The sequence below is a fragment of the Paroedura picta genome, chromosome 10, assembly GCF_049243985.1.
Source record: "Paroedura picta isolate Pp20150507F chromosome 10, Ppicta_v3.0, whole genome shotgun sequence".
In the NCBI taxonomy this organism is placed as follows: domain Eukaryota; kingdom Metazoa; phylum Chordata; class Lepidosauria; order Squamata; family Gekkonidae; genus Paroedura; species Paroedura picta.
The window spans coordinates 82082783-82368993 of NC_135378.1; the positions used below are offsets into that span (position 1 = coordinate 82082783).

At 47.9% G+C, this 286211-nt stretch overlaps 3 protein-coding genes across 7 annotated transcripts; 1 reads left to right on the forward strand and 2 right to left on the reverse strand.

The window, feature by feature from the left end:
* Nucleotides 1–7339: 7339 nt before the first annotated feature.
* On the forward strand, nucleotides 7340–184104 carry SLC4A4 (solute carrier family 4 member 4). Of its 3 annotated transcripts, XM_077301159.1 has the most exons (28): nucleotides 7340–7522; nucleotides 39878–39951; nucleotides 49576–49749; nucleotides 102191–102326; nucleotides 110512–110672; nucleotides 111038–111217; nucleotides 116401–116496; nucleotides 122243–122319; nucleotides 132353–132510; nucleotides 137378–137465; nucleotides 138711–138865; nucleotides 139692–139805; nucleotides 139929–140103; nucleotides 144239–144372; nucleotides 144959–145230; nucleotides 148153–148223; nucleotides 150553–150741; nucleotides 151901–152014; nucleotides 152710–152871; nucleotides 154083–154261; nucleotides 157228–157300; nucleotides 164122–164190; nucleotides 165995–166168; nucleotides 168237–168398; nucleotides 173579–173675; nucleotides 177614–177693; nucleotides 178527–180934; nucleotides 181052–184104. In XM_077301159.1, exons 1-26 carry the CDS (start codon nucleotides 7491–7493, stop codon nucleotides 177655–177657), a joined length of 3360 nt encoding a protein of 1119 aa, XP_077157274.1. In that variant the 5' UTR covers nucleotides 7340–7490; the 3' UTR covers nucleotides 177658–177693; nucleotides 178527–180934; nucleotides 181052–184104. The 3 variants fall into 3 exon arrangements, with proteins under 3 accessions (XP_077157274.1, XP_077157275.1, XP_077157276.1); XM_077301160.1 differs by lacking the exon at nucleotides 116401–116496 and having other exon boundaries at nucleotides 7341–7522; XM_077301161.1 differs by lacking the exon at nucleotides 116401–116496 and having other exon boundaries at nucleotides 7341–7522; nucleotides 111038–111190.
* Nucleotides 184105–204810: 20706 nt separating this feature from the next.
* LOC143819476 (vitamin D-binding protein-like) lies at nucleotides 204811–233036 on the reverse strand. 2 transcript variants are annotated; one of them, XM_077301162.1, is made up of 13 exons: nucleotides 232878–233036; nucleotides 226299–226368; nucleotides 225348–225480; nucleotides 224205–224416; nucleotides 223583–223715; nucleotides 222410–222504; nucleotides 221105–221234; nucleotides 219404–219618; nucleotides 217495–217627; nucleotides 216610–216707; nucleotides 214652–214784; nucleotides 213076–213163; nucleotides 212360–212932 (listed from the first exon to the last, which is right to left on the reverse strand). In XM_077301162.1, the coding sequence occupies exons 1-12, from the start codon at nucleotides 232939–232941 to the stop codon at nucleotides 213110–213112; spliced, it is 1470 nt and encodes a 489-aa protein (XP_077157277.1). In that variant the 5' UTR covers nucleotides 232942–233036; the 3' UTR covers nucleotides 212360–212932; nucleotides 213076–213109. The 2 variants fall into 2 exon arrangements, with proteins under 2 accessions (XP_077157278.1, XP_077157277.1); XM_077301163.1 differs by lacking the exons at nucleotides 212360–212932; nucleotides 213076–213163 and adding an exon at nucleotides 204811–205493.
* A 4819-nt stretch (nucleotides 233037–237855) lies between these two features.
* LOC143819477 (vitamin D-binding protein-like) lies at nucleotides 237856–262810 on the reverse strand. 2 transcript variants are annotated; one of them, XM_077301164.1, is made up of 13 exons: nucleotides 262556–262810; nucleotides 256134–256203; nucleotides 254722–254854; nucleotides 252737–252948; nucleotides 251691–251823; nucleotides 250888–250982; nucleotides 249748–249943; nucleotides 247587–247792; nucleotides 246035–246167; nucleotides 244342–244439; nucleotides 242285–242417; nucleotides 238165–238251; nucleotides 237856–238010 (listed from the first exon to the last, which is right to left on the reverse strand). In XM_077301164.1, the coding sequence occupies exons 1-12, from the start codon at nucleotides 262617–262619 to the stop codon at nucleotides 238198–238200; spliced, it is 1527 nt and encodes a 508-aa protein (XP_077157279.1). In that variant the 5' UTR covers nucleotides 262620–262810; the 3' UTR covers nucleotides 237856–238010; nucleotides 238165–238197. The 2 variants fall into 2 exon arrangements, with proteins under 2 accessions (XP_077157279.1, XP_077157280.1); XM_077301165.1 differs by lacking the exon at nucleotides 262556–262810 and adding an exon at nucleotides 257971–258073.
* Nucleotides 262811–286211: the final 23401 nt, after the last annotated feature.

Below are 286211 nucleotides of genomic sequence, written 5' to 3' on the forward strand. Positions count from 1 at the left end.
CACCTCACAGGGTGTCTGTTGTGGGGAGAGGAAAGGGAAGGCGACTGTAAGCCACTTTGAGACTCCTTCGGGTAGAGAAAAGCGGCATATAAGAACCAACTCTTTTTCTTCCATAATATCAGGGCTCTCTTAGCCTCACCCACCTCAGGGGGGGCCTATTGTGGGGAGAGGAACGGGAAGGTGATTAGAAGCCGCTTTGAGACTCCTTCGGGTAGAGAAAAGTGGCATATAAGAACCAACTCTTCTTCTTCAGTACCATCAGGGCTCTCTTAGCCTCCCTCCCTTGTGGGGAGTGGAAAGGGAAACACTCTGAGACTCCTTTGGGAAGAAGAACCAACTCTTCTTCTTCTTCTTGGCATACTTGACAAAATCAACTCTGGTTCAGGAAAACTGATACCTGAGAAGTCCTTGAGATACCAGAAGAGTCTCCCCCCCCCACTTTTTTAAATGTAAGAGACAAACACAGCTACCTCTGCTGGAATTTGTACATTGTCCTGCCGGAGATATCTTCTCCGTCTCCTTATCGTGTGATGAGAGCAAAGGTGTCTCCTCCGTGTTCTTTCCAGTTACTTCATTGTGAGAGATATCTATTTTCCATTTTTTAAAATTGGCCGGGCTCTTGTGGCTGGGTTGTGGAACTTTCTGAAGAAGGCCCCGAGAACCTTGGACAGGGAGATGTGCAAGGCTGGGTGGGGATCCCCCGTTAAACACTGATTCAGCCCACCCAGATGCCAAGGTGGACTTCTGTGGAATATTCTACGCATGTGGAGCGTATGGAGAAAGGTTAAAGAGGTTAGGATGCTTTTACTTGGAGAAATTATGTTTGGGGAGTGGCATGAAGAAGAAGAGTTGGTTCTTATATGCCACTTTTCTTTACCTGAAGGAGTCTCAAAGCGGCTTACATTCGCCTTCCCTTTCCTCTCCCCACAACAGACACCCTGTGAGGTGGGTGAGGCTGAGAAAGCCCTGATATTACTGAAGAAGAAGAGTTAGCTCTTATAGGCCGCTTTTCTTTACCTGAAGGAGTATCAAAGTGGCTTACAGTTGCCTTCCCTTCCTCTCCCCACAACCCTTGATTACTGATGTAAGGCCATTTAACGAATTTAGATCCCAGTGTTCAGAAAGAATCCTTTGGCACTGTGCATTAAATGCAGTTGCCCCTTTAGGTATAAATGAGTAATCGGACAGTGGTTGGTTGGGTTGACTGGTGAGTGTTCACAGCATTCAGCCTCGTTATTCAGCAATTATAATCTTTAGCCACCCATGCCTATCTCTCGGATCGCTCCTCAAAGGACAGGAATAATCTTTATAAGTAACTTGCAAATTCTCAAAAACCTTCACGAGTGGATATGCTTTCGGTGTGAATTGCTCAGCAAGGGGTCTTTGCATTGGAGTATTTTATGGCCTCCCTCTTGAATCAGCCGTAGATTTGGGAAGGGAACGCTGAGCATTGCATTGCATCCATTTCTGCAGCAAATCATACGATAAATTTTGCATCTCTCTTCGAGGATCCAACGTCAGGTGGTGCTGGGATCTCATCCATCATTTAATGGATAGATTTGCATTATTGTCATTTTTTCTTGATACAGATCCTGCATTATGCATGCATTCTGTACTATGCAAACGATAGCCTTCAACATAAATGTTTCATATTTTATTGGCTTTTGTGATCGTAGTGTAACGTTTGGAGGAACGCTCGGAGAAAAGCTTCATTTTGCAAGCGTGCCATCTGGAATATTTTGGCCTTCATCAACGAAAGCTGATGTCGTTGGAAGGGGTAGGCCATGGAGGTTTCGTGGGGAAAAAAATATTCCCTTGCAGGTGGCTGTAGATAGCATCTCCCCAATAATGCTCCTGCTTTCCCTTGACTCCATGGCTGAAAACATGTGAGATCTGTTAAAACCAAAGTTTTAGAACAGAGATCGCTAAGGGGGGCACATGATAGAAGTTTTGTGCAATCAAGCATGGGGTAGAGAGCGCATGGACCAAGAGAACTTTTTCTCCCTCTCCCAAAATATCAGAATTGGAGGGCATCCAATGAAGCTGATGGGCAGTAGGACAAAAGGAAATACAACTTTACACAGGATGGATAAAAGGAAATACAAGTTTACATAGAGAGTAATTCAAACGTTGAATTCACTGCCAGAGGGTTTAGCGATGGCCATAGGAATAAACAGTTTTATTTATTTATTTATTTATTTATCATACTTATATACCGCCCTCCCCGGAGGCTCAAAGGGGATTATATCAATTATATCGATTTCAAAGGGGATTATATCGATTTCAAAGGGGATTATATCAATTCTCGGAGGATAAGTCCTATCAGTGGCTGAGGGGAACCTCCTTATTCAGAGACACAAATCCTCTGACTCCCACAGCCAGGAGGTAACATCAGGAGAAGGCCTTGGGCTCTGTGCCCAGCTATGGGTCCTCCAGAGGCATGGGTTGGCCGCTGTCTGAGGTGTGAGATGGGATGCTGGACTAGATGGACCCCTGGTCTGATCCAGCAGGGCTCTTCTTGGGTTCTTAAATTATTGGCAGTAGCGACACCTCTGTTGCAATACCCAACAGGATTGCCACGGGTGCACACAGGGAGTCTCCCAAAAAACTAGAGAATCCGGTTTTAACCTTCCCAGCTGAAAACAGTTGAAGATGTCCACAGGCAGGTGGATGCATGGAAAATAAGACAGTGATGGGATCCCGGAGGCCATGGCCTTGATTTATGGGCTGCCCTGAGAAACAAAGACCGTGTCTCCGCAAAAGCTGTTCTTTTTGGCTTCGGAATGGAGTGCTGTTACACAACTGCACAAGCACAACACATCCCCATCTCCCACTCTGCAAGACTGAATGTTCAACAGAAATCTTTTTGTCAATTTCATGCAGGGAAATAGAGCCCTGGTCAATTTCATCCAGGGATGCTAGAAACGTCAATTTCATCCTGCAGCCTCCCAGGGCTTTCTCCAAGTACAGGCATGCAAAAAAGCTGAATTCTTTGAAAACAAAAAATAACATGCAATATGGTGGTGGTGGGGGGAAGCAATTGACAAAGTGTCACGCTTAAAACAAAGGCGCAAGCATGCACCATTTTTCCCAAGCTGTCTTTGAATTTGCATTGCTCCAAGAAGGCTGAGCGGGGTGCGGGTAGGACAAGCCATAGAGAATATCGATGCCGTTGCATTATTGCGCATGGTCAGATGTCTTTTAAAAAACGGGAGGAACGGCGGGAGCTGGGAACAAGGACTCTCCTGACAGAAGTGTAAAATGCAGGCGGCAAATGGACTCCTGGACGGAGCTGGAGAAAACCAGAAATGTAGAATGCCAGGGGCAAAATGGGTGCGGCATCTAGAAGTCAAGGCATCAAGAACGTGCCGGCAAAGAACAACTGCGGAAACGGCCTGGGAGTTCATTTCAGCTCTTTATGATGACACATGATGACACAGAGAACAAAAACTTAACTGGAAACCCCTGCAAAATTCCCCATTTATATACTGCGCAACACAATGGATCTTCCCACAAGTTCACGCTATTGGTCGGTTTCAGTTCAAACTCACTGGATTCAGCTGCACAGTTGCCGATCTTATGCAGGGTTACAATCCTGCCTTTGACCTCAGGCTCGCTCCTTGGCAGGTCTACAGATGCGATGCACTCAAATACTTAGGGCATTTCCGCACATCTAAAAAAACAGTGTTATGCCAGCATAACGGTGTAGGGCTAAAAATAATTGTGCCTCTGGCCATCCCTCACCTTCTGCCTGGCTTGCTTTCATCTGCCGCTTTTTCATGCTCCTTACACTCCGCTTGCCTGCTTGAAATGGCAGAAGAGCGCGCCACACTTTACACGCGACTCTCTTCTGCCTGTCAATCAAGCCAGGCAACCAATCCCCTTTCTCAACCTTTTAAAGAACTCACAATGCCCACTAATTAAAAAAAATTAAATCCTTCTCCATTGAAACGTCTATGCCAGGGGTACTCAAACTGCGGCCCTCCAGATGTCCATGGACTACAATTCCCAAGAGCCCCCTGCCAGCATTCGCTGGCAGGGGGCTCTTGGGAATTGTAGTCCATGGACATCTGGAGGGCCACAGTTTGACTATCCCTGGTCTATGCATATCATCGATGCATAGTGCTTTCTGAATGCCACCTATTATGGACTCACAAGTCTTGATATTGGGGGAAAAAACCCTTGTTCCTGATTTTGAGCGGGGGGGGGGTGGATTTTAGAGAGGCATGCTTTGTGTGACAAAGGGAGAGCTTGGGGAATCCACTTTATCCACCTTGCTGCTGGGACGCTGGATGTTGGCGACGTCATGAGAAACTCCAAGAATGTAGCGCCTTCACCAGGTAAGCATTTCACTATATTTATGGCATGCGGAAAGGCCCTAGAGAGCTCCATCCTGTCCCCTCTCATCCTCCTCTTCTCCAGGCTGAACGTTCTCTTAGAGGCCCATTTTGTACTGGGATCTCCCTTGCTGCATAGCAGGGTGTGGCTCCTTCCTCAAACCTTGCTAATCACAAATGCAAATCTTCCTGTTCAGTGTTGTCGGCAAGGCACAGAGATTGCTACTTTGGTTTCTCTGGCTATCTCCTTGCCTCTTGTCCCTTCCTTATCTAATCCAGCAAGGCTGGGAGGTTCGCGGCCATGACTATAGCTATGGAGACTAAAGGGAACCTCCGAATTGAGAGGTGGTCAACCACTGAAGCCCAGAGCCAGGAGGCAACATCAGGGAAAGTCCTTGACTTCCCTGCCCTGTTGTTGGCCCTCCAGAGGAACTGGTTGGCCCCTGTGTGAGAGAGGTTGCTGGACTAGATGGACCCCTGGTCTGACCCAGCAGGACTCTGTTCTGACCGAGCAGTGATATCAGGGCTCTCTCAGCCTCACCCACCCCACAGGGTGCCTGTTTTGGGGAGAGGAATGGGAAGGCGACTGTAAGCCGCTTTGAGCCTCCTTCGGGTAGAGAAAAGTGGCATATAAGAACCAACTCTTCTTCTGTTCTGACCGAGCAGGAATATCAGGGCTCTCTCAGCCTCACCCACCTCACAGGGTGTCTGTTTTGGGGAGAGGAAAGGGAAGGCGACTGGAAGCCGCTTTGAGCCTCCTTCAGGTAGAGAAAAGTGGCATATAAGAACCAACTCTTCTTCTTCAGTAATATCTGGGCTCTCTCAGCCTCACCCACCCCACAGGGTGTCTGTTGTGGGGAAAGGAAAGGGAAGGTGACTGTAAGCCACTTTGAGACTCCTTCGGGTAGGGAAAAGCGGCATATAAGAACCAACTCTTCTTCTTCTTCTCTTCTGATGTTCTAAGAGAGCCAGTTTGGTGTAGTGGTTAGGAGTGTGGACTTCTAATCTGGAATGCCGGGTTCGATTCTGCGCTCCCCCACATGCAACCAGCTGGGTGACCTTGGGTTTGCCACAGCACTGATAAAACTGTTCTGACCGAGCAGTGATATCAGGGCTCTCTCAGCCTCGCCCACCCCACAGGGTGTCTGTTGTGGGGAGAAGAAAGGGAAGGCGACTGTAAGCCACTTTGAGCCTCCTTCGGGTAGGGAAAAGCGGCATATAAGAACCAACTCTTCTTCTTCTTCTACCTCTCTTCAGTATCTGACCATGCTCATAGAAGCCAAAGGGATCCTATGGGAGATGGTGAGAAATTCACTCCAGGAATGTCAGGTGGGCACAGGTGGTTGGGTGAGGCAGGTGAAGTCTGGGTCACCAGATGGGCAAAACGTGAGTCTTCCCTTTGGGAAGGGACCAGCCGTGCTTGTTCTTACCTGGAGATCTTCCCCTTTCTGAAAGCTCTGTTTAACTTGATGCTGTCATGTCATAAATTAATAAGCCTCTAAAAAATGTTTTAGGGCAGGTGAATTAGTGCTCCAGGTAGGGCGGTGCACGCTTTGGCTTTGCCCTGGTTGTGACCTTGTGCTCCACAGAGAGAGAGAGAGATATGGCCTTGAATGGTCTTTGCTATGGCCCTGGAGTTTCTCTTTAATGAAACATCAGGTGGGACTAGGCATGGGAGGCTGTAATGTTAACAACAGCCGCGTGTCTTTTGGAGGAGGCCTGCAGAGAGGGAATAAAGAAAATATCCTCCAGTCAATGTTTCCACTACTTTTCCCTTCCCCCCCCCCCTTGCTGAGCAAAACAGAGCTGATGTTATCTTCAAAGGAGGAACAGGCCAAGCTTAGAGGGAATACAGGGCCCGGTTATCCATAGTTTGTGTGTGCGTGTGTGTGACCCAGCGTGCCTAGAATCCCATAACCATAGAGTTGGAAGGAACCTAGAGGCCATCTAGTCCAGCCCCCTTGCTCAGTGCAGGATCGGCCTCCAGCCTCCTGGGGAAGTGTCTGTCCAGCGGCCAGGGAGGGGGAGGAGGAGCTCCCGTACCAAGTTGTGGCTTCGACCACTGGTGTGTATCAAGCTGGACATTGACTGTCCTGACTGCTGGCGAGTCTGACCTGAGGACTGGCACCTCTGCATGGGAAACACGTGGAGTTTTTGTGGGTGGAGCCCATGGAGGGTGGGGCTCCGGGAAGGGAGGGGCCTCAGCGGGTCCAGAGAGGCCGCCCTCCAAAGCACCGAAGGGAGTTGATCCCCGTGGTCTGGAGATTTATGGGAAAGCTCCCGGCCCCACCTGGAAGTTGGCCCCCATATTCCCCGGAAGCCGGCCGCGTTGCGGGAGCCGCAATCCCGCGTGGTGCTGCCCGCGATCCTAGAGGCAGCACGAGCAACGGGATGTGGGCGCCCTCGGGGCCGAGCCTTCCACTTTCTCCTCCCGTCCTTGGGGGCGGCGGCCGTCTGTCGCGACGCGGGCGGGGGACGAAGCGCGGCTTGGGGGTGGTCCTGCGGTTGCCACCTCCTGGTTTTTTTTGGCGGGAGCAGACTGGAGAGGGGACGGCCGTCAGCGGCGTCCAAAGCCGCGGAGCGGAGCCCCCCACCCCACCCCCAAAGCACCCGCCGTCTTCAGGGGGCCCGGGGAGCAGCTGTAACCCCGGGAGGTCCCCCCACCCACCCAGTCTGTCGCCCCCCCGGCGGGAAAGCGGCAACCAGCCCCCTGGCCGGTGCCCCCCCACGGACCACCTGCTCCGTGGCGCGCTCCCTCCCGAGTCCCACGCGTGGCCAGGCAGCCAGGCAGCCCCGACGAGCCGGCGATCTAGCGAGGCGGGCGTCTGAGCTGGGTTGGGCGGGGCTGGGCTGGGCGTCGTGGCTCCTCCCCCCGGCCTCTCCCCGCCCCCTCCGCCGGCCGGCCGGGCCCCCGTGACGCCTCTGGGCTGCCGGCGCGCGAGGGGGCCGGAGGGGAGGGGAGGGGAGGGCCGCGCAGGGGCCGCCTTTAAATCGCGCACGGGGCTCGGCCGACGGCTCCCAGGCAGCGCCGCACCAGCCCGGCGACAGGGCGAGCGGACGGCTCAGCGGCTGCCTGGCTGGCTGCGGCGTCTCTGGCCACCCCGACGGAGCGCAGCGAGAGGGAAGCCTCGCCAAGGGCTCGCCGCCGCCACTATGGACGACCGTCGCAAGGCAGACCCGCGGAGGTGAGGCTCTCGTGGGTCTGGAAAGGGTCTCCCGGGTGCCTTTGGGGACGACCCAGCACTGCAGGGTTGGCGGCCGGCTCAGCCCCGCCGCGTTTGGGACGGGGCTGCTTTCTCAAGAGCGCCAAGGGGCGAGAGGGGGGCGGTGCCTCTGGGCATGTGCAGAGGGCGCCGGCGACGGGAACTGGTGTGCCTCTGCGTTGGGGACTGACGTGTCGGGGAATCGTGAGTCACGGTTCTGCTCGTGCCAGGGAGGTGCCTCGGCTCCGTCTTGGGAGCTCTCCAAAGCTGATCTACTCGGAAGGAAGCCTGTAGTCGTGGCTGGTTGGCTTGCGCTTTGCACATGGTCCAAGGCACTCTTGGCTTGGGGCGTGCTCCTGAGAGTGATCCCGAGCACTGAGAATAGGGACCGAGGTTAAGCCATGAGGACTCCCAACAGAATGGGGCAAAAGTCCGAATAAGGCACCGAAAATTCGAGGTGTCAGCTGGATGGACTAATAATTGTGGGGCTGGAAGAGGAAGAAGAGGGGCACAGATAGGCGGGGGTCCCCAGTTGTTTAGGGGCCTGGCGGTGCATTGTAGGGGCTGCACGTGAATCTGGTCAGAACGGGGAAAAGAGGTTTTCTGATTATGTTTTTCCCTTCGAGGGGCTCAGTAGTTCCCAGTCTTTAGCGCTCCACGTTGATGCACGAGAGCCAGGCACATGTGGTTCCCACGCCTGGCAAAGTGAGCTTTTGCGCACCAAAGCTGGTGCCACAATCTGTTTGTTAGCAGTGAGGCACTGGGACATTTTGGCTGCCAGATGGAGCAGGTGGACAGTGTGCCCTTCAGCGTACTTGTCAGATTCCGCCATTTATACACCACTTTTCTCAGGGATTCCGCAAAGCCACTGGACGGTACCTCAGATACCGAGCCCCATGAGCAAGAGGCAAGTCCTTGCCCGCAAGGAGCCTGCAGTTTGAATTCCCCTTCCAGGAGTGGCGGGATAAAAATCCAACAAACAAATAAATAAATCCATAAGGTTGGGATTGGGTTTTTTTTTTTAATTAAGGCCGCAAAGGGAGTCTTTGGGGATTGGAAGTCCTCGCCCGCAAGGAGCCTACAGTCCAAATTCACAAAGTCAGGATTGGGTTTTTTTGGAAATTTTTTGGGAAGTTTTTGGGAATCAGTGTGTTAAGTGGAGGGGGCATTCCGTTTGTCTGAAGGCTGAAACAGAAAAGAGGTAGGGATTGGAGTAGGGTGGAAATTATTTTTCAGCTGATATATGGCCGGGCTGGGCGAATAATTTAGCAGCCCTCTCCCTTGTACTCTGGGCAGTATGACAGACCTCCCTCCCCAAAGTCTGCTTTTAATTTTTTAGAAGTCTGCCACTGACTTTGCTGTAATGCACAGTTTTGGCCTGATCAGAGTAGTTTTGGGAAAATCTGTTAGAATTTGGATGGGGAGCGACACAAGAAGGACGGGTTCAGGTGGGTCACCGCGTTGGGCTGAAGCAGCAGAACAGAATTGAGAGTCCAGGAGCACCTTTAAGACCTATGAGGTTTCATTCTGGGCATCAGCTTTCACGTGCACGGATCTGAAGAAGTGTGCATCCGATGGGGGTTGGGTTATAGATAAAGTGTTTGGGTTCGGGGGGGGGGGGTTCCTTGGATTCTGGGTCTAGCTGGGGGGGTCTGGGGTGGGTATCATGTGGCTTGTTGCCCCAAGTCTCCATTCCAGCTCAGGCACGGACCTGGATCAGAAATCCTGTGCAATTTCTCCGTTCTCGTCCACTGCTGTTCGGTTTCACTGTTCTGGCACCAGAAAGCTTCCCTGAGGGGTTGGTGGAGGAAGAGATCGCCAGGGTTGAGAGTTTAATAGGAAATCGCGCTGCCCCGCTAAGCAGACTGGAATCGTCACTCGTGGGCACATGCCCAGACTTTCAGCTGAAGTGCTGGGTCTGTACCGTCTTCGGCCCGGAGCCGAAGCGGATGCTTTTCAATCACAGCCCTGGAGCCAGGGATGGCCTGGGAGATCTTGCCACGGATCACGCGCCTTGCACAAACAAGATATATAGTAGTGCGGGGGACCAAACGGCACCTCCAAATCCCTGCCTCTCTCTAAGCTGATCTCTGTTGGCTACAACTGTTCGGCGGCACGCCCGAGGTTGATCTCCCTCTGAAAGGGACAAAAGAACGGCTGGTCCGAAGATTGTCCAGGGTTGAGTTTTCAGCTAGCAACCGGTCCTTTTGGTGGGGTAGAAAACACCCTGGGATCATTTTGGCTCGGCTCTGGGGAAAACCCATGCGAATGACGTGTTTGTGGAGGTGAGACCTGTGCGTGGGAAAGTGCCCACAAGTACATATTTATAGGGCTCGAAGGTTTGTGCAGGAACAAGGAGAAAGCAAACATGAGAGCGTTTTGCTTGGGCTTTCACCCTTTTATGTGCAGTATTTGCTCCCATGTAATACTAGTTTTTTTCCCCCTGGGGATGCCCCTCCCACCACAAAGAGATATTCATCTTAACTTGCATACAAAGTATTGTTTTATATAGTGCAAATATGTTTTTTATGGTCTGTAACTTCTTTTTTTTGGCTCACTTTTTGGACAAATACGGCACTTAATATCTGCTGCTTGCATTGCAATACATTTTGTGCTCAGGTGCAGATGTCCAAGCGCGTCCGTGTTCCGTCCGATACGAATGGGTCACGCATGTATAAATGGGATCCTTTTCTCCTTCAGGTGTACATGGGTGGCAACCAGGAATGTGCACGGGTGCATAGTCGACCCTTAGTTCAGGGGTAGTCAACCCGTGGTCCTCCAGATGTCCGTGGACTACAATTCCCATGAGCCCCTGCCAGCGAACGCTGGCAGGGGCTCATGGGAATTGTAGTTCATGGACATCTGGAGGACCACAGGTTGACTACGCCTGCTAGTTGATGTACAACTCCTTGTACACCTACCTGACACGTAGGTTGTGGTGGGTACGGTAGCAGCAGGAACTTTTCCTTACACCTAACGGTAAGTGAGTGTGAAAATAAATACTGTGTAATTTTCTAGAGTTGCGATTATTTTTGGGTTCTCACGAGAAGAGGAGCACTGGGTGGCTGGTTGTGTGGCCAGGGTCCAAGATACAGAGCTGGTACTTTTCTCGGTTGCTTGGTGTAGTGGTTAGGAGCTCCGATGTCTAATGTGGCGAGCCGGGTTTGATACCCCGCTCCCCCACATGCAGCCAGCTGGGTGACCTTGGGCTCGCCATGGCACTGATAAAACTGTTCTGACCGAGCAGTGATATCAGGGCTCTCTCAGCCTCACCTCCCTCACAGGGTGTCTGTTGTGGGGAGAGGAAAGGGAAGGAGATTGTAAGCAGCTTTGAGACTCCTTCGGGTAGAGAAAAGCGGCATATAAGAACCAACTCTTCTTCTTCTTATCCTCCTCTTCTGACACCACCTCTGGATGGAAAGCTATCACTGAAACTGTGGTCTACAGACAACAGTTTTGTCCTTCAGACCGAAATTGACAGACGTGGATGGGATTTGGAGGGCAAACCTGAGCTGTTACGTCTCGGTTTGGATGTAAAGGGAAACGACAGGCCACCAAAACAAAGGGGAAAAGATGCCGGATGTAATACCACCCCATGGTTTGCCATTACACAAAAGGCGGCTCTGTGTCGGCTCCCCTCGTCCACCCGCCGAATGGATTTCTGCGGTGCTCCCGGTTCCCTTTATATTATTTATAATGTGCCCGATGTCATGTTCCCTTTGCAAAGCCCGGCGGCCAGTTGACACGATGCAGTCCTGGGGAAGCTTGAAACCAGAAGAGGCCACATCCCCAGACAACCCTGGTACCCACAAGTGGATTTGATTTCCCTGTAAACTGATCCTTCCCAAAGAGGAAATAGACCACACCCATACTTTCGTGGAATTAATTTCGGTCCTGCCCTTCTTTGCTTTCTTTGAATGAGCTTCCTGCTAACTCCAGCACTGGTTCTCTCTCTCTCTCTCAGCTTTATATCTGAACATCCTTTTGTTTCTGACACTTCCCCCCCCTTGTTACCTCATTATAATGTTTAATAAGCCTAGCCTTTGTCCCTAAGCTCCCTTCTGCCCACTGTTTTGGTTCCTATTCATTCAAACCTTCCCCGGTGGGTGTGATCCGAGGTAATTTATGGGCATGAAGAGATTTGGACTTGTTCACACACAATTTTTCTTTTTTTGGGGGTGCGGGGAGATTGTTTGGGATTGTATTGGACGTCTGGCCATATCTGGATTTAGGGACCCTCTTTCGTATTTGTCGTTTAAAAATTGCCCTACATATGCAACCAGAGACATCTGATGTCGCGTCCTACTAGTTCAGAGGTGCCTAAACTGTGGCTCTCCAGATGTCCATGGACTACAATCCCCATGATCCCCTGCTGGCAGGGGATCATGGGGATTGTAGTCCATGGACATCTGGAGAGCCACATTTTGGCCACCAGCTGCACTAGCTGGTAGCTGTCCTCCATCTAAAATGCCAAGCCCAGTTCATTTATTCTATACATTTATTGTCCCGCCCTTCCCCTGGGGAGTTCAGGCCAGCGGATGTCGTATTTTCTGTTTAGCATCTGGCTCTCCTCCCTGCTGGGACTGTGGTTCTCCCTTCCAAATCAACAAATGCATCTCCCCTAGGACCTAGGGATGTCGAAGGGGTGCATGTCCCCACGATGAATACGATCCCATTTGCAAACCAGTTTGTCGAGGAGGATGGTTCGTACCGGGGCACCAAAAACAAATGCCATCTCCTGTTGAATTTATGTGAAATATTCCGAGGAAATACCCATCGGCTTCTCTTTCAGGGCAGGGGGCCGGCTGCTTGCCCCACTTTGTCTCGCCATCATATTGTTGCGATTCTGTGTGCACAGTGCGGCTGCATAGACGCAAAGGCTTATGTGTGTTTTTGTTCAGGGGGCGACACCGCTTCGTTTTGTACGCCCGGGACACGTCTAGAGAATGAATCGGCCCTCGGCCACGGCGGGTCGTGTCGCTGGCAGAGGCTGCCGGCATTCCATTCGGCTGATAACTGGACATTCCCCCCCCCTCTGGTCGGCACATAGCAGCTTTCAAGATTTAAATCTGCTGTAGGATCAGTGGAATATCCTCACATGCTGCGTTTGCATAATCCACAGCTGGGCCAGCAGACTTTAGCAGACTACTATGGGGTATCGGCTTTTGGAGCTGCCCAGTGCAGCCATTGGCTGGTTTGCCGTGATGTCATAGAATGTTGACAGTGTTCCGGGGGTTGGTGACAGAATATTGATAAAAAAGTCTACCTTGTGAGGGAAGGGGTCAAAATGGAGAGGGAAGAAGAGCAGCATGATGTGGGGAGGAAAGAGTGGCTCCACTTTTGGGAGACAGGGGATTTATGAGACTGAGGAAATCTACAAAGGAGTAGCTGAGAGAGGAGAATTGGTGGGAAGGCTAGATGGGGGAGGCAAATTCCCAAGGGAAGGAAGGGTACAGGAAAGGTGGAACTGAGAGAAAGAGGAGAAGCAGGAAACTGGGACTGAGGGGGGATATTATTATCATTATATTATTGATTAAATTTCTGTGCCACCCTCCCAATATGGCTCAGGGCGGTGTACATGATAACCAAATTAACCTTGTTCCAGAAAGGATTTTGAGAGTCAACCCCCTCTTCAGGGCTGTGAAGGAGTTTCAGACCCGTGTTGGGGTGCAGCAGAAGAGCTGGATTCGAGTCCAGTAGCACCTTAGAGACCAACAAGGGTGTTTGAGGGGAACGGAGGGCTAAGTCAAAGCTTTGTGTCTGGAAAGCTTATGCCCTGAAAATCTCACTGATCTTTAAGGTGCTACCAGAGAGGAACAAGAGAACTGCTTTTTTTATACCCCGCTACCCAAAGGAGTCCCAAAGTGACTGACAAACACCATTCCCTTCCTCTCCCCACAGCAGACACCCCGTGAGGTAGGTGGGGATGAGAGAGCTCTGACAGATCTGCTCTGCAGGAACAACTTTTAACAGAACTGTGTCTAGCTTAAGTTCACAGAGCGGGGAATCAACCCCGGAATCGAATCTAGAGGAAGAAACGGGTAGCTGAAGAAAAATCGCTGGAGGAGACAGAGACCATGGGGAACGGAAAGGGCACGGCACAGTGACCGCTAGGAGGGAAGCCAAGAGCATACTTTTAGCAATGCAGCATCCTTTTCTTCCCTTTGGTGCAAGGCAGACTCTCAGCTGAGATCCCGTCCCTGCAGCTTCAGACTGAAACGTGTCATTCCCAAATCCTCCTGGCCTCCAGTGAGGGCGCTAGAACCCAATCAGAGAAAGTTTTATCGGAACGGGGTTTCCTCGGCTTGCTAAACCTGCGTGGCTCACTTCCCAGGGCTTTCTGGCAGCTGTATTTGAATAGACAAATTAATAATAATCTTAAGTAACAATGCGCCGAGTCTTTTCTCCCCACGGTCACTCGATTCGTGCTTGTAAAGCGTTTCGTTGAACACCAGCCGGGTTTTTTCTTTTTTAAATTGAATTTACTAGCCTGGACAATTCCCCCTCTTTATCGAAAGTGAGGGGAAGGACGGCCAGCTGCCAGACAAAACCTTTTGTGCGGGGAAATAGGGTTTTTATCGAGGACCTCTTCCATTTAAACTGGGAATGAACGAGAACGCATCGATGTGCCCTTCTTGGCGTTGGCCGCAGCCTCGGTTTCTCCCGAGTGCAAATTGCGACAGCTCTTCTGGCTGTTTGGCATTGTTTAAAAGGACAGATGAATATTGATGAGGAATTAATGGTTTGCTTAGTTAGGACTATGACTCCTGTGTATGGCCATCTGCGGCCTTGAGGATAACCCAGATGTTTAAGGGCAGGCTGCACAAAGCGGATTTCTTAGTCCAGAATCTGGGCTCCTCGTCCTTCTTGGAGATAAAAGTTCAAGAGACCCTAAAGCAGGAGTAGTCAAACTGCAGCCCTCCAGATGTCCATGGACTACAATTCCCATGAGCCCCTGCCAGCATTCGCTGGCAGGGGCTCATGGGAATTGTAGCCCAGGGACATCTGGAGGGCCGCAGTTTGACTCTCCCTGCAGAGATATACAATGCTGTGACCCGTATCACCTTGTCATTGAGATGATGGTTGATCACCCAGGTGACAAAGAGGCTGTGGACTCTGAAACAACATAAAAAACAGCCCTGCTGAAAATTTGTTTCTAAATGCATTGGAGCAGTGGTTTTCAATCTGAGGGGCTGGACTAGATGGCCTGTATGGCCCCTTTCAACTCTATGATTCTATGATTATATCTCCCTGGGAAGAGATGTTCTTGTGCTGGCAAACAAAATCGGTGCGTCAGGGGCATGGGTGTGTGAAAAGAATGTGCTGGCTCCACGTGGGGGGCGCAAGTGACCGCTGTTCCTCTTCTGTGGGGTGGCAGCCCCACATATCCTGCTGGGTATCTCTTGCACCCATTTCAGAGCCTAACCCAGTGTGGCCAGAGATTTAGAGCAGAACCGCCCTGAGCCATATGGAAGGGTAGTATAAAAATCTAATAAATAAATAAATCTAATAAATAAACAAACATACAAATAAAATAATGGGTAGAGCAGGGGTAGTCAAACTGCGGCCCTCCAGATGACCATGCACTACAATTCCCTACATTTGCTGGCCGGGCCTCATGGGAATTGTAGTCCATGGACATCTGGAGGGCCGCAGTTTGACTACCCCTGGGTTAGAGAGTCAGTCTGGGATCTGGGAGCCCTAGATTTGAATCCCTTCCATTCTGCTGAGGAAGATTGCTGGATAACCTCGGGGCTATCAGACACGGTTGGAATATAATTGCTGACCCTTAAGGGGGCGGAGCCAGAAGGAGAGCAGGTGGTGGCTTCAGGTTGCCCTGAATTTCACCCCAGTCTGGTTCCCCAAATGCTATCCGCCCCGACGTGCCCCGTGAGTCGGCTTTCGGCCTGCCTGCACGGAGGCTGGCCCAGATTTGAACAAAATTAGCTGAGTTTTTACATTCTGTCGAAGCCAATGGGGCTCCCATTAGTCACGACTGCCTTTGACCTGAGTGGAGTCCTTGGATGTGGGTCACAGACGTCGTGACGCTGCGTGTCGCCCTGTCTGCCGCTTCGGGCTTGAATGGCTTCCAATTAAGGACAGCGAAGGCAAGAGAGGTGGCAAACACTTCTTGCGTGCTGCGTGTGAATTCCTGAACGGCCTCCCCTGAAAACGAGGGCAGCCGAACAAAAAGAAGGGTATCGGCTCTCAGTGGGGCATGGCGGGAGGTGGATCTGGTGGAGTGGATGCTTTCTTTCAAGCCACAGGTGCCTGGCGGGTGTGAGCTTGGTGTGAACCTGGCAGGAAGTCTGTTGAGTAACTGACCAGCAGGCCTGAATTGGAAAGCTGAATCACCCCAGATCTCAGGAGCTGGGCAGGGTCTGCTGTGGTCAATATTTGGGTGGGCGACCACCACAGAATTCAGAGGCAAACAATGCAAATCCCCCCGGAATGCCTCTTGCTTCGGAAACCCTACGGGCTCTCCGGAAGTCAGCTGCAACTTGATAACAAATAAATGTTTTAGAAGATCAGTGTACTTTGATTCGTAGAAATGGAAGGGCTCCGGCAGGTCATCTAGTCCAACCCCCTGCTGAACGCACAATCAGCCTAAAACATCCAGGAGAATTCTCTGTCCAGCCGCTGCTTGAAGACCACCAGAGAGGGGGAGCTCCCCACCTCCTTAGGCAGCCCATTCCACGGTTGAACTACTCTGTGAACATTTTTTCCTGTTAGCTATCTGGTTCAGTTCTACGTGTAGTTTAAACCCATTAAATCAGAGGTCCTGTCCTCTGCTGCCAACAAGAACCATTCCCTAATCTCTTTCAAGTGACAGCCTTACAAATATTTTGCTCAATCCTGTCCCCCCTCCACCTCCTCTTCTCCAGGCTGAACATTCCCAAGCCCCTCAACCTTTCCTCAGAGGGCTTGGTCCCCAGGCCCTGGACCGTCCTCGTCGCTCTCCTCTGCACTTTTTGAAGAGAGGCCTCCAGAATTGCACACAGGACTCCAGGTGGGGCCTGACCTGAAGATTCAGGCTACCTGCTTTGTAGAGTGGCAGACCTGGGAGCTGGCTTGCCAGCCTCCTGGTGGTCTCTGGAGATCTCATGGAATTGTAGCTGATCTCCAGAAATTAGATCAGTACCCCTAGAAAAGGCTGCTTTGGAGGGTGGACTCCTATTCCAGCCCAAATTCTGCCTTCCCCAATCTCCACCCTCAGAGTCTCCAGGAATTTCCGAACCTTGAGTTGACAACCCTACTTGGGAAGGGGTTGGATAAGTCGAGTCTCCATCTACAGCCTGGTTGATTTGAGGGTGGAGTTCGGAGAGGGATTTCACTAGAATCTATGATATACCATAGAGCTCTCTAGATATACCATAGAGTTCTCCAGATGTCCATGGCCTACAGTTTCCATGAGCTCCTGCCAGCATGGGCTCATGGGAATTGTAGGCCATGTCCACCTGGAAAGTCACCGTTTGGCCACCCCTTTCTTAGAACCTGGCCTCCCAAGTTGCCATTTTGTCCAGAGGAACTGATTTCTTCAGTCTGGAGATCTGTGTGCTCCTTCCGGGAGAACTCCAGGTCCTACCTTGAGGCTGGCAACCCTACCCCTTTCTTGTCCTTGTTCAGGCTGCAAGCAGGGGTATTGCCCAGGTTGCTGATCTGGGTTTGACATCTCAGGAATTTTACAAGCTTACTGCAGGTTGGAATACCTGGGGGGACAATCCCAGTGATGCTTGAATGATGCGAAGGAAGGCACGGATGGTCGGCTACAGAGCAGGTTACCCAGTTCACGTCATCACGTTGTGGATGTTCTTAGATGACTGTTTGTCTTAAGGAACAGCTGAAGAAACCTGGCATGAGCGAAACAGGAAGAACTAGTATGCAGCCTGTCTTTCGACTCACAACCAGTGCCAAGATCTCAACAATTAATTCAGGGGCGTACCATCTTCCTTCATGTGTAGGATTAGCTCTGGATTGTGAAATCCCTGGAGATTCGAAGCGGGGTACAGTCTGGGGAGGTTGGGGTTTAGGGAGAGGAAGGTATGAAATCATGGATTTGCCCTCCAGAGCAGCCCTTTCTTCCAGGGGAACCGATCTATGTGGCCTGGAGGTCAGTTTGTAAATCTCGGAGCTCTCCCGGCATAACCTGGAGGTTAAGAATAAGCAGAGGTTACAGAGGTAAGAAATACAAACAAAAAAAACAGGAAAACTTTAGTAATGCAGTGGTAGTTACCTAAACGTGAATAGGACTTATATAGATATCCAAGGATGGCCTAAATAACCATTACCTAATACAGAACTGAGAAGGAAGGACTCCCTGGAGAAGAGCCTAATGCTGGGAGCGATCGAGGGCAAAAGAAGAAGGGGACAACAGAGAATGAGGTGGCTGGATGGAGTCACTGAAGTAGTCAGTGCAAACTTAAATGGACTCTGGGGAATGGTAGAGGACAGGAAGGCCTGGAGGATCATGGTCCATGGGGTCGCGATGGGTCAGACACGACTTCGCACCTAACAAAAACAACAACAATACAGAACCATGAAATATAAAAAAATATCCTTTTAATATCCATGGGCTGTGAATTTCCTGGTTTCTTCGGGGGGTTGGACTAGATGGCCTTGGAGGTCCCTTCCGACTCGATGATTCTCTGCAGTGTTATTGTTTACAAAAAGTCTGTTCTCAATCGGATACATTTTGAACAAGTGTCTCCAGTTTTCATACAGAGTTGCCAAGTGGCACGAAAATCAGCAAATCACCATAGAGTCAAAAAGGTAGTAACCAGACAAAATGTGTTCATAAGTGAAGATAGTTGATACAGTAGTACAGTGGCTGGAAAAAGATAAAACGGGCCTCTGGTAAGTCCCCGTTTCGGTTTGGCCTTTCTCAAGAATCTTCAAAATAAGTATCTTCCCAAAAGAATCTTGCTAACAAAAATGAAACAGACTAAAAAGGATGTTTTGATAACAAATTGTGTCTTCAAAGCACAGCTTGCTACTCCATTCTAAGACTCACAAATTCAGAGTTATAGAATCAGAGAACCCTATAGTGGGGGCCATCCCGGCCATCTAGTCCAACCCTCCCTGCTCAAGGCGGGATTAGCTTAAAGCATCCAGGAGAAGGATCTGTCCAGCATTAATGTAGGATCAAAGTTCTGTGTGGACATATGTCCCTCCAAGGGCTAATAATCTCACCCTTATGTAAGAAACCAAAAAAGTATTCGGAAATGAATCTAAGCAAAGGTGAACTAAAGGCATTTTAGAGAAATACTCACAGGTTTTCAAGTTATCCAACCCTTACAAGCCGAGACAAGGTCTGAGCATATGGTCAGCTCTAGAGAGAGGACAGGAAAAGGATGACCCAGTGCCCCTTCTAATATGCACAGAGTAATGCCAATCAGCCCTTAGGGGTCAGGAGTTGGCTCAGGGATGCTGTTGGCTCAGGAGTGGCTCAAGGATGCTGGAGGTTTCAAGTTGGCTCAGGGATGCTGGAGGTTTCTGGCCTTCCTGTGGGCGTAGAGCAGGAGTCCCGTCCAGGTGTGTGTTTCTGTTCATGAATCTGTTTTGAATTTGTTTCAAAAGCCTTGAGGACTAGTAAATTTTCCTCCTTGCAGCAGTTTTTGGCCCCCTCCCCCTGGCCGATTTCTCCCCTCATGCTTGTACAGGGTTGCCAAGTGACATACAGCGGTGTTGTGTAAACAGGTAATTATGATAGTTGAGGAAATACGCAGAATAGTTTATGGCTCGCTCCCTTCTGCGGGAATTTCTGCCAAATTAGCGTGCTTAGAGGACGCAGCGTTGCTGCTTGTTTGTTCAGGATTGTTTCTCCGCGCGCTGAGGATTGTCGCTGCCCCTGGAACTTTTAGCTGTTTAGAAAACTGAGGTCTTGGTTCTCAGTGATGTGGAACTGCACCTGCCGGCAATGCTGACTTTGGGTTTGCAGAAGTATGGGGTTAAAGATGGAGAAAGGCTTAGGAAACCCTTCCGTATTTGCATCTGGCTCTTTCTCTGATCGCAAATTTAGGCACCATTAACCACGTAGCCAGACTCCTTCAGGATGTTTGCAGAGGCCATCATGGGCCATTTGGGCATCACCCAGCGATGCAGCCAAACAGATCTGGATGTGCAATGACATCATGAAGCCCTTTCAGAGCGAGGGCAAAACATTTTGCTCAGACGTTTTTGACCCAGTTAACAGGCTTTCCAAAATAACTTCCGGAATGGGAGTAACGCTTTGCATAGTGGGCAGATTTTTCATGGTATTTGGTCACCCTCGTTTGGCTCAGTCTTAAATTCTTCTCCCGCCCCTCCCCACCCTCCTCAGGCCCGTTACTGGCCATTTGGGGAAGGGGTGGGTCAACCTGCGCAAATTAGATTTCAAAAAAATCAAATTCCCTTTTTCCAGGGTGGAAGGGCTCTTCCCATCCGCCATTTTGAAAACTCCCATGCTACAGTACTGTTGAGGGGCCTTCACAGTACCATGGACTGCCTTGGTATTGTGGTTGGGAAACCCTGCTTTATTTATTTATATCCCGTCTTTCTCCCCAGTGGAGACCCAAAAGCAGCTTATATCATTTTCTCCATTTTATCCTCACAACAACCCTGTGGGGTAGGTTAGGCTGAGAGTGTGTGGCCGGCCCAAGGCCTCTTGGATAGGATTCCCAACACTGCCGTAGCACATGTGGGAGATAGGACTGGAGATTTCATGTGGAAGGTGGAGTTTGAGGAGGATACAATGTTACTTGTAGGTAATGGTCTAGGCACCTCCCTCCTAGTTTCTATGTTCTTTACCATAGAGAACAGGAGAAATTCCTAGAGTGCCACCACTTGGAGGCCATGTTTTCTCTTCAGTTCTCAGGGATGGGAAATTGGAGCTGGAGGCTGGTAATTCCTTGACCTGAATGGGTAAATGGGAAACCTCAGTCATGCTCTCTGACCGGATTGTTGGCAGGGTAAAAAATGGAGGAGGATGTTGCTGAGAATTCTTTGGAGGAAGGGCGTGATAACAGATGCATAAACTAAAATAATTAGATTGGCTTTCATTGCAGCACATGTATAATCAGGGGTGTATGTAGAAAAACATTTATCTCTTAAATCTGAGCTTTGCAGCTCCACCTTCTTTTACCTTGTACCCTTGGCCACTGTCCTTTTTAATAAATAGGGCAAATTATTTAATTTATTTAATTATAATTATAACTTTATGCTTCTGTGACATGAGTAGTTTAGGCTAGCCTGATCTTGTCAGATCTTGGAAGCTGAGCTGGGCTGGTCCTGGGTAGTATTTGGGTAGGAGACCAACAGACATCTCCACGGTCGTTACACGGAGGCAGGTGATGGTCATCTGCCTTTGAGCTTCTCTTACCTTGAAAACCATGTGGGGTCACCATAAGCTGGCTGCACCTTGACCGCCAAAACAACCGCCTCCCTTCCAGATATTAAGAATGTCTTGATTTATTGAGTATCTCTGCTGAAAAAAAATTAAGGATTTGTGCATACCCTGAGAACGTCTGGAATAGATTACTGCAATGTGCTCCATCTGGGTCTGCCCTTGAAGACTGTCTAGAAGCTGCATTTGGTGAAGAATACTGTGGCTGCAGAGTTTATTGAAGTGGCCATTCCAAAACTGTTCCATCTATCCTGGCTCCTAATTTGTTCCTGGGCTTAATTCAGAGTACTCGTATTGACCTTTAATACTTGGGATCTATGTATCTTAAGGACCTCCTTCTCCCATGTGAATCTACCTGTCCACTCTGGTCATTTTTGGAGTCCTTCTTTCAGCTGCCTTTGCCATCTGAGGCTAGAAAGGTGGTGGCCCAAGAACGGGCCTTCTTAGTTATGGTACCAGAACTTTGGAGCTGCTTCTCCAGGCAAGAACCTTGTTACCTTTTGCCAGCAGGTGAAGACTGTTTTTTTTTAACTTAATTTAATTTAAAAAAAATATAATGGGAAATTACATAGAAAAAAAGCAAAAGAACAGAGTTACAGAGAGTTCATCTATCCTTCCCAACAGTCTTGACATTCTTCAGTTGGTCTTTGATTAACCAAAATTGAGTCCAATAGCATCTTTAAGACCAACAAAGATTTATTCAGACAAAATGGAACAAGGATCATAAGCATACAGATATAAGGCAAAAGTAAATTAGTGGCAAATTAGTAAACTGTGTCGTAATATCCAAACTAAGCCATATTGTGCCGTATGATAATTCTTTGCTAAACCAGCTATCCACTGGAATTTATCTTTGATTAGCCAAGTTCGTTAATTTTGCCATTACAGCTAACTCTCGAAATTTCCCTACTGATGACTCTATAAGCTTCTGGCGTTTTGCAGGGCCTGCAAAATGGAGCTCTTCTGCCAGGTCTATGGTTGAGGCTGAGTTAGTGAGGAAGATTGGTTTGCTACCGCCCCCCCCCCCCCCGTGTTAGGCTATTTATGTATGTATGTATGTATGTATGTATGTATGCATGCATGTATTTATTTATTTATTTATTTATTTGCTGCACTCCCCGGAGGTTCAGGATGGTTTACATAAGAACAAAGAATGATACATGAAACAATCTATAACATGTGAATAACCTTACAATAATATTAACTAATAGTTGTCACCATATAACAATATAACAGTATAAATAATATAAACAATGTAACAGTGCAACAATGCACTTTACTATCTTGGCCCTTCTTTCTACCCCTTATTGGAGGCTGGTTGGGGAGGGGGGGTTGTGAGATCGAGGATTTACCAACATGTTTCAGTTTTGTTCTATGATTTTGTCATCCTGTTTTAACGGGGTTTTATTGTTTTTTTTGTTTGTAACCCGCCACAAACCAGTCTTGGGAGTGGTGGGAAATAAATTAAATAGTAATCCATAAGGGGGGTTGTTCTAATTTCCAACATAATACGATTTGGAGTCTAGCAGCTGTGGTTGCGTGAAAGAAAAATTCTCTTCCTTTTTTCGGTAAATCTGCAGGGGAACCACTTAACATATTTTTTGGATTGGGTGGAAATATACATTAATAAACAGATTGTAATTTCTCATGAACTTTTATCTTTACAGTTTTTAAACGACTTTTACAATTCCACCACATTGTGGAAAAATGACCCTCTGGTATCGTGGCATCTCCAAAATTTGCCACCCGATTGACCGGACATTCTACTAATAACTTTAGGTGTTAAATACCATCTATAAAACATTTTGTTCCCGTTTTCGTGCAATGTTTGACATTTTGTCAACTTTCCATTCTTACAACATAAGACTGTTTTGTGTAGCGTTTCCTCCACTGACTGCTAATCGCCCTCTTCCTTCATGTGTGTTTCACTGAATTGTTTACATATTTTATATGCTTACATTTGGAATGCGGTTTTCACTGTGAAGTGTTTTGATGTTTGCCATCTTGGGGAGCTTGTGTAGGCGGACAGGCGGCAGGGAATGAAATAAAGGACTAAATGAGGGGCCATTTCACAGCTTGATGGTCCTCTCTGCTGTGCCATTTCCCCTCTGACTTTTAAAAAATGTGCAGGCATTCAAAAGGCCTCTCATGATAGCTAATCCTGAGTCAGGCATCCTGAACAGGTAAATAAATCTAGGGGGGCTGCTAGTGGGTTGGGTATCTGATGGAAACATTTCCATCTGGGCTTGGTTTACTGCGTAGTGCAGGGGTAGCCAACCTGTGGTCCTCCAGATGTTCATGGACTACAATTCCCATGAGCCCCTGCCAGCAAAGCTGGCAGGGGCTCATGGGAATTGTAGTCCATGAACATCTGGAGGACCACAGGTTGACTACCACTGCCGTAGTGGGCCGATCAAGGAAGATTCTGCCTCAGTTCTAGCTCTGTTTGTTAGCAGCAGCATGCAAAGGAGAGAACTTGCTCTTTCTGTCCTGTCGTCCTTAAAGAAATCGCTTTTTTTGGTGTGTGTGCGCATGTGTGAACAGGGTTCTTCTCAATGAAGTTACTGTTTTCTGTGCAATCCTCAGGCAGAACGGTATATTGTAGCCCCAGGAAGTGTTGGTTCTCTTCATGGCAGAAATGAAGCTGAAAAACACCAAAGGGAATTTGTTTAGTGGGTTTGAACCCCTCTGGAGCTTCCTGGCTGCAAGCGTTCTAATCTTAGCCTTTAACGGAAACTTACCGATCAAGGCTAACTGCTTTTCTTGTATCTGTAGCGGAAACTTTCCGATCAAGGCTAACTGCTTTTCTTGTATCTGTAGCGATCGGGCTAATATTGGCATAGCGAGGCTGAATCGACGGTGAGTCGGCCTTGGTGTAAAGTACTTTTTGGGTCCATGTAATCGTGTGGGGTGCTGTTCAGAGGCCTGTTCAGAACGGACAGCAGTGATATTGATTTTTTTGGTTATTTAGAAGAAGTGTTGTTTTTTATACCCCGCTTTTCTCTACCTGGAATCTCCGTGCGGATTGCAATCACCTTCCTTTCCTCTCCCCACAACAGACACCCTGTGAGGGAAGTGGAGGTGAGAGAGCATCTCCAGTGAAAGGACCAGGCAGAAGGTGATGTGAAAGACCTTGGCCTGAGACCCAGGAGAGACATGGAGGGGGACTGGGGCTCAGTGGAAGAGCCTCTGCTTGTCATGCAGAAGGTCCCAGGTTCAGTCCCCATCATCTCCAGTTGAAAGGACCAAGAAGAAGGTGATGTGAAAGACCTTGGCGTGCAGAAGGTCCCAGGTTCAGTCTCCGTCATCTCCAGTTGAAAGGACCAGGCAGAAGGTGATGTGAAAGATCTTGGCATGCAGAAGGTCCCAGGTTCAGTCCCCATCATCTCCAGTTGAAAGGACCAAGAAGAAGGTGATCTGAAAGACCTTCGCATGCAGAAGGTCCCAGGTTCAGTCCCCGTCATCTCCAGTTGAAAGGACCAGGCAGAAGGTGATGTGAAAGACCTTGGCATGCAGAAGGTCCCAGGTTCAGTCCCTGTCATCTCCAGTTGAAAGGACCAGGCAGAAGGTCATGTGAAAGACCTTGGCCGGAGACCCTGGAGAGCCATTGCATATCTGAGTAGATAACTGATGGAGCAAGACTCCGATTCAGTATAAGTACACGTGTGTACATGTTGCTAATTAATAACAGAAAGCTGTATTTGATGCTGAGAAAGGTCTGGGTGATACCAAAAATGAAAGAGCGAAAATGTGCGATTGACAATGCATGTGTGAGTCATTCTGAGCAAATTTCCATATAGGTTGTGTTCCGTTTTGGAAGCTCTTTTGTCTCCCTGCAAATAAAAGTCAGTGGGACTTCCCCGGATTTTAATTTCAACCAGGGCTTGGCCAAGAAACTAGTGCTGGATGCCAAACGTGGAACAAGGAACATACAGAGAAGGTCTCTTGCACAGAGGATTTATTTATTTATTTTTACACAACGTGTGTCTTGCCTTTCTGCCTCCAGAAGAGCTAACAAGGTAGCCGACAGCGGAACGCATACGCAATACATTCCCATTTTAAAATCATTAATTTAAATTCACCCCATGGACAATGATCCTCCAGGCCTTCCTGTCCTCTACCATTCCCCGGAGTCCATTTAAGTTTGCACCGACTGCTTCAGTGACTCCATCCAGCCACCTCATTCTCTGTCGTCCCCTTCTTCTTTTGCCCTCAATCGCTCCCAGCATTAGGCTCTTCTCCAGGGAGTCCTTCCTTCTCATGAGGTGGCCAAAGTATTTGAGTTTCATCTTCAGGATCTGGCCTTCTAAGGGGCAGTCCGGGCTGATCTCCTCTAGGACTGAAAATCATTAATATTGACTCGATCGAAAACAGACTTAAATTGCATACAAAATCTATCCCTTCCTCCAGCAATTACAAAGGTGGTTAGGAAGGCGGAATCGCTGTCAGACAAAACATAAAAGTCTTCATCTGTTGGTGGAAGACGGTTGCAAAAAGGAAAAGATGACTCTCTCTGGGGAGAGTGATTGGTGCTACCACTGAGAAGACCCTGGCCTGGATTGCCACCTACCTAATCTCAGAAGTTTATTTTTTCGGGAGGGGGGGGCAAAGAGTAACTAATTGCTCTGATCTGTGATCATGGGGTGTGCTGTCAGAAAAGAGGACACGGGGATGGCGAAAAGACCAAAGTCTGTGCTCTTCTTCCATAAATCAGCCTCTGAACTCTGCTCTGGGACAATTGTGGGGCCCGTAGGTTATGTCTACAGCGTAAAAAGCTATAAAGATAAACCTGCAATAACAGCGCCTCTTGGAATATAAGGCAAATGAGGGCGGGAATGAGAACAAAATGGGCAGGAAACAGCATAGTGCATGTCACAGAGATATTTCTTTAGAAAGTTATTTAGATTTAGGCCCCTCTGTAATCCGTTTTTGTAGCAGGTTGATAATAGGTTTTGTGTGTGTCAGTTCATGTAACTCTGAACAACTGGCTGCTAAAGGAGTTCGTTTAACCGTTCGTACAAAGCTGCTTGCGTCCTGTGGGCAAACTGAGGCTGAGCCGTTTTCGAGGGAAATGTTTTTCTTCCGTTTTCACCTCTCCCTTGCGCTTCCGAGACCCCGTGACATGCTGTTTAAAATGACCATAGTACTCCCTACGTCTCTGCTCCCCCCTGCTCTTTTTCACCATGCGATCTTCCTCGCCCTTCCTCCCTAATGTTCTAAGTTGAGCACTGTTGTGCCAAACCTATAAGGCACTTAAGAGTTAAAGCGACGGCTTTGAGATCCCTGGACTCCACCGAGAGACTGTATTGCTTTAGTGCTATAGCGCTCAACTTCAGAGCGAGGAAGATCGAGGGTGAGTTAGATCGCATGGTGAAAAGGGGAGGGAGAGGGAAGGGGGTGTAGTTCGAAATGGACCTATGCTTCAGAGGTGGTCCGTTAGAAGAAGAAGGTTGGTTCTTATATGCCGCTTTTCCCTACCCGAAGGAGGCTCAAAGTGGCTTACAGTCGCCTTCCCTTTCCTCTCCCCACAACGGACATCTTGTGAGGGAGGGGAGGCTGAGAAAGCCTTGATATTACTGAAGAAGAAGGAGAGTTGGTTCTTATATGCCGCTTTTCTCTACCTGAAGGAGGCTCAAAGCGGCTTACAGTCACCTTCCCTTTTTTTAGCAGAAGGAAATTCACTGTATGACGCTCCTGCGCCTGCATTACTTGACTCGGAACAACAGATAACATCAATTTTAGAACAGTAACATGAAAGAGGTGGCAGAGTACAGCTTCCAATCTCTACTTGGGCACCTGGAGATCTCTCACAGTTGCCGTTGATTTCCAGATGAACTCGAGAGCCAGCGTGACGCAGTGGTTCACAGGTGGTGGGCGCCAGGCACAGTTCTCTCAAAGCTCTCTCAGGCTCAGCTGTCTCACAAGGTGCCTGTTGTGGAGAGAGGAAGGGAGGGCGATCCAGGTTAGATGGGAGTCTAGCAGGAGCTTAATGAGCCAGCATGGTATAGTGGTTAAGAGAGGCAGCTTCTAATCTGGTGAGCCAGGTTTGATTCCTCCCTCCTCCACATGTAGCCAGCTGGGTGACCTTGGGCCAGTCTCAGTCCTGTTAAAGCTATTCTCACAGAGCAGTTCTATCAGGGCTCTCTCGGCCGCACCTACCTCACAGGGTGTCTGTTATGGGAAGAGGAAGGGAAGGCGACTGTAAGCCGCTTTGAGACTCCTTTGGGCAGAGAAAAGCAGGGTATAAATACCAACTCTTCTTCATCAAGATTTTGGGGGGATACGTTTTTGAAAGCCAAACTCCCCTTCATCTCATCTAAAAGAATGCGATCATAAGCCGCTTTGAGACTCCTTTAGGTACTAAAAAGCAAGGTGCAAACAAACTGGCACCCATTCCAGCTCTTCTAAAATAACCACCTTGTTAACGAAAGAGAACAGTCAGACTCCTTAAAAATGTTTCTAAACTAAGCCCTTTTGCCTTCTTCTTGAGCATCAGGAAACGGTTGGGTTCCCTCTCTTAGGCCAGGATGATTTTGCAGGGTCAGGGACAATAAGGGGTAAGAGTTTAGTGTGCCTCGGTCTCCTCTGGTGGGAATTTGGCTTGAAAGCCCCACAGCGTAGGGGTGTCCTGAGGGCAACTTTATTTATATTGCAGAGCTCCCATGACCTGTTTGATTTGTAGTGGAGGGCTGTTAACACGTCCAGCTCCAAGATTTGTGTCCCTGGTGCGTTACAGCTTGGGGCCTCCTCTAGCTGTCTCAGTCTTGTTCACATTCGCTCCCTCAGCTTGTGTTGATATTTCAAGTTGTGCCCATTAATTCTGGTCATCCCAGCAGACTTTTCCTGCATCGATGGTTAATTTCCTATGGCTGATGTATTTAAAGTACTTTTATCATTAGTTCTGATCGTTCTAGCCATAGTCCCTGGTGACTGGCCACAGCAGAGCTCCTTCCCTTGGAAATGTACTGAACTGGGCAGCGTGGGCCGAGCAGCAAATAGAAGAAGAATCATAGAGTTGGGAGGAATCTCGAGGGTCATCTAGTCCAACCCCTGCAAAATGCAGGACATTCTCAACTACCTGCCCATCAGGTGAAGAGTGGTTTTGTAATACCCTGCTTTTCACTGCCCAAAGGACTCTCAAAGCGACTTACAATTGCCTTCCCTTTCTCTTCTCACAACAGACACTCTGCAAGGTAGGAGGGACTGAGAGAGCTCTAAGAGAACTGCTCTGTGAGGATAACTCTAAGAGAACTGTGACTTGCCAAAGGTCATCTGGCGGGCTGCATGTGGAGAAGTGGGGAATAAATAGTATTTATTATTAAGGGGAATTATGGGGTTTTATCATTTTATTCCTTTATCCTTGTAAACCGCCATGGGCCCAGATGGGAACAGCGGCATATAAATCCAAGAAATAGAAAAATGAATAAATAAACCCGGTTCTCCATGCCATGCTGGTTCTTTGGATTAAGTGAGATCCTTGTGAGCTTTGTCACACATGGCTACGTTGGCAGGGCGATGATCCATGTTGTACTGCCTCATTGTCCTCTGGGGAGAGGCCGTCGCTCAGTGGCAGAGTGACTGCTTGGCGTGGAGAAGGTCCCGGGTAAAATCCCCAGCATCTCCAGTTAATAGGACCAGGTAAGGGATGATATGGGACCAAGCCCTGTGAGGAAAGGCTGAGGGACTTGGGAATGTTCAGCCTGGAGAAGAGGAGGCTGAGAGGGGACATGATGGCTCTCTCGAAGTATCTGAGAGGCTGTCACTTGGAAGAGGAGAAGAAGTGGTTCCTGTCGGCAGCAGAGGAGAAGACCTACAGAAATGGCTTTAAATTACGTGTAGAATGGTACCAGCTAGATTTTAGGATCACCCCCCATAATCAGAGTAGTTCAGCAGTGGGATGGGCTGCCTGAGGAGGTGGGGAGCTCCCCCTCACTGGCGGTCTTCAAGCAGCAGTATGACAGATCCTTCTCCTGGATGGTTTTGGCTGATCCTGCACTGAGCAGGGGGTGGGACTAGATGGCCTTGTTAGCCCCTTCCCACTCTGGGATTCTAGGAGTCTACTTCAGCCGTGGAATGGGCTGCCTAAGGAGGTGGGGAGCTCCCCCTCACTGGCGGTCTTCAAGCAGCTACTTGAAAGATCCTTCTCCTGGATGCCTGAGGCTGATCCTGCCTTGAGGAGGGGGTGGGACTAGATGGTCTGTCTGCCCCCTTCCCACTCTAGGATTCTAGGAGTCTAGTTCAGCAGTGGGATGGGCTGCCTAAGGAGGTCGGGAGCTCCCCCTCACTGGCAGTCTTCAAGCAGCGGCTGGACAGATCCTTCTCCTGGATGCTTGAGGCTGATCCTGCATTGAGCAGTCAGTGTGATTCGATGAGGCTTTCTCAACCAGGGGTTCATGAAACCCTGGGGTTTCTCGATGGTAAAAAAGTTGAGAAAGGCCGGACTAGGTGACTTGTAGAGCTCCTATGATTCTGTAAAAAAAAAATCTCAGCTGTTGCAGGTCTGAGTCGACGGTAGTGACTCGGAGGGGCCAAGAATCCAACTTCATATGTGTGCCTTGTAGGTTTATGGTCCCCGTTGTAGAATCATAGAATCATAGAGTTGGAAGGGACCTAATGGGACCTCATGGGTCATCTAGTCCAACCCCCTGCACTATGCAGGACACTCACATCCCAATCGCTCATCTAGTGTAACCTGCCACCCCTTTGCCTTCACAGAATCGTTGCAGGAGTGCTGCCACCATCTGAGCAGGCAGGCAGTCTGAACGACCGAGGGACTGATTCAGTAAAAGACAACGTCATGTGTGGGTGTTAATGGGCATTCTGCTCCAATATGTTCTCAGTGGGCAGCTCTGGGCTCTGCTCTCCTTTCTTGTATGGGGCAGAAACTGGATTGGGGGGGGGAACAGGACAGAACAGACAACAAGAAAGGGAGAACGGGGGATCTGTGTTTTCAAGGATGCACTGCAAGCGCCATCTTCCTTCGCTTTCAGCTGCTGTCGTAGCCTTAATTTTGTCCAGGGTAGGGGGGCGGGGGGGGGGATGGCATTGACACCTTCGTGGGTTTGCAGTGTGGTCCAGGCTGCCTGTGGTCCAAGCCAGAAGCTTTAATTTTAGTCCCTGCAGTGCTGAAGGGGGAAAGGTGACTTGGCACACTCCTTTTTGGCTTGGAAACGGCTTTCTTTAATTAGAGTATTAGCAAAGAGAGGCAGGCCAGCTATTTCTGGTTTCCAGTCGAAAGCTCGCGTAATCCGTTGGGAAAGAATGCATCTAAAAAGTGGTGGGTTTTTTTTTTTCGGGGGGCAGGGGAATGCATCCATTTGGAACAGATTTGATTTTTCTGCATTAGAGTCCAATGCTTATCTGCCCACAGATCTGTTCTGCTAATGGTCTTGTTGTCTGCCGGGCCAAGAAGGGGTTTCCATGAGATCCATCCCTAAAGGATTGCCAGTCTCTAAGTGGGAGCCTGGAGATCTCCACAAAGGACATCGGACCTCTGGACTATGGAGATCAGTTTCCTTGGAGGAAATGGAGGATGAACTCCAGGACTTTGTACCCCACTGAGGTCCCTCTACTGGCCCCCAAGCCTTCCCCCAGTCTCCCGGCATCTCCCCACCTCTTTTTGGCAATCCTAGATATCAGCCGCTATATCATATCATATCATATCTTCCTTCCTTCCTTCCTTCCTTCCTTCCTTCCTTCCTTCCTTCCTTCCTTCCTTCCTTCCTTCCTTCCTTCCTTCCTTCCTTCCTCCCCTCCCCTCCCCTCCCCTCCCCTCCCCTCCCCTCCCCTCCCCTCCCCTCCCCTCCCCTCCCCTCCCCTTCCCTTCCCTTCCCTTCCCTTCCCTTCCTTGGCTGGGGCCAGGATCGAAAAGGTCCTGCTGTCGGTTGAAGCCAGATGCACCTCTTTTGGGCCAGGGACCATCTGCACATTAGTATTGATGGTTTTAGCCCCTGGGGGCGTATCGGGAGAGGCGGTCCCTCCCTGCCAAGTAGATCCCAGTCTTGTAGAGTCCGTTGCAAGATCCGGAATGGCCTACCCACGCCTTACGGGGCCTCAGCGCCAGGGTCCTGCTTTCACTTGCCAGAGCCATAAAAAAACGTGGTGAGATAACGAGAATCAATATCAAGGCCTTTAATCGTCTTTGTTTCCTGTTACCTTTCCCCAGCTACAGATTGTGCATAGAAATTGGGAGTGGAGGAACTCATAGTTAATCTGCTTCTGGCGAAGGACCTGTGGCTCAAGCTGTGATTGCAGCCGCCCTGGGAAAATTCTGCGGTCTTGCACATGCGTGTGTAATTGGAGGCTAATTCGTTGGGCAGCCGTTTCCAGCGTGCAAAGTCTGTTGTAATCATTTTGCCGTTTGCCTTTGTGATAAATTCTGGGGGAGGTGCTCTGCCAGCAAGGACCTGATGCCTGAAAAGAAATGCAGAGTAGTCAGAGGCCGCCTTGAAACCATATCTCTGATTCAGAAGGAAATCCTGATAGTGCCGTTTGGTGGGTTCAGTGCGGGAAGCTCTTGGCACCGAAATCTGTGCTCCGGTTGATTTCCATATCCATTTCCCTTCTGCTAAGCACGGGGACTGATCCAAACGTGCGTAAAGCTCTAAGGTCCCACCCTTCAAATATTTTCTTTAGTTTCCTCTCTTGACCTTCTGAGGTTTTGCAAGGCAATTTCTCTTGCACTCTGAATCCATTTTTCATGCAGGTGGTTTCAGAATATAACCCCATTGCCAATAGGGAGATCTGTCCCTTGCAGGGCACGTTGTGAATGGAAGGTTGGCAACTCTGTGTTGGGGAATGCCTGGAGACTTTGGGGGTGGAGTCGGGAGTGGGTGGGATTTGGGGCAGGAAGGGATCTCAGTGGAGTCCACCTCCAAGCAGTCATTTACTCCAGGGGAACTGATCTTTTTAGTCTGGAGATGAACAGTAATTCCAGGGGATTCCCCAGGTCCCGCCTGGAGGCTGGCAACCTTATGTGAATGTCCACCTTAGGGATCTTAGAACTTTTTTTCTTGTGAGACAGAGACTTATGCTTTTAATATATTAAAAAAAATCTGATGTGAGGCTTATTCAACATGAATTGTAAAATGTGGGAGTCATAGAATCATAGAGTTGGAAGGGACCTCCAGGGTCATCTAGTCCAACCCCCCTGCACAATGCAGGACGCTTACAACTACCTGCCCACCCACAGTGACCTCAATTCCATGCCCAGATGATGCCTCCCCCCAAACCAGAATCCATGGCCAGCCTGGCCTGGAGGAAATTCACCTCCCGACCCCAAGGTGGCGATCAGCATTTCCCAGGGCCACAAGAGCCAAGCTCAGGCACAATCCGTTCTGTCCAGCCACTCCCAATCTGCCTAAGTTTATAAAACCAGCATTTCTGTGGGGTGGCTCTCTAGCCTCTGCTGAACAGCTTCCAAGGAAGGAGTGTGAACTTTCTCATGATCAATCCCCCTCCAGGGCTTCCAGGCTCCCAATTGGCAACGATCCTTACAGATGCAGGAGAAAAAACCCAACCCATTGGCATCTCGCACCCTGGTTTTTACCATAGAGTTTCTGGGGATTCCTAGAGTTTTCTGAGTTTTCCATTAATAAAAACACACACGTTCCCTCCACTCGCAGCCCTCAGGTTGCAGAAAGGATCCTGGTGCCCATGCATGACTTTTCTAGTGGGAGATGGGGGAAGGAAGGCACTTAACATGGGGGGAGGATCTTCGTCGCTGCATGATGACATCACTTCTGGTACGACCCAGCAAGGCTAGCAGCACACTGGGATGAGCAAGTCCTAGAACTAGAACTGGTAGAGTTTGAATGTGCAAAGAGGAGCAGAGCACTGGCATGCTTAAAATAACACAAGAGTTTTAATAACAAAAAGAAACAACTTTGTACAGAAAGAGAGGGGAGGCCTAGTGATCCTATTGTGTTCTGTTTGTCCAATTGTGGAGGCAAGCAGGGAGGAGGTGTACTCAAAAGAGCAGGTAGTCTCCTGTTGAGCCAATAAGGACACTGGATGGGAGAGGAGTTGAAAATGATCAGGAAGCTCCTATCCTATCGATCAATGCTAAATATGCGTCTCCTCCGATGCCCCCTACAGGACACACTTTATATTCTGCTCATTATGCACACTGCGGATCTTGCATATTTCAGCACAATACTAACACTTCTGGGTCACACTGGAAGTGATGTCTTTGTGCCCTTATGATCGGGGCCCTCTTGTTTTCCCAGACATCATCCACCCTCCAACTAGCTCTGAGGAGCATCGGCAAGAATTACAGGGAGTTTGCTTGCTGGTATTGGGCATTTGTTAAGCCTAGCTGTGACTCCTTCTCCAGAACTGATTGATGATAGTCAGAAGCAAAAAAAACGTACTGCCGGGGTGTAAACATCCATCAAGTCACGCCGCTTCCCGCTGGCTGCGATGCTGTTCTTCAACATTTTTTGAACACCCCTCCCCTCCCCCAGCCCGTCTCTGCTTTAAAACCAAAGAACTGGTTCTGCTCAGGCTGTTTCGTGGAGAGCTGTATAAACAGACGTATCAACAGGGACTTAAAGCAGAGTTCTTGTCTATAGGCCCTTTGTCTTGCTTTACCATCTCAAATCCTTTTAGCTGTAGGGAAGAACAGACCGCTGGGTGGATTGCAGAGGAAACGGGCCTCTTTCCTTTCCTGAGAAATGTGACTTAGGGACATGACACTGAGGCCTGTTGTCAGGTCACGGCATCTGAGGGCGTGAAGAGAGCTTGAGGTTTATCTAGGAGTGGTTTCTGTACAAGCAGCTCTTCTAGGGTTGTCACCACTGGGTTGGGAGCTGCTGGGGGATTTGGGGGTGGGGACTGGGAAGGGGCAGGGTTTTGGGGAGGGACAGGACCACTGTGGGGTATAATGCTCTAAAGCAGGGGTAGTCAACCTGTGGTTCTCCAGATGTCCATGGACTACAATTCCCATGAGCCCCTGCCAGCAAATGCTGGCAGGGGCTCATGGGAATTGTAGTCCATGGAGATCTGGAGGACCACCGGTTGACTATCCCTGCTCTAAAGCCACCCTCCAAAGCAGCCGTTTCCTTCAAGGGGAACTGATCTGTGTAGTCTGAAGATCAGTTGTAATTCCAGGAGAACTTCAGGCTCCATCTGGGGGTGTGAAAATCAAGATAATGTCGAAATACACACAGGAGGATATGCGCAAACAAGGAGGAGAACACCTGGCCAATAAATCTTGTAAGTTTCCGAAGAATTCGTATATTTCAGCTGGAGGTCAACATTGAAGTTAGTTGCAAGAAAAGTTTCTTATCAATATCTGCAATATATGTTCCATGTAATATATTTCTAGTAAGGCCTTGGAGCCCTGATATGAAGGAGAAGGAGAAGGAGAAGGAGAAGGAGAAGAAGGAGAAGGAGAAGGAGAGTTGGTTCTTATATGCCGCTTTTCTCTACCCGAAGGAGTCTCAAAGCAGCTTACAGTCGCCTTCTCTTCCTCTCCCCACAACAGACACCCTGTGAGGGAGGTGAGGCTGAGAGAGCCCTGATATTCCTGCTCAGTCAGAACAGCTTTATCAGTGCTGTGACTAGCCCAAGGTCACCCAGCTGGCTGCATGTGGAGGAGGAGCAGGGAATCAAACCCAGCTCGCCAGAGTAGAAATTCGTGCTCCTAACCACTACACCACGCTGGCTGTTGTTCAGGGGGGAAAATAAGACACAGGTGACTTTTGAAAGCAATTATTAACCGTGCCCCTCTTCATCTGCCGTTAGTTCAGAGCATTTCTGAAGCCACACTTAAAAGAAAATCTTAAAATACAAGAGCGTTTTGCCACTATCTTGCTATCTTATGTGCACTGAAAGAACTGGAATTCTACCCTCCCCTTCTATGCAGCAGCATAGTTTGTATGCTAAAAAAAAAAAAAGACTTCAGTTCAATGAAAGCAGGGAAGATTTTTTTTTTAATTGCAGTTTTTCCTTTAAAAAATTGTCCAAAAGAGCGTAGCAGAAGGAGAGCAGGCATATGACCCACAATGAAGAGACACTTTGTAACAGGGATCTATCTACACAGGAAACAGTTCTCTTGGAAACAGTTGTTTTTTCACTGTGCCTGCCTCCTTGCTTCATCATTGTTGCCCCGTTATTTGAGAACAATGGCGAATTCCCTCCCCAAGGGATTGTTAGAATTGCCTTTTGGTCTGTCCATTATTGCAAGTCTGCCAGTCCTTAGGGTCCTAGAGCCAGTATGCTATGAGATGCATGGAGGTTAGAGTGCTAGGGAAGAAGGATGCCAATCTCCTGGCAGGCCTGGACATTTCCCAGAATGACCTCTGATCTCCAGCCTACATAAATAGCTCTTTCTTTCTTTCTTTCTTTCTTTCTTTCTTTCTTTCTTTCTTTCTTTCTTTCTTTCTTTCTTTCTTTCTTTCTTTCTTTCTTTCTTTCTTTCTTTCTTTCTTTCTTTCTTTCTTTCTTTCTTTCTTTCTTTCTTTCTTTCTTTCTTTCTTTCTTTCTTTCCTTCCTTTCCTTCCTTCCTTCCTTCCTTCCTTCCTTCCTTCCTTCCTTCCTTCCTTCCTTCCTTCCTTCCTTCCTTCCTTTCCTTTCCTTTCCTTTCCTTTCCTTTCCTTTCCTTTCCTTTCCTTTCCTTTCCTTTCCTTTCCTTTCCTTTCCTTTACAACCTGTACTCGAGAATCATAGAATCATAGAGTTGGAAGGGACCTCCTGGGTCATCTAGCCCAACCCCCTGCACTGTGCAGGACACTCACAACCCTCTCGCTCCTCCACTGTCACCTGCCACCCCCTTGAGCCTTCACAGAATCAGCCTCTCCGTCAGATGACTATCCAGCCTCTGCTTAAAAATCTCCAAAGATGGAGAACCCACCACCTCCTGAGGAAGCCTGTTCCACTGAAACCCGACATTTCCATAGAATTTTGCCTGAAAATTCTGTGTGTGGGGGTGTGGGGGGGAAAATAATAAATCCATGGTGCATGTAGCCTGGAGATCATGTGATTCCAAGCGATCTCCAGCCTCTACCTGGAAGTTGGCTACTCTAAACCAGCCTTGAGTCCCCGTGAAAAGGATAAAACTATAAAAAAATGCAAAGGAATCCATGGATGAGCCCAGCGGATGTTGCTCTGGAGTCAAAGACTGCGTCAAATGAAAGGGCGGGGAGCAGATAGCAAAGTTCTCGCATTTGAAATCTCGCATCAGCTTAATAAAACCAGAGTCCAGTGGTACCTTTAAGACCAACAAGGATTTATTCAGGGCGTGAGCTTTCGAGTGCTTGCTATTGGACTCTGATTTCATTGTGCTACTTCAAACCAACACGGCTACCCATTTGAATAGCATCACCAGGTAACCGTGTGCTTGTAAGCGCCAGCGATAAAATTCCAGCGCCAGAATAAAAGTCTCGCCCCTGGGCAGCCTGGGTTTTCTTTCCGGCAGCTGTCGCCTTCATCTGCACGGCCAGGAGATCCTGTTTCACTCCTGGGAGGGCCCAAGCAAATTTCCTTTCTGTGCTACGCTAACACACCACCTCCCCTGTTGACCCACATGCTCCCGGTCTCCGTTGCACAACCGTCTCCTTCCCCTTTCTTCTCTCCCTCCTCCCCACTCCCCGCCCCTCCTTTGCTCTTTTTCGGGCTGCTCCGACATCGCCCGGCTGCAAAGGGAGTGGTATTTCGGCCGGGCGCTCCCATTGGCTGGGCTGTGCCGGACCCATATAGGTCCCTCGCCTGGCTGACGTGCCTGCCGGAGCTTGGCGTAACAAGTGCGAGGTTCTTCCTGCAGGTTTCGAAAGGCCAGCCTTGAATGAAAGGCACTGGGGGTTGGTTGCCGCCTTCTCAGCGCGCTGGATTTTCCAGGCCAGAGATTTCTAGGACTGTGGAGAGAGGTCTCAGCTTTTGGCTTGTGTCACAAAACAAAAAAACCCTGTAAACTTCTCGCATACAAAGCTTTTGCAAAGGGGCACATGGTAAGGCTCTGTGGGGTAAGAAACACCAAGAGGGGGAAGGAAGTAGCCGATGAGGGAGGGATTCCCAACCAGGGGTCAGTGGACCCCTGGGGAGTCTGCGGCTTTCCCCTCCTGCCTTAATTGTCTCAGCCACAAGCTATGGAACCGGACGCTCCTGAGCGCATGTTCTCTTGTGGTTTATGCGCCTGCATGCCACCTCCTGCCTCTCCCCCACTCAGTCCTCCTGCAGCCTGTCTTGTTAGCGCAGGTGGCTATGTCACTTCTGGGGGCGTGGCCCACTGACATCACTTCCGGGGCTCCTCAAAGCCTGAAAAATTATTTCCGGGGCTCCTTTATGGTCAGAAGGTTGACAAAGGCTGCAATGAGGAAACCAGGAACGAAGCATAACCAAATGCACTCTGTCAAGTCGCAGCCAATTTGTGGGGGGTTCAAGGCCAGAGGGGGTGTGCTATCCTCTTGGTCCCACATAGCAGGTCTGGGTTACCTTGGTGGTCCAGCATCCAGGTCCTAACCAGGGCTGGTGCTGCTTAGTTGCTAAGGTCTGAAGAGATCCGGTCAGCCTGGACCATCCAGGACGTCTAAGAAGCAGGATTAAATTATCAGGAAAAATTTTTTCACAGTCGGAGTAGTTCAGCAGTGGAATAGGCTGCCTAAGGAGGTGGTGAGCTCCCCCTCACTGGCAGTCTTCAAGCAAAGGTTGGATACACACTTTTCTTGGATGCTTTAGGATGCTTAGGGCTGATCCTGCGTTGAGCAGGGGGTTGGACTAGATGGCCTGTATGGCCCCTTCCAACTCTATGGTTCTATGATTCTATGATTAAAGAAACTGGATGTTTGGAGCTTGCATCGGAGCAAAATTATATTTTGAATGAAATAAATATGTGATTGGCACAGCTCCTTTGTCGCAAACGCTGGGTAATGATGCTGCTTGCATCGTCCAGCTCAGAGAGGATTCTGGGAAACTCCCTGCAAGAAAGGAGTTCCAGGCCAGTTTGGATTTTAAAGCTAACAATCTGGGCCTTGGACTGAGCACTTTAGATCTCCACCTCCTGGTTGGAATTCTTTTGGGGAAGATTTAGGGGTGGAGCCTGGGAAAAGCCAGGTTTGGGGAGGGAGTGTTGCAGAGATGTGACCCCCATAGAGAATGGATCATTGCCGTTTGGAAGTCATTTCAGGTGAACTCCAGGCCTTGACTGGAGGTTGGCAACTCTTTATAGGAGGGCTTTTTTTTAAACCTGGAAGCTGCCTTAGACTGCACGGCACTTGCCAGGAAAGGAATTTTAGGTTCATTGTACACTTCCACCCCCTTGCCCCTTAAACTGTTTCCCCTTTCCGGTGCACCAGCTGGAGGAGGGAAGTCCAGCCTTGGCAAAACTTTCCAAGGGGGAGACTTGCCAAGTCCGCAGTTCACTGCTGTAGCCAAAAGGTGGCAGCACTCCCATCTTTTTAGGCAGGAGAAGCCACTTCCTGATTTCTCTTCAACTCCAGCTTGAGAAATCTGCCTTGACCCAGGGACCCTCTGATGACTGCTGTATGCTATTGGCGGGTGGTGGTGGTGGGGATAGATCCTACTCATACAACCTCCTCTAGGATTGGTGCCTTCCAGACAAGATCTGGAGAACTTCCAGAATTAGAACCAATCTGCAAACTTGAGATTCGTTCCTCTGGAGAGAAGGGCTGGAGGATGGCCTCTGTGACACCGGATCCCACAGGGGTCCTTGTTCTTCCTGAATCTCAAGGAGTTTAGGAGTCGCCTCCTCTCCAGGCTAAACAGACCAAGCACCCCCAACCTTTCTTCATACGTCCTGGCCTGCAAACCCCTCACCACCTTTGTTGCCCTCCTCTGGACATGCTCCATTTTGTCTACATCCCTCTTCAACTGGGATGCCCAAAACTGAACCCAGGACTCCAAGTGAGGCCGAACTAAAGCAGAGCATAAGCTTTTGTGTTCACAGAGCGGAAGAAGTGTGCATCGGATGGGGTGTTTGGGATGGGGGGTCCTTGGATTCTGCGTCTTGCTTTGGGGTGCGGGGATGTAATGGGGCTTGTTGCCAGAAGTCCCCATATAAGCCCAGGGATGCCCATGGATCAGAACTGCTTTGCGTTTGTCCATTCTTGCCCATTGCTGTTCACTTTCCCTTCTCTTCCTTGGGAACGTTTCCCAGGAAGATTGGTAGAAGAACATGCCCTGCCTCCAAAGCCCTACGAGATCCCCGTAAATTGGCTGCAACTTAAGAACGTTTGTGAGTACTGCAAATACCATATGCATGCTAACGTCCGTTCCGTTCATGCACACGGATTCTAGTTGCTGTTGCAAAACCCAGGAATTTTAAAAGTTTGCTACGGGGAAGCTTGGGTGAGGGACTTGTAGGGAGGGGATGGGGAACGCCGGAAGGGAGACAGAGAAAGGGAGAAAGAGGCCCTCCAAGGACCGCATGACACTTATGCAAATGAGGCTCTTGACTCGCCCGGGCTCAGTCTCCGGATAATCCCCCGATGTCAGATTTCCGTAAGGCCAACATGTGACGCGCTGCTTGGCCTCGCAGGGAAGAAGCGTGCCCTGCCGGTATTAAGGGGGCCGGCCGGAGCCTCGGCTGCATCTCTGCTGTCGGGATGCTTGCCCACGTCGGCCGGCGTGGACCCGATGCGTGTCCGTCCTGCCTTCGGGCGGCTCCCTTGTTAGGAGACCTCTGAAGAGCCAGCTGCCCGGTCTCGGGTCCAAGACCCCGTGGGCGCTGGCCTGCTTCTGTCTCTCGGCAAAGGGAAAGTCAGCCAGCTGTCAGTACCGGTCCCTCCCCAGAGGCCTTCGCCGGGATGCCCTCCTGTGGGTAGGAACCGAGCGCCGTGGAAGGGCATGGCGGAGTGTCATCCCGGCGTGAAAGGCGACTCTCGGCTCTCGCCGATCATGAGCAATAGCCTGCAAGTCAACCTTCCCCGGAGCTGGACCAGTTCGAGCACCTCCCTGCAGGAGAAGTCTGAGCACTCTTTCTTTCTTTTCTACTACTATAGGATGGAGGATGAGGCGGTGCTGGACCGGGGGGCGTCGTTCTTGAAACACGTGTGCGACGACGAGGAGGTGGAAGGTAAGGACTCTCTCGCTTCGTTCCGGGTTGTGGCTGGCCGGGTTCCTCAGCCAAGGCACGAAACCCCTTTTCGCCCTGAATTTTCGCGTGGCCCGAATAACGCGCGAAAGCCGCAGGAGTTGAGGATTTGGCGGGGTCTTTAAAGCAAGCGCGCACACCGATCTGTGCCTGTAGGACATTTTGTCTACGCTCTGGCTGCTAGAGAGCCTCTGTGTTTCTGAAATCTCCTGCCCTCCCTCCTCTAGTTCGGCGTGGAGACGGGTTTCGGGTACGTACAATGCTCAGCGCCCAGCGGCAGCTGGGCAGGGATAAAGCAGCCGGCCGTTCGCACGGAGAGCCTGATGCTAAATGAGGCCGACAGAGGTGGCATTGAACGCAGGACTCCGAGGGTCAGGGGCGGGGCCGCCCTCTAAGCGGATCTTGTCTCCTGTGGGATTCCTTTCGTGAGCAGGCCTCAACTTTCCATGCCAAGAGGGGCTTTCCCTCTCTTTCCCCGGCCGCCGGCCTGAAGCGAACACACCAAAGGAGCCGGTCCTTTTCTGCATTCCTTTCAGTCGATGCCAGGAAAGAGCAATTTTGTACTGCGTGCGGCTGGATTTCTTCGTTCTGCATTGAACGATGGATAAGACCCCGGAAACAGCAGTAAACACACTTTGGTGTCCCCTGCAGAGGCTTCAGGTTTCTGCAGATCTTCTTAGAACTACAGATTTACATGAGTGTAAGCAAGCCTTTTGTGGTGCAGAGTGGTAAGGCAGCAGACATGCAATCTGAAAGCTCTGCCCATGAGGCTGGGAGTTCGATCCCAGCAGCTGGCTCAAGGTTGACTCAGCCTTCCATCCTTCCGAGGTTGGTAAAATGAGTACCCAGCTTGCTTGCTGGGGGGTAAACGGTAATGACTGGGGAAGGCACTGGCAAACCACCCCGTATTGAGTCTGCCATGAAAACGCTAGAGGGCGTCACCCCAAGGGTCAGACATGACTCGGTGCTTGCACAGGGGAGACCTTTACCTTTAAGTAAGCCTGTGGTGCTTCCAGAGGGCTTGTCTCACCCAGGAAGTTACTGCGGGACTAACCACAGAAGGAAATTAGGGTGCTGCTGAAAATAGCAGTCATGTGTGTTTGCTTCAAGAAAGGGACTTCATTATTTTTGGGGGGTGTTTTGCGTGCAAATTGAAATTCCATCCTATTCTGCTGCGCAAGGGCGGGGGGTGTCAAGCCGATTGTCTAGAGTTTGCTGGTCTGTGATTCAGGCTGTTAGACAGAGCCTGACAGCCATGGGGAGGGGGGGGGGTTTGCCATGTGACATAACCACTGTCACTATATAATTTCCAGGTACAACCAGGAAGTGGCAATAGGTAGCTCTAGGAATCACCAGAAACACATATGGTGAAACCAATAGAGTTTCTGGCGATTCCTAGAGCTACCCACTGCCACTTCCAGATTGCACATGCAAGTTATGTAGCAAAGTAGAGGTTGGTGACAGAGCTCATTGGTGGGGGCTGGGTCTTACCCCAGCCTTGACATGTTCTCCGCTGTTCTGAAGTAAGACATCCAGAGACACTCCTGGCTTCTTCCTACCTGCCGCCAGGTGTTTTCGACAGGGAATGCAATGACGGAAGCAGAATCTTCCACCAAGGCTGCCTTGTACATTCCTGTCCTGGTCGGTAAAACGCCTACCCACGCATATGCTACGAGAAAACCCAATTTTGCAAGAAGGAAAAGAAAAATTAGAGCCCCACCCTTATCCTTCCGAGATAAGGCACTGGCTCCGTGAATATGAATTCCTGAGATGCTTGTGGCAGCTCCTGTGACTTCATAGGGAAGTCTGGAGGACAGCAGATCTTTTCAGTTTTTTGGCTTGGTTACTGGAAAGGTTAAAGGAAGCTGAGTGGTTTTGTAGAGGTAAGGTGGAGAGAGCCTCTTTGGAGATTCTTAAACAGAGGCTGGAGAGCCATCTGACAGAGAGGCTGATTCTGTGAAGGTTCAAGGGGGTGGCAGGTGACAGTAGACGAGCGAGAGGGTTGTGAGTGTCCTGCACAGTGCAGGGGGCTGGACTAGATGACCCAGGAGGTCCCTTCCAACTCTAGGATTCTATGATTCTAAATTCTGTCTCAACATCCAGAAGAAGTTCCTGACAGTCAGAGCGGTTCCTCAGTGGAACAGGCTTCCTCGGGAGGTGGTGGGTTCTCCATCTTTGGAGGTTTTTAAAGAGAGGCTGGGTAGCCGTCTGACGGAGAGGCTGATTCTGTGAAGGCTCAAGGGGGTGGCAGGTGACAGTGGAGGAGCGAGAGGATTGTGAATGTCCTGCATAGTGCAGGAGGTTGGACTAGATGACCCAGGAGGTCCCTTCCAACTCTATGATTCTATGACTTGGCCTGCTTTTTTGGTTCCTGCAACGGACGGATGGAAAATCAGAAGCTGCTCAGAACGTGCGGGGTGGGAGGCTAATGAGAGCCCTCTCCAGGATATGCAATAGATAGAGATGGGAGGGAACCACAAATGGTTTGTAATAATTGATGGGGCTAAGAGCTTTGGAGCTTTTCAGAGAATCACTCCTCCTCTCTGCAGTTGGAAGAGCTTTCTGAGAACCCCCAGGTGCCCTTAAAACACTCAGTTTAATCTGTGAACTGTTCCGTGGCTCAGGATGCAACCTGGTTCCCTGCTAGCTACCAGTATAATGCAGAAAGCAAGAGGTCAGCATCTCCGGGTTAGGCACCCCAGACCCCCTGGTGGAGGCGGGGCTCCCCTGCTGCCAGGCCCCGCCTCTCTGCCGTTGATCAGCTGACCAGCGAGGGGGCGGCCTACAAAAAATCGAAATCGAAATAAATAAACAAAGAGTGTGGCACATTTTGTGGCAGCGGATCACCACGGCAGCAAGAGCAGAGCGAGGGAAAGACGGTCCTCAGGGTGGCTGCGAGTTCGCCTAGCTCACGTTGACCTTGGAAACAGGGGCTTCCCTGGGCTGCAGCCCCCAGCCACTACCTCTCCCCTCAATTCCGTGGCTGTCTGCTGGATGACCGCGACACATCATCTGAGTAGGCACGTGTCAAAGTGCAGTATTCCTCCTGCAATGCGCCCGAAACGGAACTAGATCAGTGGTTCTCAACCTGGGGGTCGGGACCCCTTTGGGGGTCGAATGAGCCTTTCACAAGGGTTGTGGCAGGGCAAGCAGCTTGGCTGGGAGGGCATCCACACAACAGCCTTGCGGAGTAGATCAAGATAGAGCGTTCGTCTGTCTGGAGCGGCAGGAAAGAGCGAGATTGTCATGGTGGGACAAGAGGTAGAACTGAACTGAGAAACCCCAGGGGAAAAAAAACAAAACAATTTATATACGATCCTGAACAATGGATCTTCATGCCATTGGTCGGTTTTGGTTCAATTTCTGTGAAAGGACCCTTGCATGATTTTATGGTTGGGGGTCACCCCAACAGGAGGAATGTTATTAAAGGGTCGCGGCACTAGGAAGGTTGAGAACCCCTGAACTAGACTGTCTCTTTAATCTTTTTGTCGCCTGCATACCGCACAGCTATTAGTAATATGGAAATTCTAAGTGTGTGAGAGAAAGAAAATGTACACAGCAAAACCCATCACTTTCCCGCTAGTTCCACAGGGCTCCCGAACTCCTGGCGGAGTCTGGAGATATCCTGGATATCGCCAGGCATTTCCCAACTTGTAGAGGGAACCCGAGGAGGGAATATTGGCTTAAAGCGGGAGCGAGAGAGTCAGGCTCCCCCTCCCGCCCCCCTTCTGCCCCTCCCACCGCCTTCTGAGGTTGGCTTCAAGGAAATGGTTGGCATTTGGTTGGCATGTGTTTATAAAGTTAAGATAAACTTTCCTCCCCAGAGTGCCTGAGCAGGAAACACTTGACGCCGTTTCTCAATGGGACTTTGTCTCAGCAGCCTTTCCCCCCTTTCTTGTCCCGCTGAGCTTTCCCATGAGAACAAGGCCCTAAGCAGCTATTGTCCTCCCTTGGCTGGCCGGTGGGGCAGAGCCACCTCTGGCGGGTGCTGCTGCCGAATGCGCCCGAGGGTCGTTTTCCAGAGAAGTACGGTTCTCCCCAGATGTAGGAAGTAGTCACCCAAGACAGTCCCCCACCGCAGGCTCTGAAAGTCCCTTGCCTTGGTGGTAAAGAAGCTGAGAAGGGCTGTTTTAACTGACGATGCCGGGGATTGAACCTGGGACCTTCTGCATGCCAAGCAGAGACTCTTCCACTGAAATATGGCCCCTCCCCATGGCTCTCCAGGGTACAACCCCCCAGCTCTTCTTCTTCAGCTTAATTTCCTTTAAGCCACAAGGGGGGATTTGCTCTCTTAGAATTCCGATGTCAGGTCTCCTCTGTCCCACGGAAGGCCTTCCACATACCCATTTCCATTTCTTGCCTGAACAAAAATTACGCTTTGCTTTAAAAATAACCGCCACGCCAACATTGCTGGAGACTGACTAGATCAGGGGTAGTCAAACTGCGGCCCTCCAGATGTCCATGGACTACAGTTCCCAGGAGCCCCTGCCAGCATTCGCAGTTTGACTACCCCTGGACTGGATCCTTAAAGCAAGTCATCGTCATTAAAAAAAACAAAACTCTTGGGGTGGGCGTTGCATTGAACATGCCACAAATGCCAAGGGGGAAAAAGATTCCAGCTTTATATTAAATATTTCTGTTTGGTATGTAGAGAAGCACAGTGGCAATAAATAGTCTGGAGGGAAAAAGAAGAATGTTAAAGCAATGTACTGTTTCATTCGTTTCACCCTTTGTGTACCACTGGGGTATAAAATGACTCCGATGTTTGCAGAATAGACCTTCCTTTTTTCAACCTTTGGATCATGGAGGTACCCCTGAAATATTTTTCAGGCTTTGAGGAACCTTGGAGGTGGGGACATCCCTTGGAGAAGTAAGATGTGGGAGCCAGCCAGCCAACCGATCAATCAATCAATCAATCGATCGATCGATCGATCGATCATTTATTGTTTCCATTATGGAGAAAGGGAGTAGGCCTGTAGAGCAACAGGGGAGGGGGATTCCAAAGACGTCTAGTGATCTCAGCGGCCATCTGGGCTTCTGGGAAGGGCCACGTAACCCCTGGTGAGATTTCACGTAGACAAACAAGTGCAAGGGAAATGCCACAGGGCTGTTGACCTCCTGCAGGTTGGGAATGGGATTGCGGAAGTTTTCAAGCAAAGTTTATCTTGTTGCTTGGAGGTCAGTCTAATGCCCTGTGGTAGAGCAGCCCCTCTCAACTTTTTTTTACCGCTGAGAAACCTCTAAAACATTCTTCAGGCTTCGAGAAACCCCTGAAGGGGCAGGATTGTGCAGGATATGGTTGGGGAAGCAGAGCTGTGGACACGCTCACCTGAAGCCCCTCCGCCAGTTTGGTGTAGTGGTTAGGAGTGCGGACTTCTAATGTGGCATGCCGGGTTCAATTCCCTGCTCCCCCACATGCAGCCAGCTGGGTGACCTTGGGCTTGCCACGGCACTGATAAAACTGTTCTGACCGGGCAGTGATATCAGCGCTCTCTCAGCCTCACCCACCCCACAGGGTGTCTGTTGTGGGGGGAGGAATGGGAAGGCGACTTCTTCTTCTTCTTCTTCTTCTTCTTCTTCTTCTTCTTCTTCTTCTTCTTCTTCTTCTTCTTCTTCTTCTTCTTCCATCCTCTCCGGGCCCATCACTGGCCATTTGGGGAGTGGTCGAGAGGCTGACATGACCACCTATGGTTATATCACCCGATAAATGTTTAACAAATTTTTAAAATATATAAAAAATGAATTCACTCCCACCCATTCGGGAAATCCTCCCAGAACCGTTAAGAAACCCCAGGGTTTCATGAAACCCTGGTTGAGACAGCCTGCCCTAGAATGGGTGGGATCTATTGCATTAGACCCCCACCTCTCCCCAAATTCTGCCGTCCCCCTGCTCCACCCACAAATTCTCCAGGAATTTGTCCACCTGGAGCTGGCAACCCTAGCCAAGATAGGTGGTAATAGCATTGCTGGATAATGGCTGGTAACCAGTGTGAGAAGGGGGGTGGGTAATTTGATTGCCAGGTCCCTCCCAACCACTGGCGGGGAATGGGGGCATAGGGCTGTAATTCCTGGTCGGGAAATTCCTGCAAAGTTTTGGATAGAGACTGGGAAGGACTGGGATATCATTGTGGTTCAAAGCCATAAATTCCCCCCTCCAAGGCAATGGTTTTCTCCAGGGGAGCTGATCTCTATAGTCGTAAAACAAGCTGTAATTCCAGGGAATCTCCAGGTCCCACCCAGAGGCTGGCATTCCTAGGGGTCATGGGTGTTATGCTAACTTTCCAGGTGGCATTACATCACTGGTCATTTTACCATAGACCTTCCGGCGATTCCTAGAACTCCGTGATGTCATTTCTCGTTTTTTCCCCAGAAGTGATTTGACACTGCTTGATTGATGCTGGTGATTTTTAAATTCCTCACCACCACTCCAAGCAGTGGCAAAAAAGATAGGGGGGGAAAACTCAGTCTGGGTACAATCTAAGGATTGCAAGAATCTCTGCCTTAAAACCATAGATGACAGATGTCACGCTGTCACTGACAGCAGCTCCCCATGTCCTTCCCCCCTGCTAGTTGGCAGACTGGGCTGGGGTGGGCCCAGGGCTTTTTAAAAAGGAAAGCAGTCCCTCATAGCACACTGCTGCAACACACCTGTGCATTTTTCTTCTTTGCCGGCACATGCTTTGTTGCCTAGAATAACATCCTATAACATTTGCTGTGCATCCCTAGCAGAGTTTGCCCCCTTGTGAATCCATTGACTTCACATAGGGAGGAGAAAATCTCAGAAATATGCATTTGACTAGTACAGAGATTCCGGGGAACCGTGTGGTTATGTGAGAGCTCCTCAGGGGTTACACGGACTTTCCCAGAAGTTTCAGTGACTAGTGACACCACTAGACGTCTCTGAAGTCCCCTTCCCTGTTGATCTATGAAACTAGTCTCTTCCTCCGTGATGCAAACAGTAAATGATTGACTGATTGATTGGCTGGCACTCACATCTTACTGCTGCACCCACTTCTCTGAAGGGGCATCTAATCATTTCCGGGGTTCCTCGAAGCCTGGGAAATATTTCAGGGGTTTCTCCACACGTCAAAAGGTGGTAAAAGGCAAGAGTTCTGAATTTCTTCACCAATTTCATTATGGAATTGCAAATTTCCCCCCTGAACCATATGTTGCGTATATTTGGCCCCAGGTGAGCCATGACTCGGAAGAAGGACGTGTGTTCGGCAAGCGGGAAAGCACAGATCTTTCTCAAATTGTCCTCTAGGGTTATGGAGAAATCATTCTTGTGCAACACATAATGGAAAGTACTGAGGGGATTGCACTTCCTTGTGACCTTGTAGGTGAGCCCGATAACCATCGCGGTGTGTAGGGATCACACCCTTTGTTTCTCCCTGACCCTGTGCATCTTAGGTAGAGTCATAAGCCTCGACAAACACATGGCCTGTTTCTCACTGTTGACCTATTTTTGCACTCCTTGGAGTCTTTGTATTCTTGCTTATAAAGAGAGAGCGCTCATATGTTTGCACCGGAAGCAGAAATAAAGAGTAAAGTTGCAGTGTGCTGACATGACTTCCTGGGGCGATGCAGTAGGAATTTCTCAGATCTGTATAGTTTTACCATAGAGAACTGAGAAATTCCTAGAGTGACGCTACAACATCCCTTCCAGATAAGTCAGCCATGCCCTGCTTCCTGTCATAGTGCTGTCAGCTTTAAAACAGTTCTCCTTGACACACGATAGATGCATTTTAGAAACAAAGTTGGCAAGTTTAGATTTCTGAAAACATAGGCCAGGCTTTCTCAACCAGGGTTTCGTGAACCAGGGTTTCTTGACGGCCTTGGAAGGGTTTTCTGAATGGGCAGGAGCCCCCCTCAAAATGGCCCATGATGGGCCTGGAGGGGGTAGGAAGAGGAGGAAAGCTGGTTGGGAAAGGCTGGCCCAGAGGAAGGCAAAAAGCCTCCAGGATCCCTGGGCCAATCTGGGCTGGAGGAAAATCCCTTCCACCTTTGGAAAATTTTAAACAGAGGCTGGATAGCCATCCGACTGAAAGGCTGATTCTGTGAAGGTTCAAGGGGGTGGCAGGTGACAGTGGAGGAGCGAGAGGGTTGTGAGTGTCCTGTGCAGGGGGTTGGACTAGATGACCCATGTTGTCCTTTCCAACTCTATGATTCTGTGATTCTATGACCCCAGAGGGGTGGCTGGCATTACCTTGGGTCTACAGGAAAGGGCTACGAGAGCTGGCTCATTGCTCCCTCTCGCAGCCTGCCTACAGATCCACAGCCTGGGCAGGGTGCACACAATCACTTTGTTTCTCTTGCTCTAATCTGCCTGATTATTTGCAATACCATTCTGGCCATGGGTGGGTACCCCACGTACCGAAGTTTGTTTTAGTTTGAAAGAAAGCTGTGGACCATGCATGGAGAGCATGCCTGCGCTCTCCGGTTTATGGGAAGCGCCCCTCTGCAGTACGCGCATCTCTCTCCACAGCAGAGTTGTGTATGTTCAGCTGCGGCTCTATCCGCCCAACTGCTTGGAGAAACGTGTGGGTAAAAGCTGCATTGATCTGGGCCACATCAAAGGCGCTTGTTTGTGCTCCGTGGGAAAGTCAGGAGAGCCGGTGCCCGTCTGGAAAAAGCCGACAGCGGGATGGGTTTATTGGATGGCGGAGTAAACATCTGACTCATTCCTTCAGGTGCCCTGCGCTTTTGGCATTTCCCTGGGTCAGTAAAACTGTTCCCTGCCAGCATGGGCGTGTCCTCAGTGTAGGAAACAGCTCTCTTTCCAACTTGACTTGGCATTAACAAAACTCACGTGGCCCTAGGGTTCCTGGTAGCATCAGGAGATGTGCTAATTACACTTGATTTCCAGGCCAGGCCAGTTCCAGATTTTGGGCTTCCTCCTTTCCCTCCCATTCTCCTGTGCATCTGGGGGGCTTGGCAACTCTGCATGGAGGGGCAGGCGGGAGCCATTCTTCCTCTTTAAGTATTTGAAAGGTTGTCACTTGGAGGAGGGCAGGATGCTGTTTCTGTTGGCTGCAGAGGAGAGGACACGCAGTAATGGGTTTAAACTTCAAGTACAACGATATAGGCTAGATATCAGGAAAAAAAATTCACTGTCAGAGTAGTTCAGCAGTGGAATAGGCTGCCTAAGGAGGTGGTGAGCTCCCCCTCACTGGCAGTCTTCAAGCAAAGGTTGGATGCACACTTTTCTTGGATGCTTTAGGATGCTTAGGGCTGATCCTGTGTTGAGCAGGGGGTTGGACTAGATGGCCTGCATGGCCCCTTCCAACTCTATGATTCTATGATTCCCCTGGTGGTGGTGGTGGTGGTGGTGGTGGTGGTGAAGGCCTGTTTTGGCCCTCTTTCAATTTTCAGCAGCCATTCCCCATGGATACTCTGTGGCTGCAGGCAACCCGAAACCAGACCCAACTCTTTAAAATAATCTGCATATCGACTTTGGCCCCTCAGTTCAGCCTGTATCGCTGGCACTTTGGCCTTGGCTGTGTATTTCCGACTTAGAGCTCTGTGCTAATGGAACGGTCCCTCTCTGTGAACGTCCCTTGACTCTGCCTGCAGATGGTCACAGTGCCTTCTGTTTATGCTCCGCAGGTCACCATACGGTCTACATCGGAGTTCACGTGCCTAAGAGTTACAGGAGGAGGCGGCGCCACCGGAGACGGCCCAAGGAGAAGAAAGAAAAGGAGAAGATTGCTGAGTACTACTCGGATAAGTCGGACGTGGAAAATACAGACGAGACAAGCAGTAGCATCCTCAAGCCACTCAGTGAGTAATGAAGACCTCCTCTCTCAGTCAGCTCCTGTCTGGTGCAGGGTTGTTGGCTACCAGTGTGAGGATTGGGAGGTTCCATCATGGGAAATATTTTTTAAAAATGCAGGATTATGTATTCACTGGAAGTTCTTTCCGGGAATGACAAAGGATAGCTCTAGGGGTCAACGGTAACTTTGTGGTTTCTGGCAGTCCCTAGAGCTGCCCATTGTCACATCCGTTTCAAACATCAGGAAGTGCATGAGGCTGTGTTGAAAAAATCCCCCAGCAGGCTATGCGACCTGGGGGTGAGAAATCCCCAGCCTCCAACTTAATGGGAATGGCAAAGGGTAGCTCTAGGAATTTATGGTTACTTTGTGGTTTTTGCACCCAACCAAGGGTTTGGCATCCCTAGTCCAGAGGAATAAACGAATTAAATAATTTTTGGCCGGCTTTGCCATGTGCTCTAAAACGCTCAGGTTTCAGAAATCAGAGCTGACAGTTCAGATATCACCTGAAAACTGTGGTTTGGCTGATAAGACAACGCAACTAATCCGGGTTTGCTTGACACGTGTTGGGGGAATCCTTTCTCTGTGTGGGTAACGCAAGTCATGATTGCACAAGAATGTCTGAATTCATATACCACCCAAAACCGTAGAAGAGACGGTGTTTAATAAACCGATCCAGTTTGGGCTCCTTGTTTGGTAAAACCTTAAATCAGGGGTAGTCAACCTGTGGTCCTCCAGATGTCCATGGACTACAATTCCCATGAGCCCCTGCCAGCAAAAGCTGGCAGGGGCTCATGGGAATTGTAGTCCATGGACATCTGGAGGGCCACAGGTTGACTACCCCTGCCTTAAATAACCTGCGTTGAAACCCGACACCGTTACCACGCAGTGTAAATAAACTACTGTTTTGCTGGATGTCTGAACTGAATCATAATAAAATACATATAAGCAGAGACAGAATGCTTGGGAGTGCTGGAGTTTTGGGTTCTGATGTTTTGGTGATGACTTGAGTGCCATCTCTGTGAGCCAGAGGCCTCCGTCTCCCAAGATGCCAATCAAGGATAAATTAACGGTGCTGAAATTGGGTTGGCAAAGAGCCCGCCGTCTCTTCGTTTTATTGGTATGTGCCCTGGTGTGTTTTTGTGCGCCCAGGTCTTGTAGCTACAGCGATGTGTTTCATCATCTTTCAGAGAAATGTTCTGGTTGTAGACAGAACTAATGTGGTCGTCTTCTATCCTGCTCATGACACGGTACCCCCCGGAATTGGTCAACCGGGGATGATGTCCTTGTTTAGCTACATTTCCCAGTTATCATTGTGCAAACAAAGCATTATCTTCTCCTGTAATGTCAACAAAATGCCATCAGCCAATATCCTATCTGACAGAAATCAATCACAATAGGAATACATCAAGGAAAAACCCATGCATATAAAGCGTGCTTGCAAAAACAAGTTACCTGTTTTGAATTTGGTCTGTGCCAGAAGTGGGCCTGTGCTGGCGAAGTAGAAATCATGGTTCGAACAGGGATGAGTGTCCATCTGTCTGTCTGTCTGTCTGTCTAATCACTGGATTTGTATGACCGCTGCTCCCAGAGCTGGCTCACGGCGGTTTACAATTTTTGGTTTGCAATCCATACAATCAGAGTAAAACCCCCATTAAACCCATTCAAGTCTCAACCCAAACTATGGTGAAATGCAGTTTAATTTATATCCCACACAAACCCAGTGGGGGGACCAAATATGGCCGGTGGAAATTGGGATGTTGTCACTGGGGACCTGTCAATTCAGGCCAATCTAAAACTAGCCCAGACCCTAAGGGGAGAGGGGAACCCGATCTTAATCTTTGATTGCTCTCTGGCCGACTCGCAGCTGGACATGTGTCTTGGTTCCAGTTTTGTGCTCTCTTTGACTCTGGGTTACATGCAAAATTCTGCCCTGTGGTGCGGATCTGTTGATGCATACAGTTCACTCCCGGTGGATAAAATGCGAACCTGCCAATGCCCAGTGTCTCCAACAGGTGCCTCCCTCTTTGCAGTATAACAGCATGCGGAGAGGCCTGTGGGTAGGGTTCAGTTGGGACCTTCTGCCTCAAGAGGGCTGTGGCTCAGTGGGAGAACATCTGCTTGGCGTGCAGGAAGTCCCAGGTTCAATCCCCAGTATCTCCGATTAAAAGGATCAGGAAGCAGGAGACGTGAAAGAGCTCTGTCTGAGACCCTGGAGAGCCGCTGCTCGTCTGCGTAGGAGGCTCTGATCTGATGGATCAAGGGTCTGATTCAGTATTAGGCGACTTTGTGTGTCTTCCTGTTGGACATACGGTACATCCTTCGGGCCAATTAGATGTTCCAGCGATAGGAAATAAGGACCTGGAGTAGAGCTTTCTTAAGTGGAAAAAAATTCCTTGCTCCTTTCTCCTTGGAATAGTTTCCAGATATAGGCAGTCAAATCAAATGGCTGCTTTAGGGTGCTTTGGGCTGATCCTGCATTGAGCAGGGGGTTGGACTAGACCCTTCCAACTCTATGATTCTGTAATTCTGTGATTCTCTGAAATATCTTTATTGGCATTATTTAACAAACATAGGTAATATAGGGAGTCATTGTAGCGGCAGCAAGAAAGCAAGCTTGAAATAAACCTGATGTCATGGTTAGAGCAGGGGTCTGTGGATTCCTGGGGTTCTGCAGGAACTCTGGAGGGGGTCTGCAGCCTTTCCTCTTCTGCTTTAATGGACTCGACCCCAAGTTAGGGGCCTCTCCCATTGCTCCCCCTTTCAAGCATGAGTGAGTTCTCTCATGGTTCTGTGCCTGGGAGGGGGTGGAGCCTGCATGCCTATTCCCGCTTTAAGCTGCCTCCCCTCCAGTCCTTGTTGAGCCTTCCTGTTAACGCGGGAGGTCATGTCACTTTGGGTGACATGTCACTTCTGGGGGTGTGGCTGGGAGGCGTGGCCAGTTGACATCACTTCCAGGTCTCCTCGAAGCCTGAAAAGTTATTTCAATGGCTCCTCCATGGGCAAAAGATTGAAAAAGGCTGAGTTAGAACAGGGGTGGCCAAACTGCGGCTCTCCAGATGTCCATGGACTACAATTCCCACGAGCCCCTGCCAGCGCTTGCTGGCAGGGGCTTGTGGGAATTGTAGTCCATCTGGAGAGTCACAGTTTGGCCACTCCTGGGCTAGAGAGTCTGGCTAAGGTATCTGTGACCCAGTTTCCAATCCCTGCCAGTCACACTAACCTATCGCACCGGGGAATTGAGAGGATGAAATGGAGAGGAAGATGACACCAGCTGCGTTTGGGGAGAAAAGCGGGGTATAAATGAAGTCACCTCGGTGGGGGACAGTGCTATAGAGCCCCCCCCTCCAAAGCTTCCATTTCTTCCTGGGGAACAGATCTCTGTAGTCTGAAGATGAGCTATAATTCCCGGGGATCCCCAGGTCCCACCTGGAGGCTGGCCTCCCTACGTCAGAGAGCCTTTTTGCCTCCAGTCTCTCCCCACAGTCTGCAGATTATTGTTTTTTTAAACACAGCTGCCTTATTTCTTAAGAGGTCTAGGAATAGACCTGCAGGGGCTGTCGCCGTTCACCAGATTAAGGGGCGGGACGTCGGCGCATGCGGAACTTGCGTAAGGCCGGTTTACTGCAAGGCTGGCTGTAGCCAGTCCCGATTTAACGAGCGCTAAAAAAGCTAAGGCTCTGATGCTGCTAGGATCTTTGCCCTGGATTCCAAAGCCTTTCGTGGTTGGTCGGCCCATGCTTGGGCCCATTAATTTGTTTTGTTTTTTTAAACTGAGGCATGAGTCAGCTCTTCTGCTGGGCTTCTGCTGAGAACATGGTTTAAAGAAAAGGTTTTTATTATTTTTTATTATTTCTTTATCATTTGGCTTTTCTACCGCCCTTCCCCGCAGGGACTATCCCATCTGATCTCAGAAGCTAAGCACGGGCGACCCTGACTAATATTTGGATGGGAGACCTCCAAAGATTTGGGTGGACAAGGGCTTGGCTCTCCTGGCTCCACTACACACACCAAATGATAAATAAATAAAATAATACTAAAGACAGCCAATACGGGAGCAGGATTGGAGTACTCAGCAAGGAAAAGGGAAATGCACCTTCAGACTCCTTCGGTCCCATGTTACTCACTGGTAGACCCTTCTCTCCCTCTCTGAACCTGACTAACCTCACTGGGCATTTCATAGCAAACCGGAGAGCCACAGTCATTATTCCAAGCCCTTTGGAGAAAGGCCATGATAAAAATATAATCCATGTAAAAAATGGGTTGAGTTGATAAAATGTAAGCCTATTTATAGCCTATTTTAGCCCACCTTACTGAGATGCAAGGTGGATTTCGATAGACGCGGTCACATGGCATAAGGCATCCAACGAACCATCAAATCAAGAATATAAAATTCGCACAACTTAAATGCTGTACTGTAGATGAATATTCTGTGAAGGTTCAAGGGGGTGGCAGGTGACAATGGATGAGCGATTGGGGTGTGAGTGTCCTGCATAGTGCAGGGGGTTGGACTAGGTGACCCAGGAGGTCCCTTCCAACTCTATGATTCTAGGATTCTATGAATGAAAATGTTCATTCAGATCTGCTCTGTTCTGGTCATGTTGGGTTACGGCCATTGTGGCGCTCAAGAGATAGCAGACAAATTGCCTCTTTTCTGCTTTGCCAAGAGGTACCGGTATAAGGAGAAGGAGGCCTAATTATCTGTCCTTCAGTCACATTCTTATCCTGCCCAGGGTGACAGACACGGGTGTCTCCTACACATTTGTCTTCTGGCTACTTCTCTGGAATGCACATGTTGGCTGCAAATTCAGTTCTTAGTGCTGGAATCGGGCTGTTGTTTTTTTGCCGTCAAGTCGTAGCTGACTTATGACAACCCGTAGGGGCTCTAAGGCACGAGGTGAACAGGTGGCTTGTCATTACCTGCCTTGGGGGTTTCCCATCCAAAAACTCACTGACCATGTTTAGCTTCCAAGATCTGATGAAGTCGAGTACGCCCGGGCCAGCCAGATCAAGAGTTAACTTGCTTCACTTAGGAGGGAGATGGCTGAATTCAGTGACAATCTCTCTGCAGGAGATTGTTTATTTCTCCTCCTCCTCTGTGCAAAGATATGCAAAATGGAGCACAGAAAGAATCTATGCGGATTGCAGAATAGCAATATATATTTGTTAAAATATATTTATTCTCCAAGAAGAAGAAGAGTTGGTTCTTATATGCTGCTTTCCTCTACCCGAAGGAGTCTCAAAGGGGCTTACAGTCACCGTCCCTTTCCTCTCTCCACAACAGACACCCTGTGAGGTTGGTGGGGCTGAGAGACCTCTGAAAGGACCATGACTGGCCCGAGGTCCCCCATCTGGCTGCATGTGGAGGAGGATCAGGGAATCAAACCCGGTTGTCCAGATTAGGAGCTGCTACTCTTAACCACGACACCCAGCTGGCTATTAAAGCCCTCTGCAATAGCCACTGACTTGCAAAGGCGAAATAGTCCGGGAATAGAAATGGCCTTCTGACCCCCTGACCCCCCTGGTGGGTAGGGTTTTCAACCTTCGGATGGGAACTGGGGATCTCCTGGAATTCCTATTGATCTACAGACTACATGAATCACTTATTTATTCATTATTATTCATTAATTAATTTTTTTCCACTTCTCCTGGAGGCAATGGCTGCTTTGGAAGGGGGAAAGCTTAGTGTCATCCCCTACCAAGGTTCCTTCTTAGAATCACAGAGTTGGGACCTTCTGTGTCATCTAGTCCAACCCTATGCAGGACATTCACAACCCTCTTGCTCATCCACTGTAACCTGCCACCTCCTTGACCCTTCACAGAATCAGATGGCTCTCCAGCCTCTGATTAAAAATTTCCAAAGATGGAGACCCGCCCCCCCCAAGGAAGCCTGTTCCCCTGAGAAGCTGCTCTGACAGTCAGGAACTTCTTCCGGAGGTTTAGACGGAATTTCTTTTGAATTAATTTCGTCCCGTTGGTTCTGGTCCGCCCCTCCGGGGCAAGAGAGAACCACTCTGCTCCATCCTCTACATGGCGGCCTTTTAAATACTTGAAGATGGTTCTCAGATCCCCTCTCAGTCGCCTCCTCTCCAGGCTAAACAGACCTGGCTCCCCCAACCTTTCCTCCTACGTCTTGTTCTCCAAACCCCTCACCATCTTTGTTGCCCTCCTCTGGACACGCTCCAGTTTGTCTACATCCCTCTTCAACTGTGGCGCCCAAAACTCTATAAGCCCCAGTTTCCCAAGCCCCACCTTCAAATCTCAAGGAGTTTCTGAACCCAGGACTGGAAACCCTTTCAGGGGGAGACTCCTGGGAAACTCTTGATATTGATTTGAAAGTCACCGTTCTTCACCACAAGAAGGTCACCAAAATAACTTCAAAGGGAGACAGCTGCTGATTGGGGTTTGAGGTTTTACGGCCTTGCTCCCCCCTTGCCCTCTGAAGTAGGCCTTGGGATTTCTGTCTCACCCTACCTTCGCAAAACCCGGGACCAGTTCCAGGTGTTCAGATTAGATCTGAATTTTACATAATTGCACTTTTCCCTGTACTCTCTGCTTTGACCTTGTTAACCTCAGATGCAAATATCTCTCTAATGAGGTCACACTTCATGCATCTGGAGAAGTACTCTCTAGCTCAGGGGTAGTCAAACTGCGGCCCTCCAGATGTCCATGGACTACAATTCCCACGAGCCCCTGCCAGCGGGGCTCATGGGAATTGTAGTCCATGGACATCTGGAGGGCCGCAGTTTGACTACCCCTGCTCTAGCTGGTGCGTTTAGATTTAGGGTGATTGTGCTGAGGTGATTTTCTGATTTTAGATTTAGCGAGCCTCATGGTCCAGGTGGAAACAGGTATATCGGTGTTGTAAATAAATATTTCCTTATGGCTTCATTGGGGTCATCGTATTTTGGAAAGCAAAAAAAAGGAGGACATATTTCCTGGATGACTACTTCAAACAAGGGAACGCTATGACAAATATCATTTTAAATGTCCCTTCTATTTAAGCTGTGATAATGCTGGTTCGGTAAGGCCAATCTACAGAAGCCTGCAGGTTGGAATGCCTCCCTCTCGGAATGACGTGAAGGCCCTGGATGCAGTTCCTGTAGAACAGGGGTAGTCAAACTGCGGCCCTCCAGATGTCCATGGACCACAATTCCCAGAAGCCCCTGCCAGCGAATGCTGGCAGGGGCTTCTGGGAATTGTAGTCCATTGACATCTGGAGGGCCGCAGTTTGACTACCCCTGCTATAGAATGCTGGATTTGGAATTCCCAGTGGCATTCCTACATTTACACCCTTTTGGAGTATTACAAAGTTGTGCATGTGCTTTTAAAGCAGATATACTGTTCCCATATTGTATCAACTCTTCGTTGTGTTGCTACTACACAGTGCTTCCCGGCTAGGTCAATTCACATTCAAAAGGGAAGGTGAACATGGACTTGGCGGCCCCTCTCCCCAGCACAGAGGGAAAAAAATGGTGTCCTTTTGAAACAGCATTTCACCACAGTTGTGCAAAGACTGCAGCGGTCAAATGCTCAAAGCTGAATCCGTTTCCCCTCCCCTTCTTTACAAGTAAGTTCCGTGGGGATTGACTGCCATCCAACAAAACGTCATCCTTAAAGGACTGATGTGAGAATTTAGGACATCAGTTGCATGATATTGCTGGCAAGTCGTGCTGTCAGTTGACTTTGGTCATCTTGACCTTGCGTTTCAGCTTCCTTCATCAGTGTCAGAGGACTGGCTGACCTGTCCAGGCATCTAGTCTGAATAGAAATGATGGCTCGTGTACCCGTCTTTTACCTTTGTTTATTTTAAGGATTTTTAAATTTTGTTTGGTTTAGTTGCAATGGGGAGAACATCCGTAGTTGCTTCTAGGTTCTAGAGTCACACCGAAAACGCTAAAACTGCAGGCCAACATTCAAGGCACTCTGCAGAATTCGTGGCCTCTACAATTTCGTGGTCCTACTCCAGAAGGGGATTTGGCTTTCTCCTGTCTTCAAGCTACCTAGGGAGGCTGCGGCTTAGACGGGATTTGAACGGAGGGCTTCATGGCTCATGTTCAGAGCTGCTGTGTTACGCCAGCTGTTTCTGCTCAAGCAGATGTTTGAAGAAAGCACTTTGCTGGGTTGGGAGTTGATGCTGCTTGTTCCCAGCTGCCGCTGCCAAGTGTGAACAAAGGTCTTGGTGTGTGTTTTCACTTTGGGGTGCTTTTTACAGGCGTCTGAGCCTTGTGGCCTGGCCCTGTATTGCCTTAGATCAGGGGTAGTCAAACTGCGGCCCTCCAGACGTCCATGGACTACAATTCCCAGGAGCCCCTGCCAGCGAATGCTGGCAGGGGCTCCTGGGAATTGTAGTCCATGGACGTCTGGAGGGCCGCAGTTTGACTACCCCTGCCTTAGATCAATGGTTCTCAACCTTCCTAATGCCACAACCCTTTAATACAGTTTCTTATATTCTGGTGACCCTGAACCCTAAAATTACGCAAGTGTTCTTTCACGCAAATTAAACCGAAACTGACCAATGGCGTGAAGATCCATGGTTCATGATTGTATATAAATTGTTTTTTCCCTCAGGGTTTCTCAGTTCAGTTCTGCCTCCTCCACATGCAGCCAGCTGGGTGTCCTTGGGCTTGTCACAGGCCTGATAGTCCTGTTCTGTCAGAGCTCTCTCAGCCTCACCTACCTCACAGGGGAGGGGAGAGGAAGAGAAGGTGTTTATAATCTGCTTTGAGACTCTTTCAGGCAGTGAAAAGCAGGGTATAAAAATAACTCTTCTCTGTTTCTCTAGGAAGCCCTGGTTGGGAATCCCTGATCTACTGCCTACTGCCCCACAACCTCTTCTTTGTGGCCTGTTCCCATCCTGCACTTTAACTGGTGCTTAACATGTTACTTAGGGCAGGGCCTTTCTGTGATTAGGCCCCCAGGATATGGTTCGGGACATGAGGGGCTTGTATTGTCACTGATATAACTGCATCACTTCAGGGTACAACCGGGAAATGACAAAGGGTAGCTCTAGAAGTCACCAAAAACTCTATGGTTTTACCATAGAGTTCCCACCCATTCCTAGAGTTACCCATTGCCACCTGTGGGTTTGCCCAGAAGTGAGGCTGGTTGCATTCTTTTTCTCTTGCGGCTGCTCTAAGCGGTAGAAATGCTCAGGTTCAGTTTCTGGTATCCATCTCTAAAGGTGCTATTTGGTAAGGGGCATGGAGGGAGACCCTTTTCTGTCAGATGTCCTGGAGAACTTCCGTAAGCCAGAATTGACCACGTTGAGCTAGAAGGACCGATGATTAGATCACCCTTTTCAACGTTTTGACCATGGAGGAACCCCAGATGTCATGTCAGCTGGCCATGCCTGCTAGCCACACCCCCTGGAAGTGACATATCACCAGATGTGACATCACTCATACACTCAAACCATTTGTGACCATCATTCGGAAGGGCCAATAGAATAAAACAAAAGTGGAAGCTTTAGGTCTGCTCTGTGTAGGGCCTGTAGAGCATCAGGGGAAGTGGGCTCCAGGGATATCTAGTGACATCAGCGGCCATCCAAACCTCTGGGAAATGTCGGAGAACACCTGGGGAACTCTCAGGGGACACCGGGGTTCCCGGAGACACGGTTGGGAATCCCTGGATTCGATAGTATAAGGGAGCGTCATGGGATCAGATGTCTAGTCCCATGAAAGAGTCAGGGAAGCTGTTGAGGGTTCAGTTATGCTGCAGTGCTAGCCAGACATTGCGTGTGTCCCGCAGCGAGCGTCCTGTAAATTAATCAGCACGCCCTATTTGCGGCCGTTTTGCCTGCCAAGGCAATTGTTTTTGTGGGTTGGGACTGCGCAGGGCTGAACCAGAAGGAAATTATTTCACTCATGCAGTTTGATTCATGGCCTTGGTCCTCAGCCACTGCTTCCCCTCCTTTCTGGCACTCAGTTTAGCCTCCTGTGCAGAGGATCAGCAAGGGGCCTGTGACGAAAATGAAACCCAGAAGCCGTAGTGGAAGAGCCAGGCGGCTTTGACAGCGGGAGCTTGTTGTGCCTCCCCTAGCTGTAGCGGATTTCCCTGGAGTTGGTAACCCTGCCTCTGGTGTGGCATTTTCAAGTGTGTGGCCAAACAGAAAAGGTGCAGTTCTGAGGTGGTGGTGGTGGTGATGGAATATTAGTTGCAAATTTTCCTCCCTGTGACAAAAAAAAGGAAAAAAAAAGGAAGGCCTGAGTATAATCTGCACCCAGATTCTTACCCAGGCCCTGTTTAAATGAATCCCTCCTGTCTACACTGAATTCGATTTGCATTTTGATTTTGGGTGCTTTAAATTTTCCCTCTGCAACAAGCACAATTGATTTGTGGTGACCCTACCTTTCCCCCGCGATATCCTGGAATGGATATAAGCCTTGATATTTCAAAAACTGCCATGTGCAGATGTTTCCTTTTTGCGAATTAACTCACTACTCACTGCTCCCTGCCTCAGATCAAAGTAGTCTTCCCTGATTGGCCAGGGCGTCTGTTCAAAGTCTTCCTGGGTCCTGGTTGCAAGGCTTTCCTTAAAGTGACTGCGCTCCAGAAGCCCTAACTTCTCTCAGCAGAGGTTTGCCTTTTGGTCCCCCCCCTCCTCCTCTGCTGTCTCCAAACCCCACCCCTTCAAGAAAATAAAGAAAGAGGCTCCTGCTGTGCTTGGCTCCCCCTCTCCTTTCTTGGCTTCTAGAAATGAGTGCAGAACACTTTCTGTTTCAAATTGGGGGGGGGGGGGGGAAGAGGAAGACCCGAGTTCAAATCGATCTGAATTCAGCAGGATCCGCAACAGAATAAACGAAGCAAGTGCAGAATCAGCCCTGGTCTGCCCAGGTGCAAAAATAAAGAACCTCATGGGCCCGATTCACTTATTGCAGGAGAAGATCATGATCTTCTGGCCACCCTTTCTGAAAACCAAAGGCGGACGGCCAAGGTGAATGCATTTGGAGTGAGGGGCTGCCCCTGCCTTATTCCCTTACGAGTGCATTCCATGCAAAGAGGGGCCAGGTGTTTTGCTTCTGCTCCAGAAATGGAGGCATTTTGATACTGCCTTTGAGTGAAGGATTACCGGGATTGAACAATGAACCCCAGTTGATGATTCAGTTACATTCAGGAAACGGGGGCTGAAGGGCATTTCTTTTCTTGACTTAAAAAACAAGAAGAATTCAGGAGAAGCAAACACTGCAGCTTTTCATAAGTGCCAGGACGCCTCTTCAACCTTTTCTTCCCCTATTATTATGTTCCCCTCCCCTTATAAAGCAGGAGTTTGATTGTATACCCCGCTTTCCCCTGCCTGAAAGACTCTCAAAGCGGCTTCTAATCACCTTCCTTTCCTCTCCCCACAACAGACACCCTGTGAGGTGCGTGGGGCTGAAAGAGCTCTGAGAGAATAGCTCTAACAGGACTGTGACTAGCCCAAGGTCACCCAGCTGGCTGAATGTGGAGGCGCAGGCTCTTCATATTAGACAGAAAGTAATTTAAAAATCATTTTTAAAATAATGCTCCTGCGTTTTCAGATTGTGCTGTTAAAATCCTACTGTGGGAACGCATTACTGTTGGAGGGCATGATGACATCAGTTGTACCTAAGGTTACCAACCTCCAGGTGGTGACTGGAGATCTCCTGGGATTGCAGCTGAGCTCCAGGTGACGGAGAAATGGCTGCTTTTTAAATTGGACTTTATAGCGTTATACCCCATTGAAGCCCTTTCCCTCCCGAAACCACACCCTCCTCAGGCTCTCCAAATCTCCAGGTATTTTCCAACCTGGAGATGGCAACCCTAGCTATACTGTCTCAGGCTCATCCGTTTGTTGTCATGCGTGACCACGCCCTTCTGCTACCTACAGAGGACAGACTAGACCAGGGGTAGTCAAACTGCGGCCCTCCAGATGTCCATGGACTACAATTCCCATGAGCCCCTGCCAGCAAACACTATGCGTTCACATTCACATTCGCTGGCAGGGGCTCATGGGAATTGTAGTCCACGGACATCTGGAGGGCCGCAGTTTGACTACCCCTGGACTAGACAGTCTCCCCAAATTGCAGCTGACCCCAAGACTGCAGAGATCTATTCCTCTGTAGGAAATGGCTGACTTTGTGGTTTACCATAGAGTCTAGGAGAAGCAGATGTCCTTGAGGGACCCCACATCTCTGGGGAGCTCTCTCCGCTCCTTGACCTTCCTCCAAGCCCCATCCCTCAAATCTTCAGCAACTCCCAAAGGTGGCTTGCCAGCCCGAATTCTCTCCCATTTGTATGGCTCACGGGTGTTAATTATCCGCCTCTGCTTGAAGGCCTTGGGGCAGACGGGTTCTCGTGCGAGCGGAAACGGGAAAGGATCTCTTTGAGAACAGAATCTCCAGGGAGCGACTGCGAAAGAGGATCTCCGTGGGCAAGGCCCTCGTGCTGGTGGAAAGAAGGGTTGTCCTCTCTCCCTCTGCGCCGGTTGCTTTTTATAGACTGTCTCTAGGGATGACCGAACTATCCTGAAGTGACCCTTTCATCCTGTGGTCCGCGGTCTCCCTGATAGCAGGTCAAGATGTGTGGGGGACCGGCCAGCTACAGCTGACCCCGTCTCTCCCTGAGGGTGTACCCCCCTTCCCGAGGGTGGACCTTGCCGTCCTTGCAGTCTCCTCCAAGGGTTGCCATTCTCCAGGGGGCGGCTGGAGCGATTACAACTGCTGGCCAGGTGACATCAATCAGTTTGACGGGAGAAATGGGCTGCTTTGGAAGGTGAACTCCGTGGCATTTATACCCCACTGGAGTCTCACCCTGCCCTTCTCAGGCGCCACTCCCAAATTATCCTGGTATTTTCCAACCCGGAACTAGCAACCCGTGTCTCAATACTAGGAGGTCATGTAAACAACACGAGGGCAATTTTATTTGTATATTTACAAATATTGATCCCTCCGTTTTGTCCTCACGAAGGCTGCCTAAGTGGCCTGCAATTTCAACCACACGTGACAAGAAGACGTATTTTCAAACCATTAAAATCAACCTCCCCCATATCACTGAAACAAATTAAAAACAGAGTTATAACATGTACGAAGACACACAAACAGTGATTGAAAAATCGGTCAGGAAGCAGCGATCACTGGGGGGAATGCCATTTAGTTTGTACTGCCTTCCTCCCCTGTGGAGGCCCAAGGCAACTGACAGCGCTCTCCCTTCCTCTGTTCACAACAACCCTGTGAGGTAGGTTAGGGGGAGAGCCCAAGGTCACTTAGTGAGCTTCCATGGCGGAGTGGGGGATCCTAGTCTGACATTTTAACCACTGAACCACTATTGTGTGTGTGTGTGTGTGTGTGAAAGTTTATTTAGAATTCAGGGCTGGAATTCCAGGTACACCTAGCTTACCTTGTGTCCAGTCCACTTTTGAACACTAATGTGGAATTTCCAGGGGAGGTTTCAGGAATACACTTATCACGCCACTATTCCTCGGGTTTTGGGGTTACATGTGCTGCACGTTATCCCACATGCTACCCTGAAATGTGTGTCCTGTCAAAGAACCATGCTTCAAAGTGACCTGAAACTCCCAAGTGTAGCATTATTTATTTATCATTTATTTTTAGGTTTCTATAACGCCGCTCTCGGTTGAGTCACGGCGGTTTATAATAAAATAATAAAAACACAGTTAAACCCCTAAGGTAAAGGTAAAGGTATCCCCTGTGCAAGCACCGGGTCATGTCTGACCCTTGGGGTGATGACCTCCAGCGTTTTCATGGCAGACTCAATACGGGGTGGTTTGCCAGTGCCTTCCCCAGTCATTACCGTTTACCCCCCAGCAAGCTGGGTACTCATTTTACCGACCTCGGAAGGATGGAAGGATGAGTCAACCTTGAGCCGGCTGCTGGGATCGAACTCCCAGCCTCATGGGCAAAGCTTTCAGACGGCTGCCTTACCACTCTGCGCCACAAGAGGCTCTAGTTAAACCCCTAACCCCCTTAATATAATTAAGATGGCAGTCGATAGGAATGTGAGGTGGGTGGGTCTGAAAGAGCTCTGAGAGAACCGCTCTAACAGGACTGCGACTAGCCCAAGGTCACCCGGCTGGCTGAATGTGGAGGAGCAGGCTCTTGAGCTTAGATAGATACATTAATTTTAAAAATCACCTTTAAAACAATGCTCCTGCGTTTTCAGATTGAGCTGTGAAAGCCCTCCTGTGGGAATGCATTACGTTTGAGGCCTGGCCTTCTCAGCAGTTGTTTTGTGAAACCCTGGGGTGCCTCAATGCCCCCAGACGGGTGGGAGTTATTTAATTTTTAATGTATTAATTTTTTTTAATTATCGGGTGATATGACCATATATGGCTTTGTCAGCCTGCCCGCCCCCCTCCTGCCAACATGGCCAACGATCATCCCGCTGAATAAAGACAGAACAAAGCCCCTCCCTTTCTCAGCCCTCTTGACTGGCAGCTCTGTCGTCTAATCTTCTGCCTTGGATCGCCGGCATGTGTGGGGCTATAATTACTTAAGCTGCCGTAATGCTTCGCCTAATTCTGCTCCTTGGGTGTTCACGTGAAACTGCTGAGGGACAGAAAACATCCAAAGAATTTGCCATGCCGGGAAGAAGGAGGTTAAAACAAAATGCCCCCCCCCCCCAAGACCCCCGCTTAGCGAAGGTGTAAGCCAGAGAATTTAGACCTGTTCTCAGAAACGGCCGGTTGCACAGATGATCGGTTTGCAAAAGTTCTGCCTTGAGGACTGGTGGTGGTGGGGGGGAGAGCGGATTAAACATTCGCTCTCCAAATCTCTTGAGAAGTGTGGGAAAGTTGTTTGGGGAACAACCTGGCCCGTCTGCCAGATGCTGAACCAGCAAAGAGGTCTTTGGGATGGAGCGTGAGGCTTGGGTGGAGCTAACCCATCACAAGATGCTCAGGGCTTCCCTGGAAAACGGCAGCATTGCGTTTGTGTCCCTTTCCCCTTCCTTGGTGCTGCCTTTCTCAACCTTTTGACCATGGAGGAGTCCCTGAAATAAATTTTTCAGGTCCTTTGCTAACCAGAGAGGCTGTTATCCTTGGTCGAAACCAGTTGCCTAATGGATCGTTGTGTTGCAAACGACAGGGTAATGGGTCAGCTTACCTTGCTTGCGAATGCCAGAAGCTCCCTGCAGTGTTGCAAGCTTGCGTGGTTGACAAGATCAGGGGAGATATGTGCTGTTGCAGGTTTTATGATCCGGTATCTCATGTGTTGGTTGCCTTGGGCAGGTGCTCGGACCGTATGCTGGACATATGGGGGCCTTTGGCTCCATTGTCTGTGCTGGTGCTCCCAGCTCAGGTGGCTTCATCTTCCTTGACTCGCATAGGGAGGGTTAAATCTGTGGGTTCAAAGGTGGCCTCAGACACCAGTAGTGATTTGAGCTCTATATTGTGGCCCCAGAGCCTCTTGTGACGCAGGGTGGTAAGGCAGCTGACATGCTGTCTGAAGCTCTGCCCATGAGGCTGGGAGTTCGATCCCAGCAGCCGGCTCAAGGTTGACTCAGCCTTCCATCCTTCCGAGGTCGGTAAAATGAGTACCCAGCTTGCTGGGGGGTAAACGGTAATGACTGGGGAAGGCACTGGCAAACCACCCCGTATTGAGTCTGCCATGAAAACGCTAGAGGGCGTCACCCCAAGGGTCAGACATGACCCGGTGCTTGCACAGGGGATACCTTTTATTGTGGCCCCAGCGTGGTACAAGGAGTGCTGAACTGAACTAACAAGCCCCCCCTCCCCCGAAAATCCCTACTTGTACACAAGCAACCATTGGATCTTCCTGCCAGTTCGCGCTATTGGTCAGTTTCGGTTTGAACTGACTAGATCCAGCAGATGGGCTCTAGCTGTCCATTGGTCAATTACGTCATGGCCACGATCCTGTCTCAGACCTCAAGCTCGCTCCTCCACAGGTCTACAGACCCGACGGGTCTGATCTTCTCTCTGTGAACCCAACATACTGTGGTGGTGCCTCCTTCCTCTGTTCCTGGGTAGGCCCTACTGGCCCACGTGAAGCTAGAGGAGAACTTCCATCGCAGTTCCTCAGAATTCTTTCTAGGCTATCTAACCGTATTCCAATGGTGGTTACTGGACTTTATGGGGATATCAGACCTACCGGTCTCATTGCTGGATCCTAGAAACGCTGGCTCGACACAATCAAAGCCGACACAGGGATGATCGTGAACCAACTGAAAGAAGCGGTCAGAGACAGGGGCACATGGAGAAGACTTCCCTATGGAATCACTGAGGGTTGGACATGACTGAACGGATAACATCCTCATCACAGGAATGAGGAAATAGGAGCAGGGACAGAGATGACCCTGGAGGTCCCACCTGTACACTTGTGTAAAAAAACAGTAGGGACATTCACAAGCGTTTTGCAAAAACTCAGTGTTAAAACCATAGAGAAGGCTTTCTCAACCAGGGTTTCGTGGCTGGGCCCACTGCAGCTGATCCCCTGGCATGCCATTTCCCTGCTGCTCACTAGGGGTACTTTGTCACCAATGCATCCTGCCGTGCACACTGCCCAGGGCCATCCGGGAAAGGTCTGTGGTCGGCAGAAGGCTGTGAGCATGGACAGTGGGAGGACTTATGCACAGGATAAGGAGGGATGTGCAGGCAGGCAGTGAGACATTTGGGTGATTGGGTAGGAAGAGGTCCCTTGGGAACTCTCTGGCCAAGGCCTTCCGAAATCTCAAACACCCCCCCCCCGTCTCTGTCTCTGTCTCTGTCTCTGTCTCTGTCTCTGTCTCTGTCTCTGTCTCTGTCTCTGTCTCTGTCTCTGTCTCTGTCTCTGTATCTCTGTATCTCTGTATCTCTGTATCTCTCTTTCCCCTTTCATGCAATCAGGTGGGAAACTACTTCCTTGTATTATTTGTGCCTGCTTGGGAGCCAGCGTGGTGCCATTGTTAAGAGCAGTGGATGCTAATCTGGAGAGCTGGGTTTGCTTTCCTGCTCCTCCATCTGCAGCCAGCTGAGTGGCCTTGGGCTAGTCACAGTCCTCCTAGGGCTGTTCTCCTAGAGCAGTTCTCTCATAGCTTTCTCAGCCCCACCTACCTCACAGAGAGTCTGGTATGGAGAGAAGAAGGGAAAGGTGTTTGTAAGCCACTTGGGATTCCTTTGGGTAGTGGGAAGTGGGGTATAAACACCCCTGCTCTTCTTCATTCTTAGTCCAAGGACTCTTTGGCCATTTGTCAACGTGTCCATGGCAAGCCGGTGACCTGCGGCAGGTCTGCTGTGAAGATGATTAGGAGAGGCGCATTGCCGTTCAATTAACCATTAAAAACTGATAAATCATGCTAGCAAAGCATTAGTTGGCAGTTCCTTCCTAATTGCTGTCTCCGTGAGAATTCGTCGAATTCCTGCGGCTGAAAGGATTTGCTTCCCTGTGAAAATCTTATTATATAATTTTTAAAAAACCCAGATCTCATGACTTTGCAGAGTATGAAGGGGATGACTTACAAACTTTGAATTCGTGGAAACTGGCCCTTTTGCTCAGGTCTTCTCCTGTGTAATCTTTTTTTTTTAATGTAAAGTGAGCCTTAGGTCACTAGCTTTGGTGCTGAGATTCAAGGGGGGTCTCTTGATTGTAGCGATAAACAGAGGATCACAGTGCTATTTTGAGCAGCTGCACACTTCTGAGTCTCCCTCCGTATGTCCCTGTGTGCCAACTATGGTTACCAAGTAGCCATGTCTTGGCTTCCCAACCATAGACTGCACTGTTGGACCACTTGTGGGCTTTCTTAGAATCATAGAATTGGAAGGGACCTCCTGGGTCATCTAGTCCAACCCCCTGCACTATGCAGGACACTCACAACCCTATCGCTCATCCACTGTCACCTGCCACCCCCTTGAACCTTCACAGAATCAGTCTCTCCGTCAGATGGCTCTCCAGCCTCTGCTTAAAAATCTCCAAAGATGGAGAACCCACCACCTCCCGAGGAAGCCTGTTCCACTGAGAAACCGCTCTGACCGTCAGGAACTTCTTCCGAAGGTTGAGACGGAATTTAGTTTTAATTAATTTCATCCCATTGGTTCTGGCCCTTCCCTCCGGGGCAAGAGAAAACAACTCTGCTCCAACTCTTGAAGCCTGAAGAACGTTTTGGGGGATTCTCAATGGTTAAAAAATCCAGAAAGGGTGTCTTATTCTAAATCTGTGTTATTCATATCCTTTACGAAGAAGTTGGTTTCCATTTTTACCTGGAGCAGCTCCGTTTCCAACCAAAGATATAGCTCTGTTTGGCTCCTTCACTAGGAATAGGCATACCTCCAGGGCTTTGCCCCTAATCCGGTAGAGTTAGTCCTTAATATCGCAGTGTTGGGTGGCGAACCGAGGCAATGAGGTGGGAGTTGAATCTAGACCACCCAGAATGTGTGATTTAGCCGCAAGATGGAACAGAGGCAGGCTGGGGGCGAACTGCCATTTTTGCTTGCTGCAGTGTATACTCGAGTTCTGCACATGCCCCAAACTGTACTTCCACTGCTGCATTTCCTAAATCTGCCTGCTGGATGCTTCTAAGAAGTTTATAAGCACCAAAGGTAACATCCCTCCCGTTTTGCTTGTCTCCAGCATTTGGAATCCAGAGGCATTGCGTCCGTCAATGTGGAGGTCCCCTTTAGCTTTTATGGCTAGTTAGGTTGCCAACCTCCAGAGAGTGGCTGGAGATCTTCTGAGATTACAGCAGATCCTCAGGGTGATTTTGGTATTCTGACACAGGGCAGTCTGTGCAATCACAAAATGGCTTCTACAGGAGGTAAAGTCAACCACGCAATGTCAGGGAGTGAGGTTATGAATAACTCTAATACAACCTCTTTCTTTCTTCATGTTTGGCCTACTACTGCTTTTGGCTAAATAGGTTTTGCAGGTTTCTGTAAGCCACAGAATAGCCTGCAGAACCTGTTTGCTGCAGATAGCCGTGCAGTGAGTCTGCATCCCATGTTTTTAACATGTTCTTATGTTTTTTACATACTGCTTTCTGTCCTCTTTATTTTACTTGTCTCTTAATTTAAACAAGTAGATTGTCATGTAACTATGATTAGCATAATGGAAAGGTAACTGTTTATTGCATGCCAAAGGTTTCCCCTGCCATTCAGTCAATACCAGGGGTAGTCAAACTGCGGCCCTCCAGATGTCCATGGACTACAATTCCCAGGAGCCCCCTGCCAGCATTCGCTGGCAGGGGGCTCCTGGGAATTGTAGTCCATGGACATCTGGAGGGCCGCAGTTTGACTACCCCTGGTCAATACAAACAAATCCAAATTGCTGTTTTTCCCCCCTATTTATCTCTGGAATCTGTAAACCATTTTCATGATGCTGCCCTTTAATTGACTCTTGCACTTTGCCTGCAAGTCTGAACTGCTTACTTCCATTCCATGACATTGCATCTGAAGGAGGGAGCCTGCATGAGAAAGCTCATCCCTTGAATAAAATCTTTGCTGGCCTTAAAGGTGCTCCTAGATTCAAAATTTGTTCTGCTGCTACCCGCTTGAATCTGCTTTCGTCTCTGAGACTGTTGTCCGTCTCCAGACTTATTTTGCTCCCTGTCAGCTGGCCGGATCAGGATTTTTGGCTTCCTTAATCTTTAATTAAATTGCACCCTCTGCTTGTCGTTCGGAGGCTACGCGATTAAAGGGCAAGATGCCGAGATGTCTTAGCCTCACCCGGGTGGGCTATCCTAGTGTTTTCCGCTTCAAAATAAAAGCCATGTTGAAATGAACAACGCTTGGCCCGCCTTCCTTCTGCCTCCGCCTCTGTCTGGAAGCTTTTCAATGCTTCTAAAGCTGGTTTATTCTTTCTAGTGTTACCGAGGCAGCTTGTCCCTGTGGATTTTCCTGATTTGTGCATAGTTCTGAGACCGGTTTGTCGAGCTGCTCTCTGTGAAACGGAAAAGAATGTGACTTTTTTTGGTCAGCTAGCAAGAGCGGTGTGTGTGTGTGTGTGTGTGTGTGGGTGAGTGTGTGGGGGGGAAGGGGTGGAATCCGGCAGGATGGTTTCCACAAGAGCATGATGTCCATGTGACGGAGAGGCATGGGCAGAATTACCTCAGTGACCTACTAACCCCTTCTGATCTGCAGCTTTATTTCAGAGTGTTGCTGCACAGATGGTTGCTTAGTCCGAAGAGGCAGGTCCTGTAGATGTTCCAGCAAATTCGGGTATTTGCATGTGTATCTGATTTCCAAAAGAGACGCGGTGAATCGAATAGCTTTCCCTGGTCTTATTGTGCATACAGAACAGCTAGGATTGCCAGTTCAATGTAGGATCTGAAATTACAGCTGATCTCCGGACTATAGAGATCAGATGCCCCCTGGAGAAAATGGCTGCCTTTGGGGGCGGGCCTTATCGCGTTATGCCTGCCGAGTCCCTCCTCGCCCCCTACCCCATCCTCCTCAGGTGTACTCCGGGAATTTCCCAACCCACAGCTGGTGACTCTAAGAGCAGCACAGTATGCAGAAAGCAGATTGCAGGATATGAACCTGCCATCTTTTGACGAGTCACGACTTCCTTTCTTGAAAATGAATTTGAACAGTGTGGCTTGCACCCAAGCCCTGTGAACTGCCGCCTTTCTCGTCTGTTGGCAAACTGGAATATTATATTTCGTGAGTGATAGTCATGTTGTGATTCAGATACCGGAGGGTGTGCTTATATGATGTTTATGTGCTCATAGAATCATAGAATAATAGAGTTGGAAGGGACCTCATGGGTCATCTAGTCCAACCCCCTGCACTATGCAGGATACTTTAAACTACCTCACAGAGAATAAAATCGAAGAAGGGAAAATTATGTCTTGTTGTCATGAGCTTCCTGGAGGAAGGACATTGATCAATGTGAGAGTGCAGAAACAGAAATTCTATGAGGAAGAAATTGTTGACAGCTTTGCCTAGATTGAAGAAAAGGAACACCTAACAACAGACTAATTCTTTAATGGCCCTCAATAAGTATCTCAAAAGTTTATTCTGATGTGTAGAGTAACCAGGACAGAGTCCTAGATATTCAAACTCGTTTTCCCAATATTTCTTCAGTGATTACTCCTCTGCATACGTTCTCAGTCAAAAGATAAGGTATCCCATGGGCATCTGCTCCAGCGTTATGGGGTTGTGTTTCATAACATGCCCAGTGCTGCCGTTACTGACCTCTTGTTGTCTGGAGGTCCATTATAATTCCAGGAGATCTCCAGGCCCCACCAGGGGGTTGGCAACTCTGTCACAGGCTAAGATTCTGCCGGGGATGGGGGTGTCGTCTTCAGGTGGTTTGACGGGAAGTAGCACCATTCCATATGAATAAATAAAATAGAATAATAAAATAAAATAATAAAAGGAAAGGCGGATTAGGAATCAGCCTACAGCCCTGCCCTGAGCTAGAGAGACTTGGGGCCCTTGTGACTCCAGTTGGCTTTCTCATTTTTGCCGCATTGGCTAGCCGGGGTAGTTTGCCCTGACGCTGTGACCCATGTTTCCCAAAGGAATATGTAATAACCGAGGCAGCCTGGCACTGCGTGTCAAGAAAATCCTGCCAGCATTCTTAGAATTCCCTTTCAAAATAGCTTGCTTGGGTTTCTGTGCACATTTCTGGTCCAAGCATACAACGGAGGGATTCCCCGGTGTTCTATTATTATTGTTGTTGTTTTTTGTTGTTATTATATTTCAGTTTATCACCTGCCACTCCCAAATGGCTCGTACAACAGTCTGAATAAAATCCCCAATTAAACTCCGATTAAAACCCCAGACATAAAAACCACCAAGATCCAATAATCACAATACAAAAAGAGAGAGAGGGTGGAAAAACAATTCCGAAACACTCTCCATTCCCCCAATAAAAATCTCAGAGAGGGTGGTGGGAAGAGGGGGCAGGTGGAACCCGCAGCCCCCATACACACTGGCCTATCCTGAGGTGATGCGGGAGCGACGGAAGAGGAGCCATTTCTGCAGCAACAGCCTCTTGCTAGACGTGGCCCCGTCACACTGGGAATGTGGCAGAGGAGCATAGAATGTTCCGTGGTCCGGTCATGTCCCTAGGAAGAGGGGAAGGGTTCTTGGGGCCTCGGCCAGCTAAGGCAGAGAGCCGCGCAGAGGTTTCAGCTCCAGATCTTTTAAAAACAACAAAGCCTCCGTGTTATGGAGAGGGGCATCCAGGCCCAACGTGAAACAGCTCCTGTGATACAAAAAGAATCCCCAGCTTCCCCAAAGCCAAGGAACGACTTAAACAGAGGGCATTTTTACATGCGCTAAATAATGCTCTTTCAAGCCACTTCAGCGACAAGTTTGCAAGTGGATTTTTGCCGAGTTGCCCCCTGAAGAGCATTGCGCTCTGCCAGTTCCAACAGACTGGGGGTCCCAAGCCCATGAGAGGCGCCTGGCCTCAACCGGAGCCAGGGCCTTTTTGGTCCTGGCTCCGACTTGGTGGAATGAACTCCCGGGGGAGCCACGGCCCCTGTTGGAGCTCACCCAGCTCTTCCAACCGGCATTTGGTTGAGGCTGGGCCGCCAGGCAGACCCAAGAACCCCCCTCCCCACCCTTGAAACTCTCCTATACCATCTAGTACTGACAACTAGTGAGGGGAGCAATGTGGATGAGATAGGAAGATATGAGGGGCTCATGGTAATTGTAGTCCATGGATATCTGGAGAGCCACAGGTTGGCCACCCCTGATGTAGGGGTTCCCGGTCCCTTGTGTTTTGGGGGGATGCTCAGAGGACAGGGCCTGAGTCTTTTGATGCTCCAGTGGCATGCCTACATAAAAAAGAAATATTAGCACACAGGCAGAACGCATCGGGATGCCAGGGATCTGTGGATTAGGAGGTGATTAATTTGTTGTTGTTACTCCTTCTCAGAGGGTGGCATAACCCAATTTTCAGCGCTTTGACTCTACTCTGGAGGGGAGCTGTCAGCCTGGCTGGATTAGATCTCTCCATTTTGCATGCATAAAAGGCAGAGGGTTGGTTGCCTTTGGGTGAACATTTTGGTCAGTACCACTTCCATGGTGACACTAGATGCCCCCTTCATCTCTCCTTGGCTGCTTTTCTCAGAAAGGATTTCTGAGGAAGTGCCTGATTTTGCAGTTTATTTTATTTGGGAAAGACATGGGTCTCCGTAACCAGGTTATAGACATGGCCTTCATCAGGTTTCCTGAACATAAGTTGTTAAAAGGTCAATAAACTAGGCATTCATATCCAGGTCTGAGTGATTTGAGGCAGCTAATTGAGGTTCAAGAGCCTCTTGTGGCGCAGAGTGGTAAGCGGCAGAAATGCTGTCTGAAGCTGTCTGCCCATGAGGCTGGGAGTTCAATCCCAGCAGCCGGCTCAAGGTTGACTCAGCCTTCCATCCTTCCGAGGTCGGTAAAATGAGTGCCCAGCTTGCTGGGGGGTAAACGGTAATGACTGGGGAAGGCACTGGCAAACCACCCTATATTGAGTCTGCCATGAAAATGCTGGAGGGCGTCACCCCAAGGGTCAGACATGACCAGGTGCTTGCACAGGGGATACCTTTACCTTTACCTTAATTGAGATTCACTTATTATCTGGAATCCAGACAGCTCCTATCAGCACAGATTTTGTGCTTCAGGAATAATGCATTTCCCCCTGTGCTCATGCCTATAATACATGGCCGCTGTGGTTTCTCCAGCTGTCGGGACAGCTGGAACTGGGCCAACTCAACCTCAACATTAAGCTGAAATACAGGTAATTTGCAGGGCGAGTAAAATTGCTGACACTCAAGGTATAGAATGGAGGTGTGTATAGAGTGGGAAAGCTCCCCCTTGGGGTGTGGGACCCCCCCACCCCGCTGATCCAGTTGTCTGGTGCCAGTCTGAGTGGTGCTGGTGGGAGAAATCTTTTTAAAAGTTGCTATCCTAGCTGCCATGTCACATCTTCAGTTAAAAAACAAAACAAAACAAAAAAAACAAAACAAGAAACCTAGGTGTGACTCTAGGAATCACCAGAAACTCTGTGGTTTACCATAGAGTTTCCAGAGATTCCTAGAGGTGCCTATGTTACTTCTGGGTTGTTTCCCCCCCCCCCCATATTCCCTTGCAGTACCCTCCACATCCCCACCCACATCCCTCCTGCTGGTTACTAGGTACTGCCTGGCAATCTTCCTCAGACGACAGATAAAAAATGACAGCATCTGTGCCCTATCGTTCTTTTTTTCTAAGCATCAGCATTAATGTTGGAAGCTGCCTTCTCTCACAGCTTTAGCTGATCAAGCACTTAGTGACAGAGACTGTCCAGGGACTGTGACAGAAGAGTTTGCTACCTACGATCCTTTAGATTTAGCTCCCAGTGCAGGCCTGGCCACAAGCAAACCTAGGCGCAAAAAGCCAAGGGGCACAAAAAGCCAAGAGGAACCATTAATCGACTTCTAGAGCAGGTATCCCAATAAGGGTTGTGTACTTCGGCCGCTTTGGCCGAAGCATGCCAGAGCTTGTAACCCTAATCCCAATCTTTTGGAGCCTGTGGGTCCCTCTTGAATTGGGACACAGGGTGGTGGGCACAACAATAAAATGGCTTCCACAAGAGGAGGAGCCAGGGACAAAAAGTCAGGAAACAAGGTTACACAGCTTGGTGCAGTGGTTAGCAGTGTGGACTTCTAATCTGGCGAGCCGGGTTTGAATCTGCGCTCCCCCACATGCAGCCAGCTGGGTGACCTTGGGCTCGCCACGGCGCTGATAAAACTGTTCTGACCGAGCAGAAATATCAGGGCTCTCTCAGCCTCACCCACCTCACAGGGTGTCTGTTGTGGGGAGAGGAAAGGGAAGGCGAATGGAAGCCGCTTTGAGACTCCTTCGGGTAAAGAAAAGCGACATATAAGAACCAGCTCTTCTTCTTCTTCTAACTCTCCTAATAACTCTTCAGTATTTAAGGCGGAAGGTCTGTATAATAGGATGCCTTTTAATTTATGCAGCCAATCAAAAGCCCTTCCTGGTAACGTCCACTTCCTAAAAATCCATGGCAGGTGACAAGAAATAAGTTCGCAAATTCCATGGTGCCCCCAACCAACACATCGAGGACCCCTGTTCTAAAATCTCCCTATCCGTTGAGTCTGCTCTTCTGTAGCTCAGGTGGCTTGTTGTTGCCTTCCTCTTTGCATAGCGATCTCGATCTTCCTTGGTGGTCTCCCATCCAAGGATGAACTGAGGCCAATTTTGGTCAGCTCCCAAGCTGGTCTGGGCAATTCAGGCTGCTTATTTATGTTTTTCAAGTCACAACCAGGTGGCGGAAACCCATCGTAGGGTTTTCAAGAGGAGAGTTGGGCCTTTCCCCTTCCCTCAGTCTCCCTTCGTGGTGTCCCATCCGAGTGTTGACCATGACTTCGCTTTTGAGCTCTAGATAGAAGACTGGGCCAATTTCTGTTCTCCCACTCTCAATTTTTGGAGTGGATTTCGGAGGCTGCTAAGTTTTTGTGTCTCTGTGTCCATTTCCCCACTGCCTTCAGTTCGGACCGAGCATTTCCCCAGAGATCCTTTGCAGAAGCTTACTGTAAGTTGATCCAGGGAAGACGATCAAGGTGGAAAGACGAGCGGAGCTCTCCTTTTAATGGGAGGGCTGGCGACAAGCTTTATATAGACCGCCCTTTGATGCTCCTTTCTCCGAGTGGAGTAGGGTTTCAGCGTCTTCCCTCGTGACCTCACTGGTTGCGCACCATAATTTCAGTGCCGTCCCTCCTCCTGGGAGCCCTCTCTGGAATTTTGCCTTGAAATTCATGAACGCGCCGAACAGGATGCGTGGCAACCCTTTGCGTTACAGTTCTGCGTCCTGGCAGAAATGGACTAATGCTTGGCACTGACCCTACAGGGAAGAATTGTCTCATTGGGTGAGATTGAAGTTGGGTTGATCATTTCTCTCCCGCTCCACCATGGCCAAGCCGATGTCCCCACCTGGCGTTAAAGTCATGCTGGCTGATGTAATTACAGAAAGAGGAGAGCTCTGGTTCCCTTTGGATGCCTATGTTTTGATGTGGGCATTTCCTATAGATCAGGGGTAGCCAAACTGTGGCTCTCCAGATGTCCCTGGACTACAATGCCCATGAGCCCCTGCCAGATGGCAGGGGCTCATGGGCATTGTAGTCCATGGACATCTGGAGAGCCACAGTTTGGCCACCCCGATAATGAGGATAACGGGGCCTCTGGGGGCTACCCTAAGCACAGTTACCCCCTTCTAAACCCATTGAATTCAGTTGACTTAGAATGGTGGAACTCTACTTAGGACAACTCAACTTAGATGTGCTTTATTTTGGATAACGCATCTTCTGTCTCTTATGCAGCTGTGAGTTCAGAGAATGGCAACAGCACACTAAATTTGAAAATTCTGCGCTGTGTTTATCCACGGGTAACTGTGTAGGACTGCAGCCGTAACTTGGCGGGCTCCATAGAGACTTGATACAAAAGGGGCAACTCATTTATTGGCTGGTCGCTTGCCATGTTGGTCTGCAGAAGAACTGTTAGATCTGAGTCCAGTAGAGTGCAACAAGATTCTGGGGAGGGGGCGGGTGAGCATTTGAACGTCAAAGCTCATTTATTACATTTTTATGCCACCCCTCCCGATAGGCTCGCAGTAGCTGACAACATTATTCATAACGATCAAAACATATTATTATTTTATTATTTTATTATTTATTTGATTTATTACCCGCCACTCCCAGCGAGCTGGCTTGTGGTGGGTTACAACATAACCCCCCTCCCCACACACAAACACACACAATAATACTTATCTTGGTTGCTTGAGGCTGACCCTGCTTTGAGCAGGAGGTTGGACTAGATGGCCTGTGTGGCCCCTTCCCACTCTAGGATTCTATAAGCGGCAGCTGGACAAATCTTTATCCTGGATTCTTAGGTTGATCCTGCATTCAGAAGGGGGTTGGACTAGATGGCCAGTATGGCCCCTTCCAACTCTATGGTTCTGTGATTTTCTAAGCAGCGGTTGGTCAGATTCTTAACCTGGATGCTTAGGGCTGATCCTGCATTGAGCAGGGGGATGGACTAGATGGCCTGTGTGACCCCTTCCAACTCTATGGTTCTATGAAAGACGAGGTGTCTGCCAGATTCTTTGTCAATCAGCTCCAAATGCTCACCATCCAAGATACTCCTGGGAAAGGAGCAGAGATCCAGGAACTTCCCAGCTAAGGAACAACTTGGAGCTCTAAGTTATAGGAACCGGAGGCTGTTGTTCAAAAGTGTTTGTGGTGATCCTGTGATAGTGGCACAGGTGTGGATTTTTAAAATTGGGGCTTTTCACACACCCTGCTGTGGTTAGGGAAACTCCCACATCAGAGCAGTGCTGCGTTCTTACCAGGTGCAAAGGTCCACCCAGGTAAACCAGATAAGATCCAAAAAGCTGCCTTGCAACAACGTTTTGCCATTGTCTTAGTCAACCGCTTGAAGCTTTCTGTGTGGATAAGATCAGAGTCTGCAGAAAGATAGGTTTCCCACACAGGTTGCCTTGAGAATCGACCCATTAAGCAGACTACCTCCTCAACCCTTCCACAGACTCATGTGCTTCATGTTGGCCAGAGTAGTGGAATCTGCGAAGAGGTTCATAAGAAAATCAGAAGAGTTGTTGGATCAGATCAGTGGTCCGTCTCTTCCAGCATCCTGTCTCACACAGTGGCCAATCAGTTCCTCTAAAAGGCCAACAACAGGGCAGGCAGGCCGAGGTCTTCTTAAGAACCTCAGAAGAGCCCTGTTGGACTGTACTATTGGTCCATCTAGTCAAGCATCTTCATCTCACACAGTGACCAACTAGTTCCACTGGACAGCCAATAACAGGACATAGAGGCTGAGGCCTTCCTAAGAACATCAGAATAGCCCTGCTGGATCAGATCAGTGGTCCATCCAGTCCACCATCCTGCCTCATAGAGTGGCCAACCAGTTCCTCTGGAGGGCCAACAACAGGACATAGAGGCTGAGGCCTTCCTAAGAACATCAGAATAGCCCTGCTGGTCCATCCAGTCCACCATCCTGCCTCATACAATGGCCAACCAGTTCCTCTGGAGGGCCAACAACAGGACATAGAGTCCGAGGCCTTCCTAAGAACATCAGAAGAGCCCTGCTGGGTCAGACCAGGGGTCCATCTAGTCCAGCACACTGTCTCACTCAGGGGCCAATCAGTTCTTCTGGAGGGCCATGAACAGGACAGAGAGGCTGAGGCCTTCCTAAGAACATCAGAATATCCCTGCTGGATCAGACCAGGGGTCCATCCAGTCCAGCCTCCTGACTCACAAAGTTTCATGGGATTCAGAAGAGGCCAAGACCTTCATAAGGCATAAGAAGAGCCCTGCTGGATCAGACCAGTGGCCAACCAGTCCACCATCCTGTCACACAGTGGCCAACCAGTTCCTCTGGACAGCCAACAACATGGCATAGACTGTCCAAGGCCTTTGTAAGAATAAAAGAAGTTCCCTTCTGGATCAGACCAATGTTTCGCCCAGTCCAGCATCGTGTCTCACACAGTGACCAACCACTTCCTCAGGAGGTTCAACAACGGAAGGATAGTGACTGCTTTGAGTATCCTCAAAGATATAAACCTTTTACGAGCCAGAGTTGTGTAAGTGTCCAAGTTTGCTGTAGCACACAGAGCGTGATCCCCCAATAATCCCCCCCCCCATCTTTACGGTTGGTTATTCTGGACCAGGCCGACTAGCAGCATGCTTCCTCCTGTCCAAACTTGTTGAAGTCGGTGGGCTCTGAGTGCAGCAGGTGCGTAGAAGATCGCCCTGTAACACAGCTCCCGCTCTGGAATTAGTTTTCATGATGCATCCCCTGCTGGCAGTGGGAGCTGGGGATTAGCCAAAATTCGTCATCGACACACTAGCACGTTGGAACTGGCATCCTGTAAAAAAATTTGGCCCTACCGAGAGAAGTTTTTTTTTTTTGTTAAACTTCAGGTGGTGAGTAAGACAGACTCTTGCCTGTAATGGTTTTAGTGGGCCTTATCTTAGAATGCCGTCTTCTGTTTTCGCATTTCGAGGATGTAGCAATGTGGTACGGCAAGATCAGATAGCGCTTGCAATCCGAGCGCCTGCTCAGCATTCGGTATTTATGTAAAAACAGCGATGCTGACGTTTTAATTATAGGCGTCGATTGGGTGCAGCCTCTTTTCTAACAGCGCGCCCGTTTTGACTTTGTTTCTTTTGTGCAAGGCTCGGGCCTGCTTTCTGTGTTACCGCTGCGGTGTAGGAGTTGTTTCCGCATGGTAAGATCTCACATCAAGTCACAGTGGATTCCTTGGGCTCGCCACGGCACTGATAAAACTGTTCTGACTGGGCAGTGATATCAGCGCTCTCTCAGCCTCACCCACCCCGCAGGGTGCCTGTTGTGGGGAGAGGAATGGGAAGGCGACTGTAAGCCGCTTTGAGCCTCCTTCGGGTAGAGAAAAGCGGCATATAAGTGCCAACTCTTCTTCTTCTCCAGTAATATCAGGGCTCTCTCAGCCTCACCCACCCCACAGGGTGTCTGTTGTGGGGAGAGGAATGGGAAGGCGACTGTAAGCCGCTTTGAGCCTCCTTCGGGTAGAGAAAAGCGGCATATAAGTGCCAACTCTTCTTCTTCTCCAGTAATATCAGGGCTCTCTCAGCCTCACCCACCTCACAGGGTGTCTGTTGTGGGGAGAGGAGAGGGAAGGTGACTGTAAGCCGCTTTGAGCCTCCTTCGGGTAGGGAAAAGCGGCATATAAGAACCAACTCTTCTTCTTCTCCAGTAATATCAGGGCTCTCTCAGCCTCACCCACCCCACAGGGTGTCTGTTGTGGGGAGAGGAATGGGAAGGCGACTGTAAGCCGCTTTGAGCCTCCTTCGGGTAGAGAAAAGCGGCATATAAGTGCCAACTCTTCTTCTTCTTCAGTAATATCAGGGCTCTCTCAGCCTCACCCACCTCACAGGGTGTCTGTTGTGGGGAGAGGAGAGGGAAGGTGACTGTAAGCCGCTTTGAGCCTCCTTCGGGTAGGGAAAAGCGGCATATAAGAACCAACTCTTCTTCTTCTTCTTCTTCCTTTGGGTAGAGAAAAGCGGCATGGAAGAACTACCGTATATACTTGTATATAAGTCGACCCGCACATACGCCGAGCCACCTAATTTTACCACAAAATCTGGGCAAACCTATTGACTTACGTATAAGCAGAGGGTGGGAAATGCTCCATCATCAGGGGCTCTCCTGTCCAGCCCCCCCCAACCAGTACAGAAAAGTTAAGAGGATGAATAGTTGCTGGTTTTTGTACACTGCTTTTCACCCACGGAAACCAAAAGAATAGTTTGGAAGAAGTGAAAGGAAAGTGAAGAAATGAAGGAAAAAAAGATCAGAGTCCCTCAGACAAACTTCTTCTCCTTCTCCTTCTCCTTCTCCTTCTCCTTCTCCTTCTCCTTCTCCTTCTCCTTCTCCTTCTCCTTCTCCTTCTCCTTCTCCTTCTCCTTCTCCCTCTCCCTCTCCCTCTCCCTCTCCCTCTCCTCCTCCTCCTCCTCCTCCTTCTTCTTCTTCTGTGGGAAATTGCAATGGCTGTGACGTCTTTCACGCTCACTCTGTGCAAAGTAGCACGGGATCTGAGCCCGTGGAAGATTTCTGCACGCATGACCGCCCTTGCAAAATTGCTAACGTTAGTCCTCGCTGTCTGCTTGAAGGATGTCAGGCTCGGTGGCTCACAGAGAGCGTCGTTTGCTTGTACTGTCAAACGGAACAGCCAGACGACGGCTGCTTGCCCTGTGTGCCCTCCCATCCAACACACAAACACCACAACAGAAAACTCTTTAATATTAAATATGGAACTGCAAACTTCTTTAATGACCAGGGAACCTCTGAAGATGCAGGGCAGTTTCTCTCCGCCGCTGTTGAACTATTGAGGGGGTGTCACTGGGCTAAGTGGACGTGATTGTACCCTTGTTGTCTTTCTGGTGCATGCAGGATGTGGCACATATGAGCTCGTTTCTGAAACAAGCTTGCAGAACATCTATTATACATGAAGAAGAAGAGTTGTTTTTTACACCCCAGTTTTCACTGCCGGAAGGGGTCTCAAAGCGGCTTCCAGTCACCTTCCCTTACTCTCTCCCCACAACTGATACCCTGTGCGGGAGGTGAGGCTGGGAGAGCTCTGAGAGAAGTGCTCTGTGAGAACAGCACTATCAGGGCTGTGACCAGCCCCAGGTCCCCCACCTGGCTGCATGTGGGGGAGTGGGGAATCAAAGCTGGCTGACCAGATTAGAAGCTGCTGCCCTTAACCTCTGCACCGTGCTCACTCTCATTTCTGCTTATGCAGATTGTTATTTTGGTAAAAAGTCTATCAAAGTACGATGTATTGTGGAAGCCTTTAAGCTCCTGTTTGCAGAAGCAGGATTGTACTTGGTGTCTTTTCCTTTCTACTCTCAAATCGCTGGATCTAAGCCATGGTGTATTTTTTATAGTAGCTGTTATATTGGCCAGGAAACAGGCTGCAGTGGGTGAACGGTTGCTCTGGGGACTGCCTGAAGATTTCTGTCCACTGTATTCTTGATATAACAGCATTGTTATGGTTCAGGGGCATTTCTGGTTATTAGATTTGGAGGTAGCTATCTCTGTAGAATCCTAGAGTGGGAAAGGCCCAGCCGGTCATCTAGTCCCACCCCCTGCTCAGTGCAGGACTGGCCTCAAGCATCCGGGAGAAGGATCTGTCTAGCCACTGCTTGAAGACCGCCAGGGAGTGGGAGCTCCCCACCTCTTTAGGCAGCCCATCCCACTGCTGAATTAGACTCATAGAATGCTAGAATGGGAAAGGGCCACACAGGCCATCTAGTCCAACTCCCATCAGAAAGTTCCTATCTTAGTTATGCTTAATATATAACTCGTGTGGTGCCCCCTGCAGGACACCCTTGATATTCTGCTCAGTTATGCACACAGCAGATTTTGGATACTCCAACACCTATCATCCACTGTGACTGGCAGCAGCTCTCCAGGGTCTCAGGGGAAAGTCTTTGTAATCATGTGGTACCTGATCCTTTTAGTTGGAGATAACCGGGGATCGAACCTGAGACCTTCTGCAGGCAAAGCAAGTATCCCAGCGCCCCATCTGCAATACGAAAACAACAATAATGGATTGAATTCTCTGTAGGCTATCCGGGTTGTCTAAATGCCAGGTGTTATAGCAAGACACTCACCTGCATCATTTAACCTTGTAATCCAGGGTGAGCGTGAAACAAGCTGCAGAACAGAAAGCTGTTTTGCCGTGGCCCGAGGATTTGTGGGCATCCCTGCCATGGAGGACTGCCAAAGAGCAGAAAAGTATGGAAGGCCCACCTTCTCAGCTTGGGCACCTCTCCCTGGCAAGCGAAAGCTGAAAGCGAATACTGAACCGGTGAGATTTTGAGGGACTGAGGCAAACGGGCCCCACGTGTACAACCTGTGCAGTTCTCACTCCCTGGAACAGCTCTGCGCTGTGCTCACGAGTCGCCGGCTGGCTTTCCGCACGACAGCTGTCGGAGAACGCCACTGCGTGGTGACAGTCTCATGCTCGGGGCATGCGGGCTCGAGGATAAACTTATCTACCCTGCAAAGACCCGTGCGATTTGGGGGGGATTGACGCGCTAAGCGTTTCTGTGTCACAGCCCCCCCTGCGCAAATCTGCTGGGCGCGGATTCCATTTGGCTGTTGTAAAATGCGATCCGGCCCCGGATCGTTGCTCTTAAAAAGCCCCCAGTTGCTTGGAAACGTTGGCTCTTAGCTGCTGAGCTTGGCTGGGGCTCAAGGATACTGATGCAGAGGACTTGACCCTTTCCTGACCCAAAGAGGGCGGACTTACGCTTGTCGAAAATATGTTTTCAGTATCAGTGCATATTCCTTAAAAAAAAAAAAATCGGCGTCACTTTTTGGACTGCCTGGTGAGGCAATTTCAGGCAGACATTACACCTGGTGTCATTGCCTGGGTTAGATGGGGGTAGATGAGGCCTAGAGCAGATAGAAGGAAGTATTTCTTCACCTAAAGAGTCATTAACACGTGGAATTCACTGCCGCAGGAAGTGGTCGTGGTTACAAGCATAGAGAGTTTAAAAAGGGGGTTGGAGGAGGAGAGGTCCATCAGTGGCTATGTGCCACAAGGTACAGATGGATTTCTGTGTCTGGGGCAGTGATGCTCTGTATTCTTGGTGCTTGGGGGGCATCCATGGGAGAGCTTCTGGAACGGCTCCACTGGAGGAACCTTCTGACAGCCCCTGGGTGTTGGATTGGATGGGCCATGGCTTCTCTTATGTTCTTAGTGATGCTCTGTATTCTTGGTCCTTGGGGGGCATCAATGGGAGACCTTCTGGAACGGCTCCACTGGAGGAACCTTCTGACAGCCCCTGGGTGTTGACCTGGATGGGCCATGGCTTCTCTTATGTTCTTAGTGATGCTCTGTATTCTTGGTCCTTGGGGGGCATCAATGGGAGACCTTCTGGAACGGCTCCACTGGAGGAACCTTCTGACAGCCCCTGGGTGTTGGACTGGATGGGCCATGGCTTCTCTTATGTTCTTAGTGATGCTCTGTATTCTTGGTCCTTGGGGGGCATCAATGGGAGACCTTCCAGAATGGCTCCACTGGAGGAACCTTCTGACAGCCCCTGGGTGTTGGACTGGATGGGCCATGGCTTCTCTTATGTTTTTAGTGATGCTCTGCATTCTTGGTCCTTGGGGAGGGGGTCAACATTGAGAGAGCTTCTGGATTTCTATCCCCTCTGGTGGACCTCCAGCTGACTCCTGCGTTTTGGCCACTGCGTGACACAAAATGTTGGACTGGATGAGCCATTGGCCTGATCCATCGTGGTTTCTCTTATGCTCTCTTATAGTCTTACATGGCAGATCCTGTCCAGCTATTATGAATAAGACTTATAGTTCTGGGGGTTCAGAACCTACACTGAGGAGAGAAGTGTTCTGTTAATTTAAAGACACTCTCTGATGCTTCCTGGCTCTTTCATAGAGCACATGCATTGCATGCTGCGGTTTCCATGTTCAAATCCTTCCCGTCCATCTGAGAGATTTCCAGTCGCAGGTTCTGGGTAGTGCCTCTCTCTGCTTGAGGTTCAGCACAGCAGAACAGATGTTGAGCTAGAGCAGGGGTGGGCAAACCGTGGCTTTCCAAATGCCCATAGACTGCACATGCTGGCAGGGGCTCATGGGAATTGTAGTCCATGGACCTCTGGAGAGCCACGGTTTGGCCACCCTGAGCTAGAGAGACCAATGAATGGACTCGTTCCATTCATTCCAGCTGCGTGTTTGCAATAAATGCGAGAACGCCTCCATGCATGTCTCTGGCTACCATCAGTGTCCCAAAAGTATGCATTTTCCAGTACGGTAACTCCACCTGAAAACCAGCTCGTTCTCCTGAGCTTCCAAATAGTTTCCTTGAAGGAAGCGGATTGCTTCTGTTTTCCTGCCGGTTGCAAGTCTCCTTGGGCTGTCATGAGTCCCCTGGGTCCTGCTGAATGGGGGCTTTCTCTCGGCCGCAGCATGCCTGACTTCCCTGGAGCCATTATGTGTTGCCATGCATCAATGAAAGAGCCCTTTGCCTCCTGGCACCTTCATAAGCCGCTGAAGAAGAAAATTGCCTTTGTCAATCCCCTTCTCCTTTCACTTTCTGGAGCGCCCAACAATCCTGACATTGTGCGGCTCGGCTGACCGGCCAAGTCTTGTTGCGCCACAGTTTCCGCACATGGTTGGAAGAGAGTTGGAGGGTGTCAGTGGCTTCTATGGGGACCTGCATTTTTCCTCTCTTTCCCCTGCCTCAAATCCAGCATTCACCTTGCATTTTTTGTGTGCTGTTCTTCTGCAACGTAGGGAGCTTAGCTCGCGTGCTTTGCTTCTGGAAGGTCCCAGGTTCTATGCCCAAGGTTCGGACACACCAGGTAGCAGGCAATGTGAAGGACCACTGATTTGAGACTCTGGAGAGCTGCTGCCAGTCTGAGTAGACAATACTGACCTTGATGGACCTAGATTCTGATTCAGTAGAAGACACCTTCATGTTTGATGTCACAGATACAAGTGTTTGCATAGAACACGCTTTCTCAACATCAGGCTTTGAGAAACCCCAGAAGTGGCTCAATTGTGCAGAATATGGTTGGGAAGCAGAGCTGTGGACACGCCCACCTGGGGGCCCTCCACTTCACAACTCCTCCAGGCCCATCATTGGTCATTTGGGGAGGGGTGAGTGGGTTGACATGACCAGAGTGGATAGGAGTGTGGACTTCTAATCTGGCGAGCCAGAGAAAAGCGGACCAGAGAAAAGAACCAACTCTTCTTCTTCTTCTTCTTCTTCTTCTTCTTCTTCTTCTTCTTCTTCTTCTTCTTCTTCTTCTTCTTCTTCTTCTTCTTCTTCTTCTTCTTCTCCTCCTCCTCCTCCTCCTCCTCCTCCTCCTCCTCCTCCTCCTCCTCCTCCTCCTCCATATATGGTCATAGCACCCATAGCACCAGCAGGCCCAGAACTCCAGAAGCCCTCCCACTGTAACTCCCCAAGCACCAAGAAGACAGAGCATCCCTAAGAACACAGGAGGAGCCATATTGGATCAGGCCAATGGTCCAACCAGTCTGTGTCATGCAGTGGCCAAAACCAAGGTGCCATCAGGAGATCTACCAGCAGGACCTTTCTACTGGTGGGAGCACCATGAAATGAGTTTCAGAGGGCAGCCATGTTGGTCTATTTAAAGTCCCATAGCTCCTTAGAAGACCGGCTAGATTTTTGCGGTGTCAACTTTTGAGAGTCAAAGCTCCCTTTGTCACATACAATCAGGAATGGAGATGTCTCAGGCTCTATCTCACAAAGACAGGACAGAATGCAAAGGTACAAAAAACACAGTTAAGACCACCAAAGGAATTCAGAGCGTGTAGGAAAATTAGGATACTCACATTCCTATGACTGGTTTCTGATTTTCAAACCATGGTTGGTGAGTACCAAGAACTGACCAACTGAGATTCATACACTGGGTTAGCCTTATAACTTGGAAACCTGAGCGTATCTTTAATGATCCACCCCGGCTTCTTCAGGATTCTGTTCCAGATGGAATTTCCCCCCTCCCACATCATCAAATGTAGGAATTTCAAGAACTCCAAACTGTGAGAGACTCATTTCAGCTTAGATGCTTATTAGAGGCAAATTAACGTAAACTCTTGGTAGCAGGCCAAGGGGAGAAGAAAATGAGCAATTAACATACATCGGGTGTTGACTGATTTGCTTTTTATGATTATCTGGTACGGTATCAGCTCAAGAAAATATCCCAAGCAATCCCTCATGAAAGATTTTAAAAAGGCAAGTTGTTAGGAGCGATAGAGAGTTATACATGGAGGCCGAGGAGTTTTAAAATATTTCTTGGCTCAAGCAACATTATAATTTTTGGGATCTAGCACTGTGAAGTCACTCGGCTTAATGTCCCCTCTCCGAGACTGGGTTTTCTTCTTTCCCATGTCTTCAGAGGGGGCTCGTAGGAGCGGCCCAAGACAAAGAGACCCTTGTGAGACCCAACGAGTTGCCCAGTAGTGACACAATGCCCCCGTTGAATGTCTTGCTATAATTTTGCCCTCTTTAGTGCCTGGTTCTTTGTATTTCAGGCAGAGTCGACAGAGGTTAGACTGTAATTCAAGTGGGCCGTGCTGGAAGATCTACCAGCTGATAGCAATCGCTGACAGGTTGTAGGTACACCGGAGTATTCCATCCCTGCTTCGTAATAGATAGCTGCCTCATGCAGTGTTTGTGGGGTGTGCTGGTATCCTTTCCTGAGAACAATCTGTTTATTTATTATTATATTTATATACCGCCCTCCCTGAAAGCTCAGGGTGGGTCACATGAAACAGAAACGATACAGATAACTCAGTTTAACAATAATACAGTGATAACGGGAAGCAACATAATAGAACAATAGAATAATATAAAGGTAAAGGTAAAGGTATCCCCTGTGCAAGCAACGAGTCATATCTGACCCTTGGGGTGACGCCCTCCAGCGTTTTCATGGCAGACTCAATACGGGGTGGTTTGCCAGTGCCTTCCCCAGTCATTACCGTTTTACCCCCCAGCAAGCTGGGTACTCATTTTACCGACCTCAGAAGGATGGAAGGCTGAGTCAACCTTGAGCCGGCTGCTGGGATTGAACTCCCAGCCTCATGGGCAAAGCTTTCAGACGGCTGCCTTACCACTCTGCGCCACAAGAGGCTCATTAGAATAATATGGAGAACATTAAATTAATGCATACTGATAGCCCAGTGGGTTGGGCGGAACTGCAGTGGTTGCTATAGGAGGGAGGCTCAAGGGGAGGGCCCATGGGAAGTGGTAGTTCAACCAAATGCCTGGAGGAGGAGCTCCCTTTTGCAGACCCTGTGGAACTACTCAAGCTCTGCTAGGGCTCTGATCTCCTCTGGGAGCTCGTTCCACCAGGTGGGGGCCAGGATGGAGAAAGCTCTGGCCCTGGTTGAGGTCAAGCGAGCTTCCCTGGGGCCAGGGATCACCAGAAAGTTGGAGGTGCTGGAATGTAAGGCTCTTTGGGGGGTATAAGCAGAGAGGCAATCTCTCGGGTACACTGGGCCCAGGCTGTATATGGCCTTAAAGGTGATAACCAGAACCTTAAGTCTGATCCGGAATCCAACCGGAAGCCTTTGGCCCAGATGTTCATGGACATCCTCCATGGAGCAGAGACACTGGTTCATAATTCTCTTGCTGCATCAGGCAGATTTGTCTGTTTCCAGCGGTGGAGAGTTAGATGTCTCTTGGACTTGTTGGGATGGCTTATGGACATCCTTGGTTGGTGGCAGAATCTGGATGCCGCCTTGACAAATGAAAGGTTGGGGGGGGGCACTTGTAGGTCAGTGGTAGAGCAGCTGTTTGGCATGCAGAAGGTCCAGGATTCAAACTGCGGCATCTCCAGTTAAAAGGATAAGTTAGTGGGTGATAGGAAAGACCCGTACCTGAGACCCTGGAGAGCCACAGCCAATCAGAGTAAGCCATCTTGACATTGACGGGCTGATGGCCTGGTTCAGAGTGGGATGGATATAAATGCGGTAAGGAAGTGAAAGAAAGGAAGTAGCAAATATGTAAAGATGTAAATGAGAAAGGAAGTAAATATGTCTTCCCAGAATTTGTACTTGTGAGTCAGGGCATCATCCGAAGGCAACGAATTCTGGAAGTTAATTCGGTACTATATGAAGAAATATTTCCTGTAATTAGGGCCAAATCTAGGGTGAATACGTTTCACTGGATGAATCACGTTCTTGTGTTTAGAGATGTTTTGGTCTCGTATCTGAAGCGTTGTTGCATGTACATGAAAGCATACACCCAGAATAAAACTTGGTGGGTCTTATTTATTCTTTTATTTATGGGATTTTTAGGCTGCCCCTCTCTGACAGCGGTCTTGGGGTGCCTATCGTTATTAAAACATGACACAGTTTCCCCTAAATTATATAAAAACAGTTCCAAAACATCCTTAAAAAGGTGAGGTAAATGGCTCCATCACAGAAACTACATATGAACCTGGGGTTTAGATCCAAATTAAATTTATAATCCCGAAAGTGTCAGTCCTCGGCGCTTGTGGTCCTTTCTCGCATGCCCAGGGAAATTCCAATCACCACTTCGGGATTGGAAACCAAACTTCATCCAGGCCAGACTGGCCAGTGATTCTGGTTTTCTGCGGGGGGTGGGGCGGTCATCATCTGGGCACGGAATTGGATTGGGCAAGGAGTTGTGTACTTCCTGTATTCTGCAGGGGGTTGGACTAGATGACCCTTGAGGTCCCTTACAACTCTGTGATTCTAAGTTAATATGGAAAGAACAGGCAGGGGGCCTATTTAAAGAGGTCACCAGGTGCCACGGGACTCAAGCTTTATTCTGCACCTTCATCCCAGCTATCTACCTGTTTCTCTCTTGACTTTATGCAATTAGCACTATTCGTGGCTTTATCAATTCTCCAGATGTCCATGGACTACAATTCCCATGCCCCCCTGCAGATGTCCTCTCATGAGCCCCTGCAGAGGCTCATGGGAACTGTAGTCCACGGACACCTGGAGACCCACAGTTTTGCCACCTCTGGTGTAGAATATGCCTTCCCTTCTGGGTAGTACGGGTGTCGCTGGACTCAAACTTGGTTCTGTTCAGGCCCATCCGTCTACCCACCTGAATCCTTCAAGTTAGTGATCCCCAACCTGTGGGCCACGGACCACATGTGGTCCTTGGACTAACTGGAGGTGGGCCCCGAAGGACGCCTTCTCCCCCCCCCCCCGGCCCTTTACTTCATCCCCCCCCCCAGCCCTTTACAACACACTTCATTGTTGTGGCGTGTCTGTATCTTATTTTGAAGGGATGTTTAAACATTACCATAGTGATCAGAGAGCGCTAGGGCAGTGGTTGAGAGTAGAGGAGTAAACTATCCCCCCCCCACCGGGCCTCAGTAAAAGGCGTTGAGTGGTCCCCGGCGTTGAGTGGTCCCCGGTGATAAAAAGGTTGGGGACCACTGCTTCAAGTGACTTCACTATTTGAAGAAGTGAGCAGTGACTCACAAAAGCTTACACCTTACAACAAATGTTGGTAGTCTTTAAGGGGCTACTGGACTCTTGTGCTTTTCCACATCTATCCTAAAACACTTTTTTTTGGAGGGGGGAGGGGGGAAGAGCTCTCACTTAGTTAATAAATAAAACTCACCCATGTGTCCATGATGGTGCAGAGCATTAATGAAAAGTCCTTCTTAAGCCTCTTCCTCTATTCTTTCCATTTTGGGTGGCCGTGTGGCTGAACAAAATGCATTCCTTCGCCTTCTCCGGATTTGAGTGCATTAAAATTAGCGTCGGCCGCTGTTCCCCTTGTTTTCCCTTCCCAATTCCTTCCTTCGTGCCTGTTTTAACCGGTAAAAACCGAGGAGTTAATTAGTTGTCCGGGACCCTGCCTTCAGATGGGAGCTCATAAACCAAGTAAAGTTATTGCTCTCCATTTAAGACTTGCCTCCTCTTGCATCCGACTAAAGGGGCTAATCATGAGACCCGTTCCTATGCCAGAAGGGGCCAGACTAAAAGCTTGCTTATTGTAATGAGTCGCTGTACAGGATCCAAATTGCCCTCCCATTATGACCTCCCACCGTTATACCTTGCCCTCGTTGACGAATAACTAACAAAGTATTTGGTACGGCACCCAATTTTTTTTTTTAAAACCCCAACAATTAACCTCCAAAGCATTGGGAAAACAGCACGTAAATGGGTTGTAAAACGTTTCCTTAAATGTTAAATGCGGGACAATTACTTAAAGCGGTAATTGCCACCATTTCGTTAATAGTGTTCGAAGGAAGAAAAACACTGCTTAGGTGGAACTGTAATTAGGAGAGGCGATATTCCTGGCAACCAGCTTTCTTTTTCAAATAGACCTGCCTAAAGCAGCCTTTCCCAACCTTTTGACTGTAGAGGAACCTCTGAAATGTTCTTCAGACTTTAGGGGGGACCCTGGAAGTAGGGAGATGCCCCTTCAGAGAAGTGGGCACAGAGGTAAGATGCACGAGCCAGCCGAACGATCAATCGATCAATCAATCAATTGATCATTTACCTTTTTTTCCATTGTAGAGAAAGAGGCTAGGCCTGTAGAGCAGCACGGGAAGTGGGCTCCGGTGACATCAGTGGCCACCCAAACATCTGGGGAAGGTTCCGGAACCCCTGGAAAGCTCTTGTGGAACTCCAAGGTTCTGCAGAAACTTGGTTGGGAAGCCCTGTGTGGAAGTATGACTAAGAAAGCCAGCTTGGTGTAGTGGTTAGGAGCGTAGACTTCTAATCTGGCAAGCCGGGTTTGATTCTGCGCTCCTCCTCTACATGCAGCCAACTGGGTGACCTTGGGCTCGCCACGGCACTGATAAAGCTGTTCTGACCAAGCAGTAGCAGTAATATCAGGGCTCTCACCTCCCTCACAGGGGGTCTGTTGTGGGGAGGGGAAGGGAAGCCACTTTGAGATTCCTTAGATCAACGCCATTGGCTTGAATCTTTGCTAATCTTCCTCTCCTCTCATGACTGCCTTCCTCTGTATCAGAAGGTCCCATTTTTCACCTCGACATTTCTCCCTTTTACTTTGGGCAGTGACATTTTTGCACTCTGGCACCTGTTGTTCGGCCCCCGGCTGGTCTTCCTTTTTGAACCCCCCCCCCCCAATGAGCTTGGGACAACCTGAGAGCTGCCTGTCATTCCGTGAGCTGCCTTTACATAAAGCATCTGACTAAGCCCCTTTCGCTCCTGTGCTTGAGAACAGCAAACCATGTCATCAAGAATAATTAAGCTGCTGGGTTGGGCGGGTTCTGTCCAAAGGTTATGCGGTCCGCTCTGCCTCTCTTTTTCCCACTCAGATAGAGGCAGCCTGACCTGGATGGCCCTGTGTGTCAGGTCTCAGGATTGAAGCAGGTGGCTAGTACTTGGATGGGAGGCCCTTAGGGAAATTCAGTATTTCCCTAAGTTCAAATTGCTGGTGGAAACGTACTGGCAGGATATTAGAAAGAATTCTTGATAGTCAAGAGTCGTTCAGCAGTAGAATTGGCTCCTCCCCATTCAAGCAGCAGCTGGACAGATCCTTATCCTGGATGCTTTAGGTGGATTCTGCATGGAACAGGAGGTTGGTCTAGATGGCCTCTAAGGATACTTCCAGCCCTAGGATTCTAAGTGCAGGGTTGGTAAGCAGAGGCAGGCAATGGCATGCCATTTGCTTTAGGATGCTTAGGCCTGATCCTGCGTTGAGCAGGGGGTTGGACTAGATGGCCTGTATGGCCCCTTCCAACTCTATGATTCTATGTGTTGGCTTCTTTCCTTGAAAGCCCTACAACAGGGGTAGTCAACCTGTGGTCCTCCAGATGTTCATGGAGTACAATTCCGATGAGCCTCTGCCAGCAAACGCTGGCAGGAGATCATGGGAATTGTAGTACAAGGTTTCCACTTTGTGAGTCAGCTGCAGTTTCCACTACTACCACCAGACGCGATCAGCAGTAGTATGTTATGAGTAAGCCATGTTGGATCAGGCCAATTGCTCTTCCACTCCAACCCTCTGTGTCACACAGGGGCCAAACCGAGGTGTTGTCAGGAGGTCCTCCAGTGGGGCCAGAACTGTAGGAGCCCTCCCATTGTTGCCTACCCCCCAAGCATCAAGGATACAGAGCATCGCTAAGAACATAAGAGAAACCATGTTGGATCAGGCCAATGGGCCATCCAATCCAACACTCTGCGTCACACAGTGGGCAAAACCAAGGGGTCATCAGGAGGTCCACCAGTGGAGCCAGAACTCCAGAAGCTTTTGTCCCCAAGTGCCAATAATACAGAGCATCACGGTCCCAGACATAAGAACCTAAGAGAAGCCATGTTGGATTAGACCAATGGCCCATCCATTCTGTCTGCCGCCATTAAGGTGCTGTGATTCTGATTTTAAAAATGTTTTTATGTTTTAATGTAAACCGCCACAAGCCAGCCTGGCCGAGAGTGGCGGTATATAAATCAAATAATAAATAAATATTCCTGAGGCAACAGAGGGGAGAGAGAGAGAGAGGGAGAGCGAGAGGGTAAAGAACAGTTTCGGGAAACAGCATGGAAAACTTGTTGAGTTGTTGGTGCTTGATGTCCGTTTGAAATGTCACCGTGCCTTTTGAGCACCAGCTGGGTGACAAATTTTTATGTTATTTCATTTGAAACTCAGAGCGCTTGAGCCACTTAAAAGAAAGGTGGCAGCCATTAATTTTTAAGATTGTGCGTCGCGGTCCTAGCAGTGCCAGTCTGTGACAGCAGGTGATTTTGTGTTGGTGTGTCTTTGCAGGGGGACTGAGTTAGCACTGCAAAACAAACTTGTGTGTTTGTGTGTGTGGGAGGAGAGCGGAATTGCATTGACTCACACATCCTTAACCCACCCTGACCTCCATTTAGCATTTTCATTGATTTTCATGCCCCAGGGCTGCTAGCAAAAGAAGGAAATAATAGCGGTGCATAAGTATTTGGAGCAGAGTGAAGTAATCAATTCAGCCACAAGCCTACGCTCACCCACCCACCCACCCAGTGGATTTCTGGGCTCCATCCTCTCCCCAGGTTACGTGGTCAAAGAGGTTTCTGCCGGTTGTTCCGTCCAGCGATCAAGTTTCTCTGGTCTCACGTAGGGTCAGTCTTTGACTTGAGGGTTGACTTGAGTGACAAGTATTTGAAAGGTGGTCACTTGGAGGAGGGCAGGATGCTGTTCCCGTTGGCTGCAGAGGAAAGGTCACGCAGTAATGGGTTTAAACTACAAGTACAATGATATAGGCTAGATATCAGGAAAAAATATTTCACAGGCAGAGTCGTTCAGCAGTGGAATAGGCTGCCTAAGGAGGTGGTGAGCTCCCCCTCACTGGCAGTCTTCAAGCAAAGGTTGGATACACACTTTTCTTGGATGCTTTAGGATGCTCTGGGCTGATCCTGCGTTGAGCAGGGGGTTGGACTAGATGGCCTGTATGGCCCCTTCCAACTCTATGATTCTATGATTCTATGATTCTATGATTCTATGGTTCCCGATAGACGCACTTGCACAGCATAATGCGTCCAATGAACCATCGAATCAAGAATACAAAATTTGCATGGCTGAAATGCTGTAGATGAATATTCTGTGAAGGCTCAAGGGGGTGGCAGGTGACAGTGGAGGAGCGAGAGGGTTGTGAGTGTGCTGCATAGTGCAGAGGGTTGGACTAGATGACCCAGGAGGTCCCTTCCAACTGTATGATTCTATCATTAACTGCTTGCTAGATAGGGCTGCCAGGTCTCCCCTGATGGTGTCCTGGGGTGGCAGTGGTAGTGGTAGGCTTTCCAGCTCCAGGTTGCCCAGGGGAGGAAATGGAATAAGTTCCCCAGTTGCTTTTTTTTTTTTTTGGCACAGCAGTGTCCTTTGGGAGAATTCAGAAGAAGAAGAGTTGGTTTTTGTACCCCGCTTTTCACTGCCCGAAGGAGTCTCAAAGCAGCTTACATTCGCCTTCCCTTCCTCTCCCCACAACAGACTCCCTGTGAGGGAGGTGGGGCCGAGAGAGCTCTGACAGGACTGCTCTGTGAGAACAGCACTATCAGGGCTGGGATGAGCCCAAGGTCACCCAGCTGGCTGCATGCAGAGGAGGTGCTGGGGCTAGATGGGCCACTGACCTGATCCAACATGGTGCCTCCTACGTTCTGATACCTACAGCTCTAGTAATAAGCCACAGAGGTCTTTAAATTTTGTGTAGTATGGAGAGTGAGGACAGATTTTTCCATCTTTTATGATACTAGAACCTGGGGTCATCCACTGAAGATGAAGGGTGGGAGATAGATGAATGAATGAATGAATGAATGAATGAATGGATGGATGGATGGATGGATGGATGGATGGATGGATGAATGCCAGGAGCTGTCTGCCATTTCTCATGATGTTGGCTGAGGCTTTCTCGATACCTTCTGCCAATCCTTCAAGAACATTGCCTGATCCCTGCTTGCGTTTCCTCTTCCAGTTATCTACCTGTGTTGTGAGAGATCTGGATGTGAAAACTGGGCCGTAGTCAAAAGTTGCAGAAAAGATTGTTGGTAAGAAGCGGTTCACCAGTTTGCAATAAAAACCTGCTGTGGGCGAGTCATGAATCCATTACGATAAATTGGCTGTGACTAAACCTTACCCCGGTGATTTATTGGGCTGTTGTGATGCCTCCCCAGCTCCCCCCTTTGGAAAAAAGTATGTTGTGTCAGGAAGGATCACGTTGAAAAGAGAGTCATTGTCGCCTACATAACAAAAAAGGTAAATTCCAGCACCTTGAATTGGACCCGGAAGCAAATTGAGGGCCAGTGGAAATGGAACAGGAGTAATATGGCACCTATTACCCATTCCAACCAACATTCTGGCTACAGTGTTCTTTACAAACAGTCTTCAAGGGCAGCCCCATGTGGACTGTGATGCAGTAATCTGATCTAGATGTCACCAGGGCCTGTACCAAAGCAGCAAGATCTTTTGTGTCCAGGAAGGGCAGCAGCTGTCTCACCAGGCAAAGCCGCCGTTAGGAACCCCCGGCCTACAGGAGAAGATCTTCCACAACGGTTTCTGAATTACTTTGAAAATATTCATCTGCGTGAGAAGTTGCAGTGACTGGCCGCTGTCTGTTCGTATTTTATAATCCAGGATCACAGGCTTATTTTTACTTGTGTGGTATAAAAAAGTTATAGCTGTGTCAAGCTTTGGGTTGAGGGAATAACAAGAAGCCTTGCAAAACTAGCAGTTAATGGCCCTTACCTTCTCCCTTGGCTTGTTGGTGGTGTGGGATGCATGCTCCAGGGCTGGGCAATTTGGGCTGGGGTGGGCATGTGTTTGTGTCTGTGGCTCACAGGTCAAGCGCTACGAAGGGGAGGTTTGGATTTGATTGCTGCAGGTTAATTGGGCCCTGGTTTCTGGCTGGGATCTGGGCTGCGCAATGTGTGCTTAGCACACCCTGTTCCTTCCTTAGCTGACATGGAAACATATTCTTGCTACAGAGCGCCTATAAACAAACCCATAAACAGCCTCCTAACCTGCAGCAGCTCCAAAGGAGTGTGTGCGGCAAGGCTGAAGCTGTGGCAGGCAGTGTGACCCAGGCAATTTCTTATTTGGATTTTGGACTTTGGTGCGCTGGGTTACAAGTGCGTTTGAAATGGGAAGAACGTGAAAGAGAGAGAGAGAGGAGAGAGAGGACTCTATGCTGAGATAGTATAAGAATGGCTTCTCAGCCAGAACAATCAAGGAGAAATAGCTTCTGATCCAGAAAGGACTGTACCATCTGTCTATTGCCTTCTCAGCCAGAGCTTTGAAACAATCAAGGAGAAATAGCTTTTGGTCCAGAAAGGACTATGCCAGCTGCCTATTGCTTTCTCAGCCAGACAATTAACACCATCAAGGAGAAATAGCTTCTGATCCAGAAAGGACTGTACCATCTATCTCTTGCTATCTTAGCCAGGACAGTATAACAATCAAGGAGAAATAATTTAAAATGCATTTGGAATGGAAATAACGTGAAAGAGAGAGAAAAGCGAATACTGTATGCCAGGATAGTATAGGAATGGCCTCTCAGCCAGAACAATCAAGGAGAAATAGCTTTTGATCCAGAAAGGACTGTACCATCCAGAAAGGACTGTACCATCCAGAAAGATCCAGAAAGGACTGTACTATTGCTTTCTCAGCCGGAGCATTAAAACAATCAAGTAGAAATAGCTTTTGGTACAGAAAGGACTGTACCATCTATCTCTTGCTTTCTTAGCCAGAACATTAGAACAATCAAGGAGAAATCATTTATTTGTATATGGCAAGCTACCATGATAAGACAACACTGGCCATTGTGGTCACTCTTCACACAAACCCTCCTAAAGCCATTCTGTACTGAATCAGATTGTTGGTCAGTATTGGCCACTTAGAGCGGCAGTGACTCTGCAGGACCTCAGACTGTGATGTTTTGCCTTGGCTACCAACTAATCCGTTTTACTGGAGATGCCAGGAATTGTCAGTGGGATCTTGGTATGCCAAGCAGAAGCTCTACCACTGAGACACAGCCCCTCTCCACGGCTCTCCAGGGTCTCAGCCAGAGGTCTTTCACATCACCTGCTGCCTGGTCTTTTTAACTGGAGAGGCCGGGGATTGAACCTGGGACCTTCTGCATGCCGAGCAGACGTTCTTCCACTGAGCCACAGTATCCCTCCATGACTTTCCAGAGTCTCAGGCCGAGGTCTTTCACATCACCTCCTGCCTGGTCCTTTTAACTGGAGATGCCAGGAACTTACTGTGGGACCTCTGCATGCCAAGCAGAGGCTCTATCACTGAACCATGGCTCCTCCCTAATATAATGCTGGATCAGTCCATGGTCTGCCAAGGTCAACATGGTCCACTAAGACTGTCAGCCATTCTCCAGACCCTGAGGCAGAGGTCTTTCACATCGCCTACTACTTGGTCCTTACATGCTGCATGCCATGCAGATGCTCTTCCATTGAGCCTTGGCCACTCCCTGTTATTCTGTCCAAGCCAGTATTGTCTACTCAGTGTGGTAGCATTTCTTCAGGGTCTCAGATGAAGGTCACCAAGAAAACACCTGCAGCTCAACCCTGTTTTAAGGACTGTTACCTACTTAGGATTGTGTCTCACCTACTTATGTTCAAGGAGATTGCACCATTTTGGAAAGATGCTTAGATAAAAGGAAAGGAGCATCGCCTATTGCAATGTTCATTGTATGTAACACCTTCCTTTGGTGCATTGCTTTCCACCTTCACAGCCAAGTTTCCACATGATGGGTCACCATGTCTTAAACAGTCTTTCTGTTCATATTGTTTTCTAATTCTATAATCCTAGCCCTGTTCCGTTGTTTATTGGCCATCTTATGCTGTCTGATTGTTTTGTTACGTTGTAATCTGCCTTAAGCCTCAGTGAGAAAGCCAGGCTACAGTTGAAGTAAATAAAATTCCACTCAAGTTCTTTGATGTGATCCTGGCAGAAGATCTGGAGGTTTGTGATGCAGCAGTTTTGGTAAAGCTAGGCAGTTATGGACAAAATGACCAAAGAAAGGTGATGTTTGTCCTGTGCTGGAAGAATGGCCAGATAGAAATAGACAGATGGTACAGTCCCTTCTGGACCAGAAGGTATTTCTCCTTACTTGTTATAATGTCCTGGCCGAGAAGGCAATAGACCGGTGGCACAGCCCTTTTGTGGACCAGAAGCTATTTGTTCTAATTTTCTGGCTGACAAAGATAAAATGGTACAGCAAAAGCTAGATGGTATAGTCCTTTCTGACTCAGAAGCTATTTCTCCTTGACTGTTCTAATTTTCTGGCTGACAAAGCAATAGATAGATGGTACAGTCCTTTCTGGACCAGAAGGTATTTCTACTTGGTTGTTTTAACCTGAGCCTTTAAACTGAGCCTTCGGGGAGGGCGGTATATAAATATAATAAATAAATAAATAACTAAATAAATAAATAAAATAAATTTCCTGGCTGAGGAGGCAATGGATAGTACTTGACTGATTGATTGATTGATTGATTGATTGTATGGAATTTCTGTAATGTCGCCTTCCCATTCCCCGAGATGTTCGGAGGTGGCTTGCCATTACCTGCCTCTGTGTCATGACCCTAGTGTTCCTTGATGGTTCCTTGATGGTTCCTTGATGGTTCCTTGATGGTTTTCCATGCAAGGACCAGGCAGTAAGTGATGTGAAGGACCTCCACCTAAGACCTTGAAGAACTGCTGCCAGCCTGGGTAGACACTTCTGGCTTTGAAAGACTAGGAAGGGGCCATGGCTCAGAGATACAGCCATGGCACTGGGCATGCAGAAGGTCCCAAGTTCAATCCCTGGCATATCCAGCTGAAAAGACCAGGTTGTAGTTGATGTGAAAGACCTCCACCTGAGACATTGAAGAGTCACGACCAGCCTGAGTAGACAGTACTGGATTAGATAGAACAATAGAGAGGGGCTGTGGATCAGAGGTCAACCATCCACTTGGCATGCAGAAGATCCCAGGCTCAGTCTCCAGGGGCAGGTGGTAGATGATACCAAGGACCACCCACAGGGACTCTGGGGAGCTGCTGCTGGTTTGACTAAAGTACACTGACCTTGATGGACCCATGGTCTGATTTACTCTATGACACCTTCATGTGTTCATACGACCCACAGATAATGCAACTATGTGCCCATGGTGTCCTCTTGGGAGGACCTGAATTTTTTTGACAACCTCTCCCCACCTTACTACACCTGGTGTTACTGACATCTTGTGGCCAGCACGTCTAAAAGGAAACTGGTGGTGCTGGTCACCCTACAGTAAAAGCCCATGAAGACCTTTTTTCCCCTTGCTTGTTAAAAATCTTCAGTTTCACGGGTGATTTTACTGCATAATTAGGCTGTATTGCTGCGGTATCAGCCACTTTTGAGATTTTAATTAATCAGAAAAATGGGATAGAAACACGGAGAGGGGGAGGGATAGTTTTGCTGAATCAGTCCTCGCTGGCAGGAAACTGCAAGGTGTTTTGGTCACACCTTGCTTGCTTTGTTACTTTGGGTCCTTCAAAGTCGCTGCATGGGGAAATTGCTTATCTACAGGAGATGGGTTACTTCCGTGATGTTTGGCCTGCTCCCGAATGAAAGGGAGAGCCCTTTTGTTTGATCAGTGACTCTTTGTTTTTCTTTCGACCTCTGGTTCATCCCCAGAATGAGGAAACTGTTGGAATGTTTGCCGAGTCATTGGACAGTTTCATAAAGTACACTCAAGCAAGATCTATATTGGTACCGGTTACCAATGATATCCCTCCACGGATGGAACGTTCGGTATCTGGATGGGGAGGTCTCCCCTGCTCTGGTCTGCCCTCCCCAGAATAGTCAATGCATGGAGATGGTGGCCTGTCAAGAATGGACTGCAGGAGTCAGGCAGGCAGGTGGTAGAGCGAAACGTGTAATGCAGGGGTAGTCAACCTGTGGTCCTCCAGATGTTCATGGACTACAATTCCCATGAGCTCCTGCCAGCATTTGCTGGCATGGGGCTCATGGGAATTGTAGTGCATGGACATCTGGAGGACCACAGGTTGACTAACCCTGGTGTAATGGACTTCCAAACTCAGCACCTTGGACAGCACCTCCAGAAGAGACACAACCACATGATGCATTAGGTCCTTGGTGGGAGGAGGACCCATACGACCAGGGGTGGTCAAACTGTGGTTCTCCAGAGGTCCATGGATGACAATTCCCATGAGCCCCAGGGGTTCATGGGAATTGTAGTCCATGGACCTCTGGAGATCCACAGTTTGGCCATCCCTGCATAAGCTGGACCGCTGTTCTAGTGCTGGTCTAATGGAGAACTGAAAAGACCTTTCAGGGTGGTGTCCCACCACCATGGAGGGGATGGGTTTTTTTTTGTTGTTCCTGTACACGCTGGACAGATTGTGGCATATCCAGCTTTTTCTGGAACATCTAAGAAGTAGAAGAAGAGCTTTATTTTTATACCCCACTTTTTACCACCTGAAGACGTCTCAAAGTGGCTTACAACTGCCTACCATTCCTCTCCCCACAGCAGATACCCTGTGAGTCAGGTGAGGCCGAGAGAGCTCTGGGAGAACGCCAACAGAACTCTGCCTTCATCTTGATTTGTATGGGGGCAAATGAATGAATGAAGAAGAGAGAAGAGTTGGTTTTTCGTACCCTGCTTTTCGATACCCAAAGGAGTCTTCCCATCCTCTCCCCACCAGAGATACCCTGTGAGGTAGGTGAGGTTGAAAGAGCTGAGAGAGAACTGTGACATGGTCACCTGGCTGGCTGCATGTGGAGGAGGAATGGGGAATCAAACCCAGTTCTCCAGATTAGGGGCTGCCACTTAGTGGAGTGATTAAGGGTGGCAGCTTCTAATCTGGGGAGCCGGGTTTGATTCCTTGCTCTTCCACATGCAGCTGGCTGGGTGACCTTAGGCTAGTCACAGTCCTGATAGTGCATTCTAAAAGCAATTCTCTCTCAGCCCCACCTACTTCACAGGGTGTCTGTTGTGGGGAGAGGTAGTGAAGGCGATTGTAGGCTGCTTCAAGGCTTCTTCGGGTGGTGAAAAGTGGGGCATAAAACCTACCTCTTCTTGGCCCTTTGATTCTTCCTTCTTTAAAAAAAAATTGTGTTAGGTGTTTGGAGGAAAATTTCACTGATTGTCCCGCTTTTCCACAGATATGTGGCCAGTGTCATGCTTTTGGTTGTTTCTGGAAGATAAATTGCCCCCACCTTCATTTAAATGTTAATTGTTTGCTTCTTTTCCCGAAAGGCTGGTTAATACCCTTGCCTCCCCCTTTCTCCCAAGTAGAACAAATCTTGACCTTGATTTCCTTTTCTTTTTTTAAACAACATTTTATATTCTTGTCTCATCTCCCCTAAGCTGGGAAATTCCTGTGGTAACAGGAACACCGCTAAGAAAAAGTTATTTTGGAAAAGTGCACTTTTAAAGTCAGAGTATTTTCACCTTTGGTTTGTGGCTCCCAATTTAACTCTTTAAACCTTGGCTTTGGTTGAATACATAGATACCCACAAGTAGACTCCTGGGGTTGCTGGTGATCTCCCCATATAACAAGAGAAAAAGTGAGAGTGTTCGTTTTTTTATTCCCTGCTTTTCACTACCCGGAATCCCTGTGTGACTCTAACCTTGGACTTCCTTTGGTGGTCTCCCATCCAAGCACTAACCAAGGCTGACCAATCTTAGCTTCCAAGATCTCATGAGATCCAGCTAGCCTGGCCTATCCAGCTCGGGGTAGGTGCTTAGATGGATTTAAAGCAGAGTGGTGGTGAAAAGTTAGTGAAGATCTCTCTGAAACAGCCATTTCCACCGGGGGAGGAGAGCAATTTTAAAAGTGGGGGGCCTTGAGCCTCTACTTAGAGTTTGGCAACCCTGGTCTAGCTGTTGAATGCCAAGGAGCAGTCTATCAGTTAGCTTGAATATTCCCTGGCCTCTTTGCTTCCTGGCATGATGTCACTTCCTGTGCGACTGGAACTGACATAGCATAACCAGTGTGGTGCTAGTATTTGGTTTCGACTCTGTGCTTGAACCATAGAAATTTGGCTAGAGCATCGCCAGCATCTCTGGGAGTGATGTTGCTGCATCAACACCTCCGCCCTCAACCTATCTGCCAAAAGGAAGTGGACTCTAAAAACCTTGTGCCCCAAAATCCTCATGGTCTCCAAAATGCTACTGGGCTGGAGTCTAAGCCACGGTGTGTTTCTGCATCGTAGAGATGCGGTGGTCATGGAGAGCCTAGAAATGTCATATTGGAGGACCCAGTAACTGGCCAACTTGGGTTTGTACCCTTGCAGCATGCAAAATGGCCCCTTAGACCTGCATTTTCTCCTTGGACGCATGAAGTGGAAACCCAGCCTCCGGTGAATTTCTTTCCTTCTCCTCCTTTGGTTCTCGCCTAAATGGGCCAGAGCTTGCAGCCTTTCCTGTGCACAAGAGGAGAGAAGGGCTATTTTGTTAAATATTCCCTTCACACTGGTAATGAGTCTTGAAGGGGGGCAACGTGCTGCACAGCAAGCCAATGAGAGCTCCGGGCTGGTACAAAGGGGGGGGGGAGAGTTGGCATTCGGAAGCCACTTCCTCTCCACGAGGTGTCCCCCAAACAACTTGGCTTAAACTGGTTTGCTGCCTATAAAGAAAAGGACTTTAAAGGACCTCAGCTGATCAGAGTACGAAAGGTCCCGGGCATGTACCATAGAGCAAATTGGTCTTGAGCCCAAAAGTTCTCTTCTTGTTCTCTCTCCCTTCTTCTGGGTTGGGTTTTTTTTTTTTTTTGAGCTGTGTGTGTGGACTTGCTTGCTAACACACCGTAGAAAGAAGAGGGGGCCGGAGAGGCAAACTTTCTTGAACTTTACCCCCAGCTTGGACGTTTTTAGAAGTAAGCGGAACGTAGACACCTAGGCAGTAAAAGACACAAACAGCGACCCAACAGGAGTGGCTTTGAGATGTCTGATGGGCCAGGCAACCAGGAGAAGCAGCGGAACGGCTACGGGGAGCAGGGGAAGGCGAGGAGCCGGACGTCCCTGGTCGCCCTGCAGTCTGTTAACCGCAGTATTTTCACCTCCGCAGTCTCCCCCGCCGCCGAGCGCATCCGCTTCATTTTGGGCGAAGACGATGACAGCCCTGCTCCGCCTCAGCTCTTCACGGAACTCGATGAACTCCTGCCCGTCGATGGGCAGGAGATGGAGTGGAAAGAGACGGCAAGGTAAGTGAAATCTCTGTGTGTGTGTGTGTCTACTGCTTTTGGCTTTTTGCAGTAGGAGAACATCTGCTTGGCATGCGGAAGGTCCCGGGTTCAATCCCCGGCATCTCCAGGTGAAAGGGCCAGGTGGAAGGTGATGGGAAAGACCTCTTCCTGGGACCCTGGAGAGCCATGGAGAGGGGCCGTGGCTCAGTGGGAAAGCATCTTCTTGGGATGCAGGAGGTCCCCGGTTCAATCCCCGGCATCTCCAGGTGAAGGGGCCAGGTGGAAGGTGATGGGAAAGACCTCTTCCTGGGACCCTGGAGAGCCATGGAGAGGGGCCGTGGCTCAGTGGGAAAGCATCTTCTTGGGATGCAGGAGGTCCCCGGTTCAATCCCCGGCATCTCCAGGTGAAGGGGCCAGGTGGAAGGTGATGGGAAAGACCTCTTCCTGGGACCCTGGAGAGCCATGGAGAGGGGCCGTGGCTCAGTGGGAAAGCATCTTCTTGGGATGCAGGAGGTCCCCGGTTCAATCCCCGGCATCTCCAGGTGAAAGGGCCAGGTGGAAGGTGATGTGAAAGACTGCCAGTCTCAGTAGACAAGCCTGACCTTGATGGATCAAGGATCTGATTCAGTATAAGGCAGTTTCATGTGCGACTCTGAAGAAGTCCCAAAACCTCTTGCAGAAGAACCTTGGGCAAAGTAGTGAGCAATCTTGGGAGAGAAGCACCAGCTCCCTGAGATGCAAGAATGAATTTGCATCAATTTATTTATATCCCACTTTTCAGAATCATACAGAGCTGGAGGAGACCACAAAGGGTCATCTAGTCTGACTCCCCACCTTCTTGGGGACTTAAAAAATCACACACTCCTGACAGGTGCTTATTCTCTGCATTTGGGACTCACAGCAGCTTTAGAATTCCATTCTCCCCATCTCCATTTTCTCACACCAACCCTGTGAGGTAATGCAGGTTGAGAGTTTGGGAAGGGGGCCAAGGTTACCCAAGGTAGATATAGGGTTTTGAACCTGGGCCAACCAGGGTCCTAGTTTGCTACTTCGTCACGCTGATACGGAGACCTAAGCAGGATGAAGAACATCCTGTAATATTGTGGAAAGCTTTGCCAGGAAAAGAGTACTTCAGGATTTAACCCAACTTTGATTTTTAATGTTGGTCAACAAAACCAGTCGAATTTCTTCGCATGCATGTTGAAATGGACGGTTTTCCAGGAAGGGAATACTTGAGCTGCAGTATTCCTGAATCCATATGACTTGAATCCATGTTAGAGACTTCCGATCTGATGTATAAATGCAGTTTTGGAATAACTACTGCTTTTTCTGTGTTCTAAGCAGAGTGACAACCTGCTAAAAATGTAATGCTAGCTTATTTAGGCAGGTGATTTTTGTCATTTGGGAGCCTGGTCTCGCACAGGAAAGGGGGAAAAGGACAGATCCGTTGTTATTTGCTGCCTGGAATAAGGCTTTTATTGGCACTGTAATTTCCTTTGGGTCTGTAGTGGACAAAGGCAGGCTAAATCAATAAATGGCTGCAGATGAATTAATTAATTTGTTAATTAATAGGTAAATAAACATGTGCCCTTGGTGGTTCCTGGCTTAAATCTCAATTAAGCCATGAATTTGGCTAGGTAGCTGTGGGCAAGCTGGATCTCTCACTTTTGGTTGCCCATCCACAGTATGGGGGTAATCATGATCGCCTACCTTACAGGGCTGTTTTAAGGCAGCCGAGCAAATGTACATGAAGTGCTTTGCTCCCAAAGTCAGTATGTAAATGTGAGGTGTGGTGTCAGGGCGGATTGCTTGTTTGGCAAAATAATTTTAGTGCAAGAAAATAAAGCATCCAAACTGTACTGCATTCAGGCATTTCATTTTTTTTCTTAGTCTCCATGAAGTTCGGTGCAGTGCGGTCCTAAGAACAGTTTTCTTGGGAGTAAGCCCCCATGGAATAGACTTCAGCAGGATTCTGAGTAGACCTATTTAGGATTGCACCACAACCTCCAACAGAAATAAACGTTGGGGTTAATTGAACGAGGAATAAGACCCATACATTGGCTTGTTAGTAGTTTCTGATTGATTGCTTTATAACTGGGGATACCAAGACATGCAGATACACTGTGCTAGATTGGTGACAAATTTGGCCCTGTAATCAATCGACTAGATTCATCGACTTAAGAGACCAAAAAGATTTCGGGGCCATAAGCTTTTGAGAATCAAAATTCCTTTTATCAGACCTTGAATGTTTACAGCCCCAAAATCCTGTTGGACAAAGAAGAAGAAGAAGAGTTGGTTCTTGTATGCCGCTTTCCCCTACCCGAAGGAGGCTCAAAGAGGCTTACAGTCGCCTTCCCATTCCTCTCCCCACAACAGACACCCTGTGGGGTGGGTGAGGCTGAGAGAGCCCTGATATTCCTGCCCGGTCAGAACAGTTTTATCAGCACCATGGCGAGCCCAAGGTCACCCAGCTGGCTGCATGTGGGGGGCTGCAGAATCGAACCTGGCATGCCAGATTAGAAGTCCGCACTCCTAACCACTACACCAAACTGGCTTTCCCACCAAATGCACCACCGAACTTGAATCTGAGTGTTTTATTGCAGACCAAAACGACTACCCTCTGAAACTATATTCAGTTTAATCTACTCAGTAATAATTAAACTAGATTTGAGGCTTTACTTGGACACGGTGGTTATGTGTTGCTCTCTCAAATCTAGACTTCTGGGGGGGAAAGACACGGTGGGATCATTCTTTGGTAAGAAGAGTGCTGAGCTGGTGTTTTCCAGGGATGGTCACCTCTTTCCTCTCTTTTAAATATTAGCTTTTCAGTTTTTCTTCCATCGGACCTGTGCTAATCTACTTTTCCAGATTTTTTTTCACAGGCCTTTTCATAGTATTTGTCTGGATTAATCTCCTGCCTGTGAATGTGACTTTGTCCTCTTCATTTCTGCACACTACCATTGCCTCAGTAAACCTTTGGGATTCCTCTGATGTTTGGTGCAATCCTGTTTTTTTGCATGTTATTGTTGTTATGTGCGAAGTCGTGTCCAACCCATCGTGACCCCATGGACAATGATCCTCCAGGCCTTCCTGTCCTCTACCATTACCCGGAGTGCATTTAAGCTCCCACCGACTGCTTCAGTGACTCCATCCAGCCACCTCATTCTCTGTCATCCCCTTCTTCTTTTGCCCTCGATCGCTCCCAGCATTAGGCTCTTCTCCAGGGAGTCCTTCCTTTTTTTTGCATAGAGCCCCAGAATCATACTGCTGTTTCCAGCAGCAGCTGTAAGGTGCTTCCCTTAGTGACAGGAGGGACATGTTCAAATGACCTTGAACCTGCTGGAATCTGACCTGATGCTTTAAAGCACGTTTTTGTGATACATGCAAGTAAAAACTGTAAGACTCTTTGTGATATTTAGAGAGTAGCAGTTGGAAACTCGGCATGAGCAATTGGGTGTGGATAGTCCAAAAAGTACCCGGATCAATGTTGAGTTGGACAGTTTTCTGACCTTCCTCTGAAGTTAAACTGCCTGAATTAACCTTGACCAAATCACTGAACTGTGATTCAGGTGCAATTTGGCCAAGTGGAGATCAGGCAGTTTAAAGTTTAAAGGGGCAACATTTTCATTTTCTGTCTGTTCTGTAAACTGGGAGGGGGGTGGTTTGAGGTAGGGGCACCAAATTTGCCAGGTAGTTGCAAGAGCCTTTCCACAAAAGAACCCCCAAGTTTTAAAAAGATTGGACCAGGGGGTCCAATTCTGTGGGCACCTCCTTTATTTCCAATAGTGAAGGGGAAAAGATTTTGTTCTTGTCTTGACATTGGAAACAACGGAGGACGGATGGGGCACCCTCTTTGGGTGCTTGTAGAATTTGACCCCTTGGTCCAATCTTTTTGAAACTTGGAAGTTCTTTTGAGAAGAGTCTCTCGCAGATATGCTGTAAATTTGGTTCTTCTACCTCAAACCCCTGTTTCCCCAACCATGGAATAGATAGAAAAAGAAAATGTCCCATTCGCTTTAATGGTGCCGAATCTCTTCGGATTTTGCCGAATCGATTCAGCTGAATCTGAGCCAGGCAAGGGTGTTTCAGGGGCTTCCTCTTCAACCTAAATCAACTTGGGCCAAATCTGAAATGGTCCAGATTTTTTATTTTTTGCACATGCCTATCGTAAACGTCTCAGTACCTGGAAGGCACCACAGTGAAATGGTACCTTCGTGTTCAGAGGTAGCTTGCTTCTGATTCCCGGATGCTGGACAGAAGCTCAATTGTGGACCATACTCTGTTTTTAAAGCCGCCAGGAGCTGAATGCTGGACTGGGTGAGCCTTAGATCTAATCCAGCCTGGCTTAAGTTAAATCTGAAATGCCTCAACGTATCCACGTTGAATCTGGAAGATTGCAGCAGGGCTGATTTCCTACAGCGCAGAATTCCACTCCTAATCCAGGAGTGGGAGAAGATCGGAGCACAACACCCGTACTTTGCGTAACTGAATTGTTCTGAACTGAATTTCAGCATCTTTGGTGAACAAACAGCTTCATCTCCCAGGAGTAGAAGCATTCCTGGCCAGCAGATGGTATCCAGAAGGCAAGATGGTCTCTTCCTAGCAAACTTTTGCTGTGTACCTGTTGAGGACACCTTCAGGTAGTGAAAAGCAGAGTATACAAAACAGCTCTTCTTCTTCTTATGCTGCAGAAGCTTCCTTGATGGGCTCTCATCCAAGTCTCAACCCAGCCAAGATGGAGCTATGCCTTCCCTTCTCGTTCCAGTAGCCTGGAATAAATACTCTGGATTGTACAGAAGATATCAATCTCAAATGCAGCCAATCTGGTTTCTATGCTTCGGCGGAGAGGGTGGACTAGAAATGCAAAGAATTTTTTTTTAAAGATGGGATATTCACAGAATCACAGAATCATAGAGTTGGAAGGGGCCATACAGGCCATCTAGTCCAACCCCCTGCTCAACGCAGGATCAGCCCAAAGCATCCTAAAGCAATATTGATCCCTTGTGGGCTGGGGGTGCATTGGAGGCACATCTAACCCACTTCCAAGCCAGTCCATAGATGCCTCCTTGGTTTTTGAAGAAGAAGAATTGTCTTCTATGCCCCACTTTTCTCTACCCGAAGGAGTCTCAAAGCGGCTTCTAGTCGCCTTCCCTTTCCTCTCTCCACAACAGACATCCTGTGTGGGAGGGGAGGCTGAGTGAACCCTGATATTACTGAAGAAGAAGAGGAGTTGGTTCTTATATGCCACTTTTCTCTACCAGAAGGAATCTCAAACAGCTTCCAATCACCTTCCCTTCCCTCTCCCCACAACAGACACCCTGTGAGGGAGGGGAGGCTGAGGGAGCCCTGAGATGACTGAAGAAGAAGAAGAGTTGGTTCTTATATGCTGCTTTTCTCTATCCAAAGGTGTCTCCCAGCAGCTTACATTCACCTTCCCTTTCCTCTCCCCACAACGGACACCCTGTGAGGGAGGGGAGGCTGAGAGAGCCCTGATATTACTGAAGAAGAAGAGGAGTTGGTTCTTATATGCCACTTTTCACTACCCGAAGGAGTCTCCAAGCTGCTTCCAATTGCCTTCCCTTCCTCTCCCCACAACAGACACCCTGTGAGGGAGGAGGGGCCGAGTGAGCTCTGACAGAACTGCTCTGCGAGAAGAGCCCTGTGACTGGCCCAAGGTCACCCAAGCTGGCTGCATGTGGAGGAACGGGGAATCAAACCCTTCGCTCTGGCTTGGAGGCCGCCGATCTTAACCTCTGCACTGAGCTGGCTTCTGTTCAGTGCTGTAGCTTCCAGCATGAAGAAACTGGCCTGTTCATTGAGGCACCTTAATGCACCCAGCATGAACTCACCTGGCATAAAATGCATGATGGAACAACGTTTCGGAGAGTCCTGAAGTCAGTAGAATTTGCACGGGGTTCTTCTCTCACACCTTGAGCTTCAAGACGACTTGAAAAGCGGTGAGGCGGCTCGAGGAGGGAAATGCCGCCTGGAATTCAAAAGCGTTTTTGTGGAACCAAAGTCAGAAATGGCAAAGGTTAACGGAATCTTTAGCCTTGTTAACAAGAGCTAGCATGGCAAAAGATTAACCGTGGCATGCGTCAAGGCCTGAGCCTGGGATGACTCCTCGTTGCCAGCGTCTTCATGTGTCTTGGGCAAGGATGATGATAAAGTTTCACGTTTCTGCTCACAGGAGAGGTGCAAGGACTCGAGACGCCTAATTTCAGGAAGGTGGCCAAATTTCCCGAGCATGAGATTTTGAGGATAAAGCTTCCTTCATCAGATACGTGTGAAGGGTACTATGACTCTCAAAAGCTCTTACGGTTGCCTGGACATAGGATGGCTCAGTTAGCTAAGGGGAAGTTTCCCGGACCTATTTAGTTACCAGACCTATTTAGATTCCACAGGGCATGCAAAGCGCAATTATTTAGGTTGGCTTTTGGAGAGTAACCACATGTTTGGGCTGTTTTGACAGAGGTATGAAGATAGCCACATATTCTAGTCTTTTAATGCTATCTGTAATTTGTTTTAAATTGTTTTTACCTTGTTGGTTTTAATGTCGTAAGACCCTTTGAGTGGGCAGCAAATAAAAAAAAATTAATGAATAAAATGGTTCATTTGTTCAGAAGAGCAATTTATGACAGCACGCCAAATTATGGGCAGCACCCCAAATCTTCAGCAGTTTCAAGTCTCAAACATACAAAGTTCTGCAGTAACTCCCATGTTTCACCCCCTTCTTGTGTTGCTCCGTTGATTCAAGAAAAATCTGTCCAGACAAACCAGGAAAAAGAAGAATTTTTCTCTGTTCCTTTAGTTGGAGATTAGGGCAAAGGACAAATGCTGGCCTGTTTTGGGGAAAAAATTCCCCGCACTTAAAAACTGTTTCATAACCACATCCAGCGGTTGTAAATTCCTGACCCTGTGGGGAGCTCTTTTACCTTTAACACCTGCATGGAAGGGAGCAGAGGGAATGATGTTGGAAATCAAATCTCTAGTCGCGGTGGCGTAATGATAGACTATTCTGTTGTCCATGCATTTCCAAATTGAAGAGGAGCCAAAGATTGCAAGAATTTGCAATGATGAAGTCCAGGCGTCATGCTAAGCCATAGTTTTGGAAGTTTCATGATGGTTTAGTGGGATATCTGTATTGTTAAAGCCATATTGTAGGGCCAGCGCAAATCTGAATAAAAATATGATGGTTTGAAGTGGGTTCGCTGACCATAACAGAGCCAGGAGAAACGAGCAAATGTCCAGGAGCACCTTAAGGACTAACAAAATTTCTGGCCAGGGCTGATTCTGCACTTACTTTGTTTTTTCCATTGTGGATCCTCCTGAATTCAGATTGATTTGAGCTCGGGTCTTCCTCTATTTCCCCCCCCCCCATTGAAATTGAAAGTGTTCTGCACTTGACTGGGGAAGCTCAGAGTGGGGAGTCCCTCTCTTTGCCCATAACCTAAATGTTGAAGATTGAGAGGGTGCAGAAGAGAGCAACAAGGATGATCCAGGGCCTGGGAACCAAGCCCTGTGAGGGAAAGTTAAGGGAATTGAGAATGTTTAGTCTGGAGAAGAAAAGGTTGTGAGGGGACATTATTGCTGGAAAGGTTGTCCCTTGGGTGAAGGCAGGGAGAGGTTCCTGTTTGCAGCAGAGAATAGGACCCACAGCAATGGATTTAAACTACATGTAGAATGGTACTGGCTAGATATCAGTGGAAAAAATTCACTGTCAGTGTAGTTCAGCAGTGGAATCGACTGCCTAAAGAGGCTGTGCTTAAGGAGGTCCCCTCACAACCTTCTCTTCTGCAGGCTGAACCCAAAGTGCCTTAAAATCACCTCCCCTTCCTCTTCCCACAACAGACACCTTGTGAGGCAGGTGAGTCTGAGAGAGCTCTGAGAGAACTGGGACTGTCCCAAGGTCACTCAGCTGGCTGCATGTGGAGGAGGAGTGGAGAATCAAACCAGATTCTCCAGCTTGGAGGCCACTGCTGTTAACCACTGCAACAAGTGATGGCCCTCTTTGCAAGAGAAAGCTTAGCAGGAGACCCGCTGAAGCAGAAGACCTGGTGACCCTCTCTGGGACACCAAGAGCAGATGCTATGGATTTCTGGAACTCCAAAAGTCACCTTGCCGCCTAGAAACACGGCACTGAAAGGCGGTACTTTTCGTAAGAATGTTCTCGTTGCTTATATTTGCCCTCTCTGCCTTGCAGGTGGATAAAGTTTGAAGAAAAAGTGGAACAGGGAGGGGAGAGGTGGAGTAAACCTCACGTCGCCACATTATCCCTGCACAGCTTGTTTGAGCTGAGGACGTGCATGGAGAAAGGATCCATCCTGTTGGACATGGAGGCCTCATCACTACCTCAGGTAGTAGGTAAGTACTTTCGAAGCAGCTGTAACGAACCCGGACGCAACTCTTTAAAAACGGCAATGAACCCAGACACAATTCTTTAAAAACAGTAATGTTTTGTTTGTCCCTGTGTGTACTAGAAGGAGTGGGAACTATCCAGCCGAGAAGCAACCTGGGCCTATTCTGCACACATAGGATAATGCACTTTCAATGCACTTTAGAAGCAGATTTTCCTGTTCCGCACAGCTGCCAAAGCATATTGAAAGTGCATTATCCTATGTGTGCGGAATTTGCCCTGCTGGCTCATTTTCTCATTCGTGATTTGTTGTTGTTTTCCTCCCCTTTCTCCTCTTCCCCCTCCCCCTGGCCACCTTCCTTCCGGCGTCCAGAGATGATTGTTGACAATCAGATCGAGACCGGGCTGCTGAAGCAAGACATGAAGGAGAAAGTCACCTACACCCTGCTCAGGAAGCATCGGCACCAGACCAAAAAATCCAACCTACGCTCGCTGGCTGACATCGGGAAGACCGTCTCCAGTGCAAGTAGGATGTTTACCAACCCCGATAATGGTAATGCAGAGGCCTGCGGGCTGCGGCCTTCCTTTAGAGACCCACCGAGAAAAAAAACATATCACTAACCCCACCATCAATCCATGGCAACGCATCTAATCTCACGCGTAGAGTAGCAGACCATACTGACCGACGCATCAGTGATGGCTTCTGAAGGCTTCTCATGCTGTGGCGCATCCCTCTCACCATATCTCCCCTGGACTAATGGGGGGTGGGGGGAGATATGGTAGCGTTTTGTGGTGGTTCGTCATCTAACAGAGCACATGGCTAATAGGGGGTGGGCAAGCAAAACTCTGAGTAAAGCATCTAGCGTTATGCGTGCGACATGCGGGTTGAAGTGGGAGGAGAACCTGTGGCAAACCTAGGAGGCGAGTCTGGGCACACCAAGAATAGGCCTTGAATGTTGGCGTGGATGAAATGAGAGGTGTATGACATACTGTATCAGATACTGGCATAGATGACTGGAGGGCTTTTGTTAGTGCTTGGAGAATCCATGCCCACCTTTCTCAAATTCCGTATTGTTGAGAAAGCCCTGAAACATTCTTCAGGCTTCGAGAAACCCCAGAAGTGGTGCCATTGTGCAGAATGTGGTTGGGAAGCAGAGCTATGGACACGCCCACCTGTGGCTCCTCCCCTTCCCATGTCCTCTAGGCCCACCAGTGGCCATTTTGAGAGGGGAGGGTGGGTTGGCATGACCATATACGGTCATATCACCCGATAGATGTTTAAGAAATGAACCACTGTCATTTCTTTATGATTTTGAATACATTGGAATTAGCTAGGTGCACAGCTCTCTGTCATAGCATGGGTGAGAGACGGTTTGGAACCCAAAAGTTGAGCTGCAGAACAATGTAAAAAAATCATTACCTATATTTATTAAACAAAGTGCACCAATAATATATTTAAAAAACGAAGGGTTTTCTGGGTGGGTGGGGCAATTCATCTCATGCAATGTGTTCCCATGTATGTGTTAAGAAATACCATTTGGTCTTATGAATGTAATGGCTACTATTATTTTTTTTATCATATGGCATGTGTAATATAGCCAGGAGATTCAAGGATTGTCCAGCAGCCAAGCAAGGGATGTTCGGAGCTGGTTCGCCATTGCCTGCCTCCATGTCATGCCCCCTGTTGTTCCCTAGAGGAACTGCCACCCAAATACTTGGAGGTCTACCATCCAAATACTAGCCAGGGTCAGCCCTTCTTAGCTTCCAAGATCTGATAGGATCAGGCTGGCCTAGGCTATCCAGGGCAGGGCTGTAATGGTGACTGTGCTAAATAAGAAAGGTAGGCAGCCAATGACTGGCCACTGCCATTAGGACAATGATGTTAGGTCACTTTGGGTGGAAGGAATCCTGGAAATGACGTCATGCTGCTCTAGGAATCTCTGGAAACTCTGTGGTAAAACCGTAGAATTTCTGCCAGTTCTTAGAGCAGTATAGCGTCACGTCTGGGTGTTCGCCAGAAGTGTTATAACACCAATGATGATGATAATTTTTTTCTGCCCTGCCTGCTGAAGCTGGCAACGGGAGCTGGACTCCGCCCAGTCATCCACAGACTCTGTGGAGCAGAAGTTTCCCAACCCTCCTTTTCCCCTTCAGCCCGCTGAGTTCTGTCAAATTTTGTTCCTGCGGGTCAGCGGATGCTCAGGAATATCAGAATGGGCGAAGTAGAGGGGGTAGGAGGGAGGACCGGTTGAAATCTCTGCCCGTTCTTCCACCGCACTGAGTCTGCTCAAGCAGAGAGGGCGGCTTATAGATGTTAATTAATTAATTAACTAATTAATAAACAAAAGAAAAGGGAATCCTGTGGCTGCATGCATGCCTCCCACGCCTGTGCATACTTCCCTTATCTCGGAACCAGAAATTTATTTTATTTCTTATTTATTTATTATATTTATATGCCACCCTCCCCGGGGCACATGGGAATTGTAGTCCACCGACATCTGCAGAGCCACAGTGTGGCCAGCCCTGTTGTAATTGGAACCTTAAGCGGTGCACCAGTTCTCCTTAAGGTCATACTTTTCAGTATGTGGAGGGAGCAGCCTGTTGTGTAAGAAATATTGCATGTGCTGAACATAGAGACACATGAGTAGGGTATCAGATGGCCCGGGCTGGACTTCATGCTAGCATTGTATTTGGAGTTGCGCTGGTGCCACAGTACTCCAGAAAATGAGATGCCCCGTCAGTCAAACTGAGTGGCTTGGGTCATGTCCTTTATTAAAACCATACCTTTTGGCCCAAGAATCTGACTTCTTAATACAGTTTGGCAAAGTTTGGAGCCTTGGCTCCTGGAGAAGGGTATGTCATGGCCAAAGTTTGTCCTTTGTGTCTCAAAGCCTCCAATTATGAAACTCGGTCGATATCAGCTCCGGTTTCTCACCTTCGACTCTTTGATCCGAAACAATAGCTTGAGGGGGGGGGGAGGAGTTATAATTTATTGATCGCGATTATTTATTTAAAGTTGAAGTTGTTTAAAAATGCATCAGGAAGGTCAGCGGCAGACGAGTAGGTAATTGTTGAGCCAAACAACGGAAGCGTGTTCATTTAAGTATCATGCCCATTTTTCTAAGGGCTGAATAATGCATGAACGGAGATTAAGAATAACGAGAACGTGAGACAGAAAAGGTGATGGTAAAAGCGGAGGGTATTCTCCGAGGGATGTTTAGGACAGGCAAGCAAGAGGAGCTGTTGTCTCCGTATTTCGATGTGTTACAAAGTCAATTTTATTCATGTATTTCAGTTTTTACCCTGCCCCTTCCCCAGCAATCGGGGCTCGGGTTGGTTGACAACATAAACGCGAAACATAAATAAAAATGCGAATATTCTGTAAAGCAATTTAGCACCTTGGTGCTCTTCCACGCCTATCAGAGAAACAGATAGTAGGCCCAATAAAATTGCCCCAGTGGAACGCCTGGAGATATAATTCTGTCTTTATAGGCCCTGCGGAACCTAGCGAGGTCTCTTCAGGCAGATCATTCAAGCTGGTTGGGGCCATGATGGGAAAAGCCCTTGTTCTGGTCAAAGTCAAACGAACTTGCCAAGGGCTGGACATCGTCACCAGTTTTCATGAAGTGGTACACAAGCACGTTGTGGGGGTCGTAACAGGTTGTTCAACGTGGATGAAAGCCCAGTGACTGTCTTTTGCTGTATGGCATAGATATTTACAAGCGGCTTAACATGACAGCTTTCAAGACTTTTTCTGCTTTTCTCGGGGTACGATTGTCCTGAGCAAGAACAGAATAAAAGGGATCCCATTAAAAATTTAGACAATAATCACATGGTCCCCATTGGTTTCTATGAAACACTGGGTTTGATTTGAGTAGCACCTTTGAGGCCAACAGGGCTTCCAGAATATGCATTTTGGAAAGGCAAAACAGATACTTGAGAATCACTGGGCGTTTTCGTAGCCTTTGACTAGGTCAGGGATGGTCAATCTGTATTCCAGTCCCCAGGGATGCCTAACAAAATTATTTTATTTGGTCTCTCATTGTCCTCATTGTCTCATTGTCCTAGTTCAGCAGTGGAATAGGCTGCCTAAGGAGGTGGTGAGCTCCCCCTCACTAGCAGTACACACTTTTCTTGGATGCTTTAGGATGCTTAGGGCTGATCCTGCGTTGAGCAGGGGGTTGGACTAGTATGGCCCCTTCCACCTCTATGATTCTATGATTCTATGATTCTACCAAATTCTAATCAGAGTGTGGGAAACCTCATTTCGCTATGTAACCCCCATGGTCGATAAAAAACGACGATAAAAAATGAGATTTTTTCAAAACCAAACCTTGATGATTTAAAAATCTGTTATGTTAATTTCTCTTTCTGTTCGGTGACAGAAAGAGAAGGGCAATTTAATTGCATTTTTCCTTCCTCCTACAACCCGCTGGTCTCCCGAAACGCTGCTCTAGGTGGGGACAGAGAACCTGGAAGAACAACAGGAGGGAACCAGGGGGTCTGCAGCAGGAGGGGAGAATTAACAAGATTTGGCCCCCCATCTTCTGTGTCCAGAAGCTGCATAGACAGGTGGAAACTGTCCTTTGGGTCCAACCCAAAGTATAAACCAAGGGTGGCCAAACTGTGTCTTGCTAGATGTTCATGGACTACAATTCCCATGAGCCCCTGCCAGCATGGCCCATTGGGAATTGTAGTCTATGCACATCTGGGGAGCCACAGTTTGGCCACCCCTGGATAAAGTGCTGTCCATCCATTACGTTTATTAAAACAGATAATGCTTTCCTTGTTATAGCATTAGTTTACTGCACTAGATTCATGAACTGAAAAGCTGGGGGGAAACCGGCCCTTTGGCATGGCCATTTCAATAATGATTGATTGGTATTGCTTTAAAGCAGCCCTCCCCAGCAGCAGCTCAATGAAGTTCCTGTGAAGTTCCTACTTCTAAGTGGGACTAGCTTTATTCCTGATCATCGAGGTCAGCTTTTGTAAGAATGCACAGCTCTGGCTATCAGGGTTACTACCTGGACTGGAGCTTTTCTCTTCTTCCTGGAAAAATTAAGGAGTACAGAAGATGACCATCACCGTGGAGACCAGCCTTTCTCAACAATTTCACCATTTCGAAACCCCAGAAACATTTTTCAGGCTTTGAGAAACCCCAGAAGTGGCGCGATTGTGCAGCACATGGCTGAAAAGCATAGGTGTGTATTGTGCTAGGGTTGTTTGTGGTGGAGTCCAAATTGGTCTGTAACGGCCGATTCGGACACCGCCGCGCACAACCCTAGTACACGCCCACTGGTGTAGTGTATACGCCCATTGGTCCAAGGCAAGAGATGTTCAAAGGTTCAGCACATGCCTCTGCATCATGACTGTGAGCTTCCTTGGAGGTCCACACCTCCAAGCACTGGTCAAACCTGACCATGCTCTTCTTCCGAGTTCTGGCAGGATCGGTCTAGCCTTGGCCCTTCCGGGTCAGGGTTATGATCTGTTTGCACAGTGCCATGTCCCCTGCATGCAGCGCCACTGGAAATTCGCAAAGCACAAATGCCAGAATTTTCGCAAACCAGTTTTTCGTTCTTTCGTGTGTTAACCTGGGCGTCTGAATGCTCTTTTGTCTTGCTTGTGCAATTGCTTTGGGCTTTTCTCGTTTCTCCTTCTTAACTCTGCTGTCTTCCTCCTCCTCCTCCTCCTCCTCCTCTTCGCGGCTGCTTCTGCCTTCTGCTTGTATCGCTAAAGCCCGCAACCCGCTAGAGAGTTCCGTGCCCTGCCTAGCAACCCGCACGCTGGACGATGACATTCAGGTGCAGCGCAGCCCCAGCGTGGGATGGCTAAGTAAGTCGGTGGGTTCCCTTTCCAGGGGTGGTGGTGTGCTACGAAAGTCAGTGGGTGTCCTTGGGGGGGGGGGGGAAGGACGAAAAGGTTATTCTGTTGACCATATGCCAAAATACGGGACACAGAGTCTCCTTGTTCCAAAATAAATGTCATGTAATGCCTTATATTGGGACCAATCCAAGAGCAATGCAGTTGGGGTGGGCAGGTGAATTTCCTGCATTCAGCAGGGGGTTGGACTAGATGACCCTGGAGGTCCCTTCCAACTCTATGAAATATGAATACCTGAAGCTGCCTTTTACCGAATCAGACCCAAGGTCCATTGAGGTTAGTCTTCTGTACTCAGACTGGCAGTGGCTCTTCAGGGTCTCTGCTAGAGGTCTTTCACATTTCTGACTACCTGGTATTTTTAATTGGAGATGCTGGGGATTGAACCTGGGACCTTCTGTATGCTGAGCAGAGGCTTTTACACTGAGCCACAGCCCTTCTCCATGGTCTCAAGTAGAGGTCTTTCCCATCACCTATTGCCTGGTCCTTTTAATTGGAGATGCTGGGGATTGAACCGGGGACCTTCTGCATGCCAGGTAGAGGCTCTTCCACTGTGCCACGACCCCTCCATACACAAATGGTTGGTCCCTATAAAAGGTATTGTTGGCTTTTGTTTGTTGATGTTGCTTTGGGCCATAGGTATTTCTGTAAGGGAAAACAATCTCTTTCTCGAGGGAGGGAGGAGAAGGGGCTTACAGCTTGGGGCACTTGCTGTCTTGTTTGCCAGTCACAAGAACTCTTCTGTTCCATTCAAGAAAGTTCCGATTGACACATCATGTCCACAGTGACTCATCAGGCATTGTATTTTATTTATTTTATTTATTATATCTGTATACTGCCCTCCCTGAAGGCTCGGGGGCAGTGAACATAAAACAGGAAAGAAACAATACAGATAACTTAGATTAACAATAATGAATGAAGTGAAACGACAAGCCACATGGAACAGAAAAATTAAACATTGAAGTACCTTCTAATGAGAGCCCAGTGGGTTGGGTGGAGGAGCCTGGTAGAGGAGCTCCCTTTTTCAGGTCCTGCGGAACTGTTCAAGCTCCGTCAGGGCCCTGATCTCCTCTGGGAGCTCGTTCCACCAGGTGGGGGCCAGGATGGAGAAAGCTCTGGCCCTGGTTGAGGCCAAGCGAGCTTCCCTGGGGCCAGGGAACACCAGGAAGTTGGAATTTGTAGACATCATGTGTGGATTGGCTAAGCCTTGGGTAAATATCGGATCATTGCTGTTTGCCTTTGCCATGTCAACAAAGCAATGCCTTCGAGCTGTCAGGTGTCAAGCTACCAGCACTTCTAGATGTCGCCTCTGACCTGAAATACTCTCAACTGAAGTTGCTCCGTGTCTAGATTCAGGTGTTGCAGCCGGTGTGTTATCCTATTCAGTGCAGGTTGATAGCAAAAATGGGGATTTAGGAACCCCTTTCCTTTACACCAGTCAAACTGCGGCTCTACAGATGTCCATGGACGACAATTCCCATGAGCCCCTGCCAATGTTCGTTCTGGCAGGGGCTCATGGGAATTGTGGTCCATGGACATCTGGAGGGCCGCAGTTTGACCATCCCTGCTTTACACCAAAGGAGCTGAATCAAGGCCTGCTTGGGTTTTGTGATCTCCTGAAGGTGGTGGCGAGGATGAATGACCATGGGTGAAATATTAGACAATTTCTTAATTATCGTCATAGGGACTTGCGGGTTTGGCTGAGACGTATCATCTTTTGCATCACAGCTGAGTGGAGATTTGGACGAGGGCAGAGCTGGCCAAACTGGGGCTCTCCAGATGTCCATAGACTACAGTTACCATGAGCCCCTGTCAATTGGCTGTGCTGGCAGTGGCTCATGGTAACTGTAATTTATTTATTTATTAGATTTATTATATTTCTTTGCCACCCTCCCCTGAGGCTCAGGGCTGTTTACATACAACTTAGCAGAACAGGGAACAGTACAGATAACTCAGTACTTATAAACAGTAACAATTGAGTGATAACAATGGAAAAATATAATAGAACAGTGTTGAGAACAGTAATTTAACTACAGCAATACTGATGGCTGGACAAGCCGGTGGTGATTTTCATGGGCGGAAAGCTCCGGGGACAGTGGAAGGTGATATGTTCAGGTTGACCTCAACCAAATGCCTGGTGGAAGATCTCCCTTTTTCAGGCCCTGCAGAACTGTTCTAGCTCTGTCAGAGCCCCGATCTCCTCTGGGAACTTGTTCCACCAAGTTCCTGGTGGCCCTGGTTGAAGTGAGGCGTCCTTCCGTGGGTCACCAGGTAGTGGAGCGTAAGGTTCTTTGAGAGGTGTAGGCAGAAAGGCGGTCCCTCGGGTACACTGGGCTCAGACTGCGTATGGCCTTAAAGGTGATTCCCAGAACCTTTAGCCTGATCTGGAATTCAGCTGGAAGCCAGCACAGCTGTTGGAGGATGGGCCGAATGTGGGCCTTCCATGGTGATGCTGTGAGGATCCTGGCCACTGCCTTCTAGACAAGCTGCAGTTTCTGGTTTGCATTTGGTAATGATGGAAAGGCATTGTTCATGCAGCTAGATGTTGGTCCGAGGCCTAACGCATCACGCTGGTAGACTTAGGAACATTCAGCTGGTGAGGTATAGTGAGCGGCGGACTCTGTTCTGGAGAACCAGGTTTGATTCCTTACTTCTTCACTGGGTGACCTTGGACCGGTCTCAGTTCTCTCAGAGCTCTCTCAGCCTTACCTGCCACATAGGATGACTTTTGTGGGGAGAGGAGGGGAAGGTGAATGTGTGGTGTTTTGAGACACATGAAGCCTGATGGGTGACCTTGGGCCAGGTACAGTTCTCTTAGAACTCTCTCAGCCCTACCTACCTTTACAAGGTGACTGTTGTGGAGAAATGAGGGGAAGGCAATTGTAAGCCACTGTGAGACAAAGGAGGCCTGATGGGTGACCTGGAGCCAGTTTCAGATCTTTCAGAACTCTCTCAGCCTCACCTGCCTCACAAGTTACCTGTTGTGGGGAGGGGAAGGAAAGGATATTGTAAACCACTTTGAGAAGTTGAAGAAGAGTTGGTTTTTATACCCCGATTTTCACTACCCGAAGGGTTCTCGAAGTGGCCTTCCCTTGTTCTCCCCAAAACAGGCAGTTGGGGCTGAGAGAGTCCTGACATTACTGCTCAGTAAGAACAGCTCTATTAGGACTGTGACTAGGCCAATGTCACTTAGCTGAAGGAGCGGGGAACTGCCACTCTGAACCACTACACCAATCTGGCTCTCTTTGAAGTAAAGTGAGGTATAAAACCTACTCTTCTTCATGTGTGGCTAGCCAACCTGTAGTGTTGACTTGGTCTGTTTAGCCTGGAGAGGAGATGACTGAGAGGGGATCTGATAACCATCTTCAAGTATTTTAAAGGCTGCCATATGGAGGATGGAGCAGAGTTGTTCTCTCTTGCGACGGAGGGACGGACCAGAACCAACGGGATTAAATTAATTCAAAAGAAATTCCGTCTAAACATCCGGAAGAAGTTCCTGATAGTTAGAACGGTTCCTCAGTGGAACAGGCTTCCTCGGGAGGTGGTGGGTTCTCCATCTTTGGAAATTTTTCAACAGAGGCTGGAGAGCCATCTGACAGAGAGGCTGATTCTGTGAAGGTTCAAGGGGGTGGCAGGTGACAGTGGAGGAGTGAGAGGGAAGTGAGTGTCCTGCACAGTGCAGGGGGTTGGACTAGATGACCTAGGAGGTCCCTTCCAACTCTATGATTCTGTGATTCTTGGCATGGGAAATGGGTACAAATGACTTAAGCCAGTAGAAAGAGCAACACAGGAAGGGCAAGGTTGGTACGTTTCACCATTCATGTGCTCTTCTGGCCCCCATGGAGCAAATATTATCCCGCTTGGCTTCAGGGGAATTTCCACCCGTCACAGCAACACAAGACATCTTGTTAAGCTTGGCTTTGTTGGCAGCGAAGAAAGCAGTTCTTGATCCTATGTGTAGAAAGATTGATCTATGGAACTCAAAAGTCAAATAGCACTTTTCTCAGTGTCTGGTTTTGCAAGTTGTCCGATGGTCTTCCGAGATTCCACTAAATGGAATGGGTGATTCCACTAAAAGAGACCACAAAACGGTTTCTTTGAAACTCCTGGGCAGCTAGATCGCCGACACAATCTCTGTTGTTAAGTGGGACTGCTCTCGGTTTGGCTACTCTTGAAAGGAGCTGTATCTGGATATCTAACCTGCCTTTCCAGGAGCAGGAAATCAAAATGGCTTTTTGTATGAGACACGTTTCAGATTTGATGTTCGCAAACAGTTTCTTGGCATGGGTCTTGGCAAACTAATCCCGGTTTTTAGAAAGGATATTGTCACCTGTAAGTAGCTTCCGTCCGAGAAAGCATCCGAGTGCCCTTGAACTTTAGGATAACAATCCGGGACTGTTTTAGTAGATTATATGTGAGATCAGCAGTACGTGGCTTGGATCCTGCAGACGATTTCTACTGAAGGAAGGATTTCTGTCAGCTTCCTTGCCTCTTCCCTTCTGTCACCACCCCCAATATCCCTCCCAACACTGCTCTTGAAGGATGGGGGACCCCCCTGAAATAACTTGACTGACAAGGGGGAGTTCTGCGGCGAGAGGGGGAAATCAGCAAATATCTTCCCCTTCCTCAGCAGATTGAAAGCCTTTGGGGGAGTCAAACGTGCATCTTCTTCCGATATGCAACTCAGGCTGCATTCCAAACGGGGAATATGTGGAGGGGATCAAGTTTACTTCGGAGGAAACATAGGATCACAGGGCACAATCTCAAACCCACTTCGGATGAATTTTATTCCTTCCAAATTGTTTTATTTGTCACTCAGGAGGCGGTCATCAAGATCCGTAGATTTCTGCCGCCAACTTAGAGATAGCTTTTGACACGTAGCTGTGGAAACTGCAGCCTGCCAGCTATAGTTGTCTCTTTTGCTGCCTGATATTGGGCGGTCAAACTGCACCTCACCAGATGTGTATAGACTACAATTCCCATGAGCCAGTGCTGGCAGGGGCTCCTGGGAATTGTAGTCTATGGACATCTGGCGAGCCAGAGTTTGGCTATGCCTTAGAGCAGGGGTAGTCAAACTGCGGCCCTCCAGATGTCCATGGACTACAATTCCCAGGAGCCCCTGCCAGCTTCTGCTGGCAGGGGCTCCTGGGAATTGTAGTCCATGGACATCTGGAGGGCCGCAGTTTGACTACCCCTGCCTTAGAGGGTGTCTTTCTGGGCATCATTCATTTGATCTGCATAAACTACGGGTGATCCAGGGTGTTTCCTGGCTGGGGCAATACCTATTGTATTATCTTTTCTCGGTGGCCAAAAAAGGATTACATTTGACCATGATCTGCAGTGGAAGATGGAGAGAGAACAGAGGGTGTCCGCTAAATCAGGGGTAGTCAACCTGTGGTCCTCCAGATGTCCATGGACTACAGTTCCCATGAGCCCCTGCCAGCAAATGCGTTCGCTGGCAGGGGCTCATGGGAACTGTAGTCCATGGACATCTGGAGGACCACAGGTTGACTACCCCTGCTCTAAATGCAACCTGCAGGTCGTCCGTGGTGGCATTTGCCTCCAGATAGTGTTTAATATTTTAGCTTTTCTAGCGCCCGTCCCTTCATCCCAGAATGGGCCCGGTAATTTCCGTAGGCCGAGTCTCTCTGTCGGTCCTCTGCCAAAGATGCTTTAACTGATCTCGGTCTCATCCTTTCAGGCAGCCCGGCCATGACGCATAGAAACCTAACTTCTTCCAGCTTGAACGACATCTCCGACAAACCCGATAAAGAGCAGGTAAGCCCAGGATCTCGAACGTTCATTGGCAAAGAGGCGCCAAGGAGAGAGCGGTTTGAGGAAATGACCGAGGCTAGATGGCTGCTTGCCACCCTGGAACGCTGGATGCATTGGAAGCTTTTGTGTTTCTGCCAGAGTTGAGATGACAGTTCTTGGCTTGGTGGTTTCGTGCTTTGTCTGAGAGATCCGTCCGCTGCAGATTTATCATTCTTGCACAGTCCGGTCGTTGGGCGCAAAACGAGTCAGCCCATTTCGTCCCCTTCTTGCTAGGAAAAAAACAACTCAGCCAAGATTTCCTCCTGTATCTCACAGAAATGTAAAGGGTGTCTTCAAGGCGTAACTCCAGGACCAGGGGGTTTGCAAGGCAGGAGATGAGCAGAGGTGGTTGGCCATTGTCTTCCTCTGCAAAGTCTTGTTTGGTGGTCTCTCATCTTTCACATAGGAGGACAGAATCTGTGCTGAGCTGCCAGTCTAGTTTCTGTATGTAAATCCCTGTGTGTAAAATAGTGTCAAATTGCATCCAATCTAGGGTGTTCTGATCAAGGGGCTTTCAAAGCAAGTGAGAAGCAGAGGTGGTTGGACAAAAATTGATTCCTATCAATTGTTCAGAGACGTTTGTTCCTTTCTTTTTTCCCCCCTGGGTTCAATCCCCCCCTTGATTCAAAGTGTGTTCATATAACTCAATCTGCGTTGTCGGTTCCGTTTTCCGTTTTTGAGGGCTGAGCTGGATTTGCTTCTTTTTGCAACAAATAAATTGGGTTTCTGCTCCTTGTGGCGGCCTCGTAATTTGGTTGGGGGCTGCCTCCGGTACCTGGTTTCAAAATGGTGGGCTGAGCAATGCGATGTAATAAATAAGAGCACTGCAGTCAGCAACCAGGTTTGATTTAATCTGTATTCTGATAGGGTTTTATTAAAGGCGGAAAAAAGGCACCTGGAGAGATTTAAAGTTGCTGGAGACGCAGTTTTCTTGACTTGTTTTCCGACCGTGCATGTTCCTGCAACAATCTTTCTCCCCTTCCATTCTTTGGCTGCATTTATCTAAGCCAGCTTTTTTTTTTTTACAAATGAGAAACCCCTGGAACATTCTTCAAGCTTCAAGAAATTGATGCAACCAGGCAGAATTTGGTTGGGAAGCACAGCTGTGTACATGCCCACCCATGACCATCCTTTTCCTACCCCCTCCAGGCTCATTGGCCATTTTGGAGGGGGGTCAAGTGGACATAACCTTATATGGTCATATCACCCGATAAATGTTTAACAAATTTTAAGAATGCGTTACAAAATAACTCTCACCCATTTGGGAAACCCTTCCACGGCTGCCAAGAAACCCCCAGGGTTTCACAAAACCCTGGCTGAGAAAATCCTGTCCTTTATGTATGAACTGATTATTTCCACCCCATGTCACTCTATCTGACAAAATGTGCATGATGTTAGCTATGCTAACTAAGCATCTCCTCCAATGCCCCCTGTTGGTTATTCTTCATACGCTGTTCAATCATGCACGCTACAGATCTTGCATTTTCCAACATTCTGAATTCATGCCACAAATTTAACTAATTTCATTTCATTATTTCAACAACTCTAGCAAAAAACTCCACCTTCCCACCCCTCATCTCACAACTGAATGTGCCATTCCCCAATGGACTCCGTTGACCGCTAGAGGCTACAGAGCTGAACAGCTGTCAGCTTCTTCCTCCAACCTTTGACAAACTCATTTATTTCACCGTTGACTTCATAGAACCCCCTCCTCCCAAGCAGGTCAATATAATTTCTCCTTTATCACGCGCCTCCAAAAATAGTTTTTGCTGATTGTAGTTTATTAGCTCTAAACGATAAGATATCTGCTTAGCCTCTAGATCAGAGAGTGGGTCGCTTCACGGTATGTTCCTAGACTCAGAAATTTCCGATAGCTAGTTGCTTATTCAAGGTCCCTTCTCCTGTGCTTGGAAATTGCTGGGCTTGCAAGGAAAGGACTGGGGTCTGGTAATAAGGAAGGCTCCTGTGAAATGAACGGGGGCTGACCTCGAAAATAACTTGGAATCAGTTCCTTTTTTTCCACGTTTCTTTGAAAATAGAACCACCCCTTTCCCCTTGTGTGTCACTTACGACAATTTGTAGTGACTCTGTCTGCTGTCCTATTTGGTCTGCAAGTTGTTCTACTGTTGGTCAACTGTTGATCAAGAGGCTGAACTATAGGAAGTTGTCTTGTATTAAGTAATGGTAGACCAATAGCCAGTTTCTGGGATAAGTTGTCAGTCCTCTCACCAGTGCAAAAAAACAGTTCTTAGAATCACAGAATCATAGAATCATAGAGTTGGAAGGGGCCATACAGGCCATCTAGTCCAACCCCCTGCTCAACGCAGGATCAGCCCAAAGCATCCTAAAGCATCCTTCTTGCATGACTAGAGGCCATAGTCAAGTTGAGAGAGCTTAACAACATAACAAGAACAGAGCAGACCAGTGGAACCCTGTAGTCTAGAATCCCATTTTCCAACAGTGGCCAAACATGTAGCTGATGAAGGCGCAAGAGACCCACATCTTCAGGCTTTGAGACATCCCGGAAGTGGTGCAAACATGCAGAATAGGATTGGGAAGCAGAGCTGTGGACACGCCCACCTGGGGCCCCTCCCCTTCCCCACCCCTTCCAGGCCCATCATTGGCTATTTTGGGGGATGAACAGGTTGACATGACTGTATATGGTTTTATCACCCAATAGATGTCAAACAAAATTTTATAAAAAATATAAATATAAATAGGAATAGAAATAGAAATAGAATCTCCCACCATTTGGGAAACCCATCAAGAAACTCCAGGGTGTCATGAAACCCTGGTTGAGGAAGCCTGGTCCTTGGCCTTTCGTATCAGATACTTCCGGGTCTTTTTTAAACTGGAGAAGCTGGGGATTGAACCTGGGGCCTTCTGCATTTAAAGCAGATACTCTGCCACTGAGCCACAGCCTCTGTCCCCAGCCAGCAGGCCACCTTTGCAACTACAGCTTCTGTTCCCTTCCTGATTTCCTTCTCTTCTTTGGGATTAAGGCACAAGAACCAGCAGATTTTTTACGGAGATTTCTTCAGTCTCCCCTGGTCCGTTTTTGTCTCCAGTCTTTGTTCTGTGTCGCGTCTCTGGGGCAACCGGAGTCTGCTGCTCTGCCTGTCCTAATTCCTCTGTTTTTCATTCCACATCCGCTCGTTCCCTTTTTTCTCAGGTTCCTTTTGAAAATAGAACTGCCGCTTTCACCTTGTTTGTCACTTATTACAATTTGTAGCGACCGTTCGCACCTGCCTTTGTCATACCGGCTTGGGTTGTGGTGGCAACGCGTGACTCACGAGCCGAGGATCTTTTGAAAAAAGAAATGCTTTTAAAAAGCCCTTCTAAGCAGAATTACGGATGAGTCCGGGGTGATCAGTAGTTTTGGAAGGATGCAACTCTGTGCTCTGGTCCTGGCTGTCCCCTTGCTTGCAAAATGGAGGCCAGATCCAAGCAGCAAAGGCTGGTGAACAGATGAAGAGGCTGGTGTAGATTTGCCAGGCTGAAATCCAGAGAGTGAGTCCTCTGCTCATAATAAAAATGACCAACCTCTAGAAGCTTCCAGAGGCGGTTGAGTTCCAGAAACATTCCACCCATGAGAACACACTAAGCCACCTTATACTGAACAACAACAGGCTTCCTCGGGAGGTGGTGGGTTCTCCATCTTTGGAGATTTTTAAGCAGAGGCTGGAGAGCCATCTGACGGAGAGGCTGATTCTGAGAAGGTTCAAGGGGGTGGCAGGTTAGACTGGATGAGCGATTGGGATGTGAGTGTCCTGCACAGTGCAGGGGGTTGGACTAGATGACCCAGGAGGTCCCTTCCAACTCTGTGATTCTAGGATTCTATGATTCTAAGACCATCGAGCTATCAGAGTCAGTACTGTCTTCTCAGACTGGCGGGGGAAGGACTGGCTTATCCAGTTGTCTCTAGCTAGTCTTATTAACATGGGCATAAAGGGGGACTTTGGTACGTCAGGAAAGCAGTTGAAATGACTTCCACCCTTCCTGCCTGTTCTCTGACCAGGGCGGTGCGGAACCCTTTGAAAACTCAGAGGGAAGTTTTTTCTCATTTCAAGCCTTCAAAGAAAAATAATGCTTTTCTCCATCAGTGGGGGCTGAGGGTGGGGTGGCGTTTGGGGAGGGGAGGGGCCTCACAGGGGTACGGGGTCACGGAGTCCATTCTCCAAAGCTGCCATTTTTCTCTGGCGTGGATTGATCTCTGCCACCTAGTGATCAGTTGTAATTCCAGGAGTTCTCCACACCTCACCTGGACGTCCAGGTTTCCTAAACAGCCGTTTTGGCCAAGGAAACTGACCTCTGCCACCTGGGGATCAATTGAGAGATACCCAGACCCCCCCCCCCCAATATTGAATTTTGCAACCCTAGCTCCGGTTTGAGCTTTACATACAGTCCTTGAAGAAGGGGAAGGCTTTGGAAGCATTTATCTGTGTGTACGCATTGGAGAGAACAAGACTGAGGAATGTCCATCTCTTTTCTACAGCAGCTTTTTTCCCCCATTGTCTCAAAACATAAACAGACCTCAGATTCCCCCAGCATGAATGGCCCAGAATGGTATCTTGCATGAACCCTCCCCCTGTTCTTTAGAAAGCGCCTCTCATTTGAGAATTAAGTGGATGCTCCAGAGGAGGGGGAAGCCCTCATGCAGCCCCCCCCATCCCTGTCCTTAAAGCATCAGCATTCCCAGGACTCAGCAGAAATCTCTCAGTTCCCTGAACTTTGTTGAAATGTCCTTGGCAGCCCCCGTGGAGGATGAATCTCAAGGACCTTTGTTCGTCTTTGACAGCCAGCGTTCGAACTACGGAAAGGTTAAGGAATCATTTGCGAAAGCCCAGTCGGCTGGCTCCACTCCGCTATCGGTTTTCACGCAGGGCCGTATGGAAGTAACGGGAAATGTACGTCGACGTTTGCGTGGCCATTAGGACATGCTCAAGAGAAATGCATCCCCCTTTCAAAGCGCGCGCTTGAGATGCAGGGTGCGTCCCGGCGAGGGTGGCCAGCTGGGCTTCTGAATGGACGATGCGCACAAAACCCCCCTTCTTATTTGTCCCTGACTCCTGTGTTTCCATATCAACAGGAAAGCAGTTTTTCTCTTTGCCATTTGCCAAAGCTCATTCTAAAGTTGAAAAAGAAGTTGGCCCGGATAAGGGCCATGCTTGGCCTATCAGAGGGTTGTCCAAGGTTTCCTGTTGCTCCCGTCTCTGTTCATTGATAGATTGTTCAGGGCCCTCTTTCTGAAGTCTGCGGTTCTTTAACCTGTTCCAGTGGCTGGAAGAACCTGGATTTGCCCAGCAGCGCTCAGACAAAATGGACTTTCCTATTGCATAACGCTTTGAGTCTTTGTTCAAAGGGATGCAGGGGCAGGGATTTCAGGTGGCTTTTTTCGTGCGGCCAAATTTTGCGGTTTTCTTAAAACAGCTCAAGATGTATTTTATTGCAACTTCAGATCATTTGACGTTTAGTTGCTTCAGTTGACTGAACACTTAGTAAAAAGCAAGTGTCCATTTGCACCTTAAAGATTAACTAAGTTTGCGGCAGGGTAGGAGCTTCCTCGAATCACTGCTTACATCTTCAGATACCCAGTAGCAAAGATCCAGAGTCCAGGAGCACCTTAAAGCCTACCAAAAATTGGTGGCAGGGGAGGAGCTGTTGAGAGTCTAGGATGTGATTCAAGTGGGTAGCCGTGTTGGTCTGAAGCAGCACAACAAAACAAAACCAGAGTCCAGTGGCACCTTTAAGACCAACTAAGATTTATTCAAGGCGTGAGCTTTCGAGTGCTTGCACTCGAAAGCTCACCACTTGAATAAATCTTTGTTGGTCTTAAAGGTGCCACTGGACTCTGGTTTTGTTTTGTTAAGCTAGGATGTGCGTCCATCTGTCCTAGCAGAAAAGAGCAACATTCCCGTAGCTTTTCAAAGACGGACAAAATTTGAGGCGGGGGGAGGGGAGCTTTCGTGAGCCCCTGCCACTTCCACAGATACAGCCAGGATGTGAGTCTCTGCCCCAGTAGAAAAGAGCCAAAGACCAGCTGCACCTTGGACCCTATCAAAATTTGTGGCTGGGGAGGAGCTATCCTGAGTTGCTCCTTACTTTGACCTTTCTTCAGTTTTAGTTTTCATTTGCATATTCATTGCTTGTTACCCTTCTCTGTCCTGCCTTTCCCTTCCCTGCATCTTTGCCTTCCAACACCACCCACCAAAATCTACATTTGGTGGTAGCTGCTTGGGGCACGGGGTTGTCTTGTGCCTGTGTTACAGCATCATCTGATGCTTTAAAGTGCTTTCCTTGCTGATAGCTTGGGAATCCAGCATTCTGGCTGTAATCTCAGAAAAGAGCCTTTGCACGTTGAAATAAAAAGGTAAAGTTATCCCCTGTGCAAGCACTGAGTCGTGCCTGACCCTTTGGGTGATGCTCTCTAGCGTTTTCATGGCAGACTCAATACGGGGTGGTTTGCCAGTGCCTTCCCCAGTCATTACCGTTTACCCCCCAGCAAACTGAGTACTCATTTTACCAACCTCAGAAGGATGGAAGGCTGAGTCAACCTTGAGCCTGCGGCTGGGATCGAACTCCCGGCCTCATGGGCAGAGCTTTCAGACTGCATGTTGGCTGCCTTACCACTCTGCGCCACAAGAGACTCTGCACATTGAAATACAGAATTGAAATACCAAGGGATCATATGCTCAAGTGCAAAAACGAAAAGGGTGTCTCCCCTCCTTAATTGCTGCACAGCAGGAGGAATCGCCCAGATCTGGATATCTCAGACTCGCCCAATCTCGTCTCAGAACTAAGCAGGGTCGGCCCTGCGTTGCATTTGGATGGGAGACCTCCAAGGATACCTGAGTCGTTAAGCAGAGGCGGGCCGTGTCAAATCCCCCCCTGAATGTCTGTTGCCTTGAAAGCCCTCCAGGGCCACCGTACGTCAGTTGTGACTCGACAGTGAGAAATAGAAAAGGAATGGGCATAAGACTTTAAAAACCTATCACGCCCCTATGCAAAGTTCTTCAGATTCCTTGGTGCTTGAATATCATTCTCAGGAGTCGATACAGCTTGGGGTTCTCTCGCCCTGCTCCCGCAGTGAGCCTATCAGAGGAGAGCTGCTGCTAGCTTGGAGCCACAGCGCCAGAGAGCTCAGGGTAGCTTCGTTGTCGGCCACTCCAGCCTCTCTCGGACACCGTTGTGTAATCCCGCTGCACAGTCACTCTGCTGCGATTTGGAGATGCACAGGGAGTAGCCGTGACTTAAAAGCTTAGCGCCTCATTCGTGAGCCGTGTCATGACCTTAGGCGCCCTTCCTGGGCTTGGCTGGGAGGCTTCCCTGGGTGGTTTACACCGACACACCGACTAGCGAGGGGCAGGCAGAGCCCGAGATTTCGCTTTTGGGTTATTAAACCCCTTCCCGGACAACAACAGTAGCGTTTTTTGACAACTCTAAAGTCCTTTGTGTCCCGCGAGCTTGAAACCTGCAACTATAACAGGGGAGAATTCTAGACGTGAAGCCTAATTAAAGGTAAAGGTAAAGGTATCCCCTGTGCAAGCACCGAGTCATGTCTGACCCTTGGGGTGACGCCCTCCAGCGTTTTCATGGCAGACTCAATACGGGGTGGTTTGCCAGTGCCTTCCCCAGTCATTACCATTTACCCCTCAGCAAGCTGGGTCCTCATTTTACCAACCTCGGAAGGATGGAAGGCTGAGTCAACCTTGAGCCGGCTGCTGGGATTGAACTCCCAGCCTCATGGGCAAAGCTTTCAGACGGCTGCCTTACCACTCTGCGCCACAAGAGGCTCATAATTAGAGCCTGAGATTTCGCTTTTGGGTTATTAAACCCCTTCCCAGACAACAACAGTAGCGTTTTTTGACAACTCTAAAGTCCTTTGTGTCCTGCGAGCTTGAAACCTGCAACGATAACAGGGGAGAATTCTAGACGTGAAGCCTAATTGGACGTGCTAAATGCAGGGCTGCCCCATCCATCTCAAAGCCGAAAATTCGGTTTAAATGGAAATGTGCCCAGCATTGCCATTGGTGGTCCAGTGAATACCAATCAACACCCCATCTGAGATGCAGAGAAAGTGATGCATGGCCTTGTTGTGCCCAGTCTTAAGAAGGATTGCTCGTGGCATAGTGGTTACGTGAATTGTGCTGGGAATGGAGGGAGCCGGGTTCAAATTCTAGCTCTGTTGTGTTCTTGAGCCAGTCGCTCAACCATCCGCACAGAGTTGTTCTGCGAAGATAAAACGGGGACAAAAGCGGACTGTAGGATAAAGTTTGAGTCCAGTGTGGCAGCTTCTAGTCTGGGTTCGATTCCTTGCTCCTCCTTCACACAGCCAATGGGGTGACCTTGGGCTAGTCACAGTCTTGATAGTGCTGTTCTTACACAGCAGTCCTGTTCTTTCTGAACAGTCCTGTCAGGGCTCACTCAGCCCCACCTCCCTCACAGGGTGTCTGTTGTGGGGAGAGGAAAGGGAAGGTGACTGTAAGCCGCTTTGAGTCTCCTTCGGGTAGAGAAAAGTGGCATATAAGAACCAACTCTTCTTCTTCAGTAATATCAGGGCTCTCTCAGCCTCACCCACATCACAGGGTGTCTGTTGTGGGGACAGGAAAGGGAAGGCGATTGGAAGCTGCTTTGAGACTCCTTAAGGTAGAGAAAAGTGGCATATAAGATCCAACTTTTCTTCTTCAGTAATATCAGGGCTCTCTCAGCCTCACCTCCCTCACAGGGTGTCTGTTGTGAGGAGAGGAAAGGGAAGGCGATTGTAACCCGCTTTGAGATTCCCTCAGGCAGTGAAAAGCAGTGTATAAAAAACAACTTCTTCTTCTTAGTGTCCTTGCCATCCACAGCATTGCTTAGGTTCCCTGTACTTCCCCCTGAAGCTCCAGGTTCATAATTTATCCAATAGGGATAAACAGAATGGTGCATTTTTAACAGTGGCTGGAACACCGAAGACAGGATGAATCATTACAGTTGGATTATCCTTCCTTCTGTACACTTTCTTAAATAGAATGTCGTGGAAACTTTTCTCCCCTTGAAACATCTGAAATCAATTTATCAAGGCAGGCGTAAGTTGAAGTTTCCGCCGGCACTCTGTGAAGGAATGGCCAGGTCGTATTTCATTTTGTGAATGTTTACCTCCTTCCCCAATTACACCTTTATATCGACTCTCAGATGCAGCTCAGGAGCTGGTTAGGCATACCGCAAATGTCCATGGTTCTGTCACAGGGCAAAAGTTTATGGTTCCATTATCCCGTTGGCATGGGCAGGCCGATGTACAGCTGTCATGACATCTTCAGTTTTTGTGGCTTTTCACATGACATATAAATCCACTCTAAGATGGATTGTACTAAGGCACTTTTGCTCCTGCCAGATAATTTTGGTCCACGCAGGAGGCTGTTAGTAAGTGGATTTCGTCATTCTGCTCCGTAAAATCCGGTTGCAAAGTTTTTAGTAAAGCCAACAGGATCAGTGAAAGGTATCGTACCTACCTTGTTTCAAAGGGTAGCCATGTTGGTCTATGCTAGAACTTTTAGATTGGAGTCCAGTAGCACCTTAGAAGAGCCTCTTGTGGTGCAGAGTGGTAAGGCAGCAGACATGCAGTCTGAAAGCTCTGTCCATGAGGCTGGGAGTTCTATCCCAGCAGCCGGCTCAAGGTTGACTCAGCCTTCCATCCTTCCGAGGTCGGTAAAATGAGTACCCAGCTTGCTGGGGGGTAAACGGTAATGACTGGGGAAGTGAACGGCAAACCACCCTGTATTGAGTCTGCCATGAAAACGCTGGAGGGCGTCACCCCAAGGGTCAGACATGACTCGGTACTTGCACAGGGGATACCTTTACCTTTACCTTTTTTAGCACCTTAGAAACCATCTGGAGTTTACCCTAAAACTCTTGATGGTCTCTAATCTGAATATTCCAAATGTGTCTCATCGCCAGATGTCCGACTTGATTTGTGATAAGCGTCCTAACCGGGCAACTGGATTTCCTTCTCTTTGTGCAGCTCAAGAATAAGTTCATGAAGAAGTTACCTCGGGACGCTGAGGCCTCCAACGTTTTGGTCGGAGAGGTCAACTTTTTGGAAAACCCTTTCATTGCCTTCGTTCGACTACAGCAAGCGGTCATGCTTGGTGCTCTAACAGAAGTTCCTGTACCGACCCGGTAAGAGGTGTGATTCGAGTGTGTTGTTTACCAGTCATTCCACAACAAAGTAGGAGCAACTTTGGTTTGCGTTGAAAATAATCACACCCCTAGCAAAAGCCTCATGGTTTCCCACAGGAAGTTAAGAACACAAGAGAAGAGATATTGGATCAGGCAATAAAGGGTGGGGGGGGAGGTCTCCTATCCAAATACTGACCAGATCTGACTCTCCTTAGCTTCTGGGATCTGGTGAGATCTGGCTAGCTACCATAGTCGATAAATTGTTGGGATGTTCTCCTTGTTGTCAAAGAATAATTTACAGGTGGAATTCATTGCCACGGGAACTGGTGGAGACTACAAGCCTAGATAGCTTCAAGAGGGGATTGGATCAATATATGGAACAGAAGTTCATCAGTAGGTATAAGCCGCAAGGTATAGAGGGAAGGCTTTGTCTGGGGGCGTGATGCTCTGTATTCTTGGTGCTTGGTGGGAGAGTTTCTGGAGTTCTGACCCTGCTCGTGGACCTCCTGATGGCCACCTAGGTTTGGGCCACTGTGTGACAGTGTTGGGCTGGATGGCCCACTGGCCTGATCCAACATGGCTTGTCTTACGTTCTTAAGAGCAGAAGTTCATCAATAGCTGTTAGCCACAAGGTATGGATGTGAACACTCTGTAAGGCATAGAACATCTTGTCAAGGGATAGACATGGACTCTCTGGACTGGATGGGCCATTGGGCTGATCCAACATGGCTTCTCTTATGTGGTTAAATATTGGAATTTGGGGCTCCCACATAGTATGGAAAACTTTGTTTGAAAATGCAGGAAGGAACAATGGTTATAAATAACCTCTGGTGCTCCCCTGCTCTTCCTTTACTATGTCTAAAGGGGCTCTGTAGGTCATGTGTGTCGCAGCAGGCCAAATTTCCCTTTCTCTCGAGCAGATACTTTAGCGTCTGATATTTGTTCAAATAATATAGTATGTAATGTGTCATTAATATGCATAACCATTCATTGGATTTAACGGTAATAGGGTACCCATCTGGTCAGTATAAAAATAAAACCCCTGTAATTTAATTTCAGGCAACAGATTAATCTTTCAAGGCAGGCCTGGACTATAAACAAAAATAGTTATATTTTGGGAGCTGGTTGTGAAGGTAGAGTTCGGGAGGGGGAGAGGGGGGAGAGCATCCACGTGCCTTCCAATGTGACCCAGAATTGACATGGGGACGTTGGGGTGACGCTCTGTTGTTTGCGCAAAACTCTGGTAGGAATAGTTTCTCTCATGGAGATTTTGTCCTTGCCCCAGAGTGTCGTTCTGATGTCCCCACGTCACTTATGGGTCACGTAGAAGAGCCTCTTGTGGTGCAGAGTGGTAAGGCAGCAGACATGCAGTCTGAAAGCTCTGCCCACGAGGCTGGGAGTTCGATCCCAGGTAATGGTAATGACTGGGGAAGGCACTGGCAAACCACCCCGTATTAAGTCTGCCATGAAAACGCTAGAGGGCGTCACCCCAAGGGTCAGACATGACTCGGTGCTTGCACAGGGGATACCTTTACCTTTACCTTTACCTTTACCTTTACCTTTACCTTTACCTTTAGAAGTCATGTAGGGAAATCACTGAAACAGGCTGTTTTGCCCCCCCCTTATTTTGTGCTGTAAGTCCTCCCTGCTGGCTGGCTGATCAGCAGAGAGGTGGGACCTGGGAGGGAGAGACCCCCTGCCCTCACTGGGGGAGGGGTCTGGCAGAAAATGTTCATATTTAGATGATATCCTTAGATGTTCATATTTTCCTGCTGATTACTATACATGTTTTCAAACATTGGGCTAGGAATCATTTAGGGAACTGGAGCGATCAAAGAGTTGAAGAGTGGATTTTCTTTATCTTCAGAGTTTGAAATTTCGCATTCCCATCTTTTGGCAGAGGGAGTAGGCAGTGTGGGGGGAAAGAGGGCTTGCAGGGAAGGAACTAATTAGGGTCCTTGGGGGGGGAAAAGAGGGATGACGGACCGAAAAGGAAAAATTGAAAAAGGACTCCTGGGACACCTTAGAGACACTGCGTGGCTGTGAAATGCCAACAAGTGACTTCTAATTTACAGAAAGCTCATGGAATTGGTGGCCTCCTAAATTCCTTTGTTAAGAGCCTTGCTCAGGTCTTGCAAACTGAGGGCCAGGGCTTCCTCATCACAGAGTCAATCCATTTCCTCTTGAATCTTCCTGTACTCCTGCTGCCTGTAAGCTTTCTTAGTATTATCATCCTTTCTACGGAGTCTTCTCATAATGTGACCAATAGCCTTGTTTTAACCATTTTAGATTTTTTTCTATTATTATTATTATTATTATTATTATTATTATTATTATTATTATTATTATTATTATTATTATTATTATTATTATTATTGATGATGATGATGATGATGATATCCTACCCTTCTTACTTAGGGTGGGCAACAGCTGAATAAAACAATACAAATATGATAACATATAAAACAATTAAGTTAATCCAATTTTAAATTATTAAAATATAGATTACAACGACCTATTCTCTATTTCCAGTCTTCTGAAGGTTTGGCTGTGTTTAATGGGTAAAAATTAGATGGTTCTAAAGAAGAAGAGTTGGTTTTTATACACCGCTTTTCACTGCCCGAAGGAGTCTCAAAGCGGCTTCCAGTCGCCTTCCCTTCCTCTCCCCACAACAGACGCCCTGTGAGGGAGGTGGGGCTGAGAGAGCTTCTGACAGGACTGTTCTGTGAGAACAGCAGTAGCAGGACCGTGACTGGCCCAAGGTCATGCAACTGGTTGCATGTAGAGGAGCGGGGAATCAAACCCAGATTAGAAACCACCACTCTGGCTCTCAGCTCTTTCTTCCTCCTCCAGAAGAAATAATCCATGGACAAGTATTTGTGAACATCACGAAGAGACTTTTTTACTTGCCCTTTCTTCGTCATGCTCCTAAAGACCTAGACTCATATCTTGGCCACACGGTTCATTGTTTCCTTTGCTTTCTTACTCAAGTGTCTCAAAGCAGCTTAGAATCGCTTTTGCTTCCTCTCCCCACAGCAGACACCCTGTGAGGGAGGTGGGGACGAGAGGGTGCCATGTTGGGAACCCCCCAGATTTAACCTTCTGTTTAATTGAAACACCTGCAGAATCAGTTTGTGACGGCCACCGTTTTTTTGGAACTGGGAGAAAACCACCGCCTTTTGCAACCTGCTACAAGGGCCTGGCCTCTTAAGCTAAAAGGACAATTTGGCCTCCACGAAAAGTGTCCCAGTGCGTACTGGTGGCCTGCAATAGGTGGCCGCGGGGAGCCAACCTCCTCCTCAAACGATTCCACCTTTTCTCTCTGCAGGAGAACTCTTCCTCTGCCTGTGTGCTAATCAGGGTAGAGAAACTCATTAGCAGGGTGTTAGTGAGAGGTAATGAGCTGTCTCCTGCAGCTGCATCCTGTGAAATCCAATCAAGGAAGTCCCCAAAGAGCCCAGGCTGGTTTTGTTGAAAGTTCGCAGCAGACAGCTGTTAGTTTGGGCCTCTCTTGCAAGGGGTCCAGATCCTAATTTTTATTGGCTTTTGAAACCAGTGTTTTAAAAAGGAACATCCCCCCTTTTCTCTTTTGCTCAGCTTTTTTCTTTTTTAGCTGCTTGGTTGTTTAGCATGCCTAGTCTGCCCTCCTGCTGCAAGATTATCATTTTAGCAAAGCAATAAAATGCACATAGAAGAAGAGTTGGTTCTTATATGCCATTTTTCTGTACCCGAAAGAATCTCAAAGCAGCTTACAGTCGCCTTCCCTTTCCTCTCCCCACAACAGACACCCTGTGAGGGAGGAGAGGCTGAGAGAGCCCTGATATTACTGAAGTAGAAGAAGAGTTGGTTCTTATATCCTGCTTTTCTCTACCTGAAGGAGTTTCAAAGCAGCTTACAGTCACCTTCCCTTTCCTCTCCCCACAACAAACACGCTGTGAGGGAGGTGAGGCTAAGAGAGCCCGGATTTTACTGGTCACTCAGAATAGCTTTATCAGTGCCCTGGTGAGCCCAAGGTCACCCAGCTGGCTGCACATGGGGGAGTGTGGAATCAAACCTGGCTCACCAGATTAGAAGTCTGCACTCCTCACCATTACACCAAACTGGCTCTCAAAATATACTTTATAAGATTGCTAAGCAGTTGGGACAAGAGATGAAATCCAGATAGACCAAATATTTTAGCTCAGCTGTAGCTACAGCCTACAATAGTTTAAATCATAAGAAGAGCCCTGCTGGATCAGACCAGGGGTCCATCTAGTCCAGCATCCTGTCTCACATGGTGGCCAACCAGGTCCTCTGGAGGGCCCACAACAAGGCATGGAGGCCGTCTCTGATTTTGCCTCCTGGCATCAGTATCCAGAAGTTTACTGCCTCTGAATGTGGAGGTTCTCTCAACTCCTGAGGAACAACTAGGAAATCAGGGCAAGTCCAAGTCAAGACCTTTGTGATTTGGATTTCAGCGAGTGACTCCATTAACCACATTTTAAATAATTTTCTTTTCATCGGATGTCAGTGGGATGGCTTAACTAGGCTACATAAAGCCCTCTGTGCGAATTTTGAACCACTTTATACTTTCAACAAAATTTCTGTGCCTCATTTTGTCGTTAGAAACCTAGTAATTGGTGCTTGCATCTTTCAGGAGTTAATGCTACAAGAAACTCTCATATCGTTCTGGAGTTAATAGTATAAGAAGCTGCCTTGCCTTGCCTTGCTTTGCTTTTCCTGTTCTAGCAATCCTAACGTTGTTGGTTCCCATGCAGTCTAACTTTAGGGTAGACGTTCAACTGAGCCAGTGTCTCCTCCCCCCTTTTAATATCCTGAATCACAACCGTATATTTCTTTTTCTCTCTTTTCTCCCCTTGGGGATCAGGTTCCTCTTCATTTTGCTGGGTCCCAAAGGCAAAGCTAAATCGTACCACGAGATTGGACGCGCCATCGCCACTTTGATGTCCGACGAGGTATGCACCGGGCCGTCACAAGGAATGCTGTCCCGTTTTGCTGCGTCCGATTTCCTCTTCTTCCCAACTGCAGAATCTTAACAATGCACCCAGGAGGGCTTCACTCCTTTGGGGCTTGGCGAGACTCCCAGACACGGATTTGGAAGATGCTGCCCCGTGTTTGGTTGCTCGACTTCCCACGCTCCAGGCAGGGTCTGGAGTTCTGGAGCTACAGCTGGTTCTCCGTTAACAGAGATCAGATCCCCTGGAGGAATTGACTGCCTTGGAGGGTGGACCTGATGGCATTAGACCCTACTGAGACCCCTCCCCACCTCAAACGCTCCCCTCCCTGAAGCCCCACCCCCAAATCGCCAGGAATTTCTCAATCTGGATTTGGAAACCCTGAGTATTAGAGAGATTTGTTATAAGCACAAAGAAACTGAGCACAAGATGAAGAAGAGTTGGGTTTTTTATCCTGCTTTTTACTACCCGTAGGAATAAGTGGCATACAAACACCTTTCCCTTCCTCTCCCCACAACAGACACCCTGTCAGGTAGGTGGGGCTGAGAGAGCTCTCAGAGAACTGTGACTGGCCCAAGGCCACCCAGCAGGCTTCAGGTGTCTCAGAGGGGCTTACAGTTGTCTACCCTTCCTCTCCCCACAACAGACACCCCGTCAGTTGCTTACCCTTCCTCTCCCCACAACAGACACCCTTTCAGTTAGCTGGGGCTGAGAGAGCTGTAAGAGAACTGTGACTGGCCCAAGGCCACCAAGCAGGCCTCAAGGGTCTCAAGGGGCTTACAGTTGTCTACCCTTCCTCTCCCCACAACAGACACCCCGTCAGGTAGGTGGGGCTGAGAGAGCTCTAAGAGAACTGTGACTGGCTTAAGATCACCCAGCTGGCTGCATGTGGAAGAGGAGTGGGGAATCAAATCTGGTTCTCCAGATTACTGGCTGCTGTTCTCAACCACTACACCAAGCTGGCTCTCAAGAAGGAACCAATTAAGAGAGCCATCCTGTCCCCTCTCCACCTCCTCTGCTCCAGGCTGGACATTCCCAAGTTCCTCCGCCTTTCCTTATAAGGCTTGGTCCCCAGGCCAGGCTCAGCCTTGTCACTCACCTCTGCAGCCTCAAAGATGATCTGAGAACCTGTGGCAGAAGAACCAGGGGGGGGGGAAAGGCTTTGTAAGTGAAAGGGTCTTCCTTGGTTTCCAGGCATGGATTTACTCAGTGGCGGCTTCTCCTTTCTTTCCTCCCCCTCTTTAGGTCTTCCACGATATTGCCTACAAAGCCAAAGACCGGCAGGACCTGATAGCTGGAATCGATGAGTTCCTGGATGAGGTCATCGTGCTTCCCCCTGGGGAGTGGGACCCTGCCATCAGGATAGAGCCCCCCAAGTCCCTCCCGTCCTCTGACAAAAGGTAACAGAGTGGCATGCTGCATCCGTGGGGGGTGGGGGGTGGGCGTGACTCAGTGGTAGAGCCTCTCTTTTGCATAGAGGGGGTTCCAGGTTCAATCCCAGGTATCTCCAGTCTAAAAGGACCAGGCGGTAGGTGATCTGAAAGCCCTCAGCTGGAGACCCTGGAAAGCTTCTGCCAGTCAGAGTTGGAAATACTGATTCAGTATTAGGCAGCTTCATGTTGAGGCCAGACGTACTTAGATACCATTTTCCCTTTTAGCGATTACATTTTATGGCTGGTTTTACATATTTTTATGTATGTATGTATGTATGTATGTATGTATGTATGTATGTATGTATGTATGTATGTATGTATGTATGTATTCATTCATTCATTCATTCATTCATTCATTCATTCATTCATTCATTCATTCATTCATTCATTCATTATTTGGACTTATTGCCCACCACTCTGATGACTGGCTCGTGGCAGGTTACAGTTTGTCCGTATTAAACCCCATTAAAACCCCATTAAAACATCGGACATATCTCCAATTACAATAGACTCCTAAAAACATTTTAAAAACTATGGCGGACTGTACTCCATTGACCCCTCAAAGAGAAAACTAATACAAGAGGAGGAAGAAGGAGCACAGATCGATTAGCATGTTCTTAACTCTCGGGGGGCCCATCAGGTCTTCCGCTGGCCTCAACCGTAGACCTGGCGGAAGAGCTCCGTTTTGCAGGCCCTGCGGAACGCTGAAAACTCTACTATATCTGTGTAATTGACATCATATCCCGTTTAGTTTCCAAGCCAAAATGGCCCCTCATTCTTCTTTTCTGGGTAGGAAAAACATGTATTCAGGCACGGAGAACGTGCAGATGAACGGGGACACGCCTCACGACGGGGGCCAAGGCAGCGGGGGCCACGGGGACTGCGAAGAATTGCAACGGACTGGCAAGTGAGTGTTGTCGGAAGGGGCCCTCGTGCCGTTTCCCAAACAAACGCCCGGGATTGCGCTTGCTTCCCGATGTCGTTTCCGCACGATCTCGTGTCAATAGCGACGTGTCCTTCTCTCGCTCAGACTTTTCGGTGGCCTAATCAAAGACATCAAGCGGAAAGCGCCTTTCTTTGCTAGTGACTTCTACGATGCGTTCAACATCCAAGCCCTTTCTGCCATTCTCTTCATTTACCTGGCGACCGTGACCAACGCCATCACCTTCGGGGGACTGCTGGGCGACGCAACAGACAACATGCAGGTGAGCCCTAGCGGCAGATAATCGCTACAAATAGAAGAAGAGTTTTGCTGCGTCAGACTGGTGGTCTGTCTAACCCAGCATCCCATTTCACACGTTGGCCAATCTCGGCATGCAGGAAGTCCCAGGTTCACTCCCCAGGCTCTCCAGTTGAAGCAGACTGTTTTTTAACTGTTGAGAAACCTGTGAAATGTTCTTCAGGCTTTGAGAAACCCCAGAAGTGGCGCGATTGTGCAGAATATGGTTGGGAAGCAGAGCTGTGGACACGCCCACCCGGGGCCCCTCCCCTTCCCCCTCCCTCCAGGCCCATCATTCACCATTTTTTGGGGGGGGCAGGTCAACATGACCATATAGGGCAGTGGTTCTCTACCTTCCTTTATTACAGTTCCTCATGTTGTGATGACCCCCAACTATACAATCATGCAAGTGTTCTTTCACAGAAATTAAACCGAAACTGGCCAATGGCGTGAAGATCCATTGTTCGTGATTGTGTATAATGTTTTTTTCTGGGGTATCTCAGTTCAGGTCTGCCTCTTGTCCCATCATGCCGATCTCGCTCTTTTCTGCTGCTCCAGACAGACGAATGCTCTATCTCGATCTACCCCACAAGGCTGTTGTGTGGATGGCGCCCCCCCCTGGCCAAGCTGCTTGCCTTTCTGTGACCCCTGTGAAAGGGTCGTTCGACCCCCAAAGGGGTCCCGACCCTCAGGTTGAGAACCACTGATATATGGTCACATCACCCGATAAATGTTTAACACATTTAAACAAATATATTAAATGTTATTAATTCGCACCCATTCAGGAACCCCTTCCAAGGCTATCAAGAGACCCCAGGGTTTCATGAAACCCTGAGTTAAAGGATTGGGTAGTTGGGGGTTGGGAAGACCATCTCCCTGAGCTCCTGGAGAGATGCTGCCAGCCTGAGTAGACAATACTGACCTAGATGGACCCAACATCTGAGTCACTGCAAGGGAACTTCATGTGTTCTCGTGACAGCCCTGGAAGATTCTGGGCTCCAAACCCTGGCAGACGGCTTCGCTTCAGACTGAGCGTTTCTTGACATAGATTTAATTCCTTGCAATATTCCCCCGCCCTCCCCCAGGAAGGGGTAAAGGGTGCTGTCCATGCAAAGTTATTAACCTTTGAGAAAGGGACTTCCTACTTCCCAAAGCAAAAGGAGACAAAAGGACATTGTGTCTGTGGTACACCCAAACGATCTTCAGTTCGTTGATGACTCTCCCGAAGATGAGGAGATAAAGCTGTTATCGGGTGCTGTGAATAGTTCTTTCTCTCTCTTTCTTGCTGGTCAAATATTTGTTCCTGAAAAGAAAGAAAAAGCTAGACAAAAGTTCCTCTCGTTCCTTTCCTGTTTCCCGGTTCACATGGCTTTTTTGTTATCTTAATTTTTTCAAATCTGGTTTGGGCCAGGTGAGGGGGGCAACCTTAGCTGGGTATTAGGTTGAATTTTCACCCATTTTATTGGCTCTGTTTTTCATCTATAGACACCTAATGCTTAAGGTTGGTGACTCTGGATCAGGCCTCAGTAGGGTATAATGCCACCCACCAAATCAGCCATTTTCTCCAAGGGAATTGATCTTCGTCACCTGGAGATTAGTTCCAATCCCTGAAGATCTCTAGGTTAGCAAACCTACTAATCTGAAGAGCAAATACTAGATTCGCCTCCAAGGCTGTTAGATATCTGCTCCTGTGTGTAACGTTTACACAGAGGCCTGTGCAGGGACACCACTTTGAATTTGCGCATTTGCTATAAATGGGTTTCCAGAAAAACATCCTGCACAAACATTATGGTTGCATGTGGCAATCTGATAGGGCTGGAGGCAGGGCAGGTAGAATCCAGAGTTGCTAGGCAACTGATGGGAAGTTTGTGGGCGGGGATATGATAAGGGTAACTCCGGCTGTGGCATCACATCATTTCTAGTAAAAAATAAATAAAAGGAAGTGACATTCTAGGAATCACTGGAATCTCTATGATAAAACTATAGAGTTTCCAGTGTTATCTAGAGCTACCCTATATTGCTTCTGGCTTTTTACCAGAAATGACAGTACCACACACTCCTGCTGTCACTCCAAGGAGCAGAAGTCAATGGGAGTGGAGGGGCTGGGGATTCCCTGCCCTCACCAGCGGATTAGAATGACTGGGGATTCCCTGCCCCACCAGTTGAATGGGACCGCTAGACAGATCTGCCCCCTATCAACGTGGCTTTTTGTTGCCCTGGAACTTTGCTCAAAGTAGGCTGTTTTCACACCCATGAACACATATGACGTTGCCTGAGAATGTAGCAGAACAACGTTCCATCCAGGGCCTATTCTGCACACAATAGATAATGCACTTTCAATGCACTTTAGAAGTAGAGTTTCCTGTTCCGCACAGGAAAAGCCAGCTGCCAAAGCACATTGAAAGTGCATTATCCTGTGTGTGCGGAATGAGCCCAGGTCAGTATCTTCTCCTCAGACTGGCACCTGCTGTCCAGGATTTTCAGGCGGAAGTCTTTCACATCACCTGCCACCCAGCCCTTTGAACCACAGATGACGGGGATTGAACTTGGGACCTTCCGCATGCCAAGCAGAGGCTCTTCCACCGAGCCACGGCCCCTCCCCAGTTTAATCTGCGAACCCGTTCATTCATCTGCTCACTCATTGCCATGGCCCTGTTGACAATTGCAGATGGGCTGGAACGTCACCTTCCCTCCCACTCCCCAAGGCCCTTCTTTATCTCTGCAAACAAACAGTGAGGAAAGCGTAATCTCGGGAAATGTGTTATGGGCCTGTGAGTCTTTTATGCTGTCGTTAGTTCAATATTAGCCCTGGCTCAGAGGCGCTTCAGGCCCCTACGGCCACGGCCTCCTGTCTTTTGACTCAGAGCTGCAGAGAGAGGATGTTTGTTGCTGAAAGAGAATGGAGGCTTAGATGTTCTTTCGAGACCTTACTCCAAGGCTCACTGATTCTAAGGAGAGAAGGCACTGTTCAGCCGCGAAATACTCAACATGCCTTCTGAGCAGATGCATCTGGGGGTGTTGAGGGTCAAAGCCTTGGTCCCAAGTGAAAGGTATCCAGGTCGGCCTTGGGACTGTCCTCCACAGTGGCCAGGCTGTGAACAACATTGGCCAATGCCACGGACTTTCGGAAACTTAATCCTCTCTTTTATTGTTCCCTTAAAGCAATAACTTCTGTCGCTAGGAATTTTGCTTCTGTTTAATTTTCTCAAAAAACCTGACTGATCCCTGCTTTGCATTCCAGTTTTTTGCCCCTAAGCACAGGGGCTGTTTGGAAGTCTCTGTCAAATATCTCTTGTTTTTCGTTCCTCACATTGGCAAAGCCAGCGAAAGGAAATGACAGCACCTGCAGGAGGTGGAGTTTGAGGGGTGCTCTCCAGGGTACCCAATAAATTGCCTGACCTGAGTAGCCCAGGCCAGGCCAGTCCGGTCAGATCTTGGAGGGAAGGAGGGTCAGCCGTGGCTAGGACTTGGAAGGGCGACCTCCAGGGAATAACAGGACTGTGACATGGGGACAGGTGTCTCTTGCCTTCCTTCCAGACAATCTTAGGATCTCCTGGCAACATAACACACAGGCCATAAATAAGTAAATAATCCAATGAACAATCGGTCTTGGGAGGACCTTTCCCCTCCATGAATCTTGTTGTTGTTAGGTGCAAAGTCGTGTCCGACCCATCGCGACCCCATGGACAATGATCCTCCAGGCCTTCCTGTCCTCTGCCATTCCCCGGAGTCCATTTAAGTTTGCACCGACTGCTTCAGTGACTCCATCCAGCCACCTCATTCTCTGTCGTCCCCTTCTTCTTTTGCCCTCGATCGCTCCCAGCATTAGGCTCTTCTCCAGGGAGTCCTTCCTTCTCATGCGGTGGCCAAAGTATTTGAGTTTCATCTTCAGGATCTGGCCTTCTAAGGAGCAGGCAGGACTGATCTCCTCTAGGACTGACCGGTTTGTTCGCCTTCGAGTCCAAGGGACTCGCAAGAGTCTTCTCCAGAGTCTTCTCCATGAATCTAGCCCCCTTTTAAAAGTATCTGTGCTTGTGGGACCCACAACCCCTGCTGGCAGAGAATCCCACAATTCAAGATGGATGCCGGCTGCCACAATCTGTTTCTTCTTCTGTTTCTAGGGCGTGTTGGAAAGCTTCCTGGGCACTGCAGTGTCGGGAGCCGTCTTCTGTTTCCTTGCTGGCCAACCACTCACCATCTTGAGCAGCACTGGGCCTGTCCTGGTCTTTGAACGACTTTTGTTTAACTTTAGCAAGTAAGTAGGGGGATGGGGAGGAAGCAAGCCAACCCGATGCAGTTGTGCCACAGGAGCTGCGGTGGGGTGTTGTAGGTTGTCGATTCATCCTTAAGGAACAGTACTGTGGCATTTATAGGGTAACTAGCTTCAAAGCCTGCTCATAAAAACGGGCCTTGAAAGGGTCTCCTCCCCTGACCCCCAGTCAGGCAGCTTAAGGTGGCTTTGGGCTGCAGCTTGCAACTGCAGGCCCGGGACAGAAATCCTTAGCAGGCTGTCAGCAGGTTGGGAGGCCCTCGTTAGCAGGCCCAGGCTAGCAGGCCAAGAGGCCCTCATTAGCAGGCCCTCCACCATGATCCAGTGCCCAGGGCCCTCTCCCCTTACCTGTTGCTGGCCCCAGGAACTGAGGTGCATCTGAGAGCAAAGAGGCTAGAGTCCTGCTGGGTACCTTGGCTCAGTCCCAGTCCCTACCTCACGGTCTGTTGTGAGGAGAGGAAGGGTAAGCGATCATAAGCCACTTCAGGACTCCTTCGGGTGGTGAAAAGCGGAGCACAAAACCCAGTCCAGCGCTCTCTTCTGGTTTTACTGGGATTATCTTTCTTTCCAGAGAAAACGGCTTTGATTATCTGGAGTTCCGTCTCTGGATCGGCCTGTGGTCGGCCTTCCTGTGTCTCCTTCTGGTGGCCACGGATGCCAGCTTCTTGGTCCAGTACTTCACCCGGTTTACGGAAGAAGGCTTCTCCTCCCTCATCAGTTTCATCTTCATCTACGACGCTTTCAAGAAGATGATCAAGCTCGCCGAATACTACCCCATCAATTCCCATTTCAAAGTGGGCTACATCACCCTCTATTCCTGCACCTGTATGCCGCCAATTCCAGGTAAGAATGGGAATCGGGATCTCCTGGACCGAGATCCAACACAATGCAACGTTATTTTGTTTGGGAGATTTTCTGACGGCATTTCTCTGCCCGGCGACTGTTCACAGTTCAAGCAAAACATTTGCATGGTTCCCTTTAGCTGTAGCAGTAAAGCTGGATTGAAAACAAAGGGTTATAAAACTGTATCGTAAAAAAATTAACCTCCCAAACTCATATTAAAAGCACATAAAACAGTTGGTTATAAAGATTTAGCTGTGCTCCCCTGCCAATACCCCACAAACAGATCTTCCAGGTTAGGAAAAAGAGGGGATCTGGGGAAAGTCTTTTGGCAGAAGGGTTTATATGCCCTTAATCCTGGTGACTCGAGTGGAATTTTGGCAAGGCCGTTCCAAGTTTTCGGCGCGGTGGCCACATACTGAAGTTCAAATGCAAAGTCCGGAATAACCCGAAAAGGAGAAAAGGTCATACATTTGTCTGTTTCCCTTAGCCGTCTCTCACTATGGAAGATGGAAATTTTCAAGTACTTTCTCAGACAGCTGGTGGGAGTTTCTGCTTCTCATTTTGCCGTTGCAGCGAATTCATAAATTTTTGTGGAATAATTTGTGGGTGTGTAATGTTCATTACCGCCACTCAGCAAAAACCCTTTCAAGAAAGCTAGATTGGAGTCTATTAGCACTTTAGTGGCCAATCTCATTTTCAGGGTATGATTTTTGAGACAACAATGAATGGACCTTTGATTCCAAAAGCTTATGCGCCAAAAATCTGGTTCCCTGAATCACCTTCTTCTGCTGCAATCCAATACAGCTTCCTTCCCGCAAGTACCTTAATGAAAGACGAATTCTGAATTCCTTTACACCAGTCGGGGTCGGGACCCCTTTGAGTGTCAAACGACCCTTTCACAGGGGTCGCGGCAGGGCAAGCAGCTTGGCCAGGGGGAGGGCGCCATCCACACAACACCCTTGCGGGGTAGATCAAGATAGAGCGTTCATCTGTCTGGAGCAGCGGAAAAGAGCAAGATCAGCGTGGTGGGACAAGAAGCAGAACTGAACTGAGAAACCCCAGGGGGAAAAAACAATTTATATACAATTCTTCATGCCATTGGTCAGTTTCCGTTTAATTTCTGGGAAAGAACCCTTGCATAATTCTATGGTTGGGGGTCACCACAACAGGAGGGACTGTATTAAAGGGTTGCAGCATTAGGAAGGTTGAGAACCACTGGTTTACACACGTGCTGGAACCTTTACGTACAACAGCACTGACGAAATCTAACGCGGGAGGAAGCTTTCCATTGTAAGGAGCTGTTGTGAGGCTTCTGTTATGCAGCCGGGTCTTAGGTAGCCAAATGAGAAGGACCTTTCCCCCCCTACTGTCCAGCCAGGGGTATTACAGCAGTGGACCTTGTAACTGGGGGAGGGGGGGACAGAGAATTATCCCCCTAAGAGGCCGTAGAGCTGCCTGACAGGTTCCAGGCGAAAGGTATGTGACCTTTTCCAGCCCTCTCCCCGAGAGGCGGTTGTTGACAACCTGAAGCTTCAGAAAGCCGGAGCACGGTTGTACAAGCCGTTTGTCAACAGTGCGAAAGATCCCCCCCCCCCCCCCCCGTGTACAATGATCAGGGAGCGGCCTGCGTCATGCTGAGCTTGGGCAGGCTTTCCCTGGAGATATTTTTATAAGCACCTGCACTTTTCCATTCAGGTTTTCCCGGATCTTAAAGCAGAAGAGAGGAAGCTTGCAGCTCTCTTGGTTTTAACCAGGCCTTGACTCTCATGGTCCAGTTCGGTGTTGGTTTATGTAGTTCGTTGTTTAAATTACACCCTTCCTCCGGGTAGCTCAGAATGGTGTACGCCAGGGGTAGTCAACCTGTGGTCCTCCAGATGTCCATGGACTACAATTCCCACGAGCCCCTGCCAGCAAAAGCTGGCAGGGGCTCGTTGGAATTGTAGTCCATGGACATCTGGAGGACCACAGGTTGACTACCCCTGGTGTACGCCGTTCTCCCCGCTCCTCTGTGTGATCTTCACAACAGCCCTGCACAGTAGGTCAGGCTGAGAAAGAGAAACTCAGGGAGTGTAATGACAAAGCAGGGATTTGAACTTGGGTCTCCTGGACGCTGGGCCAACACTCTGATCGTGACTTTAGGCTGGCAACGGCAGAAGACTGACACCACTGGTGGGCACTTTAGTCCAGTGCTATGGGCATGAAGCCATCCCTGTTCCTCAGCAAAATTTCCTTTGCCCTGCAGGGAATGACCAGACTTTGGCCTTTAAACTTCATTTCATTTTCTGGGCTAGAGTCAGCTTCTCATTTCAGTTCCCTTTACCATAAGAACTTAAGAAGACCAGGGAAGGTCCATCTAGTCCAACATCCTGCCTCACACAGCAGCCCACCAGTTCCCCTGAATGGCCAACAACAGGGCAGAGAGACCGAGGCCTTCCTAAGAATATAAGAGTCCTGCTGGATCAGACCAGGGCTCCATCCAGTCCAGCCTCCTGACTCACACAGCGGCCAACCAGTTCCTCTGGAGGGCCAACAACAGGGCAGAGAGGCTGAGGCCTCCCCATATGTTGCTTCCTGGCTCTGAGATTTGAAGAAGTGAGCATTGACTCACGAAAGCCCCTCCCCTGCCCCAAATCTTGTGAGTCTCAAAGGTGCTGCTGGATTCTGGCTCTTTTCTGCTGCTACAAACAGACCTACACAGCTACCCATCTCGATCTGCAGGTTTTCTATCAAAGCATGGCCTTGTATTTTTGAACCATGGGGGTCATTCAGAATCATCTTTTATGCATGTTTATCGCTTGAAACTAAGGAGCTTAGAGAGAAAATACGACTCGAACTGTGAATTTCTTTTTTAAATTGCTCCTGTTTTCCACTTTCAAAGCACTTCATCCCCCCCCCCCCCGCCGCCCCTCTTGTCTCTTGCAGTGAACAGTTCTTTAGTCAACGAGACGGCCACGACAACGGCCAACTGGCTTGCAAGTAGCGCAGCAGAGATGGTAAGCAAACGGGAACGGGAGAAACGAACGCTTGAAATGTTCACGCTCACTGCGGTTACTTTGTCTGCGCTTTTTCTGTTTCGCCATCCACATGCGCTGTTTTTCTTAACCTGGTCCGTCCCTCCGGGGCAAGAGAGAACCACTCTGCTCCATCCTCTACATGGCAGCCTTTTAAATACTTGAAGATGGTTCTCAGACCCCTTCTCAGTCGCCTCCTCTCCAGGCTAAACAGACCAAGCTCCCCCAACCTTTCTTCATACGCCTTGGTCTCCAAACCCCTCACCACCTTTGTTGCCCTCCTCTGGACACGCTCCAGTTTGTCTACATCCCTCTTCAACTGGGGTGCCCAAAACTGAACACAGTATTCATACTGAGCCTCCGGGGAAGGCAGCATATAGGTAGGTAGGTAGGTAGGTAGGTAGATGGTAGATGATAGATGATAGATAGATAGATAGATAGATAGATAGATAGATAGATAGATAGATAGATAGATAGATAGATAGATAGATAGATAGATAGATAGATAGATAGATAGATAGATAGATAGATAGATAGATAGATAGATAGATAGATAGATAGATAGATAGATAGATACTGAGGCACGCATCTTCATTCAGTGATTTAGTTTATCTTGTAAAAAATGAGAGCCTCTAAGAATGCATCATGCATGCGATAGCTTTGAGGTGTCCTTAGAGGGAAGAAATGCAATAAGAGAATGATACATTACAAACACATTGACTGGATGGGCTTAGGCAGTGAGTCTTGTTTTCTCTGTCTCATGAACCGGAGCGGGTAACAAATGGTGACCAACACGGTTGGTCCTAGTTTTTCTTAAGCAGTTCTCTTTGTGCAGTTCAGAGAAATAAATCGTCCTAATGGCTGGGAGGGCCTAGTTGTGCACCAAGAATCATTTGCAGGGTTGCCAAACGCCAGGTGGTTCTACAAAAGAACAAGATCCACTGTGTAAACAAGAATGGGTACGATATGAAGAAAAGCTTTTATCAAATGCTTTGAGAGCACAAACAATGCACAGAAATACTGCAAAGGTGTTAACAAGCTGTAGGAATGCCACTGGAAATTCCAAAATCCAAAGAGGAACTGGTAAATCCTGCATTTCGCTTGTGAATGTTTCCTCAGTGGACCCCAGTTGAAAACCTTGGGGCCTCTAGATAACAAGCACCTTGGGGCCTCTAGATAACAGTCACAATTTAAGTTGCTCTTATAGATCAGTTCTGTCAGAGCCCTCTCAGCCCCACCTACCTCCTAGGGTGTCTGTTTTGGGGAGAGGAAGGGACAGCATTTTTGAGACTTGTTCGAGTAGTGAAAAGTCGGATATAAAAACCAACTCTTATTTTACCCCACAAGATGCCAGTTGTAGGGAGAGGAAGGGAGAGCGATGGGAAGCCGCTTTGAGACTCCTTCAGGTAGTGAAAAGCTTTCAGACTCCTTCTGGTAGTGAAAAGTGGTGCATAAAAACCAACTCTTCTTCCTTTTCTTCTTTTTCTTCATCTTCTTCGCCATCTCCTTCATCTTGGTCTCATTGTTCTGAGTCAGAGTAGGATCGTCCAGGGTAAGGCATTCGAAATGGATAGGCCCATCTCCCTTGTTCGCCAGCCACCTGCAATCTGTGCAGATTGTCCGGTCTATTTCCCAAGGCCCTTAAGAACGGAGAGAGGCGCTCGCTGGGAATTCTGCTTGACAGCTCGTCAGAAGAAGGGAAATGTGCTGAGCATTGCAGTACGTGGCGACAAAGAGCCTTCGCCTCGGGGATGCTTCATGTTGCTGACATCCTCCTGCAAGGACAGTCTTGTACTCATCGGTTCTGAAGGCAGAACCGGTTCTCTGCCTCCTCCAGCCTGGATTTCCAGGGTCAGGATTTGTCATTGTCCTCCATCCACCAGAGCATGCCTCCTTCCCTTCTTTCTTGATGCTTCGTCGAGTATTTTTGGGAAGTGGGTGAGGCTGGGTGGGGCTTTTGCCAGACAAGGGTTCTGATTGGGCACTGGATATTTGACGAGCTGTGTAGATTTTTGGGAAATATTGCTTTGGCTGCAGCTGCCGCCGTAACACAAGGGTCTGTGCTGTGTGAATGAAAGTAAGCTGAAGCAGCCATCATGGGGCTGGCTCCGCCTCTTTCAGCAGCCACTGTGTGGCTGGCTCCGCCTCCTGCAGCAGCCATTGTGTGGCTGTGCCTGTCGTATTATGGCAGAATTCCAAAGGTGCCCACAGGCTTAAAAGGTTGGTGAATCCTGCTCTAACATCCAAAATCCTGGACTATTCAGGTCAGGGCTCTCCTCCTTACCGACCACCCTGTTGGCTTTATCGACAGCACAACGGTACGATTGACTGGCCCACTCTGACAAAGAAGGAGTGTCTGAAATACGGAGGCAGCTTGGTGGGAAACAACTGCAAGTATGTTCCTGACATCACCCTCATGTCTTGTATCCTGTTTTTGGGCACCTACACCTGCTCCATGGCCTTGAAGAAATTCAAGACCAGTCGCTATTTCCCGACCACTGTAAGTATCTCTGCTTCCCACCACGTGGTGGAATTAAAAAAGATAAAAACACTGCAATACACTCAAGCGTTTCCATTTAGAAAAAGGGGGAGGAAAACAATGACGTGATGAAGTTACATATGTTGTTGAGGAAGAGGACAAGGAGAGAATAGCACAATGTGGCATGTCCAGTGACCTAGTGGGCAGTAAATTCAGAAGAGACCGAATAAACTGCTTTCCCACAGAGCAGAATGTTAACTTGTGGGCCTCACTGATGCTGGATGTAGCCGTGACCTAGGTGATGTTAAAAGATTGGCAGAGCCATGGAAGGCTATTAGCAACATTGGACTCCCTCGCAGGGATGTGTGCCTGATTTTTAAAAAAATCAGATTTGGATTCAAGGAATGTGTTCTGGAGTTTACACGTTCCTGTATGCTGCTAGTACAGTGGTTCTCAACCTTCTTAATGCCACGACCCTTTAATACAGTTCCTTGTGTTGTGGTGACCCCCAACCTTAAAATTCTGCAAGTGTTCTTTCACTGAAATTAAACCAAAACTGACCAATGGCCTGAAGATCCATTGTTCATGATTGTATATAAATTGGTTATAAATCGGTGGGTGCCTTCAGGAGGAGCAACAACAGTGGCACCCCCCCCCCAGCCAAGCTGCTTGCCCTGCTGCAACCCCTGCAAAATGGTCGTTCAACCCCCCCCCCCCCCCCAGAGGGGTCCCAACCCCCAGGTGGAGAACCACTAGTGAATTTTGATTTGGCTTTTATTCAGAGGTTGAAAACTTTCAGGTCTGTCGTTCCATGTGGGGAGGGACTTCTTCTTGGGGACCGGAGTGGCAGACTAATAGCAGAAGCAGCACCCCCACCCCAAATCTCACTCAGAAATGGATTCAAGTTGCAGCTGAGCCTACTTTTTATCCTCTTTGCCTACCCTGGAGGACTATGACGGAATCCGCGTGATAGGGCAGACAGTTCTAGTGCTCTCCCTAACATACGATCCTGTTGCCCGGAGACCCTTCCCCCTTTCTCATGTTCCCCAGGAAACCTTTAAAATGGAGGCCCCATTATCTTCCAGAATGTTCGTGAATATTTCTAGCAATAGTCAGGACCCGGCAAAGTAAAATGATTTCTGACAGTAGCCTAATATCCTTTAAACATTTCATTTTCCAGGCACGGAAGCTAATCAGTGACTTTGCCATTATCATTTCCATTTTGATATTCTGTGGGATTGATGCCCTGGTAGGTGTGGATACACCAAAACTCCTTGTGCCAAGTGAATTCAAGGTATGTTGATGTTCTCTTCAGAGCCAGGGAGTTGGCATGGGGTGGCACAAGTGGAGACCCCTAACTCGGAAAGCCCTTCACTTGGTGGAGATGCTGGGTCAATTTAACACTTGGAGCAAACAAAGTAGCTTTACCAAGGGCCTCGGGAGCAATCTCTCATTTGCTGCTGAAATAGCTGAGCTCCCAAATCTGTTGCCATCTTTCTAAATCCACAGGCACTAAGAAAGGTTTACTGCAAGATTAGGAAAAAGGGTTATGTGGAAGAAAATAACAGCAGCCCGACTAACGCTCCATCTTTGAATCATAGAGTTGCGAGGGTCCAACTCTAGACCAACCCCATTGGTTCTTTGTCTTCTCATACACATGGAGAGAGAACAAAGGAGAGTTAGTTTCCTCTAAAACTCCACCCCCCTGTGAACGTGCTGAAAGTTACATCCCATCTCCAATATATTGATCAGCCAACAGTTGAGCTTAAGGTCACCTCACTAGGAATAAACCCTCCCCTTCTCTGGTGGGAAGTACCCACTCTACATCTAATGGGTTCTATGCTAAACTTCCTACCTAAGAGAATTTCCAGGCATAATTTGAGTTAAACTTCCTACCTAAGTCACAGAAATGTGAACTTACTTTCATGAATGAAGGGATGACACTTGCAAAACCCAAAACTATCCATATCTATCTTTTTGCCCATTAAGCCAACGAGCCCCCACAGAGGCTGGTTCGTCCCACCATTTGGAGGGAACCCCTGGTGGGTGTATCTGGCGTCAGCCCTCCCTGCACTACTGGTGACTATCCTCATCTTCATGGACCAGCAAATCACGGCCGTCATCGTAAACCGAAAAGAGCACAAACTCAAGGTTGGTAGATATGTTAGACGTGGGAGATACATTGAAGTCAGTTACAATGTATGAAGCTAGATTCAAGTGGGTAGCCATGTTGGTCTGAAGTAGCACAACAAAAATAGAGTCTAGTAGCACCGTTAAGACCAACAAAGATTCATTCAAGGAGTGAACTTTCGAGTGCAGGCACTCTTCCTCAGACTAATGAACAACCATCATAACAGTGGAAATATAAAGCAAAGGTTAATGCTGTTAAATTAGTAAACTGTGCCACAACTTCCAAATTCAGCCATATGATAATTCTTTGCTAAAACAGTCCCCTTGAATTCAGCCACAGTTTATTTCTCTTATGTTTTTGTGAACTGCAACTGAATTCAAGGGGACTGATTGACCACACAGGTTTTACTTCCGTATGTGTGCTGGGAGCCCTGAGGGACTTTTTTGGGGGTGGTTTCTTAAGTCTGGCTTGAGTATCCAGTGCCCTAAGCATCCAGTGAACAGCCTTTCTTAATCTTTATACCAATGAGAACCCCCTGAAACATTCCTCAGGCTTCTAGAAACCCCAGAAGTGGCATGACCATGCAGAATATGGTTGGGAAGCAGAGCTGTGGACATGTCCACCCCTTCCCACCCCCTCCAGGCCCATCAGTGACCATTTTGGGAGGGGGGGGTAGGTTGACATGACCATATATGGCTCCATCACCCAATTAACAATTTTTAAAAAGTATATAACTAATTAGCTCCCACCCATTTGGAAAACCCTTCCAGGGCCATCAAGAAACCCCAGGGTTTCACAAAACCCTGGTTGAGAAAGCCTGGGTTAGAATGAGTTGGCCTAAAATAGGAAACCATAAAGTTCAAAGGTTGTGTATATTATATATCTGTTGTATAAGATATTTTTACAAGCTAAGCCGCAAGCAAAATAATTCTTCCCCTTTCCTCCTCACCACCATTTTAGCACTAGTTAATATTTAACGATAGTTAACAATTAATAGTTCTTACTTAAATATTTTATAACTAATTATTTTACCCCTATTGCATATGAAACATCTTATCACCTCTATCTCCCTACCTTGGCCAGTGAGCATATTAACAATTTTTTAATTTGTGTGTTTCAATCTGTTGCCACCTTTGCAGCCCTATGAGGGCAGAAAGGGGCAAGTAAAAATCTTGTTCAGTAAGTAAATAAATAGCAAACATTCCTGTTTTTGTCCAATCCTGCTTTGCAGAAAGGTGCTGGCTACCATCTGGATCTTTTCTGGGTGGCCATTCTGATGATTATTTGTTCCTTCATGGGCTTGCCCTGGTACGTGGCTGCTACGGTCATCTCCATCGCCCACATCGACAGCTTGAAGATGGAGACAGAGACCTCGGCACCGGGAGAGCAGCCCAAATTCCTGGGAGTCAGGTATGTCCGTGCAACCAGTTCTTACACCAGGCCCTCTGGGACAAGCTATCAAGACTGGGACTTTTCATAGTATGGAAGTCCAGATTTTGGTCTCCTGTAGAGAGTGGACATGAAAAGGGCAAGGCTAAGAAATAGCTAGTGTGGCGTAGTGGTTTAGAATGTCACAGAATCACAGAATCATAGAGTTGGAAGGGGCCATACAGGCCATCTAGTCCAACCCCCTGCTCAACGCAGGATCAGCCCCAAGCATCCTAAAGCATCCAAGAAAAGTGTGTATCCAACCTTTGCTTGAAGACTTCCAGTGAGGGGGAGCTCACCACCTCCTTAGGCAGCCTATTCCACTGCTGAACTACTCTGACTGAGAAAAACTTTTTCCTGATATCTAGCCTATATCGTTGTACTTGTAGTTTAAACCCATTACTGCGCGTCCTCTCCTCTGCAGCCAACGGAAACAGCATCCTGCCCTCCTCCAAGTGACAACCTTTCAAATACTTAAAGAGGGCTATCATGTTCCCTCTCAACCTCCTTTTCTTCAGGCTGAACATTCCCAGGCTGGGAATGTCAGATCAAGGATCTTGGAGCCCCAAGTCCTCATTAGGGATATGCCCCCCCTCCCCCAAACCATGGACCTCAGTTTGCAAGACCTGAGCGAGGCTGTTAACAGTAAGATGTATGGGAGATCATTCAGGGTCACTGTACATCAGAAGTGACTTGCTAACATTTAACGGCAAGAGAAGAAAATCTGTAAGAAGTAAATTTCGTAGAGGGCTTTCACCCACACCAAACAATGCGCTTTTAATCCAGTGACCATTTGCAAGTGGGTTTTGCCATTTCCCACAGTAAAAATCACTAAGTGCATCGGAAATGGATTGAAACGGCGTTGTTTCGTGTGGGTAAAAGTGCCCTTTTTCTTTAAGGTGCTGTGGGATCTTTTTTCTACAGCTTTAGCTGCCTTGGCTTAGCACAACTTCCTCTCTAGAATTTATCCTCAGCTGTTCGCTATGCGCCAAGGTTGTGGTTTTTCCGGCAGTGGAGGGCAGGGAGGAGAGGAAAGCAGGGACAGATATTACGAGCTGTGCTAAAAGAGGCAACAGCATTTGGTCCAGCGCTTAAGGCTCTTCTGCCGCCCAAAAAGGGCGCTGGGACAGGCAGACTGTGCAAAAACCCTGCCGCACATGCTGTGCAAGCATGTCGGAGGGTGGGCTTGCGACTGGAAGGTTGGCCCCTTCCATGCCTCATTCTTAAAAAGAGAGTCACAGTTGGCCCGAAGCATGTCAGCTAGTTGTGCAAGCACATTGTGGCAACATATATGCCTGGGCCGGTTTTTATTTAAAGTGAGAGCGGTCTCATCAATCTACACGCAGCTACATGCACTTGGGGAGTAAAGTCCTAGGCCTGGATTCTACTTGAGAACATTAAAAAGTGGGAATTGTGAGATTTGCACAAGCTGTTATTTAGTAGTTGAGAGGCAGCTTGATGTAGTCGTTAAGAGCAATGGCCTCTAATCTGGAGAGCCAGGTTTGATTCCCCAGACTTCCATGTACAGCCAACTGAGAGACCTTGGGCCAGTCACAGTCCTGTTAGAGTTGTTCTCCCAGAGCTGTTCTTCCCGAGCTCTCTCAATGTCACCCACCTCACAGGGTGTCTGTTGTGGGGAGAGGAAGGGAAGGTGATTGTAAGCCACTTTGAGACTCCTTCGGGTAGAGAAAAGCAGCTTATAAGAACCAACTCTTCTTCTTCTTCTTCTTCTTCTTCTTCTTCTTCTTCTTCTTCTTCTTCTTCTTCTTCTTCTTCTTCTTCTTCTTCTTCTTCTTCTTCTTCTTCTTCTTCTTCTTCTTCTTCTTCTTCTTCAGTAATATCAGGGCTCTCTCAGCCTCACCCACCTCACAGGGTGTCTGTTGTGCGGAGAGGAAGGGAAGGTGATTCTAAGCCGCTTTGAGACTCCTTCTGGTAGTGAAAAGCAGGGTATAAAAGACAACTTTTCTTCTTGATTTTGGATCTCATTGTGCATCCATGTTGGTAGGTGGAGATGTGTGAGAGTTTGTATGTGTAATGCACACACACATACTCAGCCTGCGGAATGAGTTTATATACGATTGGCGATTTGGGTTTGTGAGATGTGTGGGCGGAGCCTGGGAAGACAGGGTTTGTGGGGTGTCGTGCCATAAGCTCCACTCTGCAAAGCTCTTAGGACTGTAAAAAGAATGGGGTTGGGTACAACAAATTGGATTTCTATCCTGCATTCCCAGTATGGCTCAGGACAGTGTACAAACTGAGCTAAAATTAAGAGTAAATTAAAAAACAGTGTAAAACAAAATAAAAACATAAGTAACAAATTAGCAGCTTTAAACAATAGCACACCCTCCAGATATTCACAGCCCACATATGGTCATGTTGACCTCCCCTCTCCCGAAATGGCCAATGAGAGGCCTGGAGGGGGTGGAAAGGGGAGGGGCCTAGTGTGGGCGTGTCCACAGCTCTGCTTCCCAACCGTATTCTGCACGATTGCGCCATTTCTGGGGTTTCTCAAGCCTGAAGAATGTTTCAGGGGCTTCTCAATGGTAAAGAAATTGAGAAAGGTTGTTTTAGATCCTGGCCCGAAACTCTAACCCAGGGGTAGTCAAACTGCGGCCCTCCAGATGTCCATGGACTACAATTCCCAGGAGCCCCCTGCCAGCATTCGATGGCAGGGGCTCCTGGGAATTGTAGTCCATGGACATCTGGAGGGCCGCAGTTTGACTACCCCTGCTCTAACCGCTACATCATGCTGCTAGTCCACATGGGTCCCGCAGCACTGGGAATAAACTTCTTGAGACTGGGAGGCTTCGACATTAGGGGAATGCAGGGAAGATGCACAAATCTGTGGGTCTGCAGACTACTGGATCCAGGCTGGATTTCAGCTAGGGAAAAAAGGGGGAAAGTCTTTTTCAAAGAATCAGGCCGGTAATTGCTGGATTCGATTTCAGGGAGCAGAGAGTGACTGGAGTGATTGTGTTCGTTCTGACCGGCATCTCGGTCTTCATGGCTCCCATCTTGAAGGTAAGGACTGAAATCTATTTCCTTGCTGTTTTACCATCTTCTGAACCCGGGGGGGGGGGGAGGGGGGATAAGCAATAATTTTCACAGTTGGCAGATGGATTTTTAAACAGATTTAAAGGACTGTAAACAAATCAAAATATGACAGGAGAAGTATTGGGTGTTTAAAGTGTTGTTAAGTTGCAGCTGACTTAAGGTGATCCAAGCCAGGCAAGGGAGAAGCAGAGGTGGTTGGCCATGGCCTTCCTCTGCAGAGTCTTCCTTGGTGGTCTCCCTTCCAAGATTTATGGCAACTCCAGCAAGGGGCTTTCAAGGCAAGGGAGAAGCAGAGGTGGTTGGCCATTGCCTTCCTCTGCAGAGTCTTCCTTGGTGGTTTCCCTTCCAAGATTTGTGGCAACTCCAGTGAGGGGCTTTCAAGGTAAGGGAGAAGCAGAGGTGGTTGGCCATTGCCTTCTTTGCAAAGAATTCCTCGGTGTCCCATCCATGTACCTGCTTCTGAGATCTGACAAGATCGGGCTATATAATACTTCCTTCTCTCTCAGAGCAGTCGTACAGAGTGTTATTAAAATTTAAAATCAGAACTTCTGATTCCAGTACCAATTTTTTTTACTTATTTTAATGCAGAGGTGGCTTCAATATTTGTCTCAGACCATTCCTATTTTTTTTATGGTCTGAGACAAACATTGGCAGGAAGCACAAATCCCTAATTGTGTTGTTTTCATATAGTTTCATGTTTTGTGCCCTTCTGTTCTACATACTAATTGGCAGTATTGAATGAATGACTTCAGAATGTATTGCAGCCCTTTCTTATAAAAGCAAAAAGTGACATTTTAACTATACCCCATTGCTGATAATTCCAGCTCCCCCCATTGTCCGAAATTAAAATGAATTCCATTGTAAATTTCCCTTGAGTTTTACAATATACCCGTTTTCTGATCCAAAGCTTGAGATTCGCTCACAGCATAATCCTACGCAGGTTTTGTACCGCCTTAAATCTGTGCACTTCGACAGGCGTAACTCTGCTTGGATACGGCTGCCAGCAGTGGGTTGGGGAATTCCATGTGGGTTTGGGGGTGGAGCCTGAGGATGGCAGAGTTTGTGGAGGGAAGGGAAGATTTTGGGGCACAATACCATAGAGTTCACCCTCCAGAGCAGTCTTTTCCAACCTTTTGACTGGGGAGGAAGCCCTGAAATATTGTTCAGCGTCCAAGGAACCCTGGAAGGTGGTGACATGGCCCTTCAGAGAAGTAGGTGCAGAAGTAAGATGTGGGATCCCTCCCTCCCTCCCTCCCTCCCTCCCTCCCTCCATCCATCCATCCATCCATCCATCCATCACCATCCATCCATCCATCCATCCATCCATCAATCACCATCTTCATTGTGGAGAAGGAACTAGGCTTGTAGAGCAACAGGGGGAGTCAGCTCCAATGACATCTAGTGATGTCAGCAGCCATCCAAATTTCTGGGAAAGGCTGAGTAACCCTTGGGGAGCTCTTGTGTAACCCCAAGATTTCCTGGACTGCTGATTGGGGATCCCTGTTCCAGAGCATTCAGTTTCTCCGGAGGAACTGACCTCTGTTGTCTGGAACTCACTTGTAATTCTGGGAGATTGCCAGACCCCACCCAAAAGTTGGCATCCCTACCTCAGGGTTATAGGATCAACTTGCTAAAGGCCAAATTTCATCCTCTAGTGGGAGTTCGGCAACAAAATGCGAATTTTTCAGAGCTGTTTTCCCACCTTTGACCAGATCTTGTTTGCAAAGCCTCCATCCTCAAAGCTCTTGGCAGAGCTTCAGTGTTCAAGGAATTCGTTGAGTCGGTGATGAAAAATGCAGTATCCTAATGTTGTCTTTCTTGCTTGACAAGGTTCTCAGGGGTGAGAACACAGCCTAGATCTGCTTCTACTATCAATAGAATCATAGAGTTGGAAGGGATCTCCTGGGTCATCTAGTCTGCACTATGCAGGACGCTCACAACCCTCTCGCTCATCCACTGTCACCTGCCACCCCCTTGAACCTTCACAGAATCAGCCTCTCCGTCAGATGGCTCTCCAGCCTTTGTTTAAACATCTCCAAAGATGGAGAACCCACCACCTCCCGAGGAAGCCTGTTCCACTGAGGAACAGCTCTAACTGTCAGAAACTTCTTCCGGATGTTTAGACGGAATTTCTTTTGAATTAATTTCATCCCATTGGTTCTGGTCCATCCCTCCCTCTGGGGCAAGAGAGAACAACTCTGCTCCATCCTCTATATGGCATTCTCATTTTTTTTTTGTATCTTCTCATTTAAAAAGTGTTCTTTACTTCTTCTGCCCCCTCTACCGCTTATGTTGCTTGTTAACAGTTGAGTTAGAATGTGCCTCTGGTGACTAAGTCCTAAGGCATGGAACGTAACCAGGAGATCCGGCTAAGTGTCAGTGAAAGGAAAGGTTTTTATTTGCCCTGAGAAAGGTTCACCTCAGTTTATATATAGGCGATAAGGCTATGCTCGATCCTAGCCAAAAGGTCGAGAGGTGGTATATAGGATGGATCTGCCACAGGAGTTACTGAACTAAATAAATTCCTGCGTTGAGCAGGGGGTTGGACTAGATGGCCTGTATGGCCCCTTCCAACTCTATGATTCTATGATTCTATGATTCTAAATAGAAGCACAGGATCTGGATTGGGAACAACTTGCACATAACACCCCTGTAGATAATTTACAGATTTCAGGAGTCCTTTGAAGGAGGAGCAATACGAGTAATCCCCATGTTAACATCTGAGCTATACTTTCTACTTTGAAAGTATTTTAGAGTCTTTGAAGTATTTCATAGAATCCTAGAGTGGGAAGGGGCCAGACAGGGCATCTAGTCCCACCCCCTACTCAAGGCAGGATCAGCCTCAGGCATCCAGGTGAAAGATCTGTCCAGCCGCTGTTTGAAGACGGCCAGTGAGGGGGAGCTCCCCACCTCCTTAGGCAGCCCCTTCCACTGCTGAACTAGACTCCTAGAATCCCAGAGTGGGAAGGGGCCATCCAGGCCATATAGTCGCACCCCTTGCTCAAGGCAGGATCAGCATCAATCATCCAAGATAAGGCTCTGTCCGGCCGCTGCTTGAAGACCGTCAGTGAGGGGGAGCTCACCATCTCCTTAGGCAGCCCATTCCACTGCTGAACTACTCTTGACTGTAAAATCCCCCCCTCTGATTTCTAGCTGTTACCATTCTACATTGTATGCTGTCAGGAGCTCATGGGAATTATAGTCCATGGACATCCAGAGAGCCACAATTTGGCCACTACTGATGTATAGATTAGAGCAGGAGCCCAGAATGTGGTACCCATAGAGACATTTCCTGACACCCACCAAGAGTTTTGGAAAGGGGGTGGGCTTGGTGCCTAAGAAAATGCCTAAGAAGATGCTGAGCTCCCCTTGACTGGTGGTCTTCAGGCAACAGCTGGACAGATCCTACTCATGGACACTTTAGGCTGATCCTACATTGCGCATAGGGTTGGACTAGATGGCCTCTAGGGACACTTCCAATTCTAGGATTCCATGATCTGGAGATCAGCTGTAATTCTGGGGGATCTCTGGCCCCCTCCTGGAGGTTGTCAGTCCTATTCTTATGGTGTGCCCCAGGAGGCATTTCTAAGAGCGTGAAACTGATAAAAATCTGGACATGCATCATGCATGCTGGGGATGGTATAATTATAGAGACCAGCCAGCCTGTCTCTCCTTTTGAAAAATGGCCCTCGGGGCATCTAAACAGAAATAGCAACCGGAGAGTATTTTTGCCGATGCAGGTTGTCGGAGAACCAGGGTGGGGGCGGGATGGGGGAAGGCGGCATAGGTCAGTGGGAGTTCAGGTCACGGACCGCCGAAAGGCCGATGTCTGCAGGTGAGCTGTTAAAGAAGCACGTAGCAGGTCACCAAGGGGACAGGCTCTGTGCCTCCCCAGGGGAAGAAATGACCTTCCAACTTGGTATTGGGTGCCCTGGTCACAGTTGCCCCCTTTCACTGCCCTTTTTCATATTGGTATCCCTGTGTAGTGGTCACATTTGGGTGGAGTGGTGTACAGGAAGCTGGTGGAAACACTTTAAAAAATTCCACCCCCAGAGAACCAGCGTGAGGTGGCAGTGAAGTGCGGCAGACTCTGATCTGGAGAGCTGGGTTTGATTCCCCTCTCTTCCACACGCATGCCACACACGGTGACCTCAGCCGCTCACAGTTCTTCCAGAGCTCTCTCAACCCCACCTACCTTACGGGGTGTCCGTTGTGAGAAGAGGAGTGGGGAATCCAAACCGGCTCACCAGATTAGAAGCCGCTGCTTTTCACCACCACGCCAAGCTGGCTATTCATTCAGCCGGGGCTAAGTCCAACCATGCGCAGATGTTGCCGTTTCCTTTGCTTTCATCGTCAGCTGTGGAACCAGTGGCTTCACAAGCAGGTGCATTTGATGGAAAAGTTTCAGGAAGGCTGCTGTGTGAATGTTGCCTGCCACATAGTGGCTGATGTGCGTTGCTGCACTGTGTGTGCTGTGATAGGGGGTTATGACTATATTTACTCAAAAGGAAGACGACCCTGATTGTAAGAGGACACCCCCCACCCACACACACACACACACACACACACACACACACACACAATTTATAGAGTTATACCCACAAAATAAATTATTACTGGGTGTCACTAATTGTTCTGCAAATAAATTCAAGTGGGACGCCGTGTTGCACAATAAAAATAGAGTCCAAGAGCAGCTTTCAGACCAACAAAGATTGATTCAAGGTGTGAGCGTTCGAGGGCATGCACTCTGTGCATGCCCTTGAACGCTCACCCCTTGAATCAATCTTTGTTGGTCTTAAAGGTGCTCTTGGACTCTATATTTTGTTCTGCAAATGTAAGAGGGCCTTCTCTCTTTTTTACGTCACGCCTCGGGAAAAAACTAACCTTGCCTTTGAGTAAAATATTGTCACAGCACCATCCCTTTGTAAGCCTCAAATTCCAATAAGCGGCTTTCAAAATTTCAAAGCAAATTTTCTCCCGTGGCCCGCCACGCTCGGAATAGCAGTGGAAGAAAAACAATGGACCCCACAACTCCAGAGGCAGTGTCACATCATTCCTGGTAAAAAAAAAAGAGAGAGAGATAAAAGTGACACCAGGAAGCTCTAGGAATCACAGGAGTCTCTATGGTTTTACCATAACGTTTCTGGCAGTACCTAGAGCTACCTACGTCTCTTGTGCTTTTTACTAGAAGGGACGTAACACCACAGGCAGCATGGGGGGGGGGAGACCTCTAACCTTAAATACTGGGATCACACAAATCATTCCTCATCCAGTTGATACCAGAACTGTGTCCAGGAATGCCAGAACTGCCTTGCATTCGCTCCCAGGTACCCAAAGGTCTCGTGGTCCACAGCAGAGAGACGTTGCCTGCAGGGGGTGTGGGGGGGGGGCACAGCCTTTGTTTTGCTGCCAGGGGAGATGGAAAAGAGCATTTCTGAGATGCTTCTCGGTTGCAGACAGAATGATAAAAGAGGCCATTGCAGACCCTGCCAGGCTGGGAAACCTTGCTTTAGTGAATTCCCAGGTCAGTTGCTAGAATAGAGCCACTTTGTCCCTTAATTCTTTCAAAACCAGGAGCCGTTTTATTGTAGACATCTGTCATTTGAGCCCTTATTGGGGAATGGCTGGCCTATTTTTCTTCTCCTTCGTGGTTCTCTCAGGGAGTGTCTAAGAAGTCACCGAGACTGGCGGCAGTGGAGTTATTGGGAAATGCCATCACTTCTAATTTGTATTCTTTCTGCACATGAGCCTGGTTTATTCTGAGTGTTCTGTTTTGGAAGGGTATAAAAGGGGAATGGCCTGTGCAGTCTGGCTTTTATTTCCTAGTTTGTTTGCTCGTAACAGTCCAATCTTGTCAGATTTCAAGCAGGGTTAGCCATGGCCAGGAGTTGGATGGGAGACCCCCCAAGGAATGCCTGGGTTGCTACACAGGGGCAGGCAATGGCAAACCACCTCTGAATGTCTCTTGCCCTGGAAAAACAGTCCACGGAATACAATTCCCATGAGCCCCAGGGGTGGCCAAACTGTGGTTTTCCAGATGCATGTGTGAACCGCTTACAGAGATGCCAAGGCTCAATAAAAACCGAAGAGGAGGAGAAAATCTTTTTTTTTAATTTTAGTCTGCGTCTGTAAAAGGTGTGCACGTATAGACATACTTTCTGGGAAATATTCTGTGCACACTGCATAGGATTCAAACCCTGGTTGCATACCTCATAGATCTGGGGTCCCCAGCGTAGTGCGTCCGGGAGGGGGCACCCTGGCACCTGCTGACACCTTTCTTGGCACCACCGGATATTTCTAGAAGTGGCCAGGTGAGGTTCTTTCCCAGCAGGGCTTCTGATTGGCCACTGAAGATCCAGTGGGCGATGCAGTTTGAAATAATATTGTTTTCCGGTCTGCTGCCACCACAGTGCCTGTTTGATGTTTAAATTGCCCTTCTCCTCCTCTGCCTATCAGCTTCCCCCGTGTTTTTGGCTCTGCCTGCTTTATCAGCCATTTTGGGGTTGCACCCATCCCCCTGGATCAGAATTCCAAAGGTGGCCCAGGTTCAAAAAGATTAGGGACCCCTGTATTACATCACGGGTTGAGTTTCCATAGGTGAGCTTCTGTAGACTTCCAGCGGAGTCTGCTCACCTGTCATGAAATATGCGATATCCATTTTTGGAGGGTGTAAAGAAATGTGCCTAAATGTACCAAGCAGCTCTGAAATGCTTAGCTGTGGGTGATCTGTGTTTGCCACCGCTACATGCTTCAAGTTTTCCCCCCCCTCTTCCTCCCTCTCTTTCTAGTTTATTCCCATGCCTGTTCTCTATGGAGTGTTTCTTTATATGGGTGTCGCGTCTCTTAATGGAGTACAGGTAAGTTTTCCCCATAGCAACCAAGGCCCTTCTTATAGGTGCAACCAGCATCTCAGAGTCTCTTGCCAAGAAGGCAGTAAACATTAACCAATATCCTCTTTCTCGTGCTCGGGAAGAAGGTCATACACTGCCAGCAGGAGCACGGGGTGCTCTTAACCACGTAGGCGTTAAGGGGGCAGAAGCGAATTTGCGAGTCCTACTTCCTGCTGGACATTAACACAGCTGTTTCTCTGGAGTCTTTTTCCCCCTAAAATGATTTCGTTTTCCTCCTGTCCATTCCTCCTGTCCCTCGTTTTCATACAAAGCAGGACAGGGAGATCCCGAGTGCAGGAACACTTTAAAAGATCAACGAGATTTCCAGGGCTCAAGCAGGCCAGAGTTGAAACCCCTTTTGCATCTTGTATTGGAAGAAGTGAGCGATTTCTCTCGAAAGGCGTCACCCTGAAAATCTTGTTGATCTTTCAGGCATTGCTGGTCTCGAATCATGCAAAGAAATGCCAAGCTTTGGCAGGGTTAATTGTTTGCACTTCACCTCGGAAAGGAAGGAATTAACTTAGCAAAAAAAAAAAAAAGAGGTCAAAAGGTGATGGGTAGGGTTGCCAGCTTTGGGTGTGGGAAATACCTGGAGATTTGGGGGAGGAGCCTAGGAAGGGGGTGGTTTGGGGAAGAGAGTGACCCTCAGCAGGCTACAATACCGTAGAGCAGGGGTAGTCAACCTGTGGTCCTCCAGATGTTCATGGACTACAATTCCCATGAGCCCCTGCCAGCATTTGCTGGCAGGGGCTCATGGGAATTGTAGTCCATGGACAACTGGAGGACCACAGGTTGACTACCCCTGCCATAGAGCCCACCCTTCTAAGCAGCTTCCTCCAGGGGAACAGGCCTTTGTTGTCTCAAGGTTGATTGTAATAGCAGGACATCTCCAGTTGCTGTCTGGAGGTTGGTAACCATAGTGGTAGGGCTTCAAAACACTTGGGATGTTATTGGAACCTCGCTGTGGACGGGAGTCATGGAAATGTATTTATTTATTTACTGTGTTGATCACCTACGTTTCTTGTTGAGACTCAAGGCAAATTAGAGTTATAAAAGAATCCAACCTCCCCGGTATACAATGAACAATGCAATAAAACTGGGTTTGGCAAATATCAAAGAAACAAAGAACTTATAATGCATATAATAGCTTGGATTTCACAGATTATAGGATCCAGCAAACTGGATTTCACACTTCGAGGGGGGGAAGACAGAAAAGAAATAACTTTATGCTGACTCTCCAAAATGATTCAAGAGATGATATTATTTCATCGTGTTTATATTGTTGTTCTGATTCCCTCGTATTGACTCCTGGAGATGACTCAAAAAAATACAACAGTCAGACAAACAACAGCCTGTTGAGGCTGTCCACAGAGCAGCTCTCTTCCGGAGACAATCGTCTTCTCTGTTCTCCTCTCTCTCTCGAACAGTGATTCAGTCACCTTTCCACCCTGCATGCCCACGGCAACCATCCGTATCACAGCACCGTCATTAAAACGAACTCTATAAAACAACACAAACATCGCAAAGCAGAGACAGCCACAAGAACGTAATGAAAACCTGATACATTTGTTTAACTTTCTACTTAGAACCCAATCAGCCTCCTGAGGAAGCGTGCATCTCAAGGGACGTGGGTGTTTGGGTGTACATCAACTAGTCTCCGGCCATGAAACAAAGGGAGCTGCGTTCGTGCAACGGAGGCCCCACTGGTGCACCATACAATCCGATACCATGCAAATCAATATTGTGCGTTTCCTTCCTTTCCCTTCCCCAGTTCATGGATCGTCTGAAGCTGCTCCTGATGCCTCTCAAACACCAGCCTGACTTCATCTACCTGCGCCACGTCCCCCTCCGGCGGGTGCACCTCTTTACGTTCCTCCAGGTGGTTTGCCTGGCTCTCCTTTGGATCCTCAAGTCCACGGTGGCTGCTATTGTGTTCCCAGTCATGGTGAGTCGGCTCTCTTACTTTGGACCTTCTCTTCCTTCTAGGATCACCTGAATTGCACTCACCACGTCAGGGAGAAAGCGGCTGGAATAGCCTAACACAGCCTTTCTCAACTTTTTATCATTGAGAAAACCCCAAAACATTCTTCAGGCATAGAGAAACCGCAGAAGTGGGGTGATCATGCAGAATATGGCTGGGAAGCAGAGCTGTGTGCACACCCACCTGCGGCACCTCCCTTTCCCACCCCCTTCAGGCCCGTCAGTGGGGGTTGACATGGCCGTACATGGTTGTATCGCCTGATAAACGTTTAACAAATTTTCAGAATGTATAAAAAATTAATTAATTCCCATCCATTCAGAAAACCTTCGTTGAGAAAGCCTGCCCTGCGCTGGGTATATGCAAATCGATTTGGTCTGAATCAAAGCAGTGCCCAGTTTTTTCTTGGTGCACACCCCTAACGTTTGCTCAGCTGCCCATGCTGAATTTGTTTAATTGTTTAATGTACAAAATGGCTGCTATAGACTACTGGCTCCAGTCCTGCTTAATGCATAAAATGGCCATTATACATTTGAGACTATAGTCCTGAATGCATTTAGATGGGTCTAGCCAGCCTTTTCATTCTGTATCAAATACCTCCCTACCCTATATAACTTTAGACCAGTGGTCCCCAACCTTTTTGAGGTTTTCGCATGCGCGAAAGTGCCGCGCATGTGCGATTTCGGCCGCGCATGCACGGCCCAGCTGCGCATGCGCGGGCGCGGCCCTGATTCGCTCTCCCACCCTCCCGCAGTAAGGAGCTTCCCGGGCCGCAAGCTTGCGGCCTGGGAAGTTTTTTTACTGCGGGGGGGGCGGGGAGAGGGAGCCGCGGCCCAGTGCCAAGGCCTTCGCGGCCCGCGGGTTGGGGACCACTGCTTTAGACCATACAGGTTCCTGATCTCAGTCAAAGGGGATTCGCCCACATTTAGGGTCAGGGCTCCTGGGGTGTTCTACTAGGGAACTGCTAAGCCGTCTGAAAACTTTGCCCATGAGGTTGGGAGTTCAATCCCAGCAGCCGGCTCAAGGTTGACTCAGCCTTCCATCCTTCCGAGGTCGGTAAAATGAGTACCCAGCTTGCTGGGGGGTAAACGGTAATGACTGGGGAAGGCACTGGCAAACCACCCCGTATTGAGTCTGCCATGAAAACGCTGGAGGGCGTCACCCCAAGGGTCAGACATGACTCGGTGCTTGCACAGGGGATACCTTTAAGGGTCAGCTTGCTTGCAGGGGATAGTCAATTGCGGTTGTAATAAAATGTGTGTGCATTCAATGTGTGAGATTTTAATGGCATTACAAAGGTCATGACCCTGTCCCACAGTTGCGCCAGGACGCAGATCCCACATCACCGTCTTCTCCAGTTGCAAGGGCTTGCTTCTCAGGTTCTCGCAACGTCTAATAATAAAGTCACTGGCCTGTGCTAATCACGAAAGCACTGCAGCAACCTCTACCATTGGCAAAGTTTCCCTGTGCTTGGGGGAGCTCCTTGAGCAGGCTCCAAAATACGACTATTACTGAACCAAAAATAAAAGCAAGGAAGAAAAGGAAAGGAACAGAAATGAGTCAATGAGTTCTGAGCATCTCCCAAGAAGCACTGCAAAAAAAAAAGAAAAAAAAATTAATAAAATTTGAAAATAGTGTAATAGCAGTCAGATGCTGCCTTTTGAAATTGTCTGGTTTTTCCTTTTGTCCTGTTGTATACCCCTGAACATTTTCAACAAGGCTAGTGCAGTTTTGTAGTGGTGCGGTCAGCTGCCGCAGGTTAACATTCCCTTTGTGCATACCATACTGGTTTGTGTATGCTAACTCAAGAAAAACAAATGGGGAAGCTTTCAATCTCCAAGCCACCCCTGGCTTCATTCCCAACAGCTGCTCCGATTTCAGATGTATAATTAACTCTCTCTTTGCCAGTGGGGGAGGCCAAGAGGAAGGTCAGGTGCAGTGAAACAGGGGGAGCAAAGCAGACCAGCTTGAAGGACCGTCGATGGAGAACTGCTTCATGTCCATTGAAGAGAGTGCTGCATTTTTGTCCCGTTAGATCCTGGCGCTGGTGGCGGTCCGAAAGGCCATGGACTACCTCTTCTCCCAGCACGACCTCAGCTTCCTTGACGACGTCATTCCGGAGAAGGATAAGAAGAAGAAAGAAGACGAGAAGAAGAAGAAAAAGAAAAAGGGCAGTTTGGACAGCGACAACGATGACGTAAGGCTGTTGTCACCCTCTTTTGCCGGGTTCGGCTAGGGCTGGGATTGGGGGGCGCCCAACCCAAGGGCTGCAGGCTCCTCCTTTCTCCCATCGTAACAGGACTGGGGGGAGTGGCAACCATGCTGGCGGGTAGTCGATTCAGGACGGGACAAAGGAAACGCGAGTGATTGAACTGGGCCCTCCACTGTCTGTGGACATAGCAATGGCCGTGAGGATGAATGGTGGGGTTCACCAGATATGTGGAGGAACGGTCCATCAGCTGCTTGCCATGGATCTTCAAGTATTTAAAAGGCTGCCATGTAGAGGATGGAGCAGAGTTGTGCTCTCTTGCCACAGAGGGACGGACCAGAACCAATGGGATGAAATTAATGCAAAAGAAATTCCGTCTAAACCACCGGAAGAAGTTCCTGACAGAGCGGTTTCTCAGTGGAACAGGCTTCCTCAGGAGGTGGTGGGTTCTCCATCTTCGGAGATTCTTAAACAGAGGCTGGAGAGCCATCTGACAGTGAGGCTGATTCTGTGAAGGTTCAAGGGGGTGGCAGGTTACAGTAAATAAGCGATGGGGTTGTGGGTGCCCTATGGTGCGGGGGGGTTGGACTAGATGACCCAGGAGGTCCCTTCGAACTCTATTCTATGATTCTATGGAGACTGAAGAGAACCCACGGCTTATCACCTAGCCTCAATTAAAATCAGTGTATACAGGTATACCAATGCCTCCACTGGCCTTGGGTTATTAACTTTAATAAATATTAGTACTTAATTTTAAAATTGTGTTGTACCCTACATAGGCTTAAATTCATTTCCCTTATTTGGACCTTTTTGGATCTGGTGGAAAACATGGCTGGCAGGGCAGGATCCTCACTTCCCAAGGAGAAGGGGAAGCGTGCAGGCTGTAGCCGTGCACATGGCCTGTTCCGGTGGCCGGTTGAACTCAACCCTGCTGGATGTGGTTCTCGTGTTCCTCTAGGATAGGAATCAGAATTCCTGAGGCCACCCATTCTTTCTCTCCTGTGTTTGCAGCCTTAAGGGAAACCATGGCCCCAACACTGTTCCCTAGATGATTCTTTCCCCTGCAATTCCCAGCTCAAAAGGGACCGTTGCATTAGACCAGTGATTCCCAACCAGGGGTCCGCAGGAGCTCCAGAGGGGGTCTATGGCCTTTCACTCCTACCTAAATGGACTTGACCACAAGCTAGGGAATGAGCAACCTCTACCTGGGGGGCTCAGTAGGTAGGCTCAGTGGGTGTAAAAGTCAAAGGGGGGGGGGTGAGTCGGTTGTGGCGTGGTATGCCCTTCTTTTTTGGCCTACATGAGGCAGAGTCATTGTAGTAGTAGTAGTAGTAGTAAAAGCGGAAGGAGGGAGCAAAAGAGGGGCGAAGGGTATGCGTGGTTATGCCATGTCTGAGGGGCATGGCAAAGAGGTGTGGCCAGCTGACATGACTTCCGGAGGGTCCTTTAAGCCTGCAAATGTATTTCAAGAGCTTCTCCACAGTCAAAGGGTTGACTGTACCTCCACCAAGCAGTTGCCTGAGGCCGTCAACAGGTCCCCCCTCAGACATCCCTCCATGGCCTGAACCAGTCTGTCCTCTCGGGGGGCCTTGGCTGGGTTCCGGTCCTGCTGTATTGTTTATGATCACTGAAATTGCGTTAATGGATTGCTATTGTTGTTGTATTTGTTTATGTTACATATTAATTCGTTCCATGTTTCCCCCATGTTGTATATAAACCGCCCTGAGCCATATGGAAGGGCGGTATAGAAATCAAATAAATGGAAATAGAAATAGAAATAGAAATAGAAATAGAAATAGAAATAGAAATAGAAATAGAAATAGAAATAGAAATAGAAATATAGAAATATAGAAATATAGAAATATAGAAATAGAAATATAGAAATATAGAAATATAGAAATAGAAATATAGAAATAGAAATAGAAATAGAAATATAGAAATATAGAAATAGAAATATAGAAATAGAAATAGAAATAGAAAAAGGCTGCATTTGAGTCGCCACTGTCTCTGGTTACAGGCAGCAGTGGGAAAGATGTATCTTGGCACTAGGAGGGAGTCACAAATCCCTGGATGTGAAACTCCCCCCCCCCCATCCAAATATCAGGAATTTATGCTGCTGGGTCCAATGATTCCTTTCCTCACGCATTAGGGTTGTCTGTATCGGTGTCTCCTCAATGGGGGTATTATGGGAGCTGCTCCTTCAGCTGTGCAAACCGTGGACTTTCACCCTCAGCATTCTCCAGTTACAGTCCTGAACTTGGTGTGGAGGAGGGAAGGCGGCTCGATTCCTTATCTCTGCTCCCTTATCCAAGTCTGCTGGAACTGGAGACGCTGCCCCTCTTCTTGCCTGTGAAGTCACTCTGCTTTGTTTACTTTGACCAGCGCTTGACTTTCTCCTTATTTTTCTCCTTCCTCTGCTTTTCAGGACCTAAGAGCAGCTTGGCAGGCTTACTCGCAACCAGAAACCAACCAACTACATTCTCCTGTCTGAATATTTCTGTATTTCCCTCCCGTTCTACCCCCCTCCACTCCGAACACACACAGAAGGGTTGTTTGCCCGGTAACATTCGCCAGTGCATTGGCTGTTGACAATCCTAATTTGACAAACAGCCGTCTGAAGAGGATCTCTTCATAACGGTGTTTCCTGGGGAACCCTAACGTGTTCGCTGACCTGACTTTGTGCCTTAGAATTTGCTAAACTGTCTTTCGTCCTTTGTATCCTTGAGGGAAATGGATCACATGGTGCCTTCAGATAATTCTTCCACAGGACTCAGTATGGCACCACCATATCTACAGTGCGGTGGACTGGGTAATCCGGAGAACTGGATTTGATTCCCCACTTGAAGCCTGCTGGGTGACCTTGGCCCAGTCCCAGTTCTCTCCGAACTCTCTCAGCCCCACCTGCCTCACCAAGTGCCTGTTGTGGGGAGAGGAAGGGAAGGTGATTGTAAGGCCCCTTGAGACAATGAGGCCCACTGGGTGGCCTTGGCCAGTCCCAGTCCTCTCTGAACTCTTTTAGTGCTACTCACTTCACAAGATGGCAGTTGTGGGGAGAGGAAGGGAAGGCGATTGTGAACTGCTTTGAAAGCCATCTACAAATCATCTCATCTTCTCCGAGTTTTACAAAGGGTAGCTCAAGTGAGGCTCTCAATCTAGGGCAGGGGTAGTCAAACTGTGGCCCTCCAGATGTCCATGGACTACAATTCCCAGGAGCCCCTGCCAGCGAATGCTGGCAGGGGTTCCTGGGAGTTGTAGTCCATGGACATCTGGAGGGCCGCAGTTTGACTACCCCTGATGTAGGGGGTCGGCAACTGGCAAGCTGTGGGCAGAATCAGGCTTGTTGTCGGCCGCAGGGGGAGAAGGTGGGGGTATCCATGGGGGGTGCCCCTACTGCTGCTGCTGCTTCATATTAAGGCTCAAGAAAACATTAAATTTTTCCCCAGGGTGATCCATATAGCTCGTCTGCAGAAGTACTAAAAGAGGGGAAGAGAAAACGGTGTTGCGTGGGAGAAACCCGAAGCCACCCTGAGCCTCTAACGAAGGGGTGGGGTGTAATAAATGTAATGAATAAACATTACCCATTGCTTTCAGATCTCCCTGGAATTTCAGGAGACACTTGTGCAGCTGCCTGGCTTTTACCTCCGGCCTTTGCTTTGCCAGCTCAATAAGTCTAAAATCTGGGAAGAATGGGACCATCTCTGGAAAGATCTTCATTTGGGCTTTCTCAACCCCAGGGTTTCTTGATAGCCCTGGAAGGGTATCCCAAATGGGTATCCCAAATGGGAGGGAGATAATTTATCTTTGATATACTTTAATAATGTTAAGTGTGGATCGGATGATAAGACTCTATATGGTTATGTTGACCCCCCAAATGGACAGGGCCTGGAGGGGTTATGGGAAGGGGAGAGGTCCCAAGAAGTCATGTCCACAGCTCTGCTTCCCAACCATGTTCTCCCCGATCATGCCACACCTGGGGTTTCTTGAAGCCTGAAGAACGTTACATTCTTCACAAGTTACATGGGACAAACATAGAACCCATCTACCTCATACACTTTTTGTGTGCCTCAAGTAATTCTTGTGTTTCACTCAACTCATCAACAGCCCATTTCCCCGGGTCCAGGTCCCTGGTTTCATTTGTAAGGCAAACACATATTGAGAGCCAGTTTGGTGCAGTGGTACTGGTTATCACCGAAGGAGACAGCAAGAGAAGTGTGGAGGGAGGCCTGAACGATCACTAAATTGTCCACTTAGGGGTAGTCAAACTGCGGCCCTCCAGATGTCCATGGACTACAATTCCCAGGAGCCCTTGCCAGCATTCGCCAGCGAATGCTGGCAAGGGCTCCTGGGAATTGTAGTCCATGGACATCTGGAGGGCCGCAGTTTGACTACCCCTGACTTAGACTCTTTCTCTTCCCGTAAATCTGCCGAGATGCTTCACAAGTGGATCGAGGCCCCTTAAGCTGCTGTGATGCTGTCACCCTTTGCACGCTGTAGAGATGCATCATGGACAAATCAACCAAGAGAGCTTTTTTTTTGCTTATCGACCGTACTAGAATCTTTCCAGTGCTTTCCGATGACCCTTATAGAAACCTGTTACTTCAGCTTAATTAGTAGGATGTTATGCCTTTCTAGGAACTGTAGGTCACCCCTCTAGTAGAAGCGTGTTTTTATATATTCCATTTCTGTATCCCCTTTCAGCCAATGACCTCAAGGTGGCATCTAGCAGACTAATAACGGGGTAAAACCGAATAGTCACATGTGAAAGGAAAACGGGGGAGGAAGAAAAAAAATAAGCATGTCTCGGAACTAATTTGTTCCAAAATCAATCCCCTTGAGCTCCTTGGAGTGTGAAACATAGTCAATGATAAAACACATCAGTGTACCTCCCTGTACCCTGAAGGTTTTGACCCTTTCTTCAGAGAGCGCATCTGTTGACCGTAAAGCTCAATGAAGTGCATTGAGTGGTTATTCCTTTAAGCGCCAGCAGATGGTGCCATTGCCGGAGTGGCTTTGGCCAGTTGAAACAATGGCAGGTTGGTGCAGAATCCCTCAAAGGCCAGAGCTGGGCTGGTATGTTCCGCGGATAATCTGTGGGGATAGTGAGAAAGAGAGAAAGCAAGAGCGAGGGAGAAGCATTCTAAGCGTCTTTATGCCCGTTTTTTTCACAGTCTGACTGCCCTTACTCAGAAAATGTCCCAAGTATTAAAATCCCAATGGACATCATGGAACAAGAACCTTTCCTAAGTGATAGCAAACCTTCCGACAGTGAGTAGAACTAACCTCTTGCATGCCTGCTTCAGTCTGAATTTGCACCGCCACAAAGCAGATATAAATGGATAGATATATATATTCATATATCTATATCTATATACACATACACATATGTTTACCTTTTTTTAAAACAAAAAATACTTGTTCGGTCGATGTTTTTGTCTATTTTTTTTTTCATTTCCATGTTTTGTTTTCTTTTCACCCAGTTTGCTTTTCCCTCGGCATGTGAAATTTTTGTCGGCTTTTCAGACGTTATTTTTATTCTCGTATCGTTTCGGGGGGTTCCCCGCTATTCTCTCCCCCCTTCATTACACCTCCACGTTGAATTGCATGAATCCGGCTGCTAACAGGTCAATGGCTAGTTCTCTTTCTCTCTTTCTCTGTGTCTAACCTTCCAAAATCATCCAGTCCATTTCTGGTACGAGATTTACTCTCTTCCCCGTCCGTGTGTGGCTACATGTCCCATCTAACTCTTTTTAGTGATTTCCTTTCGTTTACCTTGCTGGCTAATTCCTGGTTTGCCACCTTTAGAAGCTGCACCACTGTCTTTTGCCGTTTGTTTCCTTAGGATCCAATCAATCCTCACCAATCCAATCTCGTGTCATAGTTCTCCTCCGTGCCCTTCCTTAATTTTGAAAAGGAGATCACCTTGTGAATCATACTGCAGCATTAACACGCTCGTCTTCTTCTAGGTGGCTTTGGGTTACGTCGGCTTCCTTCGCGTTCAACCTTAATTTTGTGCTAATACCCAAGACGTGATTGTCATTTTCATTTCCCAAAAGTCCGCCAGCACCGCTGTTTGTCTCTCTCTCTCTCTGTTGCTTCCCCATGCGTTTCTGGTGTTTGCGTTTTCTCAATAAGAATGGAATCCCATAATAGTCGCGTTTGACAGCTCTCCTGCAGTTTGGTGCGTATTTTTCTAAAGAGGAGGAATCATGCAGTCCCGAAGAGGAATGTTTTCCTTTGAAAGAGAAGAATGAACAGTTTTAATTCTGCAAATGTGACAAATATTTATTTTAAAAACAGCTGTGAACACAAAATGTCCGAGATCATTTTTGACTTTGCTTGCGTTCTTTCAATGGTCTGGATCAGGGGTAGTCAAACTGCGGCCCTCCAGATGTCCATGGACTACAATTCCCAGGAGCCCCCTGCCAGCGAATGCTGGCAGGGGCTCCTGGGAATTGTAGTCCATGGACATCTGGAGGGCCGCAGTTTGACTACCCCTGGTCTGGATTCATTGCTGCAACTGATTGCCACCTTCCGGTGGGCTTGCAAATATTTCGGGGTATGTGTGGATGGATATATCTTGATCCAAGGGAAAATACTTTTCTGGGTGTAACCAGAATTGTAAGTGGGTGAGCTCAGCTGAGCCCTGTGGCCTCCTCCCTTGTCCCACTCAAGAGACATGTGGCACCAGCCTCGCATATTCCGTAGAAAACACCAAATTCGAAAAGGATGCACTTGCAGCTCAGTATTGTGGCAACACCTGCACATTAATTTTATTTTTATTTATATTTCCACTCATATACTGCTGCTCTTAGAGACTCGCAGTGGTTTACAATAAAAGAATAAAACAACCCGTCCCATAAACTCCCCAATACATTCAAAGATGGCTATTCATAGAAGTTAACTCCCCATCTCCCCTTCCCTGTCCAGCTGCAATGAAGAGCTCTTTCGTTAGGAGTGAGGGTCCTGAACGAACTAATTTTGGGGGGATCCACCAATAGTAACTCCGAGACCTCAGCCCGACCTCAACCATTTGCTTGGCAGATGGGCTCCATCTTGTAGGCCCTGCAGAAAGCTTATAACTCCAGCAGGGCCCTAAGCTCTTCCAGGAGCTCGTTCCACCAGGCTGGGGCCAGGGCTGAAATAGGCCAGGTGAATGTCCTGGGGGCCCGGGACAGTCAGCAGATTCATACCCACAGAGCGGAGTGCCCTGCGGGGGACATAGGCCAACAAGCGGTCCGGCAGATACGCAGGCCCCAAGTCACATATAACCTTAAAGGTTAAAACCAATATCTTAAAACTTGATCTAGAAACAGACTGGTAACCAGTGTAGATGACGTAACACCAGCTGGATGCGGGCCCTCCAAGATGTGCCAGTGAGGACCCTCGCAACCACACTTTGTACCAGCTGTAATTTCCGGGTCAAAGCCAAGGGTAGGCCCATGTAGAGTGAGTTACAGTAGTCTAACCTGGCAGTGATCATTGCATGGATGACGTTGCATGGATGGTTTCCCAAAATCCGTGTCACACTGAACCTGAGCGCTTTCCAGGAGCTGTTTTATGCTTTCATGCCTCAGCTGTATTTCTCTGAGTCCTCATATAATCCTTCCAGCAGTTGCAGTGTGACCCGTCCTAAACCGTCCATGATGTGGGGCTGGCCATTAGACGCAAATTTACTGCTAGTACAAGATTGATTGGATGGTTCTCTAGCAAGTGTGTGTAGGGGGGGGGAAGTTAGTATCAAACAAGGTTGAGGAATCTCACATGAATAATGTTGCAGGGATGGGAGGCAAAGTCAGGTTCTTGGGTCATTGTTATGGCAGCTTTGGGTCTCTAATTTGCTAGCAGAAAGTTTAGGAAGATCTTGCCTCTTCCGTACAAAGGGTTCTGCTAGTGGTAGTGCGTTCCCACCTAGTGCAATGTCTTTTTCTAAGGCCAGAGAAAAGTACCACCGTTGATGGAATAAATTTGCGAAATCCAAATTGGAAATGCATATTGTTTTCTGACACCTTCCTCTTCAAAAATTCATGCTCCTGACATCCTTCTACCTAGCAACTACTTGACCTCTTGGTCTTGAAAATTGGTGTTGCTACCCGATGCCTTCCTTTAAAAAAATATTTCTACCTGACTTCTTGCTACGCAGAAATGCATATTGCTCTCTGACCTATTGACCCTCGAAAATTTGTATTGCTCGCTGATGTCTTCCTCCTCGAAAAATTCATATTGCTATTTGATCGAAAATTCGTATTGCTATTTGACCCTTTGCTCCTCGAATTGCTCCTTGAAAATTCGTATTGCTATTTGACCCATTTTTCCTCGAAAAATTCGTATTGCTCTCTGACATCTGCCTCCTCAAAATTTCTAATTGCTCTTTGGCCTCCTCCTTCTCCTGTTCCTGCCTTTGATGAGAGAGGATTATCTCCACCTGCTTCCTCCTTCTGAGGAACGGTGATCCGTTCAGGATTATTTCTTGGAAGCCATTCCAGTTTGTCTCCTCGCAAACGTTTTAGGAATGGTTCCCATGTCCTTGGGGGAAAAACTTAGCAACGAATTGCAAGCAGGATACCAGATCTCTCATCTGCTCTATGCAGAAAACACATCCTGAGGTCTAGATTTTCCCCTGCATGCGCCTCTACAGGAGGTCTTGCAAGCAAGGTGGGTTGGGTAAGGCCCTCTTGGAAGACTTTCTCGGGTGTGCTGCTTCACTTCTAGTCCTGTGGATATCCTCTCGTTCCTTCTGCTCAAAGGTGGCATGTGGGTGACGTGTGGCACTTATCCAACAGCACTCCTAATTTAAAGCGTGCTATCCACTCCTGAAAGAGCCTCTTGTGGCGCAGAGGGGTAAGGCAGCAGAAATGCTGTCTGAAGCTGTCTGCCCATGAGGTTGGGAGTTCGATCCCAGCAGCCGGCTCAAGGTTGACTCAGCCTTCCATCCTCCCAAGGTCGGTAAAATGAGTACCCAGCTTGCTGCTGGGGGGTAAACGGTAATGACTGGGGAAGGCACTGGCAAACCACCCCGTATTGAGTCTGCCATGAAAACGCTAGAGGGCGTCACCCCAAGGGTCAGACATGACCCGGTGCTTGCACAGGGGATACCTTGACCTTTTACCTTTATCCACTCCTGATGAGACCAGAGTAATGCTAGGGGATTTGGATCTGCAAACTGGCAGTGACAATTCTGTATTTATTTGTTTCTTTTTTAAAAGGAGAAAAATCACCAACATTCCTTGAACGACATACATCTTGCTGATAATTTTCCATACCTCCACTCCCACACGATGCCAAGGTAAGGCTCTTTTACACGTGTTACGATGTGACCTTGTTTATAAGGGGTGGCTTTGGCAGGGGAAGGGTGTCCTGCATTTTCAGCACAGTGGATGAACCGCCCATACTTGGTGGGTTACCTTGCCTTCTAGCTAAAAGTGGAAGAAATATAATCATTTCAAAATCAAGATGAAAATGTAGAACTTGCTGCCAGAGGAGGTAGCAATTGCCACAGGAATAAAGAATCTTTTAAAAAGAGATTAGATAGACTCACGGAGGATGGTCTGATTCAGCAGGGCTCTTCTGAAGTTCTTATGAAGGCCTCTGTGCCCTGTTGTTGGCCATTCAGGGGAACTGGTTGACCACTGCATGAGACACGGTGCTGGGACTAAATGGACCACTGGTCTGATCCAGCAAGGCTCTTCCAATGTTCTTGTGAAGGCCTCAACTTCTTGACTCTGTTGTTGGCCCTCCAGAGGAACTGGTTGACCAGGTTGTGAGACAGGATGCTGGACTAGATGGACCACTGGTCTGATCCAGCAGGGCTCTTCCAATGTTCTTATAAAGGCCTCAACTTCTCTGCCCTGTTGCTGGCTCTCCAGAGGAACTGGTTGGCCACTGAGTGAGACAGGATGCTGGACTAGATGGACCCCTGGTCTGATCCAGTGGGGCTTTTTAAATCTGTTCCCTTTGCTTGAAGACTGCCAGTGAAGGGGAGCTCACCACCTCCTTAGGCAGCGTATTCCACTGCTGAACTCTGCTGTGCTGCTTCACTTCCATAACAAAACAATTGAGCCAGACCTAAATTCTCGTTTATGATTGTTTGCTTCCTCTTTCTCTCCCTCTTGTTTGCAGCCCTCCCCGAACTCCGGTGAAAGTTGTGCCTCAAATTAGAATAGAGCTCGAACCTGAAGACGGTGGTTTTTTCTGGAGGAGCAAGGGAACAGAAACAACTTTGTAACTTGGTTGCTAACCTTCGGCCGAACTGGCTTTTTATTTTTTTTGTTGTTGTCGGTTTTCTTGCATTACTAGCCAAATATTTGGTTGTTCTCTCTGTAGGATAACACCAGGACACGTTGCCCTCCCTTTCACTCTACACTTGCTCCCTTTCCCACTTAATTTTCGGCAGGGGGGTGTATAATATACTAGTAGCTCCATCTTTCTTTCTTTCTTTCTTTCTTTCTTTCTTTCTTTCTTTCTTTCTTTCTTTCTTTCTTTCTTTCTTTCTTTCTTTCTTTCTTTCTTTCTTTCTTTCTTTCAGACTATTTTTGTTTTGCCTTTTCAGTCACATCCATACCGATACCTCTCTCGAGGAGAGGGCAGAAGTATTAAGGATATATTATCACAGCTTTGCGAGATTTGTTAATTTTTTTAAGTTGCAAATCAGTGTTTGTTTGTTTTTTCTTTTTTAAATCTTGGGGTTTTTTTCTCTCTCTAGCAGAACAAATTTGACCTCTGGGCTAACGTAGCACCTTTTAGTTCTCCACTCCTGCAGAATGCTGCTAATTTTAATAAGCTCTTAACATCAGTCACTGCTGTGTTGGGTCATTTTGAGGAAAGGAGATGGAAAATCCCAGCACATAAAGAATTTCATGTTGCCATCATGGAATTGAGTGGAATTGGTCCCTATCCTATGCAACCTTTATTCTGTAATATTTTAATGGACTTTTTACCTGTCGGCTACTTTGACGAGTGTTATTTCCTCCTCCCAACCCAGATTTTTTGTTTTGTTTTAAATTATGGGGGCCTAACTTGTGACTTTAATATTTTTTGTCAATTTTTTTAACCTTTTTTAAAAAGATTATTGTAAAGAAAATGAATTTTTTTTCCTGCAGCAGGAAATGTATAGTTTTGTGTAGTTCTACCTCTTATTTCTAGATGTTGGACTTTCTCTTTTTAAATGGTAAAAAAAAAGGAAAAAAAGAAAAGAAAAAAGATTTAATAATAATAATAATAATTGTATAGTGCGGTATATAATGTGATTTTTACAAAAACAAAATCCAGAAAACAAAAACAAGACACAATCTCAAAGGTATGGCATAGAACTGAAATCAGTTATCTTAAAACTCCTTACTTTGAACATGTCTCTCTCCTTTTTTTTATTCTTTCTCTCTCTTGCTTTTATTCTTCCCTAACAATCTGATCACACGTTGAGGGAATTGGGGCGTGGGTTAATGGTCATATGATTGGAGGGGCGGTGCCTGTTTTGGCCCAACCTACACCAGCTGCCCCAGGTTGTCACTGCTGTGCCACCTCTTCCTGCAGAAGCATCGTCAAAATGACCGGGAAGGGTGTTGTGTCAGGCGGTCATGTCCAGGTTGCTCTTCAAGGATTCATGTCAAACGAGCAGATACAGACGGCAGCCCTGTATTGATCTCTTAGCAAGTATCTATGGCAGGGGTAGTCAAACTGCAGCCCTCCAGATGTCCATGGACTACAATTCCAATGAGCCCCTGCCAGCGAACGCAGGGGCTCATGGGAATTATAGTCCATGGACATCTGGAGGGCTGCAGTTTGACTACCCCTGCTCTATGGTGTCACATCATTCCCCAAACCTAACCTCGCTCTCTCAGTGTTTGCCTGTGTGTGGCTGTGCTCGCAGATTTAACCTATCCTTATAGATGTAACCACCCACTCTCTGGCGATGCCTGTTTTTCCAGGATTTATCCGGTCCTTTTGCAGGCAGGAAAGACCACATGCTCAAATATTTTCCGCCTTAGAAAACAAGTACCCTATACACTTGTATAGCAAAAGGAATGGCAAAGCTGGATGGGAGAGCCTGTGATGATGGAGCATTTCCCACCCTCGGCTTATATGCGAGTCAATACGTTTGCCCAGACTTCGTGGTAAAATTAGGTGGCTCGGCTTATATGCGGGTCGGCTTATATGCAAGTATATACGGTACATCGTGGAGGCCTCTCCAGGCCTCTCATGGCATGCCAGTTTTCCTTGCCCAGGGAATAATTTCTTGTTGCTGTTTGGAGAAGAATTAAAAGTTGGCCTCTCCTGCTTGTATGCTGGCAGGGGCTCGTGGTTAATTGTAGTCCATGGGCATCTGGTGAGCCATAGTCTGGCCTCCCCTGCCGTAGAGTTTCCACACCAAAAGACAGATTCATACGGGTCGCTGTGTTGGTCTGATGTGGCAGAACCAGCTTTGAGCCCAGCGGTACCCTTTAGGCCAACCAAGTCGTATTCAGGGCATAAGCTTTCATGTGCATGCACACTTTGTCTGATACAGTGAAACAGAGTATCTTAAACCAGGGGTAGTCAACCTGTGGTCCTAAGGATGTCCATGGACTACAATTCCCATGAGCCCCTGCCAGCAAATGCTGGCAGGGGCTCATGGGAATTGTAGTCCATGGACATCTGGAGGACCACAGGTTGACTACCACTGTCTTACACTGTTATATATAGGTAGAGGGGGGAAGGGTTAATTGCCAAGAAGGACTGGCTGGAGAAAAGATGCATAAAGGACCGTTTGATTATAGCTGAGATTAGAATCATAGAATCATAGAGTTGGAAGGGGCCATACAGGCCATCTAGTCCAACCCCCTGCTCAACGCAGGATCAGCCCAGAGCATCCTAAAGCATCCAAGAAAAGTGTGTATCCAGCCTTTGCTTGAAGACTGCCAGTGAGGGGGAGCTCACCACCTCCTTAGGCAGCCTATTCCACTGCTGAACTACTCTGACTGTAGATTGAACCAAGGCAGTTCTCAAGACCTGTGAATGGCCATAAACAAACCTAAATATACAAGAGTTAATGAGCAGACCGGAGAAGAAATCTGAGTCCTGTGACAGCCCCAGGACTGGGCAGGAGCTGGACCTCTGGGCAGGAGTTGGACCTGGGGGATCTAACATGTGCAGATATCTGCTCCTTCAGCTGGATTCAAACAAATTCCCTTGGAAGTTACATGTAGACAGAGGAGGTTGTTGCCACAAGGGGCTAATTAGAGCAAAGATGCACAAGTAACCGAGATATTCAGGGATGGTTTGCCTGCCTCTGCATTGTGACCCTGGGATTCATCGGTGGTTTCCTAACGAAGTCCTAACCAGGGGCACCTTATTTGGAAAATGGAGAATTTGGAAACTGGAGAAGCTATTCTGCAGATGCATCGCCTCACACAAGCACACTTGCCTCCTCTCCGATCACTTTGTTCCCTAGATCTCTCTCAGTAAGGTCTTCCGTTGTCCAAGAGTGGGATGGATACTTGAATTCACGGCGGCATCATTTGATTGTTGAGAAGGACATTCCGTGCGATGCCTTGTTGTACACATCATGTTGTGACGTATTTCTGTGATAATCATTTATACCACTTAATGTTTGGGTCAGGGAGGCTGAGGGATGAGAAACTCAGGTGTAACATTTCCCGAGTCCTTGGAACGAGTAGCACTTGGCTGCCCAATTGACAAAGAAAAGAAAAACACACTTTACCAGCACTAAAGATGTATCTACACTGCACTTTTACGGGGTTCTATCTCGGTTGAGCTGGCACGGCTTCGTCCCCCCCACTTAAAGGATTTTGGGAGTTGTAATCCAGTGAACATGCTGAGAATTCTCTACAAGGGATCCCAGTCCTCACGCAACGAAACTGTAACCCCCAGAATTTTGGGGAGGGGGGTAGCAGAATGGCTGTAAAATGAACAGTGTGATGTTCCCTAAATAACTGGATTAAAAAAGGGGGAGGGGCTTTGCTTAGAACCTGATTTATGTAAAGAAATGTGTTGAAAATGTTTGGCTATACAGTGAGACGAACAGTTGCCACGTCGGTCTCCAAAGGGACAGATGGGCTAACAGAACAAAGTTTGTTTTTCGAAGTGAATCGGAAAATACTGGCTTGAAATATAATCTCAGACTACAGGGCGCTTTCTCAGACTACATGCCGGTGCGGTGTGCAATCTCTAGGCCTGAATATCTGCTTCCCCCCAAAATTAGAAGATCCAGAATTCTTCTGATTTATGAATTTACTAGAGGACATTTAACGGGGAGGGGAGAACAGCAGGTTTTCAGGCTCCATAAAACTGTTCTGTTTCCTCTTTGAAGAAAGCTCCAGAGGTTAGCCATGTCAGTCTGAAGTAGCTGTGAGTCCAGCAAGATTTTTTTTGAGTATAAACTCTAAAGCAGGGGTAGTCAAACTGCGGCCCTCCAGATGTCCATGGACTACAATTCCCAGAAGCCCCTGCCAGCGAATGCTGGCAGGGGCTTCTGGGAATTGTAGTCCATGGACATCTGGAGGGCCGCAGTTTGACTACCCCTGCTCTAAAGAGTCAAAGCTACTTCTTGTCACCTCCCCCACCTTCATAATGGGATATAAGGACTCACAGATTACCATTCGTATTGACAAAACCCTTCCAGGGCCGTCAAGGAGTTCGATGGTGATACCGGTTGATTTCCAGGTTGGCAAACCTAGGTCGGTGTCAGGAAGAAGAACGACAGCCGGGAACTGGGGCATTTGCAGACATTGGGTTGTGCCTTGCCTCTCCGCAGAGCTGAGCATACAACCTCCTCTTCCTTCATCTGGAGCAAAGGCCACATGCTCAACAGCAGAAATCCTGCCAGATTGGGGGAGGGCATTGCCCCACCGTAGTCTTGATTGGCACTTATGGCATTCAACTAAACTCTGTATTCAGTTTGCCAGTGTAAAATAAGTTGGGTTTTCACCGTAAAGGTACAAGGGTGAGAGTGTCATTTGCACAGAACAGAGGCTTTCAATTGGAAACCGGAAATTTGCATTGCAAGTGACCGGAATGACAAAGCAGGGGAAGGGACCTTACTGAGGACTAGGGCCATAGAAAGGGGTGCTGTTTAGACCAGCTTCCTAGCAGAGGTTTCTGCTCAGGGCTGATGTCGAGTGAAATGGTCAAAGAGCCGGAGAGCTTTGTCCCAGAACTACAAAGTGGACTTCCTCTTGTTTGTCCCTCTATCCCTCGTTGCCTTCCACGGGCCTCCCAGTCAAAGTACGCAGATGTGATATTTTGTTTGGAATCAACATGCACTTTCAGATACCTTCTATCGTTTGGTTGTTGTTGTTAATTGTTATTATTTTTGTTGTTGTTGTCATTTTTAAAACTCTTTAAAAGCCTGTATTATCTCTGGAGGAATAATGTGTAATTAAGAAAAAGAAGAAAAAAAAAACACAGCCACTTTATTGTGAAAATGAAGTCGATCAACACACAGCGGAACAAAGAGGATTTTTTCTTTCTTTCTTTCTTTCTTATACGAGAAGAAAACATTTCAATGTTTGGAATTCTTCCCCCCGTCTCCAAATAGGAAAAGTTGAAACGTGAAATTCCATACAAAGACCACTGGTTTTTACACTTCCCTGAGGCTTTTTATTGTGACTTTTATGGATTCAGGAGACGATGAAGATATTTTAGCATTTATATTTTTCAAAATTAAATGTATACTGAAAATTAAAAAAAAAAAGTAACTTTATCGCTTTGTCTGTGTGAGCTGCTTTTCTGCTTGCTCGAAGGGATCGGCATTTGAGCGCTCGGAAATTGTTTACTCTGTAAGCCAACATACGAAGCTGCCTTACGCTGAGTTGATGCTTGGGTCCCTCGAGGCTGACATTGTCCGCTCAGGCTGGCAGCTGCCCCCCCCCTAAAAATCAACACATGAAACTGTTGTATAGTGAGTTACATACTTCGTCCATCAACAGGGTTGGCTTTTGCTAACCTCCAGGTTATAGCTGGAGATATCCTGGGATGACAACTGGTCTCCAGGAGAGAGATCAAGTTACCCTGGAGAAAATGGCCACTTTAGAAAGGGGATTCTATGGCGTCATACCACGTTGAAGTCCTTCTCCAAATGCCATTTTCCATAGGCTCTGCCCCACACATCTCCAGGTGTTCCAAGTACTTGAAAGTACATCAAGTAGTTCAAGTACATCTTCAAGACAGCCTGACCTACGCAGAATGGAGCAGAGTTGTTTTCTGTTGCCCCAGAGGGTCAGACCAATGGGTTAAAATTAACCCAGTTTAACCAATGGGTTAACATTAATTCAGAAGAAATTCCATCTAAACCTCCGGAAGAAGTTCCTGACAGAGTGGTTCCTCAGTAGAACAGGCTTCCTCTGGAGGTGGTAGGTTCTCCTCCTTTGGATGTTTTTAAGCAGAGGCTAGATAGTCATTTGACAGAAATGCTGATTTTGAGAATTTTTTCGACTCCATGATCCTATGATAGCCCAACCCAGTGCAATGCAACAGAGCTTTATTTTCACAGAAGGGATCCTTCCTTCTTGCACATTACAAGGCAAACTGGGCTGTTAAGTCCAACGGGTTCACCTATAGTGTGATATTGACAGTCTAGTTTGTGTCAGATGCAGTTCAAAAGGATTTTTTCCCCCAGCCTTTTTGGCTGGATCCAGATGGGCAAGAGCAGGAATGAGTTTGTGGTCCTCCCACTGCAAGCTGTAAACCAGGGGTAGTCAACCTGTAGTCCTCCAGATGTTCATGGACTACAATTCCCATGAGCCCCTGCCAGCACTTGCTGGCAGGGGCTCATGGGAATTGTAGTCCATGAACATCTGGAGGACCACAGGTTGACTACCCCTGCTGTAAACCATTAAAGGGAAATTAGAGTTTTCCAGTTGACCTTATCGTTAAATGGTTCCTGCCAAGAGAGACAAAAAACGCCCTTTCCATTTTACGGGGAAACGGCTGAAAGCAGCGGGTGCCTTTTTTTTTTCATTATCAGGAAATTAGCCTAAGACGAACCTTCTCCGTTGATCCGAACTGCTGGTATGAATGTCAGCTCAGGCACGACCTTTTAAAGAAGTTCACATGCCTTATCGGTCAAGAAGAATGCCCTGGGGTGTTTTTTTTTAAATAGCAACAGAGTGCTGTATATTTTATGAAACGTTGATGGTGATCTATTTTATCAGGCAAGGGCTCTAGCACAGAGCTTACTGTTTTCAACCTTTTGACCCTGGAGGAGTATTTCCCAGGCTTTGAGGAACCCCAGAAGTGGTGATGAGCAAGATGTGGGAGCCAGCCAATCAATCGATCGATCATTTACTATTTCCATTGTGGAGAAAGTGACTAGGCCCGGAGAGCAACAGGTGAATTGGGCACCAGTTCCATCTAGTGATGTCAGCTTCCAAAATCTGATGAGATGGGGCTAGCCTGGATCATCTGCATAGTGACCGTGGATTTCTTTGGTGGACTCCCATCCAAGAACTAACCAAACCATAGTAGAACTTCGTCTTTGTGATCTCCTTAAAACCTTCCTGCCACATTGTTATCCACCAAGATGTTCAGGATGGGAAATGATTCTCCTTGCAACGACCCGGTGAAGTGGTAAGGTTATCCGAGGATGGCTGACCCAAGACCATCCATTGAGCTTCACGGCACAGCAGGGATTTGAACTTGAGTCTTGCAACCCCTATCCAGCATTCTATATAGGAGGGGTGACCAAACTGTGGCTCTCCAGATGTCCATGGACTACAATTTAATATGCAATTTAATATCAGCAGACCGCAAATGATGAAACTAATATGTCGATGACATATCAGATCTCAATGCAACAGAGTATAAACTGGGGTAGTCAAACTGTGGCCCTCCAGATGTTCATGGACTACAATTCCCATGAGTCCCTGCCAGCAAATGCTGGCAGGGGCTCATGGGAATTGTAGTCCATGGACATCTGGAGGGCCGCAGTTTGACTTCCCCTGGTATAAACACTGCAAAAAGATCTAATATATTACCAGATGTTCCTCTGAGGACTTCCTTGTGATGCTCGAATATATGGATTTCCCCCTAGGCCCGAATTCCTAACCCTTTTGAAAGAGGTTCCCTGGGGCATGCCTGCCCCTTGCTCCCCACGCCGCCCCTGCAGGCTGCCCCAACCCTTTCATGTTGATGAGTGGGAGATATTGTTAATTGGGTCTGACTGGGTTTGGTTGGCCCCCAGCCTTACTCTCCAAGCCCCCCTTGAATGGCTGCCTCATGTTCCCACAGCTAGCTGACACAGCACTAGGGCTGCCAACCTCCAGGCAAGCCCTGGAGAACTCCTGTAATTACAACTGATCTCCAGATAACTGAGATCCATGCCCTTAGAGAAAATGGCTGCTTTGCAGGGTGAGCTTTATGGCATAATGCTGTCCCAAGGTCCATCCCCTCCCTAAACCCTGCCGTCCCCAACCTTCACCCCACAAATCTTCAGGAATTTCCCAACCTAGTTTGCAAAGTCTCCAGCACACTAAAAGTGTCCCATAAGAGAAGCCATGTTGGATCATGCCAATGATTCATCCAGACCAACACTCTGTGTCATACAGTGGCCAAAACCAACGGGCCATCTGGAGGTCTACCAGCATGTCCAGAACTCCAGAAGCCCTCCTCTGTTCCCCTCCAAGCACCAAGAATACTGAATATCACCCAGAACATAAGAGGTGCCATGTGGGATCAAGCCAATGGCCCACCCAGTGCAACTCTCTGCGTCACACCATGGTCAAAACCCAAGTGCCATCAGGAGGTCCTCCAGCAGGGCTCTGTGACTCTGCAGCTTTGTTTCTCTGGAGGGACTCAGGAGGACCAAGCTAAGTCCAATGATGATGGGGTCATCACACATGACAAAGCTTTTCCCAAGCACACAAAGATTTGGGACAGACAGCACTTCCCCCAGGCTAGGCATGCAGTTCTCAGGCTGGAGACAAAGTGTTTTCTCTTCATTAGCACCCGCTCATTAGCAAGCAGGAGTTACGAAGCCCAGCTTGGATTTCTCCGGCTTCCATTGTATTGGATAGGATGAATGCTGCAGGGTTACCAGAAGGCAGAGTTTCAGAGGGGTACCTGATCCCATAGGGATAGGGTTGCCAACTTGCAGGCCCTTTGTATGCAAAACATGACTTTGTAAATCAAAAGGAAAGATTCTCCAGAATGGCCTAAAAGTGACCAATTGTGTTCTAGGAGACTCAGAATGATGTCAACACAGGACAGGTGAGCATTAGTTGAAAGTGTGGGTGGGAAGGAAGGAAGAAATATTATTGGCGGAAGTGGCCTGTTTAACCCCATCTCCAAATATTATAAAGAACTGGAGATGGGTAATTAGATCAGGGTAGGATTGCAGACGGGGGACCTGGTATAGATGGGGGGCCTCCCACTTCCAGCCACTGATCCCCAGCCATGGATCAACTAGTTGGTGGGTAGACCAATATCTCACAGGAAGTGATGTCATCACACCAGTGACAACCAGATGATGCTCTGGTATTTGGGCAAAAACTCTAAAGTGGAAGCCAGTTTTAACATAGAGTTTTTGCCCAAATGCCAGATAGTCATCTGGATGTCACAGTGTGATGATGTCACTTCTTGTGTGACACCAGCAACAAGGCCTCAGCTTTTCTTGGGATACCACCACTATTCTCCACCAGTTGTTTGATCAGGGCCAACTTCTCTATCATTATCTCTCCCACGTTTCCTGGTGGGTCTCCAAGTTGTCCGTGGTCACGAGTATCTCCCCCTCTTTAAGCACAAACACTAGCAGGCGTCTATACATTTGTGCCCAAAAACAGTCACGAGAGCATGTGGTATTTAAATTCTTCCCTCTCTAATCATTTCCTTCTCAAAAGCTGTCTGTCCCCCACTGGCAGAAAGAGATGCAGGACCATATCTTGTCCCTCACGAGGAGAAACAGCGCACAGGGGGGACAGGAAGAGAGGGAGTGCAAAAATAGCCAGAAAGGAAAGAGTGAAATCGATCAGCTTCCATGCCTTTGCTTTAAATTTGCAGCCTCCGATGTTGCTTTCCATTGAAAACAACAAATGAAGCAACGATGGAGACGTGTTCGCACGGATCATCTCGTGTGTCCCCGAGTCACGAACCAAGGAAACCCCCTGAAGGAAATCATTAAATGATCTTAACAGCTTGCAGGGGGGGGGGGAAATCCAGTGAAAACAAGTCATTGATTCAATCAGTTGTTTATGTTCTGCCTAAGAGAGAGCCTGATGGGTGGAAAAGTATTGAAGGTGTTATTTAGGGTCACAATGAGCTTCGGCAGATGCCGTGGGTCTGAGAAGTAGGGTCTGTGTGCAAACACACACACACACACACGTACCATATTTTTGGGGTTCAGGTAGATGGAACACGAAAAATACTGGTATTCCTCAAAATTGCTGAAAGACCAGTATGGTATTCAGATTCAGGAAATGTTCGGGAATTTCCCATTTTGTGGGTTCCATTTTATCCTATGTGGAATATTATAGTGAGTGGTCTCCATAGGGCAGGGGTGGTCAAACTGTAGCTCTCCAGCTGTCCATAGACTACAATGACCATGAGACCCTGCCAGCACAGCATGGGCTCATGGTCATTGTAGTCCATGGACATCTGGAGAGTCACAGTTGGGCTTCCCTTGCCATAGGGTATAATATGGGTGTGTCTGGGGCTCTGAGGAGATGGTGCTAAATTTGCAGTATAGCTGCTGGCACCTCTCCTCAAAATCCTCCCCAGGTTTCACATAGGGTTGCATGCTCCAGCACGGTTTGGCTGCTTTGGTGATCACCCATGCCCAAGGTGGCCAGCGCCGTGGCATGGAGGGGTGGGGTGGGACAGTGGCATCTGTGTGCGGGTGCTGGGTGGTGCACCGCCACAGCTCGGGCTTCACTGATCGCCGAACTGGCCAAACCATGCCAGCATGGGAGGCCCCCTAGTTGCAAAAAGATTGGACAATGGGTTCGATTCTATGGGTCCCCAAAAGGTGCCTGCAGAGACATGGGTCTCCGTGGAAGGCCATGTGGAAAGGCAGAGAGGACAAAGAGAGGGGGTAAGGATTGGGTTAAGACAAATACGAGGCATCCCATTCATAGAGATAACACCTATTCACACCTAGCCCAGTTTCTCCCCTAAGGCCAGTTTGATCCCTAAAATGACCCAAAGGAGTTAAACGACTACATGCCATGGAGGTGAATTTAATACATTAATTACTCATTCAGCAAAGAAGGAGTTCCTTTTAATGGTCCTGAACGCTAATAGCTGTTGATGGGTTTGTCTCCCAGTTATATTAATTCATGTATTTTTTCCGGATGGGACTCCGTGGTGGAGCCGTAGGAAGTCTGGGTTTTTAGGGGAAAGGGGAGGGAGAACGAGGCAGAGAGCGGCGGCCCTGTGCAATCCTCTGTAATAGAAGCAATTTCTTTAATGGCTGGGGGGGGTACTGCTTGCCTCGCTCCAGCGATTGCCTCCATGCGATACAGGGAGCCTGAATGACTCTTCTTCGTGCATAATTAACGTTAATGCAAGTGGAACTGCCACCAGGAAATCTATGCGCGGGGCGGCGCCAAGGATCTGTTTCCGTGAGGCGCATGACGTGTGCCAAATGGCCTCAGCGGCCTGGTTTTTGCTTGCAGGGAATCGCTGGATGTGGTTCAGCCTTGGGTGCAGCTGGGTGGTTTGGCTGAGATTAAAAGGTGGGGTTCACTGCCAGAGCTTTAAGAGGGGATTAGGTGGATCTGGAGAGGCTGCTAGCCATGGTGACTGCATATAATGTCCACATTCAGAGCCACAGGGCAAAGTCAAGGGAGAGCACTGGCCTCTGAGTCCTCTTGTTGGCTCTGTAGAAGAACTGGTTGGCCACTGTGTGAGACGGGATCCTGGACTAGAGGGACCCTCCCTGGTCTGACCCAGCAGGGCTCTTCTGATGTTCTTATGAAGGCCTCAGCCTCTCTGCCCTGTTGTTGGCCCTCCAGAGGAACTGGCTGGCCACTGTGTGGGACAGGATGGGCTAGATGGACCTTCATGGTCTGATCCAGCAGGGTTCTTCTGATGTTCTTATGAAGGCTTGGTGTCTCTGCTCTGTTGTTGGCCCTCCAGAGGAACTGGTTGGATGCTGTGTGAGACAGGAAGCTTGACGAGATGAACTCTTGGTCTCAACCAGCAGGACTCATGTTTTCAAGTTCTTACGTGGAAGGCAGTGGCCTTGGTACCTAAAACCCTTGCTAAATGGTCACTGTAGTCTGAGTTCAACCAAGGGAACTGTGTGCCCTGAAGTATATTTAGGGATATCCTAGGTTGAGAAATGCTCCACCCCATGTACAAAGGCCATAAAATTGCCATGAAATTCCTGGCAATATCAAGAGCTACCCAGAAGTGACAAAAGGCAGTGCTAGGAATTGCAGGAACTCTATGGTAAGAAGAAGAGTTGGTTCTTATTTGCTGCTTTTATCAACTGGAAGGAGTCTCAAAGGGGCTTACAATTGTCTTCCCTTTCCTCTCCCCACCACAGACATCCTGTGCTGGAGGTGAGGCTGAGAGAGCTCTGAGAGAACTGTTTCATAAGAACAGCTCTGTGACCAGCCCAAGGTCACCCAGTTGGCTTCAAGTGGAGGAACGGGGAATCAAACCCAGCTCATATTAGAGTCCACCAGTCTCAACCACAACACCAAGCTGGCCTTCCTGTGTAAGCACATGAGGCTTTCTTTCTTCTTTCTTTGCCACGGCTGCTAAATGCCACAGTCATGCGGTTGCCAACTTCTAGGTCAGGGATAGTCAAACTGCGGCCCTCCAGATGCTGGCAGGGGCTTCTTGGAATTGTAGTCCATGGACATCTGGAGGGCCGCAGTTTGACTACCCCTGCTCTAGGTGATAGCTGGTGATCTCCCAGAACTACAACTAATCTCCCAATTATAGAGATTGGTTGTACCTTGCTCAGGACCCTGCCCTCCCCAACCCTCCCCCCACCATCCCTTGCTCCACCCTCAATTCTCCAGGAATTTTCCAACCTCTTTGCACAGCAGGCACCAGCACCTGAGACTGGGGGACCTTGCACCCCCCGCCAGGGGACTTAGCAGCCCTATTTGTACCTGTTGCTGTGACCAACATTTCCCTACAGGGAAGTGATGTCATGAAAGCAGACATTTCCTCCAGGGAGTTGGTTGTTGCAGCCACAACAGTTTTGCTGAGCAAAAAGGGAAAATGCAGAGGCACAAAACGCAAAAGCCATGCTATGCGTGTATTGAGAGCACCACGATCACACAAAGGGATGTGCAATCTTGCAGTTTCTCTGGAATTCTTAATCAGGTTGGATATTGGGGGTGGCCCCCTTCAAGGATCGCTGCCTTGTTGTGGCAAGGGGGCTTGCGTAGTTCAGTGAAGCTATGAGCTATACCGTGCAGGGCCACCCAAGACGGACAGGTCATAGCTGAGAGCTCTGACAAAAGGTGATCCACTGGAGAAGGAAATGGCAAACCACTCCAGTATCTTTGCCATGAAAACTCTATGGTCAGTTCCAATAGGTATAACGATATGACGCCGGAAGATGAGCCCCTCAGGTCGGAAGGTGTCCAATATGCTACTGGGGATGAGCAGACGGCTAGTACGAGTAGCGCCAGAATGAATGAAGCGACTGGGCCAAAGCCGAAAGGACGCTCAGTTGTGGAAGTAACTGGTGGCGAAAAGACAGTCCGATGCTGTAAAGATTTTTATTCCATAGGAACCTGGAACGTCAGATCCATGAATCAAGGTAAGCTGGACGTGGTCAAACAAGAAATGAGAAGACTGAACATCGACATTTTAGGAATCAGTGAACTAAAATGGACAGGAATGGGTGAATTTAATTCAGATGACCATCAGGTATACTACTGTGGACAAGAATCTCGCAGAAGAAATGGAGTAGCCTTCATAATCAATAAGAGAGTAGGAAAAGCAGTCTTGGGATACAATCCCCAAAATGACAGAATGATCTCAGTTCGAATCCAAGGCAAACCATTCAACATCACAGTGATCCAGGTCTATGCCCCAACCACTGCTGCTGAAGAGGATGAAGTTGATCAGTTCTATGAAGCCCTACAACACCTTCTAGAAGCAACGCCAAAAAATGATGTACTTATCATCATGGGGGATTGGAATGCTAAAGTAGGAAGCCAAAAGATAACCGGGATAACAGGCAAGTTTGGCCTTGGAGTACAAAATGAAGCAGGGCACAGGCTGGTAGAATTTTGTCAAGAGAATACAATGGTCATAGCAAACACTCTTTTCCAGCAACCCAAGAGACGACTCTACACATGGACATCACCAGACGGTCAACACAGAAATCAGATTGACTATGTGCTCTGCAGCCAAAGATGGAAAAGTTCTATCCAGTCAATAAAAACAAGACCAGGAGCTGATTGTGGTTCAGATCATGAGCTTCTTGTTGCAAAATTTAGGCTTAAATTGAAGAAAGTAGGGAAAAGCACTAGGCCACTCAGGTATGAACTAAATCATATCCCCAACGAATACACAGTAGAGGTGACAAATAGATTTAAGGAATTAGATCTGATAGACAGAGTGCCTGAAGAACTATGGATGGAGGTTCGCAACATTGTACAAGAGGTAGCAACTAAAACCATCCCAAAGAAAAAGAAATGCAAGAAATCAAAATGGCTGTCTGAGGAAGCTTTACAAATAGCTAAGGAGAGAAGGGAAGTGAAAGGCAAGGGAGAAAGAGAAAGATACACCCAATTGAATGCAAAATTCCAGAGAAAAGCTAGAAGAGATAAGAATGCCTTCTTAAATGAACAGTGCAAACAAATAGAAGAAAACAATAGAATGGGGAGGACCAGAGATCTTTTCAAGAAAATTGGAGATATGAAGAGAATGTTTCATGCAAAGATGGGTATAATAAGGGACCAAAATGGTAGGGACCTCACAGAAGCAGAAGAGATTAAACAAAGGTGGCAAAATTATACAGAAGAACTATACAAGAGTGAGCTTAACATCCCTGATGACCACAATGGGGTAGTTACTGACCTGGAGCCAGACATCCTGGAATGTGAAGTCAAATGGGCCTTAGGAAGTCTGAGCAACAATAAAGCTAGTGGTGGTGACAGCATTCCAGTTGAACTATTCAAAATCTTAAAGGACGATGCGGTAAAAGTGCTACACTCAATATGCCAGCAAATTTGGAAAACTCAACAATGGCCACAGGATTGGAAAAGGTCAGTTTACATTCCAATCCCAAAGAAGGGCAATGCCAAAGAATGTTCAAACTACCGCACCATTGCACTAATTTCTCATGCTAGTAAAGTTATGCTCAAAATCCTACAAGCTAGGCTCCAGCAATATGTGGACCGAGAACTTCCAGAAGTACAGGCAGGATTTCGAAGAGGCAGAGGAACTAGAGATCAAATTGCCAACATACGCTGGATCATGGAGAAAGCTAGGGAGTACCAGAAGAATGTCTACTTCTGCTTCATTGACTATGCTAAAGCCTTTGATTGTGTGGAGCACAACAAATTGTGGCAAGTTCTTAAAGAGATGGGAATACCAGAGCATCTTATTTGTCTCTTGAGAAATTTATATGCAGGTCAAGAAGCAACAGTGAGAACTGAACATGGAATCACTAACTGGTTCAAAATTGAGAAAGGAGTTCGGCAAGGCTGTATACTGTCGCCTTGCCTATTTAACTTGTATGCAGAGCACATCATGAGAAATGCGGGATTAGAGGAGTCACAAATTGGGATCAAGATTGCAGGGAGAAATATCAACAACCTCAGATATGCAGATGATACCACTCTAATGGCAGAAAGTGAAGAGGAACTAAAGAGCCTGTTGATGCGGGTGAAGGAGGAGAGTGCAAAAGTTGGCTTGAAACTCAACATCAAGAAAACGAAGATCATGGCATCTGGCCCTCTCAATTCATGGCAAATAGATGGGGAAGAAATGGAGATAGTGACAGATTTTATTTTCCTGGGCTCCAAGATCACTGCAGATGGGGACTGCAGCAAAGAAATTAAAAGACGCTTGCTCCTGGGGAGGAAAGCTATGGCAAATCTAGACAGCATCCTAAAAAGCAGAGACATCACCCTGCCAACAAAAGTGCGTTTAGTCAAGGCTATGGTATTCCCAGTTGCAATGTATGGCTGCGAAAGTTGGACCATAAGGAAGGCCGAGCGTCAAAGAATTGAGGCTTTTGAACTCTGGTGCTGGAGAAGACTCTTGCGAGTCCCTTGGACTGCAAGGCGAACAAACCGATCAGTCCTAGAAGAGATCAACCCTGACTGCTCTTTAGAAGGCCAGATCCTGAAGATGAAACTCAAATACTTTGGCCACCTCATGAGAAGGAAGGACTCCCTGGAGAAGAGCCTAATGCTGGGAGCGATCGAGGGCAAAAGAAGAAGGGGACGACAGAGAATGAGGTGGCTGGATGGAGTCACTGAAGCAGTAGGTGCAAACTTAAATGGACTCCGGGGAATGGTAGAGGACAGGAAGGCCTGGAGGATCATTGTCCATGGAGTCGCGATGGGTCGGACACGACTTCGCACATAACAACAATTGGGGGTGGGGGTGGGGGAGGGGGAGGTGTACTGGCAGCTTTTTTTTTTATCTTTTTCCATTTAAAAGAAACACCTGATACACAACACAACACAGCTCCCCCCCCATCCCCAGAATTAAGATAATGAAGTTTAATGCTGTTATAGAGCACCTCCCAGTGGATTTTTACAGAATCACATTGGAAACTGAGTGGAGACACACACACACACACACATACAGAGAGAGAGAGAGAGAGAGAGAGAGAGAGAGAGAGAGAGAGAGAGAGAGAGATTGCGCACATTTTAAGATTATCTACAGACCCTGCTGATCAATCCTTCACATGCAAGAGTCCAAAAAGGTATAATTCACTTCTCCCAGCGAGTGAGATCCATGCACAAGAACTGACAAGCATCCGGGCCCCATCAACATGGTGATAGTCTCATGGTGCTGGCTGAATGTGTCTTTTGATGGGGATGGGAATAGAAACATCGAAACAAGGAGCTGGAAGGGACCTCAAGGGTCAGCGAGGGTATCAGATGAAGCTGGTGGACAGTAGGCTGAGGAACGTCAAAAGGAAACCTCACTTTGCACAGAGAGCGATTAAAATGTGGACTCTATTGCCAGCGGTTGCAGTGATGGCCACGGGAATAAGCAGCTTTGAAAGGGGATTCCTTAGATCAGGGGTAGTCAAACTGCGGCCCTCCAGATGTCCATGGACTACAATTCCCAGGAGCCCCCTGCCAGCGAACGCTGGCAGGGGCTCCTGGGAATTGTAGTCCATGGACATCTGGAGGGCCGCAGTTTGACTACCCCTGCGATAGACTCATGGAGGATTCATCTATCAATGGCTACTAGTCATGGGGACTGTGGGAATCTCCACATCCAGAGGCACTAAGCCTCTGACTCCCAGGGCCAGGAAGGACCATCAGGGGAAGGCCTCAGCCTCTCCGCCCTGTCGTTGGCTCTCCAAAGGAACTGGTTGGGCACATTGTGAAACAGGATGGTAGGCTAGATGAACCCCTGGTCTGATCCAGCATGGCTCTGCTTGGCATGAAGGCCTCATCCTCTATGCCCTTTTGTTGGCCCTCCAGAGAAGCTGTTTGCCCATTGGGTGAGACATGATGCTGCACTAGATGGCTCTTCTAATCTTATCAGGGGATGTCTTTGGCCTCTCTGTCCTGTTGTTGGCCCTCCAGAGAAACTGGATGGCCTACGTGTGAGACAGGAGGCTGGACTAGATAGACCACTGGTCTGATCCAGCAGGGCTCTTCTGATATCCTTAGGAAGGCCTCAGCATCTCTGCCCTGTTGCTGGCCCTCCAGAGGAACTGGTTGGTCTATGTGTGAGACAGGAGGCTGGACTAGATGGACCATTGGTCTGATCCAGCAGGGCTCTTCTGATGTTCTCAGCAGGGGAAGGCCTCAGCCTCTCTGTCCTGTTGTTGGCTCTCCACAGGAGCTGGTTGGCCACTGTGTGAGACAATCTGTGTTCAGTAGAAGGCAGCTTCCTGTGTCATATCCACTGGCTCATCACTTCCTGCCCTCTTTCCCAAGATCTGCCTGAATTCACCGCATCAGCCTTGCTGTCCGATGGCCATCTATCCTCTGCTTGGAAATGCCCCACCAGAGGCTCCTAATTGCTGCAGGTAACTGTGGGATCATGGCCACAAGACATCATGGACCATTGTCCTGGTACGCTTCTATAAGGGAATGTTTTCTTAGAAAGGAGGAAAAAACGACCGAGGAACCACCTGCATCACGAAAGGCACCCAATTGTCAGCGGAATGCCTTCGATTAAAAAAGAATACATTGATTCCCAAAGGCATTTCGAAAATCCCTTCCAGTATGCAAAGCTATTTTCTGACATGGGACCTAAGGAGATTAATGTGTTGACTTCAGATCTGGCCGGTGAGACCTGAGATTGTTGTGTTTTCCCAGGTTTGCGACATCTGACTTCAAATGCTTGCTATTCCAACCCCCCTAGCTTGCTCACGCCCCAGCAGAAATGTGTAACTTGGGATCCTTGATCAATTATAGCAGGAGCAAATTATGGGACGCAAGGACCAGACAGACCGGTAAACACGCGCTGAAACGGCCCTTGAGAACTGGCAGAAAGCGGATCTGTCTTGACCTACTCAGTTGACCTGGACACTGAGTCCCTGTTTCAACATGACTTTCTACCCCACCTTTCTCCCTAGTGCTAACCCAAGGTGGTTTATGGAATTTTCTTGCCCCCCATTTTGTTTTCACAACAACCCGGTAAGGTAGACTAGTCTGAGAGTTTGGGACTAGCCCATCGGGTTGCTGGATCCACTTATGCTGCTGGCAGGGGGAGTGACGTTGGCACATTCACGAATGTTGCCCCCAAACCAGAACATCATGCAAACACCCTCAATGCCCCTGGCACCACTTCTGGGTGATATCAGCAAGTCACTATGTTCTTCCAAGATTGGGTAAGTTGGGGGGGGGACGGGGGACAAGGTGCATTCAGAAAATGAGAGACCCCTGCCTGGACCAGGAGACCTGAAACTCCCGGTTACCCAGATGGTGACTTATCTAACAGATGGTGATAGGGCTACCAAGCCCTTAGTGACGCCTAGCCATCTGGCGAGCGCTTTTCCTTTTAGCCTGCAGACCTGCTCTAAACCTGGGTCTTTGCTCCTCTAATGATGCAGGGGATCCTGGGGGGCTGGAAACCCCAGCTGGCTGCCATCTGCTGGATCAGAGCTGTGGGATTGAGTTGAGGCTCTCGGCCAGGGGTAGTCAAACTGCGGCCCTCCAGATGTCCATGGACCACAATTTCCAGAAGCCCCTGCCAGCGAATGCTGGCAGGGGCTTCTGGGAATTGTGGTCCATGGACATCTGGAGGGCCGCAGTTTGACTACCCCTGCTCTCGGCTGTAAATCTTGGCATGTTTGCACCTCATCTGGCCTGGCTATACTGGCCCCTTTTTCCCCTGAGGAGTCCTCAGTATCACTGAGTCCTGGCTGACCCACTATAGCTGCTTGCTTTGAGCTCATAAGCTGAGCACTTTGTGCCAGATTTGTTGGTTTCTCAAAAACTTTTGTTTAGACACTGTAGAAAATGGGACAATGAAGTGGATGGACGCCAAGGTCTGTTTGCCTGGGCTGCCCCCCCCCACTGCCAAATTTGGGGGCAGCCTTGGATGAGTCACCAGGCTGAGTAAGTTTGGACTCCTGGGCCCCATGCTGAAAAGTTGGGAACCACTGGCATAGTATACCGTAGAGATGAGGAGAAACAGAAATCCTAGAGCAGCCTTTTTCAACCTTTTGACCATGGAGGAGCCCCTGAAATAATTTTTCAGGCTTCGAGGAGCCCTGGAAGTGATGTCAGCTGGCCATGCCTCCCTGCCAGGCCACCCAGATGTTACATGTCACAGGAAGTGACATCACCACCTGTGTTAACAGGCAGGCTTGTGGAGGACTGGGGGGGAGGAAACAGGAGGCGGTTTAAGGCGGGAGTAGGCATGCAAGCTCCGCCCCCTACCAGGCACAGAAACCGCAAGAGAGCCCACGGCCAGGAGGGAGGAGGGGGAGGGCAATGGAAGCGTCCAGTTCCCTAGCTTGTGGTTGAGTCCATTAAGGTAGGAGGGGAAAGGTTTTGGACGCCCTCCGAAGCTGCCATGGACCCTGGTTGGGAATCCTTGCCCTAGAGTGACATTATATCCCCATTGAGCTCCTCTACTCTCTGAAGTCTCCAGCATCCAAGATCCATCCCCAGTATTCTCTCTCTCTCTCTCTCTCTCTCTCTCTCTCTCTCTCTCTCTCTCTCTCTCTCTCTCTCTCTCTCTCTCTCTCTCTCTATCTATCTATCTATCTATCTATCTATCTATCTATCTATCTATCTATCTATCTATCTATCATTGTATTTCTATACCGCCTCTCCCAGAAACTTTAAAAAAAAAACAATTTAAACAAGTATAAATACAGATACAAAATGGCGGTATACAACATAACTTTAAAAATTACACCCCATATTCCGGGCATTGGTCTTAAGATAAAATATGTCCTGCCTGGGAGATGGAAACAGTCCCCCAGTGCTGTTTAGCACCGCAACAGGAACCAGGGAGCAAGGTGAGACGGAAGGACCAGATCTAGCACCCCAGGGCTCCCACCCGGCCTCAACCAAACGCCTGGCAGAAGAGCTCCGTTTTGCAGGCCCTGCAGAACTCAGAGAGTCTCAACAGGGCCTGCAGCTCCTCTGGGAGCTCGTTCCCCCAGGTAGGGGCCAGGAAGTTCTACGGGAAGTTCTAAACTGCCAGGCATCTCACCTGGCCATTATGGTGCATGTTTACTTTCCATTTGCGGCAAGTTCCTTCAGACTCCCTGTGAAGTCCAAAGTGCCCCCGTTAAACCGGCCAAGGATCTTGGAAAACTTCCCAGACTGTGACTCAGGCCCTTAAGCGTTGCAGTCATTTAGGGCACTTGCGTGTCAAAAGTCTTTCCCACCCTGGTCCGTTTTCTAATGATTCCGAAAGAGCAAAACTGCTTATCGTCGAGTGCATGACTCTGTCGCGCACGCAATCTAGGGCCAGGCATTTATGGGCGATTGGATTTGCATTTAAAATGAAGAAATCGATGCAGGAACAATGAGACGGGGTCAGGAGTGGTGTGCAAAGCAGAGTCCAGGTGCCAGAGGTATCAGCAGGCTGACCCTGGCGGCTTCTGGCCGGCTGTAACGTTCTGACAGCTCAAATTAATTCCCCCCCAATTAAGATTCGTCGATAGCTGTAATGTGACCATGTGATCAGCTATTAACCAGGGCAGGGGTAGTCAAACTGCGGCCCTCCAGATGTCCATGGACTACAATTCCTATTAGCCCCTGCCAGTCCTAGACTTGATGGTCCCGTTGGAGAACTGGTTCCTTTACACTTTATGCACACGTTCCCATGAAACTGTGGACCATTGGTCCATCAAGGTCAGTATCTGCTCAGAGTTTCCTAGTATTGTTGTTGTTAGGTGCGAAGTCGTGTCCGACCCATCGCGACCCCATGGACAATGATCCTCCAGGCTTTCCTGTCCTCTACCATTCCCCGGAGTCCATTTAAGTTTGCACCGACTGCTTCAGTGACTCCATCCAGCCGCCTCATTCTCTGTCGTCCCCTTCTTCTTTTGCCCTCGATCGCTCCCAGCATTAGCCTCTTCTCCAGGGAGTCCTTCCTTCTCATGAGGTGGCCAAAGTATTTGAGTTTCATCTTCAGGATCTGGCCTTCTAAAGAGCAGTCAGGGTTGATCTCCTCTAGGACTGACCGGTTTGTTCGCCTTGCAGTCCAAGGGACTCGCAAGAGTCTCCTCCAGCACCAGAGTTCAAAAGCCTCAATTCTTTGACGCTCAGCCTTCCTTAGGGTCCAACTTTCACAGCCATACATTGCAACTGGAAAGACCAGAGCCTTGACTAGATGCAGTATAAGCCAAGGTTTTTCCCATCACCTACAGCCTAGTCCTTTTGCTGGAGATGCCAGGTATTGGACCTTCTTCTGCATGCAAAGTTGATGCTCTACCCCTGAGCCACAGCTCCTACGGCCCCTTCTGAAGGTCCACTCAGCTCCTTTCTGCTTTGGGATAAGTATCCATCTGGTAGGCTTAATGACAGCAGGTTACCCACGGTCCACCTGTGCACGGCTCACATCTTAGCCGATGAGATTTTCCCATCAGAAATGTCGGCCTGACCTCGGCCGCGGAAGAGAAATGTCCCCGTGTTCTGGCTGTTTTGCAATTATGACACGTTAGCGGATGCTTTGATCTGACAAGGCACCCAATATTTCTCACGCCGTTCTTTTCGCCGGAAAGTTTCTGAATAGAAAAGCTTGTTAGGAATCCGGCCATGAACTTTTGTGGGAGCGAAGCACATCTCTGCGACTGAGCCCTGGTCCCTGGTCAAAACGCAGCACTGCCGTGCTCAGTTGGACCATCTAGTTAGGGGTCCCGTTTTGCCCCAGGGGATGGGGTTTGCCTGTCCCACTCCAGAGCTAGCATGGTGTAGTGTTTAAGGGTGGTGGCCTCTAATCAGGAGACATGTCTAGCCAGCCCGGTGACCTTTTGGCTAGTCACAGTCCTGTCGGAGCTCTCTCTCAGAGCTCTCTCAGAGCTCTCTCACCCCCCACCTACCTCACAGGATGTTTGTTGTGGGGAGAGGAAGGAAAGGTGATTGTATTTGTAAACTGCTTTGAATCTCCGCTGGGTAGTGAAAAGTAGGGGTATAAAAACCAAAACTCTTCTTCTTCTTCTTGACCTCTGCTGCTTGGACCCATGGTGGAAGAAAAGTTTTAAAACTCTTCCCAGTTTTGCATGCAGTTCTATGTCACTTCCAATCAAACAAACAAACAGACAGACAGACAGACAGACAGACAGACTGACTGACTGACTGACTGACTGACTGACTAACTAACTAAAAAGCAGAACTGGAATAAGGTAACACTAGAAATTGTCAGAAACTCTCTTGTTTTACTATAGAGTTTCCAGTGATTCCTAGAGCTACGTCACTTCTGTTACCGCGGGTGATGTAACACTGCAGCTGATGTCACAGTCCTCCCCATATCCCCGCCCACAACCTTCCTGCCAGTTGTCCGGCACCACCTGACAACCCTGTACTTAGTCCAGGGGGGTTACAAACTTGCTAAGCCTTGTGGGTATTTTTGGAGTTTGGAGAACATTGAGTTGGTGCCACCAACAAACTGCTGTCTTGAGCAACACAGTCAGTTTCCAAATGGCTGCCATAATCTGGTCTGCCAGATTAGAAGTCCGCGCTCCTAACCAAGCTGGTTTATGACCCACAGCTTTATTGTTTGGCATCTTAGAGGGCCAGCGAGGCCCGCATAAGGTGACATTTAACTTGATAGCTCAGCCTCGCTATTAATAAAACACAGCATAACCTCAGCAATAAAAGCCATCCCTTCTGCTCCTCGGCCTTCCCAGAAATAGAAGACAAACCCTATAAAGAAAAGGAGCTCTGCAGGTTTCCCCTCCGTGTCCATTACATTTAGGGCTGCCAGGTGCATGGTGGGAAATTCCTGGACATTTGGGGGAGTACAGGGACTTCAGTGATGTGCAATGCCACCAGGTTAGGGTTGCCATCTCTGGGTCGGGAAAGGCCTGGAGACTTTGGGAGAGGAGCCGGGAGTGGGTGGGAACTGTCCACACTGGGAATTTAGTGTGCCTAGCAAACGAAACCACTCCAGTCTTACCCCCTTGGGCCGGCGGCTGATGGCCCTGAGACACTTTGCCAATCCTAATGTGGCACAAAGGCCTCGGTCTCCACCCAGGGCAGCAAGAGGCCCCGTGGTGCTGGCGATAAACAGAGGCTGGCGCACAGCGTCCGTCTCACTATCGAACCGGGCCACTGCCTCGTCAGCAGGGAGTTATTGATGCAAATTTAAAAAGATCACAAGTCCTGTTTAAGAGGGCCGTGACTTGATTGTTGGAGGAGTTTTTCACTGAGCAGGTGATGAGGTTTGAATACCCCGTTTAGGCTAATGCGATTCAAGGAGCCGTGGCTACATTCTGAAGGCAGATTCAGGTGGGCCACAATGTTGGTCTAGGGCAGGGGTAGTCAAACTGCGGCCCTCCAGATGTCCATGGACTACAATTCCCAGGAGCCCCTGCCAGCATTCGCTGGCAGGGGGCTCCTGGGAATTGTAGTCCATGGAAATCTGGAGGGCCGCAGTTTGACTACCCCTGGTCTAGGGACACCGAAGAAGAAGGAAAGTTGGTTTTTATACCCCACTTTTCACAGCCTGAAGGAATCTCAACCCCGTTTACAGTTGCCTTCCCTTCCTCTCCTCACAACAGACCCCCAGTGAGATAGGTGGGGCTGAGAGACCCCTGAGAGAGCTGCTCTGTGGAGAACAGCTGTAACAGGACTGTGACTAGCTCCAGGTCCCTCAGCTGGCTGCATGTGGAGGAGTGGGAAATCAACCCCAGCTCTCCAGATTAGGAACCTTAACCACTAGACCAGGAGTTATTGGACGGAAAACACAATGACTTAGATCACTCATAGTTCTGCTGGTGGATGGAAATGCAGTTGTGGAGAACAACTTTCTCACTCCCCCCCCCCCTGTGGTGGGGGCCTAAGGCCACCATCCCCTGGGTGGGGTCCCCTGGAATTGCCACTCATCTTCAGACTACGGCGATCACTCCTGCTGAAGAAAATGGCTGGTCTGTGAGTGGACTTTCTAGGTTTGTCCCCCACTGAACTTCCTGCCCCCTCCAGGTTCCACCCCCAAATTTCCAGGAGTTTCCCAACCTGGTTTTGGTCACCCTTCCCTCCCTGCCCCATCAATGGCTGAGATGAACTTGCATGAAACGCCCCCGAAATCTTGTCCTTGGAGGTTTCAAGGGGGCGTTTTGGGACGGGGGAAGAGAAAGTTGGGCTTCTGCAAGCCTCTATTCTTCCTCCTGCTGCATTTCTCCAAGGGATCTAAGCTGCTGAGCGGAGGCGTTCAGATTTTACCCCGTCTCCCTGCCTGAAAAAAGCCATTTCCCCCATGCTCCGTTGCAAAGCTGCCAACTCAGAAGTCCAAGAGGTAGTTTTCTATAAGCTTCGGAACAGTGCGTGCCTCCCGAAGATCTCCAAAGGCCTTTCTGCTTCAGAAGGGCAGCTGGAGCTCCGTTTTCACTTGGCTGGCCACCGTTTCGTTGTTTGTTTTCCCTACGGGCTGACATTTATCTGATCCCTCCAGCTTAATCTGCAAGAAGAAATCGGCCGTTTGGAACCTGCTCAAAGCATCAAGGTTTTCGCTAGATCGGAGGGACTCTGGGGTTTGCGAAAAAATTGCTACTCGTAACGAAGGAACTAGAAAACTGGGCTATTTTTTTTGCAGTCAACGGGATTAGTCCTTCTTCTATCTCCCCTTCCTGCCTTTGACACCAAGGACTACATCGGTAAACCACAAATAAGACTTACTTCCGGTGGGGGGGGGGAACGGGGTGAGTGGGTAGGTTCGTGGGACGTGTGTACTCAAATAAAGCATTCCCTCTCTGCTGCCATTGAGCTGTTTACAATAGGCATTGCATCCTTGGGTCCGTTGCAACCATTCTTTACAACAAGCCTCCCAGCTTCTGAATGGGATATAAAGACTCGGGGCATTTCCGCACCCATTGAATGTAGTGATATGCTTACCTTACGTGGTTGTTATATTCCAGCCCCTCCATATGATGTCACCAACATGCAGTGTCTGGGCAGTAACCGGCTGGCTACATCTTCCATTTTTAAAGTGCCATTTGAGGGAATCACATAGATAGGGTTCCCCAACCTATTAGTGCGAGCTACCGGAGAGCAACCAGCCGGCAACCAGCAGAGGGAAAGTATGGAGGCTCAAACGTGCTAAAAGCACTTTTGTGGTCCCACCCCTCACACGCATCTCCCTCTCCTTGTTCCCAGGGATGGGAATTTCTTTTTGAAAATGGCTAACATCCTGGAGCAACGAATAGGTGGACATGTGCAGGCGATGCCAGAAATAATGTCCCCCAAAAGGAGTAACACAAAGCATACCTCTCTACAGTCCCCCTCCCCTCAAAATCTGGAATGAGATTAATTTTTAGAAGTATCAAGACTTAGGATTCCATAAGGGGTGGTGTTAAAAAAGCACTATGCATCTATAACTATATACATAGGCATTTCAACGAAGAAGTATGCATTAAAAAAAAAATTAGCAGGCATCGCGGGACCTTTAAAACATGGAGAAAGGGGATTGGTTGCCTGCATTGATTGATAGGCGCAACATGCATAAGGCATGTTGCTCTCTTCCAACATTTCCAGCAGCGGTTGTAGAGGGTGAGATGCACAAAAAGGCGCAGACAAAGACGAGACAGAAGGAAAGGTGAGGAGGGCTCAGAACTGCGAAAAACTTTAGTACTTTGCCATTCAGCTGGCATAATGCTTTTTAAACTGATGTCTGGAAATTCAGATTCAGATTCATTTTATTAGTCAGCCATTGGCCATTTCCAACAAATTGACTGTTCAGTACAAAAATCTGTTAAAATTAAGACATCAAACTGATAAGATCACATAGAATCATAGAACCATAGAGTTGGAAGGGGCCATACAGGCCATCTAGTCCAACACCCTGCTCAACGCAGGATCAGCCCTAAGCATCCCAAAGCATCCTAAATCACAAAGAGTTTAAAAGTTGCTGATTGAGTTCCTACATGGTAATAAAAAGTTGCACGGATAAAAAGGAACCCATCATGATTAGGGTTTTAATCCTAATTGCACAATTTGGACCTGATTTTCCTAGCAGCGAGATGTGTAGAAATTGCCCCAGGTCTCCACTCCACTCTGACAGAGCTTTGATTATATTGTAGGGCAAATGACATAGCAATTATGGAAGCCAACCACCAGTTAGGGATACACGGTAAAGGAAGTACAACAGGAAAATTGATCTGCGTAGTGCCCTTCCTCCCATGCTAAATGAAATAAGGTCCTTGGTATCAAACCTCATTCTTGTTTATTTTTGCCTGGAGATTTTAGATGCAACAGAAAAGATGAAACCCAACGCTTGAAGCTCATGCTGAGAACAGTGTAGAAAATCATGCAGATGTTTCGGTCCTAGAACTTCTTCAGTGTGAGACTGTTATCCAGTTTTCTAAAATTAAGAACATAAATAAAGAAAAATGGTAGCCAGAGATTGAAGATTTAAAATTTGAAATTTGAAATTCCAAATTCCTTAAAGGTGTGCATCCGGAATTAAGATCTCCTGGAATAATGGCTGAACTGTGGATGTCCGAGGTCAGTTCCCAAGAGAAAATGGTTGCTTTGCAGCAGGGGTAGTCAAACTGCGGCCTTCCAGATGTCCATGGACTACAATTCCCAGAAGCCCCTGCCAGCGAATGCTGGCAAGGGCTCCTGGGAATTGTAGTCCATGAACATCTGGAGGGCCGCAGTTTGACTACCCCTGCTTTGGAGGGTGGACTCCAAATGTCCATTGGCCCACCTGGTGGGAGATGAGGGATGCACTTCCAGGAATGAGGAATCCTGGAAATGAACCAGCAGTGCCTACATGACCTGGAAATGATGCAGGCACCTAGGGGGCGTTGTGTGTGAACATGGTAGTGGTGGTGGAAATGCTGGCTTTTGGGCAAAAACTCCATGGTAGAGCTTCTACCATAGAGTTTCATCCCCAGACCTGATTGTTGCCCCCTGACATCACTTCTGGGTCACGTAGGCATGTCAGGTTAATTTCCAGCATCATTCCCTTTTTAGGGAGGGTTAATTTTGGGGGGAGGCGTGGCCTGTAAGTGGCGGACTCCTCACCATAACCGGGGGGTGGGGAGATCTGGCACCCTATCTATTATTCAAGGGATCCAACAGAGAAAAGGCCTACGAGGTGCCTTCTTGCCACAGACCTTCCAGATCCCAGAGCCCTGAGCTGTCCCTGAAGGTATTGCGGTTTCCTCCACCGCATCTTCCAGGTTGTGATGTGCCTCCCATGTTTTTTTGACATCTAATGACAGCTCTGTAAACCAGCCTGAGGGTGGCAAATGAAAGAATGAAGGAACCCCCCTGATGTTGATCATTTGCTGCGAATCCTTAATCACAATTGTTGAGGATGAAGACTAAAGTTTAGGTCTGCATGTGGCACAAATTTGTGCATACTCATGCCCACTGATGCCTCCGTGTTTCTGGGAATTGAATGTGATGCTGGATTGTGGCCAGCTCACCCTGTTGAGAACGTTTTTTCTGATTCCACCACCCTGAGAAAGTGAAAGAGTGTAGAGGGATTATCCAGAAGCGCTGAATTTTGGATTTTTGCACTTTCCCACCAAAGCCAGTCTTTCTAATCCACACATTTGAATGACTGAAATGTTAAACTTCTTATGGGAGGTGCTGGCAGGGAGTCAAATGTGTGTGGATTTCAACACATAATGTACAAACAGCGTTCAGTGTGAACCAGGTCATAACTTGGTTTGCCCAGTGGGTACTAAATGGTCTTGTCCCTTTAAGAGAAGCTGAACATGTAGAAATGCGGTAAACAACTTCATCTAGTAAATACCAGCTCATTAAGATTCTTAAAGGGACAGGACAATGTTTCCCTCTAGGCACCTGGGAAACTGGTAGTTTGCTCAAAAGAATCATGTTAAACGATTGTGCCCAACAGCAAAGCTAAGAAAAGCCTGTTTCATATTTTTGACCAACTCTGGTTCTTCTCTTTAGAAGAAGAAGAAGAAGAGTTGGTTCTTATATGCCGCTTTTCCCCTACCCGAAGGAAGCTCAAAGCGGCTTACAGTCGCCTTCCCTTTCCTCTCCCCACCTGTGAGGTAGATGAGGCTGAGAGAGCCCTGATATCACTGCTCGGTCAGAACAGTTTTATCAGTGCCGTGGCGAGCCCAAGGTCAGCCAGCTGGCTGCATGTGGGGGAGTGCAGAATCGAACCGGCATGCCAGATTAGAAGTCCGCACTCCTAACCACTACACCAAACTGGAAAGGCTCCAGAGCCCTGGTTGGAAATCCCTGCTCTATGTGAAGGCAATCTCAAACAAAAGGCTCCCTGGCTGCCATAGGCCTTTTATTAATGTTTAGAACTGCCTCAGTCTTAGCTTTCTGACCACAGACTCTTTTTGTAGACACTGGTGGAGATCTCCTTCGTTGTCCCTCTTGCATTGCTCATTTGTCTCCTAGAACTGCTAATACCCCCCATTGTAAATTCAGAAGACAGGTCTATTTTAGGGAGCACCTCCCCCATCCTTTGCCCTAGCTCAGGGGTACTCAAACTGGGGCCCTCCAGATATCCATGGACTACGATTCCCAGAAGCCCCTGCCAGCAAATGCTGGCAGGGGCTTCTGGGAATCGTAGTCCATGGGCATCTGGAGGGCCGCAGTTTGACTACCCCTGCCCTAGCTTGTAGCTCTCATTTTCTGCCATCTGTTGAATCCCCTGTGAACACTTGGACCTGCGATCTAAAGAGCTGCAATGGGCCTCAACATCGGAGCTGGAGTTTCAGCTGTGGGCCCTCCCTGGCCTCTGTAGGCCCTGCCTACGGCCCACTGGAGCTTGCCCTCCAGGCCGGTCATGAAACATCCAGGAACAAAAGGAGCATTTGCACAGCAGAGACGCTTCAAAGCAGCTTTCTCACAATTGTTCACCCAAGAAAGGAACTTTTGCCTGTGCCAGGATGGTTCAGTCCTTTTCACGGTCCCTGGCCCTCACGGGTTATTCAGAGAGAGGGTTTCCAGCTCTGGGGTGAAGAAGAAGAGTATTGGTTTTTATATCCTGTTTTTCACTGCTTGAAGGTGTCTCATGGTGGATTGCTAACGCCTTCTTTTCCTCTTCTCATGACAGGTGCCCCATAAAGTAGGTGGGGCTGAAAGAGCTCTGACAGAACTGGGCTGTGAGAACAGCTCTGTCAGGACTGTGACTCGAAGAAGAGGAAGAAGAAGAGTTGGTTCTTATATGCCACTTTTCTCAAACGGAAGGAATCGCTCACAATCGTCTTTCCTCTCCCCACAACAGACACCTTGTGAGCAAGGTGAGGCTGAGAGAACCCTGAGATTACTGAAGAAGAAGAAGAAGAAGAAGAAGAAGAAGAATTGGTTCTTATATGCCGCTTACATTCGCCTTGCCTTTCCTCTCCCCACAACAGACACCCTGTGGGGTGGGTGGGGCTGAGAGAGCCCTGATATTCCTGCTTGGTCAGAACAGCTTTCTCAGTGCTGTAGTGAGCCCAAGGTTGCCCAGCTGGCTGCATGTGGAGGAGGCATGGGGAATCAAATCCGGCTTACCAGATTAGAAGCCACTGGTCTTAACCACGACCCCAAGCTTGGAAAATACCTAGAGACCTTGGGACAGGACTGGACTGGGAAGGACCTCAGTGCAGCATAATGCTATGGAGTCCATCTTCTCCAGGGGAACTGATCTATGTCACCTGCAGGTAAGCTATAATTCCAGCATATCCCCAGGTCCCATTTGTGCGCTCTCTCTCTGTCTCTCTTAGTATATGCTAATGAATGGGATGTCACCTTAACGAAATCAGCTATGTCAAATAAAATGATATTGAATTAAATATTTATGATGTGGTGTACCTGGTGGCAAAAGTTCAAACCAGAGGGCCTGAATAGCAGTCTGCATTCACGCTCAACACAAGCATCGCATAAGTGGTCATAAATTTGCATACAAAGTTGATGAAAGATAAAACATGCTAGATCAGTCCCAACCAGGAGTTGCTCTCTCGTATATTGGGTGATGAACTGGAATTGGTTCAAGCAGGTGAAATCTGGGCCTGTGATGCTCGGCATTCTTGGGGTTTGGGGGGTAGCTGTGGGAGGGTTTTTTGGAGTTCTGGCCCTACTGGTGGACCTCTTGTTGGACCCTGGGTTTGGTCGCTGTGTAACACAGAGTGTTAGACTGAATGGTCCCCTAGCCTGATCCAATGTGGATTCTCTTATGTGCTTGTGTCTGGGGCAGAGATGGCCCCTGGTTTTGGCCACTACATGAAGCAGATGGGCCACTGGTCTGATCCAACATGGCTTCTCTTGTGTTCTTACATGAAGTGATTTATGTAGTCTGGAGGACAGTTCTGGCGGATCTCCATCCCTCACCTGGAGGCTGGCAGCACTAAGACACTGGTGATATCTGCATTGCAGAATTCAAGAAGGAGGTTCCCCTACCCAGCTTTTACGATATTAGGAAGGTAGGCCAGCTTTAGAAACCACAAGCATTAGATTCTCCTGCCTGGGTCTAAACCTTGAGCCCCTGCTACTTGACTGGAAGAACCTGCACTTTCATCTTGTGTAATTGTAATACTGCAGGAAATGCCTGGAATGGGAGGGTCAGGGGATCCGGTCCTGGCTGGCATGATTCTCAACTTTCCCTTTGCTCCAGACAGGAACAGAAATCGAATGAGAAGTTTTGTTTGCAAAAGGCAGTGCAACACTCCCACCTGCAGGCTGAAACAGGAAACATGGCAGGTCAGAGACCTCTTTTAGACACCTGAGGTTTTATTACCAGACTAGATACTTAGACAATGTAGTGGCTGATTCACAGTGAGATGACGCTGTGGGTCTCGGATAACTTCTTTGAGCTAGAAGGGGCCATACAGGCCATCTAGTCCAGGGGTAGTCAACCTGTGGTCCTCCAGATGTTCATGGGCTACAATTCCCATGAGCCCCTGCCAGCAAGTGCTGGCAGGGGCTCATGGGAATTGTAGCCCATGAACATCTGGAGGACCACAGGTTGACTACCCGTGATCTAGTCCAACCCATAGAAACATAGAATCATAGAGTTGGAAGGATCCATACAGGCCATCTAGTCCAATGCATAGAATCATCGAATCGTAGCATTGGAAGAGGCCATACCGACCAGAGAAGAGGAGCAGAGGTGTTACCATGGCCTGCCTCTGCGGAGCAACCCTGGACTTTCTTAGTGGTTTCTGACCCTAGTGGCCCTGCTTAGCTTCAGAAGCTCTAATAAACTCAAGGTGAGCTGGGCTATTGTGGTTTAGAAACCCACCTTAAACTATGGTTTCTGATTATAACTTGTAGCGCCACTGAAAGCCTGTGCCCAAAGGGAATATTAATAATAATAATAATAATAATAATAATAATAATAATAATAATAATAATAATAATAATTGATGGTTCTTTTGCCCCGTCTTTCACTACCTGAAGGAGTCTCAAATTGGCTTGCAATCACCTTCCCTTCCTCTCCTCACAACAGAAACCCTGGGAGGGAGGTGAGGCTGAGAAAGCCCAGATAGGACTGCTGCGTGAGAACAGCTCTAACAGGACTGTGACTAGCTCAAGATCCCCCAGCTGGCAGCATGGAGAGGAGCAAGATTACAAGCCACCACTTTCAACCACTACATCAAGCACACCTTACGAATCTGTCTTTGGGCTCAAATAGATCCCAAATAGATCCCAAAGAAATCATCAAAGACCGTGGGGGGGGGGGCTACCTCACACATGACTCCAACTGCAAAGAAGAATAAAACAAACTTTCAATCCGTTATTAAGTATTTCCCGTAATGGAACCTACCATCAGCAAAGAAAACCCTTGAACGTTATGGAAATATAATCTTCATTCCCATCTATATGTTAATTCCACTTTGCCTTTCAACCCAATTGGAGGTACAAAATGACTGCACCTCTGGCAGGGCACGTCCTGCAATTCACCCAAAAAACTACAAAGGACTGAAATATCAGAGAGCAATTGACTTCATCAAGATTGGGATATTTCTGGGAAATGTAGTTATAATATACTGAAAAGAAAGTTCATCTGTTCCCCACTTTAATTCCCTGGATAATTTTGACCCCACTCTTTGGGTAAGACTTTAAGTTTGCCTAACAACAGGTTTCTCTGTGTTCTCATTGGCCTTGCTTGTGCCCCCTCCCCCCGTTGCTTCTGACCCTACCCACCCACGTTCTACACTTGTTTCCCTTCCTCCAGGAGTTGATTAATAGACTGATAATTGATTGCAAAGTGGCGATTGACATTTCCCTGGGCCTGCAAGAAAGGGCCCCAAGAGCCAAGCATCGACACAGTCCCTTCCGCCCATGCATTCACAATCTGCCTAAATTCTCAGAATCAGCATTTCCGTCAGATAACCATCTAGCCTCTGCTTAAAAACGTCGGGAGAAGGAGAATACATCACCTCCCGAGGAAGCCTGTTCCACTGAGGAACCGCTCTGACTGTCAGGAACTTATTTCGGTTTAGCTGAACATTCTTTTGAATTAATTTAATCCCATCAGTTCTGGTCTGACCCTCTGGGGCAACAGAAGACAACTCTGCTCCATCCTCTATGTCAGGGGTAGTCAACCTGTGGTCCTCCAGATGTTCATGGACTGCAATTCCCATGAGCCCCTGCCAGCATTTGCTGGCAGGAGCTCATGGGAATTGCAGTCCATGAACATCTGGAGGACCACAGGTTGACTACCCCTGCTCTATGTGACATCCCTTCAAGTACTTGAAGATGGCCATCATATCAGCTCTTAGTCCTCTTCTCAGACCAAGCTCCCTCAACCTTTCCTCATACGACTTGGTCTCCAAACCCCTCACCATCTTCGTAGCCCTCCAGTTTGTCTACACCTTTCTTCAGTTGTGGTGCCCAAAACTCGGAAGTCTAACCAGTGTTCAGTTTTGGGCACTACAATTCAATATTACAACGAAGAAGACAAGAGCTGTTTCTTTTTACACCCCGCTTTTCACTACCCGAAGGAGTCCCCAAGCTGAGGGAGCTCTAAGAGAACTGCTTTGTGAGAACAGCTGTAAGAGAACTGTGTCTAGCCCAAGGTCACTCAGCTGGCTGCATGTGGAGGAGCAGGGAATCAAACCCAGTTGGCAGGTTTATGTCCGGTAGATTGAAACTGTAGGTTTTTATGGTGGACATAAAGTAATATAAACCACCCTGAGCTGCAAGGGAAGCTGGTATTTAAATATAAGAAATAAATAAAATAAATAAGATCAACCAGTAAAGATTCCCCTCCCCACCTTGAAAGAACAGGAACACACAAGGGAAGAAAATGACAATTTTGTTGTGTTGTGCTGAACTCTAAAACATACAAAGTGGACAACTACCTGTTCCACAGGTCCCTGTTGGCAAGGTTAATTTGGAATAGTTGATAACAATAGCAAGCAACAAACAACTTCCAAAATGGCAATTCACAGGACTGTTTACTCTGACTGTCAGCTGCCCTCAGGGTCTCAGCCCGAGGTCTTTCCCTTCCTCTCCCCACAACAGACACCCTGCGAGGGAGGTGAGGCTGAGAGAGCTCTGCCAGGACTGCTCTGTGAGAACAGCACCCACAAGACTGTGACTGGCCCAAGGTCACCCAAGCTGGTTCCGTAGCGAGTGAAAATGGCTATCAACCAAAATGTCTCCTCCTGAACCTTAACCCCAGAACTAATCTTGAATAAAGGGAATGTGTTTTTTTTTTTTAACGCTTTATTGGAATTTTCAGTCTGCGATCTGTAGGAAGGAAGGATGATTCAGGATATCAGAACAGAGGGCCCAGGAACATGGAGGTTTGCACGCATCAATAAGTTTCCCATCTAGATAGAGATATGCTGACGGCCTCAAGCAATGGCGGCTCTGAAGAGGTGAAAAGGAGAAAGGGTTACAGTGACACAGAGAAATTAATATCAAAGTGATACACTACCCCTGATGGTGGAGGTTTTGTTTAGCTTTCTAAACAGGGAATCTGCCATTTCAGGGGATGCAGAATGACCACTTACCTGAGAGGATTAAAAAAAAATGTTTATAGATTCCTCAGTGCAGCAAGCATATGTCATGGGAACACGTGTGAGAAACTCCAGATTTAACCTGAAATTGAAGAAACATTTTGAACTGGGATCTGAATCAAAGGTTTGGGGGGCACCGTGCCCACCCCCCACCTCCTTTCCTGGTGCCTGCCAAATATTTTTAAAAGTTAGTGGTGTCAGATGGTTCTTTTGCCTAGAACAGCTTCTGATTCGTCACTGGAGGTTTGATTGATTGGTCACAGTTTTAAAATGTTGCCCTGGAAGTGGATGCCATCACAGCAATGGAAGGTTAGTTGTGGCAGCCATTTTGTTGCTGAGTCTGCCTCCTGAGGCAGCCATTTTGTGGCTGCACTCCCCATGCCAGGGGTGGCCAACGGTGGCATTCCAGACATCGATGGACTACAATGTCCATGAGCCCCTGCCAGCATGCAGGGGCTCCACATTTCTGAAGATTTGAAATTCCATTAAAATCAATATAAAACAATCACTTTTTACCAACTCTCCCCCCCAAAACCCCAAGGCAAATGGATGATTAAAAGTTATTTCCTCATTACGTATTGTTTAATATCGATGCAATGTCATGCTACATGCTGCTGCACAAAACTTAAGATTAATGAGTTGCCATCCCTGAACTACCATGACATCTTTTCTGGTACCTGATATAGGAAGTGGGAGGAGCCAGACCTTCTTTTGCTCAGAAGAGCTTTTGATTGGTCACTGGAGATTTGATTGGCAGTGCAGCTTTTTAAAAAGTTGCTTTAGCAGCAGCTACCACTCCAGAACAAGGGTCTTCACTGTGTGACTTAAGTGAAGCTGTGGTGACCATTTTGTAGCTACCATTTTGTTACTGAACCTACCATGGCTGGGTCAGAATTCCAAATGGGCCTGCAAACTCAAAAAATTTGGAGAACCCTGAACTGCTTGCATATACAGGGTTTTTAGTTCCCTAATTGCTCGTCCAGAGCTGCCCCTGTAGCGAGAGACAAAGGGCTGCTCAGCAATGTAATAAAAATAAAATGACAGGAAGGTCCAATGTAAGGTAACAAGACAAGTTGGTGTAGTGGTTAGGAGCACGGACTTCTAATCTGGCAAGCTGGGTTTGATTCCCTGCTCCTCTTCCACATGCAGCCAGCTGGGTGAACTCCTCCTCCTCCTCCTCCTCCTCCTCCTCTTCATATCAGGGCTCTCTTAGCCTCATCTCCCTCACAGGGTGTCTGTTGTGGGGAGAGGAAAGGGAAGGCCAACTTAAGCAGCTTTGAGCCTCCTTTGGGTAGAGAAAAGCGGCATATAAGAACCAACTCTTCTTCTTCAGTAATATCAGGGCTATCTCAGCCTCCCCTCCCTCACAGGTTGTTTGTTGTGGGAAGAGGAAAGGGAAGGCTATTTTAAGCCGCTTTGAGACTCCTTCAGGTAGAGAAAAGTGGCATACAAGTACCAATTCTTCTTCTTCTAAAGTAGATGGGCCCAGAAAGGTTCTTTTTAAAACTTTAAATACTTCAAGTTCCACTGTGCCTTTCCTAATGTCTGGACACATGAGATTGCTCTTTACCTTCAAGCCACAATATACCGGAGGAGCATTCAGAAGGCAGCAGGTGGAAGCAAAACTGGATCTCTGCTCCACCAGCCCGGAAACAACGTCTTCAGCAGAATTCGGAATCATCTTCCTGTAGTTCTCTCTTAGCCTGTAGTACAATGAAACACAGTCTAGTAGCAACCATGAAAAGAAAACTCACACAAAGAAAAACATGATGTCCAGATGAAATGTATCATGTCTTTTTCTCAGTGTTACATGTCTGCTTCCAAATTAGGGTAACACTATGGGCAATTCTGCACATTTTAAAAAATAGCATTCCACCAGTGAATTGGCATAGTGCTAAAAATTATCGTGCCTCCGGCCATTCCTCACCTCCTGGCTCTCTTGCTTTTGTCTGTCTCCTTCTCATGCTCCTTGCACTCTGCATGCCTGCTTGACATAGTGGAAGAGAGGAATGCACTTTACAAGCGACTCTCTTCCACCTGTCAATCAAGCCAGGCAGCCAATCCCCTACCCCCGTATTCTATAATGGGAATTTCAGCATTCCCAACTTTCCCTGGATCTGTGGGGGGTTCAGTTTGATGTAGAGCCTCCAAACATTCAGGGTAGCTCAGAGAGGCTCTTCCCTGACTCCCCTCCAAATTCTATAATGATTGGTCCAAGGGGTCCACTTCTAGGGGCTCCTGATGGAAGGATGGGGCAACTACTTCGGGAGCCTCTAGACACAGACCCCCTAGACTAAACATTCTGAAATTTGGAGTCAGGAAAGAACCTCCCGGAAATACCCTGAAAGTTTTGAAGCTCTACATCAAACCACACCCCCAGCAGATGCCATGGCAATTAGGCTGAATTTTTTTTTTGCTTTGCCTGCATGATTCAATGCATATTTGTTCCTCCAGGCAGTCTGCTTAAAAAAACCCATCCACAGGAGAAGGGAGAGGAATGCCAATGCAAGGGTGGGACATTGGAGGTGAAGCTAGTGATTCACACATTTCTTTGGAGTGTGGCTTGCTGGTTGCTCTCCTCTAACTCAAGCTTTTTAGGCTGGGGAATCCACTTTTTGGAATTCCCCAGCTAGTGCTTTAAAATGGAGGATGTAGCTGCTGGTTTAGTGCTTGGAGGATGGATGTTGGCAACATCATGTAAAAAGCCAAAAATATGGTATCTGCATAAGGTAAGTTTATCTCTACATTTAACAGGCGCGGAATGGCCCTATGAATTCATGCCCTGCAAAATGCCCTATCACTGACAATCTTGCTCAGCTCTTGCAAACGGAAGTCCTTTGGATACCTTCCCTCAATGTGGCCAGTGCAAATTTGCTTCTTCAGATGCAGGCCTGAATTGTCCCCTCACTTCCCCATAGCAAAGGAATCTCCAGAAAACTGGATTTCATCTTTTCAAGCGGGTTCTAACGGGGTCTAATGCACGCGATCAGGTTTTTCCTCGCACTAGTCATTTTGAGTCGATTGGGAATATCCCTTTCCTCATTGCCATCCTCCATCCCCCTCCCTCCCTTTCTCCAAAGAGCAAGCTAAAAGAATAAAATTATTATGATTATTAATAATAAACACAGAGAATGGGATCCCACCAATATGATATCATGCTATGATGTAAGGTCCGAAAAGAGCAACGTTCAGGTTATCTATGCATGAATAACTTTGATACATGCTGTACCCACACAGAAAAAAATCCATGCATTGCCCTCTTCACATGAAATAGCAACAGCACATAACTGGAGCATGATCTGCTCATTTGCATGTTGCTCGGTTAAACTAGGAGTAAGGGCTGATCCTGCGTTGAGCAGGAGGTTGGACTAGATGGCCTCTATGACCCCATCCAACTCTATGATTCTATGATTCTAACGGAGGAAAAAGGATAATTTAAGAATATATTTTGATTTATAAACATCCAACCACTGTCCTGTATTCAAAGACCCGCCCCTCCCCCCCTCCAGTCTGGAATGTAACACTTACTTTTCCTTGAATTCTGTGAATTGAAGATTTGTGTATTGTGAACACAGTTCATTTCCTTTTTCAAGCAAATCAAATATTTGTTCCCTCGCTTTTGGTCTCTGGAGTTCAGACACAAAAGCACAAAGCATCATTAAGGACCAGCTCGTTATGCAGAACCAATTAATTAATTAATTACAAGATAAGAAATCATGCACTTCTGGGGGAGGACAGAAAAGGGGAGCCCCCAGGCACCTTGTTCCAATGGGGACCCAAGACGTCCAGGGACCTTCCCTGCAATATTATGGCCACTGTGATATGGTGAACTCAGGCCAGGTGTAGTGGTTAAAATGTCAGACGCGGATTTAGGAAAACCTACTCTAGGATTCGAGGAGTCTAGTTCAGCCGTGGAATGGGCTGCCTAAGGAGGTGGGGAGCTCCCTCTCACTGGCAATCTTCAAACAATGGCTGGACAGATCCTTCTCCTGGATGCTTGAGGCTCATCATGCACTGAATAGGGGGTGGGATTGGATGGCCTGGATGGCCCCTTCCCACTTTAGGATTCTAGGAGGCTAGTTCAGCAGTGGAATAGGCTTCCTCAGGAGGTGGGGAGATCCCCCTCACTGGCGGTCTTCAAGCAGCGGCTGGACAGATCCTTATCCTGGGTGCTTGAGGCTGATCCTGCACTGAGCAGGGGGTGGGACTAGATGGCCTGTGTGGCCCCTTCCCACTCTAGGATTCTATAGTTCTATGATTCTATCTATTATGTGGCTTTTGTATATAATTTGGGATTGGTTGTGGGTTTCTCTGGTTCAGTTTTGGTTCTTGTACTACCATGCTGGGGTCACAATAAAGAGCTCAAATGAATTCCCAGTGCCCTGGTCTCTGAATCCACAGATCTGACATTACCTTAAGAGCAAAACAAGCTGTGGGGTCACTGTCACTGCAACAGCTACTGACGATATTTTCGGAAGACTCATATATGGCTGTGAAAAGTGCTTCCGGAGCGTGTGTGTACCTCCGAGCGATCTCAAAAAAATAGCTGCAAGTCAAAAATCAAAAATAGCCAATATTTCAGACTTTGGATCCACCAAAGGTAATCTGCAGCCTGTCTCTCTTGCTGAGGGTCAGGGCAGTGAGCTGGAATGGGGATTTTGATTCCTTCGAGAGCCAGTTTGGTGTAGTGGTTAGGAGTGCGGACTTCTAATCTGGCATGCCGGGTTCGATTCTGCGCTCCCCCACATGCAGCCAGCTGGGTGACCTTGGGCTCGCCACGGCACTGATAAAGCTGGTCTGACCGGGCAGTGATATCAGGGCTCTCTCAGCCTCACCCACCTCACAGGGTGTCTGTTGTGGGGAGAGGAAGGGAAGGCGACTGTAAGCTGTTTTGAGCCTCCTTCGGGTAGGGAAAAGCGGCATATAAGAACCAACTCTTCTTCTTCTTCTTCATTTCCAGGCCAACTGGCTAGCCTCCGTGCCTTGAGAACTGAGATCAATTGCTCATCTAGCACTGTCCCTGTAGTAGAGACAAAGGGCTACTCAGCAATGTCATAAAAAATGACAGGAAAGTCCAATATAAGGAAGCAAGCCTAAGAATCCAGTTCCGCTAACCATCAGTAAGATGTTATTGCCAAAGTCTGTAGTATATAATCACAGTCTCTAGACAGGCCAAGCCTTCAGCACCTCAGTGTTGCAAAAGACCAGTCTCTCCTCTGTGAGCAGCAGCAGAGGCCTGTTTTCGATAGTTACAAAACCTTTAAAAAGGTGTCCAAGGCTGAAATCTGTTCCTAGGATCGCTCACACAGGGCTTAAATGGTCTCCCCAGCTCAGTCTTGGAGCATCAGGAGACATGAGCTCCATTGCTTTGATTGTATAGACTTTGGCAATAATATTTTGCTGATTGTCAGTGGTACAGGATTATGTGACATCTCAGCAAACGTAGGAAATGGAGTTATTCAGTTTGCATTTCAGATGCAGAGATGGAGATGGAGAGATACAGAGAGGGAGTTATTCACTTTGCATTTCAGAAGACCCAATCTCCAGTGACGCTCTCGTGCTACTGGACTCTGATTTCATTTCAGGACATATGCAATTATTTCATGGGAAAGGGTTACGCAACTGGCAGTGGGTACTTACCAACTGTGCGGGGTACCCTTAGGTGGCGACCCAGTGATGTCATTGCCCACCTGGATATGCCACTTCTGGTACACACAGGAAATGACATCAGTGCATTGCTGGGAATGCTTGATGCACTCTAATCTATTTTGCCCAAATACCAGAGTGTTTGACATTGACACTGACATACTTACATCTTTCTGATGTGCACAGGAAGTGATGTCAGCTCATCTCCAGTAACTTCAGTGCATTGTGGGTGAGGCATGCCCAACACCTGGTAAGTCCCCCCTCTGCCCCCTACTGGACAACCCAAAACAACTTTATAACCCAGCTGGACATACTGGACAATCCAGAATGTTTTTACCCTAGAGTTTACCTTATAGTTTCAGGCAAATCCTAGAACTACAGATACTGCTTCTATCATTTGGGTTTTTTTAAATCCTCCAGTGCATTTTTTAAGAGGTCAGATATTTCTGCAGATCTGGGACTTTTCTCAGGTCTGCAGAAAGATATGTTTTGTCTGTTCACGGTGTCAATCTTCAAATCCAGTGATTCACAGATGGGGGCAATGCTGAGAATTAGATACATTGATATTAGTAATTGCAAAAATGAAATAGAAGAGTGGCGTTACTAATGATTAATAAATATAGGGTGGATCTCTTTCTTGGGAGAAGGGAGGGAGGGAAATTCTGAATCTACTTACTGTTCCTTTGCTTGAGTTCTATTTTCATTGCACAGGTCTTCATCAGATGGTTTTTGAAAATCGGGAAGCTGGGGAGGAGAACTGGTCCACTGGAGTGAGTAGATGCAGAAGTATGCCCTCATTTTGTTTGTAGAGTCACAACACTTACAACAGTCCCTAAACCTCTCATCTTTGGTGGAGAGCGTATTGCAGATTTTGGTGGTATGCTCCGAGAGCTGGAAAAGAGGCAGCCAATAATTGGATCATGAAATAGAAACAAACATTTTTTTACTAAGAAGAACAGTTTTTTTTGTACTCTGCTTAAAGGAGTCTCAAAGGGGCTTACCCTTCCTCTCCCCTATCCCTGTGAAATATGTGAGGAGGAGAGAGCTCTGAGAGAACTGTGAATGGCCTAAGATCACCCAGCTGGCTGCATGTGGAGGAGGAGTGGGGAATCGAACCCAGGTCAGCAGATTAGAGGCTGTTGCTCTTAGCCACTACAGCAGACTGACTGTCAAACAGGATCTGTACTGTTTGGCTATAAGTTCCGGAGCCCTGAGCCTCCAGGGAGGGCAGTATATAAATATAATAAACAAACAAATTGTTTCCAGACTCAGAGTGTGGCAGTGATTCAGGCTGTTGGACAAGCATCTGAGAGACTGTGGAAGGTCCCTGGATGACCTTGGACCAGTCACAGGTTCTCAGCCTAACCTGCCTCACAGGGTTGTTGTGAAGATAAAATGGAGGAGCGGAGAAAGATGTCAGCCCCTTGGGGTCCCATTGGTGAAAAAGGAGGGGTAAAAAATTAATTAAATAAATCAGCTAAAGGGCCACTTACTAAGTAACATTTCCTGTAACGGATGATTTTTTTTGCATGAATGTATTTCCCAATAAAGTACACAATATTGAACCAGTGGGAGGAAATTAACACAAAAGAAATTCTGTCTAAACATCCGGAAGAAGCTCCTGACAGTCAGAGCGGTTCCTCAGTGGAAGAGGCTTCCTCGGGAGGCAGTAGGTTCTCCATCTTTGGAGATTTTTAAACAGAGGCTGGAGAGCCATCTGATGGAGAGGCTGATTCTGTGAAGGTTCAAGGGGGTGGCAGGTTACAGTAGATGACCAAGAGGGTTGTGAGTGTCCTGCACAGTGCAGGGGGTTGGACTAGAATGAACCAGGAGGTCCCTTCCAACTCTGTTATTCTATGATTCTATGGGAAGTGTAGCTGTGCACACACGCACCCAGGGCGCCTCCCCTTTCCATCCCCTCCAGGACCATCAATGGTCATTTTGGAAGGGGTGTGTATACGTGGATGCATGAGTCAGCATCACCATACATGGTCATTGTTGTGGTTAGGTGCCAAGTCATGTCTGACCCATCGCGACCCCATGGACAATGATCCTCCAAGGCCTTCCTGTCCTCTCCCATTCCCCGGAGTCCATTTAAGTTTGCACCAACTGCTTCAGTGACCCCATCCAGACCCCTCATTTTCTGTCATCCCCTTCTTTCATTTGCTCTCAGTCGCTCCCAGCATTATATGGTCATATCATCTGATAAATGTTTAACAAATCTTAAATATATACAAAACGTTAATTAACTCCCACTCAGTTGAGAAACCCTTCCAGGGCCCTCAAGAAACTCCAGGGCTTCATGAAATACCCTCCCTGCCAAGTGAATCACCCGCCAGAGATCTGAACCAGAGTTCTTTGGCTCTGCAATACCCACCTCTGCCTCAAAGGTGCTGTTGAATGTGTCACTGCAGCTCCTGGACACCATTTCTGAAGCATCCGTGGCCAGGGCGAGGACATCCTGAAAGTTAGCGTTGGGACTCTTCTGAGCAAACTTTATTATATAGCTAGAGGAGGGCCAAGAAGATTAGATTAGTGTTGCCACTCCAGAAACCACCTGCTTGCCACTTCTAAGTTTTCCTTGTTGATCCGGGTAGGGTGTACGCTGTAGATTTAGGTGCAGTAATGCAACCTTTCTCAGGCCTTTTTTGACCATTGGGAAAGCCCTGAAACATTCTTCAGGCTCTGAGAAACCCCAGAAGTGGCATGATCATGCAGAATATGGTTGGGAAGCAGAGCCGTGGACACACCCACCTGGGGCCCCTCCCCTTCTCAGCCCCTCCAGGCCCATTATTGGCCACTTTGGAAGGGATGGGTGGGTTGAGAAGACCATATATGGTTATATCACCCAATAAATATACAAAATTAGTTGCCCCACAACCATTCAGGAAACCCTAAGAGGGCTGTCAAGAAACCCCAGGATTTGATGAAACACTGATTGAGAAAACCTTCACTAATGAATCTTAGGGCTCATCAATGCTTTCTCATCTTTGTCTTATGATCTATGAAGAAGAAAAAGAGTTAGTTCTTATATGCCGCTTTTCTCTGCCAGAAGGATTCTCAAAGTGGCTTTCTCTTTTCTGTCCCTACAACAGACACCCTATGAGGGATGTGAGACTGAGAGAGCTCGGTCGGAACAGAAGAAGAAGAAGAGTTGGTTCTTCCATGCCGCTTTTCTCATACAGTATAACTGCCTTGTCTGGTCTCATCATTTATATAATAACTTTGCTCATTTTTATAACCTAAAGTCCCAGATAACACCAACATCAGTTATGTTGGCCCAGATGGGTTTTTTTAATCCAAGTTTGATTCTATGAGTCCTGGCAGGGAAATAAAGGCTAGAACATAATTTTAATTTTCTTTTTGTATTTGTTATTGGAGATCATCTTGAGTATTTTTTTGCAAGAAGAAAACAGAAAAGTTTTTTTTGAGCCAGAGCAAAGAGCTTCAAGAAAAGACTTTTTGATAGCTGAGCATCAAGAAACGGCCCAAGTTCACCTTCTGTAAAAAAGGAAACTCTAACCTTTGGGTAGAGAAAAGCAGCATATAAGAACCAATTCTTCTTCTTCTTCAATCATGGAAGAAATATCTGCCTATTTTTTTAGGGAGGTGCTCAAAATGAGTTCCAAAGTCAAAGTTTAAATTTATGGCCTGCCATGAATGCAGAAGTTATCTTTCATACCCGAGCTTGGTTTTTTCTTTCCCCAGCAACTCATAGTGGGCGCACATTTTGTTGGACATTAGAGTGAGCATCACAAGAGGCCTCCGGAGGAATTTCTGCAAGGTGAAAAGGACAGGGATTCATTAGACTAGGGAGCTCCAACCTTTATGAGCTTCTGCCCCTTCCCCCTGGAATTCTGGCACAAGGTGCAGCAAGGATTATCACATGGCCTCAATAAGTCAATGCATCCATGCATCCCAATGCCTCCCCTGACCAGAAGTGTTTTGGCATTACAGCTTTATCAATGGTCAGGCATCATCAAATAAAGCCATACATCCAATAAAACCATAAAAACAGCATACATAAAATTATGTTAAAATTTTAACAAACATATATAGCTCTCTTAGTTATATAGTTATACATAGTTAGATCCTTTACAGGATGCTGTGAACTTCTGAAAGGAAAAAAGAAGAATAGCTGTGTTATAGTAGCATGATATAAATCAATTAGGGAAACCTTTTAAAAAAATTAAACCAAGTTTGTAACCAGCTTACTTATTAGTCAAGCCTTGGGTTTTTAACTTTAATAAATATTAGTGCTAAATTTTAAAACTGTGTTCTACCCCAGGGGTAGTCAACCTGTGGTCCTCCAGATGTCCATGGACTACAGTTCCCATGAGCCCCTGACAGCAAACACTGGCAGGGGCTCATGGGAATTATAGTCCATGAACATATGGAGGACCACAGGTTGACTACCCCTGTTCTACCCTATAGTGGCTTAAATTCATTTCCCTTATTTTGACCTTTTTAGGTTCTAGACACATGTCTTAGGCAGAGACGAACCACTTGACAAAGACGGAGCTTGAAGCACATCTGGAAATGCATGTCAACCTCCAAAAGAGCTCAGAGAACCCCATCTAAAAATGGTTCAATGTTCCATGGAGAGGAAAACTTGGGCCCCAGTGGTTTTAACTGCTCATTGCCCCATTCACATGCTTGTGTCTGTGTGACCTCCTCCGTGGCTATGCCTAAAACCGTGGCTGATACAACCCAATGCTAAGTCCTGATTTGCTGCTGCTGCTGGGGTCCAGCAGCTCTTATGGTCCGTGCAACTTGTGTGTGTGGGGGGTGAGGGGGGAGAGGGGTTGTAAAGGAAGCATGACACATTTTAAATTAAAAAGAGAAATGCTCTGACCTGTGATAAGAAGCAGAATCTGTTGCCGCCTGTTTGACAGCATCCTGCAACCATGGATACGTAGTTCATTGCAGAAGCAGCCACCACAGGCAATGGGGCACTGCTGTAGTCTCTGGAATACTCATAGAGATATCTAGGAAAAGAGAGCACAAAAAGGAAGCCTAAAGGGGTGCTATGTAACAAATTAGGCCAACTGGCTTAGGAAAGACCTGGGGTGGCTTGATTCTTACTGGGTTAGATGTAACAGCTCCCCCTCCCCCCAAAAAAACAAAAGCCATTTGCTTTGGGAAAACACAGAAGGTTTATAGCAGTATCCCCAATCCTCCACGTTCAAGCCTATTACAAAGATGACCCAACTCCCATGGTAACGGGAGAAAGAAATTTTGGATACAAAAACAGAAGCGCATCTTAGACGACACATTCTGTGCCTACACAACGGAAGGAGCAGGAAGTCTCCAACTGAGCACATCAGGACATAGGAGGAGATTATTTGAAAAATATGACAAAGTTACAATCTAAATGGGCTATCCATCTCTTTGGATATTCTCCATATGCTGTTGAATGATGCACACGACAGACCTTGTATAGCCAAACAAAAATGCACTTGGTGGATAGAACTTGCCTGTCTTGAAATCCCTGGGGATCATTTTGGAAGGCGTTGCAGGCTTCGGGAAAAGATGGTTCCACATACACAGGGATCTCTCTTGCAGGGTGCTTCAGGGCGGCCAGACAGAGCTTGCGTTCCAGGCCTTCCGCCAGACAGCAGCCTGCTATCCCCGAGTGCTTGGGGAACGGAGAGGGGTCACTGCAAGACCTGTTTGAGAGAGCTAAGGACTGGTGCGCGGGGGAGAAGGAAAGAGACAAGTGGGAATCCGTTACTGTTTGGGGCGCTTTCTACTTCAGCTGCTGGGTCAGCTGGCAGTTATGAGCTGATCTCATGGCTGAAGTGCCACTCAGCAGTTAACACCCACTCAGGGCAGCTGTCTTGCCCCTAAGTGTCACCTCCTCCAACCAGTTTGCCTGTCTGTCCAGCGGCCAGCCAATCACCTTCCATCCCCCTCCCCTGACCACCCTTTCCTCCTCCCACTTCCCTCTGAGGCTTGGAGGCTGCAGATCCCTGCTCCGTGAGAGCTGCCCCTGCTGGTGAGTTCCCTTCAACCTGCAGCCTTTCTAGGTCCTGGGGGGAGGGAGAGGCCATCTGCAGATTTCTTGCATCCGTCCCCCCAATCTAGCACCTGTTGTATTCTTGAACGCAACAGGCTTTGTCCCAAGTTTACACACAAACACACACACACACAAACGCACACACAATATTGACTTATGTACTTGTCAAACCTCCACTTCTTTTACTGATTTGGCAACAGAAAATGCATCATTTATATCTTAATTAGCATCCAAATTACAATATTTGGTCAAGGTATTGAGTATAAATATCTGCATTTTCTATAAGAAAAATTGCAAGGAGACTCAGGACTTGACAAGAAGTTGCAAACTGTGGTGTGCCTTATGCTACCGTAGCACATGTATCTACATTTCTGCCACAAGAGGTGAAAATCAAATAAAGATGTAGATGTTGGAAAACAAATGCTGCACCAATAAGGGTGTCAGTTGTGGGGATAGGAGGAGAAAGGAGTTTGGAAACTGCTTTGAGACTCCCTCAGGTAGTGAAAAATGGGGTATAAAAGAACTGGCTGTTCTCTTCTTCCATTAAAACAGAAACAGCTGGTGTGCCCTACTTTAATGATGGGGAAGTAGAGAAGCATACTTCTTTTTCGTAGCACTCAGGATCAGCTCCTTCCGGGCAGCATTTCTCTGCAATCGAGACAATCTCGCTCACGACGTTCAGAATTTCCTCAAAGGTGGCGTTGGAATATTTCCGGCTGCTGGCGATAATTGCCCTGCGGAAAAATAGGAATGCCAGATTCAGAGTCGGACTCTGGGGAATTGTTCTGCCTGGTCTCTTCCCTTCTTTGTGGATCTTGCTAATACATAGAGAAGGATTCAGTTCACGTGGGCTTCGCAAAAGCAGGATATTTGAAGGACGTCTCGGTACACGGGACAAATCCTGAAATTTCGGGATTGTCCCGCGGAACCCGGAATACCTGGCCACCTTAGTTGAGACCTTAGGTTACTGGTTTGACCCTTAAGGACATCACCTTTACCCACCTACAATGAGAAGTTATATAATTTCATGTATCTCTATTGTTTGACACACAGGCTCTTCTGGAACCAACCCACCTGTGTCATTTTGTTCTTCTGCAGTTGAATAAAAGCATAAAAGGTTTTCCAGTTTAGTGGTCCTTTTGTTTGGGTACTGCACACTAGGCAACCGATCCCAAAAGGCCCTGGCCCATCAGTTTTTTAATCAGGTAAAAGATATTCAAATGTGATTTTGACCAGAGAAACCTTCCAGCAATGGGTCATACATATACATGTACATGTACATATTTCATGTATTGTTTATAAGTTCAATTTAAACCGCCCTGAGGAGGGCGGTATATAAATATAAATAAATAAATAAATATACATATACATTTACAGTACTTCCTATAAAAATCACAATTACTAAATATTTGCTAGATCGATTCCATTGCTCTTTCTGGGCACACATCTGGGATTTACACTGATAATTTGGCATTTGTAGCTGGTATCCTGAAAGCCGGCAAGGTGGAACGGACCAGTGAGACCCTGCCCGGGGAACCTTCAAAATACATACCCAGCTCGAAACTTGTCTTTCCCCAGGCTTTTGAATTCTCCACAGACTTTATCCCTCATGTAATCTCGCCCTGAAAGAAAACCAAGCAAAAAGAACAGCAATGTGCATTCCTGCATCCGAATCTTGAATACTCATTGGAACGAAAAGAGAGGCAGAGTTTGAATGAAACATGGCGTGCTTGAGGATTGTGTACAATTTAATCATTTAGCTGCGCCACCCGAAAGAGCTCCATGCTTTTCTGTGTAACAATTGGGCAGTGGGGTCGGGTGGGTCACTGGCTGGCTCTCTGGGGTGGCTACATGGTTCAAGCCCACCGTGCCTGCATCACCAAGTCCTGCCCCTTGCCCTTTGCCCAGGCACCAAAATAGCCAGGGATGTGTCGGCTGCCCTCCCCTCGCCTGGATCCATACCCCAAATATCTAGGTACGTCCCAACCCTAGAATGAGATGGAACTGACACCAAAGCACAATCCATGCAATACCTTTCATGAGCACCAACTAAAATGATGCCTAGGTAGCCCTGGCTCCCCCAATCTCAGAAGCAATGCAGGGTCACCTCTGGCTAGTATCTGGATTGGGAGATCCTGGAATATCATGGTCACAGCATGGGGGCAAACCACCTCTGAACATTTCTTGCCTTGAAAATCTCACCAGGGGTCTCCATAAATCTGCTGTGACTCGAATGTACTTTCTACCACCAAAATTATGCCTAAACTGAGTTCTAGCTTTTGAGTTTGCTGGAATGCTTTATCAGGCTGAATGGGAGAGAGAGAGAGAGAGAGAGAAAGAGAGAGAAAAGGATTTCAAGCTGTGATTTCAAGGCCTTGAAGGGGGTTGGGACTACTCTTCTATACTGCCTGCTATGAAAGCTCCGTTTATGGGACCTTGCTCTCAAATCTGCTAAACTGCCTGACTGATATAGAGAAAGAGCTTTTAAAAAAAATCCCTTGAGCATCCTGCTTATCTTTCAATCCCTTATTCTGAGGATGCGTCTGCTCTGAGAGATGTCTTTACCCCTTTGGAGAGGCATAATCCTTGACTTGAAGGTAGCTTATTGCTGAAACGCTGGCTTCTGAAAACACACGGCACTTAAAAGGATCTGGACGAGAACCGAAAGGGGGGAAAATATGTTTTCAAATCATGGGCCCGCCTCTCCTTTTCTTTGTTCCCCCAGGGGATTCCGTTCCCTTAATGGACCAGTCGCCTCCTGTTAATTTATTGAGGCGTCTCGGGCATAGAAAACACAGGTTCTTTTGCACAGCCTCTGTTGGCCTCTTCCTTTCCCATTTCACAGCAGTTGGAATCCGTCATTCTGCTTCATTCTGGAAAGAAATGAGAGAATTCCGGGCGGGAAGGCTCCTAAGCCATACAGGAAGTGTGCGTGGGAGAAAATCACGCTTTCTAAAGTAGCAAAGCGGAAAGACAAGAGCTCTGGGTCTCGGTGGGTTGTTGGGCAGATAAATTGGAGGAGAGGAGACCAAAGCGAGGGACCTTGGGTCTCTGGTGGGGAGAAGTGCTTGAAATGAAACAAAATCCATGTTTCATTTGATACGTGTCGTGTGCAGATCTCGGGAAACAGAAACGGCAGTTGCCGTAAAAAACCTGGATGGTGTGCTGCTCACTCAGAAATGGCATGGGACTGGCAAATAGCTTGAACTGTTTGTGACTTCAGCTAGTGTGGGTTAAGAGCAGCAGCCTCTAATCTGGACAACCGAGTTGATGCCCCACTCCTCTGCAGCCAGCCAGCGGAGTGACCTTGGGCCTGTCACAATTCTCTTAAGAGCTGTTCTCCCAGAGCAATTTCCTGTGAATACCTCAGACCCACCAACCTCACAGAGGGTATCTTGTGGGGAATGGAAAGGAAAGCCACCTTGGGTCTCCTTCGGAGTGACTTTGGGCCTTCCCCAGTTCTCCCAGAGCTCTCACAGCCTCACCTACCTCACAGGGTATCGGTTTTGGGTAGAGGAAAGGAAAGGGGTTTGTTAGCTGCTTTGGGAGTCTTTTGGTAGTGGAAAGCCGGGTCTCCAAAACCAGATTTTCTCTTCTTCTATTTCTCACAAGCTCTCCTTCACCAGCATAATAACGTTAGCTAGCAGCAATCTTTAACTCTCTAGAACGGACTTTCTTAAGCAGGGGTTCGTGAAATTGTAGGGTTTCTTGGATGGCCCTGGAAGGATTTCCCAAATGGGTGGGAGTTAATTGATATTTTCAATATATTTAAAGTTGTTAAACATTTATCATGTAATATGGTCATGTCAACCTGCCCGTTCCCTCAAATGGCCAATGATGGGCCTGGAGGCGGTGGGAAGGGGAGGGGCCCGGGGTGGGCATGTCCACAGCTCTGCTTCCCAACCCTATTCTGCACCATTGTGCCACTTCTGAGGTTTCCCAAATCCTACAGAATGTTTCAGGGGCTTCTCATCAGTAAAAAGTCAAGAAAGGCTGCTCCAGAATTTAATTTTATTTGCTTGGACCGGTCTCCGAGCAAAACTGAAAAACAGGATTGCAGTTCAAGATCAGACCTGAGGAGGGCACTACTGCGCTGTGCATTTGTTAAACAGGTGGTTTGGAAAAACCTCCCTAAAGCCTTGGCATAGTTGATGTAGATCTACGCAACCGTCAGAAATACTCCTGAAACGGCCCTTTTACACAATCTCAGGGGAGAAGGCTGTTCGTCTTGCAGTGACAGCAGGCCCAAAGGATTTATTAATGAACAGCTAATCCCACAAAATAGTATTGAGTGAGCTCCAAAAGATTCTGCACTCCCCCACAAGCAGCCAGCTGGGTGACCTTGGGCTTGCCACAGCCCTGAGAAAGCTATTCAGCCTCACCCACCTCACAGGGTGTCTGTTGTGGGGAGAGGAAAGGGAAGGCGAATTTAAGCCCCTTTTTGACTCCTTCGGGTAGAGAAAAGTGGCATATAAGAACCAACTCTTCTTCTTCAGTCATCTCAGGGCTCTCTCAGCCTCACCCACCTCATAGGGTGTCTGTTGTGGGGCCAGGAAAGGGAAGGGGATTGTAAGCCGCTTTGAGCATCCTTCTGGTAGGGAAATGCAGGGTATAAAGACCAATTCTTTTTCTCAATCAATATTTTGCTTTTCTATTACCCTCCCAATGTTGTCCCCTTCCTATATCTCAACCACCTGGAGGCTGGCAACCATAGTGGATTGTAGAGCATTCTATCTGAGGAAATTTCCTCCCCTCTTCAAATATTTCCTTACACAATCTCCACCTCCCAAATTCCTGGGTATTTTCCACTCCAGACTTGGCAGCCCTGTGAGAATATCCTCCTTACGGGAAAGGGAGTCCCTCTGAAACATCCAGAGTTCATATTGAGGCGGATTGTGTCACAACAACTAGGCCTGCATGCTACCACCTAGGCCGTTCACCCCTGCGGGCCACAGAGCTTATCATGTTCTCCTGCAGTAGAGCACAAAAAAATGGCATCCTGGTTTAAACAGAGCATTGTAGCTTATAGGCCAGGGGTGCAACCCAATCACAGTATCAAAGGATGGGTGTGGCTCAGCAGAAGAGCCTCTGCTTGGCATGCAGAAGGTCCCAGGTTCAATCCCTGGCATCTTCAGGTAAAAGGACCAGGTAGTCCTTTTAACTGCAAAGACCTCAACCTGGGGAGCCAGCAGATTCCAATCTGGAGAAACGGGTTTGATTCCCAACTTTGCCACATGCAGCCGTGACCTTGGCCCACTCCCAGTTGCCTTAGAGCTGTTCTCACAGAGCAGTTCACTCAGTGCTCTCTCAGTCCCATGCAGGATCGGCCTAAGGCATCCATGATAAAGATCTGTCCAGCCACTGCTTAGAGTCCACCAGTGAGGGGGAGCTCACCACCTCCTTAGACAGCCCCTTCCACTGCTGAACTACTTACTGTGAAGAATTCCCCCCCTCCCCGATATCTAGTCAGTACCATTCTCCACATAGTTTTGGGCCATTACTGTGGGTCCTATCCTCAGCTGCCAACAGGAAATTTTCTCTGCCCTCCTCTAAGTTACAACCTTTGTAATACTTCACGAGAGGCATTCTGCCCCCTCTCCACCTCCTCTTCTCCAGGCTGACCATTCCCAAGTCCCTCAGCCTTTCCTCATAGGAATTGGTCCCCAGGCCCCGGATCGTCCTCGTTGCTCTCCTCTGCGCTTTTTGAAGAGAGGCCTCCAGAACTGCACACAGGACTCCATGTGGGATCTCACCAATGTGGTAGACAGTGTGGGACGATGACATTTTGCAGCTACACCACTTTGGGAGAACTGGGTGTTTTTATGCTGAACCTTCAAATGTAACACGTAGGGAATTCAAGGTTTGGTTGGCAAGGTGCTGTTCAGAACCCTGGAATCTGACAGACTGTGGACTCTTTAGAAGAATGCAGAACTTGGAAGTGGAAAAAAAGGATCTTCCATTCAAAGGGGTGGCAGGTGACAGTGGATGAACGATAGGGTTGTGAGTGTCCTGCACAGTGCAGGGGGTTGGACTAGATGACCCTGGAGGTCCCTTCCAATTCTTCTATCATTCTATGATTCTAGATGACCCAGGAGGTCCCTTCCAACTCTGATTCTATGATTCCATACCTTGGAACATCTATGCAAAAACTCTCCCTTCCCTGTTATTCCTTTAGGGAAGGGAACCATTAGCAGATTATGAGTCTTGAAAACCTTTCAAGAGCTATCTTGGCGTGTTTGCTGAAGGAGCTGTGGGAGGAAGAAATCCCCTTCTCTGCCATCCCCTCAATGCCTGTAAAACGCTTGTTTGAAGAACATTTGATTACCACCTAACAACTCCGTCATCTGGGTAATTGCAAGACATTTGGTGGTTGGAGTGGAGGTTCTTCCCCAGCTAAACACGCTGCTTTCTCAAGTGCCACTGTAAAAACAGCAAATAAACAATCCCATGACATTTACTCGCTAGGATTTTTAAATGGAGATGCCGGGGATCTTTTGCAGGCCACACGGATGCTCTCCTTCTCTATCCCTGAGCCACAGCTACCAAATGGTCCTGTGTTATGGCTAGTTTGGCAGTTCAGACTGAGAAGCCAGGTCCAAGTGTGGGCAGGTGCATAGAATCATAGAATAGAATAATAGAATGATAGATTTGGATGGAACCTTCAGAATGCAAGAAACGTACAATGCTTTATTTCACGCTATTAGACTCAAATTGTGTTCTATTGTACTACCTTCACCTTTCCAAATATTGACAAAGCTTACTCAATTGCTTATGCAATAGGTTTAACATTCGGGGGCAAGCCATGAACATTAAAATTGGTCTCTGGCTCTGCTTCTGATTGGTTAAGCATTGGGCTGGTGCAGTCTCAAAAGAACTTTTTAAATATGGAGACTTTTCATTGATCACATCTAGAAAATTCAATTAGCACAATGATAAAAAGAACATAACTTAAATTGCCTCTCGAAAGTAATTATCGTGCAATGTGTAGTCTTTGTTGTTGTTAGGTGCGAAGTCGTGTCCGACCCATCGCGACCCCATGGACAATGATCCTCCAGGCCTTCCTGTCCTCTACCATTCCCTGGAGTCCATTTAAGTGTGCATAGTCTTTAGGCTCACACAAATACTCTTGAGCTTAATGGGGGAGATGCCCCCCCCCCGGCGCATGCAAAAGCAGCGTATTATATTCCCTGGACTATTACAAAATTAGTTTCAAAAATTAAGGTGATATACCTTCTTTTATGTGATTTGCCTTGATAGTTTATAAGCCAGATTCAAGAGGGGACTGGATAAATAAATGGAGCAGGGACCGTTAGTGGCTATTAGCCACAAAGTGCTTTCACACATATTAGAATCACAGAATCATAGATTTGGAAGGGGCCATACAGGCCATCTAGTCCAACCCCCTGCTCAACGCAGGATCAGCCCTAAGCATCCTAAAGCATCCAAGAGAAGTGTGTATCCAACCTTTGCTTGAAGACTGCCAGTGAGGGGGAGCTCACCACCTCCTTAGGCAGCCTATTCCACTGCTGAACTACTCTGACTGTGAAATTTCTTCCCCTGATATGTAGCCTATATCGTTGTACTTGAAGCTTAAACCCATTACTGTGTGTCCTCTCCTCTGCAACCAACGGGAACAGCATCCTGCCCTCCTCCAAGTGACAGCCTTTCAAATTAGATAACATGCTTTCCATCTACTTAGTGACATGGTGTGTTGGACTGCATGGAAGAAGAAGAGCTGGTTCTTAGATGCTGCTTTTCTCACCTGAAGGAGTCTCAAAGTGGCTTACAGTCACCTTCCCTTTCCTCTCCCCACAACAGATACTCTGTGAGGTGGGTGAGGCTGAGAGAGCCCTGATATTCCTGCTCGGTCCGAACAGATTTATCAGTGCTGTGGCGAGCCCAAGGTCACCCAGCTGGCTGCATGTGAGGGAATGCAGAATCGAACCTGGCATGCCACATTAGAAGTCCGCACTTCTAACCACTACACCAAAATTAGTTGGAAGGGACCTCCGGGGTCATCTAGTCCAACCCCCTGCAGAATGCAGGAAAGTCACAACTACCTGCCCACCCATCGTGACCCCAGTTCCATGCCCAGATGATGCACCCCCCAAACATCAAAATGGAGCCTTACCTCTGTGCATCGCATGGCTCGAAAATAATGTAAGCAGCAAGATGGTTAAGGTGGCCGCCTTCATTTTTGTCCCTCCACAGTCCCAGTGGCACTTGGGGTTGATTAGCTCCCTTCCCACAGGCCACTTCAGGAGGAAAGAGGTGAACTCATCACCTAGCCATTTATACCCGCACATTTTGGGATCAATGATTAATTGCAGGTTAGGAGCAGAGGGCACGCGTCCTTGGCCTGACAGGGATGAAACAAAGAGCTATCCGACAAGGCAAATATACCTTTGTCGGGGGCTGATGGCCCTAAAGTTTTAAACATTAACTCAGCTCTTCTAAGGCCGTCAGGCTTTTCCCAGCAGAGTTAGGGATGCCAGCCTCCAGGGGAGACCTGGGGAATCCCTGGCATTTCAGCTTCTCAATCTAGTAACACAGAATCATAGAACCATAGAGTTGGAAGGGGCCATACAGGCCATCTAGTCCAGCCCCCTGCTCAACGCAGGATCAGCCCTAAGCATCCTAAAGCATCCAAGAAAAGTGTGTCTCCAACCTTTGCTTGAAGACTGCCAGTGAGGGGGAGCTCACCACCTCCTTAGGCAGCCTATTCCACTGCTGAACTACTCTGACTGTGAAAAACGTTTTCCTGATATCCAGCCTATATCGTTGTACTTGAAGTTTAAACCCTTTACTGCTTAAAATTAACCCATTAACATCAGTCAGCTACAGATTCCTGGCCCTCAAGAAACATGTCTGGTCTCCACCTGCCTCGTAGAACAAGCAGGGCCCTGTTCGACCTTACTAAAAAAGAACCAATTCCCACCCTCCCTCCGGTCTCTCCTCTCCCCCCGTTCCCTGTGACCCCTCCCTACCTTTAACACCTTTGCTGGTGGAAAACCTCATCAGCCTCAATGATCGCGGTTGGTGCTGCCTGTGGTTTTCTCCGTGATGTAAACATCTATGGATTCAATCGCATTCCTGAAATTTTTTAAATTGGTTTTATTTCCATGCATTAAATTGCAAGGATTGATAGGGACGGCATGTAAATCGCTTAAGAAAGCAAATAAATAAATCTCCCACTCTACAAAGAGAAGCCCCCCTGGGGAAAGGGGATACTTTGGAGGGTGGGTTCGATGGCACTGTGCCCCCCTGAGGTCCCTGCCCCCTGGCTCCCTCCCCAAATCCCCAGCAGTTTTTTAACCTGGATTGGGCCGCTCCATCCCCCATTCCTCACCGGTGACCTGGTAACCGTAGACAGAGTTCAGACCCAGATCAAAGAACTGTTCCCCCCCCCCCCCCGAGCATTATTTTGCTAATGACTTACTAAGCACGTGGACTGCAGCATAATGCTATGGAGTCCATCTTCCAAAGCAGCCATTTTCTCCAGGGGAACTGATCTCTGTCACCTGTAGGCAAGCTATAATTCCAGGGGATCCCCCAGGTCCCTCCTGGAGGCTGGCATCTGCGATCTCTCTCTCTCTCTCATTATATGCTAATGAATGGGATGTCACCTTAATGAAATCAGCTACGTCAAATAAAATAACATTGAATTAAATATTTATGATGTGGTGTACCTGGTGGCAAAAGTTCAAACCAGAGGGCCAGAATAGCAGTCTGCATTCATGCTCAACACAAGCATCGCATAAGTGGTCATAAATTTGCATACAAAGTTGATGAAAGATAAAACATGCTAGATCAGTCCCAACCAGGAGTTGCTCTCTCGTATATTGTGTGATGTGCTGGAATTGGTTCAAGCAGGTGAAATCTGGGCCTGTGACGCTCTGCATTCTTGGTGATTGGCAGGCAACAGTGGGAGGGCTTCTGGAGTTCTGGATCTACTGGTGGACCTTCAGATGGCCCCTGGGTTTTGGCCACTGTGTGACAGAGTGCTGGACTGGATGGGCCATTGGCCTGATCCAACATGGCTTCTCTTATGTTATTAGTGACGCTCTGTATTCTTGGTGCTTGGGGGCAACAGTGGGAGGGATTCTCGAATTCTGAACACGCTGGTGGACCTTCGGATGGCCCCTGGGTTTTGGCCACTGTATGACACAGAGTTTTGGACTGGATGGGCCACTGGTCTGATCCAACATGGCTTCTCTTGTGTTCTTACACAAAGTGGCTTATATTAGTCTGGAGTGCAGTTCTGGCAGATCTCCATCCCTCACCTGGAGGCTGGCAGCCCTAAGACACTGGTGATATCTGCACTGCAGAATTCAAGGAGGTTCCCCTACCCAGCTTTTACGATATTAGGAAGGTAGGCCAGCTTTAGAAACCACAAGCATTAGATTGTCCTGCCTGGGTCTAAACCTTGAGCCCCTGCTACTTGACTGGAAGAACCTGCACTTTCATCTTGTGTAATTGTAATACTGCAGGAAATGCCTGGAATGGGAGGGTCAGGGGATCCGGTCCTGGTTGGAATGATTTGCTCCAGATAGGAACAGAAACAGAGTGAGAAGAAAAGAAGAATCAGAGCTACAGTTTTGGTTTCAAAAGGCAGTGCAACACTCCCACCTGCAGACTGAAACAGGAAACGCAGTAGTGCAGGTGTCTTTTGGACGCCTGAGGTTTTATTATGAGACAAGATACTTAGACATTTTAGTGGCTGATTCACAGTGAGATGGCCCTGTGAGTCTCGGATAACTTCCTTGACCTGGAAGGAGCCATACAGGCCATCTAGTCCAACCTATAGAGTCATAGAATCATAGAGTTGGAAGGGGCCATACAGGCCATCTAGTCCAACCCATAGAAACATAGAATCATAGAGTTGGAAGGATCCATACAGGCTATCTAGTCCAACCTACAGAGTCATAGAATCATAGAGGTGGAAGAGGCCATACAGGCCAGAGAAGAGGAGCAGAGGTGTTACCATGGCCTGCCTCTGAGGAGCAACCCTGGACTTCCTTTCTGATCATATCTTGAAGCTCCATTGAAACCCATGACTTTTATCACATCCCAAGCATAGTTAGCCTGTGCCCAAAGGAAATATAGTTAAATAATAATTGTTAATTAATATTTGTTAATTAATATTAATAATTGTTAATTAATAATTAATGTTTAGTAATATATTGTTGTTATGTCCTGCTTTTTACTACCTGAAGGAGTCTCAAATTGGCTTGCAATCGCCTTCCCTTCCTCTCCTCACAACAGACACCCTGTGAGGGAGGTAAGGCTGAGAGAGCTCAGGTAGGACTGCTCTGTGAGAACAGCTCTAACAGGGCTGTGACTAGCTCAAGATCCACCAGCTGGCCGCATGGAGAGGAGCAAGATTAGAAGCCGCCACCCTCAACCACTACACCAAGCACACCTTACGAATCTGACAGTCATAGAAATCCTCAAAGACCAGCTAATAGACTGTGAGGGCTACATCACACATGAGTCCAAGAGCAAAAACATAATAATAACACAAACCCTGAACTGGTCATTAAGTATTTCCCAGCCAAGAAAAACTTTGAATGTTATGCAAATATAATCTTCATTTCCATCTATATGTTAATTCCACTTTGCCTTTCAACCCAATTGGAGGTACAAAATGACTGCACCTCTGGCAGGGCACATCCTGCAATTTACCCAAAAAACTACAAAGGACTGAAATATCAGAGAGCAATTGACTTCATCAAGATTGGGATATTTCTGGAAAATGTAGTTATAATATACTGAAAAGAAAGTTCATCTGTTCCCCACCTTAATTCCCTGGGTAATTTTGACCCCACTTTTTGCGTAAGACGGTAAGTTTGCCTAACAACAGGTTTCTCTGTGTTCTCATTGGCCTTGCTTGCACCCCCTGTTGCTTCTTACCCCCCCCCTCACATGTTCTATACTCGTTTCCCATGGTTGATTAATAGAATCATAGAGTTGAATCCAGTAAATTCACAACTACCTGCCCACCCACAGTGACCCCCAATCCCATGCCTAGATGCTCCCTGCCCCCAAACCAGAATCTCTGGCCAGTCTGAAATTCACCAATGTGGCGATCGGCGTTTCCCCGGGCATGCAAGAAAGGGCCAACACAGTCCCTTCTGCCCACCCACTTACAATCTGTTTAAGTTCACAGAAACAGTATTTCTGTCAGTTATCTATCTAGCTTCTACTTTAAAATGTCAGAAGAGGGAGAATACATCACCTTCCAAGGAATCCTGTTCCACTGAGGAACCGCTCTGTCAGGAACTTTTCACTACCTGAAGGAGTCCCCAAGTGGCTACAAATACCTTTCCCTTCTTCTTCCCCACATCAGACACCCTGTGAGGGAGGTGGGGCTGAGGGAGCTCTAAGAGAACTGCTTTGTGAGAGCAACTGTAAGAGAACTGTGACTAGCCCAAGGTCACTCAGCTGGCTGCTTGTGGAGGAGCAGAAAATCAAACCCGCTTGGCAGGCTTATGTCCGGCAGATTGAAACTGTAAGTTTTTATGGTGGGCATAAATAAAGTGATATGGTATCACATTAAACCATCCTGAGCCGCAAGGGAGGTTGGTATTTAAATATAAGAAATAAATAAAATAAATTAGATCAACCAGTAAGGATTCTCCTCCCCACCTTGAAAGAACAGGAACACACAAGGGAGGAGAATGAGAATTTTGTTGTGTTGTGCTGAACTCTAGAACATATATAGTGGAAAACTACCCATTCCACAGGTCCCTGTTGGCAAGGTTAATTTGGAATAGTTGATAAGCAAGCAAACTAGAATGATTTGGCCCAGTGCTCCATCACGGTCAGTATAGTGACAGACTCTGACTGTCAACTGTCCTCCAGGGTCTGAGGTCTTTCCTTTCCTTTCCCCACAACAGACAGCCTGTGAGGGAGGTGAGGCTGAGAGAGCTCTGACAGGACTGCTCTGTGAGAACAGCTCACACAGGACTGTGACTGGCCCAAGGTCACCCAAGCTGGTTCCGTAGCAAGAGGGTGAAAATGGCTGTCAACCAAAACGTCTCTTCCTGAACCTTAACCCCAGAACTAATCTTGACGTAACTGCAACAAAGGGAATGGTGTTTGGTGTGTGTGTTTATAAAAACTTTATTGGAATTTTCAGTCTGCGATCTGTAGGAAGGAGAGATGATTCCGGATATCAGAACAGAGGGTCCAGGAAAATTGATGTTTCCATGCATCAGTAAGTTTCCTATCTGGATGCTGACGGACTCAAGCAATGGTGGCTCTGGAGATATGAAAAGGAGAAAGGGTTACAGTGACATCGAGAAATTAATAACAAAGTGATATACTACCCCTGATGATGGAGGTTTTGTTTAGCTTTCTAAACAGGGAATCAGCCAGCTTTCTGCCATTACAGGGGATGCAGAATGGCCACTTACCTGAGAGGATTAAAAAAAATGTTTATAGATTCCTCAGTGCTGAAAGCATATGCCATGGGAACACGTGCGAGAAACTTCAGTTTCAATCTGAAATTGAAGAAACATTTTGAACTCGGATCTGAACCAAAGGTTTTGGGGGCACCATGCCCACCCCCCAATTCCTTTCCTGGTGCCTGACAAATATTTTTTAAAAGTTTGTGGCTTCAGGTAGGGCTTTTGCCCAGAACAGCTTCTGATTGGTCATTGGAGATTTGATTGGCTGAGCACAGTGTTTAAAATGGCAGCCATTTTGTTGATGAATCCATCTCCTGAGGCAGCCATTTTGTGGCTGCGCTCGCCATGCCTGGGGTGGCCAACTGTGGCTCTCCAGATGCCCACGGACTACAATGTCCATGAGCTGCTGCCACCATGTGCTGGCAGGGGCTCCCAGGAATTGTAGTCCATGGACATCTTGAGAGCTGCAGTTTGGTCATCCCTGCACCAAACAATGTCAGAATTCCAAAGGTACCCTTAGACCAGGGGTAGTCAAACTGCAGACCTCCAGATGTCCATGGACTACAATTCCCAGAAGCCCCTGCCAGCGAATGCTGGCAGAGGCTTCTGGGTATTGTAGTCCATGGACATCTGGAGGGCCGCAGTTTGACTACCCCTGCCTTAGACTTTAAAAGGTTGGGGACCCCTGATCCAGATAATGGCTTTAAAGCTTTCTTGTTTATATGCATTTTAGTGCCACGTTGCTGCCGGAAAAACCATCAAAACAACCAAAAGAGCTGCCATGAAAAGTTTTGAAAAAATTGCAAAAAAGGCAGCAGATCTAAACAAGACATTTCATAAGGCCCATAGATCAAACTTCCCAGCCAAAATGTTCCTCAGCTAAACCATTAAACTGGTCACTAGGGAATGCACACTCACACGAAAATTCAGGTTCAACAGTCAGATTCAAAATCTGAAGTTTTGACCCTTTGAGAGTTCAATAGTAAAAAAATCCAGATTTCTGAATATTTGAAATTCCATGAAAGTCAATATCAAACAATCACTTTTTACCAACCCTTTCCCCCCAAACCCCAAGGAAAACGGATACTTTTAATTATTTCTTCATTACGTATTATTTAATACTAGGGGCAAAGCCCGTTGTCTCCAAGAATACAACGGGCGCTAGAGCTTGGCAGTGGGAAGAGGAAGGGGAGGAGTTGTCCAGTCTGTAAGGGCATGGGGTTGTCATGTGTGTTGTATGGGAGGTTGTGGTGGCATGGTGGCAAATGAGGGCATGGGTGTGGAGATATGGGTGTCAAGAACCTGTGTTGTGGAATGTTCATTCAGTGTGGGAGAGGACTGACCTTTGGGAATTGTGGCATAGTGGTTACAGATGAGCTTTCCAGAGCCATGTCCTCAGATATGTGAAGGGAAAATCAGACTGGAGACTCTTCTTAGGGGAAGATTACATGGCAACCAATTCCCCCCAGTTCTGCGTCATTTCCCTTCTTGTGTGAATTAGGCCACATTCACCGAAATGCCCCTATGCCCTAATACACATAGGGTAGTCACAGTACACAGGTGTCCACCCTGTTCCTTCTGTCTCCCATATTTTCACTGTTGGTAAAATGTTATGTGCCCACATGCTTCTTTCATGGTTGCTCCTTAGAAGAACGGATTTTTGTACCCTATTACTTACTACCCAAAGGAGTCTCAAAGCGGTTTACAAACACCTTTTCCATTTGTCTCTCCACAATAGTCAACCTGTGAGGTATGTGGGGTTGTGAGAGATCTGAGAGAACTGGGAATGGGCCGCAGTGACCCAGCAGGCCTCAGGTGTCTCAAAGCATTTTCCAATCGTCTTCCCCTTCTCTCCCCATAGCAGTCTCGCCATGAGGGAGGTGGGGTAGCGAGCCTCACAGGGAAGCTGGCAACCCTAAGAGGAAGACTGTCTGTGCACAGCAGTCTTGACCTTAGTAAGGTTTTTAATACTGTTTTTTTATTTGCCAGGCCAAGGTTATTTGCCAGTTACTATTTCAGTTACTATGTGTCTCCAGACATTTACTTGTTCTCTATTTAGTTTCAGGCTGTAAATATTTATTTAGATCTTCCTGCACTTTCCAGACTCACAGGACTAATGCTGGTCTGCCTGTCTGTGCCCCAGAATACAAACAGTTGCTGATAAGGGCTGGCCATAACCCATAGGCCAGGAGGGACACTCCTGCACCACTCCCTACCAACTGCAGGCAAAAATGGCTCATTTGAAGGCTGGACTCTGAGGCATTGTATGATTTTGAAGTCCCACCTCCAAACCTCCAGGAATATTTCCAACCCAGGGGTAGCCAACCTACAGGTGTGGCCTGGAGAGCTCCTGGAATTACAGCTCACCTGCAGAGTATAAAGATCAGCTCCCCAGGCAGAAAGGGCTACTTTGGACAGGGTTGTGGTAGAGAAGAAACATTTAAGGCTTCCCACCCAGGTTGTTGTTGAATTGAAAGACTTGAGGCCTACTGCACAGGGTTGTTGTGCAGATGAAACAGGAGACAAAAGAGCCAGCTTCCTCTGCAGAATAATGCTGTGCAGTGGCCTCAAATCTGCAGAGAGTTGCAAAGAAGAAAGACACATAGCTTGGCTGTGTCTAACCCCTGGCCAGAGCAGTATTTTAAGTGAGAAGGGGCTTTTCTGTGGCCTCCCTGTCAGGCAACTGTTTGGCAGAAGGGGAAAGGAACGCCCTCAGGCTCCCCTGCATTGCTCTTGGAAAGGCCTCCTTCCCTCAGTCAGGGCCTGTCAGAGGTTCCTTTGCAGCAGGCCTGAAGGGGGGGAGGGGGAGCACTCTCCAGCCTCCTGCCAGCTCTGCCAGGGTTCTGAGGCAATTGACAGTTGGACATGGCAGTTAGGACAGCCTTGGGGCAAAAAGGGCTGGCGCAGCCTCTGTTCTCATCCCCCTTGGAAGCCCTACTGGCCTCCTCTCCCTTTGGTGGTCAGGAGCAGACTGGCAGCCAGACTGGGCTGGGTGAATGGAATTTTGGTCTGTCCTGGTGAGGGGCCAATAGGAAGGCACTTTGTGCACCTCCCCATTGGCTGCTTGGCCCTGGATGGACACTCGGAGGGCCCAATCAGGAGCCGCTTCGCGGCTCCTGATTGGGCCCTCTGAGTTTTTATCCTGGACAGGGCCCGCCCTAACTCCTCCCCAGGTGGCCTTACTCTTTTATTTAATAGGACCCTGTCCTATTTAAAGATTGATGATTTAACGTCATGCTACATGCTGCTGCACAAAACATAAAAGTAATGAGTTGCCCTCCCCTAAATTATCATGACACCTTTTCTGGTACCTGGAAGTGGGAGGAGCCAAGTAGGGCTATTGCCCAGAAGAGCTTCTGATTGGTCACTGGAGATTTGATTGGCTGTGCTGCTTTTTAAAATGTTGCTTTAGCAGTAGCTGCCACCCCAGGACAAGGATCTGCACTGTGTGACTTAGGTTAAGCTGTGGTGACCATTTTGTGGCTGCCATTTTATTGCTGCATCTATCATGGCTGGGTCACAATTCCAAATGGGCCTACAAACTCAAAAAATGTGGGGAACCCTGCGCTGCCCCCATTTTCAGGGGTTTCCCCCCCTAAGTACAGCTTGGTATAGTGGTTAGGAGTGCGGACTTCTAATCTGGTGAGTTGGGTTTGATTCCCTGCTCCTCTTCCACATGCAGCCAGCTGGGTGACCTTGGGCTCACCACGGCACTGATAAAGCTGTTCAAACCAAGCAGGCATATCAGGGCTCTCTCAGCCCCACCTCCCTCACAGGGTGTCTGTTGTGGGGAGAAGAAAGGGAAGGTTAATATAAGCCATTTTGGGACTCCTTCGGGTGGAGAAAAGCGGCATATAAGAAACAGCTCTTCTTCTTCTTCTAAAGTAGAAGGGCCTAGAAAGGTTCTTTTTAAAACTTTAAAACAGGGGTATTCAACCTGTGGTCCTCCAGATGTCCATGGACTACAATTCCCACGAGCCCCTTCCAGCAAACGCTGGCAGGGGCTCATGGGAATTGTAGTTCATGAACATCTGGAGGACCCCAGGTTGAATTACCCCTGCTTTAAAATACTTCAAGTTCCACTGTGCCTTTCCCTGGTGTCTCGACTCATGAGATTGCCCCTTACCTTCAAGCCACAATATACTGGAGGAGCATTCACAGGGCAGCAGGAGGAAGCAAGGCTGGATCTCTGCTCCACCAGCCCGGAAATGACTTCTTCAGGGGCCTCCGGAAGCCTCTTCCTGTAGTCCTCTCTTAGCCTGCAGCACAATGAAACACAGTCTAGTAGCAACCATGACAAGAAAAGCCACACAATGAAAACTACGTTGTCCGGATGAAATGTCGCACGTCTTTCTCTCTCAGTGTTATGTGCCCATCAATTGGCTTCCAAATTATGGCAACACTATGAATTCGTGCCCTGCAAAATGCCCTATCATTGACAAACTCGCCCAGCTCTTGCAAACGGAAGGCCTTTGGATACCTTCCGTCAATGTGGACAGGGCAGGTGAGTGCCTCAGGCAAGCTGAGAGCCATGCCGTCAGGAACTGAGACTATGTTTCCGCACTAGCGATATTTTTTGGATTTGCACTCTCAAAGGGTTGAGTTTTTTTGTCCATTTCTGCACTAAAATATGCTTCTTCCGACGCAGTACTGAATTGCCCTGAAGCAAAGGAATCTTCCCAAAACTGGATTTCATCTTTTTAAGTGGGTTCTAAGGTAAAGGTAAAGGTATCCCCTGTGCAAGCACCGGGTCATGAATGACCCTTGGGGTGACGCCCTCCAGCGTTTTCTTGGCAGACTCAATACGGGGTGGTTTGCCAGTGCCTTCCCCAGTCATTACCTTTTACCCCCCAGCAAGCTGGGTACTCATTTTACCGACCTCGGAAGGATGGAAGGCTGAGTCGACCTTGAGCCGGCTGCTGGGATTGAACTCCCAGCCTCATGGGCAGAGCTTTCAGACGGCTGCGCCACAAGAGGCTCTAAGTGGGTTCTAACGGGGTCTAATTAGGGGCTGCCAAAATGTGGACATGCATGCAATCAGGTTTTTCCTCGTACTAGTCATTTTGAGTCGATAGGGAATACCGCTTTCCGTATCGTCATCCTCCAACCTGCTCCCTTCCTCCTCCTCCCTCCCTCCCTTCCTCCCTTCTCCCTCCCTCCAAAGGATGGGCTAGACAGATAATAATAAACACAAAGAATGGGATTCCACCGATGTGATATCATGCTAAGAAGTAAAGTCAAAGTTCAGGTTATCTATGCATGAATAACTTTGATACATGCTGTACCCACAGAGAGAAAAAAATCTATGCATTGCCCTCTTCACATGAAATAGCAACAGAACATAATTGGAACATGATGGGTAGCTTGCCCTCCTGTTGTTAAATTCCCAGTATCCATGGTTTCAACATCTGGGAACTGAGATTGTGTTCTCTAGGTGTCTAGTGATCACTGAATATTTAATTCAGAATTTAGGGGAAGGATTTTAAAAAATCAACACAGTGGGGCCAGGTCCAGTTTGGGGAAAACATTTCTGCAAACCTGGGAGAACTTGCAAGTTTTGTTGTTGTTAGGTACGAAGTCGTGTCTGACCCATCGCAACCCCCTGGACAATGATCCTCCAGGCCTTCCTGTCCTCTACCATTCCCCAGAGTCCATTTAAGTTTGCACCGACTGCTTCAGTGACTCCATCCAGCCACCTCATTCTCTGTTGTCCCCTTCTTCTTTTGCCCTCAATCGCTCCCAGCATTAGGCTCTTCTCCAGGGAGGGCTTCCTTCTCATAATTTGAGTTTCATCTTCAGGATCTGGCCTTCTAAGGAGCAGGCAGGGCTGATCTCCTCTAGGATTGACCGGTTTGTTCGCCTTGCAGTCCAAGGGACTCGCAAGAGTCTTCTCCAGCACCAGAGTTCAAAAGCCTCAATTCTTTGATGCTCAGCCTTCCTTAAAAGCTTGCAAGTTTACATTTAGAAATTCTCCTGGTTGAACATGAATTTAGGAACTTACAGAGGAATTTGGGGAGACTCAAAGAAAACAAAACGGATCTGCTCATTCGCTTGTTGCTCAGTTAAACAAGGAATAAGGGGAAAAAAGGATAATTCAAGAATATATTTTGATTTATAAACATCCAGCCACTGTCCTGAATTGAAAGACCTGCCCCCCCCTCCAGTCTGGAACGTAACACTTACTTTTCCTTGAATCCTGTGGCTCGAAGATGAATAAATTGTGAACACATTTCAGTTCCTTTTTCAAGCAAATCAAATATTTGTTCCCTCGCTTTTGGTCTCTGGAGTTCAGACACAAAAGCACAAAGCAGCATTAAGGATCAGCTCGTTAAGCAGGACCAATTAATTAACTAATAACAAGATAAGAAATCATGCACTTCTGGGGGAGGACAGAAAAGGGGAGCCCCCAGGCACCTTGTTCCAATGGGGACCCAAGACGTCCAGGGACCTTCCCTCCAATATTATGGCCACTGTGATCTGGTGAACTCAGATCAGGTGTAGTGGTTAAAATGTCAGACTCAGATTTAGGAAAACCAGGTTTGAATTGTTGGAATATGCCAGATCTGTCATGTGCATGATTCGACAGCATATAAAGAATATCCTATGGGGAACATCAGAGGAGATGTGTAATTAGTATATTTAGATTAGGAACTTCCTGGTATCTATCACCTATCTCCTTCCTTCCTTCCTTCCTTCCTTCCTTCCTTCCTTCCTTCCTTCCTTCCTTCCTTCCTTCCTTCCTTCCTTCCTTCCTTCCTTCCTTAATGGCATATAAAATATGTACAAATCTAAATTGAAAGATACTAAATCACAGAATCAGGCAATATAAAATTACAGATAAACAATGTTAAGAGCACAGTTTAGATTTAGCCTTAATAGTATCCTCTAAAACGCTTAGCTGGAGATTTCCTCCCTGTTTGCCTCCTGAAGAACAGTCAGTTGGACTGTTGGGACTGTCTCTCTCCTTTCTTCGGTATTGCCTCTCAACAATTTATTGGTTTTTTGAGCAGCTGGTGCTTCATCCCTTAGCATAAGTAAACTCTGCCAACATAAATCTCCACCTAACTGTCCATCTTCCAGCAACAGACGGACAGATCATTATCCTGGATGTTTGAGGCTGATCTTGCCTTGAGCAGGGGGTGGGACTAGATGGCCTGCATGGCCCCTTCCCACTCTAGGATTCTAGGAGTCTAGTTCAGCAGTGGGATGGGCTGCCTAAGGTGGTGGGGAGCTCCCCCTCACTGGTGGTCTTCAAGCAGTGGCTGGACAGATACTTATCCTGGATGCTCTAGGTTGATCCTACATTGAGCAGGACCTGGGACTAGTTGGCCTGGATGGCCCTTTCCCACTCTAGGATTCTGTAAGTCTTGTTCAGCACTGGAATGGGCTGCCTAAGGTGATGGGGAGCTCTCCTTCACTGGAGGTCTTCAAGCAGTGGCTGGACAGATCCTTATTTTGGATGCTTGAGGCTGATTCTGCCTTTAGCGGGGGTGGGTGGGGGAGGTAGGACTAGATGACCTGTGTGACCCCATCCCACTACAGGATTCTATGAGTCTAGTTCAGCAGTGGGAGGGGCTGCCTAAGGAGATGGGGAGCTCCCTCTCACTGGTCATCTTCAAGCAGCGGCTGGACAGACCATTCTCCTGGATGCTTGAGGCTGATCCTGCATTGAGCAGAGGGTGGAACTAGATGGCCTCTATGGACCCTTCCCACTCTAGAATTCTATTATTCGACCTGTTGTGTGCCTTTTGTATATAAGTTGGGGTTGGTTGTGGGTTTCTCCGCTTCAGTTTTGGTTCTTGTACTACCATGCTGGGGTCACAATAAAGAGCTCAAATGAATTCCCTGGTCTCTGAATCCACAGATCTGACATTACCTTTAGAGCAAAACAAGCTGTGGTGTTGATGTCACTGCAACAGCTACTGACGATATTTTCGGAAGACTCATATATGGATGTGAAAACTGCTTCCGGGGCATATGTGTGCCTCCGAGCGACCTCAAACAAATAGCTGTAAGTCAAAAAACAAAAATAGCCAATATTTCAGTCTGGATCTACCAAAGGTAATTTGCAGAATGTCTTTCTTGCTGAGGGTCAGGGCAGTGAGCTGGAATGGGGACTTAGATTCTTCATTTCCAGGCCAACTGCCTGGCCTCCGTGCCTTGAGAACTGAGCTGAATTGCTCATCCAGAGCTGCCCCTGTTGCCAGAGACAAAGGGCTAGTCAGAAATGTCATTAAAAAAAAAGACAGGAAGGTCCAATATAAGGAGGCAAGTCAAAGGATCTGGTTCCGCTAACAATCAGTAAGATGTTATTGCTAAAGTCTGTAGTATATAATCAAAGTCTCTGGTCAGGCCAAGCCTTCAGCACTTCAACGTTGCAAAAGACCAGTCTCTCCACTGTGAGCACTGGCAGAGGCTTATTTTTGATAGCTACAGCTCAACAAAATCTTCTTCAACATGGGTTCAAGGCTGGAATCTGTTCCTCTGGTCACTCACACAGGGCTTAAATGGTCTCCCCAGTTCATTCTTGGAGCCTCAGGAGACATAAGCTCCATTTGCTTTGATTATATAGCCCGTGGCAATAATCTCTTGCTGATTGCCAGCTTGGTGTTGTGGTTAGGAGTGCGGAATTCTAATCTGGCAAGCCGGGTTTTGATTCCCTGCTCCCCCATGTGCAGCCAGCTGGGTGACCTTGGGTTCACCACAGCACTGATAAAGCCGTTCTGACCGAGCAGCAACATCAGGGCTCTCTCAGCCTCACCCACCTCACAGGGTGTCTGTTGTGGGGAGAGGAAAGGGAAGGTGAATGTAAGCTGCTTTGAGCCTCTTTCGGGTAGAGAAAAGCGGCATAGAAGAACCAACTCTTCTTCTTCTTCAGTAATCTCAGGGCTCTCTCAGCCCCACCTCCCTCACAGGGTGTCTGTTGTGGGGGGAGAGGAATGGGAAGGCATGTTTCAATTCAGAGGGTCTCCATCAGGGGTCAAGTAAACGATATGCACACATATAATAATATAGTATAATAATAATTTCTGGAAGGTGGCATAAGAATCATAAACCATGAAGCTCCCAACAATATGTCACCATAATTTCAGACGCGGAGCTCACAAATCCAAGTAGTCAAAAGACACCATTCTGTCTCGGGCCAACCAAAAGAAAAATGGAGAATCTTGACTACTTTGAGAAGAGTATCGTGTCGGGTTGCCAACCTCCTTGCGGTAGCTGGAGATCTTCCGATATTAGAACTGATGTCCAGGTGACAGAGATCAATTCACTTGGAGGAAATGGCCACTTTGGAAGGCCGAAGCTATGCCATTATACACACTGAAGTCCCTCCCTTCCCCAAATCTCAGCCTCCATCCCCAAAACCACCAGGTATTTCCTAACCTGGACTTGGCAACCCTAGGATCCTAAATTCTGAATCAACCTACTGTTCCAGTGCTAGAGTTCCATTTTCACTGCACAGGTCTTCATCCGATGGTTTTTGAAAATCGGGAAGCTTGGGCGGAGTTCTCATCCACGGGAGCGAATAGATGCAGAGGTATGCACTCAGTTTGTTTATAGCATTGCAACAGTCATGAAATATCTTATCTTTGGTGGAAAGCGTATCGCAGATTTTGGTGGTATGCTCCGAGAGCTGGAAAAGAGGCAGCCAATAATTGGATCATGAAATAGAACCAAACATTTCTTTACTAAAAAGAACACAAGGATATAAGGATAAATAAATGGAGAAGGGGTCCGTCAGTGGCTATTAGCCACAAGGTATAGAGGTGCTTTCCATCCACTCGGTGAAACAGTGTGTTGGACTGCAAGAAAGAAGAAGAGTTGGTTCTTATATGCTGCTTTGCACTGCCTGAAGGAGCCTCAAAGCAGCTTACAATCACCTTCCCTTCCTCTCCCCACAACAGACACCCTGTGAGACTCCTTCGGGTAAAGAAAAGCGGCATATAAGAACCAGCTTTTCTTCTTCTTCTGTTGGAAGGGCCACTTTGGATGCCAGACTTTGCCTGTTTCCAACAAGAAGTGTAAAATTCTGGGCTCATCTAACCAGAAGAGCCCAGAGGTCAGAAACCTGGAACTGAACACAGGCAGCTGCTGCATGCTTAATCAGACCTCTGTCTCTCTAGATTGGTATCGTCCACACAGACTGCCAGCGGCTCTCCAAAGCCTCAGACAGAAACTCTCCCCAGCACCTACTGCCTCATCCCTGGAACTGGAGACTGAACCTGGGACCTCCGACATGCCAAAGAGAGGCCACAGCCTACGATGGTTAATTTGTAAGCACTGCAGTCATCTAGAATCCCCCCCTTCCCATTCAGTTTATAGTCTCAGGGAATGTTCTCTTTATCGCTGTGTTAGCAGGGATGTAAGAACGTAAGAGCCATCATGTTGGATCACACCAGTGGTCCGTCTTGTTCGTAGACACACACATGAAGATGCCTTATATAAAATTAGACCACCGATCTAGCAAGGTCAGTGTCAACTATGGTCGCAGGCAGTATCGGGTGAGACAACTTCATTTAGCATCGAATTTGGAGGCTAGAAATGTTAAATGAAAATGTACTGAATATATTATACTATATGTACCAGTCTTTCTCAAATATTTTGCCATTTAAAAAACCCTGAAATATTTTTTCAGGCTTCAACCCCCCCTGGAAGTGGTGTGATGGTGCAGAATATGATTGGGAGTCATCCTCTCTTGGCCCAGAGGGATGGACCAGAACCAATTGGATGAAATTAATGCAAAAGAAATTCCGTCTAAATGTCGAGAAGTTCCTGACAGTTTGAGCAATATCTCAGTGGAACAGGCTTCTTCAGGAGGTGGTGGGTTCTCCATCTTTGGAGATTTTTAAACAGAGGCTGGATAGCCACCTGACGGAGAGGCTGATTCTGTGAACGTTCAAGGGGGTGGCAGGTGACAGTGGATGAGCGAGAGGGTTGTGAGTGTCCTGCACAGTGCAGGGGGTTGGACTAGATGACCCAGGAGGTCCCTTCCAACTCTATGATTCTATGGGAAGCATAGCTGTGCACACACCCACCCAGCGTGTCTCCCCTTTCCATCCCCTCCAGGACCATCAATGGTCATTTTGGAAGGGGTGCATATCTGCACACACATGAATCAGCATGACCATTGAGAATCATAGAGTTGGAAGGGGCCATACAGGCCATCTAGTCCAACCCCATGCTCAGCACAGGATCAGCCCAGAGCATCCTAAAGCATCCAAGAAAAGTGTGTATCCAACCTTTGCTTGAAGACTGCCAGTGAGGGGGAGCTCACCACCTCCTTAGGCAGCCTATTCCACTGCTGAACTACTCTGACTGTGATATCTAGCCTGATATCTAGACTTGATATCTAGCCTATATCGTTGTACTTGTAGTTTAAACCCATTACTGCACGTCCTTTCCTCTGCAGCCAACGGAAACAGCATCCTGCCCTCCTCCATATGACCTTTGTCATATCATCTGATAATTGTTTAACAAATCTTAAAAATATAGAAAAAATTAATTGACTCCCACTCAGTTGAGAAACCCTTCCAGGCCCCCAAAGAAATGCCAGAGTTTTGTGAAATACCCTTCCCCCAAGTGAATCACCTGCCAGAGGTTTGGACCAGAGTTCCTTGTTAAATGCAGTGGCGTCTTTGGCTCTGCAATACTAATTCCTGTCTCAAAGGTGCTGTTGGATGTGTCATTGCAGCTCCTGGACACCATTTCCGAAGCATCTATGGCCAGGGCGAGGACATCCTCGAAGGTAGCCTTTGAACTTTTCCGGGCAAACTTTATTATATAGCTAGATGAAGGCCAAGAAGATGAGATTAGTTTTGCCATTCCAGAAACCACCTGCTTGCCACTCCTCAGTTTTCTTGCTTAGGAGCACCAATTTCTAATCTGGCAAGCCAGATGCCAGATGCTTGGAGGCAGACAAATGCTGTCCCCATCTCCAAGAAAGGGAAAAAAGAGGATCTGGATAATTATCGACCTGTCAGCTTGACATCTGTAGCTGGCAACATTTTGGAACAAATCATCAAACAGTCAGTCCTTGAGCAGCTGGAACAGAGAGCTGTGATTTCTAAGACTCAGCATGGGTTTTGCAAGAACAAATCGTGTCAGACCAACCTTATCTCTTTTTTCGAGAAAGTGACTACCTTGCTGGATCAGGGGAGTGCTGTAGATATAGTTTATCTGGATTTCAGTAAAACATTTGATAAGGTTCCACATGATATTCTTGTTGACAAGCTGGTAAAATGCGGTATGGATCCTAATTCTGTCAGGTGGGTTGATAACTGGTTATCGGATTGTACCCAATGAGTACTTGTTAATGGTTCAGCATCCTCTTGGAGAATTGTGACAAGTGTAGGACCCCAAGGATCTGTCCTGGGGCCTGTGTTCAACATATTTATAAATGGTTTGGATGAGGGATTAGAGGGGATACTTATTAAATTTGCAGACGATACTAAACTGGGAGGGGTAGCAAACACAACCGAAGACAGCAACAGAATATAGGATGATCTTGATAGGCTTGAGAAGTGGGCTAAACTGAATAAAGTGAAGTTCAATAGGGACAAATGTTAAGTTCTGCATTTAAGTAGGAAAAACCAAATACACCAATATAAGATGGGAGAGCAATGGCCCTGAAATATCTGCCTAGTTTTTCCAGGGAGGCGCTCATAATGAGTTCCACACTCGATGTTTGAATTTATGGCTTGCCATGAATGCAGAAGATATCTTTCATACCTGAGCTTGATTTTTTCTTTCCCCAGCAAATTATAGTGGAAGCACGCTTTGTTGGATATTTGAGTGAGCGTCGTAAGTGGTTTCCGGAATAACCTCTGCAACGCAAAAGGGATAGAGATTCATTAGACCAGGGGTCTCCAACTCTTTTGAGCTTCTGTCCCTTCTCCCTGGAATTCTGGCACAAGGTGCCCAAGGATTATCGCATGGCCTCAATAAAATCAATGCTTCCATGCATCCCAATGCCTCCTCTGACCAGAGTGATTCTGCATTACTGGCTAGTAATGCTGCATTACCAGTCAGGTTTCCACTATCATATTTCATTAAGGGGTAAGAGGGTGGAGAGTGGGTGGGGCCGGTCCAGGTGAGGGGCCAATCAGAAGGCGTAAAGCGCCTTCTGATTGGCCCCTCACCTGGACGGACAAGAGTTCTAAGCAGTCAGGTGAGGGCCCAATCAGAAGGCATGCTAGATGTCCTCACCAAGACAGGACAGGCCAGAAAGCAGTGGGGAAGCAGTGGGACACCATGAGTAAAGAAGGAGGCCTTCCTCCCGGCCCTGGAGGCATGCCCCGGGTGTGCTTCTGGGCTCGGGGGAAAGGTCATGCCTCTGCTGGAGGCCTTCCCCCTGACCCTAGAAGCTTCCATGGCTGGGGGAAAGGCCGGGCTGATGTGGGGCAAAGGGGGGAACAGAGGCCTTCCCCCCAGCCCTGGAAGCACACCCACAGCCTCGAATGGTCCATGCAACTTGTAGGGGGGGGGTAAAGGAAGCATGACACATTTTAAATTAAAAAGAGAAATGTTCTGACCCGCATTGTGAAGCAGTATCCCCCTGCACCATTATGACAGCATGCTCTCATCATGTTTAGGTAGGTCATTGCAGAAGCAGCCACCACAGGCACTGGGGCACTGCTGTAGTCTCTGGAATACTCATAGAGATGTCTAGAAAAGAGAGCACAAAAAGGAAGCCTAAAGGGGTGCTATGTAACAAATTGGGCCAGCTGGCTTAGGAAAGACCTGAGGCGGCTTGATTCTTACTGGGTTAGATGTAACAGCTCCCCCTCCCAAAAACAAAAACAATTTGCTTTGGGAGCACAGAAGCTTTTTCGCAGTATCCCCAATCCTGCACATTCAAGCCTATTACAAAGATGACCCAATTCCCATGGTAAGGAGAGAAAGAAATTTTGCTTACGAAAACAGAAGTGCATCTTAGACGACACATTCTGTGCCAATCAGGACATAGGAGAAGATTATTGGAAAAAGATGATGAAGTTTCTATCTAAATGTGGTATCCATCTCTTTGGATATTCTCCATATGCTGTTGAATGATGCACATGATGTCAGGAACCAGGCAAGAGACACCCAAGTAGAGTTTTTTGCCAAGGTTTTGCCAACCCCAAGATTTCAGAGATGGTGAAATCCAAATGGAAGTTTTATTCAAAAGACTAACACACAGACATCTATAGGCTAATTTCGATGAACAAACTCTTTGGCAGAGACAAAGGGTCTATACACTGGAGACCAAATAGAGGAGGGGGGAAGAGGGGTACACAAGATGGGAAAATACAATAGTTCTCAGGAGAGCCATCTGGCCAACACTTTGATCTAAAATGTTACAAGTGTCGAGACTTCACAGCTCCTAGCAAGGTCAGAGAGAGCAGGAGAAGATAAAGTGTTCTGGCGGTGAGACACTTTGGTATGCAGAAGGAGGACAGGAACCAACTAGCGATTTATGGCTTTATGACAACAGTCCGGGAGTTCCCAGGAGAACACAGTTTAAACTTGGGTCAGGAACTGGGGTCCATGACGGATCTTGCGTAGCCCAACAAAAATGCACTTGGTGGATAGAACTTGCCTGTCTCGAAATCCCTGGGAATCATTTTCGAAGGCCATGCAGGCTTGGTCATTGAATCTTTCCTGGTACACAGGGATCTCTTTTACAGGGTGCTTCAGGGTGGCCAGACAGAGCTTGCGTTCCAGGCCTTCCGCCAGACAGCAGCCTGCTATCCCCGAGTGCTTGGGGAACGGAGAGGGGTCGCTGCAAGACCTGTTCGAGAGAGCTAAAGACTGGTGCGCGGGGGAGAAGAGCGGGGGAGAAGGAAAGAGACAAGTGGGAATCCGTTACTTTTTGGGTCACTTTCTACTTCAGCTGGTGGGTCAGCTGGCAGTTATTAGGGGCTTTGGGCAGGGTTGCCAATCTCCAGGTGCCACCTGGAGACCTCCTGCCATTAGAACTGCTCTCTCAATGATCAAGAGCACTTCCCCGGGGTCAAAATGGCTGCTTCAGAGGGTGGAGTCAATAGCACAATACGTTCCCCTCCTCAAGAGCCACAAATCAAATCCTAGTCTTTGGGTACAGCTAGAGATGCAAAATGTCTGGAAATGCTGAAGCTTTGACAGTGAAGGCATTTCCCCAGATTTTTTTTTTCTTTTAGGGAGGAGAGGGGGATCAGAATTTTGAGGAAAATCTGTTCCGCTTAATATTTCTGGTAAGGGCTTGGAGCTGGTCTCATGGCTTAAGTGCCACTCAGCGCTTAACACCCACTCAGGGTGGCTGTCCTATCAGAGTGCCTCCTCCTCCTCCAACCAGCTTGCCTGTCTGTCCAGCAGCCAGCCAATCACCTTCCATCCCAATGACCAGCCCCTCCTTATATATGTGTGTGTGTATATATGTGTATGTATATGTATATTTATGTATGTATATCCTTATCCATGGTTCCTCTATATACTTGTGAAACAGCCTGGGGGGGTGGAACGTGTCCAGCTGTCCAAGTTTGAATTGGCCCTGCCCCTGATACTCCCGCCCTCAGTCCCTGGACTGTAGTCTGTTTGCTCTCAGACGCGCCTGGAATCAGCGCAGGTAAAGGGAGAGGGCCCTAGGTAAAGGGTCATGGTGGAGGGCCTGCTAACACTAATGAGGGCTTCCCAGCCTGTTAAGCAGGGCCTGCTAAGGAGGGTCTCCTAGACTGCTGACTGTCTGCTAAGGAGCTCTGTCCCAGGCCTGCTAACAAGCTAGCCTCAGCGGCCCAAAGCCACCTTAAGCTGCCTGGGGGGAGGCAGGGGGGACTTTCAAGGCCCATTCTTAGGAACGGGCTTTGAAGCTAATATGTGTATGTGCATTTATATACACACACACACTGTTGACATGTACTTGTCAATCAATACCTAGATTTAACAACAGAAAAATGCATTATTTATATCTTAATCATCATCTAAATTTCAATATTTGGTCAAGATAAAGGTAAAGGTATCCCCTGTGCAAGCACCGAGTCACGTCTGACCCTTGGGGTGACGCCCTCTAGCGTTTTCATGGCAGACTCAATACGGGGTGGTTTGCCAGTGCCTTCCCCAGTCATGACCGTTTACCCCCCAGCAAGCAAGCTGGGTACTCATTTTACCGACCTCGGAAGGATGGAAGGCTGAGTCGACCTTGAGCCGGCTGCTGGGATCGAACTCCCAACCTCATGAGCAAAGCTTTCAGGCGGCTGCCTTACCACTCTGCGCCACAAGAGGCTCATTTGGTCAAGATACTGAGTATAATTATCTGCATTTTCTATAAGAAAAATTGCAAGCAGACTCAGGACTCAACAAGGAGCTGCAGACTGCGGTGTGCCTTATGCTGCTGTAGCACATGTAAATTTCTGCCACCTGAGAGGTAAAAATCAAATGAAGATGTTGAAGTTAGAAAATAAATTCTGCACTAAAGGGAGTGTCAGTTGTGGGGATAGGAGGACAAAGGAGTTTGGAAGCTGCTTTGAGACTCCCTCGGGTAGTGAAAAATGGGGTATGAGAAACAGCTGGTGTGCCCTTCTTTAATGATGATGAACTAGAGAAGCATACTTCTTTTTCGTAGCACTCAGGATCAGCTCCTTCCGGGCAGCATTTCTCTGCAATCGAGACAATCTCACTCACGACGTTCAGAATTTCCTCAAATGTGGCGTTGGAATATTTCCGGCTGCTGGCGATAATTGCCCTGTGGAAAAACAGGAGTACCAGATTCAGAGTCGGACTCTGGGGAATTGTTCTGCCTGGTCTCTTCCCTTCTTTGTGGATCTTGTTACTACATAGAGAAGGATTCAGTTCATGTGGGGTGATTTGGAGGTGAGGCCTGGGGAGAATAGGGACCTCAGTAGGGCCCAATGCCACAGTCTCCACCCTCCAAGGCAGATGAATTACCCTGGAGAGGGAATTTGACTGCTTTGGTGCCACTACCGAAAAGGCTATTCCTTAGGTTGCTACCTATCTTAACTTTACAGGGTTGCCTGCTGTGGATTGGGATATTCCTGGAGATTTTGGGGGGTGGGACCTTTGAATGATGGGGTTTGGGGAGGGGAGGGACAGGGTATAATACTCTAGGGCAGGGGTGGCCGAACTGTGGCTCTCCAGATGCCCATGAACTACAATTCCCATAAGCCCCTGCCAGCATATGCTGGCAGGTTCTGCACTAACCTTCTACAGCTTGCAAGAGAGCCAGTTTGGTGTTGTGGTTAGGAGTGCGGACTTCTAACCTGACATGCCGGGTTTGATTCTGCACTCCCCTCCCCCCCTCATGCAGCCATCTGGGTGACCTTGGGCTCCCCATGGCACTGCTGAAGTTGTTCTGACCTAACAGGAATATCAGGGCTTTCTCAGTCTCACCTCCCTCACAGGGTGTCTGTTGTGGAGAGAGCAAAGGGAAGGCAATTGGAAGCCACTCTGAGACTCCTTCGGTGAGACATAATCAGCATAGAAGAAGAAGAAGAAGAAGAAGAGTTGGTCTTATATGTCACCTTTCTCTCCTCAAAGGGATCTCAGAGCGGCTTACCGTCGCCTTCCCATTCTTCACCCCAAGCCACTTTGAGGCTCATTGAAATCTCGCCACCTGACATGTAGTTTGATGGGTTTTTTTAATCAGATAAAAGATATTCAAATGTGATTTTTGATCACAGAGACCTTCCAGCAATGGGTCATACCTATACCTATACCTATACCTATACCTATACCTATACCTATACCTATACCTATACCTATACCTATACCTATACCTATACCTATACCTATACCTATACCTATACATTTATAGTACTTCCTATAAAAATCACAATTACAAAATGTTTGCTTGATCGATTCCACTGCTCTTTCTGGGCACATACATTGTCTCTGAGCATCTGGGATTTACAATGATAATTTGGCGTTTGCAGCTGGTATCCTGAAAGCCGGCAAGGTGGAACGGACCAGTGGGACCCTGCCCAGGGAGCCTTCAAAATACATACCCAGTTCGGAACTTGTCTTTCCCCAGGCTTTTGAATTCTCCACAGACTTCATCCCTCATGTAATCTCGCCCTGAAAGAAAACCAAGCAAAAAGAACAGCAATGTGCATTCCTGCATCCGAATCTTGAATACTCATTGGAACGAAAAGAGAGGCAGAGTTTGAATGAAACATGGCGTGCTTGAGGATTGTGTACAATTTAATCATTTAGCTGCGCCACCCGAAAGAGCTCCATGCTTTTCTTTGTAACAAGCAATGACAGACACCTCTAACTCTTTGCATCTGTTTGAGTGAGCCAGCGTGGTATTGTGGCTAAGAGTGGTGGCTTCTAATCTGGCAAGCCTCCTCTACGTGTAGCCAGCTGGATGACCTTGGGCTAGTCACAGCTCACCGAGCAGTAATATCTGGGCTTGGGAAGGTGACTGTAAGCTGCTTTGAGCCTCCTTTGGGTAGGGAAAAGCGGCATATAAGAACCAACTCTTCTTCTTCTTCTTCTTCTTCTTCTTCTTCTTCTTCTTCTTCTTCTTCTTCTTCTTCTTCTTCTTCTTCTTCTTCTTCTTGTAGATGCCTTCTGGTAGAGAAAAGCGGGGTATAAAACCCAACTCTTATATTTCAGACAGCTTTCATGAAGCTACAGTTGCATCTGAACATCCACAGAATAAATGATTCTTGATAATCTTATGGACGATGGTAAATATAGTTATGCTTTGTCACATGAATGTATGGGTCTATAGTTATTGGTGAGCAGAGATTTCACTAATTTTCATGGTAACATTTCTTCATTTTTAGATTCACCATTAGGTTCTGACGAAGAATTATTTTTGAAAATGCCGTGCGCCAGATGTTCAAAAACTCACTGAACAACTTAGAAAACTAATTTGTATCCCTTGGGGATATCTCCTTAAGGGAGCTATTATTTCTTTATCACATTTTATATATTTTGGGGAAGATCAGTGACTTCTCCATAACTGTGCCTCTTTAAGTTTTGTAAACTACTCAGCATTTGAAAATCTGTTGCTCATCTATTTGGAAATAAGATCTTTTAAATCACATCCAGCTGTTTTTGCCTCTTGCAGTTTATCATAGTTTTTAAACTTCCAGATGGGGCCAGGTCACCTGGAATAACAGGATTCCAGACTCTGAAGACCGATTTCCCTGGAGAAAGCAGCTGCTTGAGGTGGTGGTGGTGGTCGGGGGCTGTCTATGATATTACACCCTGCCAAGGGGCAGAGTATTGTAGAGCCTGTCCAGATGTTGTGCCCCCAAGGCAGGGCCCAACGTGGCCCACCCCTCTGTCCAAGTTTTTACTTTGATGGTTGTAATTTTATGTCCTTGTTTTGATTTTGAATGGGGTTTCATTTTATTTTTTTTAGTTATGAACTGTTTTGTAACCTGCCACAAGCTGGTTCTGGGAGTGGTGGGAAAGAAGAATCCAAATAAATAAATAAAAATAAATAAATTGGGGTCTGCTGGGTCACTGGCTGGCTCTCTGGGGGGGCTACATGGTTTGGGCCCACCATGCCTGCATCTCCAAGTCCTGCCCCTTGCCCTTTGCCCCAGGCACCAAAATAGCCAGGGATGTGTCGGTTGCCCTCCCCTCGCCTGGATCCATGCCCCAAACATCTAGGTATGTCCCAGCCCTAGAATGAGAGGGAACTGACACCAAAGCACAATCCATGCAATACCTTTCATGAACACCAACTAAAATGATGCCTAGGTAGCCCTGGCTCCCCCAATCTCAGAAGCAATGCAGGGTCGCCTCTGGCTAGTATCTGGACTAGGAGATCCTGCAATGCTAGGGTCATGGTGTGAGGACAAACCACCTCTGAACATTTCTTACCTTGAAAATCTCACCGGGGGTCTCCATAAATTTGTTGTGGATTGAATGTACTTTCTACCACCAAAATTATACCTAAGCAGAGTTCTAGCTTTTGAGTTTGCAGGAATGCTTTATCAGACTGAATGCTAGAGAGAGAGAGAGAGGGAGGAAAGGGAGAGAAAAGGATTTCAAGCTGTGATTTTAAGGCCTTTGAAGGGGGTTGGAACTACTCTTCCATGTCGCCTGCTACGAAAGCTCTGTTTATGGGACCTTGCTCTCAAATTCACTAAACCGCCTGAGTGATAGAGAGAAAGAGCTTTTTAAAAAAAATCCCTTGAGCATCCTGCTTATCTTTCAATCCCTTATTCTGAGGATGCGTCTGCTCTGCGAGATGTCTTTACCCCTTTGGAGAGGCATAATCCTTGACTTAAGGGCAGCTTATTGCTGAAACGCTGGCTTCTGAAAACACACGGCACTTAAAAGGATCTGGACAAAAACCGAAAGGGAGGAAAATATGTTTTCAAATCATGGGCCCGCCTCTCCTTTTCTTTGTTCCCCCAGGAGATTCCGTTCCCTTAATGGACCAGTCACCTCCTGTTAATTTATTGCGCCGTCTCGGGCATAGAAAACACAGGTTCTTTTGCACAGCCTCTGTTGGCCTCTTCCTTTCCCATTTCACAGCAGTTGGAATCCGTCATTCTGCTTCATTCTGGAAAGAAATGAGAGAATTCCGGGCGGGAAGGCTCCTAAACGATATGGGAAGTGTGCGTGGGGGGAAATCACGCTTTCCAAAATGGCAAAGCGGAAAGACAACAGAACCCTGTTGGGTTCTTGGGTGGATAAATGGGGGGAGAGGAGACCAAAGCAAGTATTTAAAAGGCTGCCATATCGAGGATGGAGCAGAGTAGTTCTCTTTTGCCCGGGAGGGACGGACCAGAACCAAGTGGATGAAATTAATTCAAAAGAAATTCCGTCTAAACATCCGGAAGAAGTTCCTGACAGTCAGAGTGGTTCCTTAGTGGAACAGGCTTCCTCGGGAGGTGGTGGGTTCTCCATCTTTGGAGATTCTTAAACAGAGGCTAGAGAGCCATCTGATGGAGAGGCTGATTCTGTGAAGGCTCAAGGGGGTGGCAGGTGACAGTGGAGGAGCGAGAGGGTTGTGAGTGTCCTGCAAAGTGCTGGGGGTTGGACTAGATGAACCAGGAGGTCTCTTCCAACTCTATTATTCTATGATTCTATGATGGGCCTGGAGGAGGGGGTGGGGAGGGACCCCGGGTGGGCGTGTCCACTGCTTCCCAACCCTATTCTGCATCATCACGCCAGCTCTAAGGTTTCTCAAAGCCTAAATACTGTTTCAGGGGTTTCTCATCAGTAAAAAGGCGAGGAAAGCTGCTCCACAATTTAATTTTATTTGCTTGGACCAGTCTCCAAGCAAAACCGAAAAACAGGATTGCAGTTCAAGCTCAGACCTGAAGAGGGCACTACTGCGCTGTGCATTTGTTAAACAGGTGGTTTGGAAAAACCTCCCCAAAGCCTTGGCATAGTTGATGTAGACCTACGCAACCGTCAGAAATACTCCTGAAACGGCCCTTTTACACAATCTCAGGGGAGAAGGCTGTTCGTCTTGCAGCGACAGCAGGCCCAAAGGATTTATTAATGAACAGCTAATCCCACGAAATAGTATTGATTGAGCTCTAAAAGTGTGCTTGTTTGAAGTCCCCTGGCTACCGCCAAATTAAATACAGGGCGAGACTTTGGGAAAATTGGCCTTGACTTTCCTCCCCCTTTGACTGCAACAGGTCTGGCTGCCAGCTTTCAGCTGGGACCTGCAGCTGGCCTGGAGAGACAACTTGTTTCCGAATGAGAGAGATCATTTCCCCTGGAGAAAATGGCTGCTTTTGAGCATTTCTTCTAGCACTACCCGCTCCGGCTTGGGAAACGCTTGGAAATTTCAGGGGCAGAGTTTGAGGAGGGCAGAGGCTGGGAGAGGAGGGACTTGACTGGGGTATATCACCATGGGAGACAAGAAGAGCTGGGATTTTATGCCCACTTTTCACTGCACGGAGGAGTCCCAGGACGGTTTACAAACACCCTTCCCTTCTGCTCCCCACAACAGACACCCTGGGAGGTAGAAGAAGAAGAGTCGGTTTTTATACCCCGTGTTAGATTTGGGGGTTCAGAGGCCAGGACCCCAGGAGTTCATTTTGGCTCTTTGTTATGATCCCGGCATGATGGCACGAGAGGCAGAACTGAAATGAGACTGAACTGGAGAACCCCTCCAAAACCCCCAATTTATATACAGTACAACACAATAGATCTTCCCACCACTGCCCGCTATTGGTCAGTTTCTGTTTAAACCAACTGGATCCAGTAGTTGGGATCTAAGCTGCGTGTTGGCTGGTTACAGCGCCGGGTTACGATCCTGTCTCATACCTTAAGCTTGGTTCTCGATAGATTTACAGACCCAACACCTCGGTTTTCACTACCTGAAGGAGCCTCAAAGTCACTTCCAAACACCTTTCCCTTCCTCTCCCCACAACAGACACCCTGTGAGGTAGGTGGGGCTAAGAGAGCTCTGAGAGAACTGCTCTGCAATAACAGCTCTACGAGAACCATGAGTGGTCCAAGGTGAACCAGCTGGCTGCATGTGGAGGAGTGGGGAATCTAACCCGGTTCTCCAGATTAGAGCCCACCGCTGTTAGCTGCTATACCATGCTGGCTTTATTTTCCTCACCCCCGGGTTCACCTGCTAAAGCAGACATTTTCTCCAGGGGAACTGATCACTTTCGCCTAGACATCAGTTGTAATCCCAGGAGATCTTCAGCTACCACCTGGATGAATTCAAATTTGTCACCTTGGACTCTGTTTTGAATAAGCCTGATGAGAAAATCAACATGGATAAGCATTTATTTCAAAAGGAAGCTCTTTTAGTACATCGAATATACACGAACACCTAATGGTTTAAATAATGAATTGGACCTTTCATGTGTTTTTGCAGCAACTGTTCATAATCTTTGATGATCTTTGATGACCTGGGAAGTCCTTTCCAACTCTATGATTCTATACCTTGGAACATATGCAAAAAGTCTCCTTTCCCAGTTATTCCTTTAGGGAAGGGAACCATTAGCAGATTATGAGTCTTGAAAACCTTTCAAGAGCTATCTTGGCGTGTTTGCTGAAGGAGCTGTAGGAGGAAGAAATCCCCTTCTCTGCCATCCCTCAATGCCTGTAAAATGCTTGTTTGAAGAACATTTGATTACCACCTAACAACTCCGTCATCTGGGTAATTGCAAGACATTTGGTGGTTGGAGCGGAGGTTCTTCCCCAGCTAAACATGCTGCTTTCTCAAGCGCCACTGTAAAAACAGCAAATAAACAATCCCATGACATTTACTCGCTAGGATTTTTGAATGGAGATGCCGGGGATCTTTTGCAGGCCACACGGATGCTCTCCTTCTCTATCCCTGAGCCACAGCTACCAAATGGTCCTGTGTTATGGCTAGTTTGGCAGTTCAGACTGAGAAGCCAGGTCCAAGTGTGGGCAGGTGAGGGCAGGTGCTTAGAATCATAGAATAGAATAATAGAATGATATTGGAAGGAACCTCCAGGGTCAACTAGTCCCACCCCCTGCACAATGCAAGAAACATAAAATGCTTTAATTCACGTTCACATTAAAGGTGCCATTGGACTCAAATTGTGTTCTATTGTACTACCTTCACCTTTGCAAATATTGACAAAGCTTACTCAATTGCTTATGCAATAGGTTTAACATTCCGGGGCAAGCCATGAACATTAGAATTGGTCTCTGGCTCTGATTCTGATTGGTTAAGCATTGGGCTGGTGGAAGAAAAGGAAGAAACCTCTGGCGTTGCCTTGGCCTTGATAAAGCTTTAGATCTTTTAAAATATGGAGTCTTTTCATTGATCATATCTAGAAAATTCAATTAGCGCTGTGATAAAACAGAACATCGCTTCAGTTGCCTCTCCAAAGTAATTATCGTGCAATTTGTAGTCTTTAGGCTCACACAAATACTCTTAAGCTTAATGGGGGAGATGCCCCCCCCCCTCTAGGGCGCATGCAAAAGCAGCGCATTATATTCCCTGGACTATTACAAAATTAGATTCAAAAATTAAGATGGCATGCCTTCTTTTATATGAGACTTTTTAGTCATTTGCCTTGATAGTTTATAAGCCAGCTTCAAGTGGGGACGGGATAAATAAATGGAGAAGGGGTCCGTTAGTGGCTATTAGCCACAAGGTATAGAGGTGCTTTCCATCCACTCGGTGACACAGTGTGTTGGACTGCATGAAAGAAGAAGAGTTGGTTCTTATATGCTGCTTTGCACCGCCCGAAGGAGCCTCAAAGCCGCTTACAATCACCTTCCCTTTCCTCTCCCCACAACAGGCACCCTTTGAGACTCCTTCGGGTAAAGAAAAGCGGCATATAAGAACCAACTCTTCTTCTTCCTCAATTGGAAGGGACCTCCGGGGTCATCTAGTCCAACCCCCTGCAGAATGCAGGAAACTCACAACTACCTGCCCACCCACGGTGACCCCAGTTCCATGCCCAGATGATGCGTCCCCCCAAACATCAAAATGGAGCCTTACCTCTGTGCATTGCATGGCTCGAAAATAATGTAAGCAGCAAGATGGTTAAGGTGGCCGCCTTCATTTTTGTCCCTCCACAATTCCAGTGGCACTTTGAGCTGATTAGCTAATCACGGCTCCCTTCCCACAGGCCACTTCAGGAGGAAACAGATGAACTTGTCGCCTAGCTATTTATACCTGCGCATTTCCGGATCAATGATAAATTGCAGGTTAGGAGCAGAGGGCAGGCATCCTTGGCTTGACAGGGATGAAACAAAGAGCTATCCAACAAGGCAAATATACCTTTGTCAGGGGCTGATGGCCCTAAAGCTTTAAACATTAACTGAGCTCTGCTAAGGCCGTCAGGCTTTTTGCAGCAGAGTTAGGGATGCCAGCCTCCAGGGGAGACCTGGAGAATCCCTGGCATTACAGCTTCTCAATCTAGTAACATCAATCAGCTACAGATTCCTGGCCCTCAAGAAACATGTCTGGTCTCCACCTGCCTTGTGGAAGGAGAGAGAGAGAGAGAGAGAGAGAGAGAGAGAGAGCACAGCCCCGTACGACCTTGCTAAGTTCCACAGAGCCTTTAAGTTGGAGCTCTTCTGCCAGGCTCATGCTGGAGGGCAGCCAGAAAACACAACCAATTCCCACCCTCCCTCCGGTCTCCCCTCTCCCCCCCCCCCGTTCCCTGTGTCCCCTCCCTACCTTTAACACCTTCACTGGTGGAAACCCTCATCAGCCTCAATGATCGCGGTTGGTGCTGCCTGTGGTTTTCTCCGTGATGTAAACATCTATGGATTCAATCGCATTCCTGAAAATTTTAAAAATTGGTTTCATTAGCATGTATTAAATTGCTGTTCATCGCAATGAGAGGGCAAGGTCTGAGATGGATGGTGTATGAATCGCTTAAGAAAGCAAATAAATACATCTCCCACTCTACAAAGATAAGCCCCCCTGGGGAAAGGGGATACTTTGGAGGGTGGGTTTGATGGCACTGTGCCCCCCCTGAGCTAATAGCCACTAACTGACCCCTTCTCCATTTATTTATCCAATCCCCTGAGGTCCCTGCCCCCCCCCCCGGCTCCCTCCGCAAAGCCCCAGCAGTTTTTCAACCTGGATTGGGCCGCTCCATCCCCCATTCCTCGCCGGTGACCTGGTATCCCCAGACAGAGTTGAGACCCAGACCAAAGAACTGTTTCCCCACTTGAGCATTACTTTGCTAATGACTTACTAAGCACATTGACTGTGGCCACATGCAGCTTCCAACAGGGGGCATCGTTCCCATCCACCATGTTTATGTGGCCAAGAGATGATTCGCTCCACTTCATTTTCACTTCAAAGCTAGCGCAACAGTTTTGTGCCAAATCCACACCAAGGAACTCCCAGGGGTGTCGTCATGCCTGTTGGGACCTTCCTTGGAGACTGCCAAGTGTGTTTTGAAAGTGGGTGGGATCAGGTGGGGCTTTTTCTCAGCAAGGCTCCCAATTGGCTGCTGAAGATTTGATTGGCCGTTCAGGGTTTTAGAAACGTTGCTTCAGCCGCAGCTGCCACCGTACGACCAACCAAGATCTTCAGGGTGTATCCGAAGGCAAGCTGCGGCGGCCATTTTGTGGCAGGCTCCGTCTTTTTCAGCAGCCATTTTGTGGCTGCCCCCACTGGACGGTGTCGGAATTCCAAAGGTCCCTGCAGGCTCAAAAGGATTGGGAGCCCCTAGTCCACATTATTTCTGAATCTCTTGAACCATATTTATCTTTCCTGTGGGGTGGGCCACACGGGTGTCCACCCCACTGAATAGTGATAAGTTTGCCACGTGTGTTTTTGGCCACTGTACACTTCTACTTCAGACAACTTGGGCTGCACATGAATTGCTGCTGTACTTTTCACATAACATGGAGGGGAACTTTAGCTGACTACAAGACGAAGACATGAACGCAAAGTGCCTGCATTTGTCTTCTGAACTAACAACAGAAAGTTTAATATGAGCTTGTATGAGTGATACGACTTGCTGATGTCACCCAGAAGCGATGGCAGCATTTCGGAGATGTTGGGGGTGACACTCTGGCTCTTGGGCAAAGCTCTATGGTAGAATTTGCTTACAACCATAGACTTTTCCCCGAAAACATTGAGTGTCACACCCCTTGATGACCCTGAGTTCTCAACGTCACTTCTGGGTCACATTGACATGTCACATTAAAATCTGGAGTTCTTCCAGTTTGGGTTAAGTTTCGGTGGGGTGTTCAGGGTGCAAGGTTTGTCCAGAAGGCAGGGGTCCCCCACCTGGACCAGCAGATCTGCCAACCCTATCTGTAGATGAGCTGTAATTCCGGGGGATTCCTCAGGTCCCACCTGGAAGTTGCATCCCTGGCATGTTTTGATACCAGCAGAATGCTATCCTTTAACATTGTTATTGACATAACAGTTCTGTACTTGCACATGAAATTTGGAGTCAGCGTAATGATGCATTTCCACACTCCCTCCCACTCTCTGCTTTCTGATGTGTGTGTATATGTGAACGCACGTAGCTTTTAAAGGTGCAAAGGAGACGGAGATCATCCACAAATTATTATAACTCAGGGCATTGTTTATCAACGTGTTCAGAGCAAAAAATGTGAACGTCGTGTCTTTAAAAGGGATTCTAACCCTGCATTTCTGACAATGAACAAACAGACGCTCTTTTTTTCAGCTTGCTATCACAACAGCCTCTCTAATGATCTAATGTTCAGCCAGTGTGACGGGAAAAGCTGTGCTTTTCTTCCACTTTGCGTCTCCCGCTAAGCTAGTTTCTTAGGAGGAGCAAGCTTCTCTGGGAAATTCTGTATTTCAATGGGAAGGTGCATGATTAGAGCATGGAACTTTTCAGTTTAAGAATTGAGATGACATAGGGCAGGGGTGGCCAAACGGTGGCTCTCCAGATGTTGGTGGACTACAATTCCCATGAGCCCATGACAGCATGGGCAGGGGCTCATGGGAATTGTAGTCAGTCAACATCTGGAGAGCCACCGTTTGGCCACCTCTGGTTTAGGGGAACGGATTTTTAAAATAGTGCATGGGGTGGAGAGAATGAACAAAAAGAAACTTTGAGAGCCAGCTTGGTGTAGCCACTGTGGTGTCGTGGTTAGGAGTGGGGACTTCTAATCTGGCGAGGTGGGTGTGATTCTGCACTCCCCCACATGCAACCAACAGGGTGACCTTGGGCTCTGTGTGTGTAAATGGCTGTCAAATTGCAGCTGAGGTATGGTGATTCCAGCAAAAGGACTTTTGAGGCAAGTGGGTATCAAAGGTGGTTGGCCATTGCTTTCCCCCGCAGAACCTTCCTTGGTGGTCTCTCTTACAAGGATTGACCCTGCTAAGCTTTCAATTTATGGCAATCTCAGCAAGACGCTTTCAAGGCAAGTGGGAATCAGAGGTGGTTGGCCATTGCTTTCCTCTACAGAGCCTTCCTTGGTGGTCCCTCCTCCAAATATCCACTCTGCTTAGCTGCTGAGATCTAACGAGATCAGGGCTACATCATGCTGCTTTCCCTTCCTTCTTTTCCAGGCATTCCATTAAAAAAAAGAGAGAGAAGGAGAGACAGGGAGTTTTGTCTTACATTCTCAAACAAATTATAAGTTACGAACAGCAGAAATAAAATTGGGAGTGTATAACAAATTTGGACGGAAGGATGGTCTCACATTGAGGGTCACCTTTCTTTTGAGTAAATACCATACTTCAATTAAGTGGACTTTGAGCACAAATTCTTTTCGGAATAAAGGCTATGGACCGTGGCACATGTGGAGAAGAGAACGAGGGATAACGGGAGTGCCAAATAGCCCACTTCACTCTGAAAGACTTTGATACTTCTGTTTGGTTGAGGGCATGTGACAGATAGATGCTTAAAGAGGTGCCTTGATTCAAGTGGCAGTCCTTTCTTTAAGGGGTAAAAATGAATACAAAAGGCACTTCTGAAATTCAGAGCAAGAGCTCTTCATCTGGGTGATAGTGAACATTCCCTAGCTTCTTCCCCTCCTGGGAGTCCTTAGACGAATTTTTGGATGGCCCATCCTTTTGATAGAGTGCTGTTGAAAAACACGATTGCAACCTTCTAATTCTGGCTTTCTCAATCAGGATTTGTTTTTGATGGTCCTGGAAGGGTTGCCCTAATCGGTGGGAGTGAATTAACTTCGTATAATATATTTTAAAAATTCATTAAACATGTATTGGGTGGTATGAGCAGGTATGGTCATGTTGACCCACCCACCCTGCCCAAAATGGCCAATGATGGGTTTGGAGGGGGTGTGAAGGGAGGGAGCCCTGGGTCCACAGCTCTGCTTCCCAACCACATTGGGCACCATCGTGCCACTTCTGAGGTTTCTCGAAGCCTGAAGAATGTTTCAGGAATTTCTCAACGGTAAAAAAACCTTGAAAAAAAAGTTGTTCTAATCGATCATGCAGCTACTGGAAATTGGATTTGGACTGATCTCTCTTTATCAAGAAATGCTGTTCGCTATATAACTTTACACCCACAACAAAATGGTGATAGAGCGCCTTCCAGATATGCTAAGAAATGATTTGACTAAGATTCTAGGTCGCTGTAACTTCCCCTCCTTGATGGAACAAGGTCTGATGCAAACAAGTGACAGAGTTGTTTGGAGAATATGCTCCACTTAGCATAAGTACTTTGCAATGATAACTGCTGCCAGGTCAATGATAACTGCTCCAGGGATGGCCTGGAGACTTTGGGGTTGTCCTGGAGATGGGCTGAAGAAGTGGTATTATTGCATTGGTCCAGACCTCTAAGCTAGCCCTATGACTAGACAACGTCGGAAATCACAGGCTTGCACTGACGGTATGGATCCTATCCATTTTTGGCCTGGTGCACCAAACTGAGATCTGCCTGCCACCGTCCGGTCCTTTGAGCACACCTTCCAGTCATTTCCAGACATCTTTCCATGGCATTCCCTCATCCTCCATTGAACTCTGCTCCGTTTTTGGCAATGAAGCTTCTCTTATTCCGCCTCTTTCCTATTCATGGCATGAATCTACAGTTGTCTCACGTGCAGGCCTGTGTCTGAGTCCAATTGATTTATATGCCTTTCTGCCTCTCATAAGGTTGGGAGGGAAAGCGGCAGCACAGAAGAGCGCAAAAGCCATATCTAAAATGGCTCATTAAAAATGGATTAAAACTCGCCAGACGTACTTAAGGATTGCCTTGCAAAAGAGAGCTTTCTCTACACGAACACAAAGGCATTGGGGGTGTGGGGGGGTGTGTGGAGAAAGGAATGAAAAACTCACCGTCTTTCCTTTGCTGTCTATTAAAATGGAAAATATCTTTCCCATTATGCATATAAGAAGGGGGGATCACACAATTGTGTGAGGGTGGGTGGGGGGGGGGGGGGGTCCCGGGCCTGCTGCCCATTCCTAGAAGGGCCAAAGGCAAAGCAAGGATATGAGACTCATCTTGCTGGGCTGCTTCAGACAGATTTTTCCTGGCATGGTCGCCAGCTTCTAGGGGAGATTAAAAGGGGGAGGTTGGTGGAAGATGCAGAGTAGGCGGGATTGAAAGCGAAAACAAGGGGACAATCAGCATAAAAGCACTTTCAGCGATCCTGGCGGAAACAGCAACCAGAAAGCGAACTGCATTTTGAAGGGTGGAAGAGCACCCTTCCAGTTTTATAGGGAGGAGAAAGAACCTTTGTGAGGGAGAGAGGCGGTGCTAAATGTCTAACTGATTAATGTTCTGGAGAAAAAAAGCAGGAAAGGAAGTGTATTCAAAGGAGTAGAGTGGGCGGGACAATCTCAGTGTGGGTGGGAGAGTGACCTTTGAGGGGTGGGGAAAAGGGCAGGGGAAAATCTAAAATAATCTGAAAACAATTAAATTACCTTAAACTTGGAAGCGAAACAAGGGGAAAAATCGACAGAAAACCACTCTCAGAAAACCCGGGGAAACGGTGACCAGAAAGCGAACAGGGTGCTGAAGGGAGGAAACCAATAAAGGAAACTTGACAGGTGTGTGTGGTGAAAGCAAGGGGAAATGCCTGTGCGTAACAGGCCAAAGTCTTCTTTCCAGCAGCTAGGGGGAAGCTAGGGGGAAAGGAATCTGACCCCATGTTCTCTTGAGATCCAGCCCTGTCATGGATCCCCCCTTGGGGTGTGCAGTTGCATTGATTCGGGTATTTAAATACTGGAGAAAAAGATCTGAAAGATGCAGAAATCATATTTGTGCTAGGCTTGCCAACTCCAGGTTGGGACATTCCTGGAGTTTTGGAGAGGGAGACTGGACAGGGCAAGATTTGGGAATGGACCTCATTGAGGTATAATGCCATACCTTTAAAGCAGCCATTCCCCCCCAGGGGAACTGATCTATGTAGCCTAGAGATCAATTGGAATGCCAGGAGATCTCCAGGCCACACCTGGAGGCTGGCAACCCTAGTGCACACACATTGATGGCCTTTAAAAAGACATCTGGATCATAACATCCCGCCCCAAGCAAAATAGGGTAGCAATTTCCCCGGGAAACACCAGAAAATGGAAGCTGTAAAGAATATTAGGGATGGTTGAAATATCTGTGATTGATACCACTGGTCAGACAGTCCGAACATGCAAATAATTTTTCCTGCTCTTCTTCCTTCCCCTTTCTGTTTTCATTCAGGGACTTTCAGGGGAGCTGCATTATGGATGTTGGCATCTAATAAACCAGTTTGATTAACCTTTGCTCCCTCCCCCATGATCTTTCTTCCCAGATGGACAGATGTTGTTTGGGCTCTCCGTTGGTAAAGATCAGCCGAAAATCCTCTGGATCTGTTCCACGTCATAAACATTTAATTGTTAAATCAGCACACATGGCCAATACAGAAGGAGAGGGAACTGTTTCTTTAATACCCGCTTTTTACTACCCAAAGGAGCCTCAAAGCGGATCACAAGCCCTTTCCTCTCCCCACAGCAGACACCTTGTGAGGGAGGCGGCACTGAGAGAGCTCTGAGAGAACTGTCATTGGGCCAAAGTCACTCAGCAAGCTTCCAGTGGAGGAGTGGGAGATCAAACACAGTTCTCCAGATTAGGATCTGCTCCTGGCTAGATAGGATAGATACTCCAGGGGCACATTAAAGACTCACAACATTTGTGGAGGAGCTTTTGTGAGTCCCTACCCACTTCTTCACATACAGCTAGGACGGGAGTTCATCTATCCTAGCAGATAAGAGGCAGGGTCCAGTTGCACCTTAAAGGTAAAGGTATCCCCTGTGCAAGCACCGGGTCATGTCTGACCCTTGGGGTGATGCCCTCTAGGGTTTTCTTGGCAGACTCAATACGGGGTGGTTTGCCAGTGCCTTCCCCTGTCATTACCGTTTACCCCCCAGCAGCAAGCTGGGTCCTCATTTTCCCGACCTCGGAAGGATGGAAGGCTGAGTCAACCTTGAGTTGGCTGCTGGGGTCGAACTCCCAGCCTCATGGGCAGAGCTTCAGACTGCATGTTGCTGCCTTACCGGTCTGCTCCACAAGAGGCTCTTTAGTTGCATCTTACAGACTCACAAAATTGATTGCAGGGGAGGGAGGAGCCTTTGTGAGTCCCTGCTCACTTCCTCTGATACAGCCAGGAGGGGAGTCCCCCTGTCCTATCAGGAAAGAGCCAAAGTCCAGCAGCATCTTCAAGCCTAGCAAAATTTGAGGCAGGGCAGGAGCTTCTGTGAGTCATGGCTCACTTCTTTGGATCAGAACAGACAATACTGGTCTCGCGTGAACATACACAAAGCTGCCTTACAATGAATCAGACCCCTGGCCCATGAAGGTTTGGACTGGCAGCGACTTTCCAGGGTCTCAGGGGGAGGTCCTTCTCCATCAAGTATTTACAAGGCTGCCATGTAGAGGATGGAGCAGAGTTGTACTCTCTTGCCCTGGAGGGACGGACCAGAACCAAGTGGATGAAATTAAGGCAAAAGAAATTCCGTTTAAACCTCCAGAAGAAGTTCCTGACAGTCAAAGCGGTTTCGCAGTGGAACAGGCTTCCTCAGGAGGTGGTGGGTTCTCCATCTTTGGAAATTTTTAAACAGAGGCTGGATAGCCATCTCAGGGAGAGGCTGATTCTGTGAAGGTTCAAGGGGGTGGCAGGTGACAGCAGATGAGCAATAGGGTTGTGAGTGTCCTGCATAGTGCAGGAGGTTGGACTAGATGACCCAGGAGGTCCCTTCCAACTCTATGATTCTAGGATTCTCTGATTCTACATCTTGGTAGCCCAATGGTGTGATTGAGGATATGCCAGTGTCATGGGAATTTCCTTGCACTTTGGTTTCTAGACACCTGTGGAGGTGGCTTCCCACTGTTTGCACATTTCACAGCTTGCCCCATTGATTCTCTTTCCCTTGCTTTTCTGCTGATCGGGTTAAACATTCCCTTACGTCTGGGGTGTCCAGTCCAAGTCCTGCAAGCTCAATATTCTGCAAACAACGAGGAGGACAATGTTCTCTCCCCACGGGACCCCTTGTATGTTGCAAAAGAGATCGTCCGTCGGTCAGAGCTGTTTATTCATTAACTTCCATTTTAAGTGCCCTCCATGGAGGGGCTTGCCCGACTGAATTGGCCAACATACATCTGGCTTCAACATCATCGAAATCGGGCTCCTGATATAGGCAGGGAACAAGCATGAAAGCCACAATGGGGGTTGAAAGCATGGGAAGAAAGAGCCAAATGTGATGCAAATTAGCGGCTGATAATAAACCCAAATGTGTTGGCAGATCTGCCATTTGCTGCCAGGGCAGACCTGAAAATGACAAACGTTGGGAGCTCGATTCCGTTCGTAATGCTGTAAAGAAGAGACCGTGGCTGCATCCAGCCCCGTGCCAGCATACATTGAGGTGGAACAATTGCTGGGGCCCAGGGTTTCCCACTGGTGCACCCTCTCTCTCTTGGCAGAATTTAAAGATGCAAAGGGGTAAAGCACCAGCTGCTTAAAACAGTAAAGTAGTTTTATAGGAAGGAGAAACAAACTTTGCGAGAGAGAGAGAGAGAGGAGAGAGGTGGTCCTAGCTGTCTAACTGATTAATGTTCTGGAGAAAAAGCCCAAGAGGAAGTGTATTCAAAGGAGCAGGAAATCTCCCACTGAGCCAATCAGGACACAGGAGGGGGATGATTGGAAAATACCTGGAAGTTCCTAATCTAAATATGCTAATTAGATATCTCCTCCAATGCGCCCCCCCCCACACACACATAGGGTATTCTCCTTGGTGTAGCCAGCTTGATGTAGCCACTTCTGAGCAAGCACATGGATCAAAGGGCTGCCTTCCCCAAACTCAGTTAAAGGTTCTGCCTGTTCTTTTGTGCTGGGTTCATCAGAGGAGGCAGAACTCTTAACAATGGCAAACCACCTCTGCTTTTGTTAGTCTTTAAGGTGCTCCTGGACTCTTGCTTTTTTTCTACGGTAACTTTGCAGCGGACTTGGAATACTTTACACCTTTTGCTAATTTTGGGTTGGGAAATCATTGGGAAGTTGGGTGTGCAACCTGCAGAAGGCAGAGTTTGGACTGGGCAAGATTTCAGTAGGGTCTAACAGGCTACAGAGACTATTCTCCAAAGCTGGATTTACAACTCTCTTTTGAAAGTGTGGTTCACAGTTTGAGAGTCATTAATTCAATTTAAGTCAAAATTGCTTAGTATATAAAAAACAAAACAAACCACAGACACACACACAGAAGCTGGACTTCTTACCCACTTAATGCCAAAGCGTATTTTGGTGCCCTGACAAGAAAGAAAAGATGAAATCTGGCAGGGAATGAGAGCCATGTAATTGTTCTTTCTAAGCGCTACTATTTGCTAATTTCTTTCCAAGCCAGTTGGCTTCAGTAGTGCACTGCCGATCTCAGCCTTTAATTAATGCGGCTTTCCGATTTGGAACGAAACACGGTTTTCCATCTGGAGAACATTCATCATCAATGAACTGAAGCAAATGATTAAACCGTCCCCAGGTGAGCCTTCTCATCTTGGAGCTACCTGCTGAGTAGCTACAATGAGGTACAGGTGTGGGACCAAATATGTGGTCAAATTGTCCTAAGTAGATACCTCGGGACAATCCTTAAGTTGTGGTTCAAATTCAAGGATGACTTGGCATGGATTTAGGCCAGGCTTTCTCAACTGGGGTTTCTTGGCAGCCCTGGGAGGGTGTCCCAAATCGGTGGGAGCTAATGATTTCCAATGTATTTTTAAAATTCGTTAAAGATTTATTGGGTGATATGAGCATATTTGGTCATGTTGACCTGCCCTCCCCACCCAATGGCCAATGGTGGGCCTGGAGGGGGTAGGAAGGAGAGGGGACCCAGGTGGGCATATACACAACTAGCTGGCAGGGGCTCATGGTAATTGTAGTCCATGAACATCTGGAGGACCACAGGTTGACTACTCCTGTCCTAGGACATACTCCTCATTTGTCAAAACACACTGGCACCCTGCCATGATCGACAACTTAAGTTATTCAGGTCCCTGACAGAAATGTCTGTGGAAATCCTATTATATTAAACTAGTAAAAAAGCCCATTGTTTGAAGAAGACAATGGGCGCTAGCAGGTGGGGACCAGAGCGAGCGGCAGGCGAGGGACAGAGCGAGGGACAGGCTACCTGAAAGAGGAGGCGGGCGGCGTCTCCTCTGCATTTTTTTGTTCTTCTGCGGCTTTCCCGGCGGCTCCATTGTGTTCTGGGGCCATGAGGGCAGGGAGCACCCAGCAGCTGCGCTGTGGGCGGCTGCCGGGGCTCCCAGGGCGCCGGCTTGAAGCGGCGAAAGGCTCCTCCAGGGGATTTTTTTTTCTGCTGGCTCTCGTGGGCGTGCCGGCTTGGAGTTGCGAAAGGCTCCTACAGGAGTTTTTTTTTCTGCTGGGTCTCCTGGGCGGCGGCTTGGAGCTGCAAAAGGCTCCTACAGGGTTAATGTTTTTCTGCTGGCTCTCGTGGGCGTGCTGGCTTAGAGCTGTGAAGGGCTCCTACAGGAGTTTTTTTTTCTGCTGGGTCTCCTGGGCGGCGGCTTGGAGCTGCAAAAGGCTCCTACAGGGTTAATGTTTTTCTGCTGGCTCTCGTGGGCGTGCTGGCTTGGAGTTGCGAAAGGCTCCTACAGGAGTTTTTTTTTCTGCTGGGTCTCCTGGGCGGCGGCTTGGAGCTGCAAAAGGCTCCTACAGGGTTAATGTTTTTCTGCTGGCTCTCGTGGGCGTGCTGGCTTAGAGCTGTGAAGGGCTCCTACAGGAGTTTTTTTTTCTGCTGGGTCTCCTGGGCGGCGGCTTGGAGCTGCGAAAGGCTCCCACAGGGTTAATGTTTTTCTGCTGGCTCTCGTGGGCGTGCTGGCTTGGAGCTGCGAAGGGCTCCTACAGGAGTTTTTTTTTCTGCTGGCTCTCCTGGGCGCCGGCTTGGAGCTGCAAAAGGCTCCTACAGGGTTAATGTTTTTCTGCTGGCTCTCGTGGGCGTGCTGGCTTGGAGCTGCGAAGGGCTCCTACAGGAGTTTTTTTTTCTGCTGGCTCTCCTGGGCGCCGGCTTGGAGCTGCAAAAGGCTCCTACAGGGTTAATGTTTTTCTGCTGGCTCTCGTGGGCGTGCTGGCTTGGAGCTGCGAAGGGCTCCTACAGGAGTGTTTTTTTCTGCTGGCTCTCCTGGGCGCCGGCTTGGAGCTGCGAAAGGCTCCTACAGGGTTAATGTTTTTCTGCTGGCTCTCCTGGGCGCCGGCTTGGAGCTGCGAAAGGCTCCTACAGGGTTAATGTTTTTCTGCTGGCTCTCCTGGGCGCCGGCTTGGAGCTGCGAAAGGCTCCTACAGGGTTAATGTTTTTCTGCTGGCTCTCCTGGGCGCCGGCTTGGAGCTGCGAAAGGCTCCTACAGGGTTAATGTTTTTCTGCTGGCTCTCGTGGGCGTGCTGGCTTGGAGCTGCGAAGGGCTCCTACAGGAGTTTTTTTTTTCTGCTGGCTCTCCTGGGCGCCGGCTTGGAGCTGCGAAAGGCTCCTCTGGGGGTGTTTTTTTTTTCTCTCCAGCTTCTCGGCGGCTGGAGTCTTGTGTTTGCGTCGGCGGCTCCCTTGGGGTCCGGCCTGACGCGGTGAGAGGCGCTTTGCGCCTCTCGCCACGTCAGGCCGGGAGCAACTGCGAGGCGCGCTGCGCGCGGCTCGCAGTTGCTGGGGCTGGGAATCGGAGGGACCAATCGGCAGGCGCTTCGCGCCTGCCGATTGGTCCCTCCGATTGTCTGTCGTGAGGAAGGGTCCAATCCGGACCCTTCCTCATCACGGACAAAGCCCACCTCAAGGCCCCTTAACGAATTATTTAGTCCGTGGCGCCCGCGGCGCCACGGGCGGTGTACAGATTAATACAAAATGCTGGCTACTCAACGCCGTTGTCTTCCCCATAACAACCTATGGATGCGAAACCTGGATCCTGAAGAAGGAAGACAGGAGGAAAATAGATGCTTTTGGATTATGGTGCTGGAGATGAATGCTGCAAATCCCATGGACAGCCAAAGTTACTAATAAGATAGTTTTAGAGAGGAGCGAACCAACTGTGTCATTAGAAGGCAAGATATTACGGCTGAAGCTCACTTACTTTGGACACATCATGGATCAGACTCGCTAGAAAAATCATTAATGCTCGGCATGGTCAGCGGCAAAAGGAAACGTGGCCGCCAAAGGATCCGCTGGCTCAACACGATCAAAGCCGATACAGGGAAGACCATGAACCAACTGAAAGAAGCAGGCAGAGACGGGGGCGAATGGAGAAGACTTCCCTATAGAATCACCAAGGGTCGGACACAATTGAATGGATAACATCATCAATCCTATTATCAGGGAATTGACTGCGCCCAAAGTAACTTTTTTGGGAAGGACGATGGATGGTTCCGTAATATTTACTGTCGTCAACCATTTGTTGACTTCATCCATCTCCGCTGCTTTTGGTCCTTCATATGATGGTGAGTTCTTGATTCCTTGGCTAGCCTTATAATCTTTCCCCTGAAAACTGCGTCATTTTACCTCACAGGTAACAATTTCCTTGAGCAGCTATTCGGTCCCGTTTATTGTGTCGGGCCGCTCTTGCCAGAGGGAAAAAAAAACAATTTTCACATTCAGAGTAATGTATAGTTTGGAAGCCAGCTATTTCCCATGTGAATGCAATCTTGCTTTTAAGGTCATTATCGCTCTCCTGTTATTACTTGTGTAGCATTTGCAAGACGTGTGTGAGAGAGACCACTTAAAAAAAAACACACAGCCGTTTTGCCCAAGTACTGATTCTTAGCTAATGCTTCCTAATCACAATGGGATGGGGGGGGGGGAAGGATTAAAATCACATCTTTATAATATAGAAATAGGTGACCTTTTCGAATAGCTTTGTTTTGCAGTCATGGCTGAAATCGGTAAAGGCTGTAAAAAGAAATAGCACAGTAGGCTTAATTTTATGGGTTTTTTTTGGTACGGCATCAGGATCTTGAATGGTCATTATCCTAAAAACTGGTTACATATCTAAGTGAGAACATCGATCAGCAGGAAGACAATAGACGGTGGTGGCTGTTTTGAATGAAGGGTGACAAGCTAGATGCATGGCCCTGTTTTCCCCTTTACAAAAGGCAACACGCTAGAGTACATATCCAGGAGGAATGGTCCAAGGTAAGCTGTACATCCTGGACATTGGGTGTTTCTGCATCTGGCAGTGAGTGACTCAGCTGGCCTAGACAGTGGGGTGAGCTACTTCAGTCTAAGTGTGCACATGGCCCTTTTTGCATTGGCGATTTGCTTCGTGTTCTCAGACATTTTGCCCTGCGATTTTTAAGTAATTCTGCTCCTCTGTCGCATTATCCGTGTTGAAAAAAAAAAGATCAGGGCTGAATTTTTTCCACAACAATGTAGTGCTCACTTCACATCAAGTCTACTTTCCCAGCACCATATTTCAGACTGGGTATATGTTTATTTATTTAATTTATTGACCGCCACTCCCGGACCAAGCTGGCTCATGGCGGTTTACAACAAAGCCTCCATAAAATACAATAAAACACAGTTATAAACCCCCTGGCAGCATAATCCTTCTTCCTCCATCCTAACCCACCTTTCCAGTGTGGGCTGAAAGAACCAGCCCCCTGCACTCCCCGCCTAGCCAGCCTCTGGGGGAGGAGGTACCTCCTGCCCTCGGTGTACTGGGCATCCTGAGGAGGGACCCAAGATCTTCCACGGCCTGGCCTCAACCAAATGCCTGGTGGAAGAGCACCATCTTGCAGGCCCTGAGGAACTGCACCAGCTCCATCAGAGCCCTCAGCAATTCCAGGAGCTCATCCTATCAGGTTGGAGCCAGGACCAAGAAGGCCCTGGCCCTGGTTGGCCCTCTGGACCAAGGACCAACAGAAGATTCAAACCCACAGGGTGGGTTTGTGGCTCACATATGCGGGGCAGTGGCTCAGATACGCGGGGCCCAGATCGTGAATGGCCTTAAAGGTTAATACCAAAACTTTGAACTTGATCTGGAATGCAATTGGCAGCCAATGCAACTGCCTCAGAACTGGCTGGATGTGGGCCCTCCAAATTGCCATAGAGAAGGCCCAAGTAGCTGCATTTTGCACCTACTGTAATTTCTAGGTCAAAGTCAAAGGAAGGCTCTCATACAGCGAGTTACAGAAGTCTAGTCTGGAAGTGGCCATTGCATGGATCACTGTAACCAGGCATTCCTAGGGTGCTACTAGGGTGCTAGTAGGGCTTGCAATAGATAGACAAGTAGGGCTTGGCATAGATGGAAAAATGCCACCTGGGCTACTCTTGTGATCTGCACCTCCATCGATAGGGAGACATCGAAGATCACCCCCAATTTCCTGGATGCAGGTACAGCCTCAAGCTGCACCCCATCCAGGACTGGGAGGCATGCTTCCTGATCCTGCTTCCTTCTGCCCAACTACAGGGCCTCCATCTTGGAGGGGTTGAGTCTTAGGTGGCTTTGCTTAAGCCCTCCAGACACTGCTTCCAAACATCTCGCAAATGTTTCTAGGGGAAATTCTGGCCATCCATCCATCAGGAGATAGAGCTTGGTGTCATCCGCATATTGGTCACAACCCAGCCCAAAGCTCTGGGGCAGCTGTGCCAAAGGGCACATGTAGATGTTAAAAAGCACGGGGGAGACTACTGCCCCCCTGTGGAACTCCACAAGGAAGTGCAGAAGGGGGTGATAACTCTTCCCCCACCGCTACCCTCTGTGTCCGGTTCCGGAGGAAGAAGAAAATGGAACTCTCTTTGTGTGACTCTCTCTTCACCGTAATCAAATGGAACACCCAAGACTTTCTTTGCACACTTTCCCATGTCCTGTTTTGCTCCTCAGAGAACTCTTCCCTCCTACCAGGAGGGTCGCAGCTGTGGAAAGTAGGAGGGAGGTTTTGGGGTGGCATTTTCCTTACCTTATTAATGCTTCCCCCAAGCTTCAAGTGCCACAGCGTGCCATGTGTATATCCAACTATTTTTTTTTACTGTGTTACTAATGCTTCCGTGTCGGAAATGAAGAACACTTTGGAGTCTTTAATCCTCCGACTTCAGAGGGGGACCAAAGAGAATCAGCGAGATAGACAGGTCAGGATCCCAAACATCCTTCCTTTTTTACACCTCTGATGCTTTCCCTTTGATGTGTAGATTGCTGTTCTCTGGGAAATTTCCGTCCTTTCCGGCTCCCGTCTTCTTTCCCTGTGCTTCTCCATCTTGGTGTCATGAGGGCAGGACAGGCCTCCTGCACCTCTAGCCAGCCTAGCTAGTTAGACTAAATTAGAAGCCTCTCTCTACTCAGTCCTGGCTAGAAGGGAGTTCTTTTCAATAAAGTTTGGCAAAGGCAAAAAAATAAAATAAAAGGCTCCCAGTGTTTCTCTGCAACACACACGCCAGGTCAATTCACCAGGTGGCTTGAGCACTTTGCTAACCCGATACTTCCTCGTAAGGAAATCTCAAAACCCCAAAGAGTGTTTGAACAGGATTTCAAGACAAAGACAAAGAAGAAAATGGCGACTGGCCCAAAGCACAGTTGCTAGCTTCCAGGTGGGCCCTGGGAATCCCTTGGAGGCTACACAGAAAATGGATGCTTTGAAGGGCAGACTCCATGACAGTGGACCTCACTTACCTGCCCCAGGGTCCATCGCCAAATCTTCAGGAGTTTCCCCACCTGAATCTAGCAACCCTGACTACCCCCATCCCTCATCAGTGGCTGGGAAGGGGGGACACACCTGGTGACCCTAAATGATGGGGGGGGGCAATTTTGCAGCTTTAGACCTCTGAATACATAATGCTGAAATGTTGTCTGTACAGAGCTTTCTACCCACTACCAGTCTGAATAAATCCCACCCCATCCACACTGAATTCGATTTCCATTTTGATTTGGGACACTTTAAGTTTTTCCTCTGCAATATGCATGATTGATTCGTGGTGACACTACCTTTCCCCCGTGATATCCTGGAGTGGAAAAATCGCCATCAGTAAGTGTGTAGATTTCTGCTCTTTGCAATTTAACTTCCTTCTCCATGCCTGGTAGCAAAGCAGTCTTCCCTGATTGGCCAGGGTGTCAGTTCAAAGACTTCCTGGTTCATGGTTGCAAGTCTTCCCTTAAGATAACTGTGCTCCGGAAGCCCTAACTTCTCTCAGCAGAGATTTGCCTCTTGGATTTATTCCCCCCTCCTCTACTGTGTCCAATTCCCCTCCCCCCCATTCAAGAGAAGAAAGAGACTTCTGCTGCACTTGGCACCCCTCCCCACTTTGAAGTTCCCCAATAAAGTGCAGAGCACTTTCTGTTTCAATTGGGGGGGGGGGGTAGAGGAAGACCCGAGTTCAAATCAATCTGAATTCAGCAGGATCCGCAACGGAATAAACAGAGCAAGTGCAGAATCAGCCCTGGAAAACCTTAAGGATGTTGCAAGTGATAGGATAAGATGAAGGAAAAATCCACGCAAAAGAGAAATGGAACAAATGATTATTGCTAGCACGGAAATTCTGAGCTCTAGGCTATTTGCTGTTGGCATTTCCCTTTGCGCCTGGGGGGTTGTCAAAGGACTTCTTGACTCAGCTTGTGGTCAATAATTCTTCCGATAGAGATGACATGCTTTTTCTCCAAAGATAAGAAACTCAGCAAGCAGCGAGGGCTGGCATCTCTTGCCTTCCCCAAAAGGTTCCTTCTTTGTTGCTTAGAAACTAAGTTGTGTTTTTCTCTTCCAGGGAGACTTGGTGGTACATGACAACAGGCATATAAGTCTCGAGAGAACAGTGTTAAGCCTGAAATATCTAGAAGCCCACTTCATGTTTCTTTGTACTCAGGGCTGCCGAGAGCCATCAAGGGCCACCGGACAAAGGTTCCATCTACGCCCACAAATGACCTTGATCCAAACCCAGTATCACGACAAAAAAAAAGAACATGTTATTGGGCTTGCTGTTTCTGTGAATCTATAGAAGAAAGAAAAAGAATTTGGTTTTGTAACCCATTTTTCTCTGTCCTAAGGAGTCTCAAAGCAGCTTAAAATTGCCTTTCCCTGCTCAAGGTCACCCAGCAGGCCTCCTGTGTCTGTAAAGCAGCTTACAATCACCTTCCCTTTCTCTCCCCACAACAGGCACTTTGTGAGAAAGGTGGGGCTGAGAGAGCCCCGAGAGAACTGGGATTGGACCAATGTCATCCAGCAGGCTGCATGTGTAGCAGGAGATGGAGAAATCAAACCTGGCTCTCCATATCAGAAGAAGAAGAGTTGGTCCTTATATGCTGCTTTTCTCGAAGGAGTCTCAAAGTGGCTTACAGTCACCTTCCCTTTCCTCTCCCCACAACAGACACCCTGTGAGGGAGGGGAGGCTGAGAGAGCCCTGAGATTACTGAAGAAGAAGAGTTGGTTCTTAGATGCTGCTTTTCCCTACCCGAAGGAGGCTCAAAGCGGCTTACATTGCCTTCCCTTTCCTCTCCCCACAACAGACACCCTGTGAGGGAGGTGAGGTTGAGAGAGCCCTGATATTACTGAAGAAGAAGAAGAAGAGTTGGTTCTTATATGCCACTTTTCTCTACCCGAAGGAGTCTCAAAGCGGCTTACATTCGCCTTCCCTTTCCTCTCCCCACAACAGACACCCTGTGAGGGAGGTGAGGCTGAGGGAGCCCTAATATTACTGCTCAGTCAGAACAGCTTTAGCAGTGTTGTGGTGAGCCCAAGCTGGTTGCATGTGGGAGAGAACTGTGAAGAAGAAGAAGAAGAAGAAGAGTTGGTTCTTATATGCCACTTTTCCCTACCCGAAGGAGGCTCAGAGCGGCTTACAGTCGCCTTCCCATTCCTCTCCCTGGCCCAAAGTCACCCTGCAGATCTCATGTGTCTCCGAGAGGCTTACAATCACCTTCCCTTCCTCCCCCCACAACAGACACCCTGTAAGCCAGGTGGGGCTGAGAAAGCTCTGAGAACCGTCCCTAGCCCAAGGTCACCCAGCTTTTGATGAATAGACCCCATGATGTTTGAACAATTGCCTATGTGATGTTATGAAGCTAATTATTAATGTGAAAAAAAAAAACATCCATATACTGAGGAGTAAGCACCGAGGAAGAACCTGGAAAACAGTTTTATTACCCAGGACCCAGTTTTGATTACTCTATATTGGAATAAATCTTAGAGAGAACATTTGGTATTTTGAAGCCTTCATTTGTCAGCCTTAAGATTTCCTTGTTTTCTTCATCGGATGAAGTGGCAGAAAGCAGGTTCCCTGAAGGGAAGCTCAACCCTGCTTTGCTAGCACGGTGCAAGAAAGGTTTGTACTAACAGGTAAATACATTCAGCTAGCAGCCGGTTATTAAAACCTCTCTATCTGAAATTGCAGGGGGGGGGGGAGGGGAGTACCTCTTAGCAACCAGTTATTAAAAGCAGAACACAAAGGCAGTTTTCAAATGGCCCTTAATCGCTGCTTTCAAACATGGCATGCCCACCAAAATTAGTTATCCATCTGGTTCCCCATTTGTCTCCAAACGTCAATATGACTTAAAGGCTGGTTTTTTTTTCAAAACAAGCCATCAATTCAGTTGTGGAGAAGGAATCTGGTTAACTCCTCTAGCTGCTCTCTTTTATTTGGGAGAGGATTTTTCTTCCAGTGCCTGGGAAAGACAAGCTATTGCATATAGGACCGATTCGGATGTAGGACATCCGGAAGAAGTTCCTGACATTTAGAGCAGTTCCTCAATGGAACAGGCTTCCCCGGGAAGTGGTGGGTTCTCCTTCCTTACAGATTTTTAGTCAGAGGCTAGATAGTCATTTGACAGAAAGGCTGTTTCTGTGAACTTAGGCAGATGGTGAAGAAGAAGAAGAAGAGTTGGTTCTTATATGCCACTTTTCCCTACCCGAAGGAGGCTGAAAGCAGCTTACAATCACCTTCCCTTTCCTCTCCCCACAACAGATACCCTGTGAGGTAGGTGAGGCTGAGAGAGCCCTGATATCACTGCTCGGTCAGAACAGCTTTATCAGTGCCGTGGCGAGCCCAAGGTCACCCAGCTGGTTGCATGTGGGGGAGCGCAGAATCTGGCATGCCAGATTAGAAGTCCGCACTCCTGTCCACTACACCAAACTGGCTCTCTGGTGAGTGGGTGGGCAGAAACAGTTGTGTGGTTGTTTGGCTCTATGACCCTTTCTTGCATGCCCAGGGAAATACCATTTGCCACTTGGGAGTTGGGAGGTAAATTTCCTCCAGGCCAGACTGGTTGGGGATTCTTAATTTGGGGGGGGGGAGGGCATCATCTGGCCATGGAACTGAAGGAGGGCAGGTAGTTGTGAGTTTTCTGCACTGTGCAGTGAGTTGGACTAGATGACCCTGCAGATACCTTCAGACTCCATGTTGCTATGATTCTAATTACACGATGGCGTGCAAACCACACAGTTCAACAATAACCACTCTTGTGTGCACATGTTCAGATAGCCTAGACCAGATGCAACCCGTGTTGCTATTTCTTCCCAATATTTTACAGCTTTACCTTTGCCACAAAACCAACAGTTCTTTATGGTATCACCCATTTTGGAGAATCTATCCGGTGACAAGAACCACTGGTTTGGCATTTTAATAGCCTTCTCTTGCAAAGAAAGATTCACTCAAAGGCTGAAACAATTAAAAAGAAAAACATAAGAACATGAGTTGGTATCTTAATTTCAGAAATTAATGGAATGAAATTATATTTGAAGAGAACTCCCAATGAATCCCTCACTAGTTAATTTGGTTGTATAGTGTGCCTGTTCTCAAATCTTATTAATCTTAAAAAAACACAGAGCTTCTGTTTTTCCTAAGGATCCTAATTTAGCCAATCAGTGGCTATCTTTACATGAACTTATGGACCAATGAACTGCTCTCATTAAGGACCAATCAGGTTCATTGGCAAGCTTGTCCAAGTGTATATAAGCCATCGTGTTCCGTTGATGGATGTTCGGTGTTTCTAGTCGGCGTTTGGTATCAATCATGCATGTTGCAGAGGGAAAATTTCAAGCGCCCCAAATCAAAATGGAAATCGAATTCAGTGTAGATCCAGGGGTAGTCAAACTGCGGCCCTCCAGATGTCCATGGACTACAATTCCCAGGAGCCCCCTGCCAGCGTTCGCTGGCAGGGGGTTCCTGGGAATGGTAGTCCATGGACATCTGGAGGGCCGCAGTTTGACTACCCCTCGTGTAGATGGTATACTACACTGGATGGGCTACCTGTTGTTTCTGCCAGAAGATTTGACCCTTCTGATGTCATTTTCTCCCCCCAAGTCCAGGCAAAGAAATACGAAATTAGCCCTTCTCAGAAAACCCACCCACCTTGGTAAACAGTAACCAGAACACAGGATGAAATCTTCTGAATCCAGGCTATATTAGGCCTGTTATTCGTTACATTTCTGGACCCTGGATTTTTAAAGTGATGGACTGATTCAGAGATGATATTCAGGGGCTGATGGTCATGAGATGATAATGGGGCTCATTTGAATCCTTTGTTTTGTTTCCCTGCTAGCCTTTGTTACAGAACGCTTAAGAAGCAACCTGTACTTTTTCAAAATTTAAACACTAACTGTTCTTTCTTCTAAACAAAATCAGATCCCAGGGGCACCTTGAAGACCAACAAAGATTTATTCAAGGCGTGAGCTTTCGAGGTCAAACATTTTTCCTCAGACTAATTGTTTCTTCTTCTCAATCTTGTTAGTTTCCTTTTAAAACCTTGCTCTGGAAATGGGGAAGATAACATTTGTAGTTGGGGGGGAGGGGATATTTACTGCAGCTCGATTTTATGGTCTGTGCAAATAAGCCCCAATATAAAGGGAGCCCAACAGGGCATTTGAGACCAACTAACTTTGTCAGGAAATAAATAAATAAATAAATAAATAAATAAATAAATAAATAAATAAATAAATAAATAAATAAACAAACAAACAAACAAACAAACAAACAAACAAACAAACAAATGGGAATTGCAAGACAACAAGCTGAATATGAACGGGTGTGGTGTGGTGATTAAGAACGGCAGCTTCTAATCTGGCAAGCTGGGTTTGATTCCCCACTCCTCATCATGTAGCCAGCTGGTGACCTTGAGTTAGTTGTAGTCCTGATAGTGATGTTTGCACAGTTTCTCTCAGAGCTCTCTCTGCTCCACTTCCCTCACAGGGTGTCTGTTGTGGGGAGTGGAAAGGAAGACGATTGGAAGCCGCTTTGAGACTCTTTCAGGTGGTGAAAAGTGGGGTCTAAAATCCAATTCTTCTTCCACTTTTTTGATTTCAAAATAGGCAAACCCTATTTGCATCATTCTGGTGCTGGAGAAGACTGTTGTGAGTCCCTTGGACTGCACGATGAGCAAACCGGTAATATCTAGAGGAGATCAGCCCTGCCTACTCCTTAGAAGGCCAGATCCTGAATGGATTAATTTCAGAAAAAGGTTAAGGGGTCCTATATAAGGATCACCTCATGAGAAGGAAGGACTCCCTGGAGAAGAGCCTAATGCTGGGAGCGATCGAGGGCAAAAGAAGAAGGGGACGACAGAGAATGAGGTGGCTGGATGGAGTCACTGGAGCAGTCGGTGCAAACTTAAATGGACTCCGGGGAATGGTAGAGGACAGGAAGACCTGGCGGATCATTGTCCATGGGGTCGCGATGGGTCGGACACGACTTCGCAACTAACAGCAACAACAATTTGCATCATGGACAATGGAGACTAATTATGTCCTTTCTGACTACAAGTTCTGTCGAGCGCATGTGCAGGCACATACAGTTCCAGAAAAGTAGCTGAAAATATAGCGACAGCAAGTATCTAAACGCAAACACCCTGCAGCGTACAATTATTTTGGAAAGCGAGAAACTTTTCTGCATACCAAGTGGCTCGAGCTGCCAAAACATCTGGAGCCCTCCGATCAAATGCAACATTTGCATCAGAATGGGCTGGCGCAAAACTTTTAATAAATACAACTGTCATTCCTAGAGAAAATGTAAGACTTGTAAGAAATGTTGAACCATGTTTATCACACTGTGTGTAGCACTTTCCATGGATACTCAAGCCTTCCGACTTCCTCTTTCTCTTTTTTGGACTTATGAAAAAAAGGAATGTGTGTTTCAAATTAGAAGAAAAAAAACATCAGCTTGGAGTGTGGGCTTAATTGCCCCCTTCATGCCACTCCTTCTTTTCGAGATGCTTAAATTATATAGAGGCAGAGCAGTCCCTTCAATTGATGAATGGCTGTAGTTATATTTTAAGCTATGTTGTCTGAAATGTTTCGAACAACTCGAAAAGGAGGCACTTGGAGGATAAATGGTTTTGTTGCCTGTGTGGACAGGTGCCAGAGAAAGGTATCGGCAAAACCGAGTCTGTGCTTTTAATTGCATTTAAAAAAAGGGGATATAAAGCATGCATTTAAAAGAGGCAGACAGACCATGACACGTTTTTCTAAACCTCATTGTCGAGGATGAATTTCATACCGGAAGAAGCATCATTTCAAAGTTGGCGCTGAGTCTCAGGCTGAGATACTGGAAACTGGGAACGAGGGATGGTTTTTAATAGGCCCTACCTGGAGTCCTGTGTGCAGTTCTGGAGGCCTCACTTCAAAAAGGTGTTCAAAAAGGAGAGCGACGAGGATGATCCGGGGCCTCCTATTGGTTCAGGGCCAGCAGGCCAAGAAGAACGCTCAGTTATCAATCACGGCCTACACGCTAATAGCAACCCTCTTGACAAAACCAATTCTTTCTGATCAAGGAGGCTCGGGGCTCACCCAGGCAACCACGTGCAAAGGAACGCAGGAACACTTTGGGAAGAGACCGCACCGCAGGATTTTCGCTTGTTGGCCAAGGGACAGACAATGCGATTTCACATATTTGCTTCTAAGTTTGTTTGGCACCTGCTGGGCTTTATCGGGCCTAGTGCTACAACAGAGAGTCAGCTTGGTGCCATGGTGGAGACTGGTGGCTTCTAATCTGGGGAGCCGTATTTGAGTCCCTGCTCCTCCACATGCAGCCAGCCGGGTGACATTGGGCTACCCACAGCCCTGATAGTGCTGTTCTGACTGAGTTGGCCTGCCAGAGTTGTCTCAGCCCTACCTACCGGGTTTGATTCTCCACTCCTCCACATGCAGCCAGCTGGTTCACACCTTGGACCACTCATGGTTCTCGTAGAGCTGTTCTTGCAGAGCAGTTCTCTCAGAGCTCTCTCAGCCCCACCTACCTCACAGGGTGCCTGTTGTGGGGAGAGGAAAGGGAAGATGATTGTAAGCAAGACTCCTGAGGGTAGTGAAAAATGAGTTTTAAAAAC

Coding starts and splice junctions, on each gene's coding strand:
- LOC143819477 (XM_077301164.1), bottom strand. CDS start 262,619: ATGAAGGCGGCCACCTTAACCATCTTGCTGCTTACATTATTTTCGAGC. Junction 244,440..246,034: donor CAGCTTGTTTTGCTCTAAAG/GTAATGTCAGAT, acceptor TCTGAACTCCAG/AGACCAAAAGCGAGGGAACA. Junction 242,418..244,341: donor GCCACAGGATTCAAGGAAAA/GTAAGTGTTACG, acceptor ATTGTGCTGCAG/GCTAAGAGAGGACTACAGGA.
- SLC4A4 (XM_077301159.1), top strand. CDS start 7,491: ATGGACGACCGTCGCAAGGCAGACCCGCGGAG. Junction 164,191..165,994: donor CGTCTCTTAATGGAGTACAG/GTAAGTTTTCCC, acceptor TCCCTTCCCCAG/TTCATGGATCGTCTGAAGCT. Junction 166,169..168,236: donor CTATTGTGTTCCCAGTCATG/GTGAGTCGGCTC, acceptor TTGTCCCGTTAG/ATCCTGGCGCTGGTGGCGGT.
- LOC143819476 (XM_077301162.1), bottom strand. CDS start 232,941: ATGAAGGCGGCCACCTTAACCATCTTGCTGCTTACATTATTTTCGAGC. Junction 225,481..226,298: donor AAAGACAAGTTTCGAGCTGG/GTATGTATTTTG, acceptor ATTTTTCCGCAG/GGCAATTATCGCCAGCAGCC. Junction 216,708..217,494: donor CAGCTTGTTTTGCTCTTAAG/GTAATGTCAGAT, acceptor TCTGAACTCCAG/AGACCAAAAGCGAGGGAACA.